Source organism: Cyprinus carpio, chromosome A10 (genome assembly GCF_018340385.1).
Source record: "Cyprinus carpio isolate SPL01 chromosome A10, ASM1834038v1, whole genome shotgun sequence".
Classification (NCBI taxonomy): Eukaryota; Metazoa; Chordata; class Actinopteri; order Cypriniformes; family Cyprinidae; genus Cyprinus; species Cyprinus carpio.
Genome location: NC_056581.1, coordinates 3,674,935 through 3,963,292, shown reverse-complemented (window position 1 = coordinate 3,963,292; position 288,358 = coordinate 3,674,935). Strand labels below are relative to the sequence as shown.

The 288,358-nt window shown below is 36.5% G+C and overlaps 10 protein-coding genes, 3 long non-coding RNA genes and 1 pseudogene across 16 annotated transcripts; 9 read left to right on the top strand and 5 right to left on the bottom strand.

Moving 5' to 3' along the window:
- Nucleotides 1-22,854: 22,854 nt before the first annotated feature.
- Nucleotides 22,855-74,937, top strand: sh2d3ca (SH2 domain containing 3Ca). Its single transcript, XM_042764776.1, is given in 14 exon segments — nucleotides 22,855-23,009; nucleotides 27,404-28,124; nucleotides 33,368-33,407; nucleotides 34,385-34,386; nucleotides 64,128-64,254; nucleotides 66,338-66,765; nucleotides 67,656-67,730; nucleotides 68,015-68,115; nucleotides 69,252-69,736; nucleotides 71,565-71,680; nucleotides 72,813-72,984; nucleotides 73,238-73,349; nucleotides 73,643-73,849; nucleotides 73,995-74,937. Coding segments are annotated over 14 exon segments (2,781 nt in total). The 5' UTR covers nucleotides 22,855-22,990; the 3' UTR covers nucleotides 74,171-74,937.
- On the bottom strand, nucleotides 44,626-47,605 carry LOC122146399. The gene is made up of 3 exons (XR_006160957.1): nucleotides 47,508-47,605; nucleotides 46,180-46,289; nucleotides 44,626-45,459 (listed from the first exon to the last, which is right to left on the bottom strand). It is a non-coding gene; the product is annotated as an uncharacterized LOC122146399 (long non-coding RNA).
- A 6,508-nt stretch (nucleotides 74,938-81,445) lies between the features above and the next one.
- On the top strand, nucleotides 81,446-91,000 carry LOC109064292 (ubiquitin-related modifier 1-like). The gene is made up of 5 exons (XM_019081292.2): nucleotides 81,446-81,593; nucleotides 83,817-83,887; nucleotides 88,824-88,905; nucleotides 89,941-89,989; nucleotides 90,376-91,000. The coding sequence occupies exons 1-5, from the start codon at nucleotides 81,559-81,561 to the stop codon at nucleotides 90,442-90,444; spliced, it is 306 nt and encodes a 101-aa protein (XP_018936837.1). The 5' UTR covers nucleotides 81,446-81,558; the 3' UTR covers nucleotides 90,445-91,000.
- A 16,487-nt stretch (nucleotides 91,001-107,487) lies between these two features.
- LOC109064291 (probable inactive glycosyltransferase 25 family member 3) lies at nucleotides 107,488-119,492 on the top strand. The gene is given in 13 exon segments (XM_019081291.2): nucleotides 107,488-108,058; nucleotides 109,075-109,185; nucleotides 109,335-109,452; nucleotides 109,736-109,870; nucleotides 111,297-111,333; nucleotides 111,336-111,503; nucleotides 111,729-111,848; nucleotides 113,058-113,134; nucleotides 113,214-113,320; nucleotides 113,430-113,562; nucleotides 115,246-115,373; nucleotides 115,561-115,764; nucleotides 118,330-119,492. Coding segments are annotated over 13 exon segments (1,776 nt in total). The 5' UTR covers nucleotides 107,488-107,855; the 3' UTR covers nucleotides 118,565-119,492.
- LOC122146398 lies at nucleotides 113,166-113,587 on the bottom strand. The gene is made up of 2 exons (XR_006160956.1): nucleotides 113,477-113,587; nucleotides 113,166-113,307 (listed from the first exon to the last, which is right to left on the bottom strand). It is a non-coding gene; the product is annotated as an uncharacterized LOC122146398 (long non-coding RNA).
- LOC122146397 lies at nucleotides 113,811-115,706 on the bottom strand. Its single transcript, XR_006160955.1, has 3 exons — nucleotides 115,565-115,706; nucleotides 115,309-115,411; nucleotides 113,811-113,863 (listed from the first exon to the last, which is right to left on the bottom strand). It is a non-coding gene; the product is annotated as an uncharacterized LOC122146397 (long non-coding RNA).
- Nucleotides 119,493-122,949: 3,457 nt separating the features above from the next.
- Nucleotides 122,950-183,819, top strand: LOC109064274 (sarcosine dehydrogenase, mitochondrial-like; the record flags this gene model as incomplete). Its single annotated transcript, XM_042764546.1, has 21 exons — nucleotides 122,950-123,079; nucleotides 124,803-125,129; nucleotides 125,679-125,857; nucleotides 126,048-126,227; nucleotides 126,366-126,489; nucleotides 127,276-127,376; nucleotides 130,348-130,452; nucleotides 138,993-139,122; nucleotides 142,070-142,156; nucleotides 147,706-147,796; nucleotides 149,263-149,404; nucleotides 160,162-160,245; nucleotides 160,419-160,532; nucleotides 161,368-161,506; nucleotides 161,700-161,810; nucleotides 161,972-162,122; nucleotides 168,243-168,336; nucleotides 174,366-174,548; nucleotides 175,741-175,748; nucleotides 176,772-176,904; nucleotides 183,514-183,819. Coding segments are annotated over 21 exons (2,742 nt in total), but the record flags the coding sequence as incomplete, so codon positions are not given.
- Nucleotides 183,820-184,876: 1,057 nt separating this feature from the next.
- On the bottom strand, nucleotides 184,877-197,784 carry LOC109080215 (dopamine beta-hydroxylase-like). Its single transcript, XM_019095303.2, has 12 exons — nucleotides 197,177-197,784; nucleotides 194,790-194,936; nucleotides 194,168-194,425; nucleotides 192,777-192,953; nucleotides 191,499-191,601; nucleotides 190,419-190,585; nucleotides 189,820-189,963; nucleotides 188,342-188,380; nucleotides 187,997-188,056; nucleotides 186,628-186,755; nucleotides 185,960-186,119; nucleotides 184,877-185,128 (listed from the first exon to the last, which is right to left on the bottom strand). Exons 1-12 carry the CDS (start codon nucleotides 197,501-197,503, stop codon nucleotides 184,994-184,996), a joined length of 1,845 nt encoding a protein of 614 aa, XP_018950848.2. The 5' UTR covers nucleotides 197,504-197,784; the 3' UTR covers nucleotides 184,877-184,993.
- An 8,183-nt stretch (nucleotides 197,785-205,967) lies between these two features.
- LOC109080208 (protein FAM163B-like) lies at nucleotides 205,968-225,111 on the top strand. 2 transcript variants are annotated; one of them, XM_042764775.1, is made up of 3 exons: nucleotides 205,968-206,822; nucleotides 222,276-222,391; nucleotides 224,058-225,111. In XM_042764775.1, exons 2-3 carry the CDS (start codon nucleotides 222,299-222,301, stop codon nucleotides 224,496-224,498), a joined length of 534 nt encoding a protein of 177 aa, XP_042620709.1. In that variant the 5' UTR covers nucleotides 205,968-206,822; nucleotides 222,276-222,298; the 3' UTR covers nucleotides 224,499-225,111. The 2 variants fall into 2 exon arrangements, with proteins under 2 accessions (XP_042620709.1, XP_018950842.1); XM_019095297.2 differs by having other exon boundaries at nucleotides 205,970-206,826.
- Nucleotides 225,112-233,526: 8,415 nt separating this feature from the next.
- LOC109080209 (DNA repair protein SWI5 homolog) lies at nucleotides 233,527-237,322 on the top strand. The gene is made up of 5 exons (XM_019095298.2): nucleotides 233,527-233,591; nucleotides 233,666-233,720; nucleotides 233,896-234,005; nucleotides 235,208-235,302; nucleotides 235,700-237,322. Exons 3-5 carry the CDS (start codon nucleotides 233,911-233,913, stop codon nucleotides 235,762-235,764), a joined length of 255 nt encoding a protein of 84 aa, XP_018950843.2. The 5' UTR covers nucleotides 233,527-233,591; nucleotides 233,666-233,720; nucleotides 233,896-233,910; the 3' UTR covers nucleotides 235,765-237,322.
- A 770-nt stretch (nucleotides 237,323-238,092) lies between these two features.
- Nucleotides 238,093-252,232, top strand: LOC122146396 (long-chain fatty acid transport protein 4-like). Of its 3 annotated transcripts, none has more exons than XM_042764773.1 (13): nucleotides 238,093-238,356; nucleotides 240,596-240,757; nucleotides 241,900-242,294; nucleotides 243,095-243,253; nucleotides 244,553-244,622; nucleotides 244,752-244,843; nucleotides 245,089-245,198; nucleotides 246,623-246,832; nucleotides 247,091-247,217; nucleotides 249,136-249,273; nucleotides 249,361-249,525; nucleotides 251,097-251,243; nucleotides 251,883-252,232. In XM_042764773.1, the coding sequence occupies exons 2-13, from the start codon at nucleotides 240,597-240,599 to the stop codon at nucleotides 252,038-252,040; spliced, it is 1,932 nt and encodes a 643-aa protein (XP_042620707.1). In that variant the 5' UTR covers nucleotides 238,093-238,356; nucleotide 240,596; the 3' UTR covers nucleotides 252,041-252,232. The 3 variants fall into 3 exon arrangements, with proteins under 3 accessions (XP_042620707.1, XP_042620706.1, XP_042620705.1); XM_042764772.1 differs by having other exon boundaries at nucleotides 238,094-238,416; XM_042764771.1 differs by lacking the exon at nucleotides 238,093-238,356 and having other exon boundaries at nucleotides 240,527-240,757.
- Nucleotides 252,233-256,195: 3,963 nt separating this feature from the next.
- Nucleotides 256,196-260,721, top strand: LOC109065260 (annotated as a pseudogene).
- A 1,389-nt stretch (nucleotides 260,722-262,110) lies between these two features.
- On the top strand, nucleotides 262,111-267,066 carry LOC109065247 (protein AMBP-like). The gene is made up of 10 exons (XM_042764770.1): nucleotides 262,111-262,277; nucleotides 263,385-263,527; nucleotides 263,636-263,712; nucleotides 263,788-263,904; nucleotides 264,707-264,808; nucleotides 264,902-264,948; nucleotides 265,224-265,302; nucleotides 266,246-266,413; nucleotides 266,624-266,800; nucleotides 266,918-267,066. Exons 1-10 carry the CDS (start codon nucleotides 262,167-262,169, stop codon nucleotides 266,944-266,946), a joined length of 1,050 nt encoding a protein of 349 aa, XP_042620704.1. The 5' UTR covers nucleotides 262,111-262,166; the 3' UTR covers nucleotides 266,947-267,066.
- A 15,962-nt stretch (nucleotides 267,067-283,028) lies between these two features.
- LOC122146394 (notch-regulated ankyrin repeat-containing protein A-like) lies at nucleotides 283,029-285,178 on the bottom strand. The gene is made up of 2 exons (XM_042764768.1): nucleotides 285,060-285,178; nucleotides 283,029-284,972 (listed from the first exon to the last, which is right to left on the bottom strand). The coding sequence occupies exon 2, from the start codon at nucleotides 284,555-284,557 to the stop codon at nucleotides 284,219-284,221; it is 339 nt and encodes a 112-aa protein (XP_042620702.1). The 5' UTR covers nucleotides 284,558-284,972; nucleotides 285,060-285,178; the 3' UTR covers nucleotides 283,029-284,218.
- Nucleotides 285,179-288,358: the final 3,180 nt, after the last annotated feature.

Below are 288,358 nucleotides of genomic sequence, written 5' to 3'. Positions count from 1 at the left end.
GTGAGGATGAGGACAGATATGAGGTGAGATGGAGAGTAAAAAAGGGCACAAGGCAGACTGTTCTGGAAGGTGTCAGCAGGGAGCTTCTTCCCACCTTCATTTTCACCTCTATCACACTTTCTGTGAGAGATCGATGTCATGCGGCAAACTTCAGTGTTCCCATTATAAACTAAGCTGTCTGCACTTGCAGTACGTTCACACTGACAGCGATTTAATCCATGCAGTCACAACGTCGCAGTACTGTTGGTTGCTATTAGACGTTCCTGTATCTAGTGGTATCCAGCAGTGGATAACCTGAGCTCTGCATGGGATGCACAGTTAATACATTACTGATCGATAAAGATCATAAATTATCAGATTAAAATTATGTGTATCAATTTGAATGACAATTTGTCTGAATTTGTCAACAATAAAAATAAAGCACTAAAAACTCAAAACAAACCATTTTATTAGAAATTTAGAATGCACAGTTACATATTTGAATTTAAATTAGAGATAATTAATTGAATTACATTAAATTAGATTAGATTTTTAAGTAAATATATATATAATATATATATATATATATATATATTTTACTTTGCAAGGATGTATTAAATTGATCAAAAGTGAGAGTAAAGCCATTTACAAAGAATTCTACTCTATTTCAAATAAATGCTGTTCTTCAAACTTTCTGTTCCTCAAACTTTTATCAAAGAACCCTGAAAAAAATATAAATTTTTCTACAGAAATATGACTCAGCACAACTGTTTTCAACATTGATAATAATCAGAAATGTTTCTTTATCAGTAAATCAGAATGATTAGAATGATTTCTGAAGGATCGTGGAACACTGAAGACTGGAGTAATAATGCTGAATATTCAGCTTTGAAATCAGTATATATATATATATAATATATATATATATATATATATACTGTATTTAGCGATCAAAAGCTATGTTGCTTCCATTCTAATAAACAATCAGCAATCGATTACTACAAGTGCCTGACTGATGTATGTATGATGTATGTGCCATGCCTGTACACGCATGTAGACAGTATCTCTCACTGAAGTATCACTTCCTGTCTTCTAGTGTCAGGTATATGCACACACACAATTGCTTAATTTGACAGGCTTATCTGTCCGGCCCTTACAGATAACACCGGACACACCACAGACACTTCACCGCACAGATCCTATTTACCTGCATTGAAATTCAATAAAAGAGCAAGGACACATTAGAAGACTGAGAGAAAGGCCAGTAAATCATCACTGGTGCATAATAAATGTGCTTCAAATTCATACACTACACACACACACACTATTACTGACAGAGCAGATTTTCAGTGAGGCAATGCAACCAATCTATTCCTGACCAATCTGGAATAGTACGAGCGTATATATGTATACCATCTGATTTTGGTAACTAAGAATACTTTGTATGCACAGTTTTTTTGTTTGTGTTTTGCCATAGTCAATAGTGTCAGCTCGCACAAAACGACAATTACAATATTATTGTAGTCAACAAATATCACACACACCTATGTGATAACGGCTTAAAATCTGGCACCCAACACCAACCCCCCCTCCCCCAAAAAACCAAGTTACCTTAAGTCCAAAGTATCCAAAAAAGTTGGGACACTGTACAAATTGTGAGTAAAAAAGGAATGGAATAATTTACAAATCTCATAAACTTATAATTTATTCACAGTAGACTATAGATACTTTAACATATCAGATGTTGAAAGTGAGACATTTTGAAATGTCATGCCAAATATTGGCTCATTTTGGATATCATGAGAGCTACACATTCCAAAAAAGTTGGGACAGGTAGCAATAAGCGGCCAGAAAAATTAAATGGACATATAAGGAACAGCTGGAGGACCAATTTGCAACTTATTAGGTCAATTGGCAACATGATTGGGTATAAAAAGAGCCTCTCAGAGTGGCAGTGTCTCTCAGAAGTCAGGATGGGCAGAGGATCACCAATTCCCCCAATGCTGCGGTGAAAAAATAGTAGAGCAACATCAGAAAGGAGTTTCTCAGAGAAAAATTGCAAAGAGTTTGAAGTTATCATCATCTACAGTACATAATATCACCCAAAGATTCAGAGAATCTGGAACAATCTCTGACATTTGAAAAAGTGAAAGTGACGTGACATTCAGCCAAGTATGGTGACCCATACTCAGAATTCGTGCTCTGCATTTAACCCATCCGAAGTGCACACACACAGCAGTGAACAAACACACACACACTGTGAACACACACCCGGAGCAGTGGGCAGCCATTTTATGCTGCGGCGCCCGGGGAGCAGTTGGGGGTTCGGTGCCTTGCTCAAGGGCACCTAAGTCATGGTATTGAGGGTGGAGAGAGCGCTGTACATTCACTCCCCCCACCCACAAATTCCTGCCGGCCCGAGACCGAACTAAACAACCCTTCGATTGGGAGTCCGACTCTCTAACCATTAGGCCACGACTTCCCTCTCCTTGTATTGGTAGTGGGAGTATATACATACTGGATGCCTGTGATCTTCAGGTCCTTAGACGGCACTGCATCACATACAGGAATGCTACTGTAATGGAAATCACAACATGGGCTCAGGAATACTTCCAGAAAACATTGTCTGTGAACACAATCGTGCGTGCCATTCACCGTGCGGCCGGCTAAAACTCTATAGGTCAAAAAAGAAGCCATATCTAAACATGATCCAGAAGCGCAAGGCTAATTTAAAATGGACTGTGGCAAAGTGGAAAACTGCTCTGTGGTCAGATGAATCAAAATTTGAAGTTCTTTTTGGAAAACTGGGACACCATGTCATCCGGACTAAAGAGGACAAGGACAACCCAAGTTGTAATCAGCACTCAGTTCAGAAGCCTGCATCTCTGATGGTATGGGGTTGCATGAGTGCGTGTGGCATGGGCAGCTTACACATCTGGAAAGGCACCATCAATGCTGAAAGGTATATCCAAGTTCTAGAACAACATATGCTCCCATCCAGATATCGTCTTTTTCAGGGAAGACCTTGCATTTTCCAACATGACAATGCCAGACCACATACTGCATCAAGTTCAAACATCATGGCTGCGTAGAAGTTTGATCAGGGTACTGAAATGGCCAGCCTGCAGTCCAGATCTTTCACCCACAGAAAACATTTGGCGCATCATAAAGAGGAAGATGCAACAAAGAAGCCCTAAGTCAGTTGAGCAACTAGAAGCCTGTTTTAGTGGAGAGTGTGAAGACATTCCTATTCCTAAACTTGAGCAACTTGTCTCCTCAGTCCCCAGACGTTTGCAGACTCTTATTAAAGAAGAGGGGATGCCACACAGTGGTAAACATGGCCTTGTCCCAATTTTTTTGAGATGTGTTGATGCCATGAAATTTTAAGTTAACTTATTTTTTCCTTAAAATTATACATTTTCTCAGTTTAAACATTTGATATGTCATCTATGTTGTATTCTGAATAAAATATTGAAATTTGAAACTTCCACATCATTGCATTCTGTTTTTATTCACAATTTGTACAGTGTCCCAACTTTTTTGGAATCGGGTTTGTACGTACAGTATAAATATGCATCAGTCAGCAGCTTTTGTTACCATTTTTGAACGACACAGACATTTAAACCTTTTTCTGTATAATGTTTTACACTTTAATTTGGTGTAAATGTTTTTCCATTCACAGTAAAAACTGAAATAACAGTCGCCATAACTGCTTGCCAGAAGCGAGTGGCCATTACTTCTGAAGAACTGCAAGCTTCTGCCTTAAATAAACAGTTTTTACAGTGGCATTGTTGGGCTCTGATAATCACATTGATTTATCTTTTAGTAATTATGTCTTCTGCAAGCTGTTTATGTGTGTCTGTTTGGCTGTTTTCCTTTGGCTTCCTGTGGCTAGATTCTTGCATACATTTACTTGGTCATTATATTGACATTATAGCACTGTTCCAAAACCTTCTGAGTTGCTGTCTACTGCCTACATAGACAGCTGCATTCTAAGGGAACACCCCAACCAAAATGGAACCTTATACTAATTTGAAACTAGACAGACAATTGATTCCATTAGTTTCACGTTAGCATGATGCTAAGCTAATAATGTGATACTCTAATAAGCATAAAAAACAACATTTGTAGGAGTTCAAATGCTGGCTTGTGGTTTCTTGTGGCCTTTCCGATAAGCTGAGGCCCCCTAGTGGGGTCTTGTCTGATTAACTGCAAAAAAACACTTATATTTTGGTTAAAATGGTCCATATTTAATTAGATTTGTCAGTAGGAATTGCAGTAAATATAATTATAAATCAAAATGTCTCTGGATATTTATTTTCATGTCATTCATCACACAGAGATGTTGTGATTCTCCTTCAGTATTTCTGTTTGTGTGTGTGTCTGCTTGGCTGTTTTCCTGATCTCGAGAGACTTCCTGTGGCTACCGATGGCTGCACTCCTGCATACATTTACTTATGTACATAATGTCAGGCTGTTATAAATGACACCAGCCTTTGTAAACTAACAAATAAAGATTTATATGTTTATGACTAAATATTTGTTCAAATCTACAGTAAGTATACAGAGAACAGGGAGACAAATAGACCACATACATGCTAGAAAACTGTAGTAATGTCATCCGCAGTTAAATTTACAAGTTAATTTACTAAATAAAATTAGATGTATATATAATGTGTGTGTGTATATATACCAAAAGTTAGGGTTGGTAAGACATTTTTATATTTTTTTTAAATGTCTCTCATGCTCAACAAAGCATTCGGCTTACAGTAAAAAATACAATAAAAACAGAAATATTGTGATATATTATTATAATCTAAAATAAATAATTTATTTAATTTATAGTAATAATAATAGTAATTTATTCCTTTGATGGAAAGCTGAATTTTCAGCATCATTCCTCCATTCTTCAGTGTCACATGATCCTTCAGAAATAATTATTATATGATGATTTGCTGCCCAAGAAACATTTCTAATTGTTATTAATGTTGAAAACAGTGCTGCTTCGTTAATGTGGAAACTTTTTTTTTTTTCACTGTTCTTTGATAAAAGTTTGTGGAAGAGCATTTATTTGAAATAGAATCTTTTGGAACATTATAAATGTCATTAAAAATGTTGAAAACAGTTTAATATTTTTGTGGAAACCGTGAGCCTTTTTTCAGGATTCTTTGATAAATAGATTTTAAAAATTCAAAAGAACAGCATTTTTTGAAATTGAATTTATTTTGTAAAAAATTGAAACCCTAACTGTCACTTCAATCAAATGCATCCTTTCTAAACGTCAAAAAAATTGTAAAGTAAAAAGTGTATCAACGAGGGCAGCTTTCTTTCCTACGTTGACACACTTCTTATGGAAACAGGAACTTTGCACATACATTTCAAAAAGATCATCTATTTTATTCACTAATTAAACTGAAAAGGCATTCTTAAATCAATTCTAAATGACACACAACACTGCACATTACATGCACACAAATCTAACCCTAACTAATGCATAAATGCCTAAAAAAGGCACAAACAAACATACACAGGGCTTCTAATGAGGGCCCCAGAAAGCTCCTCTCACCACAAGGCAATCAAGACGCAGAGTAAATACGACCATCTGACTGCATGATGTTTAATTATGAATCAGCAGGCGGCACCACAAACAGCGTCATCCATCACTCCCCAGTGTCTGCATCACTTGGCCAGGGGGAGGGAGAGAATCACTCAACCCAAAATCGAAGGCTTTCAAACCCCAAAGAACAGCACTGCACCTTCCTGTGTCCACTTTAACCCCATAGCAAACCGTATTGATCATCATATTGGAAACACAAGGCTGTCCTGCAAGCAGGAACATGCATGCAACAAAGCAAAATTCAAGGACAGTATGTCAGCTAGAGTGAACTGTCTCTTTAACAGTATGGCCCCTGATGGTTCACCAGCTAGATCATACTAATCATACTTCCTTGCCCTTTCAAGAAGCACAACCTACATGCCTAGAAACTAATTAGACAAGAAAGCTGTCTAGTATTGTACAATTTAATTTAAAGAATTTTAAGTACATTAGGCCATTTCTGACAGGCTGTGTTGCCAGGTTGTATTTACATTAATTTTATCACATATTGAGTATTGTTTTAAAATCTGGTCATTCATAGGTGGCACAACTCTTAAGTTAATAGAATCATTGTATAAGAAGGCAATTTCTTTGTGTGTACCTGCCTAGTAGGGACTATGGATGTGAATTAGCAATGTTGCTATAATCCGACTTGTTTACATTTTGTATTTCAACTAATGTTCATTAACACGCATTGTCCCTATCAAATAAATAAGCTGCATGACCAGTTCTTTAAGAATATACTAATTAAAATAAGGAGGGAACATTTGCACAATATTGGCTTTTAATGACCCTACAACTTTAATTAAACCATTAATATATGAGGATTATGTTATATTGGGAACAGGGAAACTCTAAACCAGGGGTCTCCAAACTCAGTCCTGGAGGGCCGGTGTCCTGCAGAGTTTTTTTTTATTATTTTTTTTTTTTAGCTTTTTAGCTAAAGGTTTTTCACTTTTAGCCACTACTGTACTTCCTTTCCCTTTCCTGCAGTGCATCCCTTAACAATACTCTCCTAGCCTAGAAAGGTCTCTCATAAGTCCTGCCATCCATCCAGATCACTTAAGAGCTGAGATCAGCATGTGCTCCTTCATGCAGCTCCGCCGTGAGACTCCCTGGTCCCAGAGGCGGAGCTGCATGACCAGCCCCAGTAAATATACTTCCTTTCTCTCTCCTCGTCTATAAACTATCACTGTACCTTGCACAGCAGGACTTTACAGCTAGATCAGCGCTAACCACCATAATCCATCATGGAAATTCAAGCTGGACTTTTCAGTAGAGATACCTTCCTATATTCACTTCAACCTGATAGCACTGATCATCAGCAAAATAAACGCAAGAAAGCAAAATTCAAGTCAAATGGAGTTTGAAAATGATCAGTATGCCATCAGTTTACATTGGATGTTGTAAAATATCAATTTGAACAGGCCTTAAACAAACATTTTCTTCATAAAGCATCGATAAACCATAAAAAACAAATCTTTTGTAGCCGTGCTGACACATAATGCAGAATCGAAAAGCAACTCTTCACATGATATCTCTCAGGTCTTTTATAAGAGACAATTTTCCACCATGATGTAATTTTTGCAAGCGGTGGAGAGATGGTGGAATAATGCAGGCACATTGATTGACGGATTGATTTGGAGAGAGAGGGGGCGGGGCCAGGCTTCTGCTGAGCTGCGGTTTTGCGATCAAGCTTCACGACGGACCCTCTGAACCTCAGCGCGCTTATTAGATTTGCACATTAATGTTTGATGACTTTGCTCATCCGCACCAGCACAAGCCAGTCGGTTGCAGCCAAAGGCACTCAAGGTCAGGTGGCAACGCATCACTTCCCCCCCGTGGAGGTGGGGGCAAGGGCGAGGGGGGGAGGGCAAGGTGTCACCTTTACAACCCATCAGCCAATTAGAAGCCCAGCAGGGTGCATTGTGGGAGTATGCAGTGCTCATGTGATCGTGATATATGATATACACCCCAACTCTACTGCACTGAGTCTGGAAAGGAGATTATGTGTTTGGGAGGATGGGCGGCAAAACAAATGACCTTATTTGTCCAGTCAACACATTTCACATTGCGTTATGAAGTGAATGCTCTTCATCTTTATCCTGAGGTGACAGAAAAGAAAGGGATGGGTGAATGTGTGATGGGTATAAAAGAAGACAGAGAGCAGGAAATGGTGAGAGATCTTGAGAATAGTGACACACTGGGAATGCTGAGAAAGATTATGTTACATAAAAGACCAGCTTGAATTTCTGTGCTGGATTCTGCTGGTTAGGGCTGGTCTAGCTGGGGGAACATCATGACTCAAAAATGCTTCAGCAACTTTACCTCTATATAAGTGGATCTCAGCCAGGGGTCCGGGGCCCACATGGAGGCCTCAGCAAAGTTTTCCAAAGGGGACTCAAAATGACTTGAAATAAGACAAAAGAAGTAATGAAATAAGCTAAAACAACTAAAAATTTAGATATTTCTATTACTTTTTCCCCCGTAAAAGGAGTTTTTCTTTTCTTTGAAGAACCAGTATTCACACATTCTTGTAAAACATGGATATATAATTTTTGTGTGATTTATAGAAACATTTATGTAAATTAATAACATATTTAAATGGCAGTGGACATTTTTATAAAGAATAAAATGTTTGTAGTTATGCCAAGCTGTATGATATCATACTGGCTAGAAATTGTCAGTAAAAATAGTATAAAAATCCATATCCAGTAAATTATGAATGACTGGAAAAGTCATTTAAATTAATTGGTTGAAAAGAGTAGGATCCCTGAAGAACATTCAGTTTTTAATTTTGGGAATACTAACTTTTATTTTAATGGTTAGGCTAATTATTTTTGTCACCTACTGTAAACTATGGACTCCTAGCTTGAGAATAGAATAAAAATAATATTTGTTTGTCAGTAGATTTATACCAGTAATGCATTGATGGAATTAAATATATATATATATATATATATATATATATATATATATATATATATATATATATATATATATATATATATATATATATATATATAAATACATCAGTTTAACAGATTTTACACTAACCGCTATATAAAGTCTAATAAAATTGGCTCCTTTAGTGTAACTAAGCAAAATGTGTGTTTTTTTTTCTGAGGAAAGTTTTTCAAAGAAAAAATGTGGGTTTGTTACCCAGAGGCAATGCTGTGCTGTAAGAATCAGAGTTACAGTAACCTGGTGGGAACACCGGCATTCCAAAAACAACATATGCTGTTGACCGGTCATGCTGGCCTTTTTTAGCAGGGATTTAACTTGGACGAGATGAAAGCATTTAAGAGAAGAGGAGATAGAAAGAGGTATCCGTTTGGAATGTGGCACACTGGCATCTGTGTCTACAGTCTTCTGGCACTGGAAGCGTTTGGAGATAGAGATTTTCCTTGAAGTCGGATGTCAACACTCGCCAAAAATAAAGCCTCCATCTGACACTCAAAGGTAAAATGTAATGCCAAAACACTCCTGCAGACCGAGTCCCCAAAAACTTTAGCACCACCCTGCTGTGTGGTGCTTTATAAAACTCAGACCATCTGTTTCACCTTTCTACGCCCATCTCTCTCCACAGCAGAACTTTCCAGCTCTCAAAGGTCCTGCCATCCATCCAAAACTAAGATCACTTAACAAAAAGCTGAGATCAACATGTGCTCCCTGATGCAGCTCCACTGTGAGACCCTCTGGTTCCAGAGGCGGAGCTCCCTGTAAATATACTTCCATTCCCTTTTAAGAGGCTCAACCTACAAATCCCCAATTGGGCAAATGTTTATCAACACTCTCCTAGTCTAGAAACTAACATTACCTCCTCCCCAGCAGGACTTTCTTACTCTCAGAGGTCCTGCCATCAACCCAAACTATATCACTTAACAAAAAGCTGAGATCAGCATGAACTTCCTGATGCAGCTCTGCTGTGGGACCCTCTGGTCTCAGATGCAGAGCTCCTTGTAAATATACTTCTTCCCTTTTTAATAAAGCTCCACATACAAATCCCCCTTATTGGGCAAATGTAAAAAAAAAAAAAAAAAACCTCTCTCCTAGCCTAGAAACTAACATTGCCTCCTCCACAGCAGGGCTTTCCAGCTTTCAGAGGTCTCGCCATCAGATCAGCATGAGCTCCCTGATGTTGCTCCACCGTGAGGCCCCCTGGTCCCAGAGGCGGAGCTCCCTGTAAATAAACTTTGTTCCCTTGCGAGAAGTTTAACCTACAAGTCCCCCATTGGGCAAATGTTTAACAACACTCTCCTAGCCTAAAAACTAATGTTGCCTCCTCCACAACAGGAGGTTCCAGCTCTCAGAGGTCTTGCTATCAATCTAAAACAAAGATGACTTAAAATGCTGAGATCAGCATGAGCTCCCTGATGCACTTCCATCATGAGACCCCCTGGTCCCAGAGGCAAAGAGTACCATGTAAATATACTTCCTTCCCCTTTCAAGAATCTCAATCTAGAAATCCCACAGTGGATCCCATTCGAAAAAATTTTAACAACTCTCACCTAGCCTAGAAACGTTACACCCTCCACAGCAGGACTTTCCAGCTCTCACAGGTCCAGCCATCCATCCGCAGCTAATATCAGCCTGTGCTCCCTGATGCAGCTCCACCGTGAGACCCCCTGGTCCCAGAGATGGAGCTGCACAACGAGCCCCAGTAAATATACTTCATTTCTCTTTTAAGGGCCTTGATCTACAAATCCCCCAGTGGATTCTAATGGGCAAATGATTAACAACACACCCTGGCCCCATAATGTTGCCTCCTCCCCACACACACATACCAAATTCACACCCCATAAATCCTTCGTTCCTGATGCCTGGCTGACAGGTAGCATCACCTAGGGAGGGCAGAGGCAGCAGAGCGAAAGAGAAATAACACGGCTGCAGCTGCTTTCCACAGCCTCATCATGCACAACCACAAAAAGGAACATGAGCTCTGAAATGTCAGCAGGCATGGTAAATTACAGGACACAGCGGAGAAGCAGTTACTCACGAGTGCCTACATGCAGATGAGAAAAAAATAGAGCGTTAATGGGAGAATGATCTGCTGCAGCACTTGCTTGCATTTATGTTTTTTATTTAAAGAATCAGCTGATTCATTTCAATCAATACAGGCAGTTGATTGGCTAATTTAAATAGTGAAATATACATGGCGTAGACCTGTAAATGGCTGCAAAAGGACGAGTTGAGGATGAGGATGAGTTGATAAATATGTACAATGTAAAAAATATAATGAAAATGGCATTTCTTGTAGAAAATACAGAAGCTTTTTCTTACTCAGCATTTTGTCATGTTCCATATATGAATATGCCAAAAACATAATACATTTGAGAAACATAATGTAAAATGTTCACTTGTTTACACATAATATATATTTTTAAGCATAAACACAACATTTTATTCAATTTATTACATAAAGGCACAGAGGACAATATAATTGGAATCATGTTCAAAAAGATTCCACCGGATAAGCAATAAAAACACTGACAGACCTCGAGAATTTAAAGTGACAGACAAAACTGCAATGCGTGCTTATAAAACAGAACAATATTGTGCATTGGTGTGAATGCTAGTTATTGTTATAATTACCAGTATGCAAATATTACAATAACATCATTGTTAGTTAGACATTTTAGGGGATAGTTCACCCAAAAATGAAGATTTTGTCATCTTTCTTCTATTAAACATAAAAGAAGATACTTTAAAGAATGTGGGTAACCAAACAGTTGCTGGTATGGGAAAAAGAAAAAACTATGGAAGTCAGTGTCTACCACCAACTCTTTGGCCACCATAATTCATAACAATATCTTCTTTTGTGTTCAACAGACGAAAGAAATTCATATGGTTTTGAACAACATGAGGTTGAGTAAATGAAGACAGAACTTTCATTTTTGGGTGAACTATCTCTTAACCCTCTTAATGTTTATCGTTCTATCAATCCCTTACAAAAAAGAAGTTTATTCAAGTGTGCTATTAGTATACTTCTTTTAAACTAAAAATAGGAAAGTATGCTTTTAGTTTACTTTTTCTGTACTTCTCAGAAATGGGCTTTATGTACTCCTCAGAAATATACTTAAAATGACATTTAAGTATACTTGACTAATACTTACAAAAAGTCTAAATATATTTGAGCTATACTTGTGCTTCGTGTTTTCATTGTTATACGGTAGAGGGCGCTAGTACACATCTTCTGTACAGAATTTCCAAAAAAAAAAACAAAAAAAAACTAACACATGTAATCTAACACGATATCTGACATGAAACAGCATCAAAACTGTAAAGTTATTGAATAAAATGTCGACCGATGAAGAGGTAATAATTACAGTCAAGCTTTGGGGTGTTGATTGACTCAATCATCTACGTTTTGATTATGATTCTGAATCCAATTCATAGTCTTTTTTCAGCTTTTTGTTCAAAATGTTATTTATTTTTTTATGAAACTTACCCACATTAAAGTGTTGAAAAAAAGAATGCATGAAGCTAGAATAAAATGTTTTTGTTTACAAGCAGATACCCTGTTCTTTCTTTGGATGTTTTGTATGTTCAGATATTCATATAACAAAATATATACAAATTCATACCTAAAAAGGGACATAGTAGTATACTTAAAGTATGATGTAAATTTCACTTAAAGAAAACTTACGAGTGTACATGCAGTATTAAACCACTAAACTAGAAGTTTACTGAGACTATACTTCGAAGTGTACTAAAAATGCATGCATGAAAGTATTTAATTAGTAAACTATCAGTATACCTGTGTTCACTTTTAGTATAATTGCAGTACAAAATACAAACATAGAGCTAAACTAGTTGTGTACTCAAAGTTTGCTACTGTTATACTTATACTTAAAAGTATACTTTTTATATACTAGAAAGTGGGCCAATTTAGTCCCAATGAGTACTGAAAGAGTACACTTACAAGTATACTACTAGAAAACTGATATTTGTTTACTTGCTACATAAAGTATACTTAAAAATATACTTGAAATTTACTTAAGTATACTTAATAAAAAAAACTTGAAGTATACTACTTTTTGTTAAGGGATAGCCTATAACTTCAATTTACCATTAAAATGTCTAAATAGATGCATAGCAGACAGAGTCAGTAAGTTTGAGCAGCTTGAGCTAGATCAATTGCAGAAATGTAAAACCTAAAGAGTTAAACCCCCAATCAGAATGTTTGAGAAATATCAATACAGTGCAGCCTTGCAAGCGCTGTAATTAAAGTCTATTTGTCTTACCTGTGGCACCAAACTCAATCTTTCTTACTCGTGTGGCTTTTGACCCTTGAGTTACTGTGTCCTCTCCTGAGAAATCATTTGCTCTTCCATGTGTTCCTGCTCATGGCACTCCAGGGACAAAGACATGACTCTGTCAACACAAAGAGCACATCTTTTACAAGGCAAATAATAACATGCTGTGTTTTTTATTTTTTATTTTTACCAAACTTCATAGACTCAGGATCTTTCTCTAATATCAGCCTAAGTTTTTTTTCCAACAAGCAGATAAAGAAAAGTAACAGCCGCCTCATATGTTTGAGGTATGAACTGAAAAACCCTCAAGTATGAGAAATAGTAGTCATGTAGGCAGTACAGTGAGTACACATATGACTAATTTCTAAGTTCTGAGGGTTTTTGTAATTGGACAGCTGTGTTAATGTGCAAAAAGCAATATTAAACAGAGCTATAAACAAAGTTGATGCAGTGGCAAGGGTATAGTTAACAGAAAGAGCTCCATCATGTGGTAAGCACTGCTATACTGCAGAAACGTACAGTATACACTTAATATACAGTATGTATACAACTGTAGTTTAAAAACATTATGTGAAAGTATGTTACTAGTATGCTGCACAATGAAACAAATAGGCTATTTCTTTATGAAATGATAATTCTTTCAGAAACTATGTGCTATTTCATTTTCACATGACCTTGTTACATTGTTTATAGGTGTACAGTATATGTGCTTTTTATGTAATTTCATGTATGAAAACTCTCTATTATTTATCAGATATCAATAAAATAGACTATTTTAGCCTGTCTGGGTCTAGGCTCAGCAAACAGCAAAGATGAATCCAACTGCGGAGCCACTGCTAGCCAATCAAAATCACATTTTGACAAATATAATAAGTTAACTGGGTATTCCATCCATACAAATTTCAACACACCTTATACACACTGTATACTGCACAGATAGTAAAGGTAGTCTGCCAGTGTGCTATACCAAACACAGCCTACTGTAAATGTTATGCGCTCACAAACTCACACACACACACAAACACACACACACACACACACACACACACACACACACACACACACACACACACACACACACACACACACACGTTCTCTGCAGAGCTGTTGTAGGTAGAGTGAGTAATCTGACAGTCAATAAAGCTTGTCCTAGATATCATGTAATTGTCTCTGCTCTGTAATCAGAGCTCATTTTCATCAAGTGCCCCTCACTAGAATGTTCATCGCCTAGTGGTTTACAATTGAAGCCTTTAGCTAAAAGGTTAGAATTTTGATCATGAGGCTGATGAGAAATGGGAATTAACCAGCGACTAAACTAATCTAAGATCTGTGTTTCTTGTATTAGTAGTCAGAGGCTGTGTGTGCGGAGAGACCCATGGCTCTAACATTAGTTTATATGTCTCTCAAATGAATCATCCGACCTTATGTGCTGCAGCTTTCGCGCACACACACACACATTTGAGGTGACGAGGCCATGGCAGTAATTTTAATTCAATGCAACTAAATTTATTTGGTTTGCATTTGGGCACAGGAGTGAGTCTCGTTCTCTGGATGAGCGTGTAGGTGGGAAGCAAAGACATTGGGGGAAGAGACCTTTGTTAGGCATAATTTCTAATGTCACAGTAATTGCCATGAAGTGTGATATAATTCTGTGAATGTGTGTTTGGTAACAGATATTTAGTACAGCATGTTTATGTGTAAAAGTGTGCATTCTGGGTGTAGATCTTGTGGGACAAAAACACAGGAACCTTTTGTGTTTCAGCTCTTTACAACAGAATAAAGTTGGATGGAATAAAAAATATTCATGTTGCCAAGCACAAAAAGCAAGCATCAGATGTAAATTTCCCCCAATTTACATCTGATCTACCTGTATGCCTCCGTTAAAAATGCCCGAAACAATTACATAGTGTATAATAGCGAAAGTTCAGAAAATTCAGATATTTTTAAAGGGTTAAAGCTAACTACAACCAAACTGAACAACAACAACAACAACAAAAAATGTTTAAAAGTGTAATTTACTATATTTTGAATGTATGTACTGTTAGTCAGTAGAAACAGATTTTATTACACCTGTTTCATTCATACAGACAGGAGCAACATGTTGTTGTTGTTTTTTTGACCATAGTGATTTTTAGGCCTAATTTTGGAGTTGAATGTAAATTACAATTACAACTCTTAAGAGAGTTCGCCAAAAATATAAAGTTTTGCTGAAAATTTACAAGATGTAAATGAGGCTGAGAACATGTGGAGAAATGTAGTATTGCATCACTTGCTCACCAGTGGATCCTCTGCAGTGAATGGGTGCCGAGTCCAAACAGCTGATAATGTCTTGCGAAAGCTGCATGTTTGTAAGAAACAAATCCATCATAAGGCATTTTAACTTATATTTTGACCATTGCTTCTGGCCAAACTTTTACATTTTTTGAACTATTCTTTTAAGTTGTCTTTGTTAGAGCAAAATCACACAAATATAACAACATGTACATACTATACAGTTAGGGTTAGGATTTTGAATATTAGTAAATATTAATAAATATGCATAATTCACTTTTATTACTATAGTAGATACATATAACATGCAATAAAGCCACTATAAAATAAATTGTTAGCAATGTACTGTATCTTGTTTTAATGCAATGGCTATTGTGAACACATTTTGCATTTGTCTAGAATATTCAAGGAATCAAGAATCAAATAAGAAATTTGAAATTTGTGTAAATTTGATAAGAAAAAAAAAAAACATGCTACGATCAATGCTTCCAATTAAGACAATATATGAAAATGTACTACAGTGTCTAAAGTACAGTAGGTGATGTCTTCTATAGAAATGAATTTATCCTTTTAATTTCTGTACCAGTCGGTCATTCATTATCTTTCAAATCATTCACATCTCTTTAGAAGTATTTTTGGTCTGGCTGGTTTTTTTTTTTTTTTTTTTCTTTGGACAACTGTCCTGAAGTCAAGACAACATTTTAGTTGATATGCTGATCTATAATCAATCATTCATTTCTAATTTTCCCTAATATAAACATACACATTTTGACATTAGCTCATAAAATTGAGGCCTACAGATCCTTTTCTATGATTTTCTTGTGATCTTGTGATAAAACATAATTTCCTGACAGTTCAGAAAGAACCGTTTCAAATGTAAAGATTAAAAAATGTGCATAGCATTAACATTAATAATAAACAAATTATGATTTTTTTTAAAAAGTCAATGATTGTAATGTCTAAAAAACCCCTAATTTAAACTCATTTTCTACATAATTTTATAATTAATGCTGTAAAATAACACTTAACAAGTAAAGCAATTAAACATAATAGGTGTTTAATAGAATTTTCTATTATCTTTGGCATCAAAACTGGTATTGTTAAATTCAATAATTGGTATTGGCATTGGTATGAAACCATATGGAAGCACGTTTCTGCCATTGAATTAAAAATGTAAAAAAAAAAAAAGAAAGAAAAGAAAGAAAAAAAAGATAGGCTAATTGTGATATTTTCTCTCACAATTCTGTTTTTTTTTTCTCTCAATTGTGAGTTTATATCTGGCAATTCTGACTTTTTTTTTCTTGCAATTCTGACTAATTTTCTCAGAATTGTGACTTAATTGTGAGTTATAAAGTCCAATTCTGAGGGGAGAAAAAAAGATGAACTATTTTCTTACAATTGTGTGTTTATATTAAACTTTCCTTTCTGTGACATTTAAGAGATGTTGAGGACATGTAAAGCGGTCGACAATATTAATAAATAAAAATAAATCATCTCATCTCCTACTTAAATGTGAGCAGCGATCACCTTCACCTCGCCCCGGCCTCTTTATCCAATGCTAGTTGTGCATGACATTTTAATATCCTGACTGTAGGCTCAGTCTAGGCCCAAATGATGTAAGAACAAGAAATAATACATGAGCAGATACTTCACTATCCACGCAACACCATGAATAAGGAATAAAAGAGACAATACTGATCTTTGAGAAGTATTTAAAGGAGCGCTTGTACAAAACAACAACAACAACAACAACAAAAAAAAACCCTGTCATTTACTCACTCTTGTTCCAAACCCCTATAACTTTTTTTCTGACTGATGATCTGACTGGTGTAAGTGTGTGTGATGTTTGCCACTCTGCATTAATCCACGACTCACCTGACGTCGGAGTTAATCTGGTGTAGTGTGGAGGAGAGTGACAAGATGAAAAAATAAAAAATTGTTCACAAATGGCCACACTGCACACACAGAGAGATTATAGCAGTTAAACCACTGGGCTGCTCTCATTTTAAAGATTACAACTGAACACATCCCTCCCATCGCCGCCTCATTGAAAACATCTGTCATCCATCTCACATCTGGATTTTCTCTTTATTTCTCATGTCCAATGATTATCTGAATTCATTTTACTGACTGTAATACAATTTTGATTGTTTTCAGGCATCATCTTTCTTTTCCTTGTGGATTTCTCTCTTTAGAAAGAGGAATTATGGGTAAAGGAAAGGTAAGCAGTGAGAATCCGGTTCCTCCCTCTCAGCTCTTAACACTTCTCATTGGCCTTCTTCAGATATTTATTCATTTCCTCACTCCTGTGCTCCTGTCTCAGGTTGTGGAAGCTAACTGTAGTTCAATATAAATAAACAGTATGAAATAGAAAAAATTATGAAAATTTACTCACAACATGTAAATGAGTTTGTTTCTTCATTGGAACAAATTTAGAGATTACATCACTTGTTCATCAATAGATCCTCTGCAGTGAATGGGTGCCGTCAGAATGAGAGTTTAAACAGCTGATAAAAACATCATAATAATCCACAAGTAATTCACACCTCTCCAGTCCATCAATTAATGTCTTGTGAAGTGAAAAGCTGCGTGTTTGTATAAGAAACAAATCCATCAAGACGTTTTTAACTTAAAACCTTGACTTCTGGCTAAAATACGAGTCCATAATCCATAATAATAATCCATTCCTTTGTTGTCAAAATCCACCAACATATTTGTTTAGAACAGTTTTTTTGCTTGTAAATGGTGCATTATTATGGATTAAGGATACTTTAGCCAGAAGTAACAGTTTGAACTTAAAAAGTGTTTTAATGGATTTGTTTCTTACAAACACACAGTTTTGCGGTTCACAAGATGTTAACTGATGGACTGGAGTGGTGTGGATTATTGTGATGTTTTTATCAGCTGTTTAGACTCTCATTCTGACGGCACCCATTTACTGCAGAGGATCCATTGGTGAGCAAGTGATGTAATGCTACATTTCTACAAATCTGTTCTGATGAAGAAACAAACTCATCTACATCTTGAATGGCCTGAGGGTGAAAACATTTTCTGCAAATATTTATTTTTGGTTGAACTATTCCCTTAAACTAAACAGATAAACACCAAACAAACAAAATAAACAATATGTGATGACATACTTGATGATATTCAGTTCACACTATTTCTTGTGTGATATTGCTTAATTAACATCTTGTCTATAAATTTCTAACAGAAACATCAAAAGCTTTAACCTCCAATAGCCCATGAAAAGCATCTGTAAAGTGAGAGTCACAGTATCAGTGGCTTTTGTCACACAAAAGAATAACAGCACTGGACTGGTGCTCACAGCTTCCTCGACTGAGTCATGATAACGCAATGTGTGTGTGTGTTCAGTCTTGAGCTGAGCCTCAGGGAGCGGATGTTTCTTCAAATCCCTTTATCAGAGAATGAACAGTTTTACAAATTAGATTCATCATATTTGTTTTTCCTCCTTATCTTCATAGCTTCCGTTTCATCTGTTGATAGGAATAGCGAGGGAGAGAGAGGAAAAGGGATATGAAGGGCAAGGACTATCTGTAAACACAGAAATAGTGCACACTAGAATAAGATGCTTAACCTCAGTCCCAAAAGGGGTTTACAGCCTGATGTCATTTACAAGTTCCACAAAGTGTGTTTTAGTCTGTTTAATTAATATGAATCTGGCTGTGAGCTCAGACTCAGGTAACATGAATCTGCTAATGTTCAAATTAAGTTAAAAAAAAAGTTATTACTGAAACTCCAGGTTTTATCTAGATGTTTTAATACACTTATTTATTTTTTATTCATGCAAAACATTAAGGGAACGTTTTATAATTTTGTAAACTTAATGAGAATGTTACTTTTGAATGTTCTCTGAACATTCTGAAACGGAACATAAAAAAATTAACATTCTAAAAAAACTTTAGATGAATGTCCAACTAAAACATTTCAGAAATAAAACGTTCCATGAACAATTTTGCACTAATGTTTTGAGTAAGACCTGCTAGGTCTGAATGAACATTCTATTTATAACATTACTAAAATGTTAGCCAATGCTCTGAGAACATTCTTTGTTAGCTGTGAAGATCTGATAAAACATTAAGAATCAATGTTTTGGTGAAGACACTTTGGTGAAAAATTATGACAGTGTGTGTAGGTGTATATGTGTAGCTTTAACTAGCCATGTGCACCGTCATCTCTGAAGTACTTTCCATTACATTCTGTCATCTCCTGTGAATCAGACCTGCACATTTAAGACAGAAATATATGCTGGGTTATGTCAAAGCTAGAGGTTGATGTGTAACACCACTCTACGTGTCACTCTAGCCCTCTTATTACCGTAATTTTCCCTTTTATCCCTTTTTCTGCATAAGTGGAACTAAGTTTAGATATTTCGTTTGAGAGTAGGTCTAATGTAGGAGATTTAGCTTTAAATCAAAGCTTAAATTATTCTGCTTGGGAAAGTTTTATGGGAGTTAAAGGTTCTTTATGGAACCAAAAGATTTTTTATTATTATAAAAACCCTCAATTGCTCAATCCACAACATTTTTTATTTACACTTTATTTGTGTTTTAGTACACAAGTAAAAAAAAAAAAAAAAAACTGATTTAAAGATCCAAAGAGATGTCTATTATTACCAGGTGCCCACTAAAAACTCACTATATGAGCATTTTATAAGTCTAGGAATATTTTATGTTGTAAAATATTTATTAATGAAATTAGATTTGAAACCAATACAGATCTCATATAGCTCTGTCTCTGCAAATTTAGCAGTGCTCCACTTGACAAACTGTAATTTATTTCTCGTAAGCCTCCAGTCATGAAGTTATTAACAGGCTTGTCATTTACAAGACGTGCAGTAATGTTACATGACTTAATTATAGCCACTTGATTTTTGCCTAGTTTACTCATAATTTGGTGCACATTAAACCAACTCAAGGCTAATAGGCTGCTAATATATGCCCAGTTCATGGCTACTTGATAATTAGCAGCTATTAAAGGGATACTCCACCCCAAAATGAAAATTTTGTCATTAATCACTTACCTCCATGTCGTTCCAAACCCATAAAAGCTTAATTCATCTTCAGAACACAATTTAAGATATTTTGGATAAAAATCGGGAGGCTTGAGACTGTCCCATAGACTGACAAGTAAATAACAGCGTCAAGGAAAGTATGAAAAGCATCGCCCAGTTCATCCAAAATATCTTAAATTGTGTTCTAAAGACAAACAGAGCTTTTACGTCATTGAAACGACATGGGGGTAAGTGATTAATGACAAAATTTCATTTTGGGGTGGAGTATCCCTTTAAGCACATGAGTGTTGTAGGTGATGTATACTTGGACCGCTGCTGTCCTCTAGTGGTCAGATAGGTCACTGCATTATTGCATAGTGTCAAAGTCATGGCTGTGCCCCAGTTTGAATACTATAAACTAAGTATAAACTATGCTAAAAATGGGAAAGTAGTTAGTTTTGAAGTATGTAGTAAGACAGTATGCCAGTATTGGGATATATTTACACACAGTACTGAGATCACCCATCACCACTTCAGTACATTATATTTACACTTCCTTGTAAGAATTAGCATGTAGCTATATTATCTTACAATCATAAAAATAAAAAAATAAAAACAGTACATAACAGTATATGAAGAGTATATCTCCAGCAGTGTTGTTTAGTATTACTTCTATACTATTATTGTTTTATATATACATTAGCTTTTATTTTCATATCTATTTTTATTTTAATTAAATGTTTAGTAATTTGTGCTTTTGTCATTTTAAACAAAAATATTTGTAAATAGTAAAATTTGTTCAGTTACAAATTTTAGTACTTAAACTTATTTTAGTTAGATGACAAGGCAACATTTAAAAAATTTCATTTAGAGTAAGTTTTTCGCAATATTTGATCAATTAACAAAAATGATTTTAATAGTTTTAGTTAACAATGCTAATATCCAGGCACCTCTGATATAAGTTTAATGTGCACCAAATTATGAGCAAAATTAGGCAAAAATAAGCAGTACTTAAGTTTTGAAGCAATACATAATGTCAGTGACATTGCTTCTTTATTGTGTCTTATTTATTTATTTATTTATTTATTTATTGTCACTGAGTTGCATTTAATGTGTACCAAAATTATGATATACCATTTTACAAAAACAATAAGTTGAGACACTATAATCTTGCATACTTGTGATGTATAGTATGCAAATTTGAACAGAGATGTTTGATGTGTCAGTTTTGCATTTAACAGCATGCATTTGGACTAAAAAAACTGCACATGTTGAAATCAAGCACAGCAACAGTGACTCATATCAGATGCAACATTTAGTAGATTATGTCCTTCGTTCAAACCTAATTCAAGACACTTGTGGTATGAGAAAATAGATACGAAATGTATCATCTATAGTAATGTTATCTGTGTGACTATCTTTAAAACTGTGATTTCAGGGCCACTTAGGTTTTATGTTAAAGTCTAAATTGCAGACACAACAGAAACTAGCAACACCCTTTTAAACTTCTCACTTTCTCTCTCAGTATCACAAACACACCCTCACACACTGCTGACATTCATGCAGGAAGTAAGCTCAAGGCAGAACTCAAGAAAGGAAGTGAGATGCAACACATTTATAAACAATTCTGTTGCTTCTTCTGTGTTGTGTAATGTTGTTCTTCTTCAAATGTATCTAGTCTGCTATTGTCCTCCAAACATTGTAGGTTTTTAGCCACAGCTCACGCCATAGACAAATTCAATTTATTATACATTTATTTATTATAATAATAAAAAAAAACAGTGGAATCCATTGAAAATATGGGATTTAAATAAATATATAAATAAAGTTATAATGTAATGAAGAAGAAATGTCACTAACATTATACATTGTTCCATATCCTAATTACAGTTTATTTTTGCCTAATTATTCTTATAATTTGGTGCACATTAAACTCAACTCAAGGACAATAAATAAATAAATAAAACACAATGAAGAACCAATGCCACTGACATTATGTGTTGCTTCATAACTTAATTACTGCTTATTTCTGCCTAATTCTGCTCATAATTTGGTGCACATTAAACTTAAATTTAATAAATAAATAAAATAAATAAAATTATGACAAATGAAGAAATGTCACTTAAATTATGTATTGTTTCATAATTTAATTACAAACTGTTTATTTTTGCCTAATTTTGCTCATAATTTGGTGTGAATTAAACTCAACTCAAGGCCAAAAAAATTAAATAAAAATAATAAATAAATAAAGTCATGATTTGATGAATAAGAAATATTTATATAATAAGATTTTACACTATTTCTAGACACTAAGCATATTTTAAAAAATGTGAAATTTACTTCGTTGTATCTTTGTACAAAAGGTCAAGAGGTCAAGTGTTTTTTGTTTAAATGAAGTGGCAGATACAAGCTACAAAAGCTATTTTTTTTATAATAAGGTAATATAAATAAAATTTTACATAAAGAAAAAAAATATATAAAGTATTAAATATCATAATATAAGGTGATGCACATTTTGTTAGACGTCATATCATTCAGTCTTAGAATGACACTGAATGCAGATCCCGTCCCATTACGTCACCTTTGACAGAGTGACCCATGAAGCTCTCCTGTATGTCGACATCCAGTGCTATTGAGTAAATATGGCATTACTGGTAAGTACAGATCACATGTATCCGCCCAGCAACCACAGGAAGTCCTCCTTGCTGCTGCTGCTGCTGCTTAAGAGCATCAGCCTTGTGCAGCGGAAGTGCACACTTCTATCTACGCACACACATACAAACACACCTACAAGAGCAAGAAGTGAAGACTTGTGGCTCCCCGTCCCGGAAAAGACTGTCTGTATCCTGTCGGACACATGAGTGAGAAACCATGATCAAACGCAAACTAAGTGAGTATATTTGATTGAGCACTTCCGCCGTATAATGCAATATCATTTTGCCATGAGGTTTCTTATTGTGGTTAAAGTCTCTGGTCGGTTAAGCAAGACTAATAAAGATCAAAATGCCTTAAATAACGCCCCAGTGTCCTTGTCGAAGCTATCAGTGAGTTATAAAGGAGCAGTTTGTCGACATTATTGATTTTTATAATGGCCTGAAAGGCTAATGTTCCTCTCTTATGAAGGTTAGTGTATTTGAAGGTGGTGCATAGACACTGATACGTTTTTAAGAGGCTTTTTGTCATTTTGCTTCTCATGCCTTGAAGTAAAACCAAAGCCAGAATCATTCTGAAGACAGTGATGGGATATGGGAATACTGTAATGACATTTGGGGATTCAGCTGCACAAAGCAAATGAATGTACTTTAGACTTGATCAATATTAGACGAATTGAACATCGACCAAGAAAAACAAACTCATGATTAAAACGAAAGTAATTTATATTAGATTAGTTTGAGTATTATAAGGTCAAAGTATATGGGATATATATGGATGAACTGCATCTGAGAGATGTATTATAATATTGTGTGATACTATGAGCAAATACACGTAAAAGCACAGTCATTAAAAACACACAATGGCAGGAAAAGTAAAAACCACAAAAAAAAGATCTAAAATCAGTCATGTACATTCACTAGTAAGTTCTATCATTCCAGAACAACAAAAGGTCTTTAAAGTATAAAACATAAAAATTTATTTCAAAAATATTAACTACTCACATACTGTATGTTTATATACACATGCCAATGTATTCCCAATAAAAATATAGATTACTCATCAGATATTTATTGTACCTTTTGTCTTACTTGCCTTATGAGGTCAGTTGTCACAATGGAACCTAGAGCTGTCAATTCAATTAATCGCGATTAATCGCATCACCAAAAAATTCTGAAATATTGATAATCTTCATCACTTAAAATTTTAAGGAATATTAGCTGTAAGTACACCACTGTTCTACTAACATGTTTAACAAATTGTCCAAGGCAGTTCAACAAAAACCTTTATTTTGTGGAAAACACAGTGATCAAATTCAGAGAACAGTAACCACTGTAGCACAAAAGAGGATTAAAATTACAATTTTGGAGGGTTACAGCTGTAAGAAATTAGTAGGAAGTGTAGATGCCCCAGCCTTGAATGACTTCACCACTTCTGCAGCCGCAGGACTTCTCTAGTTTCTCACACTGCGCTGGTGTGATCTTGGTTCACTCTTGGTCCACTGGTTTACCTGTTCTGCAGAGTGGCGGGAGCATTGTCTTGCATGAAAATTGCAGGCTGATTGTAAGATGCCCGCAGGGATGGAACTGCATGTTGCTGAAGGAGGTTCTGATAAAAGATTTGCATTCACCTGCCATGTATACTGTATAACTGTATAAGAGGCCCAACTCCTGCTGCAGAAAACATCCCCCAAACCATCACACTTCCTCTTCCACCTTTCACTGACTTCTTCACACACTTGGGCTTCAGTTTTTCCTCAGTTTGACGCCAAACAAAATGTTTCTAATCAGACCCAAATAAATTAAACTTGATCTCATCACAAAAGTGAACACTGGACCAGTTTCCCTCTGTCCACATAACATGCTCTTCAGCAAAGTCTAGCCTTTTGATTCTTTCTGCTGATGAGAGGCTTTGTTACTGCAGAGTGCATTTTTATTCCGACTTCTCTTAAACGTGCCGAGACAGATCCTAACTCTGTTCAGTGCTGAATTGGCAAGCAATTCCAGCTGCAGTGTTGAACCGATTCCCCATTGAGAGTCTCTGCATTATCCTGTCTTCTCATGCATTTGTCATACGTGGACGACCAGCCTTTTTGGGGGACTTGAATGAATCAGTGTTAGTGATGTTCAGTTCGCGAACAAAATTTTTTCTTTAATAACACATCAAACTTACTGGAAAATGCAAATGCAACTAGTTATATTAAACAATATTTAAACATAATGAACAATCAACAGCCAAAACATGTAAATTAATTTTACTATTTACTATAGTGTATGCACGTTATATTTTAAGTTTTATGAGCTGGATTTCTGTATGGTTAAGGTTCTGTTACAGTTTCTGTAAAAAGTTGATGAAGACAATGGTTATAACTATTTATCTTAAGTAATGATTACAAATTACTTTATTTTAATGTGTTTGAATGTATTTTCATTTGCTGAGATGATAGAATTGACGTCATTACATGAAGACATAAAAGAACCTGTGAACCGTTTTTTTGAACCGGTTCATTGAAACGAACTGTCTGAAAGAACCGGACTTCCCATCACTAAACAGTCTCATTGTAAAGCTGCAATATTCGCGAAATCACAAAAAATTTGGAATGGCAAATTTCTCTTGCTATGGCTGAAAGGATCCTGTCACAGGGTTTCAGTCTCCATAGAGCGGCCCACCATCTTGCAATCTCAGTGAAAATTGGAGGAATGCTGCCAGTTAAACACAGTTTGTCATATAATTAAGGAAATTAGCACCAGGTGCCAGATTAACACTAATAATACTTGTTCTGATAATACTAATAATACACTAATAATAAGTGTTCTGTAGGTATCTCATTTAAGTTTTTTAAAGTGCATCAGAATACAATTAATTTATGAAATATGCTTAAAAACTGGCCTTTTGTTAGGACAAAGTCAAATAGGACTAAGCTGTGACCTTGAAATTTATTAAATTGTAGGTTGTTCTCTAATTTTAATCTCCACTGTATGTGTGTGTATATTGTATGTATACATAAATACACACACACACATGCATGTATATATTTAAGAAATATATGTAATATAGATTTATATAAAATATAATTATGACTCAATATATTATATAAACAACTTTTATTTTGGATGTGATTAATTGTGATTAATCATTAAACATTTTAGAAGTAACAATTACATTTTTACAGTATGATTAAATAAATATAGCAAATGTAGAAAACATTAAATCTTTATTTTGATTAATAAATGTGTTTTGATCAGTAATTAATAAATAAATAAAATTACAAGAATTTCATTTTCCTGAGAAAATATCTATTCAGTTACTTTTATTTTTGACTATATAGTCAAAATATGTACACATTGCAATTAGTGAAAATGATAATAAGCATTAAGGTAGATGTTTAAATATTTATTCATTCATGTTTTAAGAATGTATGTGCTATTATTATTATTATATTTCACACTGATATTTTCTTAATCTCTTAATTCAAAATGTAAGTGTAAATAAGATCTGGTATTTGAATTATTCATTTTAAGATTATTCGATTATTGTGAATGCAAAAATTAACAGTTTTATCTCAAAATCATGTTTCATCTTTAATATAAGTAACAATTTTGGATAGCTGTGTGTCTTCTTCAAGTACAATATATCAGTGCAGCAATACATTATGCACTACATCACCTTTATCATTCCCATGTGTTATTAATTTTAGTCTGTCTGATATCTAAATATACTCAGTCTGAATCATAACACAAGACCACTTGACAAGAAACAAAACCAGAATGGGGCTAAACTTTGACAGTCCCCCAAGAGCTATAATTATTAAGATGAATGAACAGATGTTCCAACAGTGACAAAACATTGAAACACAGAAACATTACAAAATACGACGACGCTTTATTTTAAGAATCGCCCTCTTGTTTTTACAGTATCTTAATTTCTTCCCCCATTCATTATCATCACTGCTCTGCAACCTTGACATGATTTTCACCAGAAGGAGATATTCTGGTTTCATTTAGGAGAAGCTGAAATGTTCAAATAGTTGTTTTAGGGGCTTTTTTGTTTACGTCACAAAAAAAAAAAGTAAAAAAAAGTGGGGCAGCTGTGGCCTAATGGTTAGAGAGGTCGCAGGTTCGAGTCTCGGTGCTGGCAGGAGTTGTAGGTGGGCAAGGGAGTTAATGAACAGCGCTCTCTTCCACTCTCAATACCCATGGCTGAAGTGCCATTGAGCAAGGCACTGAACCCCCAGTTGCTCCCCGGGCGCTGGATATAGCTGCCCACTGCTCCGGGTGTGTGTTCACGGTGTGTTCACTTCTCACTGCTGTGTGTTTGGATGGGTTAAATGCAGAGCACCAATTCTGAGTATGGGTTACCATACTTGGCAAATGTCACAGAAATGTCATGACTTTCACTAAAGGGACCAATGCATTTTTCCCACAGATGAAGTCAGGGCTCGTATGTTTAATTAAGAGGCTACATGTTTCTATTCCTCACATTTAAGGAACTCTTGGTATTAGAGGGACCTTGGGGTGCACAGCAAGCCCACAACAAGCACCCTAAGCTATTTTTTATTTATTTATTTTTTACCAATGAGAGGTCTAAACTGAAAACCGTGCAGTGAGTTATACATGTTTTCTCCTTTCTCAGGCTTCAAGTGGTTTGGTAGTCTCACCAGCCTCCGGCGAAAATCAGACACTCAGAAGGATGATGTCAAAGAGGTGTGCACCGACGATATGGGCATGCATCCACGGAACTATGGCAGCTCCAGTGAAATGTACACGCACATGGGCACCATGCCACGGAACCCGAAGAAGGACAAAAGCTGGAAGAAGAGCAAGTCCAAGGACAAGAGCGGCCTCAGTCGGAGTCAAAGCATGAGACCTCCACAGGACCATGTCGTTGATTCCCCACTTCTCAGCGTACTCTCTGGGAAGGGCCTGGAGGCCCTGGAGAACCCCATCTTAGAGGACAAGGCAGCTGTAGGAACCAGAGATAAACACATTCAGAATCGTGAACTTCCACCTCCACCAACTATGGATGGAAACTCAACAAAGTGGGAAGATGAATATAAGGAGCCAGTAGATGACTCCAAGCTACATGTTGATCCACCAAATGCATGTCTGGAAACTTCACCAGATCTAAGTGTGCCAGACAAAGAGCTATACAAACAGCCAGTGCTGCCCAAGAAGAGACACAAAGAAGGAGACACCTCCATGAAGGACGCTGAGGAGCTCCAGGTGGACAATAACTTGATTCAGTTACCTCTGAAACACGGCAGGCAGGTGGAGCAGAAGCAAGCAGCATTGGAAGATGCTAAAATAGGATCAGACTGTAAACAAGACAGTCAGGAAGAAAAAGAGCCTAACAGGTAAGAATCAGCTACGTTCCTCGATTCTTGAATATGATCTTCATCATTTGTTTTTACCCATTAAGTACAGTAGCTACGTTCAGTAAGTACAGTACAATTAACATTAAAGACGAAATACCATTCACAGTTAATTTTAATTGGATATTATTAAGTATTTATACTGAATGTGTGTCATGCTGGAAAAAAAAACAATAGAAACCATCACGGAATCTGTAATGGTTTTACAAGTTATGATGGGAATTGCATTGGTTTTAATGGAAACGGTAATGGTCCTTGTGGGTCTCTGCTGGTAATTTGTCACCTTTTATTGGCGGTTTGTTAAAACCACTAAATCCTAATGGAATATGTCCCAAAACACACTACAGGAAAACATTTTTTAATGGTTTTAATGGTTAATAGTTGGATGGTTTGTAATGGTATTTGTAGTGGAAACCATTAGAATTTCTTTGATGGTTTCTTCGGGGAGTTTTTTTTAGCAGTGAAAGTGTTTTTAAGAAATGGATTTGTGACTAAATGTTTCAGAGGATAGCAATGTCACATGAACGCTATTGTTCTAACAAACAGCATGACATACGAATGTGATTTTTACACAACAGTTCAGTATACAAGAAGTTAATATTGAGCAACTTACATTTTAAACACAATCCAAACGAAGCCAAAGCTGAATGAACCAGCGAGCAACATAGACTAATGTTTGTTTGTTGAGTTTACGAACAAATCAGTTAAATGAATGACTCACTGACTTGCTCATAAAGACAATCACTTAACGCCACCTACTGGCATACCGATGCAACCCACAGTAACTGAAAAATATCCCAAATACACAGGTGGAGTGAAACAAAAAGTGAAAAGCCCCAGTGCTGTTAGACTGTATATGTGTAAATTAATAATGAAGCATATTGAGACATTAGGGCACTACAGAAACTCCTGACAGATTAATCAGATAACTGCACTATAACGTCAAATGAGACTAATCCTCATGTCTGACCACATACCGTGACAGTGTGGCTTTGTGACACAGTAAATTATGATCTCTGCTCCTTTGTGACACCGGTTCATTGTACATGTACTAAACCTGGACTGATGTCACGCTTGAGATGCTCTCATAAGATTAAGACCTGCTCTGTGAGTTTAGACATGAATTATTATACAGTTTATCTCAGGGGCCCTATACTCCATTAAGGTAATAACAAAATACTAAAATATATTTAAGTGAATTTATTAACATATGTTTGGGATTGGATATGCGAAAGTTTTTGGGTAATTATAGTGTTGAATATTCTCTTTTTACATCAGGCTTGCTCCCCTGCTCGGTTCAGCCATGTTTCTAATTTCACTTGATGGCGTGTAAATGGCTCACACACCTGTAAATGTTTGTTCAGTGAGGTCAAACAGCATTTTAGAAGTGACCCTCATAAATTCAGAATAGTCACATTAGTGGGCAGCAGAGAGCAACAGGGTGAACAGACATTCAAAGAAAAGTTGCTGTTCATTCCTCTCAGCTTCCCAAAGGGACTTGACAGACCGTAAGCCTTAGACTGGAAAACTGAATGAACAATTTTAGGAAACACCTTATTGGGCCTTTTTTTTAAAAAAAACATTTTTGTTGTTGTTGTATATTCATTTGGAAGTATTGTTTGAATATAAAGATGCACAAGGATCTAAGGTGAGTTTATCATTGTTGGTATGTCGTTTGGGTAAAGTTTCCTCTAAAATTGTATTTTAGTTCTAACCAAAAATTCGAATAACTTTGGTAATCAATTTATTTTATTTTACTTTACTTTTATGACAGTTGTGGCTAAATTGCTTCTTATTAATAGCTTTAATTATAATAGCAATATTCAGTAAATAGTGAACTTAAAAAAAAAAATGAGTGAAATGTCCTTTATATCTACACTGCATGTACTATGAATTCAATATAGTAGTTCGGTGTAGTTATGGTATTAAATTATAATACTTTACTTTGAGATATAGCATGGCAAAAAATAAGTTATTATTATGGTATCTTGTATGGACAGTGTTTAAGTATAGGCAAACTGCATATTACATTATAATAAGACTGTATTCAGTCTGAGCTCATTATAAACAACACCTGGTTTGTTGTTTGCAAGCAAAGATCTTTTCCCTGTCATTTGTAAATACAGCTGAAGAAGGATAATGATGTGAGGTCAGCCGGCACACCTGGAGGATGCAAGAAATGTCTTCAGGAAAGAGTGTGTTAAAAGTCTTCCTGCTTTTGTATGCATTGTCAATAAGAGGACACTGCTTCAGCTACACCTTACTGTGTATAACGTGGATACTGTGGATAACATTAAATAAATCATTTAACATTAAATAAATAATAATAATAATATAATAATAACTAATATATAATATATATATATATATATATATATATATATATATATATATATATATATATATATATATATATATATATATATATATAATATATATATATATATATTCACTTTCAGTTGCAGAATAAATTAATCATGGTGTGTAAATAGTGATTTTCTTAAATTTCTTATTATGCTGCTGCGTGATTCTGCTTCCACACCACAAGATGTTATTGTACAATTCAAGACCTGACTTTGTGCACCTGAAGACCCACTGAAAAATTTCTCTTTCTAAAAGCAGTTTTAAAATGTTATGGTTAGTTTTTTTTTTTTTTTTTCTTTGAGTGATTTCTGTTCAGGGAGCATTTTAGCATCTTGGGGTCTTATTCACATTTTGGGAGATATTCTGGCTTGGTATGTTAATTTACATGTTTTCAAAATCATTCTACACACTCCAGTAAGCTGCAGGAAATAACAGCACATTTGTTGAGCATATGTGAAGGACCTTTGCTTCATTTCCTGTTTGCATATCTATTCTGCTTTCATACCTGTGTTTTAGAAAAGAAACTTCTGTTCAACACGCACTGTTTCACTTTGACTGACTCAGAGTGAAGTGTTAAGGGCATTCATCCAATGCCTTTTCAGTGTGTTCGGCAGTGGTTTCCACACACTTCTGCTTTTATGAAACTTTTTCCCATGTTGAAAGCTGTTTCTTGGCCTGATCTGACGGTGAATTTGTTGTTGCTCATTTATCAGACAGCCTTTGTTAAAAACTCTTTCCATGCTTAAAGTAAGTTCGTTTCTCTCGCACTCACAGATAAAAAGGATATAAAGTGTAAAAGCTGTCACTGGGGCTGTACTCTTTCAAACAGTACTAATATATACATTTGAGATACTAATATACCTTTATGGTACTAATTTGCACCCTTTCGGGATAAATAAGTTACAAAATTGTTTCTTTTGAAGAGGTACTACTCCAGTGACATCTTTTGTACTTTTATTCTGAGAGTGCATGAATTTTGACAAAGCATTTTTTAGTCCTGTGCAGTACATTGGGTTTTGAAATCCTCCAGCCGAAACTCTTTCATTTTAAAAATCAATTATTAAAGCTTTTGAACATAACCCTAATTGATATTTGCAAGACAGTAAATGTTGTCTATAGAAGTTGCCTATATGAGGTACTGTGTAAACTGAAAGCAAAATAAATCAAAACATCTGATGTATATGTATATAAATATGTATTGTATGTATATGTATTAATGGGAATGTATCCCTTTAAGTGAATATATGTCATTAATCACTTGCCTCCATGTCGTTCCAAACCCATAAAAGTTCCGTTCATCTTCGGAACACAATTTAAGATATCTTGGATGAAAACCGGGAGGCCTGTGACTGTCCCATAGACTGCCAAATAAATAACAGTGTCAAGGTCCATAAAAGGTATGAAAGTTGTCATCAGAATACTTCATCTACCATCAGACGTGCAATCTGGGTTATATGAAGCGACAGGAACACTTTTTGTAAGTGAAGAAAACAAAAATAACAACTTTATTCAACAATTCCTTTGTCAACGGTCTCCTCTGTGTCTCTTCATATAACCGTATGCTGCGTATGCTCTTCTGTATCAGCCGCGCCACAAGGATGCTCTGTTTTCTTTCAAATCAAAGCTAAATACACATAGAAACAGCACATCCTTGTGGCGCGGCTGATACAGAAGAGCATACGCAGCATACGGTTATATGGAGAGACACAGAGGAGACTGTTGACAAAGGAATTGTTGAATAAAGTTGTTATTTTTGTTTTCTTCACTTACAAAAATGTTCCCGTCACTTCATACTGTATAACAAAATTGACAAAAATTGTCATTTTGGGGTGGAGTATCCCTTTAATGTGTATTATTGGCTGTTTAATAGCTTTTAAAAGTAATATATTTCCTTTATAAATTCCCTCAGTTTTTTTTCTTGTTGGGAATAGTGCTGCTTTATTTGCCCGAAGGGGAAAAAAAAAGAATAAAGTCTTGTAATAATAAGGATATTCATATTACTGTGCTCAAATCCTCCGTCTCTGCACTTCCTGTTTTTTGGTGGAAACTCATTCCATCCTCATTGTTCTGCTCATTGTTTCTCCTCATTGATGTGGCGTGCAGTAGGAGGAACGTGAACACGCTTTTCACTTCCTTTGGTTGTCAAGTTCCTCTCTGAGTTTTAGAAGGCATCCTGTGGTGTGAAAAAAAAGAACTAATATGATGCAATCCATTTGACTACATATCTCACTGATGCTGTTTAACGCTGAGGTGGCTTTCAATTTTTCATATGCTTAAATATGTATTACTATGCATTTCTCTGGAGTTCTTGATTCTGATTGGTCAACGATTGCATTCTGCAGTATAATATTTTTGTACATGGACACTAAACTGTATGAGTCACTGTTACAACTCCTTCTTATTGTTAGGTGTTGGCTGAGATAAAATAATAGCAGACCATAAACTTAGGGAAACAAATAATAACAGACCATAAACTTAGGGAAACAGAGGACTTAAATAAAGGGGAGAATCCAGTCAGGGAGAAACAGAACAGATGCTTGGAATTAATTAACAAATGAAAAACCATAGAAACAAATGAGGGAACCTTGACAAACTGGAAAGCAGAGAAACCAAAACACAACAGAACAGAACAGAAATGTGACACTTATCAGATGACAACATAATTTGCATGTCAATATATTCATTTAGATTGCATTGTAAGTAGCTGTGCATAAAGTGGGATAATTTACAGTCAGCTTTGCTTTGGAATTCTTATCAGGGTTTATTTGGCAATTATGAATGTTTGAATGACTCTCTGTTTATATTGCATAATACATAATATGAATATTATGTGCTATTAAACAATGTATTTCTTTTTACAGACAGTTGGACAACACAGACAACCAAGGAGAATATGTGGAAGTAAGGCCTTTTCTCTTTCTCTCCTAACTCTCATCCTGGAAGGAATTTTGTTAATATATTTGTGTATTACTTCAATCTGTCTGTTCTTTGATTTAGGCTATATTTCAGTCTCAGTCTCTGACAACTTGCTGAATATGGCTATTCCATGCTTAATTAGGCACAATTCCTGTATTCATTAACTAAAAGCACCATTTAGAGATGTAATAAGAAATTAATCTAATGAGTTCTTTTGGTATGTGCTGATTTGGTGCAAATTAATGTCCTTCCTATCCCTGCCCTTATTTGCAGTCATTAAGATATTGGATTATGCATTTAACTGCTGTGTAGTGAACTCTAGATGGTGCTACAAACTGCTCTTTAATTCCTGAAGCTCTGTAAGAGAAGGTTAGGTGTGGCCAGACCCACATGACCCTTATGCCTTCAAAACACCATTCTCATTTACACACACTGCATAAAATATGTGCACACAGATAGTGAAGCTTCATCTTTGTCAATGACACAAGCACCTTCTTACTCTGGCACACTAATCCAGTGGCCCTTGACTGTTTTTTTTTTTTCTTCTTCTTATGGATGGGAATTGTGAGGAATTAAACAATTGTTGATTCATCTTTATGGATCCATTTAATAGTTATTTTATTACTTTTAAGAAAGAAACATTAGGAAAAATGTTGATCTCTGTAAGTTATTGCCTATTATTTAACATATTACTGTATGCCGTGCTGGGTAGTAACTGATTACATGTAATCTAGATTAAGTAATCGGATTACAAAAAAAAAAAAAAAGTACTTGGCAGTAAACACACTTGCCAATAAAGCTCTTTCTGATTCTGATTCTGACTATTGAAAAGATAAAGTTCTCAAGAAATTTCACGCAATGACCATCAGATTTCTAAGGAAGCCAATTTCCACCACTGAATAAAAAATTAAAAAGGATACTTGCGACTTTTTATCCCACAATTCTGACTTTTTTCCTCACAGTTGTGAGTTCTAAAGTCAAAATTGCATGATGTACACTCACAATTGCGGGAAAAACTCAGAACTGCAAGATTTAAACTCGCAATTTAAAAAAAAAAGTTTTATAAACTTGCATTTCTTTTTTCTTCTTTTTTTGCAAGTCTTTATAGCTAATTGTGAGTTTATACCTTACAGTTGTGAGAAAAAAAGTTAGAATTGCAAGATAAACTTGTGATTGCGAGAAAAAAGTCAGAATTGCATGATATAAACTTGCAATTGTGGGTTATAAAGTCAAAATTGAAAGATACAAACTAAATTCTGAGAAAAAAAAGTCTGAATTGCACATCTCGCAGTTCTGACTTTATTTCTTGCAATTGTGAGTTTATATCCTGCAATTCTGTCTTTATAATTCGCAATTGCGAGTTCATATCACACAATTCTGAAAAAAAAGTCAGAAGTGCAAGTTTGTATATCGCAATTTTGACTTTATTTCTCGGAATTCTGACTTTATAAGATTATATCACACAGTTCTAAGAAAAAAGGTCAGTATTGTGAGATGTAAAACTGCAGTTGCAAGAAAAAGTCAGAAATGTGAGATAAAGCCACAATTACCTATTTCTTTTTTTTTTTTTTTTTTTTTTTTTTATTCAGTGGCGGAAATGGGCTTCCATATATTTCACTTAATAGGCTACATGTGGCATGTATTGTTTTTATTATTATTGTGTTGTTGGAATTGAAAGGCTTTTGTGATTCATGTTTACGAAGTGTGTAGGTATAATGGGTTTTTGTGTAGTTAATCTATCTAAATTCCAATTCATTGTGTTGATCTGTTTTAATATAGACTATTAATATAGAAACGAATGCCCCATGCCCCCTCCATTCTGTATATTCTGGGGCAAGTTCAAACTCACACCTCAAAAGGTTTCTGGTTTGAACGACATGTTTCCAGGAAACGGTGGGCAACGGGGTTTGAGATACGTTTTTTGTCTTGTTTGGTGGGTGTGTCAAAAATGTCAACCCAATCAGCAGCAACATGTATATTAACCACGGGGTATTAAAAAAAAGAGCTTGCACAATGTAATTAACAAAAATTAGCATCAAAATAAATTCACAAGAGCAAATATATTGTTTGCACATGTCTATTTACATTAAAGGCAAAATAACTGAAATAATAAGAGCACAAGTATAAATCTGGAACTTCTTTAAGTCTGCGTTTCAGAAAGGCGGGGCATAGAGGAGAAACAATAATATACAGTATGTGGAAAATGTGTTTTTTGAACCCTAAACCACATAAACACGTTTAATTACACCAAATACACAAAACAATGTTCTTTTTAGCAATATCATATGACCCCTTTAATGTAACATAAAAATACTATACATATTTATATATTTTGCTATTGTATTGTGGATTGACACTTTCATAAACTTTTCTATACTCCTCTGATTATATAATGGTAAATATTACAATATCATAGCACAACAACAGTGATCAAGGCAAGGCAAGGCAAGTTTATTTATATTGCACATTTTGTACACAATGGTAATTCAAAGTGCTTTACATAAAAGAAAGTAAAATAATCATGAAAAAAATAATAATCACAAAAATAAAACAAGAAATTTAAAAACTTTGAAAATGATTTAAAAATTGATTTAAAATGAATTTAAGACAGTTAAAAATAGAAAATGATTTTACCTAAAATACAGTGCAATAATTTTGGGTTGCATAAAATACAGTGCAATACATAAAATACAGTGTTCGGACATCACACAGTGCTCATTCAATAAATGCACAGCTAAACAGATGAGTTTTGAGCCTAGATTTAAATGTGACTAATGTTTTAGCACATCTGATCTCTTCTGGAAGCTGATTCCAACTGCGGGCGGCATAATAGCTGAAAGCGGACTCCCCTTGTTTTGTGTGAACCCTTGGTTTTTCTAACTGACTCAATCCTAATGATCTGAGTGGTCTGTTTATATTCAGTGAGCATATCTGCAATGTATTTCGGTCCTAGGCCATTGAGTGATTTATAAACGAGTAAAAGTACTTTAAAATCAATCCTAAATGTAACTGGAAGCCAGTGTAAGGACCTGAGGACTGGTGTGATATGCTCAGATTTTCTGGTTCTAGTCAGAATCCTGGCAGCAGCGTTCTGGATGAGCTGCAGCTGTCTAATGGTCTTCTTGTGAAGGCCTGTGAGGAGACCATTACAATAGTCCACCCTGCTGGTGATAAAGGCATGAAGTTTCTCCAAGTCTTGACTGGAAACAAAACATCTAGTTCTTGCAATGTTTTTTAAATGATAGTATGCTGATTTAGTTACTGCTTTGATATGACTACAGAAACTAAGGTCTGTCTCCAGAATCACACCAAGATTCTTGACTTGATTTTTAGTTGTATGACCTCTAGAGTCAAGGGATGCATTCACCTAGAAAACTTCATCTTTGTTTCCAAATGCAATGACTTCAGTTTTTTCCTTGTTTAACTGAAGAAAGTTCTGGCACATCCAACTGTTAATTTCATCAAGGCATTGGCAGAGGAAGTCAGTGGGGCTGTAGTCATTTGGAGATAAGGCTGGGTAATTCTGTGTATCATCAGCATAGCTGTGATAGGCAATTTTGTTCTTTCTCATTATTTGACTAAGTGGGAGCATATAGAGGCTAAACAAGAGCGGTGCCAGAATTGAGCCTTGTGGGACTCCGCATGTCATGGACGTCCACTTAGACTTATGCTCTCCAACACTCACATAATAACCTCTCCCTTCTCTGACCTGAACCATTTGAGTACCATCCCAGAAAGCCTGACCCAGTTTTCCAGTCTCTCCTGTAGTATGTTTTGATCGACAGTGTCAAACGCAGCACTGAGATCTAGCAATACCAGCACTGATAATTTGCCAGAATCAGAATTTAAGCGAATATCATTTATTATCTTAATGAGCGCTGTGTCTGTGCTGTGATGTGGTCGGAAACCAGATTGAAGATTGTCCAGGTATCCATTTGAGTTTAAGTATTTGTTCAGCTGATTATAATTTTGACTATAAAAGGAAGATTTGATATTGGTCTATTATTGCTCAAAAAGGTGTTATCAAGATTGCTCTTTTTCAGGAGGGGCTTAACAACTGCAGTTTCAGGGAGTTTGGAAAAGTCCCAGAAAGAAGTGAGGCATTCACCACTTCTAAGAGATCTGCTTCTAAACAGTTAAGCACACTTTTGAAAAAAGATGTGGGAAGTTTGTCAAGATAGCAGGTTGACAATTTGAGGTGCTGCACTATTTCTTCCAAATTTTGCTATCAGTTGCTTCAAAAATAGACATAGTGTCTTTTTGATATTGCGGCCAAATCTGTCTGATCTCTGCATAACTTGAGGATGTGCTAATCACCTTCCTGATATTAATGATCTTCTCAGAAAAGAAGGCAGCAAACTCATTGCATTTGCTGTCTGAGATCATTTCACTGGGAATCTGCATTCGGGGGTTTGTCAGTTTCTCAACAGTAGCAAAAAGAGTGCGAGTGTTGTTTAAGTTGCTGTTTATAAGGTTTGAGAAGAAACTCTGTCTAGCTGTGTCTAGTTCCACATTGAAAGCATGAAGGCTGTCTTTATAGATGCTATAGTAAATTTCAAGTTTTGTCTTCCACCACCTCCGCTCAGCTTTTCTGTATTGTCTTTTCATACTCTGTACTGCTGTTGATTTTCTCCAAGCTGATTTCTGTCTGCTTGTTTTCTTACTGACTATTGCAGGAGCAATATCATCAATAACATGCGTGGAGCACCTTTCAGCACAATTCCTATATATTCAAAAATCAAGTACTGACCAAATGACACTTGCTTGCATTGATAGACATCTTTAAATAGAGCAGCTACACTTCCACCTCTCCTAACAGTCCTGCAGACACTCATGAAAGTAAAATTAGGAGGGGCTGTTTCATTGAAGACAGCTGCAGTGCAACAGTCCTCTAGTCATGTTTTGTTTAGAAACATAAAATCCAGATTGTTTGTGGTTAAGTCATTGATTAGAAATTATTTATTTTTTAGTAAGTGAATGTTTAAAAATGCTAACTTGCTGGCAGTACTTTGTGTCTTTACAGCAATCTTAGTTTGATGCATAAAAGGCCACAGATTAGATGAGTTAGCCCTTAGGCTTGAGAAGGTTTTAGACTGATCAGCAACAATGATAAGCCCAATACTCACAATAAAAATAATTAGGTCATATAGATCATAACACCGTCTCGGACGTAAGAAGTGGATTATCCTTCACCTGAAATGTTTGTCTTTTCATCCTGAAATGTTAGATCACAATAACTAGGAACCTCAGTTTCCACAAATCCCTTCACTCGATTAGGATGTTCTCTTTTATTCTGGACGGCAGGACAGTGACTGTAACATTGAGCGTATTTTGCAGTATTAAACACGTATTTATACCGATTTCATCGGGCTCCGAAAATTCTTCAAAAAGAACACAAAGAATGGCCTTCTCAGCTGCCATAGTTGCAACTCTTGTATCATCAGAACAGGGTGTTCAACGCACCACCGTTTCCATTAAAAAAAAATATATATAAAATTCTTCAAAAAGAACACAAAGAATGGCCACTGATGGGGCACTCTAATCAAACTCACCTACCTGTGATTTTCTAATGATCCTGAAGAATCAGGTGTGTTTGATTAGGGTTAGAGCTAAACTCTGCAGGAAAGTGGATCTATTGAGCTAGTGAGACCAGATTTGAGGATTGATTTAGCTTAAGCAATGACTCAGACCGAATGAAGCTTCTCAAAGAAACTTCACTCGACTGTGGTGGGAACTGAACTTACCTTTCCGTCCTGCAGTTACAGACAGAGAGAATCATCTTTGGTGTATGGAGTGAAGTAAAGCCGTGAAAATTTAGAACGCCAGTCACTGTGACGTCACTGAGACTGGCTACTCTCCTCATGCGATGCATCTCTGAATTGTAAACCTTTTTTCGTTTAGTATTCTTATGCACTTTCTTTTTTCTTTCTCGTTAATTAAAAATTTATTCATAACATTCATTCATTTTTGTTACTGTCCAGCTCTGTTTCTGCTTTGAGCTGTTGATTGTTAAAATGTTTTTCTTTAACTATATTCTTTCTATTGCTGTTATTCTTAATAATTGTCATTCATGCATCACGATATCATTTTCAATATGAATCTTTGTTGATCAACTTTGGTCTTCACTTTAAAGTGTCATTATGAAAAATTCCATATTGGAAGGTAAGATGAAGATGTAAATATTAGAAGAGCTGTCTTCCCACTCCAAAAGAAGTTTATTCAAGTGTGCTATTAGTATACTTCTTTTAAACTAAAAAATAGGAAAAGTATGCTTTTAGTTTACTTTTTATGTACTTCTCAGAAATGGGTTTTACTGTATGTACTCCTCAGAACGTTTCCATTAAAAAAAAATATATATACTTAAAATGGCATTTAAGTATTCTTGAGTTATTCTTACAAAAAGTCTTAATATATTTGAGCTATACTTGTGCTCTGAGAATCCGTTTTCATTGTTATACGTTAGAGGGCGCAAGTACACATCTTTACAGAATTTCCACAAAAAAAAAAAATTCATTGTGAAGAAGAAAAAGAACCAACACATGTAATCTAACACGATCATCTGAAATGAAACAGCATCAAAACTGTAAAGTTATGGAATAAAATGTCTACCGATGAAGAGATAATAATTACAGTCAAGCTTTGGGGTGGTGATCGACTCCGTCTACGTTTTGATTATCATTCTGAATCCAATTCATAGTCTTTTTTCAGCTTTTTGTTCAAAATATTATTTCTTTATTTTTTTTTTCATGAAACTTACCCACATTAAAGTGTTGAAAAAAGGATGCATGAAGCTAGAATAAAATGTTTTTGTTTACAAGCAGATACCCTGTTCTTTCTTTGGATGTTTTGTATGTTCAGATATTCATATTACAAAATATATACAAATTAAAACCTAAATAGGGACATAGTAGTATACTTAAAGTATGATGTAAAGTTCACTTAAAGAAAACTTATGGGTATACTTGCAGTATAAAACTATTAAACTAGTAGTTTACTTAGACTATACTTCAGAGTGTAGAAAGTATTTAATTAGTAAACTATCAGTATACCTATAAGTTCACTTTTAGTATAATTGCAGTACAAACTACAAACATAGAGGTAAACTAGTTGTGTACTCAAAGTTTGCTACTGTTATATTTAAAGTATACTTAAAAGTATACTTTTATATACTAGAAAGTGGGCCAATTTAGTCTCAAGGAGTATTGAAACAGTACACTTACAAGTATACTACTAGAAAACTGATATTTGTATACTTGTTACATAAAGTATACTTAAAAATATACTTGAACTTTACTTAAGTATACTTAATAAAATAAACTTGAAGTAAACTACTTTTTGGTAAGGGTTGACTTCATTGCTTGCTTGCACCACTGTCATTTTTCTTCTCGTATTCTGGCTCAAACTACTGGCCTCACTGTTTTGTATGTTCCTGAATGACTAAAAAGAACCTTTGTTCCTTTTCATGAGTTCCTGCATAGAACCGGGTTTTGATTCCCACATAGATTTTACTTTTGATATCAAGTTCCAAAACAGTACCACAATTGTTTATTGTACTACAGCCCCCTCCACCCCAAACCTTTTGTAGTTTTATTCATAGGTATTAAAGTTTTTGATGCATGTCAAACACCCTATCCATGTTCACATTTGACTAGGTGCTGTAGATTATTGCAGTAGTTTGACTGGATACACAGCCTCCTTTCCCTCCACTTCCTGGATGCCATCTTTCCCTCTCTTCTCCGCCACAATATGAAACTTTAATGGTGTCTGAGTTAAAAATGAATCTCTGCTCTGAATGTTCACTGTAATGGCAAAAAACCTGCTCTTTCAACTGGAAACAGAGATGAACGATTGGTCTTCACTCCAGAACAGAATGTTCCCAGAGGCCCAGGCACATGTGATCTCTTGAGGTGTTCGTAATTGCGTTCTTCCATTCAGCTGTTGAAACTGATGATTATTTTCTGCTGGGTTGTCATCTCATTATCTCAGCTGTTCCTAGATCTCACACCTTTCCAAGCACCTTAGGATTGAACTGTTAACCTTTCTGCTAGCCGCTAACACCAATTAGCAGTTTTCTCTCAGTAATTGTATTACTGAAAATTCTAGTGAAATATACCAAAGCTGATCTGCCCTGGCAGTACTACAGTACTTATTTTGTACCACAGTGTTTACATGGTATATCTAAAGTATTACCAGTAGTAGCAATATTTCATTCAGTGTAATTCTGTGGGTGGTTTTGCACGTTTTTATTGTGCACCAGGCAAAAAATGTCAGAATGCTTAGAAGAGTAATAGCTCAATTTTCCTCAACATGCCACATGATTCAAGCTCTCATAGTTAGGGGTTTTAGAAACTGTTATAGTAATAGTGATGCATAAGAAGACAGATATAAAGAGGAGGACAGCTAGTGAAGAAAGACAGGTCATGAACTGATGTAGACCCATCTGGTGAAAGATGGGGTTGTGATACCCCTCTTTTCCCCCTCCTTCCTGTTTTTCAGCATGGAAATATATAGAAAACATACCGTTTTTCTGTTTAAATCAAATAACTAAACAGCTCTGCATTGATCAGCCCTGTAAATTGACTAGGCCTCAATTGCTAACATGCTTCTTATGGTTTTCTATTACTGCTACAGATCAAACCAAATGACCGAACTGCTTTATTAGCGAAAGCAGCACGACTTAGGCAAAAGCCATACCACATGCTAATACCAATACCCAGAATTCCAATGGGGCTAAGCTCATTAATGTTAATTGGAAGGGGGAGGTAAGGGTGTTTCAGGGCCTGCAGGCTCATGGAGGTAGAGATGAACCCCATCCACCTCCTCATTATCAGTTCCCTCACAGAGTCGAGCTCCTCTCCAATGTACTGCTGCACCCTGCCTGCAGGACACTCACTGTGTAATTAATATTTAACTGATAGAGAGACTGAATGAAAGATTGAGGAAGAGTTGTGAAGGAAAAGCCACAATAAGCATAGATACACACAACAGCATGAGACCGAAAACAAGAAATAGAGAGGAAACACAGAAAGTAGAGAACTAGGGCAGAGAAGCAGTAAAGAAGTAGGAAATCAAGATCTCTTTAATGTCCCAGTTGTTTATCTCCTAGCCATGAGATTAAATGAACTTTTGCTAAAGACTGCTTTTCAGATTTGTTTCTCCTTCAGAGTTTCAGAAGTGATATATTCCTGCATCTTAAACACTAACACCAGCAATTGCCAAAGTCGTTATTTCAATAGGATAGAACTGGAAGAATAATGACTGTTTTCAAACACATCCCTCGATCTCCCATTGGTGGAACAAACAGATATTCCCTCCCCAGTCTCACACCATTGGTTGAGCCATTATTGCTGTGTTGGTCTGGTCAGACACTCAAATAAATACAACAATGATTTGATAGTACCACAAAGCCACAGCAAAACCAACCAACAAAAAGTCAATTTAAGCAGTAATTTCAACTCTGTCTGTGGTCACCATATGTTTGTCGCCATGTGTGTGCCATGTGAGACTCCTCATCATATGTGTGGTAATAACATGAAATCCTGTTCTCATTCCATGATCTCATGAGGCAAACACACACACTTAATCTCTGTCTGTGGTACACACACTAAATACTTTACATTAAACCACACACTAGATCCATATGCAATCTTCTACTCTTTAATAGCATCAACTTGACATTCATCCTCCCATTGTTTCAGGCTGATGAGCGTTCAACATGAAATTAACATGTTCTTACCGGATTATCTGCAAATGCACAATACCATCAGTGAGATTTCTTTGCAGAATGGATCTCGTCTAATTATATCTTTTGTTTTTTCATTGTGTGGCTTCCCTAGGTGATGCTGTAAGCTTCACTGCTCAGTAGCTAAGCTTTTTAGAGAACCAAATATGCACATAGACGCAAAATGCTGATGTGATCCTTATAGCCAGGCAGATGATTTACCAGCTGTCTGGATTTAGATGGTTGATTTAAAGCAGGAGTGTCCATTCCTGCTCCTGGAGCTTTTTAGAGAACCAACTATCTTGCATGCTTTAAGCTCCATTATTAAACATATCTAAACCACTTTAGCTAATAAAAGTCTTAGTTCAGTGCATACCACTAGAAACTTCCAGGCAAGTGTGGGTTGAGGGATAAACATTTGAACTCAACCACAAAACTCTGTTTGTAATTTCACCCAGTGGTGAGTTGTATTTAACCCAGCATTTTTTAGAGTGTGAGAGCTAAATTTGAGATCTATGGTGGCTGGCACAATTTTCTTTTAATAACAACTTAAATTTTAGTCTGTTCCTGATTGAAATAATTTGAGGGTGAGTAAATGACAGAATTTTCTTTTTGGGGTGTGGACTGTTCATTTTAAGGATGCTGCTGTCAAAGCTTTGTGTTGGTTGCCATAGTGAGGCGTCCATTTTGATGTCACAATAGTCCCCAGGGAGCAAACGCCCCACCCTAGACTGCTGTGCCAGAGTCAGCCTCATTTTATCTGGAGTAAGTATGTGTGCGTGTGTGGGTAGTATCCGATAGGGAATATTCAAGGACTGAGGCTCATTAGCAGGTTTTTACTACATTCCTAGAAAACATCATTTTATTTCCAAGCACAACTCACATCTAAATAGCTCCTGCTTGCCCAGACTTACAGCATCCACTTTGTTTTTAAAAAATAAATTCTCATACACCAATAGTCATCTGTTTCTAGATATAACTGTTTTCTCTGCATGTGCAACTCGATGGGTGTGGGGGTGTGTATGTGCATGTGGTGTGGGTGTCTATAGACTTTTTTTTCCCTGACTGCCCCCCCCCCACTTTTCTTTTGCAGTCTTTCAAACTGGAATAAAAGAGAAAAATTCCTTTGAGTGGGTGCTGAATGCGTGCGCCACATACCTCTCGCTCTCTGTCTCTCTCCCCCCAGCATTGTTTGGAGCCCTGGAGGAGGGGGTGGGTGGGGTCTCGGTGCCTGCAAGCATCTCTCTCTTTCTACATCCCTCCCTCTCCCCCTCCGAACCCTCCCCCCACCCATTGCTTTCATCCAAGAGCGATGAGGTAATCCCTGCCAGCGCTGTGAAGCATAGCAAGCGCTAGAGTGAGAGTAAGAGGCAGTGGAACTGAGCAGGAGAGATATATTGAAAGTCAGAGAGGGAGGGAGAGAGAGAGAGAGAACGAGACATTGAGAGAGAGAGAGAGAGAGAGAGAGAGGAGGAGTTGAGAGATTTGAGAGAGAGAGAGAGAGAGAGAGAGAGGAAGCCGGTGCAGATCTGGGATGTCACTGGCTCCGGTGGAACAGTGATAGTACTGATCAGTTGCGGCAGTGGTTTGTGCTCTGGTGAACACAAGGGGATAGGGGCATGACCCGGTGCTTCTAGTGGACTCCAGGGGTGGAAGAGCTGAAGAAAGGAGGACGGGAGCCATGACGGAGAGATGCAGCCTGTGGAGTGCCCTGTCAGCCGCTGCCTGCTGCTTCTACAGGGGCTCCTTCATGCAGGTGCAGGTGAGAGGGGGGCCAGCCCCTGAACGCTTGTGTGTGAGTGTGCAGCTAGAGTATGTGCATGTAAACACTGTGTGGTGCGTGAGAAAAGGTGTGGATCTGGATTACATCATCTCTAAATGTGCCTTCAGGAGTTCCTGTGTGATAAGTGGAAGAAGATGCATGTCACATTCTTAGTGTGTGTGTTGTATGTAAGCATACTGTACAATTGATTGCTGTGATTCCGTCCAGGGCATCTGCTTGCAGGGAAGGGTGCCCCTCAGGGCTATGTGTTTGGCCCAGTGCAATTGTGCAACCCCAACAACTGTGTCATTCCACCAGCCTCCGCTATGATATCACTGCACAAGTGTGTGTGTGCGTATGTGTGAGTTTGTGTGCCGACTGGGCTCAGTTCACTTTAGCTCAGCTGTAACACTAGTGCTGATGATGCACAGTTGGATGAGCAGGCAGGCAGGGCTCTGTTGTCACCCTGCGGTTATGTAGTGGATTGTAATGGGCTCAGGAAACAGGAGAATGCATCAAAGTAGTTCTGGAGGTCATGCTTTTTATATCTGAAACTGAAGATATATTGTTTCATGCAAGGCTCAGAATACAAAAAAACCCTGCGTTACTCTGGCGAGGTCTGATACATGATCTCAGAACAACACATGATTTGAGTGGGAATGCTGGAAAAGAGGAATGGGTGTTGTCTAATTGTCCTCTATTTTAGCCAACTTGGACTGGATAACAATTTTGGCTCTGAGTTTGGGTGGTGCACTAAGAACTATAGAAACAAGGACAATACTTCTTTGCCACATCTACTTTTATCACCCTCTCTGTTTGTTTTTTCTGGTTCCTTTTAAAGGAAAACAAAGGGTGTTTAAGGTAATGAAATTATAGTGTTTTGTTGTCCCCTATTTGCCAGAGTGACACTGTTTCTCACTATAAATGCAGAGTTGCAGGTGCAGATGGTAAAAAAAGTGTCAATATAAAAATAACATTTTTACAATACATTTACCATAAGTTATGAACTGTACCCTACAGGTACATTTAGGATACTCCTTTCCACTATTTTATCTATATACAGTAAACCAATGTTTGTTTAATTTGAGAAACAGTCAATTTGTGCATGTCTGATGGGAAATTACAGTATGTTTACAGTTCTCAGCATTTTGTAGACAAGACATTTGGCTAGTATATATACAGCATAAGCTTAGAGAGAGACTTATATAAACCGTATAAGCACCTCACACTTACGACAACATGGCATTTGCAAAGAACAAAATGAAACTACTCACATCCATGTAGGGGCCATAGAGGTCCATAGACTGTCTGTAATGATGGATGCGTTCGTCCCATTGGCCACCTGAGCTCAGAGCCGCACCAGGAGGAGATGATGGTGTCCCAGCTGCAAATTGATAATAGTCATTCTGACTTGATATTCACATGCAGAAAAACAGACAGTGGTGAATTTCTTTGTGTCTTGAATTCTGTCAAGTACCTTGGCTTGTGTGTACCTTTGAGTTAAACAAATTTTTGCTTTATGGAATTTACAAGATAGTGGTATAGGTAGATAGTCCTAAAATCTAGTTTGGACCCATTCTCCCATTGATCTCAGATTTGTTTCTGCATATCCTGATGTTGTATTGCTTTTTGATGCGATTCTTCAGTCTCATTACCACTAAAGATGGTTGCCGTCTTGATTTTAATTGGGCTAAGCTACAGCATGTTTATCAGGGACAGCATCAATCCCAAATCCTCCATCTGCCTCTTGCAGTTGCACTTTGATTGTTTCATCTTAATCCCCCCATTCACTGCCGGCTGGCAGCTTGATGGTCCTTTCGTCCATGACCCCACTTGCATATGTGGTCATGCTAGATTTACAGGGGTTATGGAACCACATTCACACTGAGGGTTCAAAACTAATACCCCATTACAATTTGTGTTATTTTTGGTAGTGGTGGGTTGTTGTTATATCCTAGTCCGTGATTCAGTTGCATAGATTTCCACCATAACCTCTTTCCCTTCCAGTCATTACAAAAAAAAATATTAATTTCATATTCAAATATTCAGGGGTATGACTCTCCCTCTCCCCTCTTTCTTTCTTCTCTTTTTCATGTGTTTTTCTTTCTATCCTCTCCAAATCCTCTCTGGTGCCGCTGTCTCTTCCCCAGGGCTGCGGCGGCTTAGCAGCTGTTAAACAGAAAAGTTCAAGAGTAAATCTGCCTGTTACTGAATGTGAGGATAACCTAATTACACTGGGCTGTTTTCTTTCCTAATGAACGCCATGCAGATTTGGAGTGCCTTGATTTTTTTATATACCTCCCTCCAAACTGCTTCTGTACCGATTTTTTCTCATCCCTTTGATGAATGTGGCTGAACTAGAAGTCCTTTAGAGACTGGATTAGTCTTCATTCATATTGTGTATACTTCTCAGACTAATTATGTTTGTTCTGCTTTGCTTATCACGCAAATGAAGATGCTGAAGTTGTCAAAAATGCAAAATTAGACACAGACCATCTGTGCAAAATTTTGGATGTATTTGTGTATCACACTGCCCCAACAAATGCTTGAAAAACATTTCAACCATTCTAAAGCTGTCTATTTGATTTAGAATGTTACATACCGTCATTCATGTACTGCCCCAACAAACAACAATAGCAGTCCTGTTCCTGGTGGCCAACTTCCTACATACCTTCTCTAACACACCTGCCTGGAAGGTTCTATTAATCCCAAAGACTCCTTCAAATCCTTAATTAGCTGGTGTTTAATTGGGGTTGGTGTTAAATTCTGAAGGAAGATGGCCCTCCAGAATCAGGTTCAGACACCCTTGACCAACAAGTTTATCACACTGATCCAACAAAACTCATGAACCACATTTATTGGGACAATTTAAGCTAGCTTTTGGTCATCCTGAAATTTCACAGATAAGTGATATAGATGTTTAAAGCAGTGGCTCCCAACTTTGGTCTTGGAGCACCCCTAACAGGACACATTTTGTGTGACTTTCTTATGTCACACTCCATTTCAGGTCGATTTGGTGTGTTTTATTAGAGATACAAAATGTGCAGTATTGGGGTACTACAGGACCAGAGTTTGGAAACTAATTATTTGATGTGACATTTGATAATCGATTGCTTAAGCAAAAACTATGTTCTCTTTTATTTTGGAATATGATTAAACAACAATGTGGCTGAATAGTTGATTCACCTTCACCCTGCCACTGCACTATATCTAAGAAACTATGGACTGGTTGTGTGCTATTTTAGATGTATTTCATATTGAAGTGTTAGTGGAATTAATAAGAGTTGTTTTTCTATTATCTGAACATAGATCAGAGGGCTTTTTTCATGGCTGGCCGTCAGAAGTCTTTTATGCTTCCGTCCCTTTAAGAGAACGGTGAGATCATAAAGAGCTGAAGAGATGCTTCCAGCTCATTTCAGTGCAGAATTCACTAGGTCTGTCTTCCATCCCTCCCTCAGCTCATCCTCTCCACTGCCTCAATATCCAAGACAATCACGTTGTAAATCCAATAGGTCAGTGCGATTGGTTGTTAGCTCTGAACAGTAAGTGTCTCTGTCTTAGGCGTCCACTATCAGATGCTTCAGTGACAGAGGATTGTCAACACCAGCAGGAATTAATTTCCTCTGAAGTGAAAGATAAGCCGATATCAGGGCAGAGATGTCTTAAATTTTCAGTCCCTCAGAGGATCTGTTGAGCAGGTGGATGTGGACCAAAAGAAAGGGGGCTGGGAAGTGGTGTAGGCTGGAGTCAGGTCTGTTTTGTATGTCCACTTGACTTTTATCCCAGCTTGACCTCGGGGGTCAATGGGTAGGAGCAGGCCCTTTTCCAGTTTACTGATAAAAAGGGTGCATGTAAGTGATATCCAACCCTGCTGCTGGAGAGCTACCGTACTGCAGACGTCAGTTCCAACCCTGCTCCAACACACCTGTCTGTAATTATCAAGTAATCCTAAACACCTTGATTAGCTGGTTCAGGTGTATTTGATTGGGGTTGATGACGAAATCTGCAGGATGGTAACTCTCCAGGAGCAGGGCTGGAGACCCATGCTCTAGCTTCTCTTTTAAACTTTTAAACAAAAAGGGGGCCTTGTCATTGCTTCTTTGTTTTGGTCACAATAGAGGGGACCACTTCAAGGCCATCAGTGGGGCTGCAGACATTAATCTTGATAGGTAGAATGAGTCACGCATGTAGGATACATATGATCGGTGAAGGGGGTTTAAGACACAGCTTGTCCTTTTGAACTCAGTCTTTCTGTACATGGCCTTGTCTAGTGTTGAAAATATGGGCAGTGACTTGGCATTTTGTCTTATCAATGCACAGGGTTTAGTCCAATATTCTTAGTCTTTAAAGTTTTGTATGAGGTGATGTTATATCCATTCATGTTGTTTTTGCAGTGTTTAAAAAATTATAGAAATTTGTGTCAGACATGCATGAGACCAGGCTGATGTTTTCTCTTGTTTGAGCATGTTTGATCAGTTCAAGCAGTTACCATGTGTTTTCTATCTCTGTGACGTTTGAATGAGTACTAGTGTCTTGTTAGACTCCAAATCATTCCATCAGGACTCCAACCTGTCCTCTATGCATCATTCTGCATTACCATTGCACCCATCACTTTAGAAGAGCCACTATAGTGAATTTCCGTTGACAGCTGAGAATTATGCCATGCTTGAAAACACAATACATTAGAAAAAGCTCAAAAATAAATTTTTATTGTCTGAGATTGAAGAGATACCACCCACCACACAGAAACCAAATCACCCTAAATGACAAAATGATGATAAGGACAGATTAGACCGTTAATTGCAGTAAATGAATTCAACTGCATTTCAGCCGTACCTTGACGAAGTAAAGTCAAAGTGACGTGACATACTCAGAATTCTTGCTCTGCATTTAACCCATCCAAAGTGCACACACACAGCAGTGAACACACACACACACACACACACCGTGAACACACACCCGGAGCAGTGGGCAGCCATTTATGCTGCGGCGCCCGATGGGGGTTCAGTGCCTTGCTCAAGGGCACCTCAGTCATGGTATTGCCGGCCCGAGGCTCGAACCCACAACTTTAGGGTTAGGAGTTGTGGGTTCGAGTCTCGGTCCGGCAATACCACGACTGTGGTGATAATAAAATTTAAATTGCGGCAAAAAGGGCATAGCTGGAATATTTTAAGCTTCTTTAGACTGCTGTGTTGTCTGGATTGGATTAGTTATAGACTCATGTAGAGCATATAATCTCCAGTTTTGCATTGTATGTTAAATTGACTTAACCCACTTTTGCTAGTTGTGTGCAAGGCAGGGACTCTACTCGTAGTCATTGGCGCATTGATCAAAGGTTCTCTATGAGAAAAGTAGATGTAGGAGAAATATAACTGGGAAATTATGAACATCCAGAAGAGTGGATTTCTCATCGAAGGTCTTCGAAGGAGTCTTGTTCATATGCCTCTCCAGCAACTACAGAAAAACAATGACATCATGTTCAGGGTGGAGAACGAGAGCGAGAGAAGAGAGAAAGGGACATTGACATCGCAGTGGGATATTGCTGGCTAATTCCTAGTGTGTGTGGTATGGTTTAGCACATGCTGAGAAGGGATAGTGTACGTCCAGTGGGAGATTAGCTAAGCGGCAACAAACACGCACACAAACAGTCTGGTGTGTGTTTATCTGTGTGTAAGGGAGTTCCCCAGCACTCTTCATCTCTGCTCCCCCCATTCCAAGAGGAGTGCATCATCTGCAGTGTCACCATGGTGACAGGCTCACGCTCCAGGACAACCCCACCCCCCATCCCAACCCCCATCAGAGACACTGAATAGGCTGCTCCAGTCACCGTGTGGCTGTCAGAGACACTGAATAGGCTGCTCCAGTCACCGTGTGGTGTGGTGTGTGTGCCTGCTGGCACAGACATTTGCGTGTGTGTGCATGTATTTGTGCACACCTGAGCTGAATGAACAAAGCCCTGCTCTCTACACTTTTTCCCATCCTATTATAAACTCCCATTAGCACTTGTTTCGTTTTTACGTGTGAGTTTAACTGTGCACCGCTACAGTGCGACCCTATCTGAGAGGTCACGGGCCACCCGCCAATGCATGCCCCTCCCCAGCTGTACATGAATGAAAGTGAGATCTCAGCACTCCGCCACTGTCTATGCTGCCAGCCAATGGCATGCACCGTTGCGGAGCTCTCCGGAAGAGATGACATCATCTCCAGCCAATAGTAGCATCACTCAAAGGCTGACTGCTGCAGGCTCAACAATGTAATGAAATATACAGAGAAAGTGTCTTACTGAGGTGAGATAGAAAGGCGCAGAAATGCAAGGAAGCATGTTGGGATATCCTTTTCATTCAGTGCAAACACCAGATATGATGTTGAAATGACCTCAAAGGCATTCTGGCTGCTATCAGGGGTGGATGACAGAAGGGCAGGTGTGTGTGTGCATGTGTGCCTGACAGTGATATCTCTCTGTGACCTGCCAGCCGGCATTACGAGGCAGATCTTCTTGCCTCTGTGTGTGTGTGTGTATTCCTATTAGGGCGATATATCTTGCCCTGGGTTTGCTGACCAGTTTGTATTTTCAATAAGCAGCAGCTATTAACATTCAGTAAATACTCCATGACTTAAGCCAGAGTGGTAACATTTCAATGCGCTTATGTGGCAAGGAATAAAAACAGACCTCGCCCTTTTATCTCTCTTTAACTCTCTAGGCTTGAAATATACTCTACATAGGTATACAAATGCACATGTGAATGCTTAGCTAGCATATTGCTGTCATCCAATGATTGCTGGCACTCTCCCTTAGAAACTTAAACAAATTTAAGTATCAAAATTACAAAGATTGGTCTGCTAAATAAATAAATATTTATTTATTTATTTTAATTGTTAAACCAGGAGATAAAAATCATCAACAGATGTTTCGGCTAGCTGCCTTCATCAGTATAACAATTCTTTGTCAAGATTTGTTCAATCACAGTCCAATCTTTGTCATTTTTGAACATATATAAGTCTTGGCACCTTACTAGCTGGGAGAGTGCAGTGAATGCATCGATTGGTTAATTTAAGTATAAAAACAGCATAGTTTAACTCTTCCGGTTTTAGTTCCTTTTCTGCAATACTTGACATTTAACTCAGTCGCTAATTTAGATACTTTTTTGAGCAGCATCAAAACCTTCACACAGAATAAGAAAGCACAAATATTTGATTGCTGTGTGAAGACAACCATAGTTACACACACATCAATAGCATTGTGGCTCCATCAGAGAATGATCCATTAACATTTTCTCAAAGCACAAACACTGCCAGTGCTTGATATGTGCTTTTTCCGCCACATCCTGTCATCTTTTCCCCCCTCTATCTTTCTCTCTGAACGTCTGAGAGATGGATGGAGGATGCAGTGGAAGATGCCTGTAAGGTTACAATCATAAATTCACTTGTATTGACCTTTCAGACTGCCCTTTCACTTTAAGCCAACACAGCGATTCGTTCACGTCCAGAAATCCAGAAACAGATGAACCGGGTTGAGTTTAGCATGTTGAATTTATTTTCAATCTGTTGACAATCAGATGAGTAGGTCCATGTTCATAGTCTTTTTACTTTTATTATATAACTGATGCTCCCCAGAAGTGCTGCCCAAAGTCTTTTATTGAACTTGGTTTCTTCATAATTTCAACTGGTATGTCTTCCAGGCTGGGTAATTAATCTACAGCTGACATTTATTGATTAATCAATCGGATGTGTCTTTATATTCCTTCGCCAGTTCACCCTGCTGCAGTTTTCTCATTTGGGGCAGTGCCCAGTGCGGCGTTGTGGGATGTGCGGTTTATTTGAACATAAAACAGCCCCTGGCCTTGCACTTTTACACTAGACTAATACAAAGATCTGTTCACACACACACACACACACACACACACACTCAGACACACACACACACACACACACACACTGTTCAAACAATCACACACACATAGACAGAGATGATGCTGATTTTAATGTTTTTGGTTGGTTTATTTTTTAGTGTTTTTGGTTGGGTTAGTCCATCAGTGCCTTGACCCAGTGACCCCTCACAGCCTGTATACTGGCTCCTAATTGGTTGCTCTCTTAGAGAAACAGGAAGCAGGGGTGTCTCCGGATGGCAATGGCTCATTGTGACAGTTCATGAATATTAACGCTCGAGTGGTCAGGTAAGGTGACTGTCAGTGTTGCAATAATATTGCATCATTTGAAAAATTACTGTCCTTTTCAAACTCAGTGAGCTGCCTTGCTGTCTGCCGCCTGCACTGTGTTTGGAACAGGTCTAATGAGTCAATTACCATTACTGTTTTTCTAACATTGATATTTGCCACTGGAAGTCATTCATTTTCGGCTAGAGTTGTCAATTTAAGGCAAATTTATTGACAGGAATGCAGCAAAGTTGAACAAATTTCGCTCACAAGTGGCTTGATAATTGATTTCAGTAGAGTTTGGGTTGGCAAATGTTGCTAAGCTAGCAATGTGATGTTATGATAATCATAATACAGAGCACATGTATATTGGGTAAAAATATTAAATTTTTTATGTTTGTTTAAGCATTCCCTTATGAAAATTAACCCATGGTTTTTACTACAAAAAAAAAAAAAAAACCTTGGTTATACTATAGTTAAACTATGGTAACCACAAATTAACTGTGGTTTTGTTACACTAACCATAGTTTAACCATGGTATTTGTAGTAAAACTGTGGTTATACAAATGGTAGTCAATATACCAAAAGACTGTGGTCACTGCACTTTTACTATAATAAAACCATGGTTAATTTTTGTAAGGGTTCATTCAGTTTACAGTAATCTACAGTAGTTCATTGAGCCAGTCTGCCACCTTTTGAATGATTTATTTGAAACAGATTAATTTTCTGGAATTGCTGTATTAGTGAAGGATACAAAGAAATGCTGCCTTAAAATTTGACCTTAAAATCGCAACAAAACAAGTAGCTAGCGATCCTTCATTCTACATACAACTACAAACAACATCAAAAAATGTAATGCAGGAGTTGGTTCAATTTATCAGTTGTTGATTGAATGGAAACAGATCTGGAGAAATCCAACATACATCATCAGGGAGAAGCATGTCATTACAGCAGAAATCAAATTGTGATATTTTGATGAAATCATAAGGATAAAAAAATGAAAGATATGCATGGAAGAATCCTTGTGAAATAAGAGTGAAATTACAGCAGTTAAAAATGTCAGCACTTGAAGTTAAACACCACAATCATTATGTATTCTCCCAACATTGTGTTTTTTACTCTTTGTGGGAATTAAAATCTTGAACGAGGCTCCCGCTGTTTCTATGATTTCAGCTTTTTGTAGCTGAGATGCTATTTGGCTAATACGGATGCCGTGAATGTCGAGGCATTTATCTGCAGAGATATGTTCTTTCCAAACCCGTGATGAAAGATAAGTCATGTGTGTTTTCCTGTGGTACTTGCCCCCCTCTATGACACCATATGCCCCAAACCCTCAGAAACACACTTGCTTTGAGCTGCTCCCCAAACACATAGAGACCAAACCACCCGTAGACCCCATATGGCCAGTTTTCTCTTGCTGCCAGTCCTCTGTCTCTATCTCGTACGTGAGCCCGGAGGGAAGAGGATAATCAGGATGTTTCTCCTGTGCCTGTGAACATAACAGGCCCATGTGTCACAGAGCTGCATTACGAACCAGCAGAGGCACACAATAGTAGCACAAAAAATAAATAAATTCACGCAGTCTTATGGTCCCAGCCACAAACCACACGAGACGTGGCCTTGCATACAGGTTGTGATGTCATGCATGAGAATTTTTAACTAGGGTGAAACAGTATTACCAATGGAGACTGTTGTCATTTCAGGCAGTTTAACCTTCTCTTTAGTAGTTTCATCATTATTTTGCTTTTTACCTCATTCTATTATTTTGAGTTTGTTTGTTTCTTTGTTTGTTAACTAGATTCTAGGATTCTAGGGGATCTGTGAAAATTTTAGAGAGAGAAACAATTGGTTTTACAAGATGTATTTTTGAGCTCTCAAAATAAACTTAAGTAAATGCAATGTAACACACTTTTAATGTATATGCTTTTGATATTATTACTGTTTATTAAGTGTGCAATTTGCAATTTTTGTATTTGCAATTTTTTTACAACAATAACAATAATAGTAATTTATTATTATTTTATAATAATACTGTTTATTATTTACATGTGTTAAATTGATTTTTTTTTCTCTTTACTTTTTGGATAAAAATAAAATAAGAAAACATATATTATAATACTGTTTAACTTTCTGATTTTTTTTCTAAAGGCTATTTGGGAAAAAAATGAAGGGTTTTTATATTATATTATTGTTTTGTTTTATTTTTTTTTCTTCTTCTTATTATTATTATTATTATTATATTGACTGCTCAAGTGTAAGAATAAGAAATAAAAGCCAAATATATGAGGAGGTTTAAGTGGAGAGTCACACATCCCTGCCACTCACACTGGCAGGAAAGAAATAATGAACGAATCTACTCTTAGACAGCCAGTCGCATGCAGTTATCCAGCAAATCCCAGTAATTCCCAGCATTCTTCAGCTGAATTAGAATTGTGGAAGCTAGTTCATAATTGATACTTAATTATGAATCTCATCTGGAACAATCATTACATATGCATAGGAAATCATTCAGACCCTGAGGCCTGATGGATCACAGGAAGCACTCAGGCTTTATAGAAATGCTTGAACTGGAATATATGTCAGCACACCCAGAATTCCCCACACGCCACAACAGCAGATCACTGGCCTAATGTAGCAGACAGAACAGCTGGCTGATGGGGTGTCGTCCACATACATCCACCCAGAATTTCCCCCTCATTACCCCAAGACACATCTCACCGCCCTTGAGATGTCCCATCAGAGGGGATCAAGCAGCATTTCCATGACAACAGCACAACCAGGTGTTTGCTCTCCAAGTGTTGAGGTCACAGTCTTGGCACATGAGACATCGGCCCTTTCACACACACACACACACACACACACACACACACACACACACCACACACACACACACACACACACACACACACACACACACACACACACACACACACACACACACCCGACCCTCTGGTGAACACGGCAAAGCAAAATGCCACGCGTGGCATGCAGCTGACAATCATGTTTGACAGAAGCCAGTGTGTGCGTTTGTTTTGATGTGGGACTGGCTGTATCAACATGCCAAAGAGTGCTCCTTCATTTTTAATGGGGAAAGAGGGTTGCCAATAACAGGAAGTGCAGGGCAGCTTTGAGATGACCTAATTCCTGCTCTGCTGTGAGCTGAGGTCATGCTGCGCTCTTCAAACTTCTGCTGCTATTTTTTATTAAGTGGATTGCGGATGTATGTGCATCCCTATAGAGTAGTATCAATAAAAAGTACCATGGTACAACCAGTGTTGGGGAAAGTTACTTTTAAAAGTAATGCATTACAATATTGCATTACTCAAAAAAAAAGTAACTAATTGCATTACTCAGTTATGGAAATGAATGTCTTCCACAATAACAGACCCGTGTGTAAAACTCTTGGATGTATTTTTAAAATTCTGTGCCACTTTCACATACTTTTGAAAACCCAGTGTTTAGTTGATCCTGATAAGAGCTCATCATCACTGTTGTAAACATGACAGCTTTCTTCTTCCATGAGGTGAGGTGGTTTGGTAACAAGGCATGTTTGTTTCCTGGGATAATGTTAAATAATGCGACACACGTCTCCTAGAAATCCTGTATAATTCAACCAATCTGATGGCGATTTCAAAACGCCCGAAGTGTTTCCAATTTTGTGTGCCATATGCTAGAACTCACAAAAAATATTAATGCATTAGGTATCATCAACCAACAGTGAAGTTTTATCAATTATTCATCTAAGTTAATGATAATTTATAAAATGACTTTTAGATTAATATGGATGTTATTTTCTTCCAAAAATCAATGACCAATGTGAATTTATACATCTATATTTAATAATAGAATAGATATATTATGACTTTTAGATTTATTTGGATGTTTTTTTTTTCTGAAGCTAAATCATCTGCATACATTTTATAGCTTTCTCATTTTATATATTCTTACTGTATGTCAATGGTTTTCTCAGTTGTATTTATTTTTATCTTATGGAATATTAGGAAAACGAAGTTGATAATTTGATGAAACATAACTGAAGACCCCATTAAGTCTCCAAAGTTATGAAAGAGACTAACTTTCGAGCAATAACATTTTCAGACACGTTCCACTGTAATGGCTCAGAAAAAGCACCTTGGAATCCCATGTAAATACAATCAGTAGTACTGCCACAGTATTTTTTATTTTTAATGTTGAATTTAAGAGTTTGCATAGACCCTTTGGTGAAGCAGATGGCAGCCGTACAGTCGGCTTCAAGCCTACAGACTTCAAAGTCAAGAGTCATTGAGCCTAAATTTGTCTGCAAAGCACAAGAGGGAGAAACAAGTGCAATGAAAAGACAGAATGAGAGAGAAACCGCAGAGAAGGGGAAGGATAGAGAGATCGAGGCTTGATGCCAAGCTGGAAAGACTGCTGAAATTATACAAGCAGTTTAATATGTCACTTTGTACATTTGTAAACCTTGAGTTAACATTCTTATTTGCATATTCAGGAGCTCAAGACAAACTGACACAACATGACTTGTTTTAATAATTGCTTGTTCATCTGTGAAAATGTCATCATATTAGTCTGGCTGTTTTAAACAAATAATAGGGTATCTTGTTTATTCCAGTAAAAACATGTGCTGTGGTCTCAGCCCGAGGTTTAAAAAGATTGTAACCCAGGCTTGAACACAGTGTGAAAAACCCTAATGCATAGATTTGTATACGAGAAAGAATTATGGCTAAACACACAACAAAACTGTCCTAATTTTTTTTTTTTTTTTTTTTTTTATGGGGTCTGATATCACACTGAGCTTACGAATTAGTTCATGATCTAGAGTGCATCATTCCATGCATACTGAATTCATAAAATGTTTCAGATTCTCTGGTCATGCAGTATGAGCACTAACCCTGTGCTGTGGTTTCTCACATTGCTCCGGGACAGTGATTTAGACACTCGAAATATGGAGATAAGAACTGTCTTAACTTCATGCTGTTTATTTACAGTAACTTTTCTTTTAGCTTTACTGAGACTCTCTGGATTCAAGGTTATGTATTGTATTCTTCCATTAAATTTAGTGTAAGATTTAGACTGTTTTGGCTGAACCTACAGGTTGGATATAATGAATAGTTACAGAAAATTCTGCCATCATTCACTCCATTCAAAATATATAGTCCTAATTGTTTTCCTGAACATACAGATTGTTCTTGTCCATATATTATCCTAAAATGGTACAAAAGCTGTCACTGGGCTGGAACCTCAAAAGGCAATAATATATTTAAAATTAAGGTACTGATAAGCACATTTAAGGTACTTACATGCACCCTTTATATGCAAAGGTTTTGAAAAGGTATGGCCCCAGTGACAGTTTTTATACCTTTTTTCTAAGAGCAACCATGCAGAGAAAATAGATGATGATTTGTACTGTCATGCTCCAAAAAGAACCATAAAATTACCTAATAAGCAGTACATGGGCCTACTACTTTATGCTACTGGCATAAAATCTGCAACAGCTTTTTGCAACAGCAAGCTGAATTTGGTATGAATTTAAGAGCTGTGGCAGACGGGAAAATTTCAATTAAATTTTGGCTTCAGATGACTTGAAAAACAGTCCTTTTTCCATAAATTACTGACAATTTTCAATTTATGGACAAAAGCAGATTGAAAATTCTCTTATGGTCTTCTTTTGTGTTCTGTGGTTAAAAAGGAAACAACATGAGTGAATCACTGAGTAAAGATACGTTTACACAACAACGATGTACAAAAAAATGGAAAAGATTTCAACAGAAATTACTAAAAATGCTGTAGTATGCATGCCAGACCAGTAGTTGGAGATGTCAGTTTGTAAGGAAACATTAAATGCCTGCACACATATAGGCTGAACATGTAATATGCATGTGCACGACATCACCGTTTTCACAAATTCGGTTTTTGTAGTTTACACGGAGACGATTATGGTACAGTTTTCAAAAACGTGCACTTTGAAATCTGTTTAAAACGTTTGCATTTTCAGGCCCTCAAAACACTGTTGTCATGTAAACGAACGTCTAAAATGCATTAAAAAAAAAATCCTGTTTTTAGTTGAAAATAGTGTCATGTAAATGAGAAAACTTTCATCCTTGAATGACCGGTTTCTTCAAGAAATCAATGTCATGTGAACATTTAGCCTCTTGTATTATAATTAAGGTCATCTTACTGTCCTGAACTGATCTGAGATCAAAAATATTTAAAGCATGTCCATTTACATCTCTTAGGTGTGCACATCATCAGCTTGGTATTGCTGTTAATAGAGTCATATGAGCTGTAGTGCCTCATCTGACCCGCATATGTGTGCGTTTAGCAGCAGAGAGTGTGTTTGGGTGTGTGTTTGAAACAGAGACAGACAGACCAAGAGAGGAAATCTAAGAAACAGAAATCATTTTAAGATCTAATATGTTGGGATGTAGGCCAGTGATGACAGATATGGGGATTTAGGGGAGATTTTGGGTGGTGTTAAACAGCACGGATAGATGAAGGGATAATGCAAAGATGGTTTTCTGGGAGATAAGGACATGATAGGGGCATTAAGACGGCTTAAGGTGGGATAAAGGGACGGCAACACTGCATGTGCAGCAGATGGACAACGTCTTAAAATCAGGATCCATGGGTCAACTGGAGGGAAAGGTCACAAGACTGGGTGTATTCGTCAGTGTCTATGTAGATGGAAAAAGCTTAAACCTCAAACATAAACACTTAAAAGTTAAAAAAAAAAAGGTTTGTAATACAAAATGTCTTATTAACATTGTGTGATTACCCAGATATACCCTCAAAGTCTTGAAACATACTCTGCACTAGTGGTTGTACTTGAGTTGACACTGAACATCAAATAGTGAACCAACACAAAATGTCTTTAAAATAAAACAATAAAAATGAATTGCATAGAACCAAAATGATGCACAATTATTTGCTGCAGATTGTGCATTAAGCATAAACCTTTAAGGGGGACTTTAAGGGGAATATTTGTGGGCATGTTAAAGCTGGAATACACTACACAACTTTTAAAATCTGAATAGATTGTAAAACGCTAGATATCATACACTTACCGACTTTGTAAACGGTCACAGGGGAAAAACTGGCCACCATACACTAAACAATTGAGGACAATACACTACCAGAGTTGCAAGTCATTCTGATCACAACAAACTGCATTGGGTCAGTGCTCAGAAGGGTCGACTGGATTAGCTCTACCCCAGAGAGCAGACTCAATGACAGGCGCTGACCTGTGAAGCTTTATCTGCTATATCTGCGGTTCGCGTTGGCCTAATGGTTTTTTGCGTCTATGCTTTTCCTTTCACCCAGAGGAGCAGCTGCACTCACTCAGATCTGGTGGATTAGGTGGGTGGGTGTCTTGGCTAAATGGAGCGGCGTGATTGGCGGAAGAAGAGAATGGGGGTATTGAGTGAAATTTGGTGATGAATCTTGCTGGATGTTATTCATGACAAGCCATGGGGGTTTGAAGATAAACACCTCTGAATGGGTTGGTGTTTGTGCATGAACTTACCCAGGGATTTTAGGGCAAATGTGTCCCACAAGAAGCAATAGGAGAGGGAAAAAAATTCACAAATCAACTGAAAACTGCTAAAAAAAAAAAAAAACTAGCAGACAATGATCGAGAACTCATGATGCTATCATGTCTACCTTGTCTAAAATTTCCAAGCACAAGTATTCATAGTTCATTGTAGTACAAATGGAATTATTTAATAAAAGTATATTGTTTCTAGAGAGTGGCATCATAGACCTTCCATAGTAGATGCCATATTTAATTTGACAAAAGCACAGTTATGAAAGACACAAGTACAATTCGTTTAATATATCGTAAGATTCTAGGTCAGAGATATTCAGTTAAAGTTTTAGAAGGTTCAGTCTCTACATTTCCTTCTTAGCAAATATGACTTAAATGAAATGAGCAGTGTGATTTATTGTACATTTCTAAGTTGGCAGCAAAAGTACTTGTAAAAATGTGAAATAATAAATCCTACATGGACAAAATAGTCTCAAAACTGCTACTTAGTCTAGTATACATGGTGAAATGTGAAAATGTGCAGTTGTTACCTTAAGTAGCCATTTCTAATGGATAAATACTTCTGTATCTACTTTATTTTCAACAGAAATCCATTTCTATAAAAATTGTGAACACAAAATATATTTATGATAATATTATGGAACTGGTTGGGGTCTGAATCCTACTATTTGGTGACTGTTTTATTGAAGGTTGTATCTGATTTTCAGAACCCATGCTTTCTGGTTTATTTGTCCTCTGGAAAATGTGGGAAAGCATATCTGATTGGATTGACATTCAGGTCTCCAACTGCATAACAATTAGACTGGACTTAACTCACTGAGAGAAGTAGATTTTATATCCCAAAAAGTTTACTGTCAGTGCTGTCTCTTTGCTGCTTGTGCCCTGTCATGTTCCAGGAAGTATAATTGTTTTTCACAATGCATTGGCCTCTTGCTTTGTAAAATGTGAGGTGTGTGTGTGTGTGTGGTGCATGAGACATATGAAGGCACCAGGCCGACTAACACAATAGGAAGTTTCCATGACAACCAGAGCTTCAGTGCTGGGGGGGTGGTGTGCGCAGCATAGGTCCTATCACCCCTTTCCATCTCTCCTTCTATCTCCTGTGTATCTTGAATTTCTTTCTGTCCCTGTGCCACTGTAGAGGTTGCATTGTGCATTTGTGTGTGTGTGTGTGTGTGTGTGTGTGTGTGTGTGTGTGTGTGTGTGTGTGTGTGTGTGTGTGTGTGTGTGTGTGTGTGTGTGTGTGTTTGTGTGTTTGTGCATGTGGACAGGTCATTTCCCCCAGCATGTGCTTCATTAGACTGCCAGAAGCGCTTTCTCTGTGGAAGAAAGAGGGCAGGGAGAAAGACCTTTTAGCCCTACAGGAGCAGCTCTAAGTGGGGCAAGGGGACTTGAAACAGCCCAGGTGTCTCTCTGGAGTCTTCAGACATCAGTGTTTGAAAGCAGAATACAGCTCGATCTCATTCAATCTCTCTTCAGGCTCTTTAATAAGTGAAACTCTGCAGAAACAATTCATGACAATGCATGCTTGCCAAGGCTTATTCAGAACTCCTGTCTCCTTTCTAAGATCTTCTGATTCTCTTGCTTTTCTCTCATCTCACCTCACTTTGTCTCGTCTTTTCTCATATCTTCTCTTATTGTCTCTTTTGTTGTCTCAATTTACCTCCTTTTCCTATCTTGTCTAGCTCGTCTCATCATATCTCACAGTTTACATTTTGTCTCATCTTGTCTTTCGTCATCTAGACCATTCTCTTCTCGTCTCAGCTCTTCTTGTATTAATTCATCTCTTGTTTTCAACTTTGCTCTTGCTCTTGTCTCATCTCACTTCATTTCATATTGTCTCGTCTCATCTTATATTTTCCCATCTCATTTCATAGTTTTTGCATCTTTTCTTAACTTGTTTTTTCTCGATTTTGTCTCGCTTCTCACCTTTGTCTCATGTTATCATCTTGCTTCAATTAATTTAATTTGCATCTGTCTTGCGTTGTTTTCTCTTACTCTTATCTCCTTTCATGTTGTCTTCTATGATCTTTTCTTGTTTCAAGTTTTGCATCTTTTCTTTTCACTTGTCTCACCTCACTTCTTTATGTCCTGTCTTTTCTGGTCACGTCTCTTCTCATCTTGTCTCTTCTCTTCTTTTCTTGTCTCAATTCACATCTTTGCATCTCGTTTTGTCTCGCTCTTGTCTCATATCACTTCACGTCGTCTTGTCTCATCTTATCTTTTCTTGTCCCAATTCATCTAGATTTTGCCTAATTTCTTGCCTTGTTTTGTCTCACTGCACTTTATTTGTCTTGTCTTTTTCTCATCATGTCTCTTCTCATTATGATTCACCTCTTCTTTTTGTATTTTGTCTTGCCTTGCTGCTTTTCTCAGCTCATCTTATTTTCTTCTCATCTGTTCTCTCGGAAGCACAGTATGGGTGAAACTTCATATAAACAAGTTAACTCACTCCTTGAATAAACACTAATAAAGTTGGAAGAGAGAATTCCCAAAAATTGGAAAAGGGTCATCTGTCTCCTGTGAGAGGCACCTCTCATAAGTCAATATGAAGTACTCATATCAGCCTAGCACAGTTATCGCTCACACACTGGGTTTTCCCTTTGGTCCCAAATCGAGAATATATGAGACCAGAATATTGTACCTTGTGGCCATCTTCAAGCAGAAAAAGACAATTACAGACGCCTATATGAGGTTACGAAGAGGTCTGGTTAGGCCCAGGTGGTGGATTCGGCCCCTGGAGGCAGAGACAAAAGCAATAACTCTCTACACTTGACCTTGCCTCACTATCTTTCTACACTTTACACACACACACATACACATACACACACAGCCAGTTAAATGACAGTGGGACTGCTGAAATCTAGCATCTTTTCCTGATCCCATGTGTAAAAGGCAGTCGAAGAGGGAAAGCAAGCAGATGTTTAATCACTTTACCTTAGACAGAGAGAGGAAGAGACCATTAGAGTGACCCAGGATTGCAAAATTGATCCCACATCTCCCATATTCACCGGCTTTGAGCTCTGTTAGTGCCCTAAGCTTTGTCTGTTGTCTTTCTGTTGACTTCATTACAATGCCGCCTGTGTTTGGATTAGTTTTCCTGTGTCACAGAGGGTCAAGACCTTCGCCTTGAACTGTCACACTCATAGATTATGCATTATTTCTACTGGACACAGAGTGCCGTTGTCTGAACGAACACACTTAAGACGGTTCTTTGAGTGAGACGAACAAGCCTCGCCCTGCATTGTGTATTTGTATGCTTTTATTTGATTTTAGCAACATGGTTAGATGTTACATAAATTATAAAGACGAATATGTGCAGTGAAGCTCTGTGTGACTCACATTACTTTTTCATTTCTCATATGGATTGATATGTCAGTTTGATGAGTGAGGCAATAAACCTTTCCGTTGTTGTTCACGAATGTTTTGTTTTTTCTCAAGGTGATCAATAGTGTGCTGTATCATATATCTGTGTGTTCATGAAGTAGGGCGGTGTGACTTATCTGTTGGTTTTGTGTGTTTTTTGCAGTTCTAAGGAGAAGTACCTGCTGGAGTCGCCCCCGGAGAAACTCAGGAAGGAGCTGGAGGAGGAGCTCAAACTCAGTAGCAGTGACATGAGGAGCCATGGCTGGTACCATGGCCATATTCCACAAGAGGTGCGTTACTGGGTCTAGATTTGCTGTGGTGCAATCTCACGCAGCCAGAATTTTGACTAAACGGAATAGGGTCTGGTCCACTTTGCAACCTATTCAGGATCCTTTGACAAAAAAACAACATTTCATATTGGAAGTTAATTTTGGATTTGGAGGTGGATTTGTGTCAGATTGATTATACCACAATAATAAACACAAAAAAATGATGGAAGCTTGTTTCTGCCGTTTAAAAAGAAAATACATAAAAAAAGGTAATTGTGACTTTTTATCTCACAGTTTACATCTCGCAATTCTGAGATTTTTTCTCAGAATTGCATGATATAAAGTCGCAATTACATGTTATAAAGTCAGAATTGTAAGATATAAACCTGCAATGGTAAGAAAACAGTGAGTCTTTTTTTTTCATCTAAATTGTAGTTTATAACATGAAATTGCGAGGTTATATCTCAAAATTCAGAGAGGAAAAAAAGTCAGAATTGCAAGTTTAAATCTCGCAGTTCCAATTTTATTTCTCACAACTGCAAGTTTATATCCTGCAATTCTGCACAGTTGTAAGTTTATATCTCGCAATTCTGGGGGGGAAAAAAAGTCCGATTTGAGATGTAAACTCGTAATTGTGAGGAAAACAATGTCAGAATTGCGAGTTTATGTCTCACTTCTCACAGTTGCAAATTTATAGTTTATGGTGATTTTTGCAGTGATACCACAGAAGAACCCCAAAAGAACCCACAGGACTTTTCAGTGAACAGTTAGTTTTTAAGTGCAAAGAACATTTTAATAATTTGAAGATGTTTACAGAATCTTTTACCCTTTGTTTCCACTATAAAAAAACGTTTGTACAATGGAAAGGTTCAGTTGATGTTAAAGGTTCTTCATGGAACCATCAATGCCATTAAAGAAACGTTAAGTTTAAGAGTTTAGTTTATTTCCTACTGGGTGCTTCAAACTCTAAAGAACTTTCAAAGATTTGATGGCACTAACATGGAAAGTGATTTATTTAATTCTCAAAAGTGCTTGTTGCATCATCCTGGTACCTTTTCATTTAAAAATCATGTGTCCTTAATCTTGGAAGTCGCGTAAAGCAAGCCAATAAAATTTGAACTGGTGATTCACTCAGAAATCAATGGCTATACCTTCCTAAAATCTCAAACTGTTTTCTCAAACAAATGGAGCAAAGTTTTGGAAGTACCAGTGTTTCATTCTATAGAAAACTGCCTACAAATGACTTCCAGTTGTCTCTGCATATTAAGTGGTAATGGATGAAAGTATTTTAACTTCAGAAAGATTACACACCTCAACACAGAGAACAATGGATGTCAAAGGGAAATCCACACTATGATGTCCAAACAAGTTTGCATGTAACTGGAGAAGTTGTTCAATTAAAACCTTTGTTAGCAGTTTTACAGTTTTTTCTTTGTGCATTCTATACATGTGTTTGTATATTGTATATTTGCTTGTTTTGTGCATGTTTAGGTTTTTCTGTTGGCGTGTGTGTGTGAGAGAGTGTGTTTGTGTCCTTTTTTGCACCATAGAACTGTCAAACTACAGCCCACGCTGTCTCTACTATGAGAGCAGCCATCTGGGCATTAGCATAATATATTCCTGCCCAAGCTGGAGTAAAGAGAAACTCCAGCCCCCTCTATTAAAAACTATAGCTAGTCGCCATGGCGATACGCCCCCATGCTGCACTTCTGACCTCACCAAATGTACTGTTGTGCCATCTGCTGGCGCAGAGGCATGTAGTACATAAAGTATCACATCTGTGCCATTTAATCAACTATCTTTAAAAACTTGTGTAAAATATACAAGTTATTCTATTGATTCAGTTGCTAACACAGTGATTTAAAAATGTTGACGCAAATGACAGAATAAAGAATGCTTTCAAATACCACAGAAAATAATTTTAATTAATTTATTTTAATTTAAATTGTGTTTATTTAAAAAACAAATGATACATTTCAACTGGAATGTTCTGGGAAAAAAGTGTCAAAAAAGTAGCATGTTGAGCTGTGGTGCTTATGTGGGAAATATGTGTTTGAGTCCAGCTAGCATAATAATCCCTGTTCTTTTATTTGTGTCAACACAGGCCTCAGAAACTTTGGTTCTGCGTAGCGGTGACTTCCTCGTACGGGACTCGCTGTCGACCGTGGGTGACTATGTCCTCACGTGTCGCTGGCAGCAGGAAGTGATCCACTCTCGGATCAGTAAAGTCCTGGTCAAAAGCGGCCAAACTAAAATCCAGTACATGCTGGAGCATGAGAGCTTCGACTCTGTCCCCACGCTGGTCAGGCACCACGCTGGCACGGGACGACCCGTGTGCCCACGCACCGGAGCTCAGCTGCTGTGTCCGGTCAACCGCACGCTGCCGCTGAGGTACCTGGAGGCCACGTTTGCTTTGGCCGGTGGGAGACCGGGATCTGCACATTCACCATCGACCCAGAGGGGGGCGCACATCAAGAGACGAAGCGTTACCATGACGGATGGACTGACGACAGAGAAGATCATTCCTCACAGGTAGACCTTCATCATCATCATCATCATCATCTTCTTCTCAAATAATAAAGTAGCTAACTCATAGTGCCTTGTTTTGTTTTGTGACCATATTCATGTTTTTTTAGTGACCACCAGGAGTTAAATTGGTTCAGAGTCTCAAAATAACATTTTGTTTTGTTGTTTTGTTTTGTGACCATAGTCATTTAGTGTTTTAGTGACCACCGCGACTTAAATTCGTTCAGAGTCTCAAAATAATATATTAAAGTATTTTGTTGTTTCTTGCTTTGTTTTGTTGTTTTGTTTTGTGACCATATTCATTTAGTGTTTTTAGTGACCACAAGGATTTAAATTGGTTCAGAGTCTCAAAATAATACATTGTTTTGTTTTGTTTTGTAGTTTTTTTTATTTTTGTTTTTGTGACCATATTCATGTTGTTTTTTAGTGACCACAAGGATTTAAATTGGTTCAGAGTCTCAAAATAACATTTTGTTTTGTTTTGTTTTGTTTTGTGACCATATTCATTTAGTGTTTTAGTGGCCACCAGGAGTTAAATTGGTTCAGTCTCAAAATAACGTTTTGTTTATTTGTTTTGTTTCTATAGTCATTTAGTGTTTTTAGCGACCACCAGGAGTTAAATTGGTTCAGAGTCTCAAAATAATACATTGTTTTGTTTTTTGTTTTGTTTTGTTTGTGACCATATTCATTTGGTGTTTTTGGTGACCACCAGGTGTTAAATTTGTTTAGAGTCTCAAAATAACTTCTTTTGTTTTGTTTTTTTTTTTGAATATATATCTTAATCTTGAATGTGTTCAGGTATGTCGGTTCTGAGATCAGTTATATTAATAGGTTGTGTACACACGTGCCAAAGATGCAGGAGTGATGTGCTCATGTAGGATGTCTTGTATTAGCAGTGCGGCCCAGCCTACAGAGCCAGATGAGCCTCAGACAGTCGAGCCAGAGGTGAAACCAGCGGAGGGCAGCAGCTGGTGTGTGTGTGTGTTTATGTGCGTGTGTTCACAGCTGGCACAGACACCCTCCCACTCACTTCTGTTTCCCACACAGATGTGGCCACATGGAAACCCTTCACCTGCTTCTGTGCATGTCGTCTCTAGCAGCACTGAATGTGTTTTTCAGCAAGCTTGTAACTGTGGCTTATAAATTGTTCACCAAAATTAGAAGCTGAAAATGCTATATGCTTGATTGTTTTGACATGTAAAATGTGTTTTGATATAAAGAATGAAGGATTTAATAGCATGTTTGTCTTCTCCAGCCCCTCTACAGTGCACCATAAGGATGCCATGAGGAACTGCGCCATGAGCATGGATCAAATCCAAGAGTACCGCTGCCCGCTATCCCCTGCCTACAGCTCCAGTGAGTCCACACACATTCTCATGCATACATCTGAATATTTAAACCCACTGATTCCATTAGCCCACCCAAAAAGTAAAGGTTAATGTACATCTAGGTGGTTGTTATCACAAAATAATCCTAGACAGGGTGATCAGGACCTTGACACGAAGTGAATTACTGATTTGATTTGAAATATGACATTAACTTCTGTGAAGAAAATACATTCTTGGCAAGCTTTAAGCCAAGATGACCAAACAAGTTCAAACATTTAAGGTACTTATTACATATGATCATACTTATTACATACTTATTACTTATGATCAGCACTAACATAATAACAGGGACATGAAATATTGATTTGAGAAGAAATTTTAAAAGTTACCTATTTATTATCTTATAATCCATTAGTGGACATTCACACAGAACAAATTTTTGCTTTGAAAAAACAAGAGTCGCAGGCAGTGTACGGTTTAAGAACGTTGTGTCCTGGGCAAGATGCAAGACACAAATACAATGGTCAAACACATCGATCTAGCACATGTTTACATGGAAAAGTAGCACTGAGGAATAGAAAAACGCATTCTGTGAACAGCCCCATCTAGTGAGCAAAAAAAAAAACCTTCTGCACAATGAGACGAACACTACAACAATATAACCATTGGCCTGCTATTGGGGGCCATTCACACAGAACTATTGAGAAGTTAAACTTTTGAAAAACATGTCTCTAAACCTTGCATTTCACTGACCTGCATCTTGTGTTTTTAACTGCAAAATGCAAGACAAAATGGAAAAATGCAAGGTCTATGGACAAGTTGAACTTTTAACTTGAGCGTTGTTTTTATAGTATGCCGTGTCATGTACGAGACGCTGCAAAAGATGCAAGAAAAATGGTCAAACATGTCCATTTAGCACGTTTACATGTTTACAGTTACTGAGAGTCACCAGCTACATTTGAATGAAACGGAGAGAGAGTGTCCGTGGTGTGATACGACAGACATGAAAGAAGAGCCAGCCTCTGATACCTTGTTGAGCGGACATTTTTATTGACAACAATCATTATCTGGGAATAATTGAACTCGGAATGTTGCAACTGACCAATCAAAACCAAGTGTTTCAGAGAGCCACGTAATAACCTGTTATTTTGTTTGTTTCTCCAGTCTCCCGCCACAGACATGGCTCAGGTGGGCGTGTCCTCGCCGTGATCCCGCCTTCTCCAGTGATGCGGCGCTCCAGCGATCCACATCTTTCGCCATCCTCCTCCAATAACAACCTTCCCTGCTCAGACATGCCCCCCAGCACCCACTCCACGCCTGCCCACGGTTACCCGTCCGAAAGTTCAGAGCAGGGCGGAAGCTACTGTGAGCTGAGACCCGGTCAAGTCCTCATTGCTAGATGTAAGTGGTGAGTATGGGGGTTGGGGGTTGGGGAGGGCCCGGGCTCTGGAGCCCCAGATGGGGTGGAGGGCTTCGTGCTCCCCCTGGTGGAGACCAGCTCCTTCTTCAAGCCTGGGAAATACCAGTCTACTCTTCTGCCAGCTGAGAATAAACCTCTGGAGATGAGTGTGTTGAAGAGGGTGAAGGAGCTGCTGGCAGAGGTGGATCCCAAAACAGCCGCCAAGCACATCACCAAGGCAGACTGCACGGTAAAAAAAATACTATATAATATATATACTACACTATATATAAAATTCTCTATACATTACTATTTTTTGTTAGCATTTTAATAAATTGTATTAGTGTACCAACTACACTAATTAGGTGCCAAGAACAATACATCTGTAACCATAAAATATATATTCTGCACTCTATTTTGGCAGGAGATAAAACATTATAACAAATGTTTCAGCTACTGACATTCTTCTGTGTGTTGCTTCACTGCTTATTAGGAATTATATGCAAAGCAAGGATTATTGTTAAGTGTTCACAATAAAACAATCAATCCACAAAATCCAGTTCAACTCCATCTGAAACAAACGATAATAATGGGAACAAGTAACACATCAAAGAAAAAATCCTGTTCGGGAATATTGAAAAATAAAATTATAATAATAATTTTAAAAAAAAGAGCTCAAAATACACATTTAATAATAATTAATAATAATTAATAACAATTAGCAATGGTTCAATCAATGGACGTTTTTCAGGGTTATGTAAGAGTGAATTGACTGAAATGTTGCTAATAAAATTTCACAATGAGGCAAGTTTGGGTCATGACAGAATTTTTTTTTTTCGAGTTCCTGAATTTATATTAGAATTTTATACAATGCACCTACAGATGATTTGATGTGAGGCACAATTTTTTTATTTAATGTAAATGTATTTTTTAAGTAAATTAAAATTTTTAGAATTGAGTAAAAATATTATTCAATTTGTATTAATTAACGGTTTCTTGCTCATAATTTTTAAATCAGTTTTCTAGAGACATTTTTCAGTTGCCTTGTTCACAAATGTATAATTAGGTCAAAAAAACACACCCATTGTGTTTTTCATATTTTTACCCATAAAGCCCAGGTTCAGTTTTTAATATAAAGACTTTTAGTTGGTTAGGTTTTACATGGGTGCATATTTGTAATTAATGAAAACTACTAATACTACTACTACTACTACTAATAATAATAAATACTGCTTTATTGTTAATTATATAAAATGATATTTTATATTTATTATAAAATCTAATAAGTCAGTGAGAGCTGTACAAGAGATCAGTTTCTTCAGGTCTGGTCATGTGGTCTTTGCTTTGGGCCAGATTCAACTTAAAGCCCATATATATCTCTGCTATATCATAACTAGCCCCCTTAAAAGAGATAGTTCACCCAAAAATCTAAATTCTGTCATCATTTACTCACCCTCCAGAAGATAGTTTAAAACATGTTGACAGTAGCCACTGACTTTCCAAAAGGTTTTTTTTTTTAATATTTATTTATTTCTTTATTTTTCATACTATGTAAGTCAATGGCTACCATCAACTGTTATGTTACCAATATTCTTCCCAATATCTTCTTTTGTGTTCAACACAAGAAATAAAGGTTTGGGACAACTTTAGGGTGAGTAAATTATATGCTTTTCGATACCTGACTGATATCGCAAATTATTGGTTATTATTAAATAAATTATTCTTACATGACCCAGGACAACATTACCAGTTCCCACACACATTTACATTTCCAAATAATCCCAAAGAAGTACACAAACAATGACCGGTCAAACCCACGGCAGACAGACAGAATGACATTCGATTGGTTACAACATTACGTGAGGCACATGTGAAGCTGACTGATAAAGTGTTGTCTTCCATTAACATCTAAACCTTCAGGGTTAATAAACTCTTTCCACACTGCTGTTTACCACATTCATCATGTGATGAGTTCAAGGGTAATTACATGTCTTCTGTTCTGACTGTGAATATATTAGGATGGAAATAAAGGGGTGGGGTTGAATATATTGCTCTTGTAACTGTGTGGCCATCTGCAGGTTGCTAGGATACTGGGCGTTACCAAGGAGATGCAGAGGATGATGGGAGTGAGCTCGGGGCTGGAGCTGCTGACTCTTCCGCACGGACACCAGCTGAGGCTGGATCTGCTGGAGAGGTGAGACACATCATATATTATTTTGACATATCAAAATCAGGACACGCCGCAGACTTCAGCTGTTCTGAAGTTTTTATTTTATCTCATTTACAGAATTACAGATAATGAAAATAATTCAGAATAAAACCATACAATAAAAATTAAAACAATAAAATAAAGACAATAACTACAGTTTTTATTAAGCATTTATATATATACATACATATATATATATATATATTTTTAATATAATGAATTGAATAAAAATTATATATATAATGAATATATATATCTATATAATAATATTGAATATATATATGAAATGCATCAATAAAAACTGTATATATATATATATAATATATATATATATATTATATATATATATATATATATATATGCTATATAAAAACTATATTTATATATATATTTATATATATATTATATTATTTATATATATATATATATATATTATATATATAATTGAAAACTGATGTTATTTAGTGTTTTACTTTTTCATAAAAGTATAGCAAGAACACAAACCAAGTTTGGGGTCAGTAATATGTTTTTTCTTTGAAAAAAGAAATATGAAATGAATACTTTAATTAAGCAAGGATGCAATAAATATATCAACAGTGTCAGTAAAGACATTTATAATTGTCCAAACACATTTACCGCATGAAATATTAAGCAGCTCAAATGTTTTCAACATTGATAATAATAATAGTAAATGTTTATTGATCAGTAAATCAGCATATTAGAATGATTTCTGAAGATCATGTGACACTGAAGACTGGAGTAATGATGCTGAAAATACAGCTTTACATCAAAGGAATAAATTACATTTTAAAATAAATGAAAATACAAAACAGTGTTATGTTAATAATATTTGGCAATATTACTGTTTTTACTGTGTTTTTGATCAAATAAATGCTGCTTTGGTGAGCATAAGAGACAAAATACTCCAAACATTTGAACATATAAGTTGAAAATGAACACAGCAATACTCATATAAATCTAAAAACATACATACATAAAACAAGCCATCGTAAGTTTTACAGATATACAGAAAAAAAAAAAAAAGTTTACTAGCAGTATTGATAAAACAGCTGTGTTGAATATATTTGAGTGATCAGCTTTGTCTCTTGTTCAACAGGTTTTACACCATGTCTATAATGATGGCGGTGGATTTGTTGGGTTGTACGGGCAGCACAGAGGAGAGAGCCGCCCTCCTGCATAAAACCATCCAGCTGGCTGCTGAACTCAAGAGCAACATGGGCAACATGTACGGATTCGCTGCGGTCATGAGAGCCCTGGAGCTGCCGCAGGTGAGAACACACACCCGTCCTCTCAATCCACAGCATATGAGGTGCCATTCATGCCAGGTTAAGTGCCAAAGTTTAATAGCAAGTTTAAAAACAATAGTAATGCGTAATTTGTATATCAGAATAGTATTATTTAGATGTATTATTTGTCGTTTGTAACTCGTGCTGATCATTTTCCAGTAAACGCACAGCTATGAAGTAGTTCGGGATATATTACAGTTATATATTTCTGTATGTCCTGTGATGTTTGGTGTAGATCTCGCGGCTGGAGCAGACATGGATAACACTGCGACAGAGACACACAGAAGGCGCCATCCTCTATGAGAAGAAACTTAAGCCATTCCTGAAGGCCATGAATGATGGGAAAGGTAGAACAGGGTGTCTTAAACAATGTTCTTCAATGACAAAATACTGTTACTATTCTACACTACAGAATGTTTATTATAAGTGACATTAGAAACTCCTAGGCAAAGAATCACATGGTAGTTTTATTGTTATTATTGGTTGTGGTTTATATATATATATATGCAAATTTTTGTTTTTTTTGTTTTTTAGTTATTGGCCGATATATTTCTCTGTTCGGACCATAGGTGTCAGAAGCAGCTTTTTATTTGATAGCTTTTTATTTATTTATAATTTTAATTGTTTATGAATCTTTCAGAGACCTGTGTCCTCTCGAACACCTCTTTCCCTCACGTGGTGCCGGTGTTGTCTCTGCTGGAGCGGGGTGTGGCGGCCGGGGAGGCGCTGGAGTCCTGGGAGAGCGTGGAGTCTGGAGTGGACGTGGTCATGAGTCACCTGGAAGCAGCACGAACCATCGCTCACCACGGAGGACTGTATCGTACCAACACCGAGAGCAAACTACAGGGTAAACTATTAACCTGTATTACAACTCAAATATAAAATCCAAGCATTTAATATAAGACACAATTAGTTAACTTTACTAATGTTAGCCTAAAATGCATGCAGAGATGTACACTTTGAAGATTCAGGCTCTCTCTGTCTCCACACAGATTTCCAGGAGCGGAAGGAGGTGCTGGAAATCTTCTGTACAGAGTTTCAGATGAGGCTTTTATGGGGCAGTCGTGGCTCTGAAGGCAGCCAGGCTGAGCGCTATGAGAAGTTTGACAAGGTCCTCACCGCTCTGTCCCACAAGCTAGAACCTCCTGTACGACACAGTGAATTATAGCACCCCCGCACCCACAAATAGTATGATCCCTGACCTTCCTGTCACTCCTACTCCTGGACCGGACCATGCTTTTTTGGGGGGAGCCGGAGAATATGATAATGAGCGACTCACTCTGCAAAACAAGGCACAAAGGGGGACAGGCTTTATGTGAGCATGATAGTGCCTCCTGAAGAACGCAGACGTGAACTGCAGCAATGGAATGAAATAAAAATCTTAAGCCAAAATCTCTTCTTAAGTGGTGATCAAGGGCACTTCCTTTTCAAAAGAGAGAATGTGATGAAGTGAAAGTTGACTTTAACCCAAAAGGGTCTGAATCCTGTTTTATGTGAATCCATGATTTAGTCTCCATCAGCTTTTATGTCGATAAAAAGCAAGGATGTCTTGCAGAAGTGACGTGTCTCTGTACCGGAGATGAGACTGCATTGACGTAACATAGTCATGATTTATTGCTGGAATAGACTGAACACACACTCACTTTTCAAATGTCTGAATGTAAGTTGCCAAACCATGAATTCAAACGGATGTCTGCTGGTTAAAGAGTCTTATTTTTATGCTCATTTTTAGGTTTACTTCTGTGTTTTTTCGCTATTGTCACGGCTTTATTGATAGAAATGGAGTCGACAGTTACTGTGAGGAATTGGGCCTTCATTTTTAATGAGTGTCTAACAGATGCTCACATTCACACTCTCTCCAGGTCTGACAACATTGCTTCTCAGAGCGCTTTGGTTTCTGTATGTGTTAGTGTAAGACAGAAGACATACTGTTTACTTTCCTCTCTTTTTCTCATTCTGGGTTTTTTATTTTTGTCTAAAGGGGTCATATCATGAGGAACGAAATTTCCTTATTTGTAAATACAGAGTTCATTATAACTATCAGAATTAAAAATCCAGTGCAAAAAAGGCATTTATTTAAACTAAATAGCAAAACTAGATTTTGGCATCTGAAACTCGAGTTCATTAGCATATGGCCACCTACTTTACACATCAACATCACATATTGGGTGTGCAGTCATTCTGCTAAACACCAGAAGAGCTAATGATAAGAGTAAAGTAGTGAAACTAGTAAAACCCTCCACATATTGTGCTGTTTTTGGCTGTGTGTAGCACCTACAGCTCTGCAGATCTTTCTAAAGGATCCCAGTGTTGGAAACAAGTTCATTTTCAGTGCTAATTGTTTTATGAATCAGTTACATGGGGCAGTACAAACTATATTAGCAACCATGCTGTTGATTTGTTTTTTATTTAAAAACCACAGATAGTGTATTTGCATAAAGTCTTAAAGGCACAGCAGCACAATAACAGCCTGTTTAATTCCAACATCAGAAAGAGGGTGGAAATGAACATGAAAAACTAAATTATAACAGAAAAAATCATGATATGACCGCTTTAATATCTTTCATGACAGAGACCATGCTAGTCAGTATGGTCATGGTAATGAGGTTTAGCTGTCTTATAGATACATAATCAATGAGACTAGATCACAATGAATGTCAGTGTGTATTAAGTTACTTAAGAGACTCATATAGCCAAACTTTACAGATCAAGTCCATGCCCAGATCATCTTTTGCAAATCAGCAAAGACGTTTGATTTTTCATTCAAACATTCAAAGTAATGTTATGGCAATAAGTTACAAACTAATATATGGAGGATCATTGTGTTAGTCATTTATGCTAATGCATATTGATCATATTTAAGATTAGGAGTTTAACTAAAACTTCCTATTTTGATGCATAAATCATCCATTTATCCAACAGATATTAATTATACCTCATATAGCACAAATCTGTTAAGGAAAGGTGGGCTACTTTAAGTTATCATACATACAATTTTCACTTTGGTGGGTATAATGAAAGAACAAACAAACAAACAAAAAAATCCATGGAGTTGGATGAGGGATTGGATGTGGGCTTTTTTGATTCAGGCCAGCAATTAGCCACCCAAAACACCATGGCAACACCCTATAGTAGCTGCACTGCAACACTAGGACCAAGTTTGAAAGAGTTTAGCTAATAATAGCAACAAGTTCATTAAATTCAAAAACATATTCATATTCTGGTAGATTTAGCCAAACAAAACCCAAAGTCACATACATATACCTCTTTCAGCAGTGTAAATGTTCTACCCTTATTTCTGGGTACAATAAACAGAAAAAGTTGTAGGTATCTGGATCTAACGCGATTTATTGTGTATCATATACAGGCTGCTATACTTCACACCCAGTCTATAAATGCACATTTCCAGGGAATTTTCTGAAGGTCTTTTTCAGGTATCTTAATAAAGGCAGATCTGAAAGTAGATTATGCTATCTGTCACGGATAGGGGAGCATTATAGGATGAAAAGTGGATTATATGCAATTTCACTTTTAGCCAGCAGAGGGCTCTGTTTAGTAAGCTAAAACAAATAATAATAATAATAATAAAGGGAAGTAAGTTTTGAACCTTTTGAATTTTTTTTAATAAGGCCTGCTGGTCTAGGACTGTAACTTGTGTTTGGTTTCTCTACTGTAAAGACAAATGTGGGACTATTTCGTTTTGTAAATAGTTACCCCTAAACGGTTGATGATATACGAGGTGGACGAGGTCACTTGATTGCATCCTTTTATTATGTGCTGTACATACTGGTATATCATAAGTTTTGCACTCTTTTTCAGAAAATAAAATACAGTAATCTTGTGTTTTTGTGCTTTTGTTTTTTTCTCTAAATATTAGGCTATTTATAATCATGTTTGAGTTCAACCTATTGCTTTTTCAATTCAGATGCCTACAATTTGCAGGCTATTATTTTCACTGGTCTGTTGATTCATTGAATGCAAGTCAGCGGGTACCAGGACTTTGAGAGTCAAAAAGTTATATCAGGCAACACAAAATTAGTACCCATGACTCCCGACTATATATTGAGGTGTTATGAATGCGAAATGATGAGTCTGTACAAGAAACTGAGCATTATTTATATGATTATTCCTTGAAAGTCTTTTACATCCTGACTTTAGATAAATGTATTTACAGTGTTACGGTGAAATTACTTGTCTCAGGTCGAAGCCTGCTTGTTTCTTAATTTGTAGTCTTAAAATACAAACAGAGAATCTTTTTATTTTTATTTACTTATTTTTTTTTTTTTATTTCAATGTAATGATCTCTGAGCCTCTTGCTATGTGACATGGTTCTCCATCATGCTGGAAAATACACAGATCGTTGGAAGAAGTCTTAAGCAGCAAACTTTGAAAAAATAAAATAAATAAATGTCACTGCCAAAAATTTTGGCCATGACTGTATACATAGTTTGTCAAGATTACTTTAGATTTAGACTATTTAGATATTACTGTTATAAACATGTAATAACAAGTGGGCTCACCAGTGGGCCAGTGATATTTAACAGGTTAAACATTAATATAAAAAAATAATAATAATAATTTATTAGTATATATGGTTGTGTACTTCCTGGGTTCGGATCACAAACTGAACAGAATTTGAACAGTGTAGCTCTACAGTATGACCACAAGGTGGCAGCAGCGTCGAGCTGCACTGAGACGTAGTGCAGTGACGTCAGCCTTCTCAACTCACTGCACTTGACTCTTCTCAGTACCACTCACTTCACTATGTGTTTGTTGTAGACACAAGTTCTCTAGTGTAATCACTAAATATAAACTATTCAAGGTTGATCATCTTAGTGAATTTCTTTAATTTTGCTATTCTTGCCAAACTGAGCAAATCAAATCTAATCTTTTGAATGCTGCTTTCACTCATAAAACTTGCATATATTCATCAAAGTTAATCAAAGTGCAGAGATGAAATACACAGTTTGCTTTATCCGTGTATGTGTGTGTGTGTGTGTGTGTGTGTGTGTGTGTGTGTGTGTGTGTGTGTGTGTGTGAGGGTGCAATTGTGAATGCACTGCGACACAGAGCATGCGTGCTGGCTTTGAGTTGTGAGTGCGTCAGGCTAAAGTGACTTCACCAAGACAAGATGGTGGCTATGGAGGTGGGGGGGGGGGGGCTTGCAGCGAAACCATGATGCAATCTCTCAGTGTGTGTGTGTGTGTGTGTGTGTGTGTGTGTGTGTGTGTGTGTGATGTCCCCCGCACAGCTGTGTCAGTCAGAGAAAGGTCCACCAGGCACTGCTGGCAGAGCGGGCACACTGACAGAGACACAGGGACATCAGGCACTCAATGTCCACTCAGCACACAAAGACACCGCCGAGCTGCCCGTCACACGCCTCTGTGCTCAAAATATTGGGGAAATGCAGATTAAAATCTTTTATTGAAGGCTGCTGTGGTCGGTGAATTCAAACAACGAGTCACACAATAGCACACATACACAGTCTGCTCTGAAAGAGGACAGGACCTTATCAAAGCTGGAATATGGAATATTATATAATATATTAAGAGCAAATTTGTTTGGTGGTTTTGTAAAACTAAAGATTTCTTATTAGATTTCATGTCCACAAGACTGAAACCGGAGCTAAAATGTATGATTTATTTTGGTAACTGAGAAAAGTTGATCACCGTAACTTGGAGATGTTGAGTTTGGTGTTTTTAATGTATTTTTTATTATTAAATATTAATACAAATACATATTTTATTTAAACGTATCAAAGCTGGAATATGAAATGTTATACAATATATTAAGAGCAAATTCGTGTGGTGTTTTTGTAAACATTAATAAGATGTTATTAGATTTCATGTGCACATGACTGAAACTGCAAAAGTGTATCATTCATTTTTGTAACTGAGAAATGTTGATCACCTTTACCCGGGGATATTGAGTTTGATATGTTTAATGTATTTTTTATTAAATATTGATACATATTATTAAAAATGGTTTAGGTAACTAAAAAGCTGATCTCCTTTACCAGGGAATACTGTTGTATGTGCTATATATTTCATTAAATAAAAGTATATATTTATTAAATATTAATATAAGTACATATTTTATTAACAAATAAACAAACAAAAAAACATTTATTTTGGTAACTAAAAAGCATGTAAAGTTGAATATGGCATATGTTTGGCATATATATACTATGTGTGTTTGTGTGTGTGTGTGTGTGTGTGTGTGTGTGTGTGTGTGTGTGTGTGTGTGTGTGTGTGTGTGTGTGTGTGTGTGTGTGTGTGTATTAAAGGTGATTGGGCTTGTAAAGTTGAACATTTTTATTGGGGATTATTAAGTTATACATGGCACACACACACACACACACACACACACACACACACACACACACACACACACACACACACACACACACACACACACACACACATATATACACTTACTCTGCAAGCATCTAGAATATTTAGAACATTTAAAAAGACAAATGGAAGTTCAATGTGATCCTGTCATTCTACTGCAGTATTATAGTATGTGACTTTCTATTTGTTTTTCAATCATATGAAAATGCTTTGTGTGTGCCTGTGGGCTATTTGTGGGTGAAGTGTTTTTCAACACAACAGGGTTCTGGGGCTGATATTACTGCTCTGAAATGCCTCAAATTGTGCTAAAGCAGCTGGGAAAAGCTCATATTTTCCAGCTTATTTTGGTCACATGTAATACTTGGTGTCATTATGTATGTTAGAATATCTTTCACTCTTTCTCTTTGTTTGGAAGCTGATTTATTTACAGACGGATCAGCTGGTGACAGCGCAGGAACAACCTGTCATGCCCTGAACGGCTAAGCACATGTAAAGTGACTGGATTACATGTCTTGGTGCTTTAACACTTTGTCATCTAAATCTAGAGCTCATGCCGCACACACACACACACACACACACACACACACACACACACACAAACACACAACACTGAACTCATATTACTGTCAGTCCTGTACAACCTGCAAAGTTAACGACTGTGTGTTCAAAGAGACTGCAACAGAAGCCAAGGTAAGTATACGCATCCCATCCGTCTGGTTAATCATGGCTATATGTGTGCACATACCACTGTGATGGTCCAAATTCATTGTGATCATTTTATTTTTGGACGTCAATTGGGAGTGTCCCCGAAAGTGACTCTCTGTGGCCCCAGGGCCCCTCTTGCCCCTCGGACTTCATATTACCACATGAATGGCCGACTGCAAAGGGCCAGTTCAGCCTCGGACGCCGACAGAAGTCAGGAGATTTGCAATTCAATCTGCTCCTGGTCGGGACAGACCTGCCACCACTATGACAGAAGACGAGGGGGTGGGGGACCAGCACAGCACTCCATACATGACAGCACTGCGCCTTTACGCTTTCCTGAGGAGACACACGGAAATCTTAGACGTTATGGGGACATTTAAATAACATTAAAAATAATCATTATAATCAGCAATACAATAGCTGGACCAGCAGGCGTTGTTACACTATATCAGACAAATTGTCACCTTGGAGCCCGCCATTAAAGTGCCTTTTGAGCAGAATTTAAACAGTAATTATTTATATATATATATATATATATATATATATATAGTATATATATATATATATATATATATATATATATATATATATATATGTATATAATATAAAAACATGAAATCACAATATATAAATGCATATATATGTGTGTGTGTGTGTGTGAATTTAAAATATGTAATTATTCTAAATTTATGTCAGTGTGGTTCAATTATGAAAAAAAAAACTCATGAACTCACTATATATATGTGTGTGTGTGTGTGTGTGTGTGTGTGTGTGTGTGTGTGTGTGTGTGTGTGTGTTTATATATGTATGTGTATGTGTGTGTGTGTGTGTGTGTGTGTGTGTGTGTCAATGTGTGTGTGTGTTTATATATGTATGTGTGTGTGTGTGTGTGTTTATATATGTATGTATGTATGTATGTGTGTGTGTATGTGTGTGTGTGTGTATGTGTACCTACTTATCCATATTTTGGGGACAAATTTGTACCCAAAGGTCAGCTAAACCTGACAAAATCTCCAAAAATCTCCCTTTGGGGACGTCCTCATTTGTAAAACTGGTATAAAAATAAAATAAACAAATTTTTTTTTTTTTTTTTTATTCTGTAAGAGGTATGTTTAGGTGCAGGGCAATATAATATACAGTTTGTACAGTATAAAAACCATTACACTTATGAAATGTCCCCATTTAGATTGCAAAGTAAATCTGTGTGTGTGTGGGGGCGGGGTGCTAATAGTTCTTACTTGTTATGTAATTTAACTGCAATTTAATATAAATTACACACATATTTTAGATTATTCTTAGAAGGTAAACGTCCAAATCAAAACGTCTTTAGTTGTTTATAATGTATAATAGAGCAAATACCCAAGAATGAACTGAAGCTTGTTTCTTTTACTGTCTATGGTTTCAATCAACACAGAAACGCTCTCGACAGCGAAATGGTCCTCAGAGGAAGATGTCATTTCCGGTGACGCTGCGTGATTATTTCCGGTTTTAGAGCAACATGGCGGCGCCCTTAGGTCTGCACCTGGAGTTCGGGTTTGTATTGATCGCTTTTTTATGATTCGTCGCGTTTGCCTTGTATTCCAGTGTTACATTAATACACGTAATTGAATCAAAAGTCTTCAAACCAACTCGACTGAACCTTTATCAAGGGCACTTGGTTGATAAAGACTTTTATTTTTTAGCGTTTTAACGGCAGTAAAGACAATGAAATGAAAAAGTAACCTAATAAAAATGAAATTTGTGTTATTTTCTTGAAGCACTTGAATCTGACTAGATTAAAGAACTGCTTCACTCACTAAAAATGAACATATTAATCGATGTAGACGTGCACTCGGTTGGAGAAACGTTAACCTTAATAGAAATGAGGTTTGTTCATAAACAGGGACAATGAGGGGATGTTTCAATACTACACTAAGAGAAATATCAGCCAGAGATTTGCCCTCGATGTCACAGAAAGATTTTAGGCACACTTTGTTTATTTTTTTTTAACCGTGCCAAAAATTATAGTGTATGTCAGAATAATACGAGCTTATGAGGATATGTGTACTGCTAATTTTTATGGGTAACATAGTAGGGAGAGGACGGGAAATTATGTCAAATAAATTTCATCATTAACAGACCATGGCTAACTAAAGCACAATTGTAAGTCCTTACAGACTGAGGCATACTTATTAATAATATATACTTTAACAGAGAAACAAAACAAGAAATTAATCAAATAAAAGTAAAATAAAATACATACATACATAAACTTTGCAGGGGGTTAAACGAAGTAATACCAAATTAAACAAATCAAATAATTTCCTGGCCTTATAGCTTCTCATAATTTTTGCCAGCAAGATTTGAAACATTTAAGCAGCACGAGTTCATATGTCCCATCATGTGCACTAACCGCTTAATCACAGCACAACCTCTGGACAGTTTTCTGAGTTTCTGAGGAGAAATATAGGCTATGTTTGGAACAGAATGCATGCTTTGCAGTACACACTGAATACTGCCAGAACATGAAACAATCCAGATTATCCAACAGTATACTCTTCCAACAATAGTATGTGATTGGCATCACTTCATTGTGCAGTTCAGTGAATGCTGTTAAGTTATAATCTTGCAAATTATCCTGGTTGTGTGGCTTTTTTAATTAAATTTGTGTTAAAATGTTTTAACTCAGATGTGCAGCAACATTGGTCCGAAAGATGTGTTGAGCACATTGTATTGTGGAATACAGTATACTGTTTCCCACATAGTGCCAAATGTACTAGGCCATCAGGGTATTCCATGCATACAGAAAAGTTGCAGAAATAATAATACTACAGAAATAATAAGTGTAGTAAATAATAATATTACAGAAGTAATAAGTGTAATATGCTGTTCTGAACATAGCCATAGAGCAACAGAGAATGTAGATGGTGGCATCAGAGCCACAGAAAGAGAGAGAGCTTCTCAAAACAAATCTTGGCCAGAATTCACTGGGTGCAGAAAAATTTTGCATTTGGCTTTTGGTCAAAGTCCTCACTGCTTTCAAGTCGCAACAGAGTCCTGTGTGACTGTCTATGGACAGAGGTGGTGTTTGTGAGTGGCCTTTCTGAGGCTGGCACACAGGCTGGCTTCTCTCTGTACCGCTAGCGTACGGGCATCTCGCCAGGCCTGGCGATCTGGAGGACAACTGGGCATTCTCCAGGAGATGTGAGCTCTCTTTATTGGGCCTGCACCTGCAACATGAGTCCTACTCTGACTTCATGTCCCTATCTGTTTTTTTTCCCCCACTGACATGCACCTTCTCTCATTCATACACGGATCTCTGTCACTTACTGAGTTGCGTTGATTGAATGCGGCTTTACTACTTAAATGTTGCTTGAATGTATGTTGTGATTATGTCTTCTTTGTGATAAATATATTGGTCCTCACACCTTCGTTTATGTGTTTATGCAAGTTATAATGTAAATTTTGTAAGGTTTTTGTTGTTGTTGGAGAAAGTACAGTGTTGATGCCATCTATGCAACTTGGTGCTATTCAAGAGTGCTATTCTGTCTTGCTTAAAATCATAAAATAAACTTTTTTATTATTATAGAAGGACAAGAAACAGAGTTTTCTGGGGGCGTTTAGTCATAGACTGGATGTTAAGTAAATTAAAAACTGCATGGTGGATACTGCTAAATGATTTTAGAAACAGGAGAACATTCACTGAACATTATTGTTGTTGAAGGTCTACAAAGGCAATAACAGCATTATGTGCACTATATATTTTTCCTGTTTTAGAGGAGGAGCTGAACTTCTCTTTGATGGGGTTAAGAATCATCATGTGACACTCCCTGGCCAATCAGATCCCTGTGAGTATTAAAAAAAAAATATATATATATATACCTCTTCTGTTGTGTTCATTCTGTTTGCTAATGTTTGCTAATGCTAGTATCACTGTTTCCATTGATCACAATTAATAACAGACCCCAACTTTCTTTTTTTTCTTTTTTTTTACCCAAAAATAAAAATTGTCATTTATATGCTTTAATGTTGCTCCAGAACTTTTTGTATGACTTCATTTTGTGGAATGCTTCAGCTGGTTTTGTCCGTATAATGAATGTCACTGGGGTCCAAAATATTTAATGGACAAAAACAGAGACCTTTATTTTTGTTCCACAGAAAAACAAAAGTCATATATGCTTGTGAATTACATGATGACAGAATTTCATTTTTGGGTGAACTGTCCATTTAACCTTACATATGCAAACTATCCTGCACCATTTGTATGAGTGACATGCCTCTAATCATTTGGCTGGTTAAGGACAGGAAAGTAACCACCAAGCAATGCTCTAGACACCACCCAGAACACCCCAGCAACCACATAGCAATGTACCATAACACTGTACTGTTTTGCAGTTTTGCCCAGGCAAATGCCACTCAAGTTGCCTTCAGAAAATGTGAAAATCTCATTTATGTAGAATTGACCATGAAAGATTGTATTATTAAACTTGTAATCTACAGATGTTCTTATGGTTTGGTTAATTCCACAGTAATTAAGTTGGGAAATATTGAGGGACTTACTACTTTCATACTACAAATGTTTAGCTCTTTTTCTATACCAAGCCAGTGCTTTACCATTCTCAGCACTGATGACTTCATTAGCTCCAAACATCTTCACTCTTCCTCTCCCAGTATTAGAGATTCGGAAGTAGGATTCACTTATTGGCCTTATGCCCTGCTGGAACTAAAGTATGCCTTTTTTTCTCTCTGGTACTCCAATAGAAGAAAGTCATACCAAATTATGTGCCTCTTTCTCCACATCTATCTCTTTTTTTTCTGCCTTCCCTCTGCTGATGCCCTTTTCCCATTCGCCGCCTTTCCTCCCCTGACCTCTCAGAGCCCTGGTTCACACGCTTCCCTGGACACCTTTTCTTCTTGCCAGTCCTGCTTTTACCCTGACATCGGGCCAATGGCGAACCAGTGCCGGCCTGCCATCCCAAATCGAGGTTTTTTTTTCCCATCCACCCCTCCCTCAGCAACAATGGAGCTGAGCCCCTTCTCCATACATCCCACCTCCCCCTCAACCACCAACATCTGTGAGCCTCCCTGCGCCCAGCCATTCTTCCCCTAACTGCTCCATTATTGGGCCCCTTTCACTTGTAAATGCAGCCAGTGATACTGTTGATGGATCTTTTATGCCTAGTGCTGGGGTCACAGGAAAGGTATAGAGAATAGAGGGCCAGTAAAGGAGGGAGTGACAATTGTTACAAAGCACTAAGTCCTTTTTTGTGCAGTCATTTTTAGGGACGCCTGACAGTACAAATGCCTCTCTCCTACAAACACCTCACATTCCTGCAGCTTCCTGGTGGGACATTTGGGTGAAAGTGGTGGGATCTTTAGTTGTGGGGGAAGCACTTGTATTGCCCCCTGTATTTAAACACAGGGTGGGTAACATGTTCTCTGCCATCGCTGGATTGGAAGACAAGTCATTTGAGAGTCATTAGTGCAAAAGATGGATTAGAGAAGCGAGACCTTATATCCCATGCACATGCTCAGAAGTGCTTGGTAGAATTGTAGATGGCATTTTTGATCAGTAGATGATTGCCATATATAGACAGCAGGGAGGAGATTCCCAAATTTCAGCTGACTAATCACTGTGTCAGTAGTTAAGAGATACAGTATAATCTTTATTTGAGATTACCATGTGGGTCAGTTTCTACACAGATTTAGTTACTGGGTTATAGAACCTTTCTGAACCTTTTTTCGGACATAGTCCTGCAAGGACAACTTGGTAACTCAAGGATGACCTAGTTGTTAAGTGGGAGAATCTTTTTGGCACAGATGTTCAGAGATTTTTGTGGTAGCCCAGTAGTGGTGCTCTGTATTTATAGCCAGTCACTTTTCCTGCCTGTACAGTGGCCTTAGTCTTTCACTTGGGGTCTGAGATGTATTGAACAGTAATAGAACTTTTGGCCAAGTATATTAATATTTTTGCATCCCTGTCCCAGCTCTGAGGTTGGGAAAATTTGGATATGCTTGTACTTTGGTGGCCTTGCCAAACAAGAGAAGGGTCAAGCTCTGTGGCACCAGAGTATCCACGACAACCTGTCCACAAAAGTGGACGGCAAGAGGGAATGTGGCCACTGAGACCTCGCAGGGGCCTGGGGGATGACCTTGGAGCACTTTTGAAGCCCATAGTCCGTATGCATGTTTGTGGGCATGATTTGAGTATGTCACGGATGACTGGCTATGATTGCTAAGGCTGACGCTGATGCTCTACACTAATCCCTCCTAAATTTTCTGTCCACTGGTCCAGACCCTTCTAAGTGATTGATGAGTAGTGCTGAGCCCCCTGCTGCTGGACACACACATGATCGTCATAGAAACACCAACCCTCATATCCCAAGCAAGATGAATGGCTTCATTCCCTCCCACCCACAGATAGTGGCGATAATGATGATAGTCATGCAAAGAGAAAGGAAATGGAGAGAGTTAGCCAGCCACTATGCTACACAGACGCTGCCACCCTCCCACGCAGGCTTTATCCCAGCATGCACCTGTCTGCGGTGACGCATACTCCCCCTCCCATTCGTGTTTTCCCTCGTTCTCCTCCTACCTCAGCACAACCTATCCAGTCCTTTTCATCTTCCATTCTTTCCTTACCCCTACAGAAAAGAGGGCGAAATAGACGTGAGGTGTCTTGTTGACCCCTTACTCTTTGCCCCTGGCTCACATAAACCGCCCTTTTTCCATGAAAACGAAGCAGGAGACGTTCGCTTCATTTTTTTTAAAGTTCCCTCAGTCAGTAGACTGATGTGGCTGAAAGTGATCACGTCTGTTTTTTGCCCCTGCTTTTGGTGCCAGTCAATATTCATTGCGGTAGCACTGAGGCAAGCATCACTCTTCTTTATAGGTTCAGGATTGTGGGCTAGCCAAGCTGCAAGGTACAACGATCGTTACACAACTGAAGAGGCTGACAGCGATCCAATTAACCCGAAACAGCCTCTGTTGCTCGACCCCTGCCTCTCGCTGAGAAGCACGCCACACGCTTACAAGCGCATACACTTGCACGCATTGGTGCTGACATCTCTGAAAGCTTCAGTTCTGGTGGAAACTTGCCCAGTCGAGAGTATTGTATAGAGCCACACTCCTGCACCCACTTGCCCTCTTCTTTCGTCCTCTTGCTAATTTGTCCTGGTCTAATTATACACTCTTCCATAGCCAGTTAGCTGTAGCACAATGCCATCATGGTCATCATGTCTCCTCAAACTTATCAAGGGTTTCCCAGCCCCACAGGTTCTCTGGTTCTAGTCACCATCTCCCACCTGAGTCCTTATATGTTCATCCCTGCTGCTCAAGAGTGTGAGAAGACGGTGTTCAGTGTTAAATGTTGCCAGCCCCCTCGGTTAATGGACCTCCTTTAAAAAAAAAAATCATCCCTTATGGGATTTACAGCCGAGATATATGCTGACACACATAAGAACACCTACACAGACATTGCCGGCTATCCTGTAATTCCCCTTCAAATATATCCTAGGATTATATAAAACGAACATTAAAGCCTTGTAGTTTAATTATCATCCTGTTTATTTCCAAAGGTTCAGGTGAGTTATAAATGCTGTGAATGTTTATTCACACAACAATTAAACGTATGCACAGGATTATATTGCAGAACAAGGATCAGCAGTTATGCAGGTGAGTCCATGCATGTGTTCAGATAGGGTGGGCAGTGCGGTAGCTATTTTTGATGCTTTTCAAAGCTCCTTCTCTGATGTCACATTTCCAATAAGTGTAATGGCCTTTCAAACAGGCGAACTAGCGATGTTCAAGAATACAAAATACGCTAAGTGCACAATTTGCGTGCCCAGCCTTATCAATGTCAGCCACAGCAAACTCGCAAACAATAAATGCAAACTCCTCCCCAGATCAAATGAAAACATCTCTATCTCTCTCTTTTTTCCCTTTTTCTCCCCCCTCTTCCTCACTCTTTCTCCGTCTTTGTCTCCATCACCCCTCTGAGCAGAAAACTGGTACATTCCAGAAATGGATGCTGATGATACAATGTTGATGTTGGACATACCGACTTGTCCGCCATGTTGGGCAGCCGAACTTCATCGCATGTACAACTATAAAACAATTATCATCCATCATCACATGCTAAATTTATCACAGAACACACAATACCCATCTTGAAGGCCAAACTTTAATAACCTTCACTTAGTGGAATAACAACCAGTGGCTTTGATTGGATAATATTTGCATGGCTAAAGTGACGTGCAATCAGAAGCATAACAGCATTCTAAGCGAAATTTTGAATATTTTTTCATGCAGATATTTACAAGACATTTTTGTTTATCGTAGGCTTACAACGGTCTGCTTTTTTCATTGGGGGGGAGGGGGAAGTGGTGTCCAGACATCCTAGATTTCATTTGAATTCACTTTGGAGCGCTTGGTTTATATCCATCAATCATCACCACGACCCCCAACACCAAACCCCCCCCCAATAGATATATATGGCTACTCGGCGCTATCCTTATAACCTACCTATTCCATTCACGTTTACTTGGTCGGGTTGATACGGCAAGTCAATAGCATCTCTGTGTTTACGAATCTGAATTTAAACTGCATCACTGCTATATTTTCAACGGTGCATTCAAAAATGTCAGTGAGCTAGTCTATTCTTGATATACCTCCTTCAAACCTCCCCTCCATCTTGCAGTCGAGGCTTTGTCGCGTCACATCGACCGTGGGGCTGGCTCACTGAACTCTGAACTGTAACCTTTGACCTCTGTGGTATTCTTACAGGGGACATGAAGCAGCTGCTTGCATGGATCCGAGGGAACATGCTGAAGGAGCGCCCAGAGCTCTTTATGCAGGGCGACACTGTGTAAGTATACACACACAGACGCACAGTAAATACGTTACCGATGCAGGATGATGCTCAGGCAAACATACACGCACACTGTAGACACACACTCATAATAAATGCAGCGCTACGCGTTCGATGCTGAATCGCAGTGAGGTCAAAGAGGCAGAATCACACCACACTCCCTGGTGCGACACGTATATGTTTGGCCAGTGGTAAAATAATAATTTTTTAATGCTTCAGTTGCATTAGTAAAGGTATACAAAATGTTTATTTATACGTGTGTGTGGTGTGCTCAGAATCAGTATGGTTACTACAGTCCTACAGTCTTGCTTCCTCAGCTCATACTAAACAGTGGGTGGATTTTTATTTTTTGTAATTCTGATACAATTAGTTTATCCCCAAAATTATGCTTTTGCATTCTTCAGCAGGTTTTTTTCATCATAAATGACCTTTATTCTTGCCTTGACGTAACTGTAGCATGAAATCAGCTGTGGATAACTGCAGTACGCCTCTGGTACGCAGTGTAGTCTTCAATGGTGTATGAACCGAACCGTCGACTGTTTAGCCATGAGGGACCACCCCATCACCTACATTAGCACCTCGTACTTCAAATCTAAAATAAAATACAAAACAGTTGAATTTAAAATGTATTTTATTTTAATTTTTTAATCTTTATTGCAGTATCTGAGTAGGCAGGTATTAATGGACACATAAAGCTAAATCCAAAGTGATGTTATGGTGTTTTATTGTATATTAAGCTGTGTTGTGTTATATTGCATTGATCCCTGTAATTCTAAATATTGTGCTAATCTGTGTGAGAGGATGTTCTATGCGTAGACTTTATTGTGTTTCATTTTGCACGTGTATGTTGGTACGAGGGAAGCTCATTCATTTAATGAACTGCAGATGCAAGGGTCTTAGAAAACCGCAGCACTGGCGATTTTCATTGTGTATAAACAGGGCTGCATTATATTATCAGAGAGCTGCTTTACTGTCATGTTTTCAGTGTAGCTCACATCACTTACATGAGCTCTTCTTTATTTACACACACAGTAGACCCGGGATTCTCGTATTGATCAACGACGCAGACTGGGAACTGATGGTAAGAGTGTGTGTGTATGTGTGTACAGTTCCTCAATCACTCCTTCCACTCTCTGTTTTAATGACGTGCTCGTTTTAGGTCCAGTGTAAGCTTCTCTTCATTCAGCTAATGTATGTAAAGGTTGTGCTGGGTTGCTCTTTCAGGAAAACATGTATTGGCATCAAGGTGTAATATAAAGAAACACAATCAGCCAGTGATGGCTAAAACCTGCAATCATGAGTCGATTTAAAGTTCAGAATCCTTCTAGTGTTTTCTATGATTTACTTTAAATATATACTTTTTTTTTTTTTGGGTGTATGCATCAGTTCTTAAATGTAGATATTTTTCCAAAAAGTTATTTTATTCTCATTTTCTTTCATTGTGTACACATCCATGTCCCTTTGCAGGGTGAACTGGAGTACCAGCTTCAGGACCAGGATAATGTTGTCTTTATCTCCACACTTCATGGAGGCTAACAGACTCTAAATCAACACCACACACATACATGAGCCCCTCCACCCTTCAAAACTTCAAAAATCAGATGATCCATCAACAGCGGCATCAGTGGCCAATTTCAATCCCAGCCATGGGTTTCTCGACCAATCCTGTGAAAAGACTTTTGGTTTTAAGTCTAATAAAACGTAACATCGGAGTCTGGCTGCGGAGGGGCGGTTCACTGTCCCCTGTACCTTACAGGAGCATGGTGGGGTTGCGATGGGGAGCAAGGGCTCATTAGGAAGGTCACTCTGTCTAGCCAGTGTCCAGATGGATTCTCCTGAGACGTGGTGCACCGGTTGCCCCGTGTCAAATGGCTCAGTTATAATTTTCATGCATTTTCTGTTCAATGCCTTTAGAGCTGTCAATTGTATGTTTACTATGTAAGTTCATTTTTTTTTTTTTTTTTTTTGATCTGAATGCATAAATAATGTGTCACGATATTGTTTTATTTGCGATTTTATGTGTAGTGCAAAAATGCAAATCCAAATTCTCTGTTAGTATTTAAATAAATGTATATCTGCAATACAATATGCATTAATGTTTTATATTTGTCATAATATCAACTTCTAAGATTAAGTATATATTTGAGAACAAGAGGTTTTTTTTTTTAATTCCCACAGTATATAGACTGCTAGCATACCTCAAAGTAGTCTTAATGTACCTCTAAATATAATTTTAAAGTTTTGGGACGACACGTTTAGCATCATCACATCATACAGAAAGAAATGGCAGTCCTCTAGCGAGATGACATTTTGTTATGTTGCAGATTGATCTGCGTATACTTCCTTGTCCTAGGGTTCACCTATAGAGTATTCATTAGAATAAACTATAGGATGATGGCGGGAGGTCGAGCACAAATCTCTCTTGGCTGAAGACTCGATTTGCAGCGGAAACCCGTATGATAATAGTAACACTGATACAGATGCTAATGCTGTTGAAGAAGAAATGCGTGATGTCAGTATTTGAGTGTGAGTGTGTGGAGAGTGAAAGGGTTAAACATGCTTCTCCTGGAGTGTGACCTGTTGGGAGGCCTTGAGTCAATTTCTCTTTTATTAAAGACACTTCCTACTGAGAATTAAACTAGGCTTATTTAGGTAATCCGCACTTTTGATTTTCGCCTACTTTTCAAAACGTTATTTAAAAGGATTATTGATGTAGGCCTAACTAATTTTTTTGTGCGTGTGTTTGTTTTGGTTTTAAGCATAAACGGATAAAATACATTATAAAATGTATATTTTGTCCTAATTAAATTAATTCAGTCATTAGTTAAAATTTAAATATTTTTATAACTTACGTTTGAAGCCAACGTTATAAAGATGCAAGAGATTGAACACAAATTTATCCGTTTATGCGTAGCTTTAATAATTGCACACCAAGGTTTATGTATAGCATAGGTTTTAATATTTCACTCTCGTCCTTTTTTCATCTTATAATAGAATGGATTTATACCGCTTGATTTACCAACCTTTTATTGTTATAAGTTATTTTTATACAACAATAAAACTATAAGACTAATTAATTATCAAAAATAATATCACATCAAACTACAAGCTTGACGAATATGGGACTTTGTGTAGGCCTAGCTAAATAAGATGTATGTTTTTATTTAGAAATTTATAACAATATTAAATAAAAAAAAATACAACAAGAGTTAGCAACGTCAAAGTAGCAATTTAATTGCTTTAGCTTGTCTTTAATTAATTACCTATTTACAAATACTGTTTGAGGACGAGATTAAATGGCTACACAGATTTTACAAAATGGAGCATTGTAAGCCATCTGCCTCTTACATAAAAAACATACACACTACAAAGTGTTTAATATATGTATTCTAATATAAAATGTATAAAATACTGTTCTTTTCTTTTAAATGCTGCAAATCGGGTTGCTCTAGCAGAATTTCGTTGTAGCTATAAACATATGCAATGCCAATTAGACCTAACCCTAACCTTAAAATCGTTTATCGCTCAGGTGTTGAATATCGTAGCAATAAGCATAAAATATCTTTCTATCGGACATTTGAAACTATAAACGACGCAGAAATTGTAATTTTGCAGTGGAAATTAAGGAAATTTAATCATCTGCCTACTTGTCCATGTAGGCTAGCTTTTTTGTTTATTCTTCAAAGACGTTCAAAATTATGATTGCTCGTTCATTCAGTCTATAATTTTAGTGTTTTCTCGTTTTATAGCCTACCAAAGAAACCATTTTTGTGTTGACGCTTAAGTTCAGGCCTGAAACATATGGGCTAAAGGCTTCAAATAAAGTAAACATACTGAATTTTTACTACCTCTTGTTTGAATCCACCGGTCCACCACGAAACTGTTGTATTAATAGCTACATTGTACATTTAGTATTCAGTTATATAGCCTATATTTTTTGGGGAAACCCGTGCTTCCACCGGAACTGGTAGTTAACGGTTGGACGTCGATGACGGTTAGAATTGCGCTATCGACAGGCAAGGCAAGAGCATTCAAGCTTATCAACACAACAGTGACAGAAAAAATATAATTTATTTTGTAACGTCTAGCGAACACAATTCTGTTGAATTTCGTTTAGCATTTATATACAGTCACAAACTGCGATCTAATCTAGAATATTTTGAAGCCCGGGAGGGGAAAAAAATGGCCGCTACTTTGATTTCACCCTGTATGCAGATTATGAAATTGCGTAACTTTACGTGATTTAATTTTTCGCTAAACAGTCGAAATAGTCAAGTCAATTTAAGATAGGCCTACTTTGCATAAAACCTTTAAGCCTGTCCTTATTCATTAAGTTTGAAATAGTTCAATTATTATATTGCTTAAATACTTATATCAAAATTGTGTTTTATATATATATATATATATATCTTTTTTGTTGTTGTTGTTGTTTTTTTTTTTTTTTTTTTTTTTTTTTTTTTGTGGTTCGTGTTTCAACAATCCCTAATGGGATTAGATTTCTACTGTCAATGTGTTACTCTTTATTATCAGACACCTGCCTAATTCAGAGATCGTGTGGGGCCCAGCAGGCCCTGTATTTTAGCTTTGATCACAATCCACAAAAGATCAAGTTTATGGTCAAACGAAGGAGTACAATGAAATGAATGGTAGGCACGCGGGTTTCTATTTAATTATTTATTTTTAAATGATTCCTTTTTAATTTCTCGACCGCACGTGGTGCAGATGCCAAGGTTTGATTCGAACTCAAGTCGGTGCTTGCAAACATCCGTTGGTGTGTTTCGGTGTAGTGTTTTCCGTTGTCAAAAACGTCACTGAAACTACTTTGTAGTGTAATTAGCAGTTTATTGATTAAGCAAGTAGAATGTATAGTTACCAATACAATCAATCGACTGTCTGAAATGGAATATCAAACCAAGGCAAAACAACTATTTACCGACAGCTGCCCTGCTGTTAAACTGCATTTGGCCTAATGATTAAAAAAATCAGCATCACCTGCAATTAATTTTTAGTGTTAGTCCTCGAGAATCAGACAGATGCCAGCACACACACACACACACACTTTTTGCCTGACCCTGTGTCTGTGATACAGGCCTGTAGTGTGTTGAAACAGACAATAAAATGCAAAATTAAATAAAGATAGTAACCAAAAACATTCTTTGCAGTGATGCAAGTAGCATAATAAATGAGACGGAAATTAAATCAGTAAATGGCGTTTCAGTTCCTGCCGTTTCATTGAAAAGTCCTTCACCATGCAGCTTTGGGCAAAAGATGGCAGTCTCAGTGAATGAGAAACTCAAGCATGCTCAAAGCATTTTCCCACCATGCTTTTATAATCAGCGTGACTTTTTATTCATCTACCATACACAATCAGAAAAGCATAAATACTATTATGAACAAAACATATTATGAGAAGTCTCGCAGTCAACGAATTTCGTTTGGGAAATTGTTTAAAATATAACTTTAGTAAGCAACATTTAAATAAACTTTACAGTTCTATACACACATTTATTTTCAGCGAAAATGAACTATATTAAATTTCCCAGACGAATATGACCAAGGAATGTAATATCAAACAACAGTGATTAGATAATTATTTTATTTTAGTGCGTTAATATAGGGAACGTCAATTTAAAGGTAAATGTAAATAATCGCCCTTGTATCATATAACGTCTTTCTTACCTTAAGGGAAACTTTACGAAAATGAATATTTGGTGTAGCTACAGTAAGCAGAAAGCAGGGCCTATGTCCTCCAGAACGAAGACGATGAATCTCCAGCAACAGATGTCCAGGCACAATTCTTGGATTTAAATTATATTTTACAAGAATTGCGTTTGGACAATCAGTCTCTGGGACCCTTTGAAATGATATTTTTTTCAACTCCATGGAAATACATTTTATGTGTAAACCAAAATACAAACTGAAATCTCACTTTTGTCCCTGTGGCTGTTGGGCCTATGAGTAGATTTTCACACAAAATGTCACTCTTTTATAACCCTGTTTAAAACACTTTCGTTCCGCATTTCTAATTATTTAAATGCCTGTATTTTACTTTAAAAGCCAAAAGTGTATCGCGTTTTTTGCTGCAATGAAATCAACAGATAAACGATGTTAGTTTCTAGCTCTGGCGCGTACATTTTACCACAGAATTAACGAATTAAGTAAAAAAAAAAAAAAAAAAAAAAAAGTTGCAATCGGTCTTTCAAGAAATAAAAAGTCACATATTCCTAAACGGGTTCTAACTTCGTTTTAATTAAATCCAGGGTAAAAATTCTCTAATCTAATATATATTTCCTTTTAGAGAGCTTTTCCTTTAAGAAGAGGGTTAAAAGTTTGACGCGCGTTCATTGCGCTAGTCGGAATAAACCACACAAGAAAATGCAAAACCTCAGCTCGCCACATAAAAAGAAACACTTTTGAAAAAAGAAATGAAAGAAAATAAGCTAAGGAACAGTTTTGTAAAGTCCCGCTTGTTACAGAAGCAGCTCTTCGCCATTTCTGCACCTGTAAGGGCGCACATCCTTGTAGTTCCACCTCTCGACATCAGGCGAAGGAATATCATCTTCTGATACCGGCAAAACCCGAAAAACTACCAAAAACCATTCCCAGTCGAGCCATTTCGATACTTTTGTTGCCCGTGGTGTGGTGGTGTTAGAGCAAAGCCTCTTCTCTCAACGCAGTGCTGATGAAAATGCGCGGAAGCCTGTGTCCTGCGCGCGCGAGCGCTGTATCCTCACTAACGCAAGCGGAGAAAATGGTCAAATGCAAGAAGGAGGGATGCGTTGGGTCGCTCGAAGATCCCTCACGCCCTCAGTAATGCCTTGATGGGACGGTTCTTATGGAATGGCACGGACCATCACGTTCCTATGAAGGCTTTTCTCAGGCTCCCGTAACAATACCGGTGTTGCCACGACGGACGGCGAGAGGGAGTGGGGATGATCTTCGCTTGGTACTGAATTTGAATAACACCATGGGGTGATAAATGTCCATTGTGCTGTAGAAGTAATGAATCTCCACTGTCTTCTATTGCACACAAGCCAGCAGCTGCGAGCGAGGGACCAGCAGCCTCTTAAAGACACAACAGCCCCATTTTCTCCTCAAAAGTGATCACAATCCGTACTCTGTTTATTCTGTCAACACACACTGCATGACGTTTGTTTTCTGGACACCTTTACTTGGGTGAGGAAAGCTAGTACAACGCAGTAACCAGGCACTTACGTAAAAACACGACCACTTGATCATTTTAAAACAAATGAAATGTCATATAAAAAACAAGAAAATAATAATAATATATTATTATTATTATTAGACCATTTATTATTGTTATTATTAGTTTTAGTATTAAAATGCATTCATTTAAACACATTTTGCTGCAAAGACTGGTGAACTGAAAGACAGCTAATATGCATATCCTACTAAAAATAGGATTTTCTATTTTAATAAAGTTTAGCAAAACGATTTTACTTTCCATTGCTATGAAGAATTATGAATATTTCTAAGCACTAAATTTACATAAAATATAGCCTATAGGCTATAGGTGACATCACTGCATATTTTGGGTAGGAAAACAAAAAAAACAAAAAAAAACAATGACATTTTACTTCACTACCAGAGTTTGTTTGGGTCCCTCTTTCTTTCTTTCTTTCTTTCTTTCTTTCTTTCTTTCTTTCTTTCTTTCAATCTAACTTGTTTTTCCATGTATATTTGTGAATAAACCATTCAATAGTTGGTTTTATTATCAAATATAGTAAGTCAAGTCTAAACTCAACTAAATATTTCTCTAAAGGTCTAAAAATGTTGCATTGTGTATATGTTTGACTTAAAACAGATATAGGCTAAGATATATCAGATATAAACCTGTTTACACTGCTTCATCTTCAGAAAGCGCGAGAACACTTGTTTATTTATTTATTATAGTATGGATTTGATAAGCAGGTGTTTCCGGTCAGGTACTTGAAAGAGAAACACTCAAAGATCACTTATTACTTCTACCGCTCAACCTACATGAATAAGCCTTCAAATCTAAACATACCCAAAACCTATGATCTAAATATTAACTCCCGCTCGAGCGCTCATCCCATCAGCGTGACTAGCGCGAGCAGAAGGATCCCCTCGCTGTCCTCTTTCTCCTAATAAATCACGGCCTAACTCCCGCCTCCTGGGCGCTGCTCCTCCCTCCTCAAGTGAAACTGTTTTATCCTTTCATCTGTCTGTGTGAAGTAAGCGAGTTAATCATCCGTCTGTTTGTCTGTGCTCCTCCCTCCTCAAGTGAAACTGTTTTATCCTTTCATCTGTATTGACGTTTTTAATTGAAGTCAGTTTATATATAGACACAAGTCTTGACTACAAAATAAAAGCTGTTTAACTTTTACACCAGTTATTGCCTAGTTCACTGCATAATTGATAACTTTGTATGACACTCAATACCACTGAAAAAAAAAAACTGGTTTTCACTCAGAAATAGCTAAATCTTACAATTAATTACAAAGAAACAGCAATTAACACTGAATTAAATATGGAATTTTGAAGTAGAAAGACTAAAATAGTATTTTGTTGTAAATCGTACATAAACAAATCATTTTTACAGTGAAGCAGATAGGCTAATTGCATAAATTCTAGTTAATAAACTGCAATCAATCAATAAATAAATACATAAAAATAAAAAAATAATGAAATAAAAAATAGAATGTACACTCTTAAAAATAAAGGTTCTTTATTGGTTTCTTTGGTTCCATGAAGAACCTTTAACATCTAAAGAATTTTCCCATTGCACAAAAGGTTCTTATAGTGGAAGAAGGTTTATTTTATTTTATTTTATTTTATTTTATTATTTTATTTTATTTTATTTTATTTTATTTTATTTTATTTTATTTTATTTTATTTTATTTTATTTTATTTTATTTATTTATTTATTTATTGAACCAAAAATTGTTCTTCTAAGGGATAATTGCCATAATTCTACCAGTACATTGACATTTTAAACATTGGAATATAGGCTAATTCACAAAAAAACAATTTGACACCAGCAACAAGTTGTTGCTTTCTAGTTTCTTGATTTCTATAGGCTTAAAATGGCTTTAAAAATTAGTTTTTCACATTGTTGTACTCAACAAATTTGAAACTCAGATGCAACAAACCTCTAGCAGGGAGAAAAATACACAAAACTCAAGTTGCCCAGTGGGCCAGCTGGGCAGGATATTGTCATGTCATGCACATCAGGACAGTGGGAAACATTGATTTGTTTTGGCACTGTGCTTTCCCTATTCACAGATAAATGTTTAACCCAGAAGCTGAAAGGAGCAGTGGGGGAGAGGAGTCCAGATCCACGGGGTAGGCAATGAAACTGGCCCTCTGAGGAAAAGAGGAGGAGGAAAACAATGGACCAGGGAGGTTTCGAAAATAAGCCTCACCAGATGAAGGCATCTCAAGCGCGCTATTTACTCTAAACAACATTGTCTGGATCAATGTACACCTCCGACCATCTGTGAAAAGATGCTTATAGAGGATTATGAGCTACAGAAAGTTTGATAGATTTGTTTATGTATCACATCTGGCTATATATTTCCATAAAGAACAATTTGTTCGCTTTCATTCTGTTATTGACATTTTTCACTTGTATTCATTTACTGAAGGCTAAATTCAGCAAACATATTCCACAACATGCAGAAATAAACTATAACTGTAAATCACACCTAATGTGACTGGGTCTGATGATGAAATGTTTTGTTTTTCTCACCAATAATTTTGTGCTGGAAATTATGATGATTGCTGTAGATTTCAGATTTGGCATTTGCTTGTGTTTTATCTGGGTGACTGAAATTGAAGTTGTCACATTTAAGTTATGTGTGTCTAAAAAGGCTCAGTGTTGTTTCCAATAAAACAATATTCTTTGTGCCATTATTATCGCCATTTATATTTCATTGCTCGCCATTGGCTTTATTCCATCACAACTGCATTATAGATTTTCTTCACATAAGTGCAATCTATAAATAGTATAGAGTATCTGCCTGGGCTGGATATATTATAGAACAAAACGATGCGTACAACAGCCCCAGGATATCTTCTACATTGACCATCTTTATGACATCTGTGATTTCATAAAAAAATCATCAATTCCTCAATGGATTCGCAGTAGTTCTTTTTAGTGAAAAGCTTCATTTTTATCATACCAGATTTGAAAGACTAAGTGATGTTTTCACTGGTTAGATGAATAATAGTTCATTTAGGTGCTAGTTCGCTGTCCTCCTATTCTTTGTCATTAACTTCATTTACTGCATTGCTAATGCATGTGTCATTTTTATCATTGCTCTTTTTTTTTTAAATGCCAACCTTCAGTATTAAACTTTAGTCCTGCACCACTTGTGTTACAGACATGGATTATAAATCAAATTTTGCAGCTTGTTGAGAAGACGTGATATTACTTTTCAGAGTTATTAGACCTATTAAAATCCTATAGACTATAAACAGGCATGGCTGTTTTAATAGATATTAAACCAGCCATATCTATGTACAGTACACATTACATTACTATTCAGAATTTTTAAAAGTTGTTTTTGTAAAAATATTGTGAAAATTGTCTTTTATTTGAATGTATTCTTAAAATGTAATTTATTCCTGTGATCAAAGCTGAATTTTCAGCATCATTACTCCAGTCTTCAGTGTCACATGATTCTTCAGAAATCATTCTGATATACTGATTTGATGCTCAACAAACATTTCTTATTATTATCAATGATAAAAACAGTTGTACTATGTAATATCATTTACATTTTGATTTTCATAACATAAAGTTCAAAAGAACAGCATTTCTTTCAAATATTTTTGATAATAATGTACATCTAAAAATATATAACTTTTTGTCATGTTTTATATTGAACATTAAAATAAAAAATCAAATCTAATTATAATTCCTATATGTATTATATTTTATTTATTATTTGAATATTTATTATAAAATATGATAAACTTTAAGATGTGGATGTAAGACTGACATTTAGCATGCAGAGGCAATATTATTTTACTTGTAAAATTTGGAGATATTGCACAATCCCTATGTGGGATATTGCGTACATGCCGAAATATTAGAGAGTTAAATATTTGATGACATCATTAAAGATAATGACCTGAAGTGTGTTGCAGCAAAGAAAGTGTGGCGCTGGATTAATTTCTGGTACTCCTCTCGTTTCCAGCATTCCAGACGCTGCTTGTTAACTTCCGGCACCCCATGCTTAGTTGGCAAACTGTGGAGGGGGGGTCTGTATACTCTCTCTCTCTCTCTCTCTCTCTCTCTCTCTCACACTTTCTTTTTCCCCCCTCCAAAAAAAGGCACACAAATTCTTTCACTGTGGTTGGCTGGTTGCCAGGCAACATGGACAGTAAGTGAAGCAGCGTTGACTTAGGTTAAAGAGACTACTGGGAAACTCATTCCTCGTTGTAGGTTTCACAGAGCCACAGTGCTTTAAGTACACACATCTACTCTCAACGAAGCCACAACAACAAAAGCTTTTCAAAATGATTTAAACTCTGTCTTAATCAGTTTGCAAGAGTTAATATAAGGAAACATCAGTGAAGTGCTTTTATTTTGAAATGAACGCTGCTGGACAGTTAATTAAAGCGAGCTGGTTTAATTAGGCCATAATTCCATTTGCCAGCTGTTAAATCACAGAGAAATCAATAAAGCATTAGAGAATATGGCACTATTTGAAGTTGTCACGATCACCAGCTGGAGTGCCCTTGATAACCACCAGAGTGCACTCCACACCATACCTCTGTCACTTATATTTCCCACAATCCTTTGCCCAGACTCATCAGCATTCATTGTTTGCACCTGTGTCTTGTTATTAACCCTGTCTGCTCACCATATATATAGCCTGATTCATTCATTGATTAATCGTGAAGTCTTTCATGTGTTAAGTATTACATTTCTGAGCCATTATTTCCTGTTTTCATGTGTCTTCATTTATTCTTCCCCTTGTTCTGGATTACATTTTGTCTGTGTTTTTTGTTATTGTTAGGACTAGTAATGCAAAGTCAGATTCGTTACTGTGAACTGATTCTTTTTGGACACTTCGGCTTATTGAACCGGTTCAAAAAGCCGATTCATAGGTTCCTGGCGTAATCAAACAATGATGTCACTACGCAGTTCTTTTCTAACAACTCAGTGCCATGTTGAATCAATGAAGCATTAAAATAAAGAGATTTGTGTCAACACACATATTGAAACGTTCAAATAAAAAGTTATTTGTCTGAATGCATATTGTGGATTATTGGCATGTAATTTACTTAAGTTAAAGGTGTTTGTGGTCACAGTTTCATTTGTGGATCCTTTATGTCAGATACGACCAATATTGATTAGCCTTGGATAAGTTTCCTAAAAGATTCGCACCTACAGCACACATTACAGACACTGATGCACAAACGTGGATATGTTCTACATGTCTAAAGTATAAAAAAAGAATGAACCAGTTGATCTTGTGAACCGGCTCGACCGGTCCTTACTATTGGGAGCTGAGAAGGTCTGTATTATGTACTACTAGAGAAAGCGTAATGGTCAACTTGGATCACTTGTGCCATAAATCACATTACAGCCTTGATGTCATTGAATTTGTGTGACACTCGATTGCCGTTTATGGATACCATAGGAATGAATAAGAAATGCCGTAAGCTGAAAACTGTCACAAAAAGTCAGTGACTTCTCTTATAAAATGGCATTTTTTTTCGGTGTAACTATAAATATAGTTAAATCCAGATGTATTGTTTAGTGTAAAACATGTTAAAGATTAACCAATAGGCTGTCGATTCATTAAATGATAAGCTATTTCCTCTAAAAAGCTGTTTATTTAGCGTAGTGAAGTCTCTCCTCCATTGACATCCATTAAAAAAAGGCCTCTGGTCTCCTTTCCCATGTACTGACAAAACGAAAGCTTTAGCATTAGCCGTTACCCTTTTTTGCCTAAAGTTTTCACACTTGCCTTCTAGTGGCTTTGGTATAACTATGCGACAGAGAGGTCCATTAAAGATGCAGTTGTATGAGGTGATAGTATGTACCAAAGCTTGCCTACTCTTCTACTACACACTCAAAAGTTTGTATCTTCAGAATACATGCTTTAAGGGTATAGTATATAAGTAGGCACTTTGGGATGCAGCATATGTCATAATCCCAGTCTGTGTTCCTCTGTCTTGTGTGCAAGGATTTTTTTGTTGAACTGTTTCTCTGCCCCCAGAGTTTCTGTCTTCACTTCCTGTGTTTAGTTCCTGTTTCCTGTTCTACCTTGTTTGTTGTCATGGTGATTCATTGGTTCCACTCCCTTGTTTCACAGTGTGTGTGTGTGTGTGTATAAACCCTTGTGTTTGTCTTGTTCAGTGCTGGTGTGTGCTTGTAATAAATCCCACTGTAAGTGAATCCTCTGCCTTGTGTTTCCATGACTCCATAATTACACACACTGTGTTCAAGAAGCACATGAATTTGGTCTTATTTACATCAAATGCTGCAAGAATGAGCTTGTACATTTATATGCAAATGTAGAAATTTGGAAAAGAAATTAATTGCAACTTACATGTTCTTTTAAAGTATATCTCTCACACAAAGATATTAAGAATATTCCAGGGAAGACAAAGTCATACAACATTAAAACGACATGACGGTGAATAAAAAATGACAGAATTTTATTGTTTAGCATTCCTTTTCAAATTAAACGGAGAATTAAATTTTTAAAGTAATACACAAAAACACTTTTTTTGCCCTAATATCATTTCTTCTTTTGAAAATTTGCATAATACAAAAGTTTATAGAGATGTGTGTTGAAGTGTAGTTGTGGGGCAGTCATGGCCTAATGGTTAGAGAGTCAGACTTGTAATCCAAAGGTTGCGTGGTCGAGTCTTAGGTCTGGCAGGAATTGTTACTTAACACTTAAATATGAAAATGCAATGCTTTGCAGAAGTGTATGAAAGTAAAGGATGTGCTTTAAAAGGTGTCACTGAATCCCACTCTACTGATGGAACAAAATCACTACAACTGCAATAGATTTATAGAGGCAATTTCGTCTAAGTGGTTTGGTCATACTGCAGTATTGTCCAAATGGGAACATATGAGCTGCCCAATGGTCTGATTACCAGTCAATTTATCTATACTATCAACACATCCCCTGTAGCTCTCTTTTCGTAAGATGTATCTTTTTGCATTATCAGCCACAAAGATAGTAAATAATTAAAATGCACTTCACTTTCACAGTAGTGCTGGTGGTATTATTAGTCAGACTAACTTTTTTGAGTTTCAGAAAGTGGTGAGTGTGTTCAAAATTCCATACTACCATACACAGGAACAATTTTGTGTATAAACTGTTTTCACTCTAAATTGCTAGAAAATTTTACAAACAATTACAAGGGAATGGTAAGTACCACAACATGAAATATATATATATATATATATATATATATATATATATATATATATATATATATATTATATATATATATATATATAAAAATAAAAAACTGAAATAGTATTTTCTTGTAAAATATTCTCCAATAAATCTTTACTTTGAAAAATCAATTTTTTTTTTACAGTGGACTCCTCATATTTTTGCCGTAAACAGCATGTATGTTTTCTATAAACATAGAATACCCTGATGACCTTCAATGTAAGAAAAAGAAAAAAGAAAAGGTTAAATTTATGGACATTTCCTTCAACTGTAAGAAACATACTAAATGCAATGTGTAATTCTAAATACAGGTAAAACACCTGTAAAAAACAATCAATACTGAGAATTCTTTCATATTAACACAGAACATTTTCTTAGATTGTACTAAACTTCCTAGTATACAAAAGAGAGAAGAACACTGTATCTCATTATGCAATGCGCTCAAATAGATTTTAATAACTTTTGGGCTGCATCTGAAATTGCATGCTTTCTGGGTAGCTACTTCTTTTGAATAAGTAATTACTTTGCAACCGCTAAAATATACTATGTTATAAATAGTATGAATGTGCGTAGTCTGAATGCATATATGATGAGACCTACCAGTCACTTCACCTCCATTCACAACTCCTCTCCCATGGCTTCATGGGAAAATAAAGTGTCCATCAGATGCCTACTTCAGAATCTAACCAAGAGCAGTAGGACTTCAGGGTACTTTTCGCCTACTGTATAAATACTGTTAATTCAAACATACTACACTTTTCATATACTGTTTTTCTCCTACTATTCAGTAGGGAAGTATGTGATTTCTGGTGCAACCTAAGATTTCATTGTCTGAAGATTATTTGACAAAAAACTCAGTGAAGATTCAATAAACATCAAGGAGGAGTTTGCAAAAGTTAATTTTTCAAAACCTTTTTCATAACAACAGTGAAACTGTAGATAAATATTTTGGATTCCAATTATATAAGGCACAAAGTCATAAAGACACCTAAAAAATAAAGTGGACATACCCTTTAATCATTATTTGTGTGAAAAACAATAAAGGTTGTTCATGTTTTAAAGGGATACTCCACCCCAAAATGAATTTTTTGTCATTAATCACTTACCCCCATGTCATTCAAAACAGGTAAAAGCTTTGTTTGTCTTCGGAACACAATTTAAGATATTTTGGATGAAAATCAGGAGGCTTGAGACTGTCCCATAGAGTGCCAAATAAATAACAGTGTCAAGGATCAGGAAAGTATAAAAAGCATCATCTGAATAGTCCATCTTCCATCAGTGATTCAAGTGTAACAAAATTTTCATTTTGGGGTGGAATATCCCTTTAACGTCAGTTTCAGCTGGAAACTGCAGTAAAAAGTATGTATAGGTATGTTTTTTGAGTTTTGCAAAGATTTAGGCAGAATCACATTTTTTCCATTGTGCCTGTTTTGCAGTTAGCATGCTACTATTGCAGTAAGCAGTATGCTTGTACTCCATTCAGAACAAAGCTGATGTCTTTTTACAAACCAAACCTCCCAAAATGCTTCATTGAAGATTCAAACTAATTTCGCAAACTGACATTCATTCAGTGTTGGCCTGTCACTTCACGACTGCTGAGTAAGTTTGCGCGATTGAGCTGAGCGTGGGACCGTGAGTGACAGTTATTGAGCTGATGAGCCGTGAGACGTCTGTATGGGAACATGTTATTGATTATCACAACGCTGGCCGAGGTTCGAAGCTTTCCCATAGTGTCACAGCTGCCCTTTTGGGGATTTTGACTGATCCAGTAAAAAAGAGTCTGTGGAGGTGCTAGGAACAGTGGACCCCCCCACCCCCTTTACTTTGCATGCCACATGGCTTCGTATATCCATAGGCTCATGGTAGACCCCCCACTAGGCAAGGGATAAAGTGGCTTAATCAAAGTTGTCCAGGGGGGTTAATGGCCCCCACCTTCTCTGAATAAATGTTTGGGCCCAGACTAGTTGTCTTCTGTGCCCTCGACCCCCCGCCACACCCTGCTGCCCTGCTCCTCAGACCTTTGACCCAGCAGTGAAAAGTTAGTTGGGATGTAAGTGAACTCTCTCAGGGTTGGCTGTGCTGAAGGCGCTGGGAAAGTGCCCTCCGAGGACCAGGGGTTGGAGGGGTAGGCGTGGGTACCATGAAACGACACTCCCTTTGACCCAAGTCTCCAGACCGGTTCTGAACACAGCGCTAATTTAATTGTTACGGGCAGTGCGACTGACCAATGATAGCAGGACCATTTGAATGCCTCTGAAATCAGTTTAGCTGGATGCCAGGCATATTCCGTTTACTCTCTCAGCGCCTTTATCTCTTTGTTCTTTGTTGGCTGTTTTCTTTTCTGATTACACCCTCCAAGGTTTTGCTCTTCAGCAGCATCTCCTCATTAAGGTTCTCGCTTTCACTGGATCTCTCTGTGAGGAGTGTCTCAGCATTTATAAAGACAAGAACTCAATAGTGTGGATGGCCACTGATCAATTTTACATTCCTTTGTAGATAAACAACCAGTAAAAGATGGAATCAATATTGAGTTTTTTAAGTGCTTTGGTTGAGTTAAAGCACAGCAGCATCCTTTTTTTCTTACAAACATGTGAAGCATTTGTAAGTTTTATGTCATGGCATCTGTAGGTGGTCCAAAAGTTTTGATTTCTATCTATCTATCTATCTATCTATCTATCTATCTATCTATCTATCTATCTATCTATCTATCTATCTATCTATCTATCTATCTTTTTAGCTTTACATAATAGGGAAAAGTAGCTCTTCCAATGTCAAACCAATGGAGGCATGTTATATTAAAGGGATAGTATACCAAAAATAAAAATTCTGTCATTAATTACTCACCCTCATGTCAATCAAAACCCGTAAGACCTTCATTCATCTTTGGGAACACAAAGATGTATTTCATCAAATATATAAGATATATCTGATGAACGCTGAGAGCTTTCTGACCCTGCATAGACAGCAATGCAACAATGCAAATGTTCCCAGGCCCAGAAATGTAGTAAGACGTTAAAATAGTCCATGTGACATCAGTGGTTCAACCGTAACGTTATGAAGCTACGAGAATAGTTTTTGTGCACAGAGAAAACCAAAATAATGACTTTATTAAACACTTTATTCTCTTTCGGATCAGTATCCGCTGCCATTCATGAGAGTACCACCCACAGTTCATGCGTGTGATGCTGCTGATGCAGGAGCCGACATTCTGACGTAGAACCCAGATGCACTGAGCCTTGTTTATAAGCAGAGGAATGCACACACGCATGCGTAGTGTTATTGTCATGGACACGTAACAAAAAGTCTGATGCGAAAGAGAGGAAATTGTTGAATAAAGTCGTTATTTTTGTTTTCTTTGCGCACAAAAAGTATTCTCGCAACTTCATAACGTTATGGTTGAACCTCTGATGTCACATAAACTATTAACTTAATGTTGTCTTTACTACCTTTCTGGGCCTGGGAATGTTTCAGTTGCATTGCTGTCTATGAAGGGACAGAAAGCTTTTGGATTTCATCAAATATATCTTTGTGTTCCGAAGATGAACGAAGGTCTTTTCGGTTTGGAATGACATGAGGTTATGTGTAATTAATGATATAATTTTCATTTTTGGGTGAACTATCCCTTTAAAATGCCAGCTCGTTAATTTGTGAAACAAGCTCTACATGTCCCTCTTGTGGTTGTTCACTGTATTCAAAAGTTTAATGAAAGAAGAAGCTTGTAATTTGTGTGATTGTTTTGTTAAATTAGAACGTTTTCCATCCGAGCAGTTACATAATTTGTTTTGCAATAAGTGTATTAGTTTTTTAATGTACGATAACAGATTTATGCTGACACACTGATGATGTGGTTTCAGTTTTATCAATTTCACATTTTATCAAACTGTTATTTCTTAATTTTGTTCTTTCAGACAGAATGTAAACTAAAACAGTTTAAGGAATTAGTAATGTGATCTGGGAATTCGGACCAAACATGACAAAAATTTCACTGTGAGGGCTCATCAATCTCATCAATCAGTCAGTGATGTTGTTCGACAGAAAAATCGCTAAAACTACAGTGGTTCAAACTCTTTCTTTTGTTGCCACAAAAACGAGGGGGAAAAAATCGTATGCACACCCACACGCACACGCAAATGTTGCTCTGTGTGACGAGAAAAACCCAAATGAACGTCAGCATACTGTCCCAAAACATTTTGGCTATAGTGAAACAATGTAGCGAAACGTTAACGCAACATTTAGCATTCTAAAATGTAACAGTTGGGCTTTAGAAAAGAACGTCGATGTGCTCTGGTGAAACATTCTAAATAACAGTCAATGCAAAGGGTACACTGACTGAACATACAATGTAACAGCTCGGACAACAAATCCTTACACGGAAGTTGTAACTCAAACCCAGCTAACAGAACACGTTGGCTCCTCCGGGGAGAACGGAGATTTGAAGGGGAGTGTGAAGTTTAGGGAAGAGCCCTCTTCTGCTGCTGACGCGGATGGGATTGTTTGAGCAACGACACAGAGGACCACCGAATTCCAACCATGTTATCTTGGATTACAAGTGTTTGGACCATTTTTGCGGTAGCACAATGTTACTTTCCAGAGGAAAATTATACCGAAGATTCAAAGATGCAGCAGCCCACAGTCGTAATAGCAATCATAGCACGGAACGCCGCTCATTCTTTACCCTACTACCTCGGAGCTCTCGAGAGATTAAACTATCCCAAAGAGCGCATCTCTATCTGGTTGGTGACTTCCTTCTTTGCCGTGTGATCTTATTATTTGTAGATGTCAAAATGTCAATCTTATTTGCATTCAATCACCTCCTCTCCTTGACTTTTTCAGCTTTCCCCCAAAAGCAGATCCCCTTCCCCCCAGCTAATAACGTTCGGGTTGTATGTTGTGTATTTATGCACTTCAATGCATTTATTTTATTTATAGCGCATACTAAATAAACTAGGTAAAAGTAGTGCACGATTTAACGTTTAAAGTAGCTTCAAGTGTTGAATTTTGATGTTAAATGGATAGGAGAAGTCTAATGCTACATTACAAAATGAAAAGTAGTTATTACATGTTAGTTCTGGTAGTTAATTTGTATTGCTCAGTATTTAAGTCAAAGACAAATAAGAGTGCCCAAGTTAAAGAAACTGAAAAACCTAGTTTTAAACACATATGCCAAGTTGATGTTTGTTTAATACAGTTAAAAAAAAAAAAAAAAAAAAAAAAAAAAAAAAAATCAACCTTTTTCACCTAAAGTTTACATTTATTTACTCAAAATGTTGTGATATAACTATCACGAAATACCATATTTTCCTTATTCCTTGAATAAATCAGTGCACACATAATCATTATTTTTCAAAAGGTACAAAGTATATTTTAAAACATCATGAACTGTAAATTTATAAATATCATTACATTTTGGGGGGAGTTGTACCACTTGACATTTTACATCCTGAACTAACTTTGCCTTGCCATAAAAAAAGGTCAAAGTAATGAGGGTTTTCTCGATAATATCACTTCCTGTTGTTTTCCCTGTATGTTTATGAATGGCGGTTGAACCACATGACTTTATAGCAAACATATAAATGCCTATAAATGTTCACATATATACTTATGGAAGTCTGTAATATATGTGCATTGTATCATAAAAAAGCGTGGCCAAAAACATAACCACCTTTTGAGTGGTTTCGTATGTGTTCAGGTGGAAGCAATTTACTAATTTACCAATTAATTCCTGCTCCCTGCCTAATGTTTCCTGTAGGGTGGCGACAGACCACAACATTGACAACACAACAGCAATCCTGCAAGAATGGCTCACAGTCATGCAAACACACTATCACTACGTGGAGTGGAGCCCTTTAGATAACCCCATGTGAGATGAACATCACACAACATGAACATATGGCAGATATTTTATCCTTTTATGACCACAATTTTAAAAAAGCTTTGGGATCTTTTTTTAAGTTTTTGAAATTTAGGTACTACCAATGAATCTTGAATTGATTTGTTTTAACCACACAGATCCTATGTAGGTGAGCTGGGGCCCAAGCACTGGACTAATGGCCGCTATGAGTATGTCATGAAGCTCAAACAGGCAGCGCTGAACTTTGCCAAGAAACGCTGGGCTGACTATATTCTGGTATGACCCAGTTAGAGCCTATATACCCCAATTTTGGATAACACACCCAAATATCTATAACAGGAATATTAAAAAAATACAACCAGGTCAAAAATTTTCAAAAATCATGGAAGTTCAACTCTTATTGGGGCTAGAAATGTGAATTGTGCTGGAATGCACTCAAATTATTTTTGCTCATATCATTTCAGTATGTTTTATATTTGCTAATATCATGACTATTAAATGTTATCATTAGGATTGTGTTATCAGATGTCATTCTTTGTGTTTATTTCCTCATCTGCAGTATTCAGACACAGACAACATCCTGACTAACCCGGAGACACTCAACCTCTTGATGGCGGAGAATAAGTCAGTCATCGCCCCTATGCTGGACTCACAGTCAGCGTACTCCAACTACTGGTGTGGCATCACTCCACAGGTACAATGCAATAAATTTCCAGCTTGGAAGCGTGTATGTGTGTGTGTGTACATGTGCATGATCTTAAAACACAATGAATGATAGCTAACATTTCATCTTGCAGCATGCCACATCAATAAAATGGCCATATCTGCTTCCACTGTTGCTGTATAATAATAACAGCCCTGGAGAAACTACTTTAAAGTGAACCTTTTGAATTCATAGACTACTGGTGATATTAAACTATAGTCAAGGTTAATGAAAAGTAATCAATTTCATTGTGTGTGTGTGTGTGTGTATGATATCTTAAAAGTACTCTAGTGTGAGTTTTTTAAAGAAATGTCTATTTTTAATCAGTAAAGATGCATTATTTTATCAGAAAGGTCAGTAAAGACATTTATAGTCTTAAAAAAGATTTCTATTTCAAATAAATGCTGTTCTTTTAAACTCTCTGTTCATCAAAAGACACAAAAAATATAAAATTTAAAGCATTGATAATACTAAAAATGTTATTTCATTTTTTTTTGAGCATCAAATCCTCATTAGAATGATTTCTGAAGGATCATGTGACACTGGAGTAATTATGCTGAAAATTCAGCTTTGCATCACAGAAATAAATTACATTTTAAAATAGATTTTCAAATAGAAAACAGTTATTTTAATTTGTAATTTTACAGTATTACAGTTTTTACTGTATTTTTCGTCAAATAAATGCAAAACATTAACAAAAATTGATAACACTTTACAATAAGGTTCATTAGTTAACATTAGTTAACTACTTTAGTTAATTTGACTACTTTCATGTTAATTTCAACATTTACTAATGCATTATTAAAATCAAAAGTTGTGCTTGTTAACATTTGTTAATGCACTGTGAATTAATATGAACTAACAATGAACGACTGTATTTTCATTAACATTAACAAACATTAATAAATACTGTAATAAATGTATGGTTCACTGTTTGTTCATGTTAGTTAATACATGAACTAATGGAACCTCATTGTAAAGTGTTACCAAAAAATCTTATACCACCCAAACATTTCAGTAGTAGTACATAACAGTAAAGATTTATTTTTGCAGTAATTTTAAATAACTTACCTAAATATTTATCTGCATTACAGCATTCACTAAATATGTAACTAAATATTTTGCTACAAAAAGACATAAAATGTTGCACTGGAACTTGAATCTGTGATTCATTTTGAAATAGGTTGATTTACATGAATTGTCCAAACAAACTGATTCAAATTATTCACATTTCACAACGCTATACATGAGGGAGAGCAGATATTGACACTAAAGCTCTGTGCTCAAACAGTGTGCTATCTCCTAAGAAATACAACATCACATTTGAGGATAATAGTTCATTATAGGTCTGTTTAGGGTCTGTTTGCTCAAACACTTTGTGCTTTGGCTGTGTTGTTCAGTTTTCTGTCTTTCTCAGGGATACTATCGTCGTACTGCTGAGTACTTCCCCACAAAGTGTTGTTGAGTTTTCTGTGTTTCTAAGGGGTGCTGTTGTTGTACTCCACTATTCTGCTGGACCTGCGCAAAGAGGGCACCAAGAAAGTGTCCTTTCACCCCCCTCACAAAGACTACTCCTGGCCCTTTGATGACATCATCGTTTTTGCCTTCTCCTGCAGGATATGGGGTATGGCACCCCCTTCTGGAAGACTCCAGCAGATCTCATTTCATTTATGCAATACGATGAGTTTAACATTTGGATTTAGTTTGGAAGGATTGAGGGGAAAATTCTTCCATGTGTCCAACTGACTGTAACATTTTTTAGGATTGACAATCAAATAGCCTTGGAAAGAGACGGAGTGAGTAAAATTTCTGACATTATTTATCTGATATGATTCACTCTTTGAAACAGAGGTTCAAATGTATCTGTGCAACAAGGAGCGTTACGGATATCTGAACGTACCTGCAAAACCTCATCAGACCGTGGAGGATGATCAAATCAATTTTGTCCACCTTTACCTGGAATCTCTGAGTAAGTAACACTAACATTTAGATTTATTTATTTTTTATTATTAAATCATATTATTAGAATAAACTTGTGCGATAACTTGAAAAATGTACAATGATAACAGCACTTAAACTAGCTTGTTTAGTTTGTGTGAAAAGCATTGCACTTGTATTGAATGCACAATTGTACTACTTCAAATATTAATAGTATATTTTAAAAAACTGTACTTGCAGATTATATAATAATAATGAAATAAAAGACCACTTAAAGTGATTATATCTCTTCACAAGACTTCAAAACCACTAGATTTGAATGGATTTGTTTTTGATCTTTTTGGGTCTTTTAAGTTTTGGGTACATGGACTTTAAAGGGACAGAATCCTTTTACAGTAGGTTTCAATAAAAATATTGTAATTTTTGTTTCAAGGATTTACCAAAGTCTTAAGGTTTTGGAATGACTTGAGGCAGAATAAATTGATGACGATTTTTTTATTATTATTATTTTTGGATGAACTATCCCTTTAAATACACTTTTATAAAAGGCACCTTTTAATAATGTCATATTGAAAGTTTTACTTTAAAATACATTTTTAATTATTAGATTTAGATTAGATTTTTATCTTTTGTAATACACTTACTTATTTTAATGTTCACATACTATAATTTGAACTAGTCTTTTATTTCATAGTACATTTATTATGTTTTGAATGTATTAAATTGTACAACTGTACATTTATGTAAATACCTGATATTTTAACATGATTTTAACTATAAAACATTTTCATTTAATTGCAATTAACATGGAGTTAAGTGTCAGAAAATATGCACTTAAGAATTGTCTTTTAAAATACATTATATCCATATATATGTATGTATATATATATATATATATGAAAAAAGTATACTTTATACTTTTTAATGTGAAACTGAAGTCATACATATGAGACATAAAGTCAGATTATGAGACAAAAGTTGCAATTGTGAGACATAAAGTCAAAATAACAAGATAAGTCACTTATAATAAATAAAGTCACAAGAATCTTTGAAAAAAAGTTATTTCACCACAGCTATGATCATGTAGCATAAAATATCCCAAAAAGCGTCTTGTGTGATTTTCAGTGTGGTCTCAGTCTTTTGAACCCCTCTGTATTCGAAGAATACACTAACCATGTGCTAATTAGCGATTAGCTTCTTAATCGAGGATTTGTCCTAATTGAAGTAATTTCTCCCACAGTCCACGGGCCGCCAATGTATGTGTCTCGCTATGTCCACGTTCCTCCCAAACAGTCTGATCTCATGGGCTTTGATGAGGTAAAGTTGAGTGCATACTCTTGTTTTTTTACCATTGCTTTGAGCTACAACATTCAGCATGTGTGTTTGTTCTCCTCAGATCTACTTGATAAACCTGCGCAGACGTCCAGACCGCAGGGACAGGATGTTATGGTCGCTGTATGAGCTAGAGATTGATGCTAAAGTTGTGGATGCTGTTGATGGAGCGTAAGAACAGACATTTACTCTTAAGAGGAATCTTTGTTCATTCTTTCTTTATACATGCACATGATGATAAAAGCAATAATTTAGTTTTTCCAATGGTGTGTGCATGCAGGGCTCTGAACAGCAGCGATATTAAGATTCTAGGTGTCGATCTCTTACCTGGTTACTATGACCCTTTCTCCGGCCGCACGCTGACCAAGGGAGAGGTGGGCTGCTTCCTGAGCCACTACTACATCTGGAAAGAGGTCAGCAGCCCATAAAACTATTGAAATAAATGCCACTTTGATATTTTGTTATTGGTATCACTTTACAATAAGGTTCCATTAGATAATGTTGGACAATGCATTCACTAACGTAATGAACAAGACATTTGTTGCAGTATATTTATTAATCTTTGTTAAAGGGATACTCCACCCCAAAATTAAAATTTTGTCATTAATCACTTACCTCCATGTCGTTCCAAACCCGTAAAAGCTTCTTTCATCTTCGGAACACAATTTAAGATATTTTGGATGAAAACCGGGAGGCCTGTGACTGTCCCATAGACTGCCAAATAAATAACAGTGTCAAGGTCCAGGAAAGTATGAAAGTCATCGTCAGAATACTCCATCTGCCATCAGACGTGCAATCTGGGTTATATGAAGTGACGGGAAAACTTTTTGTAAGTGAAGAAAACAAAAATAATGACTTTATTCAACAATTCCTTTGTCAGCAGTCTTCTCTGTGTCTCTTCATATCACCATATGCTGCATATGCTCTTCTGTATCATCCGCACCACAAGGATGTGCTGTTTCTACATGTATTTAGCTTTGATTTGAAATAAAACAGCGCATCCTTGCGGCACGGATGACACAGAAGAGCATACGGTTATATGGAGAGACACAGAGGAGGCTCTTTAATTGTGTTCTGAAGACCAATGGAGCTTTTACGGGTTTGGAACAACATGGGGGTAAGTGATTAATGACAAAATGTTCATTTTGGGGTGGAGTATCCCTTTTAATGTTAGTTAATAAATGTACAACTGATTATTGATAGGTAATGTTAGCTGAGGTTCATTAAATTATTTAAGCAGATACAACTTTTGATTAATAATGTATAATTAATTAACATGAACTAACATTAATTAATGCTTTAGGAGTATTTTTCTTTGTCAGTTCATGTTATCTAATGTAGTTAACAAATGGAACCTTAAATTCTTTTTTAGAATACCTAGAGACATTTTTAAGCACGACTTAAGTGTCCAAAAACTTTTTGTATCATGGATTGCTTTTATTAATGTAGCTAAAATATACAATATAAAAATTTATGTTTTTATTATTATTATTATAACTACTATTATTATGTCTTTTAAAATGTATTAGTGTACATTATCATTCAACATGTCTGAATATATTTGTTCAAAAATACCATTAAAGCAGTAATATTATGCAATATGAACACAATTTAAAATAACTGTTTTCTATTGTGATATATTGTAAAATGTAATTTATTTCTGTGATCAAAGCTGAATTTTCAGCATCATTACTCCAGTCTTCAGTGTCACATGATCTTTCAGAAATCATTCTGATACGATGATCTGATGCTCAAGAAACAGTTCTGATTATTATCAATGTTAAAATCAGTTGTTGTGATGAGTCATATGTTTGTGGACATGTGGTTTTATGTGTTCACGATTCTTTAGCGAATAGAAAGTAAAAAGATTATTTATTTGTCTTATAAGTCTTTTGTAACATTATAAATTATAAATGTCACTTTATGTTGCTGTTACTTTTGGTCAATTTAATCCATCCTTAATTTCTTTGTAAAAAAAAAAATTCATACTGACCCCAAATTTTAACTAAACTGTACTGTATATTAAAATAATTTAATATAAAATATGCTGTGTTTTTAGTATGTCAAAATGATTTGATCATTGCTATCATTCATAGATGGTAGACATGCAGCTAGACAAGGTGCTGATTTTTGAGGACGATGTGCATTTCCAAACCAACTTTAAGCGTCGCCTGATGCGGCTGATGGAGGAGCTGGAGCAGGTGGAGCTTGACTGGGACATCATGTGAGTGACACCTGTCTGTCACACGGTTGTCGTGGTAACTAGAAGAAACCAGAACCAGATAATGCTTATGCTGCAATTATAAGGAAGACTTCAGTTTTATGTGTACAGTTTTGTCATGATTTTATAGCATGTAATCCAATTGTAAAACTCATCAGGTGACTTTAACTGTTGTGGTGATCTTTTGCAGATACCTGGGCAGGAAGAAGGTGAACCCTGAAGAGGAAGTCCCAGTGGAGAATGTGAGGAACCTGGTGTACGCTGATTACTCCTACTGGACGCTCTCTTACGCCATCTCTCTTCAGGGAGCTCAGAAGCTCCTTAATGCTGAACCGATATCCAAGATGCTTCCTGTGGATGAGTTTCTACCCATCATGTATGACAAGCACCCCAAGTGAGTAGCACACTCAAGTCTTCAGGGTTAAAGCAATATTTGATAGGAATAGTTCACCTAAAAATGAAAATGTAATCATCCTCAGGTCATTAAAGATGTAAATGAGTCAGTTTCTTCATGGGAACAAATTTGGAGAAATTTATCATTGCATCACTTGTTCACAAACGGATCCTCTGCAGTGAATGGGTGCCGTCAGAATGAGAGTCCAAACAGCTGATAAAAAAAATCAAGTAATTCACACCACTCCAGTCCATCAAGTGATGACTTGTGACGTGAGAAGCTGCATATTTGTAAGAAAGCCATCATTAAGACATTTTTAACTTCAAACTGTCGCTTCTGGCTAAAATATGAGTCCTCTATACATAATAATGCTTCCTCCAGTTAAAAAGTTGCCTCATCTGAATCAGGAGAGAAATATGCGCACAGATCAAACACAGTTTGTTGTTGGGTTTTGATTTGAGAGGCAAAAAGGGATGGAGTTTTTCACTGGAGAAACAATATTTTGTATAGAGGATTTTTATTTTAGCTGTAAACAACGGTTTAAAGTTAAAATGTCTTTTAATGATGGATTCATTTCTTACAAATACGCTATAAGCTTTTCGCTTCACAAGACTTAGACTGATGAACTGGAGTGGTGTGGATTATTGTGATGTTTTTATCAGCTGTTTGGACTCTCATTCTGACGGCACCCATTCACTGCAGAGTATCCACTGGATGAGTAAATTTTCATTTTTGGGTGAACTATTTCTTTAAATGTTAAAATGATTTGTGGGGTTAGAAGAGTGATGTTGCTATTATTTTTGTAGTTGATAAAGTATGCATCCTTACCATAAAGACATATACGTACTGCCATTTTTCATTTTCATTATAATATACGAGTACTTCATATTTTAGCAAAGTAGTACAGACTAAAATAGCTCACCACAAATGTGCGCTTTGGTACGGAGACTGCTTTATTTGAAAAACCTCTATGCATAGTTTCTTCCCTATGTAATTGTACAAGTCATTTGATTTTTATGGACAGTGTCGAGACTCAAGCCAAGAAAGAAACCCAGATCTCAACAGCTTTGATTCTTCAGCGCAGGGGTTGTGTGTGCGCTGTGGATTGGCACGATGCCATCCCTTTAACCCCTGTCTGTTTCCTCTCCGTCTCTGACTCTTATTCATTTTGCTTGGCATGTCCTGCTTGAAGCTCCTCATCCCCACAGAGACAGATCAGAGCAGCATTCTCCCCGTGTTATTCAATCTTTCCAGCGATCCGCAGCTCTCCCGGCAGAATCCAGCATGCTGCTGCTGCCCCGCTGACTGCTAACCCTTTAAACACCCTGCCCTGTCTTCCCCGTTACGCATTCCAGCTAAATTAGTAGCTACTTTAGATGCTTTGCTCTCCTTCCAGGTCTGACAAAGCCAAGGGCCCTCTGCCAGCTGGCCCAGTACACACGTTTACCCTCAGTACATGAAGTACCTCTGCAGGCTTCTGCTGAAAGTAATTGATATTTTATTCATTTATTGAGGTAAAGTCGAGCAGCACGAGCCCTAAAATGATTCGCCATCTGATTCTGGATCCAAAAGAGACATTAAATAGATCAGCGATGACCTTTTTCCTTTGAAAGGTTGTAATGCAAGCATCTCTAGTACTTTTTAAAATTGAGATAAAAATATAGATTTCCCACTTGCTCATACTGAGTCGTAGAAATGTTGTAACATATAGTATAGGACATAGTGTATAGGATATAGTGTAAATACATATAGTACAAATATTATATTATTAGATATTATTAGTATTATTATATTATTCACTACCTTATTATATTATATTATCAAATATAGGTTTATGTATATTAATAAAATAGGATAAAATAAATTATAGATATAGCTATATAATTTATTTAATTTTATTAGTTGTATGTATTTATTTATATTGATTATACTTGGGGATAAAATATGGATTTATATTATATTATATGGCTTATACTGAGAGGTAGGAATTATTTAACATCAGGATAAAATATGGATATAGTATAAATACATATAGTATTAATATTATATTATTAGTATTATTATATTATTAATTAACTTGCCTGGTAATTAAATTATATTATATTATTGCTTACACTTATGGTTAGGGATTTTTTTATATTATGCAATATAAATGCCATTATATTTTATTTTATGTACATTATTTATATTGCTTAAAAGTGTGCTTAGGGATTTATTTTTAATTGGGATAAATTATCTATTTATATATTTAAAACACACACACACACACACATTTATATATATATATATATATATATATATATATATATATATATATATATATATATATATATATATATATATATATATATATATTTACTTCTGTTATTGAATTGTATTGTATATTATTTACATTGCTTATACTTGGGGATAAAATATGGATTTATATTATAATCTTTTTTTTTGGGGGGGGGGTCCTGGTGACGTCACATGAAAACATTCATAACCTATTTTCTAAAGTCTACAATCATAAGAGTTCAAGCTACTAAAACTGTTTTATTTTGGTGGGGTTTTTTTTTTCAATAGTGAGGATTACAAATCCCACTTTCCCAATCGGAATCTGATGGCGTATTCCACACACCCCCTTCTGGTGCAGCCCTGCCATTACGCCGGGGACCCAGAGTGGGTGAGCGACACAGAGACGTCTACGCTGTGGGATGATGACAATGTGCGCACAGACTGGAGGGGCTCGCATAAAACTCTCAAGGGTTATCAGCCACCGGCCGGCCTGCAGAGCGCCACTCACAAGGACGAGTTGTGAAGTACTGTCCCAAAGACACTTAAATGGCATAAATGGTCATTTTCTAAGAGTGGAGGGATTAGAACGAGTGAGCAGCTTTTTAGAAAGGCAAATGTCACTCAATGACCTCAGGACTGTGGAAGAGACGAAGGAGACCTGGGACCAATCCTTAGGAAGAGACTTTCACTCTTTTTTTTCTTGTTTTCCAGTAAACATTTTCCAGATACATTTACTTACTTAGTAAAATAAAAGAAATTAAAATGAAAGTTATTAAGACATGTTTTCAGACAATATGTACTGAATTAAGTTTGTTGGCATTTTTCTTGTTTTAAGCACAAGTCTAACAACGAGAAAATTAGAAAATTCAAAAACAGAAAAAAAAAATATATATATATATATATATATATATATATTTAATGGAAATTAAGAACTGTTAAGGCTATAGGGTGCAATAAATCTGATGACTTTTATAGTTGACCACGATTCAAGAGGAAAAATGTTATATTATATATTTGAGGAGAAGGTTTTTGTCCATCTTTTGGAACAGATTAAGCAAATTTTGTATCTCTGTTAGGGTATTTTTCTCTATTAACTATATAAAAAATTACATTTGATAGCTTTTATGAAGTAGAGCATTAGAAATTTTATTACTGGATTTTATTTAAAGTTTGAACAACTGTCACAAGGACTATCATGCTCAGGCAATCGTGTATTTGAAAAGTGTGTGTGGTGAGTTTTTTTCTATTTTGGTGTATTTTTGCTGTTCATGTCGAATTTCTCTGTTCCCATCATAATCATTTGTTCTTATTTATTTCTCTTCCCCGTCTTATTCCCTTCTGTGTCTCTCCAAACTGAACAGCAGGAGCAAATGAAATGTCATGATAAGAGTATGCATGGCAGTTTGGGTAAATTTGGTTGTTTTTGAAAAAAATTAAATAAATTAAAGATGTTGGATGTGAGTCACATGTATTTGATCCTCAGACTTTTTTTTTTTAAGCTTGTCTAGAAAACGGACAAAAAAGTAGCTAGCCGCACACTGAATCCAATGCAGACTGGAAAAGGTAGCACTGAAGATAGCAATGTGCTGAAACGTCTGCCTGCTCGTGTTCATTTGATTTTAACTCACATGCACTCTGCACTTTTTTGCACAATGCAATTTATAAAAAAAAAAAAATTCTAGACTTTTCCAGTCTGCACTGGATTTAGTGTACGGCTAGCTACATTTTTGTTCGTTTTCAAGTATCTTCTTGGCTATACGCACCTGCAGTAAAAGGATTTATTTTTTCTTATTTCGAGTGCTACAAATTTTCTTAAGTTTCATATGGCTTTTCTAACCATGCAAGGAAACACAGTGTGTTTTCAATCGACCTTACATACGGAATATCAGTTAAATCATTCAATAGAAATAAATTCCTAATGTGAAGAATTATGGCTGTTATTTATAAGTGAAATCTCTTGTCTCTCAGACAGAGAATAAATGCAGATATTATAAACCCATAGTTAGGCCTAGAATATAATAATATGGTGTTATTCACTTCAGTTCCAGCTGAGACAGAGACTTTTTTTGATGTCCAGCTGCTGGCTCTGCTGCAGTTCTGTCGCCATCTACTGGTTAGAGTACAACATTACATCAACCACATGTTTGGTTTACTTGAATGGCCATGTTTTGAGAAGTGAATTAACCATGCGTTTTTGATTAGTTTTTTTTATTTCAAATTATTTTAAATTAAAAAAATCAACTATGCCTATTTGATAATTTTTTTTAATTTAAAATTTTTAATTATTTTATATAAAAAAAGAAGTGCACGGTTATTATGATGAAAGGGGCCCCTCCCCACTTGCCCCCCCCCCCCCCCCAAAAAAAAAACACTTGTCTTATTTTACTAAACAGATTTTCTCATTTTCCTTTAGTTTAAGTTGAAAGTACTAAAACAACCAAAAATAAACAAAACTAAAAGCTAAAACTTTATAAAAACTATAGACCAAAAAAATAAAAAAGAAAAAAGAAAATAAAATAATAATAATATTTTATATTTATATATAGTTTATGTTTAAATTAATATTTAGTTCATTTAGTTTAAGCTGGAAGTACTTAAATAACCAAAATTAAACAAAAACTAAAAACTAAAACTTAATAAAACCTATAGAAAAAAATGGTATATAAATGACAAAAATACCCCCCCCCCCCACAAAAAAAATCTAAAACTTTAACTAAAATTAAATTGAAAACATACAATTATAATAGTATATCAGCGATAGTAGAATAACACTGATGAGGGTGAATTTACAATACATGACCAAGTGACCTTCCTGACATTCTCAAGAGAGACTATTCACATTTAATGAGATGAGTAAAACAGTTGAGTGTTTTCAGTTCCACATAAATTGTACATTGGGACACCCCACCATTTTCATCAAATGTTAATAACACAACAATCAATACAACAATAAAGGTAAATAAATTAGTTAAAAAATAAAACAATAATTGCAGGAGATAGAAGCTCTTAATGATACTGAATCCTGAGTCAAACATTACAGCAATACCGAGTTACTCTTTTATGATATAACTGTTTCTCTCACAATATTGAGACCCCAGTGAACCCTGTTTTATAAGAACAGCAAAATGGCACTGTGTCTAGACTCACGTCTGAGCAGTTCATTCTCAAATGACACACTCAGTGGCTTTGCAAAGACCATTGCACAGAAACAGCAGTTTGAAATGTCTAATCAGATGGTTTTGTCTGTGTAGTATCTGTTACATGTGAAACTGTTGGTGTGTTATCCAATGTTCAAGTGCTCTGGAGACTAAAAACTGCTATGACTTTTCAAGAAATATTCTTCAATGCCTTAAATATTTTTTTACAGATTGAAAGTATTTGAATGAATGAACCAGTAATATTGTGGGTGTTGTCACTGATGTCAGCTTCTGTCATTGCTTGACCCAGTGTGTTGTCATACTACCCTGACCGGGGGTGGGACTCTCTTAACCTCCTCTGATTGGTTGTTTCAGATAGGCAAGGTTTGTGTGGGCAAGTGTGTGGCTGAAACAGAGGGTGCTTCTCAATTCTAATTTGTGCATCCTCGTTTCCTCTACTTGCTTCCTTACCTAGCGTCTTAGCTCCACCCCTTCAGGATGCGAGGGAAGGACGCAAGGAAAAGATGCAAGGACGGAGGAGTTGAATCAAGTGTAATGATATTTCCTCGCTCCTTTTAGTGTCACTTCAAAGCATCATCAGCTGCGCTAAAAGGATCTGCCCTTATGCTGTTAAAGTTTGTTATTTAAGACATTCATAATAAATAGTTAAAATATAAATTAAAATTATTACAGAAGATGTGAAGGGGGAGGAGAATTTACACGTGCGTCAGGTTTTTCAGTGAAAAACACTTCTGCAAAGGATAAACCTGTGTATCCTCGCTCATGACTCCTCAGGAAGCCTCCTCACTCCTCGATCCTCACCTCCTCGTGATGCAATTAGAGAACTGAGATGTCCTGAGCTCGATTGGTTTCTGGGTCACAGGATGGAGGACGGAGGAGTGAGGAAACGAGGAGGGATATTGAGAAGCACCCAGAGTTTCCAAGCTCTCCAGGATGTTTTTTGGGCTTGTAAATAAAATTAGGTCAGCCAATAATGGTCAAAGTTCACAGTCTCTGGAAAACACTGTTATTATTCTGTCTTAAACAAAAGTGACTCAGTTTCTGTCTGTGAAATTGTAAGACATTACATTAAAAAAAACCCTCAAAACCCATTATAGTAAACATAACCTATTCCTAAAAAATTTTTTCTTTGTGAAATTAAGAATCAAATTCCATGCATGAGCTTATTTGCATGCCTATACTGACACCAATTTTATACAGCATGTTCATGTTTGTATTTTATAATGTCTGTTTGAAATCGAGATCTTTCTCCACCTTGCTATTATATCTCTCCTGTAATGCACATCTATGTTCTCAATATTTTTCAGAAGCAATGGAGTCTCCTATAATTCAGAATCCTATAACAGTAGAGCAGAAGTCTGCTCTGAGGGGAAACACATAAACCTATAGATTATGTAAATGTATAAATCTGTATATATACCCACATACTGCATATGAGTATTCAGAATAATGTTTGATCAATGTGTATTTAAAAATATATATATAAAAATACCCTAAACTTTTAAATCTCCCCATCTTTGGTAACATATTTATAAAATATAAACTGTATACTTATGTATCTGCTATTATATACATTTGCAGAATAAAAAATAATTATAACATAAAAATATATATTTTTATATATTAAAATAATAAAAAATAATATTTATTTCTTCCTTTCCACAACATACCATTGGTTCTGCAGTCAGACTGAACTTACTACAAATCGTGCTGTTGGTGGGTGGAGAGTATAAACTAGGGTTAACATGTCTATTTGGCAGCTTGCAACCGTTTTAGCTGCAAGCTGCAGTGTGCACTACACAGCACCCAACGTCTGAGCAACAGCAAAACCATTTCTTGTGTTTTCTTCTTTTGTCCTAGTGGATTTATTCATCTGACAGGTAAGCAATACATGCATTGTTCTGGAACTCTCTGAAAAACCTTCAGGCTGTCTCAAAACCTAGTTGCCAAGAAAGCATTTTTGGAATGGTGCCGACTCCTCTTCTGATGTTTTGAAATGTCAAGTTAAACTGACTGAAAACGTAAAGTAAGTCCACTTTTAACCCAATTTAAACGTTTCACACTTGTAATTTTGAATCCGAATTTGGAAATCCGAACTAGGCGAGTTGTTAAGGAACAGACAACCAATCATAAACCGCTCAGTACCTCATGAAATATTCATGCACTTTGTATGTTCGTCAGTGTTTGAGGAAAGGTTTAAAAGTTATGTCGGCTTAATTATGTTCTTTAAATGATACAGATTTTCATAGCAGTTATTAAAAAAGGTCACGTGCTGTACCTGTCTGAGATTCATCGATTGTGAACTGTCGAAACCTGACTACACAGGAGCCTCCTCGAAAACCCACTATCCAGCGTGAAGCATGAAATCTGTAACAAATCAATTGTGAGTCGCTTCTGTAGTTTGCTGTCAGACGCGTCGCAGCTCTCCGCTTGTTTCAATAGTATGTTGGCTCATTCACGCATCTGCAGTTCTGAAGTTTGCCACAGCACAGCTGTTTTCGTCCACATGCTCAGTCAGCAATCAGCCATATTTATTTATGAAAATATCTAACAGTCTCACACTCTTAAAGAAGCAGTTAACAAACAGAGCAGTTTTTTTACGCTCTTTCAGTAAGTTTTATATAGGTGAGCGACACAAACGTGAGGTTACTACTGAACTACTGCCCTACTTCACACGCTGATTGCTTTAAGTTACATTTACATTTACATTTACATTTAATCATTTAGCAGACGCTTTTATCCAAAGCGACTTACAAATGAGAACAGTAGAAACAATCAGATCAACGAGAGAACAACAACGGTATACAAGTATACTCAGTTAATCTAGTACAGAACACGTAGCCAGGGTTTTTTTTTTTTTTTTTTTTTTTTTTTTTTTTTGAATATAATAGACAAGAAAAAGAAAAGGTAAGTACTAGTATTAGTTGGTTAAGTGTTAAGTTCTTGTTTATGTTTTTTTTTTTCAGTGCATGCCACCTGTTTTACAAAACGCGTGGATTGTGTTTGAAATGTTGACTGCTTTGCACGTTATTATTCTTAAATTTACTTGTCAAGTGTTTGCATTGCATACGTTGAGAATTGCAAAAATAATTCACCATAGATTTTGCATTATGTTCTGCAAAGACAAGCTGGACATTATTTCTAGGTGATTGGTTTTGTTGAACAATGCGGGGAGCAAAGGCTGAATTTTCTGTATTTAAAACACTTCTCTAAACAGACTCACATGGTGATCATATGCTGAATAGCTACTTGTAAAATTATCAATTAAATGTTAAGGATAGAATAAAAATAAATAAAAATGATACGTTTAGCTTTAGATGAATGAATAAATAAATACATTTATTATGACTGAACCAAGTAAAATCGCAGCAATATAGTAGGGGTCATATGTGTTATTTTTAAGGGAAAACAATTTTTTCTTTTTTTGTTTTTTTTTTTAATGGGCAGATGTTTATCCTATGTCAGATACTGATATAGAATAAAAAAATAAATAAATACAATTTTACATAAAAGTGGACCCAGCACTGAACTCTGAGGCACTCATTTACAGTCTATTAACATTTTGCAATAAAAGTATGTGTTTATAGTCTTGTACTGTTGCAGGGGCCTTGGCCTTCTTGGGAACAGCAGCAAGGAGGGGGATGGCATGCCGAAAGCCCCTTTCACCCCTCTGCCGTGCCACCACCCGCTGCTATAGCTCCCAGTCGACACACACCACAGAGAAGAGTGTCCCCTATGAGAAGCCCCTTAAACAGGAGGATGGCATCAGTGGACCCACTAAACCCCTGCCGAAGTTTGCAGATGTTGTGGTGATCGGAGGAGGAAGCCTGGGTTGCCAGACCCTTTACCACCTGTGTAAACTGGGCATGACCAATGTGGTTCTGCTGGAGAGGGACAGATTGACTACAGGCACCACCTGGCACACAGCAGGTATTGCGCTTTGTTTACTTTGTGATTAGAGAATTTGTTGATTATGGTTTCTTTCTGTGCAAAGAGTATAGGCAGAAGCACATAAGTTTTGCTTCAATGCACAATGTGTAAAAAATGAATCCAGGTTGCATATGCACAATGTAGAAAATGTAGTTTATGTTGCAAAGCAGATTCAGTGACTCACTTGTACAGTTTAGTTCAAGAGTTTGCTCCATGAATAGGCTTACAGAGCTGGTTTTGTAAAAGTTAAAGGGATGTCATTATTCACTTACCCCAATGTGACTGTTATTTATTTGGCAGTCTATGGGACAGTCTCAAGCCTCCCTGTTTTCATCCAAAATATCTTAAATTGTGTTCCAAAGAAGAACAAAGCTTTTACGGGTTTGGAATGACATGGGGTAAGGGATTAAAGACAAAATTTTTGGGTAGAGTAACCCTTTAAAGCGAAATCCTTGGGGGTAGCAGTCTGTCAAATACAAAGGAGATCCAGCTCGTCTTTTGAATTTTGTTTCTTTGTTTGGATAGTACAATCTTTTTACCTTTTCACAGGGCTTTTGTGGCAGTTAAGACCTAGTGATACCGAGCTGGAGCTGTTGGCGCATACTCGCAACGTGATCAGCTCAGAGTTGGAGGAGGAGACTGGCCTCGAGACGGGCTGGATCCAAAATGGAGGCCTGTTCATTGCTTCCAACAAGCAGCGACTGGACGAGTACAAGCGCCTCATGTCGGTATGGCACAAATCCTAAACCACACATCTTGCCAAGATGGGACTGCACAGTCAAATTGCAAAAACAAATGATTTTAATAAATTACTTGACTGTTTTTCTAGCCTAGCCTAGAAAATCTATCATTTATTAATCATAAAGAATGAAATGTGAATGATAAAAGATAATCTGATAAGTAAAATACTCATTTCAGCTGGGTAAAGCATATGGCATTGAGTCATACGTCCTGTCGCCAGCTGAGACCAAGGACCTGTATCCTCTGATGAATGTGAAAGATCTTTATGGCACACTTTACGTGCCTAAAGATGGCACCATGGATCCAGCGGGCACCTGCACCATCCTCTCCAGAGCAGCCACTGCACGCGGTGCCACTGTACGTCTCCATACCCTTTACTATTTTTAAATGTTGATGGAATTATTCTATATATAAGCTGTTGGAGCAGGGTGAATTACTGTATTTTAAGCCAGTGGTTTGCATTAACCTTAATGATACAGTTATTATTGATTACAGGTGATTGAGAATTGTCCAGTGACGGGTATCCAGGTCAAGGTTGATGATTTGGGTGTTAAGAGAGTGAAAGAGGTGCAAACAGCCTATGGGACCATCCAAACACCATGTGTGGTGAATTGTGCAGGTCAGAATGATGCAGACTTCACCAGCAGAGGGCAGTCTTTGATAATGAAAAGTCTTTGTTAATGAAAAGTGGAGTTATAGTTTTTATTTTGAAGTAAAAAGATACAATTAGACCCTTGGGGTAAACTGACCCCCTAGAATTGGCACAAAAGCCCCAAGTGGCATGTTGTTACTAGTGTTATTATTTTTAAATTCATTCTTATTGTAATTAATGGGATTATTTAATATCTCCTTGAATAAGATGTACAGTTCAGACATCTTTACTTTTCATTAAAAGCTAAAGGTTGAGTGAAATCTCACTTTGCATTCATAGTGTTTCTTTACAGTAATTAAAATATGGGCTATTAAATATGTAAATATTCATATGTCTGAATATAAATCATACAATGAATTTACCTTTCAGATGAATCTCATCAATTTGGATCACGTTTTGCCTGTTATCAGTTTCTCAATTATTCAGCTAAATTGTCAAATTATTTTTTTTTTTTTATCCGAGTAGTCGATTTAGTATTTTACACTAAATGACCCTTTAAAACATTTAGAAATATTAATAAAAATTATATCACAAGTCATTTATACATTCTGTAAAGGTTCTAGTGAGGTAGGGGGTAATTTTCTTATTATTTTTAATATTTTTATTTAAATGAATGTTTACTTTTTGATTATTTTACTTAAATATTTTAAGTATTTCTTAAAATGGATTTCATAATCAAATTTCATCAAGTTTCTGTTTTAATACCATATAATACAGCAAAATCCTGTCACTTACCCCTGTGTGTGTTTTTAGGTGTCTGGGCCACTAAGCTTGGTAAAATGGCAGGCGTCAGTGTTCCTTTGATTACCATGCACCATGCTTATATCGTCACAGAAAGAACCAAGGGCATTCAGGTGAGCTTTTAAATGCGTCTCACTGTCCAGTTCAGCATAGCACAGATCTTTAGAATTCCATGCACAAAACCACAGCTGACACACTCAAAGTCACATCATTAAGGGGAGAAATGCAAATATTACATATAACAGTGAGGCGGTAATGTGCATGATTTATTAAAATCATGGTGCATGCAAGGAAACAGAGTCCAACATCCATTATTGACTGATATAAATGTTGATATAAAAAAAAAAAAAAAAACCGGAACAGTTATACCACTTTTGTATGCAATTATTTTAGTTCAAATTCGTGTTTTATTCTCTAAGCACCTGCGGTCCAGTTGAACCATGTGTTGCAATAGCACTGATCTATATTTAAATTAAGTAATATTATTTTTACTGCAAATATTCATCCTACTGTATGTCTTAATTAATTTAATGTACAAAGTTTTCATTCAAGTTATTCCAAATTTAGTTTTAGAATAGCTTTTAGTTTTTAGTATAGAATAGAATTTTTTAGAATAGCTTAAATTTCTTATTTTGTTTGCATTTGAAATTTTAATTACTCAGATATGTTTTTGGCAGGAAAACAGCCAAAGAAGCTGGCATGTTGTTAAAAACAAACAAAAAATAATAATTAATTAAGCTTATTGTATGTTGTGCCCTAGTAGCTAAAGTCACAACTACAGTAATGTTGCACTATCACCACCTGTGAGAAATAGGTTAGGGCTCAACAATAAGGATGTCCTGATGACCCAGACCCAGTTTGAAAGAGTTTCAGGCCACTTGCCCCATCCGACTTACTTGCAATGATGCATTGATACTGCATTTTACATCTTGTGTTTGTTTTCATTTGAGTTCACTAGACCTAGTTTCTGTTGTACTTTGATTAGTTCATTTAAGTTCCTCTGTTTCTCCTTTAGTTTGTCCAGTATTGATGTTCTTATTTTGCTGCGTGTTCCCTTTACTTTCATGGATTATCATCTTCTTGGATTCTATTAAACACTTGTGTAGATGACCTTCATCTTTGTGTGCCCTCTACACATTGTGTGAAAGAAATCAAGGAATTGTACTAAATTAAATGTGTTACCAAGGAAACCAAAGAAAATGACGTGGCACAAGTGTCGGTTTGAATTGGGTGAAAATTATAAATGGATGTTTCACACTAGATTGCTGTTTCCCAGCAGTTTGTAGCTGCCATGGAGTTACATTTATATGTATTTACAGGCAATATTAATATATGATTATATTTTATAAAGGAATTTTACTGCTGTTCGAAAGTTTAGGATCAGTTATGTTTGAGTATGAGTTTTAATGATTTTTAAAGAAGATTCTTTACGCTCATCAAGGCTGCATTTATTTTATCAAAATTACAGAAAAAAATTATATTGTGAAATATTATTGCAGTCTAAAATAACATTTCAGTATATTTTAAAATATAATTTATAATGTGATGTAATTTATAATGTGATATTTATAATGTGATGTAAAGCTGAATTTTCAGCATCATTACTCCAGTCCTCAGAGTCACATGATCCTTCAGAAATCATTTTAATATGATGATTTATTACTCACGTTGAAATAAAAAGTTTAAAAGAACAACATTAAATCAAAATAGAAAGTTTTTATTGTCACTTTTTTATCAATTTAACGTCCTTGCTGAATAAAAGTATTAATTACAACAACAACAACAACAACAACAACAAAATTTTGAACGGTAATGTATATTGTTACAAAATATTTCTTTTTGTTGTTCTCTTCAACTTTTTATTCATCAAAGAATCCTGTTGCATGTTAAAAAAAAAAGGAAAAAAAAGGAATAATTGTTATAATATTGAAAACTAAAATATGTTGCTAAAAATTGATCCTGTTTTAGTGGGGTCAATAAAAAATGGCAGAGCAAGTTTTTCTACACGTCACCATCAGTAGATGCACTTCATTCCTAGTGCAGTCTTCCTGCTGTCCCTCTTTCACTTGCTCTGTTTTTAAGCCGTACAGGGGTCGTCTTGCTCTATTCATTTTACACTGCAGTGGCAAAACACAACAGCGGCTGTGGCATGAGCACTTAACTCACAGCCCCTCTGTGGATTATGCAACACTGTGTGTGTGTGTGTGTGTGTGTGTGTGTGTGTGTGTGTGTGTGTGTGTGTGTGTGTGTGTGTGTGTGTGTGTGTGAGAGAGAGAGAGAGAGAGAGAGAGAGAGAGCTTGTGGTCTAATGCATAGTTGATGACAGCAGTGTTACTGATGTGATGTGCTAGTGAAGCTGATTGACTTTTTTGCTCCTGGAGGGTCTGTGAAACTGATCAATAAATATTAATCCCCATTTTTAAATCAGCATTAAAATAAACAGTGGACAAAAACTACCGGTCAAAAGTTTGAAATAATTAAGATTACTTTTTTTTTTTTTTTAAGAAGCCTCTTATGCTCACCAAGGCCACATTTATTTGTTCAAAAATACAGTAAAAAAAAAAACGTATTTCTGCCATGGGATAAAAACATAAAGATAAATTCTTTTATTGTTTTTTTCTTCTTTTGTCAAACGTTTTTTTCCTCACAATTCTGAGAAAAACTGAATAATGAGATATAAAAAAGTCACAATATTCTGTGGCAGAAATTTTTTTACTGCGAGATGATTCAGCTTTGCATCACAAAAATAAATTGCATTTGTTTCAAATAGAAAACAATTAATTTAAATTGTAATAATATTTCACAATATTACTTTAGTGAAAATAAGAGTCTTCTTTCAAAAACATTTAAAATCCTCAATTCTTCCAAGCGTTGGAAAGGTAGTGTGTGACTGAGCACATAGCTCATATCAGCATGTGGTGAGATGGAGTCATGTTGTTGTTTAGTAAAGCACCATATGCCTGCTACAAAAGCCTTGTCATACATGAACATAATGAGCTAGTTTTCTTTTGAAATGTTGATATTTTAACGTATGATGTGAACTTGTTTTTAAATTCTAAAATTTTTATTTTTATTTTTTTCTAGAATATGCCCAACGTCAGAGATCATGATGCATCAGTCTACCTCCGTCTCCAAGGTGACACTCTTTCTGTGGGAGGCTACGAACACAACCCCATATTCTGGGATGATGTAAGTTGTAATAACTGTGTTTCCAAACCTGACAGTAAAATTATTTATCTGAGACATAAAAGTTGTTATTCATTCCATATTTTTGCTGTAGTTGTATATGATGTATTTTCTGTGTTTGATTTGAGTTCCACAACCCAGATTCAGTTCACATTTGCTAACCACACACTGCTCCTGGGAAGTTCCCACTTAAAATGCTGATTTGATATGCATTCTTGTGTGCGTTAGGTGTGTAACGCTGATTCATCAAAGTATTTACAGAATATTTATCATTAGTGATTAACAATGTACCCTAGTGGTCATCGGCTGATATGAATTATTTTAAATTATTTATGGTGGACATTGGATAATTGTTGCATTTCTGCCTATTTTTACATTTAGATTAACTTTTTCATCTAACAAAGTTGATCTTTATAAAATTTTCTAAATATTATTTATATGTAATTTATACACTATTGTAACATTTATTAATATTTTGAATTAGCTTTTATATTTTCAGTTTTTATTTTAATTTTAATTTCAGTAATTTTATGTACTTTTGAAAATAATTTATATTTATCTTTCATTTATGATATTTTAATATTAAACTTTTTAATTAAGTTGCAAAGCGTGAAACTCTGTGTATACTTGCCTTACAGACATGAAAAATATATCTATAGAGAGTGAAATGTCTACTTTCAAATGAAACAATTAAAATCTACAAAAAAATAAAAAATACTGTGCACAGCACATACTGTGAAGATGAGTCAGTGTCGCCAACTTCATCTCTTAAACCGAAATAGCATAAATTTTTCTTGGTTAACATCAGATTGAGCGGCCATTTAAAGTTGCTACTACTTACATATTTCAGATGATAAGCCATATTTGAGGTCGATAAATGATAGGCGAGCGCTTGGATGTAATGTTACTGTATTACCACAAAATGCAGCCGTTAATGATCTGTCCGTCACGGACTGCGTGAGCTCACCACTTCCTGTGGATTTTTTTTTTTTTCTGTGACTAAGCGACTAATAAAATTTTGGTCGACCAAGCCACTTCTCGACGACTAACGGGGGCAGCCCTAACACTATTGTTACTATTATTTTAGTTTTATTTTAATTTTAGTTAGTTTTAATAATTTTGTGTTTTGTATTAATGTTGTGTGTCGTCATTTTTATAATTTTTTTGGTTTATTTTTAATGTCTATGTAGTTTTTTTTAAGATTTAGTTTATTAAGTTTTAGTTATTTTAGTACTTCAACTTAAACTAAATGAAAATGAGATGTTGCCTTGGCAACTAACTAAGTTTTAAATTATTTAATTTAATTTAATTTCAGTTCATGTTTATTTTATTTCAAGTAATGAATATAGGTTTTTAATGGTTTTAGTTTTAGTTAACAATAATAACCCTGCAACACAAAAAAAAAAAAAAAAAACTGTTAGTGGAATAAGTTTCAGTCAGAAATTGCTAATAAATGTCATAAATAATTACAAAGAAATGGCAAAGAAACGCATTAAATTAAACATACAATTTTAAAGAAGAAAGACTAAAGTATTTTCTTGTAAAACATACTCAAACAATCTTTATTTTATGTACAACTTTAATTCCATTATTTAGTGTATATACTGCATAGGTTTTTTAAGTATCTGAATTATTATGCCTTACACTAAGATAACAGTTTCAAACAGTAGTATGTCACTTGACCTTATCACACATAAATGTGCTTATAAAAATGGTTATTGCACATTTTAATGTGATTTCGTGTAAAAAATTCTGTGACATTTTTCAGTCCAGTCATATAAGAAGTCAAAAGTTTACTGATATGGGGCTAATACCACTAACATCAAATTCATTTGTCAAGGAAATGTTGCGTACTGTGCACAAAACACTGCAGAAATAGTAAACGTATTACTTGCTATTGTTCAGTAGAGTGATATTCTTTACGCAGCAAGTGTGTTTGTGAGTGCTTCTGTCTGAAGATATTCCAGTGTAATAATGTCTGGACAGGGTTTTTTTACCCTGTCACCTCCCATTTGACCACATTTACACTGTATTGCCTTTGTAATGATCTCCAGCCAGCAGTATTCTGTGTGTAACAAAGCGCTCTCATTAAAATCTAGAGAAAGCAACAGTCATGGTATGAAACAGCGGCTCAATATCTCCGGGAAGTGTGAACATTTTGAGAAATGTGTTTGTAGAAACGGCGGTGGTCTGAAACTCTTAATGAGACAGTGTGAAGCCTGGCCAGGTTTTCAGCACATGCAGCCTCTACAGTTTTATTTTTACACTTCAGTCTGCTCCACACCGGCCACATATTCTCTCCATTTTTGCGATCAGCATTTCATCAGCGATTGCTGTCCGATTGCTCACACCGTCTGCTGCTTCTTTCCATCCCACGGTTTGGAGTTCATTGACAGTCCCCTGTGGCAGTGAGAGAAGACAGTGACAAGCAGAGGACTTTGCTTAAATAAAATTTACAAATTGAGAAGTCTTCTTGGTAGAATGAAGCATGCTTGTTGCGCCAAGAAAGTGAAGTTGGAGCTGTGCAGATGGTGGGAGGAGGTTCAGTCTGCTCCGTAAAATTAACATTAAATCAAAATTGAGTCTATAAAAGTTCTTAATAGATGTCTTATTATGCTGTAAAGAATAAAACTGACTTCACTATAATAGATATAGATGTATAACTTCACTATAATAAATATAAAGTCAGAATTTGCAAGATATAAACTCACAACAGCGAGACTTAGAATTCAGAGAAAAAAGTCTGTATTGTGAGATATAAAGTCTGAATTGCCAGATAAAAGGTCTGAATTGAGAAATGAATTATCTGAATTGCAAGATATGCGTCCAAATAGACAGATTGCAAGATATAAACTTCAGATTGTGAGATACTCAAAATTGAGAAAATAAAGTCTGAATTGCGAGATATAACGTCTGAGTTGCGAGATATATCGTCTGAATTGTGAGATGTAACATCTGAATTGCGAGATATATCGTCTGAATTGCGAGACATAACGTCTGAATTGCGAGATGTATCGTCTGAATTGCGAGATATAACGTCTGAATTGCGAGATGTAACGTCTGAATTGCGAGATATGTCGTCTGAATTGCGAGATATATCATCTGAATTGCGAGATATAACGTCTGAATTGCGAGATGTATCGTCTGAATTGCGAGATATAATAATGTCTGAATTGCTAGATATAATAATGTCTTGAATTTCGAGATGTATCGTCTGAATTGCGAGATGTATCGTCTGAATTGCGAGATATAATAATGTCTGAATTGCGAGATATAATAATGTCTGAATTGCGAGATGTATCGTCTGAATTGCGAGATATATCGTCTGAATTGCGAGATATAATAATGTCTGAATTGCTAGATATAATAATGTCTGAATTGCTAGATATAATAATGTCTGAATTGCTAGATATAATAATGTCTGAATTGCGAGATGTATCGTCTGAATTGCGAGATATATCGTCTGAATTGCGAGATATAACGTCTGAATTGCGAGATATATCGTCTGAATTGCGAGATATAACGTCTGAATTGCGAGATGTATCTTCTGAATTGTGAGATATAACGTCTGAATTGCGAGATGTATCGTCTGAATTGCGAGATGTATCGTCTGAATTGCGAGATATAATAATGTCTGAATTGCTAGATATAATAATGTCTGAATTGCGAGATATATCGTCTGAATTGCGAGATATAATAATGTCTGAATTGCTAGATATAATAATGTCTGAATTGCTAGATTTATAATAATGTCTGAATTGCTAAGATATAATAATGTCTGAATTGCGAGATATAGCGTCTGAATTGCGAGTATATATCGTCTGAATTTGCGAGATATAACGTCTGAATTGCGAGATATATTCATCTGAATTGCGAGATATAACGTCTGAATTGCGAGATGTATCGTCTGACTTTGCGAGATATAACGTCTGAATTGCGAGATGTATCGTCTGAATTGCGAGATGTATTCTGAATTGCGAGATATAATAATGTCTGAATTGCTAGATATAATAATGTCTGAATTGCGAGATGTATCGTCTGAATTGCGAGATGTATCGTCTGAATTCCGAGATATAATAATGTCTGAATTGCTAGATATAATAATGTCTGAATTGCGAGATATAATAATGTCTGAATTGCGAGATATAATAATGTCTGAATTGCGAGATATAATAATGTCTGAATTGCGAGATATAACTTCTGAGTTGCGAGATATAGCGTCTGAATTGCGAGATATATTGTCTGAATTGCGAGATATAACGTCTGAATTGCTAGATGTATCGTCTGAATTGCTAGATGTATCGTCTGAATTGCGAGATAGAACGTCTGAATTGCGAGATATAACGTCTGAATTGCGAGATATATCGTCTGAATTGCGAGATATATCATCTGAATTCCGAGATATAACGTCTGAATTGCGAGATGTATCGTCTGAATTGCGAGATATAATAATGTCTGAATTGCTAGATATAATAATGTCTGAATTGCGAGATGTATCGTCTGAATTGCGAGATGTATCGTCTGAATTGCGAGATATAATAATGTCTGAATTGCGAGATGTATCGTCTGAATTGCGAGATATATCGTCTGAATTGCGAGATATAATAATGTCTGAATTGCTAGATATAATAATGTCTGAATTGCTAGATATAATAATGTCTGAATTGCTAGATATAATAATTTCTGAATTGTGAGATATGTCGTCTGAATTGTGAGATATATCATCTGAATTGCGAGATATAACGTCTGAATTGCGAGATGTATCGTCTGAATTGCGAGATATAACGTCTGAATTGCGAGATGTATCATCTGAATTGCGAGATAATAATGTTGTCTGAATTGCTAGATATAATAATGTCTGAATTGCGAGATGTATCGTCTGAATTGCGAGATGTATCGTCTGAATTGCGAGATATAATAATGTCTGAATTGCTAGATATAATAATGTCTGAATGCGAGATGTATCGTCTGAATTGCGAGATGTATCGTCTGAATTGCGAGATATAATAATGTCTGAATTGCGAGATGTATCGTCTGAATTGCGAGATATAATAATGTCTGAATTGCGAGATGTATCGTCTGAATTTGCGAGATATATCGTCTGAATTGCGAGATATAATAATGTCTGAATTGCTAGATATAATAATGTCTGAATTGCTAGATATAATAATGTCTGAATTGCTAGATATAATAATGTCTGAATTGCGAGATATGTCGTCTGAATTGCGAGATATATCATCTGAATTGCGAGATATAACGTCTGAATTGCGAGATGTATCGTCTGAATTGCGAGATATAACGTCTGAATTGCGAGATGTATCGTTTGAATTGCGAGATATAATAATGTCTGAATTGCTAGATATAATAATGTCTGAATTGCGAGATATAATAATGTCTGAATTTCGAGATGTATCGTCTGAATTGCGAGATGTATCGTCTGAATTGCGAAATCTAATAATTCCTGAATTGCGAAATATAATAATGTCTGAATTGCGTATCGTCGTGAATTGCGAGATATATCGTCTGAATTGCGAGATGTAATTCTGTCTGAATTGCTAGATATAATAATGTCTGAATTGCTAGATATAATAATGTCTGAATTGCTAGATATAATAATGTCTGAATTGCGAGATATAATATCGTCTGAATTGCGAGATATATCATCTGAATTGCGAGATATAACGTCTGAATTGCGAGATGTATCGTCTGAATTGCGAGATATAATAATGTCTGAATTGCTAGATATAATAATGTCTGAATTGCGAGATGTATCGTCTGAATTGCGAGATGTATCGTCTGAATTGCGAGATATAATAATGTCTGAATTGCTAGATTATAATAATGTCTGAATTGCTAGATATAATAATGTCTGAATTGCTAGATATAATAATGTCTGAATTGCGAGATGTGTCGTCTGAATTGCGAGATATATCATCTGAATTGCGCATGGGATATAACGTAACGTCTGAATTGCGAGATGTATCGTCTGAATTGCGAGATAATTAATAAACTCTGAATTGCGAGATGTTATCGGATATGATTGAATTGCGAGATATAATACCTAATTGTTGAATTGCTAGATATAATAATGTCTGAATTGTCGATTGATGTATCGGTCTGAATTGCGAGATGTATCGTCTGAATTGCCGAGATATAATAATGTCTGAATTGCTAGATATAATAATGTCTGGAATTGCGAGATATAATAATGTCTGAATTGCGAGATATAATAATAAATGTCTGAATTGCGTCCGAGATATATAATGTCTGAATTGCGAGAGACCCCTTATAACTTCTGAGGTTGCGAGATTATAGCGCCGAAGGCGATATAGCGTCTGAATTGCGAGATATATAGCCGTCCTGAATTGCGAGATATATTGTCTGAATTGCGAGATATAACGTCTGAATTGCTAGATGTATCGTCTGAATTGCTAGATGTATCGTCTGCTTGAATTGGATAATTGCCTAGATTATAACATCTGAATTGCGGAGGAGATGTAAGGTCTGAAGGTTGAAGTTGCGAAGATATGTCGTCTGAATTGCGAGATATATCATCTGAAATTGCGAGGATATAACATCTGAATTGCGAGATGTATCGTCTGAAAATTGCGAGATATAACGTCTGAATTGCGAGATGTATCATCTGAATTGCGAGATATAATAATGTCTGAATTGCTAGATATAATAATGTCTGAATTGCGAGATGTATCATCTGAATTGCGAGATATAATAATGTCTGAATTGCTAGATATAATAATGTCTGAATTGCGAGATATAATAATGTCTGAATTGCTAGATATAATAATGTCTGAATTGAGAGATATAATAATGTCTGAATTGCGAGATGTATCGTCTGAATTGCGAGATGTATCGTCTGAATTGCGAGATGTAACATCTGAATTGCGAGATATATCGTCTGAATTGCGAGATATAACGTCTGAATTGCGAGATGTATTCTTCTGAATTGTGAGATATAGGTCTGAACGTTGAATTGCGAGATGTATCGTCTGAATTGCGAGATATAAATAATGGCCTGTCTGAATTGCTAGATATAAGTAATGTCTCTGAATTGCGAGGAGAGATATAATAATGTGCCCTGAATTTTCGAGATGTAGGTCTGAATTTCGAGATGTATCGTCTGAATTGCGAGATGTATCGTCTGAATTGCGAGATATAATAATGTCTGAATTGCGAGATTTGATAGTTTTTGAGTTTGGATTTATAGATTTTGAATTGCGAGATAGAGATATAATAATGGCTGAATTGCGAGATATAACGTCTGAATTGCGAGATATATCGTCTGAATTGCGAGATATAATAATGTCTGAATTGCGAGATATAATAATGTCTGAATTGCGAGATATAACGTCTGAAATGCGAGATATAATAATGTCTGAATTGCGAGATATAACTTCTGAATTGCGAGATATAGCGTCTGAATTGCGAGATATAGTGTCTGAATTGCGAGATATAATAATGTCTGAATTGCGAGATATAATAATGTCTGAATTGCGAGATATAACGTCTGAAATGCGAGATATAACGTCTGAATTGCGAGATATATTGTCTGAATTGCGAGATATAATAATGTCTGAATTGCGAGATATAATAATGTCTGAATTGCGAGATATAATAATGTCTGAATTGCGAGATTTGGGGGGTATATAGAGTTTTAGTTTTTGGATTTTACGTCTGAATTGCGAGATATAGCGTCTGAATTGCAAGATATAGCGTCTGAATTGCGAGATATAGCGTCTGAATTGTGAGATATAGCGTCTGAATTTCGAGATATAGCGTCTGAATTGCGAGATGTAAAGCTTGAATTGAGATGTAATGTCCAAATTCTGAGATCTAAACTGATTTGTGAGATGTAAAGTCTGAGTTGTGAGATATAAACTTCGAATTGAGAAATGAAAAGTCTGAATTGCGAGATATAAACTGCGAATTGAGAAATAGAACATAGAATTGCGAGATGTAAACTCACAATTTTAAGGAAAAAGAAATCAGAATTGTGAGAGAAAAAGCTGTAAAGACGTTTTTTTTTTTTTGTAAGCAGGAACAAAAAACAGAATTGCGAGTTAAATAAAGTCTGAATTTAAAGTCTGAGTTGCTTGTGGGGGTTTAATTCTGAGTTTATATCTCGCATTTCTTCTTTACTGAGACTTTTGCAATTTCCGTTTTTATCCTGTGGCAGAATTGAACTTCCAAAATTGCTTTTAAAACTCCAAACACACAGATCCTCCGTAAATGTACATTAGAAATAAGCAAAAGTTTGTCTGAGAAACGGATGATGGCTAGTTGTTATGGATTGAACAGTGATGTTTATCAAGGCGGGGTTTAGTAAAGGGTTAATTGGACACCAGTAGTTTAACATGATTGGTGTTACATGTTATGTCAGTGACAGGTTATCATCCAGTAAGACCATCCTCCTAAATCATAGATGCAGTGCTGGATTTATGGCAGCAGTGAGCTCATCACATCTGACAAGGTCACTCCATTATTGTGTGTGACTAAAATTGTGTATTTGTTCTGTGATCCTGCAGGTGTCTGATAAGTTTGCCTTCAGCTTGTTTGATCTGGATTGGGATGTCTTTATGCAGCACATTGATGGTGCTGTGAACCGAGTACCTGCTCTGGAACAAACTGGAATCAAATCCACTGTCTGTGGTCCAGGTACATGAACACATACAGACAGACAAATATATCAAACGCTCAGTTTACAACATCTGTCTCTGATGCATTAAAAAGATACATACATAGAGTCTTTGTTCAGGAATCAAACTTCACTGTATTAACAGCTCGTAAGAGTCATTTGGTCATATTTTTTTCAGAAAACATGTGATGCAGAATACAGATATTTTCATTGTAGTGCAGAGTTGAGGGTATTTCTATACTGATTGCTAGTATCTTCATCAGCACATCACACATACTTTGTGACAGTGAGTTTGATCTCACTGTGCTCTTCCAGTCCATCTCACAAAGTGATTGGCTCGCTAGACTGCCAGTCAAATGACTCAGTGCTCTGATTGGCTGATTTGTCACCTTTCCGGCTCTCCCCAGAGATTCAATCAACCTTTGCTGGCTGTAATAAGAGATGAAAGGTGTGAAATGGCGCTAACACACTGTAGTGGCTGTCAGTCACTTGCGGGCGGGTTTCGGGTCAGTGGATGAATGCTCCTCAAGTCATTTTAGGAGAGTGATAGCAAAAACTCCATTCATCAACTATTAAAAACGAGATGTTAAGCATATGTATAATTCAGCTCTGCTATCATTGGACTTTGCATGAATCCCATTTAACACTTGATAATTATACCTTTAGGCATGACCGCGGTGTTCCACTGGCCATTAACTGCATCCACTTTAGTCAAGAACTACACTTGAAAATCACCCTTACTTGATGAAAACCACCTGTGTGCAGTGGTGTTTCACATGCTTTCAGAATAAATGCAGAAGTGTGTTTGCTGCTCACACTCATGCGGTGTCTCATTGGCCTGCTGTGAGTCGGTGTATCGTGAACACTGCCCAGAGTTCTTGATCCACTAAACATTGATGACTCCGTTAACTGCGACCCCATTATGTGGTTTCACATGAAATATTATCAACAAAATTGCAGAATAATATGATTACTGATATCCTTTGAGATCTGGTCTGGATATTATTATTTTTTCTTTATTTCTGTTGTCTTTAAATTATTTAAATATATAATTAAAAAAATTTGATGTTTTATATGATTACTGATATTCCTTTTTTTTTTTTTTTTTTTTTTTTTTTTTTAATTTTTTTAATTTTTTATTTAAAAAATTTATTTTTTATTAATTTTCAGCATCATTAATTCAGTCTTCAGCAATTATTCAAATATGCTGATTTACTGCTCAAGAAACATTTATTATTATTACCAATGTTGGAAGCAGTTTTTGCTGATTGATATTTTCATGGAAACCTTAGACCACATTATAAATCTGTGATTCATTTAATATTAAGTGGGGGGGGGGGGTTTATCTAAGAAACAAGATTTTACACTATTCTAAAAAATAATAAAATAATAATTTTGACAGATCTTTCGTTCATTGAAGCACAAGTTGCTCTCTTTATCATTCATAAAATCCTTTCTTAGTATTAATAATAAATTTTTGTCTTTTTTTTTGATAATATTATTGCAATTTGTATTACATTTTTTTAAAAATGCAAAATTAGCAGCATTTTCCCTGATCTCACTTTTGGACTTCCAGTATATATTTGAATCAGTCCAAATGTGTTGTAATTTGAGTTTGTAGAGATGGATCATGGATTAATGGATCATGTTTAGTCAATTACTCATGTTCTAAAGGCATTGGTTTGCTGTTGTTGAAGCTGTGTTTGACACTACAAGGTGACCTCTGGGGACGGAAGTCAGAGCACTTCGGTCATTTCTCTGAGGCCATAGCTGTGTGTGGTGATGTATAAGAGCGATGGAGGAGAGGAAGATGGATAAATAAAATATAGCTGCGGCCTCAAAGAGCAAATGATGCTGTGGAAAACACTTTCTCATGTGGAGTAATGGAAAAGGTGTGTCTCTGCTCTTCATCTCTCTTTTTCTATCTCGCCTCTCAATCTCTCTTGCACTCGTGGCCTTTGTTTCTCCTCGCATTCGTTCACCTTTGCATTTCTCTCTGTCTTTTGATGCTTTTGAGGGTCATCCCACAGTATCTTACTACTGAAAGCTTTGACCGTTACGAATATACCATTAAGTGAGCGCTCAGCAGCGATACATTTTTAAAGAGCATCTCAGAAATATCTGATCTGACCCACCGGCAGCACCATGTGCCTCATTTCCCCACCTCTCACAGTTATTTTTTTACTTTCTGTGCTTTAAAAAAGCCTTATCATAAACTCTCATAGCTATTATTTTTTCCTGAAGTGCTTTTATAGTGATAGTCAAGTTTTCTTGCACCATAAACAGTCATAATTTCACTACATTCTAGTCCAGAATAGGTCTAACTGACGTTGTACATGTAAATACGTTGTTGCTTTTACATTGTTTGTTGCTTATTCTAATATACTACGGAGGCTTAATGTCATATTGTTTAACATTTAAGGATTCACCAAAATATTTAACTATTTCAGCAAGTCAGGTTTTCAAAAGGACTGTTTAATCATGTTAGATTTTAGGTTGAAAAATCTTGATGTGTTTTCAATTTTGGATGCTGAAATATTTTTGTTGACATTATATAACATGGTCACAGGAAAAAATGTACTGAAATTAATGAATATAACAAGAAGAAATATTGAATAATTTTTTTAGCAAAAACCTTGATAAATAATAAAAAAAAACTTGCTGTTGCGTCTTTGAGACTTCATGTATATGATGTCTTTTATTAAGGAATTACTATTGTCTATTAGAGTAGCATTTGGGAATTAAACCCATCTCGCTGAAGCTTAGTTTCCATCAATGATCAGGGAGGCTGGAAAGTTTTGCATTGAGGGCATTAAAATATGCCAAAATAATACACTGATCTCTCTCTCACTTTTTTTTTTTCAAAAGATAACATTTCTTCCTGTAGTTTTGGTTAGACCTACATTGAAAGGAAATGTATTTTTAAATGGAAGTGTATTTTATCCTTTTTTTTTTCTTTTTCTCCAGAATCCTTCACTGCCGATCACAAGCCCCTGATGGGTGAAGCACCAGAAGTGAGAGGCTTTTTCCTCGGGTGTGGTTTCAACAGTGCAGGTAGAGCATGGAGCTTAAACACACATACACGCACACACACACACACACATACACGCACACACACACACACACACACACACACCACCCCACACACCACACACCCCACACCACACACACACACACACACACACACACACACACACACACACACCTGTCTCTTCCACAGCTGAGCAGTGCCAAAATAATTATTTAACCCTGAAACCCTGCAGAGTTCACATGCAAAATCCAATCCCACCCACTCTCCATGGATTGTGACGTTGCTTCCTGTTTTAACTAGATTTTTCATTGTACTTTATTTGCCCTAATTACATTACATCACGTTTAATTGCAAGATTAAAAATGCAAATGAGCATATTTTGAGGTGGTATTTTTGGATGCAGATGGCTTGTGATTTTGAAGGTCAGATGAAACTCAGTCCGGATCTGGAGTAATGCTGATTGTGCTCAGCTTGGGGCCGGGTCACCTTGCAGGCCTCAGACATGCTGACGGTCAACAGGCCGTGATCGTGTGAACAGATCAAAATACATAGCTATTGGAATCACAGTCAGATATCAGATGCATGCTTGCTTTGTTATGACACATGGATTCCTGACCTCAGCATGCCAAACTTATTTCCTGAAATAAAAGGAGTACAAGAGGCTGTGATTGGTTATATTATGTGATATACAGTACCAGTCAAAATTCAGACATATTTACTAGCTCCAAACCTGTATGACTTTCTTTATACACAAAAGTTGAACCGTTTTGTTTTTCCAATCATTGGACCCCATTGAAAGTCGAAAAGTCAAAAGTTTGGAATAATTAAATATATATATTAAATGTTTTTGAAAGATGTCTCTTATGCTCACCAAGAACTGTTTAAAATATATTTTAAAATATAATTTATTCCTGTGATCAAAGCTGAATTTTCAGCATCATTTCTCCAGTCTTCAGAGTCACATGATCCTTCAGAAATCATTCTGATATGATGATCTGCTGCTCAAGAAACATTTATTATTATTATCAATGTTCAAAACAGTTGTGTTGCTTAATATTTTTGTGGATACTGTGAAACATTCAAAAGTTTGGAGTAAGTAAGGTTATAAAAATTAATACTTGGAGATTAATACTTAATTAATAATTAGAAATTCATATTTTATTCAGCAAGGATGCATTAAATTGCTCAAAAAAGACAGTAAAGACATTTATGTTATTACAAAAAATATTTAAATATTTTGATCTTTCTATTCTTCAAAGAATCCTGAAAATCACAGATTCCACAAACATATTAAGCTATAAAATAAGAACGAGTATTAATAATTGAGCACCAACAATAACTGATAATAATTGAGCAGTAAATCAGTATATTAGAATGATTTCTGAAGGATCATGTGACTCTGAAGACAATGATGCTGAAAATTCAGCTTTACATCACAGGAATAAATTACATTTTGAAATGTATTAAAATAGAAAACAGTTATTTTAAATTGTAATAATATTCTCAGTATTACTGTTTATACTCTATTTTTCTTTAAATAAATTTATTAAATTCAACTTTTAATCAGTAGTGTAGGTCATGCAGATTTGGAATGACATGATGGTGAATAAATGATGACATAATTTTCATTTATAGGTAACTATTCATTTGAGGACAAACCATTATATCGTCCTGAAACCATTAGATAAAACATTCAGTCTTGAAAGAAGCACTGAAATTTGTGATTAATTGCACATCTTTTGCTCTTGGAGAAAAACAGTGCATTCTAATACAGAGACACTCACCCTATGAATGTCAAAACTCTAATGAGAAGTGCTTCAAGTGGGTATTAGCCTGGTACTTATGACAAAAGATGCTGATCAGAGATTCTCCTTGGGATATCATTATGTGTGTGTGTCCATCAGTATGCATGAGCACAGAGATGTCGTCCTTCCCCACTGCTTGCATCATGTCTGCATGTTTGTCTTTGGTCCAGTTTTTCCATGTCTCGGTTCTCCTGTTCAATGTTACTGTCACACCATTGGATGGGGATAGACATACATGCAAGTGTAAGTTGTCTTGAAGAGTTTCAGGACAGCTGATTAAATGGCCAGACTGTTGATGTGTGTGTGTGTGTGTGTGTGTGTGTGTGTGTGTGGTAGTAGAAGAGGTCAGTCTGAGGCAGATGGTGGCCCATTTGTGAAGTGATTGTTAAGAGCCACTTCCCTTCTGGAGAAAACACATTTATTTTGTCTGAATTCATTGTTTTTATTAGTGACTCACCAAAATTTTTCCAACTGAAAATATTGGGCTGGTAATGAATATTCGGTTTCGACAGTGCTAAGATCAGTGGAGGAAAATGCGCTTAAGATGGTCGACAAAAGAGCGATGTTTATTTAATAATTAACCAAATAACAAGTAATAACTACAAATAGTTTAGTTGCTGCCTACAGCGAATGATGTTTTGAATCTGTTCCTTCATGAGGTTCCATTGTTAAGACCATGATGTGCAAAGTTCTTTTTTGTTCTACATTACAGAAGTATGAATTAGCTGTGCAATGATATACTTTTAGCATTTAGTTGATACGTAAATATGTGCTGTGGCTTTCCTCTCAATATCACAACAAACACACAACAACAAAAATGTGTTATTTGTGTCTGAGTGAACATGTTAAGAAATACAAGTCAAAGAAGGCAGAGCCACAGAGCCACACCCACCTATTACATAATCATCATTGACCAATGGCATTTCGAAGGTGTTTAACAGCTGGCAGGAAGTTTTCCAGGATAGTTTGTGCTGGCGAGATGTTTCAGACCATCAAAACAAACCCAAGAACACCTGTTTTGGCCAGATTTTGTTTGAAATGTCACACATTTCACTGTCTTCGATGGCAGATGCCTATATAGACAGTAGACAGCAATGCAGTTCTCCAGGTTTTGAAACAGAAAACTTTCTTTCTCATCTCCCCTGACATTTGCAGAAATACCTCTAGTGATTTGGTCGCTGCTTTGATGAAGAAAGAGAACTGGGGTGTGTGTGTGTGTCCTGAGAGGAAAACATAGATGGGAAGGTCTGTCCACATGGTAGCATTAACTCATGCAGCGTTGAACTCTCATTCCTGCCCCAGCAGTTCAGCTGTAGCTCAACACAGACCCAAGTCAAGTCAAGTCACCTCTATTTATATAGCGCTTTTAACAATACAGATTGTGTACCAAAGACCAGTGCAGCCATCAGGAAGGCTCATGTGCTGCACTCTTCCTCGAGGACATTTGTGGGCCGATGCATATTGCTCACAAAATGGCAAGAGCTTGCTGAAATCAGTCGTTGAAATCATTTATAGGGTTGTAAATTATTCTTGTGGTGATTTGGAGGATGTTATAAACATGTTCAAAACTTTGCTGACAAACCTGTTGTTCACAATCTACTACATGCCTTCTGTCGTCTGACTGGTGGTTAGACTTTTTTTAAGCAAGTAAAAGGCCTTTTAGTTTAATTGTAAAAACATCCACTGTACAGGTATGTGTCTTTACGCTGTGAAGCCTTTACAGATTTGTATATATTGTTAGTAATACTTCAAGATAAATATTTACAGGACTGAAGAATCTAAAGTTTACTTCATTTTCCATCCACCCAGTCATTTTTTTAGGAAAATCATGTTAAAATTTAAAGGGATAGTTCACCCAAAAATGAAAATTCTGTCATTAATTACTCACCCTTGTGTTGTTCCAATCCCTTAAGACTTGCGTTCATCCTCGGAACACAACTGAAGATATTTTAAATGAAATCAGAGAGGATTCTGTTCCTCCATTGACAGCCTAAGCAACTTTCATTTCGAAGGTCCAGAAATGTAGTAAAAACATCATGAAAGTAGTCGATGTTACTCCAGTGCTTCATCTGTAATTGTAACTATCCCTTTAAGTATCAAATAAGATCCATCAGGCTTTGGATGAGCATTTATTTCTTCATCTCTCAATCCTCACTGTTTTGCATTATTTGTTTTGCCCCCACAATAAAAACTACAGAGCTTTGATTATAAAACTAAGCATTTAAATATCATCTTACTAAGAAATATTATTGGGAGGGAAACTGATATGCAAACTGATATTTATATGGATTTTTTGTAAGTAGTCTGTTATACTTTTCGAAAGATCTTATTGATTTACATTGATTACAAGCATCAGAATTCAGAATTTTATGTTACTATTTTAACTTTAATATCAGTAGCTGCATCAAATTGCACGTTTTGCTCACTTTAGGTCTGTGAATAAAATTTGGGTGTTTTTCCTTCAAGTATGAACTTCATATTATATGGAAGCCCGTTTAATAACAAAAAAATATATAATTGTGACTTTTCATCTCACAAGTCATACTTTTTGCTCTTAAAAAAAAAAAAAAAAAAAAAAAAAAAAAACTGAATTGCCAGATATTTACTCTAAATTGCGAGGGTAAAAAATCTGAGTTTATATATCTAGTGTTCCTGTGGCTCAGTGGTAGAGCATTGCGTTGGCAGCGCAAAAGGTTGTGGGTTCGATTCCCAGGGAACACATTGTTAGGTAAAAAAATAAAAATGTTAGCCTGAATTCACTGTAAGTCGCTTTGGATAAAAGCGTCTGCCAAAAGTAAATGTAAATATCTCACAGTTCTGACTTTTTCTTGCAATTGTGTGACAGTTCTGACTTTTTTCTTGATTTTTTTATTCAGTGTTTTTTCAAGTTTGAATTATATTTTAAATATATAGTAAAAATGTTAAGTATGGCAATATATGTAAATTATATGCTTTTTTAACAAATATTAATTAAAAGAATATTTTTCTAGAAACTCAAAAAAGAGCTCCACTGAAAATGATAATAATAATAATTAGAGTTTCCTGAGTATTAATTCATTTGTCAGGCTTGACGAGGTTCAAAAAAACGTGTCTCTAGACCTTTTTCATTCTTCTGCTTCTCACATTTTTAAACCCAAAAACTCATTCTCCGTTAATGGCATCTAAGACGGCTCTGTAAGCAGCATCTCTCTGCTTTGTCATGACTCATGAGAGCTCTAGAAATGCTTCTAGAGGCGTGTGGGACACCGGGTGTCTGAGAGATAAAGCAGTGACGCAGCATGGAATTCAAGGCGGCCATTACTCAGCGACTCTGTGGTCTCTGGCTAATGTTAATTAAGTCATCAGGCAGCTAATGAGCCAGAAGTCCTTTAGAGACACCACCAACATCTCCACAGGCACTCGCTACGCCTCTTCCAAGATCCTGTTGCCCATTTGTTTCACTCCCCTTTGATTTGTCTCTCACTTCACAATGCCCTTCATTCCTTCTTGGTATTCCTCTGCTTCTGTTCATTATTCCTTTCCTGTCTGCTCAGAGCTGGCAAAGATTGATTTGCTCTGATGGTACAACTCTTCTGGGTATCATTCACTTTTAACTGATTGGCATCTGTCAGTCACATTGTTTCTAGAGAGGTACTTTGTAGCTTGGTAAATGTTGTGCCGTGTTGCTTAGGGTTGTATACAAGTTTGACTGATTGTTTGAAGTAGGATAAAGTTGACTGGCAGTTATGAGCTGATGATTGACATATTCTCTGTGATTTGATTGGCAGGTATGATGTTAGGAGGAGGATGCGGCAAAGAGCTGGCTCACTGGATTATTCACGGGCGTCCTGAAAAAGACATGTATGGATATGATATCAGGTACGTTTTATGCGAGCAAGTGTTTCTTTGAGTACTACTTTATGTACTTTGTTTGAGGCAGGACTATCTTTTTTCCGACCAGTGGAATATGGGGAATTTAAGCATTTTGAGACGGACGTGACATAAGTAATCAAGAACCATTCTGAACAATTCAATGACTTAGACAGTTGTTAGACAGTCACTAAAATATCATAAGTCATTAATTTGTGATTCAGTCTAGGGCTGAACAATTAATCAAAGTAAAGTCAGTATCAAGATACTGTATGACTTAGTACGATTATTAAATCATAAGGGCTGCAAATTATCTAATTAAATATATGTGCTGCATCGTGTTCATTTACACGTGTGCAGCTCATGATCCAGTGTTTTTAGTAAATCAGTCTTCACAGTAAATGCTGCTCCACACAAACTCATCTCTGCATCTTCTCCAAACTTTGAGTCACATAATGTGCATTTGGGAACGCAACATGCAGGAAACATCTTCCCAAACTTGTAATGAAAAGTGCTAACTGGCCATTGTCAACAAAAGAGAATCTTTGGAGAAGCCATCCATTCGGTTTTCTGCCAAAATAACAGCTGGATGGTTTAACAATTAAAAATGAAGATGACCATAAATATTAGTATTGTAATTTTACAGTTCTAATTTAAAATTATTATTATATTTTTCTAAAATACTCTGTTTTTTTTACAGTGAAATTTAAAATGGTAAATTATTATTCATTATTAATAATAATTTAAATATTATTTATTTAACAATTAATAACATTAATAATTAAATACTAATTATTATTATTAAGTAAATATTTATTTATTAAATGTAAATATTAATTAAATTATTATTAAAATGGTTAAAATTGTGCAGCCTCACAAGTAAGCTGAGTAAACCTAGAAGGTTTTTTTATTTTATATATATATATATATATATATATATATATATATATATATATATATATATATATATATATATATATATATATATATATATATATATATATATATTTAAATGGTTAAAACGCAGTTTTTATGAGAAAAAAAAATACAAATTGTGCAACCCTAAATCAGACTATACTGACATTTTTTTTAAATGGTGTTTCGTCCAAACTGCTGGAAGAATTCAGACATTTAAGAACCGTTAACCACACCAAACATCATGAAGATCAATCTTTCTACTAAATAAGAATCAGTTCTTGATTGCCAGCCCTACTAGTGTCTGAAGGAGTATTTCAAACACCACACATGGGATTGTTAATATGTACAGTTCAGTGACCACACAAAAAATGGCATCTGTGAAAGGAACATCATAACACTGAGCTCAGGACATCAGATGTGTGAGGTATTATGAAGGTCAGCACAGGGCAAGATGCTCTGAACTGCACTAGCATTCGCTTCTGTGCCTTGAAAATGATGCAACATATCTGTATGCGTGTCTCAGTTTCTTACTTCATCTCCCTGTTTCTGTGTCTCAGGCGGTTCCATCATTCCCTGACCAACAACAACCGCTGGATCAGAGAGCGCAGTCATGAATCGTACACCAAAAACTATTCAGTAGTTTTCCCGTTTGACGAACCTTTGGCCAGCCGCAACATGAGGAAAGACCCCTTCCACCAGGTTCAGCCCTTCTCTTATGTCTCTTTATCCCCTTTTGAACCACTGACTCAAAAAGTCTTTGTTTTACAATTATAATCAAATATAATTTCCTGTAGGTGCATGCACATTACATGGGCTCATCTGGGAAAAAAAAACTCATATTATTTTTTCTAAAGGAGGAAAATTAATCTACTTGAATGGAATCTACTTTTTGATGATATATGGCAAAACTGCATTATATATAAAAATAAATGGTACCTTAAAGGCTGCTACTTAAATCACAGAAAGAAATTAGTTTTTTTTTTAGGCTGGTCCAGCTGAATATTTATATATAATATTTATGTATGTATTTATTTATTTATTTATTTATTTATTAATTTACTTATTTTATTTATATATTTATATATTTTCAAAGATTTTTTTCATTGTGACCTTACTTTTTAAAGACAATAAAATACAATCCCACCCTCCCCCTTTAATGCATAATTTCATTGTCATTACAATAATGCAAAAAAAAAAAAAAAACATTATATTGTATAGAATTTATTTATTTATTTTTTTGGAAAAATTCATTCAGAAAGGATGCATTACTTTGATCAAAAGTGACAGGAAAGACTTTTACATTGTTACAAAAAATATATTTCATTTTTATTTCAAATTAATCAATAAAAATATTAATCAAAGAGTCATGAAAAAATGTATCTCAGTTTTTCACAAAAATACATTGTTTTCTATATTTCTTTAAAAAATATAAAAATCTAAATAACAGCCCCAAATTTGTAAATGGTAGTACATAATAGTGGTAATTGTTAATCTGAACTTAAGGTCATGAAAATAATGGCTCAGTTCAAAAAATGTTAATGGTCTTAATAAATGGTGGTATGGTAATGGTAAATGGTGCTTTATTTTCTATTGATTTTGTGGTAAAATATGACTAGAACATATCTGGTAAATGGTAGTTTTTGCTGTTAGCGCTCCTTTTTGCAGTAAGCTAAATTAGCTTTGTCAAGAGAATAATCTAGCTAAGTACTAATGTGAAAAAACGTGCCTTCCTTATTTTCTCTGTCTCAGTTTCCTGCCTTCTCAGCCGTCTTCCTGTCAGTTTGTAAATGCTAGTATTGAGTTCCCTTTCATAGGTGGGGCAACTGTTGCTGTGGAGCGTCCGTATGGGAACACCTTTCGGTGTGACGAATGTCTGAAGCCCTATACCATCCCGCCAATCCTATTGGCCAAATAGCGCTTGGCACCGCCCTACACATGCGTATGCTTAGTATACCTGAGTGCCCCTCACTATTTCACTCAGATTTCATTTCCTTCAGGAAAGCGAATCATCAGTGCCCTAGGAATCATCTCGTGTTCTCAGTGGTTTTTCTTCGAGCAGTGTTAACTCCTCTTCGCGGACGCAATGAGTTTTCTGAAGTGTAAGGAGCCGTGTACCAGGTTCATCACGAAGGGAGACACTCATGAAAGGTGCGTAGTGTGCTTGGGCTTACATCACGCACAGGCAGCGCTTAGTGGCCTTTCTTCTTGCCCCCATTGTGATAGCCTGCGGCTTAAAGTACTGTGCTCGAGGGTAGAAGTATTTTCTAAGGTCGCCCCCGTGTCCAACCCCGGCCGTGTCACTTCTGCGGCTTCCGAGGCACCGCACGAGGCAATGGCTTGGGGAGACATGTGCGACATAGACAACGAGGACAGCGCTGCACTGGAGTTCTCTCCACGTCGCTCGCTCTCCCCGACCCGAGTGCAGGAAATGAACTTTGTGGAACCCGTCGTTTTTTCAAATGAGGGTTTACAACCCACCGTGGAGGCATATGATACTATCTCCTTTGGTTGTGGACAGTATGACGACGACGTCTTATCCACCGCGGCCTCGGAGTCTAAAGACTTCCATTTCTGCCACCATTTCTGACATGGCGAACCGTGGCTATGCAGCGATGCCTCCGGTGGAAGAGACTCTCGCCGAACATCTCGCGCCTAATTCGGCCACGGCATGGAAGTCTCGCCCCCTTCTTCCTTTAAAGGCGTGTCGAGTCACGTCCAGCCTCGTCGGGAAATCCTACATGGCTGCAGGCCAGGCGGCCGCATCGCTCCACTCTATGGCGGTCCTCCAGGCCTACCAAGCGGAGCTCTTAAAGGACCTCGACGAGGGAGAGGGTATCACACCCGAGGCTGTGAAAGAGCTGCAGCGAGCAACAGATTTGGCACTATGCTCTACCAAACATACTGCTCGGGCCGTTCTATGGCTGGATTGATCACGGTTGAACACCATCTCTGGCTTAATCTCACCGACATTAAAGAAAAGGACAAATCTTTTCTCATGGACGCCCCTGTTTCTAAGGATGGTTTGTTTGGAGAGGCAGTCACTTCGGTGGTGGATAAATCTAGGGCAACGAAACAGCAATCAGCCGCCTTCTGCCAGCTTATTCCTCGCAGGCCCAGGGAGACTGAACGACGTCAGGCGCCGGCGCAGTCTCGCTCAACTTCCTCACACCGCCAACGGGTTGCCTCACGAGAAGAGCCTTCACCTATGGCACCCCCTCGTAAAGATTGGGGTCCTAAGGTTTTTCCACCAGCTCGCCAGCAACAGCGGAAAAGGTTAGACCTGAGCTTGACGGCTAATGCCTCTCGTTCTCGGGCCCCTAACAGCAGCTCCTGATACTCTCGCTGCTCGCCAGGGACTGTGCCCTCCACTAGAGAGCGTTGTTGGACCGTTTTTGCACATCTAACCCTCTCTCTGCAGTCCCCACGCTCGAACATTGACTGTCTCGCCACAAAGGGCACTTCGAGCAGCATTGGATCGAGCTACCATGTCAAGCGTTCCCTCAGACACTCTGCGCAATTCAGCCTTCAGAGTTCGAGGGACGGTTCAAGGGTCTGGCAAAGATGGCCCATTTATGACGGCTCACACAGCCGCCGCTTTTTCGCCAGCGGCAGAGCCCTATGTTCATCTTGTTGGATTAATTCCTGCCGTGGACAAGCTTCAGGATTATACACAACGAAACGCAACGACTGTGACGCATGCGCTTCCCCTGCTTACAGATGGCGCGAGCCTTTCGTGCCCGGACATTTTAACGCGTATGAAAATGTTGCAGAAGGTGGAAATCTTGAAACCACTGATGTTATTTCGGGCCGCGTGGGAATGCTTGCCCGGCATTTCACAGTGGGGGTTACGCACAATTCATCACGGATACACCATTCAGTTTCGAAAAGGTCCGCCTCCTTTCCGCGGAATTCTTCCCACGGTTGTGAAGCCAAAGGAAATCGCAGTGCTGCAGCAAGAGATGTCAGGTCTGCTGAGCAAAGGGGCTATAGAAGAAGTACACCACTCTCAGATGGAGTCAGGTTTTTACAGCCGCTATTTTGTTGTACCAAAAAAAGGGGGCGGTTTGCGACCCATATTGGATCTACGCCGTTTGAATCTTGCACTCAGGATGAGCAAATTCAGGATGTTAACGGTAAAGTCTATTTTGTCTCAGATTCAATCAAACAACTGGTTTGTCACGATCGATCTGAAGGATGCATATTTTCATATTCAGATCATCAAGAGACACAGGAAGTTCCTCAGATTCGCTTTAGAGGGCAAAGCGTATCAATACCGTGTTCTTCCCTTTGGCTTAGCCCTGGCTCCCCGAACTTTTCCGAAATGCATGGACGCAGCTCTGGCACCATTGCGGCTCCATGGCGTTCTCATATTGAATTACCTGGATGATTGGCTGGTGTTAGCACAATCGCAGACTCAAGCACACTCTCATCGGGATCTTGTGTTGAATCATTTTTAACAGCCTGGGCTTACGCACAAATTTCCAGAAGAGTGTTGTAATTTCCTCTCAATGGATAACCTTTCTGGGAATAGACTTGGACTCTCGCGCGATGACAGCAAGACTATCTCTCCCGCGTGTTCAGTCTCTCATGTCATGCGTGCGCCACTTCAAAATAGGTCGCACAGTGACGTTGAGTTTGTGCCTCAGACTTTTGGGTCTAATGGCAGCGGCATCCCCTGTAATCCATCTGGGCTTACTTCATATGCGGCCATTTCAGTGGTGGACGAAAAGCCGAAACATTTCACCCCGTTGTTTTCCGCATCGGACGATTTCGGTGACACGGAGGTGTGTTATGCCAATAAGACAGTGGATGTCAACCAAATTCCTTCTAGCTGGAGTTCGGCTGGGGATTTGTGCTTCCCGCGAGACTGTCACGACGGACGCGTCTTTGACCGGTTGGGGAGCTGTTTGTCAAGGACGCCCAGCTCACGGAGTATGGACGGCGACACAACGCGATTGGCATATAAACAGGTTGGAATCACTGTCGGTTTTTCTAGCTCTCCAGTATTTCTCGAATCTGCTGATCGGCCGTCATGTCCTAGTCAGTCGGACAACATAGTGGTTGTGTCGTATCAGATATCATCAAGGAGGATTATGCTCTCGCCCCCTGTGCAGGCTGGCGAGGAATATTCTTCTTTGGTCTCAGAACAGATTTCTGTCAATCAGAGTGGTTCATGTCCCCAGACATTTGAACTTCGGAGTGGATTTGCTATCCAGACAGACTCTGGAGCAAGGGGAATGGAGGTTGCACCCCCAAACGGTGAGCCTTTTATGGTAAATATTTGGAGAAGCAAGAGTGGACTTATTCACGTCGAGCACGACTACGCATTGCCCGCTGTGGTCCTCCCTATGCCCTCCATCGCCCCTAGGCTTGGATGCGTTAGCTCACGATTGGCCCAGGACCAGCTTATTTGCTTTTCCCCCAATTCGACTAATTCCAGCGGTGTTATCCAGGATAAGGCTGGACAGAGTGGAGCAGCTGCTGTTGGTGGCTCTGTGGTGGCCCACACAGCCATGGTTTGCGGATCTGGTCAGTCTGTTAGCGGGCTCCCCGTGGGAGATCCCCCTCAGACAGGACTTACTATCGCAAGCACGAGGGATGATTTGGCACCCAAGGCCTCTGAGCGGAGTGAGTTAATATGTCCCGGTCTTTCTGTTGGAATCACCGAGACTATAATGAATTCTAGGGCAGCTTCTACAAGACGCTTATATGCTTTCAAATGGAAACTGTTTAGGGTCTGGTGTGGAATTCGTAAAATGGATCCGGTTTACTGCCCAGTGGCTTCAGTACTGGAGTTCCTTTAAGACCATTTCTCTGATGGAGTAACACCAGCCACTCTGAAAGTTTATGTGGCAGCCATTTCAGCTTACCACGTATATATAGATGGTGCTTCAGTGGGCCGTTATCCACTGGTCTCTCGTTTTATACAGGGTTCGCGACGGCTGAGGCCTTTCCACCCTGTGCGAGTTCCTTCATGGGATTTATCCATTGTGTTGCAAGGTCTGTCAGGGCATCCGTTTGAGCCCTTGGAAACTGTGCCGGATAAAATCCTGACTTTAACCCTCTGGATAAGGGTATTTTTTGGGGGCCTGGAGAAGTTTTGTCATGCCCTGACATTTGTGCTTTTTTCAGTTTCTTATAAATATCTAAATGGCTAAAGTCTAATCTCACTGTAATCAGCACAAACTAGGCTATAATAATATGTGAGCAGCATGAATGTACATGATTGTGTTTTTGAGAAAAAAAATGTTATGCGTGGTTAGTGAAAAACTAAAAATATCACTTGAAAAAGGCAATAAAAACACATACAGAAAATTGGTTCCCAGGAATTTTGAGAACTGGAGCTTGTAGCCTAGAATTTTTTTTTCTAAATGATGTGAAAAATCATCTTGTTTTACTCACTTACAGAAAACAATATATTGATTTAAATTTTCTAAGACAGTTTTTGTTGGTAAAAGTCATATGCGAGTAGGCGTCACTATCATGAATTCACACCTGAGAAGACAAAAGACCTGCATAATGAGCTGCATAATGAGCCATTCAGTCAGCTGTGTCACTGAGAGGGGTGAGTTACAAGAAAGAATGTGAGGACAAAATAAATCTATATAATTTTATGTTTGTAGTTTATTTAGAATACATTTAATTATCCCACAACATAATTTAATATTCACTGTGAGTGCAGTTAAACAGTTTATAGGAAAAATCAAAGCTGACTTTCAAACTGAATTTTTTGCATAATTACTCCAGTCACACAGTCCTTCAGAAATCCTTTTAACAATCTTATTTTCTACAAAAAAAAACATTTATTGTTATTATTATCATCATCATCATTATTATTATTATTTTAGTATTATTATTATTATTATTAATAATGTGAAAAGAGCTGAGAATAATTTTTTTAGGTTTTTTAGGGGGGATAAATTGAAAGAACAGCAATGATTGTTACATTTGTTACAGTTACATTTATTGTTACATTTATATTATTTACATCAAGCTTTTGAATGGTATAGTGGTGTATATTGTTATTGAAACTTCATAATATTTCACTTGATTATACATTTAGTCAGGAATTATAGTTTGGAAAAAGTCTTTGGAAAAAGTCTAACTAGTAAAATGTTTACACGTTATGTGAAAACTAGTACAAGTATATAAATAAATAAAAAGAGACTTACTCATGTTTATGAACTCTGCTGAATAAAGTGCTTCATTCTTTTCTTTTTCTGAGGAAATCCAAATCTCAAATCCTCAACCACATCACATCTTTTTGGGGTGAATTATGTCTTATTCCTCTCATCGCGAAGAAAACAGTAAAATAAAAAAAAACTTGAAGAACAATCTCGCTGCGTTGTCTTCTGTTGTGTGGGCCGGGTGATTTATTTATTATTTTTATTATCGCGAAGAAAACAGTAAAATGGGGGCGTGGTCGCATTAGAAGATAATGAAGGGGGATGTGAAAAACGGACATCGCGTTGTTTTCATATGGATTACTTTATCACAGAATATTTGTTTTCAGCAGCACTTGTTTAGTTTAAAAGTAGACATGTCAGGCTTTCTATAGATATCTCTCTCATGTCTCTTCGTTGAGTATTCACTGAGTTACAGTTCATTTTAATGACGCATTTGTATCTGAAGATCAGCGCAGACAAAGGCTGCAGACAGCACTCCTTGTTTGTTATCTTTATTTTATAAGTGCACAAAAGTTTTGTTGTTATTATGTCTGTATACAAAAAAAAAGTAGACCCTTTACAGATTCGATTGATGTATTGCACTTATCTGTACGATCAAAACTGAAAGTGTAATTTAAGTTCTTTTCGGGGTTATCAGGAGAAAATACCCCAAAACGCGTATACGCGTTAATCGACTCCAGAGGGTTAAAGACATTTTTTGGTTGTTTGTAGGTAGTACATGAGAGTTGGTGTTTACAGGCTCTTTCTGTTTCGCCCTCATGCATGGACTTTGCACCAGGGTCTGTGAAAGTATTGCTGCGACCGAGGCCTAATTATGTCCCTAAGGTCGCCTCGAACCCCTTTCACTTTCAACAAGTGGTCTTGGAGGCTTTACCCCCTGCAGAGGTGGGGTTAGGAGATCTGAGTCTTTGCCCTGTCAGAGCGCTAAAGACTTATGTTGATTGAACAGCCCCATGGTGTGAGTCCGACCAGCTGTTTGTCTGTTCTGTCACAAAGCAATGCATGTCCCATTGGTTGGTGGAGGCAATATCTTTAGCCTATGAGGCACGCGGACTCGCTTCGCCCTTAGGAGTTAGAGCTCATTCCACGAGAGCAGTGGCTTCTTTACAAGCTTTTCTCAGTGGTTCTTCTATGGATGATATCTGTGCTGCGGCAGGATGGTCCTCACCGAGCACTTTTATCAAGTTTTACAGTCTGGATGTGAGGACGGCTCCTGGCTCCCGGGTTATCTCTGCTTGAGCAGATGCATTCTTGGATCCCAGCTATCAGGCACTTTAGGCGTTATGGGATAGGGTTCCCATACGGTGACGTCACCGCAGCATCGAAGTGACCAATGAAAGGGAACATCTCGGTTACATATGTAACCACGGTTCCCTGAATAGGGAATGAAATGCTGCGGTCCCGGCCGTTCCATACCTTGATAGCGTTCTTCTTCAGTTCATGAAATCTGAGCGAAATAGTGCGCGGCACTCAGGTATACTATGCATACACATGAGTAGGGCGGTGCCAAACGCTATTTGGCCAATAGGACTGGCGGGATGGTACAGGGCTTCAGACATTCGTCACACCGAAAGGTGTTGCCATACGGTGACGTCATATGGGACCATATGACTGCCACTATTCAGGGAACCGTGGTTACATACATAACCGACATGACCACAAACTTTCCACAAGCCTGTCCCGAGAACAAATTGCATTAATAACATCAAAACATCATCACTTTAAGTGTAAATCATTATTTAAGTTAAGAAATTTCACAACATGGCAACTTAGCTTACACGTAGCCAGCCAAAAGTGTTATGTGTGAATTTATTAGCTAGTGTTTCACTGCCAGCATCTGTGGGGCTTGAAAGACTTGTTGCTAAGCTACTGCTAAAAAGATGATATTTAAGTGTTTCCAAAAATACCGCTTTGTTCTGGCTAGGCTCCAGGCGTGAAGCCGCACAAGAAGGCTTCATCCTTGTGAATAACAGTCTGCTGAAATATAGATAGCTAGCAATAATAACACTCTGCATTCATTTAGACCACCGAGCCTCACTAAGATGACTGTAAATTAGACATTCACTGAAAAAAATGATTCATTGAACTTTAATACATTTTTTAAAGGTAAGTGGTTGCAATCAATTTATTTTAGCTATATTTAAATAAACTAATTTAGTTGCCTTACTTTCTACAAAAAATAAATAAATAAATAAAATAAATCATGCAGCTAAAATAAAGGAAGGTTGTTAAAGGAAAGATGGAAATTCTGTCATCATTTGCTGTCTTATTTCTTTAAAACCTGTCTTTCTTTTGTAGAACTCAAATGAAGATATTTTGAAGAATGTTCAGGCTGTTCTTTTCCATTTAATGAATGTCTTTATTAGGACTGCACAGTATAGTGCAATTGAAACATGAAGGCTATGATTTAATTATGTAAATATGTGTGTAAATATATGCATAAATATATATGAAATACTGAAATCACGAGCTGCTCTTGAAATTTGAAAAGAAAAAAAGCTCTGTCATTTTTGAAGGTTGGCTGTCTCCTTTTATATTTCATTGAAGATTTTGACCAACATGAGGGTAAATAAATGATGACAGATATTAAATTTTGGGTGAACTATTCCATAAATTCACAAGCTTTCTATAACTGAGACCACATGATATTCTCAGGAAAGCAATCCAGCAAACCTTGACAGCATGAGGATCCTTGTCAGGTTTGTTTTCACCTCTCAAAACTTCTGCTTTTCATTTCTTCTCAGTGTCTATCAACACCTTAGAGTGTTTATTCTGACACACACTTCTAAAAATTCCTCTGTTAAGTAACGGCATGGACAGCATGTACCCGAGTGGCTCATTGGCATGGCAACAGCGGCCGAATTAATTCCTGCAAATCATATTTTTAGCCTGAGCCTGTTAAAGAACGCTAGCCTTATCATTATCAAAAACAATAAATAATAGCGTTTCATGCTGGATAAGACAATGAGCTGCTGTGCGTGACTCATATAAAGCTCGTCAGCTCGTACTTTACTCCAGAAGAATAATATATGGACTTCAAAAAGCCTGGAGAAGGAGGGCAAATTGCCTAGAAACCAGTGTTTCTCTGGATGGGGAGACAGAAAGAGAAATCTGGTGCTGTGTGTGGTGCCGGGGTGGAGGGTGGACCAGTTCCTTCTTTTTGTTTTAGAGCTCCAGAATAGCTTTAGAAATCGTGACAGACTATTTCGAGCAGTGGAAAACACAAGCGTGAGGGAAGGATAGCACATCCAAAACTGTTATGTAGACAAGTTTATGCTGCCTAAACTGGCATGATTATGATTTGGGTGTATGATAAGGCAAGCATCACTATTACTGTTACCTTCATGTAGCTCAGTATATCTTATCCCGAACCATTTGTTATACAGACATGTACCATAAATTGTGAAGAAAACAGTCACTCACAAAAACTTACCAGCTGCCTAGAAAATACTAGGAAAGCTGGCAAAGTGTGGCAATGAGTTTCTTGAGAAAATGTAAAAATTCTAGAGGAAGCTTTCAAAAAATGCATTAAAAATATGATTTTTATGACAGTTTGCAAGGCACATATGATCTAAGTTGGCCAACTGATCTAGTTTCTGATATTCTTATATGTCAGTGGGTTTCTATTTAAATTTTTAGGGAAAATAATGTAATTAATTTTACTGTTTAAAGTGTTAAAATAATAAGAGTCATAAGTAATTTTTAATAGATTATAAATAAAAAAAAAACTAATAAATAAAAATGTGATAATTTGCCATTTCAATTATTCTGTAATGTTGAATGACTATAATTATATATTTTTTTTTCCTCAAAAAAAAAAAAAAAAACTCAAAACCATTTTATAGAGGCATCAGTATTGGTGTTGTTGATATTTGCATTTATAGTACTTTAGTATAGTAATGTTTTAAATATCAAATATTTTAAATACTCTCTTTATGTTGTTTCCACATTAATTTGAAAATCATATATATATATATATATATATATATATATATATATATATATATATATATATATATATATATATATATATATATATATATATATTAATGTTGCACTTGATACATTTTTGATCAATCAACAGCCCTAGTGTTTTTTTTTTATTTGCTAGAAATATTTGTATTTTTCATTACATGTAAAGTTTTAATTACAACGCTGGCCCAAAATGTGTCAGTGGGTCATCTTAATTGTTGTGGTCTAATTATGATTTTGATACAGTGATTGAGGTTTATTATCGGCCTGATATTCGATGGTTGTGTTGTTTAACAGGTGCTGCAGGAACAGGGCTGTGTGTTTCAAGAGAGACACGGTTGGGAGAGACCGGGATGGTTCAACCGGGATGGACATGCTCCAGTGAGATTTCAACACACACACACACACACAAATGCATAATTCTGAAGGACAGAAATTGTTCAGTGTTTTCCTTATAACAAATATAACATACTTCAAGTCCACTGAGGTCTGTATCAGTTGGTGATTGATTGATTTGTGTGCTAAACTGGTATCTGCAATTGTTTTTTTCTCAGGTTCTGGATTATGATTACTACGGTGCCTACGATGTTCCCAAGAACACTGATTACAAATACAGAGAGATACTAGGCAAAGAGTACACGTTTGACTTCCCTCCACATCATGATGTGGTGAGCATGTGTATTTGAGAGAGTTTGTCACCTCCCTTGTCCAGTCGAAGTTCTTCTCTTATGGCTAAACAGGTTTGTTTTCAGGTTTGTTTTGTGTGTGTGTGTGTGTGTGTGTGTGTGTACTGGTATATATGGTTTATGAGGGCACAAATGTGTATAATGACATGAGTACTACAATGTAAACATGGTTTATGAGAACACTTCCTGTTTCCCCGTAAAACAAAAGGCTTAAAGTGATACTCCACCCCAAAATGAAAATTTTGTCACTAATCACTTACCCTCATGTCGTTCCAAACCCGTAAAAGCTTTGTTTGTCTTCGGAACACAATTTAAGATATTTTGGATGAAAACCGGGAGGCTTGAGACTGTCCCATAGACTGCCAAGTAAGTAACACTGTCAAGGTCCAGGAAAGTATGAAAAGCATCGTCAAAATACACCATCTGTCATCAGTGATTCAACCGTAACGTTAGAAGCGACGAGAATACTTTTTGTACACAAAGAAAACAAAAATAATGACTTTATTCAACAATTCCTCTCCTCTGTGTCTCTCCAAATCAGCGTAGTGCCATTTTGGTGAATATGAGCTGGACGCAAGCAGCTTACGCTCTTCTGTGTCACTAAAAATTATTTTTATATTTTTATTTAATTTTAGATTCAGGATGAGTCTTACCTTTTGGAATGCAATAGCTGCATTTGATTATTTTATTTTATATTTCATTTTTTTATTTCTTTTCTTTTTTGTTTTGTGTTGTGTTGTTTTTTTTGTGTTTATTATGTTTGTTGTTTTGCTTTTAAAATTATTTTAAAAATGTTTACATTTTTGTTTAATTCCAGATTTGCGACGAGTGTCTGACCTGCAGGAATGCTGTAGCTGTGTTTGATATGTCCTACTTTGGCAAGTTTTACCTGACTGGTCCGGATGCAAAGAAGGCAGCTGATTGGCTGTTTACTGCTGATGTCAACAAAGCTCCAGGTGAGGATCCCTGTGATGTCTGTCTGTCAGTTTTATCTCCCTTCCAGCATACTGAGTGCATGCATTTTACTTCCTTTTTTCTGTTCTTCACGAATATCCAGTATTCATTGACATTCATTGCCTTGTCTGACCACATAGTTTCAGTGGTGAACCTTGCTGAAGTGTAATCATCTTGACCGTTTGTGTACTTTAGGCTCCACTGTCTACACCTGCATGTTAAACGAGGGCGGAGTCGAGTCTGACCTCACCGTCAGTCGTTTGGAGCCAAGCCCCGCCCACCTCCCACTGACACCCGAATCTAATGGTAAATCACACATGATTTATTTTATTCAGGGTCACAGAACTGATGTGTAAGGTGTTGAATACGGACATGAGAGGAAGTCATGAGTGTCTCATCAGCATGTGAGGAGGATGTGAGGAGTATATATATACATCTCACGCTCAGTGTGTGTGCATATTCTCAAGGTGAGGCGTATTACCTGGCCATTGGAGGTGGAGTGGCACAGCATAACTGGAGTCACATTCAGGCAGTGCTGCAGGACCAGGGTTTCCGCTGCACACTAATAGACCACACTGAGGACATGGGCATGATCAGCAGCATACAGGGACACAAGAGGTTAGCACAAACACACACACACACACACACACACACAGCATAAATAAGCTGTGTTCAAAACTTAGTGAGCCCCTGAGTTGAGTATCTATATCTTCTTTGGGCCAAATTCTAATGGCTCATTGACCAAGCACATTAAAGGTAGGGTAGGCGATTTCGGAGAGGCTAGCAATAGCATGCTAGCTTTGAAAGCATAAGATCCCACCTTCCCTGCATAATCACTCTCCAAAGCCATGCCTCCTCGCGCACAGGCAGACAAGAGGCTAACCAGCGACACGATGAGAGACGGGTCGGTGGAGGGTTGAATGCAATACTGTCAGATTACCTCGTCTCATTCACCAGTGAGAAATAATTACAGTACAAAGCACATAATATTACAATAATAACGCCTTCCATTCTCGCTCGGTCTGCAATAGCATAATGGACAGCGCTGATGACCCATCATGTCTGCGTGAACAGTGTGTGAGTTGTTATGCAAATACCTACATTGACAGGCAGGTGGGGCAGCCTATCGTAGCCCTCGGACTGAGGGATATGATTGGATGAATATTTTATGGTCATACACCTTCCACCAACAATATAAATAAATAAAATTGTGCACGGCAGATTTGTTGTCTGTCACTATAAATGCGCGAGCTCTTTAAATTTGTGGATTCTGATTGGCTGTTTTTGTTTATCAGCTGGAAAAAATCCTTCTGAAGTGATTCCAACAATCGAATTAAATTGTTAAAGTTGAGGTGTTGACTTGGTTATTCTAGAATTAGAATGATTTTTTAAAAAATATTGTTCTAATTATCATCCTTGGCGTAAATGGGCCTTGATGCAGCATTATGGAGAATGCAATCCCAGAATGCTTTGCAACAAGTTCAGTAAAAAAAAGTACAGATTAATAAAAAATACTGATTCACTCTAAATTAAAAAAATTTATTATTTTATTTAATGTTTGTGGACTCTATATATTAACGTATAACAATACTTTAGCAACATGCTAACATTCAGCATTAAAAAGTATTGATAAAATGGTTCAGTTTGATTAAAAATAGACTATTTCACCTAACAAGTTTTTTGTATTTGAATGTTCATTAAAGTTTCACATTGTTAGCTTAGCAACATGCTAACATCAGACTCGGTCAAAATAAATTGTTCGAGTTACTGCCTTTATAGATTTTTCTATAGTCACTTATGATATTCTATTTCAGTTAGGGTGTTCACTTAGTAGACAGCTGTGTGCAGACAGTTGACCGCAATTAACCTACTCAAGCAACCAGATGCACTTCAAATCTGTAACGTGAAAACATGTAAGGTCTCTAAAGTCTCTCGCAGCACATGGAAACTGATCCGAGTACACCCGTTGGTTTCAGATCAGAAGTGACTCTTTTTTTTTTTACACTGTTTTGTTGTGCACTGCCTCACCTCCACCATGTTGCAGTCTGAGGCTAATCATGCCAAATTCACCTGTTTTCACCTGAAACCATTCCACACGCGGTGTCTCTCTCTCCACTGCCCTGTAAACAGCAGAAAAAAGATGAAAGAAGAACCATAAATCTAATATCATGCTGTAGTCATTCATTATGAAGTGTCTTAGAGGTATAATTAGGAAAGAGATTAAGAGATGCAGAACACTGGAATTAATTAATATATTCTGAGGGAGTTTGCTTTAGAAATTAAATTAATAGTGTAACTGTCACATACTGTCATCATTGTTTTCACTTTTCAACCTGTTCTTGTATATTAAAGAGATTGTTTCATGTTTTTGTTTTATTTTTGTTCTCTAAAGTCCATTTTTAAAGTTAATAATTTGACTGCATCACACAACATTTTGTAATTTGTTCATAATTTAGGGGATGATTTTTTTCTTTCTTTTTCTTTTTTCTTTTTGCATTAGAATCTAAAAGTATCAGAGATTAACCCCTGCTTGCAGATGCTACAGCTGTAGCCTGAGCAAAATATCTTTCTCTTTGCTGACTATTATATTATATAGTATATCTCTCTATTAAAGTAACTCTTCACAGGTGCCTGATGCTCTTAAAAGCATACGACTGACTTTTCTCTTGTTTTCATCCCTGTCTGCTGACTTTTATGTGGATATTTTCTCAGAACAAGTGGTTTTTGCAGCTTTGTGTCACTGTAGGGTGTTTTTTGAAAGCTAGATGAAAGAGTGAGCAGCGCTGTGAAATCTCCCTCTTCATCCTCATCTCCTGCACTGTGCTCTTCATGGTTTAGGAGAGAGCCGTGGCTCCTGTCAGCTCTGCTCAGTCACATCCTAATGAGAACGGCAGGGTTTCTAATCAACACTAGCTACTATGAGCTCCATCGCTTCTCAGTCTGATCTCCTGTTCATCATTCCAAGAGATCCACACAGTGCACCTTAAAATCCAGTGAGAATCAGCTGCTCGCTTTGTTGACTTACCTTAAATGTTGTCATGTCATCTTAGAGGAATATTCTTGGTTATGGTGATTATGGCCAATTTTTTCAAGTAATGCTAGAGCATGAGTAACGATGTCCCGTCTGACTTGCCCTTGTTAGTGTGATTTTATCCTCATGAGAGGCATTCTCTACATTTTTGCTAGAATTATAACATTAAGTTGAAAACTATGCTTTCCTCTCTCAAAATGTGATTTAGTGAAGTATGACGCGTTCCATACTCAACATTTAAGAAACAACAAAAGATGTTGATTCAGGAGCTTGATCTCCTAGCATTAATCAAGTTGATTGTGATGTCTAGATGTTATTTAGGGGTGACCGTAGCCCCGCCAGCTCATATGATGCGGTGTATTTGGGTAAAGACGTCATGAGGGACACAATGTGTGCATATTGAAATGATCCCGGTGTCATAAGGGAGTGAGATTTATGCAGGGTTAGCAGAGCAAGCGACAGTGTGCTTATGTTGAGTCCTGAAGTGTGAATAAATGCTTTGCCGTTATTTATTGAGAGAAGTGCTTCCACGGCTGCGTTTGCTGTAACGTACTGAAGCCACTTGACTGAAAGGTGATGATCTGCAATGAACTGTTATTTCATATAAAATTTTACTGAACTGTTAACACAAAAATGTAAATTAATGTGATTATTTATTCAGCCTTATGTCTGTCTTTCTACTCTGGAACACTCTGAAAGCAGTTATTTAGAGCAGAATGTCCAAGCTGTTACATTTTCCAAACAGTGAAATTCAATAAAGATTTTATTTTAGTTTGTTCCTCATGCAAAACCACAGAATGCCTTTAGAACACTTAGAATATAGTGCACAAGCCACATGGATTACTTTTATTGTTGTCAATTTTTGGTCCCCATCCACTTTCATTGTAAGGAAGAGAGCAGCTTGAACTTTCTACTAAATGTCTCTTTTTGTGTTCTACCAAAGAAAGACAGTTACAGGTTTGGAACGACATGGAGAAGTGTGAATGATGACCGATTTTGTGAACTACCCATTTAATTGAAGCTTGCTGTGAAATTGCTATGAGCTTGTTTGTGTGCCACATCTCCTCATTACTGAATGCTTTCGTTTAGGTAAATAAGGTTAATGGTGGAGTGGCTGGTGCAGTGGTTTCATCTATTTTTGGTTTCTCCCTCTCACTGGCAAATATATATATATATATATATATATATATATATATATATATATATATATATATATATATATATATATATATATATATATATATATATATATATATATATATATATATATATATAATGTATTCTATATATAATGTATATGTATTGTACTTTGCTTTCACTTCTGTAATATTACAGTATGTGGTTGGTAAGTTCTATTTGAAAGGCTGCATTTAATTGATTCAAAATAAATACAGTAATATTGTAAAATATTACTATAATTTAAAACAACTGTTTTCTGTTTGAATATTTTTAAAATGTAATTTATTGCTGTGAATCAAAGCTGAATTTTCAGCATCATTACTTCAGTCTTCAGTGTCACATAATCCTTCAGAAATCATTCTAATATGCTGATGTTTGCTCAAGAAGCATTTTTGGTAATTATTAGTTATTACTATTAATGTTTAAAACAGTTATGCTGCTTAATATTTTTGAAATCTGCAGTACATTTAGTTTCTAGGATTATTTTGATGATTAGAAAGTTCAAAAGAATGATTCATTTGAAATATAAACTTTTTGATAGTAAATGTCTTTACTATCACTTTTAATCAATTTAATGCACATAGACACACACACACACACACGAAAGGCCTGTGATATTCTGTATTGATTTCTTCATTTTAATGTAACTTCATAAACAAATGTTTTCCTTTTAAGAGACTTTAGTGAATGTTATGCACGTCATGATTTTCAGAGCATTTTGGTTGAGCACCTCGCTTTATTTCTCATCATTTGTGCTCTGTGGTGAAAAGTGATTTCATTAAGATTATATCGGATCCTTGCCTAACTGACACCGCTAAAGGAGAGGCAGAGCACATAATTAGATTCACACACACACACACACACTGTATAATTAGAGTGGTTGTTGGCCTCTGTGCTTCAGTGAACAGAGTGATGTTTGAGTGGGTGGAGGGGAGGAGTTTTCCCTTAATCATGTCAAAGCCGTCCACAAACACACACACACACAAATTATGTGCTCCTTCGAAAACATGGCATTCCACCTTCATCATTTCCATCCTCATACATCACATCTCTCTCCTGACTCTATTCCTCCTCCATCACCTTTCTAAACCTTTTCTTCCTCTCTTCACTCTGCCCACACAGATGTTGTTTTCTTCTCTGTGGCTGTTGATGCGGGATTACTGTACTGTGTGCGATACATGTTGCATGAAGCCGAACACACACTCTTGTTCTTGAGCTAACATCCGTCAGGCCTCCTTCTGCTTTTGTTAATACACAGGCTAATGCAAAATGGGCCAAAGCTGTTCCTGTCACCCTAAATGATGCAGCTAGAACAAGTTTATCACACCCACACACACACAATCTCAGTGAAAACACAGGTCAGACGAGGTCTGCAGGTGCAAAATAGAAAGATCTTGTGGAGAGGAAGAGTGATGGAGAGAGAAAGCAAGAAAGAGAGACTGATGGCTGACCTGATGAAATGGAGAGAGTTTAATGGTGACACAGGCATTTCCCTGCATTCCATAAAGAATATATAATAATAACCAAAGCTCTTATATTAATTTGCTGCTTAAAATTAGCTTTTCTTTACAGTAATGTCACTTGGTTTGATATATATATATATATATATATATATATATATATATATATATATATATATATATATATATATATATATATATATATATATATATATATATATGATGCAATGACATTTTATATGTTAATTGTGGCTGATGTGTCAAGCTACATTTCAGGCCACAGTATTTATTTGAATTGTACAAATTATTAATGTTAGTTTTTTTGTTTTTAAATTAAATGTTACTTTAGGATAGTATTTTAAAATAAAATTCTATCATTTTAAACCTAACAAACCTCTTTTGTGAAATGTTTTGCTTAAAGTATGCATTTCTTCAAACTAAATGCCACGTGATTTGATGTATTTTTGATGTATTAATTCACTTTAATTGTGAATTAAGTGTCCAAATACTTTTCGCATCAGTTTATTTTGATTTTAAATATTAATAATGTTTATCTTTTATTTATTTTATTTTATATAAAAATTTTCTTATTTTATTTTATTCTGAAATTAAATTTTACCTTAAAATATTTTAAATTAATTTAAAGTTTGCCAATAGATATGATACATTTTTATATATTAATACACTATAAGTGTGACTTAAGTGTCTAAATACTTTTTTTGTAGCCATTGTATTTATTCTAATTTCACTATTTTTTATTGTATTTTATTTATTTATGAATACTATTTAAATACAATTTAAATGTATTATATTTTTATTTTTATGAATACTATTTAAGTACATAAATACAATTTAAAATACAACTTTTTTTATTAAATTAATTTAATTTTAGTTTAATTTCATGTAATTTAAATTAGGAAAGTGAGAAGTTCACTAACTTAAAGTTCACTAACATAAAGCTGATGCTGATTTATGAGGTCTTGACTTTGTTGTTATGGTTCTATGCAGACTGTAAAAAGCGAGTTTTCAGTGAACTGATGGTAAAGTGTGTGATTTGTGTGTTGACAGCCGTGAGCTGCTGCAGGAAGTGCTGGACTCAGACCTCAGCAATGATGCGTTTCCCTTCTCCACACACAAGATAGTGTACACTGCTGGACACAAGGTAACGCTCTCTCTTTCTTCCTGTCCTCCATCTTCGTGCACGAACCCTGAAGGAGTGTATTTGCCACATAAATACTCCATCATATATGTCCAGCTCATTTTTTGATCATGTCTTTGGTCATATTTATCGTAAGAATCCTCTCTTAATAAATACATCAAAAATAGCTCTGTCTGACTCTCTCAGACACATTTGCTCACGCTCTAATTAGTGACACCTGCTTCAGCAAAGCATCACTATTATTATTCATCAACTTTTGTTATTTTTTCACCCCGCACCATGTGTCATAGACATGAAAGATGTGCCTCTTATGCTTATTATTGAGGAGATGTGTGCTGATTTATGCATATTGCAGCTAGATGAGCAGGTGTTTCACATTATAACTGTTACTGTAATGTACATTTTTACCGAAATGCTGTATTGACCAATCAGCACCCAGAACTGGTAGATTGTATTGTGTTTTATTTTTTATTTATTTGTTTATTCCCACTACTCATTGTCTCTGTCAGTCTCATGGACACTTTCTGTGTGTGTGTGTGTGTGTGTGTGTGTGTGTGTGTGTGTGTGTGTGTGTGTGTGTGTGTGTGTGTGTGTGTGTGTTGCACGTCAGACAGATGGTCTACTTCCACTCTTGTGACTAACATAGACACACAGCTCTATTGGCTGACGGCTGGTGTCATCCTCTTTAATCTCTGCTCACTCCTTCACTCTCTTTCTCTCTCACACCTCAGAAGGTGGTCATTTATAACAGTGTATATCAAGAAAAGCAAAGCCAAAAAAAAAAAAAAAAAGTTTAAAAAGTTTGCAATTTATGCAGTTAATAGAATCAAGCACCATTGATATTTATGCATACATTAGACATTACATTACAGTAAATTAATTTTCTTTGTAGATGCTTATTAATCAAAGACTTCCACCTGACTGGTGATGAATTTAAACAACATAATTTAAACCTAATCGAGGAATATAGACTTTGAGCTTGAGGTCAGTCAGTTCATGGAAGTGAGCAGGAATGATTCATTCATTTAAAAGATTTGTTTAAAAGCACCAATATGATGGAGACAGTAAATCATTATACAGTACATGCATTTTTCAATAATTTCATAATCACAGATAAATATAAATACATTTTTTATGATTATTTCTAGAGCAGCAATTGGTAAACATAATACTGTATTTTAATGTACATTTTTATTAAAGATGTAACACAAAAATTTTTATTTTATTTTTTTACAGTTTCTGCCAATCTCATGCTAATCTTGAGTACCTATAGAGTAGTACTGCATCCTTCATATCTCTGAACAGTCTTTAGTTTTATCATATTTTCAAGGATTTCCACCCTTCATGACACCCTTCATACAGGGCCATACTCCACAGAAAACTTTCCGAAACTTACACGAACCCTGAAGGAGTGTATTTGCCACAGAAATACTCCATCATATATGTCCAACTCATTTTTTGATCATGTCTTTGGTCATGTTTATCGTAAGAATCCTCTCTTTATCTGTGTAAAAAAGTCAGAATGCATGAAATAGCATTAGACACCCCCTTTAACTGAGTGTTTTATTATATATATTAAATTGGAAATACTTGATTCTGTTTTGCGGCATGCATGTGTGTGTGTGTGTGTGTGTGTATATATGTATATATATATGTATATATATATATAGTATATATATATATATATGTATATAGTATATATATATTTCTGTGATATCATAAAAAAGGTTTTTAAACTTTTTATACCCTGAACCTTACAAACAGCAAAAACAGCGAATCTTCCTGAAAGAGCTGCTGGTAACACACCAACTTTGTTCCTGCAAAAAACGATAAAGACCTGTGCACTCTGACTCCCAGATACTGCAGTCGGTTTGAAACCGGTGATTTTTGCCAGCTTTTTGTTGAATATGCTTCAAGCGGTCTGTGAACGCAGATCTGCACATGGGTTATCTGAGGCTTAGACCGTAGTAGATTGTGGGTAACAGGGTCTCAAGCTGTTGAAACAACTGTCTTGAATTAGATGACAACTATTGACGGCCAGAAACGCTTCACGTGCTCACTGTATCTCCCTGCAGGTTACAGTGGAGAGCGCAATGCTTGTTTCTGGCTGATAATAGTGTCCTTCACATGATCTCAGCCCTGCCAGATTGATTTCAGCCCCTCAGGTCTGGCACAATGAACCGCTGCTCTGTGCTCACTGCAAACACACAGTAATGCACACACTCGGCTGCGTCTGGTCTGGAGAATAGCCAGGCTATTATCTAAGTGACTGTTGTGTGCTCTGCTGTTTAGGACTGTTGATTCTTCTCATTTGGCTGGCTGCTGATCTTGATCCTGGTTGAGTGTTAATGTGTGTTCGGTAAGAGAGAGAGGCAAGTACTTCAGCTCAGTTTAATGAACAGTTCAGCTTAAAGTTAATGGAGGCTAAACCGATAGACGCTTGGATAAACGTCTACTGAAACAGTATTTTCTGGCTCTATTTATAGAAAATACTTTGATGTAACTCTTGTACCGAAATATATATATATATATATATATTTATATATGATATATATATATATATATATATATATATATATATATATATTTTTTTTTTTTTTTTTTTTTCACTTTCATTATTAAAAATAAATAAAAGCATTTTGAGATTTACAACATGTACAAGACAATTTTGTGAGAAAACTTTGTAAGAGATTCATAAGAAATGTATGTTTTTATTCATCATGGTCACATTAAATTGATCAAAAGTGACAGTAAAGACATTTACGTTACCAAAAGATTTAAAAAAAAATGCTGTTCTTTTGAACTTTAGTTTTGACAAAGAATTCTGAAGAAAAAGTTATCACACTTTCCACAAAAAATGTTAAGCAGCAAATGCTGTTTGATAATCATCAGAAATGTTTCTTTAGGATAAAATTATTATGTTATGTTGATTTCTGAAGGATCATGTGACACTGAAGACTGGAGTAATGATGCTGAAAATTCAGCTTTGATCACAGAAATAAATTTAAGTTTAAAATATATTGACATAGAAAACAGTTTCTGTGAATTTTAATAATATTTCATAGTATTCCAGTTTTTACTGGTTTTTTTTTTTTTTTTTTTTTTGATCAAATAAATTCAGCCTTGGTCAAGTCAAGTCAAGTCACCTTTATTTATATAGCCCTTTAAACAAAAAAGATTGTGTCAAAGCAACTGAACAACATTAATTAGGAAAACAGTGTGTCAATAATGCAAAATGACAGTTAAAGGCAGTTCATCATTGAAGCTCAGTTCAGTTTAAATAGTATCTGTGGAATAATTTGCAATCAAGTCAACAATATCGCTGTAAATGAAGTGTCCCCAACTAAGCAAGCCAGAGGCGACAGCGACAAGGAACCAAAACTCCATCGGTGATAGAATGGAGAAAAAACCTTGGGAGAAACCAGGCTCAGTCGGGGGGCCAGTTCTCCTCTGACCAGACGAAACCAGCAGATCAATTCCAGGCTGCAGCAAAGTCAGATTGTGCAGAAGAATCATCTGTTTACTGTGGTGTTTTAGGGGTGGTGTTCTTATACGAGGTCTTTACAGGTGATCTGTCTCTGGGGCTCTAGTTTTCCTGGTCTCCGCTGTCTTTCAGGGCTGTAGAGGTCCTTTCTAGGTGCTGATCCACCATCTGGGTTGGATACGTACTGGATCCGGGTGACTGCAGTGACCCTCTGACTTGGATACAGACTGGATCTGGTGGCTATGGTGACCTCGGAATAAGAGAGAAACAGACTAATATTAGCGTAGATGCCATTCTTTTAATGATGTAGCAAGTACATCGGGTGTTATGGGAAGTGTTCCCGGTTCCGGTTTACCTAATTAATGCAGCCTAAAAATCTTTTAACGGATTTGGTTATTAGAAGTGTATTAGTGTGTTATGTGTAAGCCAGGTTAAAGAGATAGGTCTTTAATCTAGATTTAAACTGCAAGAGTGTATCTGCCTCCAGAACAATGTTAGGTAGGTTATTCCAGAGTTTAGGCGCTAAATAGGAAAAGGATCTGCCGACGCAATTGACTTTGATATTCTAGGTATTAGCAAATTGCCAGAGTTTTGAGAACGCAGTGGACGTCGTGGACCATAATGTAACAAGAGCTCATTCAAATGCTGAGGTGCTAAACCATTCAGGGCTTTATAAGTAATAAGCAAGATTTTAAAATCTATACAATGTTTGATAGGGAGCCAGTGCAGTGTTGACAGAACCGGGCTAATATGGTCATACTTCCTGGTTCTAGTAAGAACTCTACCTGCTGCATTTTGAACCAGCTGGAGTTTGTTTACTAAGTGTGCAGAACAACCACCCAATAAAGCATTACAATAATCTAACCTTGAGGTCATAAACGCATGGATTAACATTTCTGCATTTGACATTAAGGCCGTAATTTAGATATATTTTTGAGATGGAAAAATGCAGTTCCTTAGAAATGGCTTTCAAAGCAAAGATTGCTATCAAATAGCACACCTAGGTTCCTAACTGATGTCGAAGAATTGACAGAGCATCCATCAAGTCTTAGACAGCGTTCTAGGTTATTACATGCAGAGCTTTTAGGTCCTATAATTAACACCTCTGTTTTTTCAGAATTTAGCAGTAAGAAATTACTCATCATCCAGTTTTTTTTTATATCGACTATGCATTCCATTCCATTCCATCAAATTGGTATGTTTCGCCAGGCAGCGAAGAAACATAGAGCTGAGTATCATCAGCATAACAGTGAAAGCTAACACCGTGTTTCCTGGTGATATTTCCCAAGGGTAACATGTAAAGCGTGAAGAGTAACGGCCCTAGTACTGAGCATTGAGGTACTTCATACTGCCCTTGTGATCGATATGATACCTCTTCATTCACTGCTACGAATTGATGGCGGTCATATAAGTACAATTTAAACCATGCTAATGCACTTCCATTAATGCCAACAAAGTGTTCTAGTCTATGCAAAAGAATGGTGTGGTCAATAGTGTCGAACGCAGCACTAAGATCCAATAGCACTAGTAGAGAGATACAACCAAGATCAGATGATAAGAGCAGGTCATGTGTAACCCTAAGGAGAGCAGTCTCAGTACTATGATACGGTCTAAATCCTGACTGGAAATCATCACAGATACCATTTTTCTCTAAGAAGGAATATAATTGTGAGGATACTACCTTTTCTAGTATCTTGGAAAGAAAAGGGAGATTCGAGATCGATCTATAATTAACTAGTTCTTTGGGGTCAATGTGGTTTTTTGATGAGAGGCTTAATAACAGCCAGTTTGAAGGTTTTGGGGACATATCCTAAAAACAATAAGGAATTAATAATAGTCAGAAGACTATTTATAATACACACTTGTTGATGCTTTATTTTTCGTTAATTTAGCCACTGTATTGAATAAATACCTGGGGTTATGTTTGTTTTCTTCTAAAAGAGACGAAAAGTAATCAGACCTAGCAGTTTTTAATGCTTTTCTGTGGGATAGGTAACTTTACCTCCAAGCAATACGAAATACCTCTAGTTTTGTTTTCCTCCAGCTGCGCTCCATTTTCTGGGCTGCTTTCTTTAGGGTTCGAGTGTGCCCATTATACCGTGGTGTTAGACTGTTTTCCTTAACCTTACTTGGTGAGCAGAAGACTTCATTTATTTATATTTTTTGATAACCGTTCCCAAACTTTTGCATGGTATTGTCTATTTATTTATTCATTTTTTATTTAATTTTTTTTGAATGGAAACAGATATCCAAAGGTTTTCTGAGAAAGTCAAAATTTTTATTTTAGTATTCTTGAATAATCTAAAAAAAAATACTTTTATCATACTAGCATACTATTTTAGACTATGTTCTACTTTTGTCCTGTTTAGTCTCATCTGTCTTGGTTTTAACCTCTAACACCCATAAGGGATTTTTAAGGGCCAAGCACTGAACTATTCCAGAGAGCCGTGTACTGAAACAAACTACAGTACACTCATGTACACACACTCTTTCTAATTTCTCTTCTGCATTTAGCATAAAATAGTCCTTCCTTTCCTTGTGTTTATAGGTGAGGGCCATGCGGTTGTCGTTCGTGGGTGAGATGGGCTGGGAGCTTCACATCCCTAAAGAGTCCTGTCAGCCTGTCTACCACGCTGTCATGGCCGCAGGGGCCAAGTATGGCATCTGTAATGCCGGCTACAGGGCCATTGATTCCTTGAGCATTGAGAAAGGTAAGGGTGAATGTAATTATTATTACTATCACTGAAATTCACTGTCACTATCAATAGTATTTTGACTTGGGTCAGTAAGAAACCATCCAAAACACCCTAGTTACCACACAAACACTCTGCAGTGCCCTGGCAATCATTAGCTTGTGCTACATTTTGCATAGTATTACTAAAAAAAATTTCTGGAAACATAAAAGTCTAGTTCAGTAGTAAACGACATTTGATGTTTTCACATCTTCTCATGCATTATGAGTGTTGGCTAGTGAAAGCGTGCTTTTAGTGTGTCAAGATCAGTTGATTTACCGTGAGGTTTTGTTGATGACATTGTTTGGGCTGCTAGAGTTTGATTCTCGATCAATCTGGAATCTCGATTCATCTGAGATACATTTTCGATTCACCCTGCAAGCATAAAACATCAGTGTATCGCTCTCCAGTAGAGCCACATACTGTTTATAATTCATTCTTAGTGCTTCTTTCAGCCTTAAATGGCAGTTTTTCTGCAGCAGCATTGGTCAAGTATGCAGTAAATGCACACAGGTGGAGATAATAGTTTGGGTGTACTGTAGGCTGGTATAGGTGTGTCTTTTGCATTGAACTCTTTGTGGATTTAAGTGGAGAAGTAGACAGCGGGGCACAATAAAAACTCATTACTGCAGCTGAACACTTCATCACTTCCACTGCACTCTTGAGATTCAACTGTGTAAGAGTGCAAGATGAAGAATTAAGTCCATCTCTGTTCATGTGAATGCATCAGCATGCTAGTGATAATAGATGTGTGATTTCATGTTTAGTGTTTTTCTGCATTTGGTTATGAAATATTACTACAATTTAAAATAACTTTTTTCTATGTGAATATATTGTAAAATGTAATTTATTGCTGTGATGTAAAGCAGAATTTTCAGCATCATTACTCCAGTCTTCAGTGTCACATGATCCTTCAGAAATCATTCTAATATGCTGATATTTCCTATAATCGGCAATAATTAAAAAAAAAAAATTGTGGAAAAAGTTTTCAGTGTTCTGTAATGAATTGAAAGTCCAGAAGAACAATATTTTTTTATATATCTCTTTTGTCACTTTTGAATAATTTAATGTGCCCCTGCTGAATAAGTATTAATTTCCTTCAAAGTAAAAAAATAAAAGAAAATCTGACCTTTATTTTTTAGTGTGACCCTAAAGGATAAGTTTTTGTTTAGTTGAATGTTATGATTTACAGTTGATGAGTGAGTCCAAGCACACCAAAGAAGAGATTTCGACAAAATCATAGCTATCACTGTTAAGAATGTAGACGTAATAAAAAAGGCAGCAATATTAAGATGGTAGATTAACAGAAGGATTTATGGGTGAATGTGCCAGTGAATGGGTGCCGTCAGAATGAGAGTCCAAACAGCTGATAAAAACATAACAATAATCCACAAGCAACCCACACCACTCCAGTCCATCAGTTAACATCTTGTGATGCAAAAAGCTGCGTGTTTGTGCTGAACAAACCTGATTCTGTCTGACTTTTTCAAAAGAGGAAGTGTTATTATGGATTGTGGACTCATATTTTAGCCAGAATCGTTGGATTGATGTCAAGAATGTCTTAATGATGGATTTGTTTCTTACAAACACACAGCTTTTCACTTCACATGACATTCACTGATGGACTGGAGCATTGTGGATTACTGTGAAGAAACAAACTGGTCTACATCCTGAATGGCCTGAGCGGCACTGTTGGAGTGGAGATTTTTTTAAATAAATATCCTGGCATTAGACTAATATGCTGGTCATCACTGGTTTCATAACTTCAGGTATTTGGCCAGTTTTTTTACATTTATTTTTAATAAACCGTCTGACTTAAACGTGAATAATTGCTGTAATTCCGAACTAATGATATTATACATCCCAATATATTTGACTGATAAGGTTTTTTAAGGAGACATCTGAGTTTGACTAACACTTTCCACTTTTCATGTCCACTTAGAGCTTCATTCGTTCCTTCCATGAGTCTTAGTCAATACAAGTTCAGCAATCTAATGTTTTACATATGGCCAAAACAACTTTATAGTTTATAGAAGTTGACTTCACAACAAACTTGGATTCAGTGATGTTAATACTTTTTAGAAGCTGAAAGCAAACAGCCAATTCTGGATATGGCCTCAAGGATCTTACGTGAATGCCATGCAGTTTTTCTGGACCAGTGCTCATGTTATTATGGTATCCTCATTTGATCAGCACTGATGTGTTGTTTGAATTTCCTGCAGGAAAGTGCCAATGTTTGGTCTGGAAACTATTTTCCGCAACAGTGTTCCTGTGGGCCTGAGGCGCTCCGAATTTGGATTTGCCATTGACAAGACCATTGGCTATGGTTATATCTGCAACCCAGACGGTGGAGTGGTGAGTACCGTACAACAGCTGTCTGCCTAAAAGCTGGAATACACTATGTGATTTTTGCCCGATTTACAGTCTGGAGAAGTCAATGCTAATTGCCGAAATTCCGAGCCGGTCTTCAGATTTGAGTCGTCTGATTTCATAGGAAATCACGTAGTGTATGATGGTCACAGACTCTGATTTTTTAGCTTCAGACTTAGTTTCAGTGTATTCTAAAGGTGCGGTCACATTAGCGACATTTTATGAAGTTTCTGGGGCAAAAAGGTCCATTCGATTGTAATAGTGTAAATGTATGAAACTGAGCTCACACAGAAGTCACTTTCAAAACAAGCAGCTTTCTGTTGGTCAAAGTGGTAAATCTGCGTAGGGAAATCGTTTGCCGAAGTTCCCAATCATGTGGATTTCTGTTCACTGAGCAATGGCAAATGGGACTAAACCATATAAGGCAGCATCAAAGGCAATCCCAGAATTCACTGCATAGAATGAAAAAGTTCATCTGAGTTGGTGGATGTAGAGAGAAAGGTTTTGTTTAATACGAAAAAATGCTGATAAAAATAGATGATTTTACCAAATATTTGTGTGTGCTATGGGTCATATTTTAATTTTGGTTGACCAATTCCACTATTAGCTAACTATTAACTACAACTTTTGCCTCACTAAAATGCAAATTACTGCTTATGAACATTTAGTTAAGGTAGTTTGTGTAAGAGGTAGGATTAAGGAATTTACAAATGTTCATGCAGAATAAGGCATTAATATGTGCTTTGTACATACTTTTAAACAGCCAGTATGCTAGTAGTATGCATACTAGTAAGCAACTAGTTAATAGTGAGAATTGGTTCCTAAACCAAGGTGTGTTACCATGCTATGTATTTTAGGCATACTACTGTAGATTGCATTATTAGCATAGCAGCATGCTAATAATCACAGCATCTACAGTAACTGTATTGAAACCAGCTGTAAATCAAGTGAGATACTGCCCATGTAGACTGTTCCAAATCAGACTGTTATGAGGATCCATTTTGGCCTTATAAGTCAGCTGCCTTTGTAGGCAGTAGAGAGCAAGGCAGATAGGCTGCATACAGCTGTTTTGTGTTTTACTCACACAGTCATATCAGACATTAGAATATGAGAATGGGTCACTTCTTATCATCAACATGATATTTTAAGTACAATTGAACTGTGGCAAGTACTTCTAACAGATAAATATTAAGAAGCCCTCCCTTTTCTCTGATTTGTGTCTTGCATATGCACTCGTTTCTCTTCTATGCTGTTATGATTGAGAGCGAGTCATGCGAGTTGTTCCTCATATAGGCTAATTTAACAGGCCTGTAAAGAGCGATGATTAGATGAAGGATACTGTGTGCTATCGTCTCTGCTGAGCACATGCTGCCATTATTGTGAAGTGCTCATTTCCATTTCTTAAGTTTTAATACTTACTGTTCTGAAAGGAAAGGTGGGGCTCAGTATGGCTGGGTGCTGTGACCTAAACCTTATATCATCACATGACCAGTGTAAATAACACTGTTTTTGGTAAAAATGCATTGAACAAATGCTTAATGTAATAAACAACCTTAAACATAAATAACAAAGAAATGTATTAAAAATTAATTTATTAAATAATACAGAAAAATGTCACAAAGGTTTATCAAGTGTCAAGGTCTCTCATCCATGTATAAAATGTTTAATATACATTTGTGCTCATAAGTTTACATACCCCTTGAAGAATATGCAAAATGTTAATAATTTTCACAAAATAAGTGAGCTCATGAAAAGTGCATGTTATTTTTTTTAGTACTGTCTTGAATAAGCTATTCCACATAACGGATGTTTATATGTATACTCCACAAGACAAAATAATAACTAAATGTATAAAAATTACACACCCTTGAATATTAATACTTTGTCATTTCCTGGACAATCCATGACTGTTTTATGTTTTGTGATGGTTGTTCACGAGTCCCTTGTTTGTCCTGAACACTTAAACTGCCTGTTGTTCTTCAGAAAAATCTTCCAGCTCCTGCACATTCTTTGGGTTTCCAGCTTCTTCTGCATATCTGAACCCTTTCCAACAGTGACTGTATGATTTTGAGATCCATCTTTTCACTCGAAGACAATTGAGGGACTCATACATAACAATTACAAAAGGTCAAAACATTTACTGAGGCAACATGATGCATTAAGAGTAAACTTTTGAACAGGATGATGATGTAGATTTTTCTTATTTTTGTTCTGGTTGCTTGTCCACATTCGAAACGCTGGTCTGCCATCTCAGAGGGATCCCCAGCCTGACGCATCTGTGGGAACCACTAGTCATCCAACTACTCTGGCCATAGCAGCACCCTATTTGTACATGGCTGTGCAGAACCAGTGCGTCAGTGCTTTGAGACATGAGCGCATTATGACAAGGCACTTTGTTCCTGCTCTCCACGCTTGCTGTGGGACACGACTCTGTAACCGTAGTTGCATTGGCCTCATTCAGCAAGCCCCGGCGGCAGACAGAGACTGCAGCTGCCATCAGTCCCAGCAATCTCTGAAATGTTTTCAGGGAACGGCTCGGCCCTGCACAAAAGTGGCCAGTGTATCGTGAATGGACTGAACTCTCTGTGCTGATAAGCGCGTGAGCATGTAGGGGAAACCTTGCATCACGGAAATAAGTGCGAATGGACTTTCCCTACTCTGTTAATAGCTGACCCCCGCTCTGAGGCAGGGGCTGCTTGTTTTGAGTGAACAAGTGCATGATTGGAATTTCCACGTGTCCCGTACACACCAGATCACTGCTCTACAGCAGGGCCTGCTTACAGCGTGTGAATGAGTGAGTGACTGGAATTTCCTGAACTCTGAATGCGGCTAACCATTGCTTTGAGGCAAGGGGCTGCCACTGTCATGTGAATGAGTAAGTGATTGGGACTTCTCTGTGTTCTGTACATGGTTGGCTACTGATATCCCACAAATTAGAGAGCGATTGGAGCTCCTTCGTACTCTGCTTACAGCTGGCTTCAGCTTTGAGGCAAGGGGGTACTGATATGGACATTTTCTGTGAATGAGCGATCGAGCGACTGGATCTTCTCCATGCTCTGCACACGGCTGGCCGCTCACTGCTCTAAGGCAAGAGGCTGCTCATAGCCAGCAAATTAGTGAGAGCCTTTTTTTTTGCAGTCTGCACATGACTGGTCACTATTTTGAGGCAAGGGGCTGCTGGTATCGTGTGAATGAGCGATCGAGCGACTTGAACTTCTCCATGCTCTGTACACAGCAGGCTCCTGCTTGAATTATGCCAGTGGGGGTCTGTGAAACCCTGTATACCTCTCATAGACAGCACTGTCAGCGACAGGGCTATTTTCCTGCCAACTTCAGATGGGAGGGGTGAGGAAAACACAGGAACTGGGCCCGCACCGCTTGCTTCCGAAGTTCTTAGGGTATCGCTTAATGGCTGGTAGAAAAACGCGGGCTACACTGCATCTGTGTGGGGGCTGCCCAGGCAGAAAGGCAGTGAATATCCATTCTGGGATGGGAGGTTTAGGTAAACATAAGGGGTGTGGAATTGACACGTCACAGGCCCATCACCTAAACTTTCTGTCCCAAGCTGCTGTGCCTTCTGTCTCCACGGCTCAGCAGCAGAGGTGAGCAAGTGAATGGACAGCTTATACATACTATAAGATGTTATACTCACCGCAACACAGCAGGGAATGGCAATCCGGGCACCTTCCACTGAAGCATGTACTTTCAATGGTGTGTGATAGGTTTCTTGAAACAGCATCACTAAGTGAAGGAGAAAGATTCAAAGGTAAATTGGCGCCCAACATCACCTATATAGCAGCTGAGCCCACAAATCAGGTGAATGTTCGAACGCCATTGCTATTACAGAGCAATAGAGTGATTTCAATCAGGCTTCAGCATCTCAAGAGGAAAAGGGTTTCCCCATGTGTAATGTCGAGAGACCGACTCGATAATTGAACCCTCTTTTGTGTGAAACTACTTCCTCCCTCCATGGATTCAAATCTCAGTTTGGCAGTTTAACAGCTGAGCTCAGGTCTCTGTTACTAATTTGAAAATGTCACTTTAGAACTAATAACGAAGGAACGTTGAGTCGCTTCATTGAAAGCTTATTGTTTTTCTGTATTAAAAGCTCACTGACACACCATTTCTCAATACTAAATACTATTATTAATACTAAAAACTACTATTACATATATCAAATTTTTTTTTTTTAATAATAATATTTAATAAACGACATAAACAGCAGTCATAAAAGTTGCTAGGCAATTCAGTCAAAAGTACAAAGGCAGCGCTCTGATATACAGCATTAAAGTTACATAAAATATAACATGATGAGTTTTTCCCCTCAGCCCATGAGATTTACACAAAACAAATTATATCTCATGTTTAACCACTGTAGAGACATCAGAGCCAGCGGCAAATTCCAGAAGATCTGGCTGAAGTGAGGCTGCTCTCGACGGGTTCATGAGCACTGAACAGCCGCTGATGCCTTGGATATCTCCAAAAATGTTCAAATAGACGTTATCTTTTCTTAACAAACTGCATATTTGAAGTCTATACAACTACATTCTTGCATCCTCTTAAAAATCCTCTACATTCCGTGATGTAAAACAGTATTATTTATAAAATTATAGTGGATTTGAGCATCTGCCATGACACTCGCTGAGAGAAATACTGCAAGCAGAGTGAAATGGTTGGAATGCTACTATCACTAGAATTTTGCATGCCTGGAAAATGCCCTCAGCCAATCAGATTCAAGAACCAGAAAGGACTGTTTTTATTTATATATATATATATATATATATATATATATATATATATATATATATATATATATATATATATATATATATATATATATATAAACAGTGTGAGTGTGTGTGTTATGATGCTTGGACACAGTGGCAGCTCTAAAGTCCGTGTACTGTGAGTATGACATGATACAGGGGGATGTGTACTTAATGTTAAATGACAGAGAGCTAGATGAGGAGGGACAGATGGGGAGGTAGAGCTGACTGAGACGTCTCCATTCCACAGCATAGACGGCAGTGCTCTTGAACAGGGTTGAGCACTGATCTGATCAGACCTTTACTCTCTCTGCTCACTGCATTACACACCACTGACACATCACTGGACATAATGTCAGAGAGCTATTATTCACGGCCGAGAGACCTCGTGACTTCATGCATAAGACTTTTCATAGTTTCTTGTTCAATTTTTTAAAGTTTCCAAACCCGTGTGACTTACTTTCTACAGTGGAACACAATTTTGAAAAATGTCCTCGAGAGTTTACAAGCTTCAAAAGGACTGAATGCTTTGTAAAAGCAGCCCTTACTAGTCTCACTGCTGTGTGTGTGCACTTGGATGGGTTAAATGCAAAGCATCAATTCCGAGTATGGGTTACCATACTTGGCAAATGTCACGACTTTCACTTTTCACTTTCAATGTATTTACTTACTAGTAAATAAATACTATAATTTGTTCAAATAAATGTGGTCTTACCCCACTTTTTCATCTGTGTATCTGATTTGAAGCGGGCAGAATGCTAGAGCTAATAAAAACGTAACTGACAAAAATATCCATAATTTTTACCCTTCCTGTTAAATATTGCACTGCTAACACAACATAACATAAACAGCTTAAAGTTCAATGCTGGCAAATGACCATGGTACCATTGGATAGCTGTGCATTAAATGATTTAGATTTTTTTAAAATAAAATGACAAAATTATTATTGTTTATTCTTCAGCATTATAAACATAAGAACTATAAGACTGTGTATGTAATGGTTTTAATGAGGGAAAAACTATAGTCCCCTGATGCTTTGAATATGAAAATTTAAAAACGGAAATTGATTTAAAGATGCTGATTGTGTATATGGAGACTATATGTTATGTTGACTGCAGAATACGAATAGATATACAAATATTTAAGCAGGTCCATGCATTGAAGGACTGATTTGATTAAGTGATTTTCATTTTAGAATCATGAGTTTTTTTCCAGGAATTCAACACAATTATGAAATCTTAAAAAAACTGACTGCTTCAACAAAGCATTTATCATCAATAAATAACCTTTGATATTTTGCCTTTTTTGTGTTTGTATTTTAATACCTTTAAATACATGTTTGCAGGAGTATGTGGAGCTCAAGACACTCTGTAGAGCTTCTGTATTAATTGTATGAGCAAATAGTATGTTTTATTTGTACACTGCACAGCAGTTTTGCTTTAGTTACTATAGCTACAGCTGCTGCTTACTGCTTAATTCTTTGTAGCAATCAGTGGATCTCTACAAATGTGTCCATTAAGACTGCAATGTGCCCACTTACAGAGGTCAGGCTAGTTTTCCAGCCACTGCGTCTTGATCTCGACTCCACAGGGTAATGCCTGCAGCTCGCTCAGATTTAATTAAAAAGAGATGTAACCCCTGACAGAGAGCGAGCCGCAGGGGCACAGATAGAAAGAGAGGGATGTGAGAGCAGACTTCATTTCTATTGCATGGTTTGACACTGTGATATAAATGAAAAAACACAAATTCATGTGGATTAAAAAGAATGAAAATAAATCCATTTTATTTTAACTTCGCTTGAATTTGTCTGTGTTCACTTCACATCCAGGTGAGCCCTGATTTCGTCCGCAGCGGTGAATTCGCTCTGGAGAGGATGGGCGTCACATACAAGGCTACAGCTCACCTGAAATCTCCCTTTGACCCCGAGGACAAGCGCGTGAAGGGCATCTACGGCTGAACAAAGCCAGAATGTAGCTGATCCAGACTGATTCAGTGTATCTGAGGTAAATGTTTACAGGCCTTTATCCAACACATCAGCATTCAAGGACAGAACTGAATACACTTGATTCACCATAAAGGATCATAGAAGAACAATGCACTAATGTGAATTTCAGAAATAACCTGGTTATACAGTGTAATATCTGTGGTGTTAAATTCTTTTTTGTGTACATGTTGTGTTTTTTTTTATTTTGTACAAGTTCATTTTGTGTGATGTTTTTTATGGTTTGTGTGTGTTGGGCTATATGTTATTTCTGATTTTTTGCAACTGTTAAATTAACACTAAAAACAATAACCAATGCATTTAATGTTCTTATTGTTAATAATAGTAATTCTTTCTAAAGTCTGCCCTTTAAGCTGTCTGCTCTTTAAGTTCATTTGTTGTTTAAATGGAAAGTGTGAATTTGCAAAATGTATGCAGATTAAAACCCAATTTTTCATATTGTAAACACTGCAACTGTAATATTGATTTTATGATTCCTTATAGGAGAACATAAACTTCCATTTAAAAGTTTGGGTTATGTAAGATTTTATTTTTTTAATAGAAATTAATGCTTTTATTTAGCACTAATGATTTAAATCATCCAAAATGACAATAAAGCCATTAATAATCTTTCAAAAGACTTCTATTACAGATAAATGTCGATCTTTTGTAACTTTATATTTATTGAAAGAAAAAAAGTATCATGGTTTCCACAAAAATATGAAGCAGCACAACTGTTTTCAACATTGATAATAATCAAAAATGTTTGTTAAGCAAGAAAATCATCATATTAGAAGGATTTTTGAAGAATAATGTGACACTGAAGACTGGAGTAATGATGCTGAAAATTCAGCTTTGATCACAGGAATAAATTAAGAATTTTACAATATATTACAATAGAAAGCAATTGTTTTAAATTTTATTAATATTACACTTTTTTTGTATTTTTGATCAGATATACTGTATGCAGCCTTTGTGAGCAGAAGAAACTTTATTAATGATTAATAATAATACTCTCATGATTGCATAATGCCTACTATTTTGTTTACTGTCTTTTAAAATAGTATCATTGTGTACTGCACAATGATGTTAACTTTTCAAGTGTAATGCACCTTTATTCATATGAATGCTATTTGTATGTCCACTGCTGACCTTATATACTGCAACTTCCCACATAAATGTAATTCTACATCTTAATCTAAACACAAAACAGTACTTGGGTAATTTATTTGATAACTTTGAAGCACACATGCTCCAGGCTGCTGCATGGATGTGTTGTTGAACAGTAAAGGCTGAGCTCAGCAGGAGTCAGATGCATGTGTGGGCATCAGACGCTGCCATTGGACCTGACCTCTGTAGGGCTGTCATTCTGAGAGGACGCTCGGCCGCTTAATTCACACGGGTACAGGGCTCTCTGGAGCTCCGCCGTCACCACCGGTATCTCCTGCTTCTCCCATTCACCCTAAAAGACATTGAAAGTCAATACAAAGAAACTTCCTCATTTTAACACCGTTCAACCTGACATGACAGTGTTTTTACATGCACTAATTTTTTTCAATCCAAATAAATCCAATCCAGATTTAGATTCTAAAAGTTCTGTTAACTCTGCACTTTGTAATCCAATTCACATATTCATTTTTGAGGAAAAAAAAAAAAAACAAAGAAAGAAAGCCAGCCCAATAAGCAGAAGCAAGTTTGATTGACATGACCTGCCAGAACTAATGCTATGCTTGATATGTCTGCATGCATCTAAAAAAGACATCAGAAAAGCTGCGTCCTCAGTGGCTCTGATGTTGGGAGAAAATGAAGACTATGTGTATTATGTTCACTTTTACATCCAACTACAAAGCACCTGCATTGCTTGTTGTCGCTACAGCTGCTCAAGCGTCGAGAAAATGGCTGAGGGCGGAGATATGCTAATACAGGACAGTAGTGGGCGGGGCCTGAGCAGTATGACGTCAAAACATCTTGATAATTGAGACTATTTAGGGTTTTTTGGGTATTGAATGGATTTTTATCATTGTAGGATGGTTGTGTCCAAAGTGATTTTTTCCGATATTTTACTGCAAAAATATTGGTAATTCTCACCATGCACTCAGAGTATATTAGAATGTGTCACATCTGTCTGTTTGGGCAGTTACTGAGTCTAGCTACATAAAAATCTAAAAATTCAATGAGACTGAACCTCAAATTGTATCCTGTAATTTCACATAAGCGTATAATTGTAAATTCACACAGCTCACATGCTACTCTGGAAATGAATGACTTCTGGGCCGTTTAATGTTGCGCTTACAGGAAAGAGCTCAGCTGTGGATTGGTTGCAGTGCATTGAGATTGGGGAGGTGAGGTAGAGGGAGTTCAGCACCTCCCCGCTGAAGCCGTCCCAGGATAGCAAGGAGAACTGCTCTTCCACCGTCGTCCCGGGACAACTGCAACTCTCACGTCCTTGAAACCTACACAGATGACAATAAAACGAGACTTGAATAGGCCTCTTATTTGTATTTTTTAAATATCCACTCCAATGACCACAAAACCACTTTCATAATTCGTCTGATTCCACAAAATTGCTTTTTTTAAGCTGGAAAAATGCAATTTGCCAGTGCAAAATGGAAGAACACAAATGTCATCTGCCTGCCTTTGTTTTATTCATTGCTGAAGAAAACCTATTTCTGTTTTTTCCGTCTGATTTCGTAGAGGAAATGAAAGCATTCCTCTTGTCCTCAGGCAGTTAGTCTCAAAGGCAGATATTAGTTTGAAATGCGCTGGTTTTTGTTGTTGTAGCCTGACTGGGTCAGAGCGGTGTGATACTGCGACAGCAGTGTTTCCATTTTCAAGGTTTTCTTCTCATTGTAGGCACAGACTGTAGGAAATGACTGTCTGGGATGTGTTAGACGCTCATACAGGAAGGTTTTGTTTGCTGTTTTTGGTGCTTTAGTTCAGTCTTATGGACACGTGATGTACCTGTTGATGAGACTGAAGTATTTCTGCAGGTAATCTATGTCCACGTGGCTCTTGCACAGCTCCAGCTGTGTACGGGGGTAATAATGCACGTAATTGACACACATCTCTTCCATGATCCCAAAACCACCCTGCAGAAATGACAGAAACAAAGCCACTGGATCTGAAGTGAAAAGTGTTTCTAAAATGTTTCTTACACAAAGCTCTTATATACAGTAGCTTCAGAAGACCTGTACAGAATTGTTCAATTTCAGGCTTCAGATTTCTTGGCATAAAATAACTAAAATTAATGTTGCCTGGTATATTAGCACCAGCTTTTTGTTCATATTGTAAAAGAAATAATTCATGTTTCATGATGAGTAACTCTCCTAATGTAAGATTATGCTGCTTAATTGAGGGTTTTATTTTATTTTATGTATATATTTGGAAAAACTTATCTTCCTTGGCATTTTAATGGCATTTTTATGGAAGCCTCGTGAAAAGGTTTTTTAGTCACCTTTAAAATGCAATATGTATGAAAGCCCGTTTCTGCCACTAAATAAAAAAAATAAATAAAAAATAAGGTAATTGCATCTTTTTATATCACAAATCAGACTTTTTTTCTCAGGACTGTGTGATATAAACTCGCAGTTGTGAGAAAAAAAATAAAGTCAGAATTGTGAGATATAAACTTATTGCAAGAAAAAAAAGAATTGTTTATTCAGTGGCGGAAACGGGCTTCCATTTTGCATTTTAAAGGTGACTAAAAAAACTTTTCATGAGGGTTCTGTGTAATATTTTATTATAATATATTCAAATTTACATATATTAATTAAGTGCTGCAGATTTGATGCATATTTAATACATTTTAGATGTTTACCTGGGTGAAGTAATAATGCAAAAAAATTATCATTCAATATGACAAAAAAAAAAAATTAAATCATTTGTTAAATGAGCATCTGACAAATGAGGCTGACATCTACCAACCTCTGATGTGCTGATCACATAAAAACAATAAAAATAAATTCATAAATGATTTCTTGTGAGTTCATTATAATATATAAATGGCATATTTTATAACAAGATGCCTATTTGCGTATCTTAAATGTCTGTCTGGGTTAAGCAAGCTGGGAACTCACCCTAAGTTTAAATGTAAGTATGTTAGTGTGGCTTTAATGTAATTTGAGCAGCTCTTAATGTAAACTTGTATTATACTGTGCAGAATGATGAGAAACCTTGCCGTTTGAGAGTTTTGTCGTATTTGATTTCCAACTAATCAATCTGTAATGTCTAGACCTTCAGTTAGTCAAGCATCTCATCTGTATACCATACTAAATTATCATGAGAGAATGTATTTGATTGGTTGAACAGTGTTGGACTGAGTCAGACTTACCACGGTAGCTTTGTTCCTGTCTTCAGTGTTATACGTGCACTTTGTGACGAGAGCGTCGCCCTGTGGAGTAGACAAACGCACAAAGCAGGGATCACACATGATCAGATGGGGTTTAGCACTCAGCTATTTGTAGAACATGCTAGAATGAATGTCTCTTGGCAGGTTAGCATTAAATTGGCAGGCTCAGCGGTGTGTGTGGGAGCTTGTATTGACAGTCTAAATGCAGCAGATCTACACTTTTGTTGGTGGCTTGCTGGCTCCGGGCGTTTCCTGTAACGTCTGCAGCGTCTCTCTTTCTCTCATCTAAATACACTTCAGCTTGTACATGTGTGAGGAGCAACTTACTGGCAAAACAGTCACCATCTTCTTTAAAACACGGATAATCTGCACAAAAAAGGGAAAGGTTACAAATGTAAGTTTTTGATTGATTTTCTTTTTAATATATGTAATCAAATCAAAACAGAATATATCATTTACAGCACCCTAAGATTGTATGGGGTCAATGTTTTTGTGGTACTGAGGTACTATAGTACAGTCACTGTAGAAGATGGTGATTTACATGATAGTCCTTGTATTTTATTAAAGGCCATAGTTCATATCTAAAAAATCATGGTACATTGTTACTTTGTGATTTCAAAAAGGCAGCCCAAAAATAAACCATGGTGTGTTTAACATGTATTTCATTTATGGATTTTTATAGTGTGTGTGAGAGAGAGTGTGAGCATGGAAAATGGTGTGGGAGTGACAAAAGCATCAAGTGTTCAGGTATACCGCAGGGTATCGTGGGTAGTTGACATGTCTCAAGCCGTGAGCAGTGTGCCGCAGTGTGACGTGCTGTACTTCAACTGAACTCTTATACACTGCATTCATATCGACTGAGAGATTGAAAGGAACATGCTTACTTTTTAAAAGTATTTAAGCCAACTGCAAAAGAGTTTATCCTGCTGAAGAATTAACAAATAAATAAAACCAGTCTAAGTTGGTTGGCTGGTCTTAGCTGGTTAAAGCTTCTCCCAACCTGACCAGCTGAAGAAGTGGTCAAAACCCCTCTAAACCATCCTGCAAACCAGTTATGACCAGGCTGGAAGACCAGCTAAAACCAGCTTAGTTTTTTTAGCAGGTTGAAATAAATGGTGAACAGTTACAGCATCATAAATATACCGTACAAAAATCAGCCTATCAGAATGATTTCTGAAGGATCATGTGACACTGAAAATTGGTGTAATGATGCTGAAAATTCAGCTTTGATCACAGGAATACTGTAAATTATATTTTAAATAGAAACCATTATTTTACATTTTAATAATATTTCACAAACTTACAGGTTTTATTGTATTTTTTGATCTTATGAAAGCATCCTTGGTGAGCATAAGAGACTTCTTTCAAAAACATGCAAAAAATAAGTAACAAAATCAATTATTTCACACTGTTGAATGAAAGCGTATATGTACATTTTATCAGTTAACATCTGTTATGTGACTAAATGACTTCAGTTAATTCTCTAAATGAAGCAAGAAATTCAATATGAAAAGATCAGGACAGTAGTTGATTTTATACATTGTGAATTGATTGGGTGTTCCATTCCAGGTGGGTGTGGTTTCTGTGTACGTGGTCGGAGGGGATTGGCTGAAAAAATAAGAGGGCTTGATGATGTCAGTAGAAAAGAAAAGTTGTTTCATATGTGAAGTTATTACATTATGATGAAATATTTGGAATAACGTGCATGCATGAATCATGCATAATAAGACCAGGAACCTGTATAAAGTGAAATTTAAAGTGAAAAGGCATGTTTTAAATGTTCAAACTCAAACTTAGTTTAATACCTGGTAGTGAGTGCTGAAATGTTTGTCCTCCTGTACCACGTCCACCTCTCTGCCTCCTCGTACCAGGACGGTCCTCACCCCGAGTCCAGCCAGATGAGTGTGCAGCTGGGACGCAAAGATGTGTACACCACCTACAGGAAGAGCCTGCAGGACAGAAAACACCACTTCAATAATTAATATTTGAACTATATTTTTACATTGTATGAAGAAATTGTGATTAATTTTAATGTTAGAGTGTTGCCGGCATGTTCTGAGTGGTCACTTTTTGCATAATTTGCCTTAACAAGCCATGATTTGAACTTAAAGATATACAGTATTCCTTCTTATATAGCTATGTTTTTAATATTATTTATCTAGTTGATGAGCTTTTTCCACTGTGAGCTGGTTTATAAGACTTTTTTTTACACCATAAATAAGTGTTTTTCTTTTTTTTAATGGGGAGTCTCTTGTGATTGCATAATTTGGTGAATATTGGCCTTAATCTGTTTTCAGGAAGCCACTCAATGTGTTTTAGTTGAATTCAAAGCCTGCATGCATGAATTTATTCGGCTGGCTTGAGTGAAGTGCAGTGTTTAGGAGTGTTTGTGAGGCGCGTGGACCGTCTGTGTGCATTTGGCGGTGCAGTAGCCAGTCAGCTGGAAAGAGCGCTGGCGGGGAGGAATGGCCATGACAGGCGTGTAGACTAGCCCCAGCTCCATGATGCCTGCGTCAAACCTCCTCAGTGATGGAGTGTACCACAAACGAATGCCTGAGGAGTCCCTCCGTCCTGTGACAAGCACACAGAATGAGTCAAGAGGAGCTGTGCATTCAGGAATGAAGGGAAGTAGACTGGAGAAATCAGAGTGATGAGTAGTTTAGGTTGAGATTGGCAAAAACATTAGTTATATATTAGTCTCAGTATACTAGCATGCTGTACTTACTATAGCTGCAGGCATACAATTTGTGCACATTGAGTGTTTCATCAACTACAGGCACTTAAAAAAACTGAAAACTATTGGTCTTATTCATTAATAATTGCATAGATTATTCATATAATTAATATCAGATTATGTAATATATGAGCAATCGTGTACCTGAGTTTAATCATTTGCATAAAACGCATCCAAACTGTCCATATAAGTTAATTCAGTGCTACCCAAAGTTTGTCTTTATTTTATTTTTTATATTTTTGTTCAAAAATTAATGATGAATCAGTATTTTATTTGTAAAAAAGAAAAGAGAAGAAAAAAATGCAGATTCATGCTCAGGGTTTTTTTTTTTTTTTTTTAACGTTTTTTTTTGTTTGTTTGTTTTTAATTTTTTGGGTTTTTTTACAAGTAGCATTTTTTTAATACAATTGCAATTCAATTCAGTGTGCTTCACTGGAGGTAACATCTGCCACAATTTCTACCATCTCCTTCATTTATTTAGGCTGACAAAAGGTAAGACATAATCTACTCAAAACTACATTAAAAATGCTAAATAAGTGGTTTTACTTGATAAATGAAGTAAATACATAATGAGGTCATTGCTAGAATTCTAGCATTCTTACATAATGTCCACTATTTCACAGGCTATTTTTTAAGAATTGCTAAGAAGTGTATAGTGTACAGTATATACTGTGATGATGCAGCATTCTGAACATAGTCTTAACCAACTGGGCTGAGGTGCATCTTTGGCACAATTTGTGTTCTGCATACCTGATATAAGGAGAGGGTTGTGGTAATGAACTTCAAGCCGAAGGAACCTAGAAGAACCTTCTCCTCCCAGAGGCAAACCAGCATCAGCAGGGTAGTAGAATGGCTGCGTGTAGATAAGATTAATTGTGGTGCAGAGTAGCTTCTGCTTAATGCTTTGCAGGCTAAAAGATATTTAAGCCAATGCACAAGAAGCTTATGCCAACTCTGACTCAGTCAGAGCCAGAAAAGTCTTGTTCACGACCAGCGGTTTAGACTTGTACAGTAAAGGATAGCAATGAGGAAATCTAAACCCCTTATCTACTTTTAAACTCATGTGAGAAAGACCTCTTTATGTAACCGTCCTACTTCCACCTCCAGTTTCTCTCTCTATCACACTCTCCTGGCTCTCACCCACTCCCCCTCCTTCTCTCACAAGGCATTAAAAAACATTTAAAAATGAAATGATGAAAAAAATAAAAGACTAACTGCAATCTACTGAAGAAAAACATCTAAATTTTGCTACATAATCTCATCTCTCCAGCTTGACATTGGCAGCTAGCAGAACACATGATTTGTGTTTGTTTTACTCCCATGTAATCTCATTGGAGGCCCGTCTCTCTTTCTCTTTCTCTCTCTCTCTATCTCTCTCCGAGCTCGGCATCGGACCTTGGCTCCATAACTGATTTATCAGGACGCCTCTGCTTTCAGATTGGCTCACAGCTCTGCTCAAACCATGACTGGCACCTACCTAGAGTGGGCGAATTGGCACAGATAAAGCCTATCTGTATGTTTGCCTCTTAAAATGGACTCCTAAAGATGCTCATAATCATATGTTCTGTTTTTAGCTTGCAAACTTAGCACTAAAGAGGGAGAAAATGATGTAGAAAGTGACCTCTGTGGATGTGATTCATGATGAAACATTGCGAAACATTGAAAGCATACAGTCAGAAAGGATAGCCATAAAAGTACTATTAAACTAAAGCGGAAGATTTTGCTCATTTCCACACATAAAGCAATTATATACTTCATAAGACTTGATATATAGCAAATGTGTCATTGAGACCAATTTTATGGTCATTTTACAGAACTTTTGTGTGTGTTTTGGAGCTTGACACACCTTAAAGGAAAAGAGCAGCATGAACATTCTTAAAAATATCTTGTTTTGTGTTCTTTAGAAGTAAGCAAGCCATACAGGTTTTGAATCGCATAGTAAGCTACTTATAACAGAATTTTCATTTTTGAGTGAACTGTCACTTTAATTCTACACTATGTAAATGCAGTGTGCAGTAGTTCACGTACCTCCGCTCCCAAGGCCCAGGCAGCCAGAACGTGTCGGCAGTAATTGAGTTTGCGGGGCTTCATCTTTGAATCACAAGAGCCGCTGTATTGAGGCACGGTGTCCATCTGAGGAGAGCATTCGAACACTTCGATGTGATGAACAATGGCTTCATTACCAGGAGTGATCACAGACTCGTACTGCAAAAGAAATAAAAATAAGAGTCATTTGTTTTCACTATTAATAACCAAGATTAAGAGATGTAAATTGATTGAGGAGAGGGAAATAAGTTAAAAACTATTTTTTAAAATTCTTTTATTCAGAGTGTGCAAAAAACAAAAACTGCTTGTTTGCTGAAAAAATGAAGAGGTGCACTGTGCAGCATAACAGAGTGCAGATCCTCAAATGGATTTAAAAAATGTTTTATCATTTAAAGAGACATGCACCAAAACGGCTTGCTGTGAACAGAGCTGTTTTGGACTAAGTAAAAAGGTGTTGTTTTACACGACCATTGAGGAATTTTAACAAAGTATGTTGCAGTCATTTCATAAAGGCCCTTAAGAATCATACCAACTTGTGGAGAATGGTCATCCAATGTCCCCTTTAATAGAATTTGGACATACTACATCTGCTATATTGTCATGTGACCCACCAGCATCAGTTGGTTCAGTTCACTGCTATTCATAACTCTTCTCCACACTCCTAAAAATAAAGGGTCCAAAAGGTGGTTTTTACAGCGATGCCAAAGAAGAACCATTTTTGGTTCCCCAAAGAACCTTTAAGTGACCATTTCTTAAAAGAACCATTTTTTCTTAATGTGAAGAACATTTTAATAATCTAAATAACCCTTTTTCCATGAACCCAAGATTCTATGGATGTTAAAGGTTCTTCACAGAAGAAAATGGCAATAAAGAACCTTTATGCCTGATGGGATAGTAAAGTTTTCATTAAATGTGCCCTACACAATCTCAGTGGAAGTAGTAGGTCATCCAGGTACTTTTCGCCTACTGTTTTTCAAACACTATGAATTCGGACATACTACTGTTTCACCGTACTGTTTTTTCACATACTATATATTTGGCATATTCGGGCGTATCGCCTGCATTCCTTTCCATTTTTCAGCATCACATATTGAGTTTTTAAATGAGAACGAATTGTGAATGGCCCTGTAGAGGTTTGTTTAAATCCCAAACTCAAAGTCCAATGTGATTAATAGTAATATTGATGACTGCATTAGAAACTCCGTTAATTATATTCAGATCCAGTTTACATCACCCCAAAAGTGTTTTACTAAAGAGCCTTATAGTTGGTCAAAGTACCTCATATGCACCTGTTAAATAGGTATCATGTCTCTGAAAGTTCACATAGAAAGGTAAAATGTAATGTGCAAGTGGCTCCAAGATTTTCAGGTTACCATGACAATGTGGTTCTTGGGCATATTAGGCGGGAGCTGATAGATGTGGCACCAGTAAGTGGTTTCCTGTGTGGGAATGATAACATCAGGGGCCAGGACCTCCAGAGTGCGGACATCTCTCGGGAGAGCAGGGGACGGAGCGTCTGGACGCAGGAGCAGCACTCGCTGGATGCCAGGCTGGAGATGAGAAATGTTGAGCTCATGTAAAGATAGGATGGGACGCTCCAGCATGGCGTAGATGATGTGGACAGTACCTTCCTGGAAATAAGTAATTCTGTTATTATTTTTGTCATCATTTTATGTTTTTTAAGACCCATATGACTAAAGACGTTTATTCTATGGAAAAGAGCAGCCTGAACATTTGTCAAAACATCTTGTTTTGTATTTCACGGACAAAAGAAAGTCATACGGGATTGGAACGACATGATGGTGAGTAAATGAAGACAAGGTTTATATACATTTAGTTTAGACTCTTTCCTAATGCTTCCAAACATTTGAGGAGACGATACTAAATAGAGCACAAAACGTTATTCTCTAACCCAATATAATCATTCATATATCTCTTTATCCTACCTCTACCCTCTCTATCTGTTATTCTACTCTCATTTGTTTAGTAACGTGCCTCTATGATGTAGTCGTGTGGGTCGCAGGTGCTGAATGGTCTTTTGAAGAGCAGGAAGAAGCCTTCAGTGGACTGATGAGTCTCCAGCAGCTCATAGTCCTGCTGAGCGTCCAGCATCACTCTGCCTTCATTATCACTCCAAGCATCCTAAGAATATGAAATGCACTCATGAAAACACCACCTTCACTTCTTTATATCTCAACCATTCAAATGTTAGAGGTCGGTAAGTTTTAGAAGTCTCTTATGTATGGAGGACCATTTCTGCCACGGTATAAATGAGGTAATTGTAGCTTTTTCCTCACATAAATAGTCAGAATTGTGAGAAAAAGTTAGAATTGTGAGATAAAAGATGTAAACTTAGAATTGCAAGGTGATCAAACATGAAATTTGTGAGAAAATGGTCAGAATTCTGAATTTATATCTCACAATTCTGATCTTTTTTTTTTTTAAATTTCGAGCTTATATCTTGCAATTCAGAGTTAATATTGTGCAATTCTGCCCAGTTATCACATAATAGAGTTCACATCTTACTATTTTGAGTTTACATCTCGCAATTCAGACTTTTTTCTCAGAATTATGAGACAAAAGTCAGAATTGTGAGATATAATATCAGAACTGTGAGATATAAACTCACAGTTATGAGAAGAAAAACATAAACTACAAGAAACAATTACAAGAAAAACGTTAGAATTGTAAGATAAGAAGTTGCAATCACCTTTTGTATTATTTATTCCATAACAGAAACCACACACACACACACACAAATAAAAATTGTAAGATGTAAACTCAGAATTGTCACTTATAAACTCTCAAACTCTCAGTTGCAACTATTTTATACCTCTATTTTAATATGAGCTCCTTCTGAAATCATTCTAATATGATGAATTTGAGATCTTTTCAGCATTTACTGCCAGATTTTGTCCAGCCTTCAGTGTTTTGACTTGCTGTCTGTAACTCCTCTCCTTGACACACGCAACATTTATTCAAAACAGACCAAACTGTGCAGTCCAAAGGCAAAATAATGAAATAAATCATGCATAATGAATGAAGGGGGGCCTTGACACACACATGACCTTCTACTTTCAACTACTTTATTTGGGGCACGGTGGCCAAAACCCAGACATGAGCTGTTCAGCTCGATGTTAGGAAAGGGATATTGCACTATACGACTGAACAGGAGCTCTACCAGCATGTGGGTGTCTACTGTAACCGGACAATCATAACAAGATCCAGAAAGCAAGACTCTTCAGACTCAAGTGTAACAGAGAGCGGTTGCTCTGACACCGGGGTTAGAAATCTGTCATCAGTCGTTCTGTAGATCTGTAGATTTCATTTACAATACACATTTTTACACACCATTCTCTCAAAATTAGCTTCTTTTTTTTTCCTGCACTGACCCCAAAATATCCACTTCAGTAGCATTTGCATCAAACTTTTCAGTTTTATTCCTATCTATATTCTGAAAGTTTTTACTGAGGGGTTTGTTTGTTTGTTGCAAATTGATAGTATTTTCTGATTCATGGAGTGATAAAAATAGACTAGAATTTTGAACCTGGCTTCATCCAATGTTCAGATTTTTGTTCTGGAAATTTATTCCAATTAGTGCATCTTTAATGATGTAATACCTCAATATCTGTATATTTAAACATAATAGAAAAGTTGTAATAAACAACTGTCTTAATGTACTGTAATGAGTTAAATGGGGCGTATATCGTTAAATCTTGAGTATAAGGTAAATTGTTTTGATATGTTATATTTTCATTTCTTGCCATAAACATGTCATATATTATTATATATTATTTTATATGCTACTACTATTTATATACTACTACATCTACTGTATTTATTAACATAAATATTAACATTGTCATGTCATATATTATTATATATTATTTTATATGCTACTACTATTTATATACTACTACTTCTACTGTATTTATTTAGTTACTGTAAGTCAATGGGTTCCAAATTAACACTATTGGACCCCATTATCTCTCAATGAATGGACATATGGACAAAAGCAGTTGAATCATTCTTCAACTGTCTGTTAAGATGTAGATCAGCACTATGTTAAACAGTTCAAAAACAGGCGTGATGTCTGGTGGGTGTGTGTGTGGGTGGGGGGGTGTGCTTCACTTGTCATACAGCTTTGTAACAACATGAAGGTATGTAAATGATAACAAAATGATCATTTTTGAGTGAATTATCTCTTTACCAAAACAAAAACCCTCATATTGACAAGATTCTACATTATGTTGCATCAGTTTCCTGCTCATCTCAAATATGTATTTGGCAAAAGCACATAATCCTACACCATCCCTGGAGCAGATTTGCAACACCATAAGGCAAAAACCATCATAAAATCAAATCGTATAAACTAGTCTTACCCCAAAATAGGATTTGTGACCGTCGTCCCACAGAAGGACCAGGTCGGCATTTGTGGGCTCTCCCCGATCGGACATGCCTAGCAAAACACCATGGTGGAGCTCTTTGACTTTCAGCTCCAGATAGACCTCCTGGGTGGGATAGCTGATGTTCCAGGACAGCTCCAGCTGACCCGAGGGGTCTAAGGGGATGTGGTAGGCAAGGGCGGGTCTGGAGTGGACCGCAGGAGCCTGGTAGGAAGCCACCAAGAGCACCACCACAGTGGCCAAAACGGTGAGGTACATGAGGGTGACATCTTGCAAGCACAGGTCTTTGTTCAGAAGGCGCATTGCCTGTGTTGTCTTCTGCTTGAAGGCCCTTCTGTTGTTCTGTAGTAGGACGTCTTTGGGCTTTCCTGAAGATATTCTTTTGCCTCTTGTTGTAAAAATGTTTGATTTGATTTCACTGCAGTAGCGTTCACTCCTTTATCGCTACTGTTGTTCTTGAGCATCTCTGTTGATTTTTCTTATCTTGACTTCTTAGACCCGGCTTCAGTTTGATGTCTCAGTTGGTAGGTGTCCACTGTTCCTCATGTTGGTCCACTTCTGTTGTGCTGTGGACTCTCTCTGGCTTTTAAGAGCACGACCCTGTGACAGCCTCTACTTTATCCTGCCTTAATTGTATTAGTTGGGTTAACGAAAATTCAATTGTTTATTTTGCCCTCTGGTCAAACTTTTTCCCAACATCTGCTTGTTGTGAGCAAGCAGGGCCGATTTCTGCAATGCAAACTTTTTTCGTTGATGTAGATGTGAATATGTATTATGAAAAATAGCTGACTTGTAAGGTGGTTTGTGATGTTAGATTGCATTAGGTTAAATGCATTTAATTATTTTGCATTTGCCTGTTGCTTGTTACATGTACTTAGCAATAACAGTATAATTATGCATATTTATACAATGAAAAATTACAAGCAACTATAGCCTAATCCTAAACCTACTCCTAAATATAATAATTAATATTGTGCGATTACAGTAGGGATGCCTTAAAATAAAGTGTAACCAAAACTGTATTTATTTATTGATGGATCAGGTTCATGCTTTTATTAATTTTATGAAAACTAATTATAAACAAAATCTCAACTTGATAAAACATATAAAAGACCTTTTATGAAAAATGTTACTGTTTGGAGTATAAACATAAATACAGTGAATTTTCAAATGCAGAACTTTTCAAACTGATGTGCACATTGTGGAAGTACACATCTGTCTCATTTTCTATAATTATTTTAATCTTTTTTGTTTTAATTATTATTACTACAATATAGCATTGATGTCTCTGGGACCATCAAAATGAGGCTTTATAGTCCATAACAACCATTATGATTCATCAATACTGAGATCAGAGATGTCTATTGGGTGCCTGGGAAGGATGTTTTTTCTTTAGCGGGAAATAAAATGCTGCGCATTAGAGAGCATAAATGTCAAGTTATTGCGGTTAATGGAAACAAAAAACACTAATTAAGCTCTAAATGAATGTGCTATTAGCTGCTTCCATCTTTTTCAGTGATCTCCAGTGTGAGGAAGAGAGGTTTGGTCAGATCATTAGACAAGCAATGGCTGTATAGACTTTAAATTGATTGACCTTTGCATGTAACATATAGTTTATAGTATATTTTAATGTTTAGTTTTAAAAATTATCTGTATATCTATCTGTCTGTTTTGTATATTGTCAAAAATATGTTCTTATAGAATTTTGTAAACCTATTTTGCATCATATATTATATAGTATTATAACTATATTTGTATTTGTATGACATGTTTGCTTATGGCATATTTAATTAATGTGTATATATACACATTGTATATATAGAGTATACATGCACATTTAAAAATTATGTATTATTATTAATATTTTAGTATAGTTTTAGTATTAATAGTACCTAGCTGTATTTTGATTATTAATTTATATTACGTATACTGCAGTATATATTATATTAACAACGTACATTAATAGTGTAAGTATATTTGTATAACTGCGGCATGGTTACCTTGCGAGCTTTATATCCGCACAGTATTATTTAACAGCATGTGTGACAGATGTGTGCTCTGCTGTTTGTTTGGAGAAAGATTATTTCTAATGGCCGGGCTTCTGGAAGGAAACACCTGTGCCTTCATCCTTTCACTGGTTTATAAGAAATTAAAAGATATTAAGATGAAACACTCACAGTAACAATCTTAACACACATGTTCAAAAGCCTTGGAGCCAAAGGGACATGGTGCAGCTGCTGCCAATTGTGTCATCTCAATCAAGAAACATGGAGAGCTTGTCTGAGGGATAAAGGTTATTTAGGTCCCTGTGGCAGTGGCATGAGGTAGTGTGAATGTGGGAGGGGCAAGACAAGAACAGATGCTGGTCTGATCCGCTAATGAAATGAAGTTATGGGGCCAAAGGGGTGTTCGGTGCCCCGGAGACATGACTGTTCCTCGATTCGGAGCAACAGATCATCAGGCTTATGACACGCTGAACCCAGCCTGATCTGGACCTAAAGGAAAAAACAAGTAGAACTGGATTCTGTATTTTTGTTGCCAGAGTAGTGTGAGTGGTTGTCAGGGTGAGGCTTAATGGTTACCAAGGTGTTCTGAATGTTTTGTTTTTGCTATTTTGAGTTGCTATGTAGTTGCTATGGGTGATTTCTAGGCTTACTAGTTAAAGTCAAAAGAGAGAAAGAAAAAGAAAATGAGAAAGAGAAATTACAACAGGGAAAGTGCAGAATGAAAGGAAAATAGAAAACAAATATAAGGATCAAAATTTGTTGTCCCTGAAACAGAAAATGTTTTTCTTTTCTTTCATGTTTTGCTTTGTTTTGTGTTTTAGCTTTGCTTTGTTTTACAAATAAGATTAAAAATATGTTGTTTTGCTTTGTTTTACAAAGGAAAAAAAGGTTTTAAAAAGTAAAAAAACAAAAACAAAGTCCTTAAAGGGGTCATGCGATGCGATTTCAAATTTTCCTTTCTCTTTGGAGCGTTACAAGCTCTTGGTGAATAAAGAATGTCTGTAAAGTTGCAAAGACTAAAGTCTCAAATACAAAGAGATATTCTTTATCAAAGTTAAGACTCTGCCACGCCCCCTAAAATGACTTGTTCTATCACATCTCTACGTCACTATGTGGAAATATTTGCATAATGCCGCCCAAATGTTTACGCAAAGAAAGAAGGCGTGGTTTCAGTAACCGCAGTTAGTGTTGAAGCAGCCGTGTCAGGGAGATGCTGTGTGTATCTAGGCGAAACCAAAAGCACTTTATTTGGCCTTCCGAAACTAGATGCATTTAGGAATCTTTAAGATTACTTACAGCAGAACATCAACGCATTTTATGGACAACCGTTTCTTGAACCTAGGATTTAAGGTGATTCTTACAATCTGGCACTTCTGAATCCGCTATACTGTAAGTATGTTTTGTTATTAAAGTATCTGCTATTGACTGTTCAAATATAGTGTTTTGCGTGTCGTGTTTCTGTGTGTGTGTGTTTGTGTGTGTGTGTGTGTGAGAGAGAGGATCACACAGTGGAGTCAGCTGTCTTAACCGTCCGTGGCTTGTGTACTGCAAACACATACGAGCTTCATCACTGTGTCTGTCACAAGAATCTGTTCCCCTTTTGGGCTTGAACTAATGGTAAAACTAAGGACATTATTAACTGTCTTTATATTTATTTTGAAAGATGAAGCTTGCGATTATGGAAAGAGGCGTTACATTTTCGACGAGTGCTTGCGGTGATCGGCCAATCACAATGCACTGGGTCAGTTGGCCAGTCAGAGCAGACTTCGCTTGTCAGAAAGAGGGACTTTGTAGAAAACGATGCATTTGAGAGGGAATGAGATAATGTACAGTATTTGAAAAATAATGTGTTTTTTGAACATTGAAGCATGTCAACATATTCTGTTACACCAAATACACAAAATAATGATCTTTAAAAAAGCATCATATGACCCCTTTAAAATCATTTTATAACTATGTTGAACTGCACATACCAAAAACATCATAAATATAACAAGAGATCCAAAGTGTAGAAAATGCCCAGAAAATTTCCCAAACTTTGCAAATATTTTTGGATAATTTCTGGACATTTTCCACCCCTTTGCAACCCTAAAAAAAACACATTAATTATTAGAAATATTGGTTAAATATTGGTTTCTATTATTTAGATTTTGGTCTCTTGAATTTCCATGGTTTCATGCTCTCAACACTCAATAATTCATTGCACAAAACCCATATTTATTCATGTTGCAAGTGAATGTGTATGCAGTGTGAATAAGTCTTTAATTTGGTTTTAATTTATTTATTATAACCTGGACATGATAACGTACATAGTAGATTCCAGCCTAATTTGACTGGAATCTACTGAGCAACAGATGAATTTGCTTCAAAATGCTGTAGAGTTTAATTGCACCGTCCCTTTATGACTACAACAAAAGATAAGGGAAGCATTTTTCATCTATTTTAGTTAATAATCCAAGTTATTAACCTTTAAAATCTTCTTATGCATGATTATATGGTTAGTTGCATGGTACTATTCACATTCTGCTTTGTTATTTCCCTTTCCCTTGCTGTTACGATCAGAACAGACCTTCAGCTCATTTTAGGTCGTGACCCATCAATTTTAGTGTATATTTTGCATGTCACACACACATGAATGTCACAAAGGGTGGATGAGCACTTGCAGACACACACCATTGAGGAGTCAGAAGGCCTGAGGCTCAAACTGACATTATCCAGCTTAGAACAGTCAGTCAATAAGTATTACCTCAAACACACTAAACGCACAGAGAGAGAGAGAGAGAGAGAGAGAGAGAGAGAGAGAGAGACGTATCAGACGTATCAGCGCTGGTTCTGTTACTTTCCTTCTGGTCATGTATAATGCACAGCCTTGCACTATAATAGAGCTTAATATGTAAGGGTTGAATAATTAATGTAATAAAAAGTACTTTTAATTTGTAAAACTTGCCTTTTTTTAGAAGAACTAAGTGTGGACCGTCTTAGTGTTGAAGTGAAATCTTCTCTGTGAGATGTATGCTACTGTTCAAAAGTTTGGAGTCAGAATGATTTTTAATCTGTTTGAAAGAAGTCTCTTTTGTTCACTAAGGCTGATCAAAAATACAGTAAAATAAGGAATATTGTGAAATATTTTTTGCAATTTCAAATAAGTGTGTTGCGTATTAATTTATTTTAAAATGTAATTTATTCCTGTGAGTTAAACCTAATTTTCAGCATCATTACTCCAGTCTTCAGTGTCACATGATCCTTCAGAAATCATTCTGATATGCTGATTTGCTGCTCGAGAAACATTTCATTATTATCATCAATGATGAAAACAGTTTTTGTTTTCAGGATTCTTTGATGAACAGAAAGTTCAAAAGAACACATTTATTTGAAATAGAAATCTTTTGTAACTTACAAATGTCTTTACATTCAAATCACAAAACACTAAACTTTTGAATAGTAGTGTAAATTACATTAGCTAAAAGAACCAATGGCTTTGTTATTTACGCTATTTATTTATTAATTTATTTATTTATTATTCGTTACGTATTTATTTATTGTTATTGTATGTGCGCTAGCTGGACACGTTTGAAAAATAAAAATAAAAATAGCTGGTACCAGACAATAATAACTGACACAACACACTAAAAACAATAAATCCACAAAAATACAAATTCACCTGTACAACTGCTTAAGGAGATTGTATGAAAACATGTGAAGGGAATCATACAACATCATGTAAATAATCCACCAATTTACCAAAATGTAAAATACTTATATTATTGATATTGGTTAAATTAGTAGAGCGGATCACTCCTGTTGTCCTGACAAACACTTTAACCACTCAAGATGAAGTTATGATGAAAAAAAGCTGGAGAAAAAGCTGGCAAAGCTTTGAACCTTTCTAAGAGCACTTTGAAGTCTATAACCCAACCATCAAACAGCAGGGATAGCATCGAACATTAAGCTCTGAAGCTGCAGCTTTCAGAAGAAAGATCTGGAAAGCTTATTGCCATAATGGAAAACATAGATGGAGAATTTGATGCCAGATTGAGGCACGTCATTGAGAAGAGCCACTTTTAATCATTCAGAGATCTGATTGTATCTGATTAATTTGGTTGCTATTCTTCACTGTATAAACAAAATGCATTGCTGCCGTTAATCCATTCTGTGAGTCCATTCTGTGCCGTCAGATGGAGAACCGGCCACATTACAGCTGAGTCCTTGCTGTGTATGTATCCTACAAGTCATTATCATGCTGGCCATAATCAATGAGCAGGCCTTACAGATGGGCTACTGCTTATCTTGGCCTTCATCCAGCTCCACTGGGTGGCTCTTTTGTTCAGTATTCAGAACAACCTTACGGCCAGATTTCAGCAGATAAGGAGTTGAAGGAAATCTGCGGCTGACATGACATGATCATCTACAGTAGATCTTTTGTCAACATTTCGCACAAGAGAAAGGAAGACTGTGAGGATGGGTGTGTAATTCTCAACACTCATCTCTCCAACCAAGAATTATATGCGCTGTTGACTGTAAACAGCTGCTGTTTCCATCAAATTGCAAATCGGGAAAGAGCACTCAATGAGAAATGAAAATATGACTTACACACTGTCTTATCACTTCACAACAGCTGGCTTGGTCCTCTTTGATGTCTTGCACAAAAGTGAAAATGTGAAACGCTGCATTTGTAAATGTAGCTGACAATACAGTAAATGCTTATTGAGGAATCAAATATACAGTTTAAAATGTAAATTAAGATGTTTATGACTATAAATACAGCTTACAGGTGTTAAAAGTGAAGTCCATAGCTTTTGGATGGTAGATTTTTAAAGCTATCCCAGTGTTGATATGCAAAGACAGCTACTGTATAAGTAAATGTAAAGCTTATTTCCCCTGAAAAGTGTGGCATTATCAACACATCACTGTCTGTTTTAGCAATTCAACTTGACCAGTGGTGAGTTTAGGGTGGGACCATCTGTTTGTTCGACTAATGACAGAAATGGGGGAGTGTTCAGACCATGTCTATTTGGTGATGCTTAGTGAGACAGGAATTCAACTTTAATCTCACAATAACATTTTAAATAACTAGGCCTTCAATTTTTCCCCATTTTGAATAAAATTGTGGACTAAAATAAAGCAATAAGTCACACGAAGCCTTGGCTTTACTGACATATTTACCACTGTATTTTACCAAGGCTTTTATCCACCTTGTTTTGCAACACAGAACTAAGCTATTTTCTGTGAATGTGCAAGACTTTATTAGCAGCTCTTGGTAATTAAATAGAAGAATAACGAAGTGCAGTAAATGGTAAAACTATCTCCACAACTAACCGGTGTTAATGAATAGGATAATACATTAAAATGATAACAAATACCATTTGCAATATCAAGCATCACAATATTGCAGCCCATTTCTGCCACTGAATAAAAAATAAAAAAAGGTAATTGTGACTATTTATTTCATAACTATGACTTTTTTCTTACAAATGTGAGATATAAACTCACAATTGCTAGTTATAAATTACAATTCTGAGGTAAAAAAAAAAGACAACGCAATATCTTAGTATAAAATCAGAAATGCATGATATAAAGATAAGAAAAAAATAAAGAAAAAAGTCAGAATTGCAAAAAAGTCAGAACAGCGAGTTTATGTCCCGCACTTCTGACTTTATAACAATCAATTGTGACTTTATATCACACAATTCTGACTTTATAACAAAGATAACAAAGAATTGTGAGTTCAATTCTGAGAGAAAAAGTAAGTTGCAATTACCTATTTTATTTTTTATTCAGTGGTGTAAATGGGCTTCCATAGCATAACAAACTTCTTGTACAGCAAAAAAATAACTAAAGTGAAGACACCGGAAGCGTAGCATTCATTTTACAAATGGCCACCAATCTTACGTTAAAAATAAGGTGGCAGCAACGGCAATAAAAGCCACCAATATTCAATGAATAGCTAAATTTTGCAATAATAATCGAAATAAACATTTCATCCGCAGTTCATCATCTTAACCGTATGCTGTTAACAATTTCTGGCAACATTGTTGACTTGACTGCACAGACACTAGAGGAGGACTGAACTGATCTGGATGATGACCACTGAATCAACAATGAACTGACTTTAACTGATAAACTGACTGTTTTCTGTTGTGCTCTTGCATTATCAGCACATGATTTTCCTGTTTAACACTGCAAAGCTGCTTTGACACAATCTATTGTATAAAGCGCTATTTGAATAAAGGTGACTTGACTTGATTGTTTAGGGTTTTCATGCACATTAAACACCGGTATTTCGTCACTTTGGAATTATAAAGTTCAATCTGCTTTGCTTTCTAAGCAGTTTCAAGATATTGAGCTTCAAAGTTTTTGCATTCCATATAGTGATAATGGGGACAAGTCTCTTTGATACATAAGTCCAACTTAAAAAAAAAATCACATTTGTCACAGAATAAGAATATGTGAATAACTCATTTTTGACAAAAATGGCAGGTAGAACCCTAATAAGTCCATCAGCATTCATCAACATCTTAGAACGCGGCTCATCCAATCAGAATTTAGAGTCTGACCCAATCATTGTCTATTTATTATTAACATTATTAACATAATTACAAGTTTCGCCACATAATATTTAAATTGGGCGACAATGCTTGCGTTGATCAAATAAGCAACAGTCTTAACACTGCTACTGTAAAGCGTGGCCTCAGAAAGTTTAGCGTTCATTTTAACGGCTTGATCAATCAGTGAGGCGGTATCCTAACGCCTTCCAGGGGCTCTTATGAATTTATGACGCTTCTCTGGATTCGCTGAACTCACATCACAGTTCCTGATAGCCGCGCGTCGTCAGTCAGTGACCGGAACTGTAAAACCGTCTCGTCCCACTCCGCGCGCGCGGGCAGATTTACAGCGCGCTTCAGCCGCACGAGACAAACAGCCGCAATTATCTCGCGGGAAAACACGCGCCTCGCCAAACCTAACGCGAAACCCGCATCGCGAGCTCTGAGGACAAGCACGCTGAGATCTCACAGTCCGTAGTAATTTCTCGCACAAAGAGAAGACCCTGCCATCTCCAGTGTGTATGGAGCTCGAGGCGCGTTGTGATCTGGAGCTGCGAAGGTTAGCATGTTCCGGTTGAGGACGCCTAAAGGAACAGCGGTTCATTTCACGGACCACTTCGATGCAGAACTATTTCACGCTCATTTCTTAGCACGACGGCGGATCTGAATTGGACTAGCCATTAAAAAGGACTTTTGGTTACCTGAACAAGTTTTTTTTTCTTTTCTAAATGACTATATTGTGCTCTCGGGGCTTCTCTTTTTTCCTCACACTTAAGGAACCGTCTGTGAAAAGTCGTTCAGGATGTTGACAACTCTGCGTAAATGGATATGAAATAAGGAACACTTTGATTACGCCTGGAAATCGCTTCATCTTAGTCGTGTGAGGCTGTTGAAACGCCGCGTTTATTGTTTCTCAAACCCATTCGCTTCACGTTTAAGTCGTTTTAGGACGCCGAAAGTCACTTCCGCGGACTCCATAACAGTTCTGTTGAAACTCGTTCATAAAGCTCGTGCCCGTCTCGTTCGAGCATCGTCACTTCTGCAGATGTGCTCTGGTTCAATTCTAACCATCGTGTAGGTAAGATTACCTCCTTATGGGCTTTACTGTGATTTAGTTCGATTTATTTGTGCACAATATCGTTTTTGTTGTGAAGAAACGTTCTCTATTGATTTGTGTGAACAGTAATCATTGCTAATTCGCGTTTAATGTCAATAATGCTCGGAGACATTCTCTAGTTGGCATTTTAATTATTAGCACTTTTAATGAAACTAAATTATGCCTCAAATAGCTTCAACTGCCATTGGTAGGAAGTCGCTCGCTGTCCATGGTGCTGAAGTTATGGAAAGTTGACCTGCTGAACTTGATTTAATTCAAATCGGGCGATGTTACATACATTGAGTATATCCTAGACAGATCCTTTGCACTACTGCTTCATTATAGAAGTTTTGTCTCTTTTCTTTAATTGATTTATTTATTTATTTTTCACCAAAACATCACTTCTATAGAACTTATATGAACCCCTTAGGAGAGGTTGAAATCCAGGCAAAACCAACCATTGAAAAAAAATAATTTATTCTCAATTAAAGCTCATTTTCACACATTTTCATCCAAAGAGACCCTTGGTAGTTGTTCAGTCTACAATGAGTTGTAACTGCATCATGATTTTGCATCATGGCTCTGATCGTGTGACCAGTAAGACTATCCTTCTCAACCTGTGCACTTCTTATGGTACCTCAAACATTAAGAGGCATTGAACCCGGCGTGTCACGTGCAGTCAAGCAGATATGGCAGTCTACACTCCTCCTGATTGGTGGATGTGATTTCCCATGACCCCTTGAAAGGTGCAAAGAGATTTTTCCCCCATGACATTTACGAGATGGGGCATAAAGGGGGATGGGCATTTCCAGCATAATAATGTTAAAGAATTCTCTCCACCCCCAGCCATGACCGTTCCTCCATCCATGGCCCTCCCCCGTCACATCTCTGTGTCTCTGTCACACACATATTAATCGCAAGATGCCCCATTCCAGTGACACATAGAGACATAGCATGTCTATTCCAAAGTGTCCTCTTCACAGAAGGAATAAGCCAGTGTCACATATGCAGACCTTCTTTTAACCAAATCACTTTCAAACACAGCTTTTCTGCTGTAGCGTTGGACTTGAGTGGTGTAACCAAATGTAGTCAAGTTTGTTAAGTCATATTAAATCAAATTTTCTCATAAACCTGTCAAATGAATATTGTTGTTCTCATGCCGTTATAAACCCGCACTGAAAAAAATTGGTGCTGGATTTAAATTTTTATTGAATATCACTGAAAAAAATTGCTGAAAAAAATTGGTGCTGGATTTAAATTGAATTAAACGTGAAATTTTAGAATAGAAATACTAAAATTATATTTTCTTGTAAACCTTTCTTGTCAACTTTTTTTTTTACTGTGGGTTTGACATTCTTCTCTGGAATACAAAAGAAAATAATCAGAAACATTTTTTTATTATTATTTTTGGACCCCATTGGCTTCCATTGCATGAAGTTGAAACATTCCTCAGAATATCTTCTTCCTGTTCCAAACATGAAAGAAAGCCATACAGTTTTGGAACGACATAATGGTGATTAAATGTTGATAGAATTTAGATTTTTCATTTATACTTTTCAATGATGTTAACACATAAAGCACTTTTTTTTTTTAGGTTACCTGAAAATAATGTTTTTTTTTATAATATAATATGAATGTGCTTTTCAGACACTAAAATGATTTGTATTCTGCATGCAGCAAGGTTTAGGAATAATTACAGAATGTAACAATGACTTTTTATTGCATCACCTCAAAAAGTATTGAAATATGTTAAAGTCATGCAATGTTTTTGAAGCACCTTTTACATTTAAATGGACTACGTTATTCTGACCATACGGCTTGTGTGCAGAGAAGTTTAATGATTTGGATATTTGGAGCATCATTCTTGTAACTCTTTTCTGCCAGAACCTCCAGGCTGCCTTTCACACTACATCTCCTCGCTACTCTTCCATTTATGTCCTTCACTGTGCCTGCTCTCCTCCCCCACACCGGTTGCTATGTCTCTTGCCATAAGGCCATGTCACTTCCTGTGACCGCAGACACCAGCATGGGCTTACGACACTCCTGGGAGAACATGCTGGCCAATGCCTTGCAGAATATAAATATGTTAGATGTTACAAAGATTGTTTTTAATAGAAGATGGAAGCTTGCTCACACATCCCCCAAACCTGCTTAAGCTGAATTGGAAAAGTCCCAAATCATTAACAAAATGGATTATTTCTCACATCCTTTGGTGTGGAGAAGGTTTCTCAGAAGGATCTTCTCCAAGGAGGGGCCATGTACATATAGGGATGTTGAATGTGAGACAGCAGCAGAATAACTTTTGAAGCACATAATGGTGGAATGGCTCTGGGTACGGAGTGGCCTCTTGCCAACTGGACAGGCAGAGATATAAAAAGATTAGGGTAGGAAGCAAAGTGGAAAAGAGGCTGGAGCTGTACTCAGGCGCCCTGCAGGAATAACTCTAAACACACACTATGTTATCTCACAAAAGAGTGTTTTTATGTAAGTCCTGTAAACACTTTTATCCTCTTTGTGGTGATGGAAGAAGGCTGGAGGTTGTGTACATAGCAGCTACAAGAAACTGACTCAGTCATATGCTCACTCCGGACCTCTAATGCACACACAGTCAGTCGCCCCTGAGGCCCGAGAGAGTTGAACCGCCTGTTGTTCCGGTTAAACTGAGGACAAGTCCTTTTTTCTTTATAAATCTTTTTTTTTTTAAGTTACTAGCCACTGCCAATATTTCTGATTTTTGATAATTTTCACAAAACCTTCATGGCCTCCAGAATGTCTGAACATGCAATATGTCAAAAGAAAGAACAGAGCCTCTACTTTAAAAAATAAATAAATATAGCTTCATGCATTCTTTATCAAAACTGGAATGTGTGTATCTTTCATTTAAAAAAAAAAGCAACATTTTGAACAAGAAGATGAGAAAATCGCTTTTTTTTTTTTTTTTTGTCAAAGACTACCCTGGATTGGATTCAGAATGATGATCAAAACATAGATGGAGCAGACCCCCAGATGTTACACAGTCCTACACCACTTTTTGGGTCAACACTTCATTGGGTAACATTAGGCAGTTTTGATTTATATGCTCTTTCAATCCAATTACATATAATCAGATTGAGCAAATAGTAAGCATATTTTGCGTGCTTTCCTGATGGAGGGCTCCGAGCCCCGAATATATCCCGAATCCAGAGAACTCCCCCATCCCTAGTCTGGGACGAGAATAGTTAAGAGTGAGGAATTGGGGTGGAGGAGGGATGCTGGAAAACTGCTGTTGGACAGATATATTGTGCTAGTTAAGTTGATTATCTAGACGAGATCCACCTGTGCTGAACTGATAGATTATCTGAACTACCCCCCCCCCCCCCGCCCCCCCGAACATTGTTAATAAAACATAATTTAATGTTTGATCATCACTTTATTTAAAAAATGCATCTGCTTACATATGCAATAGCTTGCTTCTGCTTCTTCTTCAGCTGCGTTTTGATCCAGACATTCAGTAAACTTGCAGAAGATGTGTAATAGCGCCTCCTACCATGTAAAGCCGGAAAATTTGTTGTGAGAGGCTAAAAATTAGCAAGATGCAATGCAAAAGTCAGACATTCATCTGCATTTTTAAACAAAATAAAAATTACAAAATTTAGCTTGTGCATGAATTCATTTTGATTCATGTATCATCATTGATGTATCTTATATGAGAATCATTTATAGTCAAACACCTGAACTATTAAGTAATATAGTTATAAATAGATATTTTTGATGAGTACATTGGGATGAGAAGTGCTCCTAAGCTAGAAGATGACTCAGGCACCCTGATATGTATATGACATGACTGGAGTGTCAGCGAATGAATCGTCTGTTCCACATTTAGCTCTTACAAAATAGAATTTGATGGTTTGAAATGAACAGGATATTGACATTCTCTTCAGGGAGTTCTGAAAAACCTATGGTTGTTCTAAATAGTTGCTATGTGATTTTTTTTTATTAAACATTATTTAATAGTAATTTTTTTATATTATTTGTCAGTTTATAGTGCAACTTATCCAGGTATTTGACATTTTCATATCTGTTGGCATAATTTTCTTGTCATTATATTGACTTATTCTGGTCAAGAACTACCCACTTAGAAAGGATGAAATCACCTGACTCACTTGTAAAACAACCATACAATTCATTTTGCTGTCAAGTGTTATTTATGAAATAGTTGATACCACAATCAAGAAAAAAAAAATCCATAAAAAGTTAAATGTAAATCAGTGTAACTCTCAGTCCTTGCATGATAGAAGTGACCATCACTGTTCCATGAGTAAATCTAATGCAAACATTTATTTTTATGCCATGAATTTATACTTTGCAGTATCTAATTAATGTAACTTTAAGCTTGAGCTGAAGATATATAGACAGTAATTATGCCTGAAGGACACGGGTCACCAATGGATGAACCCCAATGCAGAACACCTGCAATTTACAGCAGAAGCCTTTTTCACCATTGATTTGTATGAGCATGAATCACTGTGTTGTGTTGGTGAGACATGCTCAAGCAGCATACCTGTTTGCCGTTTCCATGGTGACAAGATGCCACTGTGAGTGCCCTTGAAAGATTTCATGTCTTTAGAAGGTATAGGTCATGATGACCTGGATGGACTGACTACCTGTTATTTGTGCCGAAGTGATACTAAATAGGCCTACCATATATTAGAGCTGCATGATTATGACAAATCATCATTTTCGATTAATTGCGATTATTAACGTTGATGAATAGACATTTCTGCATGTCTTTATGTAGATTGCACTAACTGCTCCACAGGGCACTTTATTATACAGCAGAAATAAAACAACTTTGGTTACTAATTATTTTGATCAAAAATAGCGAACACCAAACTGTTGGATCCATGTTTCTTGTTCAAAGTCTCGAGACACCAAACTGTTTTTGTTTACCACTATGTTAGTCATAGCAAATTCATCAGTGTCTCTCACATGGATTATTCATTCCCTCATTTAAATTTGGCTCTCTGAAAATTGGCACTATATATTATCGTAAATTTTTTTTGCAAAAGCTTCTTTTAAAATCAATGAAGCATTAAATGTCTTATTTACATCATGTCTACACTTCATTGGCTGTAATGAGACGATTTATGTGAAGTGTAGAACTGCGTAGTGTAGTGTCACATTGAGTAAATCTTTCTAGCTACAAACACACTGCAAATTATAACCTTTGATACAACTTAAATATTAATATTATGCTGTAATCCACTTTTTAAGTGACTGTGTAATCGTTGCAAATGTAATCAGAATTGTGACTATTTTTAAGATTATTTGCAATACTACCACAATATATATTTACAATTTATATATATATATATATATATATATATATATATATATATATATATATATATATATATATATATATATATATGATACCGAAAAGCAAATTTCTTGTGGAATGACAGAAACACAACTTTTAAATCAGTGCTTTGCTATAATATTCAGAATACATACATTTTTACATTTTACAAGAAAACGTGAGTGGTTTACTCGCACAAAACAAAAAAAATTAAATTGAATTATACAGGAAATATAGCTAATAATATAGCTAATCTCAAACATCCATATGGGCAAACAATGGAGAAGAAAATCCGTCTGTTTAATGATTTTTTTTCTAGTTTGTCCTCAGGCACTTCCTGTTTGCATTTTACACCCTCCCTTTCCCGACTGCAAACTTTGCATCATGAAAGATCATCCTAATGTATCAGACTGCTCGAGTAAACCAGCAGGCCCATATGAAACTGTAAATCAGTCCACATTGACATTCGAATGCACCCACTTTAGCTTTGTTTATCTGAGGTATGCATTTCTGCATATTCAATGCAATTCAAATCCAAGCTGTCCATTGCAGTCAGTTTACTTCCTGTATGCATGTGTTTGGGATACCAGAGATATTCTGCACATTAGGAAAAAGCAGTGTTTGTGTACTTTGGTAAAGGAATACATTTCCCTGCCATCATATATTCTGATAAGTGCGGGTTTAACATCAGTCCTTTATAGACTCATGTGGAAATAACCTGGGTTCATGGCCCTTCATTAATGTGGGAATGAATTATCTAATGGCATACCTGCATGCTTCATCCCTCAACACACAACTACACACACACACACTATGGATCACTCAAATAGGCCTGTGCAGTCGCCGTGGGGTTGCCAAGGGTAACACTTTATTTGTCATGAACCACAAATAGAAAGATTATGCCGGGTGCATATGGCACTGCCATGTTTCATATTATTCATCTTGAAGTGCTTTTACTGAGTTTGATGTGTGACTTAGAAATAAGAATAGGCTTTTTATTCTTCATAGTCAGCGTATGAAGACTTAGTCATGGAATTAATGTGGCATGAAAAATGCCACATTTAGTCCTAAACCAAACGTCCCTCTAAGAGAACTGATAATGATATGCCTGGTAACTTTAGCTTGTTTGTTTACTGTTAGCATTTTTTTTTTTTTTTTTGCTTGTTGATGTATGATAGTTTCAAGACTTTATTAGCACTGTAACATGAGACAACTTTAAGTCATTATAGGCTATTTAATTCTTTTGGTCTATATAAAATTGTTCTTCAGGCTCTATATTTTTTTTTACTCTTCAGGCTAAGTGTGTTGTGCTTGTCTGAACATGGATTTAATCACCCTATAAGGTTTCTTCATCGTTTTATCTCTTTTAAATTAAAGAAATTTAATTTTGACTGCAGAATGTGCAAAACTTTTAAGTTACACTATATCCGCTCTTCGGGAGTTTTATTGCACTTACTGCACATTTTAAAGCAGCTTGTGCCTTTTAGTTATTTACACACAGGCTTGGTCAAGGGTAAAATAGTTTGTCTTCCTTTTAAGGCTGACATGACTGATAAAAAATCCAATTAATCTTTCAATTTAATGTGTTGGCAAACCCTTTGTTAGTGTCGTTGATGTGTTCTATTGTATGTAGTGTTTGGTAAGATTTCAGACAGTTTAATGAACAATTATATTCCATTGCAAAAATTAGAAAACACATTTAATGGAAACGTTGCTCTCTATTGTTGTTTTTTATGCAAAATGTCTCTCTGTAGTTGCTGTTTCACATACTTCTGCTTCTATATATATATATATATATATATATATATATATATATATATATATATATATATATATATACACACACACACACACACACACATACATACATACAGGTGCATCTCAATATATTAGAATGTCGTGGAAAAGTTCATTTATTTCAGTAATTCAACTCAAATTGTGAAACTTGTGTATTAAATAAAATTAAATGCACACAGACTGAAGTAGTTTAAGTCTTTGGTTCTTTTAATTGTGATGATTTTGGCTCACATTTAACAAACACCCACCAATTCATTATCTCAACAAATCAGAATATGGTGACATGCTAATCAGCTAATAAACTCAAAACACCTGCAAAGGTTTCCTGAGCCTTCAAAATGTTCTCTCAGTTTGGTTCACTAGGCTACATCATGGAGAAGACTGCTGACCTGACAGTTGTCCAGAAGACAATCACTGACACCCTTCACAAGGAGGGTAAGCCACAAACATCCATTGCCAAAGAAGCTGGCTGTTCACAGAGTGCTGTATCCAAGCATGTTAACAGAAAGTTGAGTGGAACAAAAAGTATGGAAGAAAAAGATGCACAACCAACCGAGAGAACCGCAGCCTTATGAGGATTGTCAAGCAAAATCGATTCAAGAATTTGAGTGAACTTCACAAAGAATGGACTGAGGCTGGGGTCAAGGCATCAAGAGCCACCACACACAGACGTGTCAAGGAATTTGGCTACAGTTGTCGTATTCCTCTTCTTAAGCCACTCCTGAACCACAGACAACGTCAGAGGCGTCTTACCTGGGCTAAGGAGAAGAAGAAGACCCAGTGGTCCAAAGTCCTCTTTTCAGATGAGAGCAAGTTTCGTATTTCATTTGGAAACCAAGGTCCTAGAGTCTGGAGGAAGGGTGCACACACACACACACACACACACACACACACACACACACACACACACACACACACACACACACACACACACACACACACACACAAGGCGCGCCAAACTCCGCATTTGAACAGTCAGTAGCAAATACTTAAACTAATACCAAAACATACATACAGTAGCTGATTCAGAAGCGCCAGACTGTCGTAGCAAAGTCAGAATTACCTCCTCTCCTAGGTTCACGAAACGGTCGTCCATAAAATGCGTTGCTGTTCTGTTGTAAGTAATCTTTAAGCTTCTTAAATACATCTACTTTTGGAAGGCCAAATAAAGTGCTTTTGCTTTCGCCTAGATACACACAGCATCTGTCTGACATTGGTGATTCAACACTAACTGCGGTTACTGAAACCACGCCTCCTTTCTTTGCGTGAACATTTGAGCGACATTATGCAAATCTGAATCTGAATGAGCCGTTTTAGAGGGGTGTGGCAGAGTCTTAACTTTTATAAAGAATATCTCTTTGGATTTGAGACTTTAGTCTTTGCAACTTTACAGACCTTCTTCATGCACAAAGAGCATGTAACACTACAAATAGAAAGGAAAAATTGAAATCGCATCATATGACCCCTTTAATACATGAGTTTCACAATTTGAGTTGAATTACTGAAATAAATGAACTTTTCCATGACATACTAATTTATTGAGATGCACCTGTATATGTTAACATAATGCAATATACTGGTATAGCAAGCTAAAAAAATTTGATGCAACACAACAAAAGTTAACAGGAACAGACAATTCATTTCTAATAACCTACAACCAAATAATGTGGGCTATATGTCAAATACGACAATGGGGTTTTTAGAAAACCTCTGAAACAAGGTTATATCAAAGTCATATTAAGTTGTGGTGGTTCACAGATAAGCAGCAATTTCTGATTTGGACAATATGTACATACAGATCTGAAGTAGAATCATGTTATCGTCTGCCTGCATTACTCAGCTTTGTGGTTATATTATATAATGTGGCCTACAGAATTATTATTTATTATTATTTTTATTTATTTATATATTTTGGATGTTGGTGCCAGTGTCACATCACACCTCTTAACTAGCCCAGCTATGCTTTCACTGTTTCACAGCATGAGAAGTTTCAGCACCAAACAGGCATTAATTTGAATGTTTCAGAGTGTGAGAGCATGGAAATGTATGCAGGTCTAAGGTGGTCTTGTCAGCAGGGTGGCACATCCATATTCAAAGCTCTTTGTGCATGCAATCCAGATGTATTCTTCTGGAAGTGTACTTGATGCTGTATCGAGTCACAATGGATGGAGTCACAATCTTATCGCGTGTGCAGAAATGAACAACTTTTTTTGTAGGTTTATGTTTCCACATTCATGTGCGCTGTCAGGTTGTGTTATTATGCTGTCACATGAATGGACTTGCCTGTGCGCCCTGCTGTGCATCAGTAGAAAATGCCTTTTCATTATTTCCCATGCCACACCACAGAGAAATGTGCAAACTTCTGTCAGGAGTTGTTAAGTCCCTTTCACACATTTCACACCAGGGCTTCAATGCACCTTTGACCTCCACTTGAAAATACTGCAGTGTCACAGGAAAGTGATTTCATAAAGTTGCTTGCAAGAAAGTAAGACGGTAAACAAGGAAAATAGTAAAAGCACATCCTTGTGAAAAAGGAGTGTGCTTAATCGAAGTTAATTGATTAATTGCTTAATTGATTGAATGTGAACTTTAAATCTTGTATATTTTTTTTTTTAAAAATCAGTAATACTTAATATAAGCAAATACAAATAACTTTGTTAATGTTACTTTAAAAAAAGAATATTCATGTTAGTTCACAGTGCATTAACTAATATTAACAGATACAACTTTTTTGTTTAAAAAGTGTTTAGTAAATGTTGAGATTAACATTAGCTAAGCATAATAAATGCATATAAATATTTTTCATTGTTAATTAAGTGTTGCCTAATGTACTTAACTTATGTTAACACATGAAACATTATTGTTTAGTGTTTCAAAAGAATCTGTACTTTCAGAAAATATAATATTAAAGTAATTATTTAATTACATAAAAGATGTAATTAAAAAGATGTAAAGATTTTTTGATAACTGCATTTAATATCAATTTAAATGATAATTGATTGTAATTTACATGCAATTAAACATTACTATCCATTCACAACGTAGATTCTTTTAAAGTATATTATTTTGTAATAAATACTGTTTTTAAAAGTACAGTATGCTGAAGTGTACTTCATTTTCAGGAGGGAATGAAAGAGGTAAAATGACCTTTAGATTAGAACAGAAAATAAAATCCTTACGAATGCTTTTATTCATCACAATGAGAAAATAAAAGACTTGAATGACAACTATTGAACAATGAAGGTCATAATATGCTAATATACATGATACATTTCTGGTGGAAATTCTACCTCAAAATATTTTATATACAACATAATCATGTGAAACTGTTTATTTTCCATAATCTATTGACTAAAAAATTAGGAATTCATTTCTTTGGATTTTTTGAAGGGGATCTTAAAGAGATATGATTTTTCATAACAAGGGAATGATTAGTCTGGTATCAGTACAAATACAACACTTTGAAAAACACTAATAAATATGCAATATATTTTTAAGTATATTATATGTCACACACTGAATGGTGTCACTGATTTTGCAGTCATATATATATATATATATATATATATATATATATATATATATATATATATATATATATATCTATATATATATATATATACATATATCTATATTTTTTTTTTTTTTTTTTTTTTTTTTTTTTTTTTTTTTTGATTGATCTCAGAGCGAATGTGTTTATGGGACATTAAATATGAATGATTAAACCTGTGTGATTCTGATACATGAGATTCTGATATGTTACAGTTTCTTAAATATTTTCAAGATAAATATTTTAAATGCTTTTATCTAAAAATTGTACTTTGAGTTAAAACTTTGACTGTTGCGTACAAGGATCTGTCTGTGATCGGCTGTGTGTATCTGTGTTTTGAGTGTGTGTTTGCACACATCCTGTAATTAAAGCCTCACATGATGAATATGTTGTGATATGGCAACATATTCTTCATACTGTGATCTAATTTAGTGATCCCCATGGGAGGATTGTGAGGTAGACTGCAGCATGCTAATGGATGTTTGACTTCATTGAATTATAGCTACGTGTGCACATGAGCGCTGTGTGCGTAAATGCTGGGTTTTGCGTAGGTTACACGCTTGAGTCTCTGCACATGTAAAAAAAAAAAAAACACTTTTTATTCATTGGTCCCAGTATTACTGATCTTCATAGGATAAAAGGTCATAAACATGGCCGTCAGTATCAGGGTCAATGACAAATAAGAGTGTCTACAATAAAGAAAATAAAAAGATCTAGTTGATTTTTTTTTTAAATTTTATTAAAAAAAAAACATATCAAGCATCTCAAAATCATGTGTGTTAATCATAATTTTATATAATTAGTTAAATATATATTCATAATTATATTTATGTATAAATTATTTATTGATACACTACAGTTTAAACATTTGGGGTCATAATGTTTTTTGAAGTAAGTCTCTTTTACAGAAAAACAGTAATATTTTGAAATATTATTACAGTTTAAAAATAACTGTTTTCTATTGTAATATATTGTAAAATGTAATTTATTCCTGTGATGTAAAGCTGAATTTTCAGCATCATTACTCCAGTCTTCAGTGTCACATGATAATTCAGAAATCATTCTAATATGCTGATTTACTGCTCAAGAAACATTTATTATTATTACCATTGTTGAAAACAGTTGTGCTGCTTCACATTGTTGTGGAATCAGAGTTTAAAAAAAATTCAGGTTCAAAAGAACAGCATTTATTTGAAATGCAAATCTTTTATAAAATTATATGGTATTGTCATAAAAAATTGTCATTTAAATTATTTTAAAGATTATTGTCCTTGACGTACAGTCATGAGGGTCTGCAGGGGGTCATCTTCATTTCCTGCTATTTTCTGCATGTTGGTCGCACCACATGAGCGTTCATGTGCGTTCTTAATTTAAAATATTAAATGACTGAACACTTAAAAAATAATAATAATCAAAGACTGTCCCAAACTACTTAAAATGCTTTTCTTTTGAAGAATTTCTCTTTCTTTTTTTATGGATTTTGTTATTTATTTATTTATTTTATTTATTAATTTATTTATTTATGTTAGGATTTTTTTTTTATGATATCAGGACAGATGCATACCCTGAAATGTTTACTTTATCCCCCCCCCGAAAATATCAAAATGTCTTTTTAATTTAGAAATTAAAAACATTGCGATCATATAAAGGTATTTTCAAGTCAATTAACTCCATTTTTTATGTATTGAATTGGTATACAGACACACAAAAAACAAAAAAACATGAGCATCTTGTCATTGACCCAGGGGTTACAAACTGATTTCTAGCTCCTCCTCAGCCTTATATCAACAATGAGCTCTGACGCATTATTGATGTTCTCTTCTGGCTGCCTTTTTCGCAATCAAATGAAAACCAACAGCACTGTTTCATTTCCAACCCAGATCGATTGATTGCATTCGGCCACTAGACGAATCAGGTTACGAAGGCCTAATTTGATTTTTGAGAGCAGGTACAAACTACTCGAGGACAGCTCATCTGATTGGCTGAGACAGATGCCTGTCAAAATAAAACACAGAAAGACTAGAATGCAACAGACAGTCAAATATTCTTTAAATCAAGGTGGTTGAAGAGGAAATGAGATGTGTGTGTGTTTCTCATCAGGACCCTATTATTAAAGAAGAGTACAGGAACTAACGCTTTGTTTCCTTGCTTCAGTATTCAGGACATAATGTTTCCAATCTGTTCTTTTCTTAATAGTCTTGGAGCTAAATTCAACTAGGAGCTTGATGGAGGTCCATGTCTAAAGAGCACCCAATGGAGAAAAGAAGATAGATGAAGCTCATTACAGTTTATTGCCATTACACAAGATTACTTTGCTTTTGTCGCTTCACACGTGATATACACACCATTACAGCTAGTCTTATTTGAGCGTTATACCTTACAGATGTTAGAGGAGTTTTCTTATGAATCATTTTTCAAACCTTCAGTATGAATGAATGGCGCTGCTGACACAGAAGAGTGTACACTGCTTGCGTTCAGCTCATATTCTCCAAAATGGTGCTAAGGTGATGCGGAGAGAAAGAAGAGAAAAATTGTTAAATAAAGCCATTATTTTTGCTTTCTTAGCGTACAAAAAGTATTCTCGTCGCTGCATAACGTTACGGTTGAATCACTGATGGCAGATGGAGTATTCTGACGATGCTTTTCATACTTTTATGGACCTTGACACTGTTATTTATTTGGCAGTCTATGGGACAGTCACAGGCCTCCCGGTTTTCATACAAAATATCTTAAATTGTGTTCCGAAGACGAACTAAGCTTTTACAGGTTTGGAATGACATGGGGGTAAGTGATTAATGACACCATTTTCATTTTGGAGTGGAGTATCCCTTTAACATGTGAATGCATGTGTGTTAGGCTAAATTTTCATTTCTCAAAGGACAGTGACATCTGACTAAGACTTATGGGTCAATAGACCTTGCCGAGCACCACAGAAAGGGCATTACCTATTAATACTCATCTAACTCACCAGTTTCCAGCCATTTATTGAGCAATCTCTCCCAAAAGCTGCCTTTCATTCTATTACGTCTAAATAAACTGAGTGGTTGACCTGAGGTCAAGTAGAGCTGTTTTCCCATACACTGATTAGCCACAACATTAAAACCACTAACAGGTGAAGTGAATAGCATTGATTGTATTGTTACAATAACAGCTTTCAAGGGGTATATTAAGCAAATCAATCAGTTCTTGAATTTCATGTGTTTGAAGCAGGGAAAACGGGCAAGAGAAAAGATCTGAGTGACTTTGGAAAGAGCCAAAATAAGGCTCGAATACTGGGTCAGAGCATCTCCAAAAACGGAAAGTCTTGTGGAGTCAACTTTATGATGCCAAGGAGCCCTAAATATAAATACAAAGCCAGTTTCATATTAACTAATGGAACCGTATTGTAAAGTGTTACCAATCATTTTATAAGAGGCTACAGTTGGAGTACATTTGCAGCTCATCGGGGCCCCCTGCTGGTCTGGAGCTCTATAAGCAAATGCCTGCTGGTGGATCCTGGCTGGTGTTTTAAAAGCAATTGTCATTTCATTCCTGAATGGTGCTCATGCTTGCTCTGAGTGAAGACGTCAGCCTCTTTGTGTTATGATCTGTCTCTCCTGGTTGGTAGTAGAGTAATATTAAGGAGGCTGCTAAAACAGATATTACAGATTGAACCTGAAGTAGCAGGAGTGTCATTGTGATCACAATGCTGCTCTTGCATCACTATTGCTTTGAACAAGATGTTTTACCCTGAGTTTCTCCTGAAGCACCCTACAGTAGAATATGCAAACTGATTTGTGTGTGTATTTGCTGTTATAGTGAATCTGATTTCTCTGTAGAAATCACTCAGAATAGAGTGAAAGTGCTCTAATGTAAAATTAAGTAAATGTGATATAAATATTTTAACTAACAGATATCACCATACCTCCCCAGCTGATTAGTTACAGTGCATTAAGATAGTTGTTTTCTGAAATGTTACATTTAAATATGCAAAGAATCAAAATAGGCAAAACATCTAATTAAATCTGCAATAATTTGCATACATTTTCTTAAAACATAAATCTGAATATTGGATAAAGCCAGGTTTAAAATATTTATTTTTATATGACATATTAAATGTTTTTACAGTAGGAATTTTGGATTGTTCCTTTTATCATTCATAAATCAGAAAATACTGCCAACAGACAAAAAAACTTTCACCATGTTTTTAGCAATAAAATGATATATAAACCAGGCGAATGATATATGAACAAACGTCTCTGTACAAATGTTCAGATATGAATGAAACTGTAAAGTTTGCTGTACATTGAAGTGTTTTCTATTTACTGTGCCAAATGACGACTAGATTAATTTAAAATATAATTTTCTTCTTTATCATCCACATCTTTGTTTATTGACCTTCTGTATCGATTGTTGACGTTTTTTATCAATCATCTTGGTCCAAGGTTATCTCTCCATCATTTCCCCTTCTTCTGACCTTCATTAGTGCTACTATGGGGAGTTTAGTCTCTCTTTTACTCCCATTTGTTCTGCCCATTCACATGCATCCCTGTGCAGTGAGGATTTTGGAATTCAAATCATAGGTGCACGGAAACATTTATCATGCTGAAATGTCCATAAAATTCTTCCGGCACATTTGATTGAAGCTAATGGAGTTCAGTCGCACACACCGTGGTCGTATGGAGGGTTACCTTTGATCATAAACCATTTTTATATAGACGTTTCTTGTTAAACTAATGCTTTTCTCTCTTTGCTTTTGTTTTTTAGGGTGTTGATGGAGAGCCTTTCGAATGACAGCCGGGACAGTGGTAATCACAGGAGGAATTCTAGCTACAGTAATCTTACTGTGCATAATCGCTGTACTGTGTTACTGTAGGCTGCAGGTGAGCAGTGTGCTTTTCTCTGTTGGAGTACTGTCATATTTGTCTTACAGGTATAACGCTGTGTTTTAGTACCTTCTCTTCTTTTAGTAAGTAGTGACGTGCTCTTGTTTTTCTGTAGTTGCTGTTAGATCTCATGTTTTCTGTAAAGGAAGTGACTGCTTGTCACAAACACTAACACGTCACATCAGAACTGAAAAGTCAGGGTGCATCATGTTTTTCAGATGGTTTGTTAGATTTTACATGTTTGATTTGACACTGTGACAACTGGTTTGCACTAAAATTGACAGAAATGTCAGATGACCAATTTGCATCTTCAGACATAATCTCATAGTGGAAAATATTGACCAAATGTATGTTTAATTGAAATTCAGATGGAACTTTGTGCAAGCATTTTCACTCTTTGTAGTTTAATTCAGTTACATCAAGTACGAAATGCACTACTGGAAAAAGTAATTAAAATATATATATATACTTTTATTCAGCAAGGACACATATTGATCTGTAAATTGACAGTAAAGTTTAAAAGTTCTATTTCAAATAAATGCTGTTCTTTCGATCTTTCTTTTTTCTTTTTACAATTATCTGTTTTCAGCAATGATAATATTAATAAATGCTTTTCTTGAGCAGCAGATCAGCATATTAGAATGATTGATGATGGGTAATGTTATTATTAATTAAGGAGTAATGATGATTTTGATTATGATTTTATCTGAGGAGTATATTGTGTTTTGAATTGTGTTATGATGGTGAAATTATTTTAAATCATAGTAATATTTGACTGTTTATACTGTATTTTTGATCTGATTTCTCTTTTAGAAAACATACAGAATAGAATGAAACTTATAATGTAAAATGTGTGTGTGCATAAATGTGTTGCCGGTCAATTTCATAATTATAAATACAGCAAAATAAGTATTCACAATTCTATGAACATCAAAAGGATTTGTAAACACTTGTAAGTTGTTAATTCGGAAAAATTATTAGATTTTAGATGCTGTCAGCACATTGTTATTGGACTTTTTAATGCATTTACAAACATACAAAAAGGCATATGTGCTACAACCACATTATGAATACTTCTGAATAATAATTACTTGAGAAGTAATAAATAAAGTTATATTTGAAAAAAAAAAAAAAATTAATTTTAAATTATATGAAAAAAATTGATTTTGCTTATCATTTCCTCACACATAAAAATGAGATATTTTGACGAAACAATTTTTGCTCATACAGTGGAAATCAGTGGGGTCCTAAACTTTGGCAGAATTTCTGGGGGAACTATCCCATTAATGCCTTTCAATTTGATATATATTCTAAGTTATTTGGTAACTTTATTTTAAGGACCAATTCTCACTATTAACTAGTTGTTTATTAGCATGCATACTTCTATAATATTGGCTGTTTTATATTTGGCTGTTTTTAATATTTGTATTTAGAAAGCACATATCAATACCTTATTCTGCATGACCATATTTTAGATCCTTTAATCCTGCCCCATTCCTAAATTTTACAACTATCTTACTAAATATTAATAAGCAGCAAGATATGAGTTTATTGAGGCAAAATTCAGTTAATAGTGAGAACTGGTCCTCAAACTAAAGCATGACAAGTTATTATGTATATTTAAAATACTAGGCTGACACAGTGTCTCTTTATACCCCTCTAGTACTATTGCTGTAAGAAGGAGGAGTCGGAGTCAGAGGAGGAGGAGCCTGACTTCGCCGTCACGTCTCGTTTGCCGCCGGTGCATTCAAACCACAACATCCTGGCGGCCACTGTCCCAACGGCAAACACCCCCAATGGGCCTGCCCTCTTCACGCCCCCACAAACACGAAAACTGACGCGTTCACAGACGTACTGTCCGTCCTGTACACATTATGACCTGCCGTTTTACCTGCAGCAGCCAGATGGACTGCGAAATGGCGGTGAACGAATTAGCTACCGCAGCATGTATCAACAGGATTTGGGGCTGCCCACTCCATTGCCCACCCCATTCCCCACCCAGCTGCCGATGCCACTACCCAACTACCACAAACTAAACCTCAGCCGCTCGGTCACCATGAGGGAGATGTTCACACGAAGCTGCAGCATTAGCACCGATGTGTAGCCAGCCAGATTTATACAATGCTAAATGCTAACGGCTAACTGCATCAACGCAGGCAACAGACTCAATTCTCATTAAAAAACACATTTCAGCATTTCATAAAGCTGTAGCACTTGCCTGCGTAAAAACAATGTCAAAAATGTCCTCTGTAAACCCCCAGAGTGATGAGCTTTTAGGACGACGGCCCAGCGTGTTTGTTCGTAACTGGGAACTATAAAGGCAAAAATGGGGTGAGAGCAAAAATTCGGAGGCTCTCTCCCTCCCTCAGCGCATCTGCTTCACTCCTGAATCTCTTGTTTTGTGTTTTCGGTAATTGGAAAGAGGATTCAGGAAATAAAGCTGAAGTTTTTATGAGTTCCTTACATTTTTGTCAAAAGACACACCAATACATGGAAACTTTGACATCTTGTATTTTTAAATATACATTATGAATGGAAACTTTTCTATTGTTTATGTAGCTCGAGACATTTTAGCTGAATAATAACTGATATAGCCACCGAAAACAAACCAACACATATAATACAACTTACGGAAAGCCCTAAGTGGGTCAAAATGTGATAATGTAAGCGTTTGATTATGAGGTAACATATGGGATGAGAAGCATTTTTTTTTTTGATGAGTTGTTGTTTTGTGTTATTTTTTTTATTAGTTGTTTTTTTAATTTTTTGATTATTTGTTCTGTTTTGGATGTTTAAATAATTTGTTCTTCTTTATTAACATTTCTCCTATCTAAAAAGGTACAGGTTTTTGTTTCAGCTGCATTAAAATGATTTCCATTGATTTTATTTTTAAAACCCAGATGTGAGATGGATATAAGGGCCTTGGATTCTTGATTTCAGTGGCTACATTTGCTCTTTCTAAACGCTGCTTGTTGGACTATGAACAGAACATCTTCTGCCAGAAGGGTTTTTCTATCTCGCTCTTTCTCTCTCTGCTGTTCATGCTTACAGAGGCGACATTTAGCCTATTTCCTGTGCATTGTTGATGTCAAAACAAGTGAGGCCATTCACCAGCTTTCTTCTTTTTAATAATGACACAGTGATTATCACGAATATTTGTTCTGTTTCTAGCCTGTTTGACAGTGATATTCTTCTCTCGCTGGGTGTGTAACCACACACTACAGTCCTGCAGGTGACTTTGACTTCTGTGATCACCTTGTGGTTGTGTTGTGATTTCAGATTTTTCCCCTAGCTCTTCTTTCACTCTCCATGACCCCTTTAAATCTCACGCTGTCTCTATCATCTGCACACATACACGTTTCAGTGCCTGTTAATACCAAATGTATTATTATTTTTAGTATTATTATTATAATTATTAGTTTTTGCAGCACTGCTTTATCACAGTATTTTTGTTTCAGCCATAGATAAATAATATTGTTTCATGTTTTAAGGTGATGCCGAAATGGTCCTGTAATTGATAATACAATTAAGAATACAATGTGGATAATAAATTGGTTGAAAACTTTTTGGCATGTGTTGAAGTTGAATACAAAGTTAAATTCATATAACCTACATTATTTGATCAACATTTTGGTTCATTTTCTGATTCCAAGATATGTCTAGTCTACTTGTAATATCACATTTAGTAGGTGCAGTATTTTAAATATTCTGTATCGAATTATACATTCAGAATATTGTGCATTATTTGAATAGAATCAGATTAATTATGTGAATTTGAATGTCAACATTTTCCATTATATTTTTGGTTGGGAGGCTGACCTTTCCTCAGCTTTTGCCTCACAAGTTTTTCCTTGACAATTTGTATATATCATGTGATAAGTCATTTTAGATTTTTCTTTTATGAAACATTTGTCATCAACATCACACACTGAACTTGAGGTAAGCAACAGGTAAGAACATAAATTAGCATGATTTAACAAAATAAACTTTATGCCACACTGAATTGATCTTTGGCAAATCTGACATTAGTTTTATTGTCAACACTTTACAATAAGGTTCAGTTTGTTAACATTAATTAATGCATTAGATATCATGAACTAAGAGTGAACAACTAGTTTTGCATCATTTGTGTAATGCTAAAAATTATCAGTTTGTATTGTTCATTGTTAACTCATGTTAGTTTGTACAATGTATATGACTTGAACTGTTAAAAATGTATTAATATATATATAAATTTACATTAAACATAGTAGATTAAAGGAATTGTTCCCTCAAAAATGTTTCATCATTGGGACATTTTTGGCAGCCCAATCTCATGGCAATTCGTACATATTTTACGAGGTGGTTTATTTGTATTTGAAGAATGACCTACAAGAATGACCTACACCTAACCCCGCCCCTAAACCTACCCGACACTGGGGTTTAGACAAATTGTACGAGAGGTTGTACAAATTCGTACGAATAAGTTACCTCATAAAATACGTACGAATTGGTCGTGAGATAGCGTTGGTTTTGGAGAAATTTATCATTACATCACTTGTTCACCAGTGGATGCTCTGCAGTGAATGGGTGCCGTCAGAATGAGAGTCCAAACAGATGATAAAACATCACAATAATCCACAAGTAATCCACACCACTCAAGTCCATCAGTTAACATCTTGTGAAGCCAAAAGCTGCATATTTTTTAAGAAACCATAATAATCCATAATAATGCTTCCTCTAGTGATAAAGTCCATCCCCTGTTGTTTTCACCCATTCACTGCAGAGGATCCATTGATGAACAAGTGATGTAATGCTACATTTCTCCAAATCTGTTACAATGAAGAAACAAACTCATCAACATCTTAGAGTATATTTTCACCAAATTTAGATTTTTCATTGACCTAATCCTTAAATAAATGCTGTAAAAGTATTGGTCATTGTTAGTTCCTTAATGCGAATGAACTGAACCCTATTGTGTGTGTGTGTGTGTGTGTGTGTGTGTGTGTGTGCGTGTGCGTGTGTGTGTGTGTGTGTGTGTTTTACTAGGCATTTAAAATATGTGAAAAATACCTGAAATGTAAGATACTAGAGAAAAAAAGATAAGCCCTTTGAACATATGAAAATAAAAAACTACTGTGTCAGATGCTTATTGAAGCTCTTAGTAGTTTGTAAGCATATAATATGGACAAAACAAGCTACATAAACATTTATTGCTTACCGTTTTCAGTTTCTCTTTATTTTATTGCTTAATATCCATGCAACACTCATTTTGCGGCAGAGCAGTCCAGTGTAGAAACTGTGGTTGTGTTTGTTTTGGATGTGCACTCTGTCAGATTGGATTGAGAGAATCTGATAACATCAGTCCTCTGTCTTGTGGGTTCACTGTGTTTCAGAGCTGGCTGGGCGCTCAAAGACCTTCATATGCCAAAGTCACCACGACAGTATCTGTCTTGTGGGACGTAGTTTAGACAGATGTGTGTGTTTCTAAATCATGTCTGATCAGGTAAATCTGGCTCTCCAATCACTTTCTAGAGACAATTCAATTCAGGTACAGAGGAGCTAAACTTTGCTTTGCCATAGTGAAGAGTCTGAATACTAGCACTAAAATGAATATTATTATTTGAATATTTATATGATTATATTATATTCAGCTCTGGGTAGTAACTGATTACATATAATCTGGATTACGTAATCAGATTCCAAAAATTAAGTACTGTAATTAGATTATGTTCCATTTTATAATACTCCTAATCAGACTGCAGTTACATTTATATTGATTTCATGATTACATATTATTTACACATTAGGAATAGAGTATTCATAATTTATTGATTCTCCCTAATTCTTCGTTTAAATGTTCATTTCTAAAATAACCTACGCTTATATGCAAACAGAAAGACTTCCAGTTTTGTGGACATTCACACACAGACTAGTCACTAGTCAGGTAGCTATAATTTAAAAAAAAAATTGTACATTTTAAGAAGTGTTTCCTCAACGTTTCAACATTGTATCAACTACTGATGAAACCTTGTTGTAATGTAATATTTAATGCACTTTGTGTCATTAATAAAAACAAATGGAAAATATTTTCTTTCTCTTTGTATTTTTTTTTTTAAATCAATATGGTATACAACTATGTTATTTAAATCAATGTGATAAACAAGTCAGGTCAAAAGTAATCTAAAAGTAATCAAAAAGTAGTCAGATTATATTACCTAAAATGTGTAATGTAATCGATTACGTTACTAACTTGTAAGTAATCCACCCAGAACTGATATGTATTATTGTATTATATTATATTATATTATATTATATATATTATATTATATTATATTATATTATATTATATTATATTATATTATATTATATTAATATTATATTATTCATTTTAGTGTTAGTATTCAGACTCTTCATGTCACAGCAAAGATAGTATATTTTATATTTATAAAGTATAAAATATTTATTATATTATATTATATTATATTATATTATATTATATTATATTATATTATATTATATTATATTATATTAATAGTTTATTTTTTATTATTTTATATTTTTTTATGTTATATTTTATTGTGTTGTATTTTATTATTTTATATTATTTGTTATAATCAATAACACATACATTATTTATTTTTTGACAGTGTGTATATGTTTAGATCAATTAAAACTGATCAAAACGTATAGATGATGTGAGGTTTTAGTAAAATGAAGGAATTTCTTCCTGTGCTGAATTATTTAAGGCCATAATGTTTCCCAGCATGCACTAGAGGAGTATTGATGTTTTATGACATGCCTTGAATGATCTGTCTCTGAGATGAACCTCATTCTCTCTGTCAGTGATCTCTCGGCCTCTCTCCATTCCCTCGGCTCCGTACTGAGCCGGTGTTGAGAGCGTGTGCTGGATGCGTGTTTTACAGTCTCTGACAGTGACACAAGGGACGAGCCGTTAGATGTGTCTCAGAGGTGGCTGCTGTATGAATTACAAACATGATGAAATGCAAATAAACATGCAAATGTGTGTCCACATCTATAACTTTTCCCCATGAGGCACTGGATTCTGCCTAAGAAGAGATATATTCGTGATTATGTTGTTGGCAATTTAAAATTAAGTCACATTGTAAATTTGTGATTAGTATGGAGCCATGCACATGACATGTTTTATCAATTAGTTCCATCATTTTAATGAAATTGTGGCTTACTTGTACTAATTAATTCGGTCAACAAATTGATAAAATAATAAAACATGGACACAAATTAATAAGTTGTGGGTTTATTAATTAATGTCGTGTGGAGCTCAGGAGAAATTAATTTACTAGCATTTTCAGTTGAGCGAGTAACATTGTGAACATTGTTTGTCAGAGAGGGACATTCTTAGCATTTGATTGGACAAAAAACTGTGGGGTGCAGGATGAGTCATTAATATAATTAATCAATTTTCTCAACAGTGAAAGATGACTGTGGTACGTATGTGGGAAAAGTGACTGCTGCAAATGTACTCACCCTCAGGCTATCCATGATGTAGATGAGTTTGTTTCTTCATCAGATTTGGAGAAATGTAGCATTACATCACTTGCTCACCAATGGATGCTCTGCAGTGAATGGGTGCTGTAAGAATGAGAGTCCAAACAGCTGATAAAAACATCACAGTAATCCACACCACTCAAGTCCATCAATTAATATCTTGTGAAGTAAAACAAAACAAATCCATCATCAAGGTGTTTTAATTTAAACCTTTGTTTCCGGCTAAAATACAAGTTCTTTATGAATAATATTGGTTGCACTTTATTTTACAGTATGTGTACTTACATGTACTTATAGAGTACTTACAGTGTATTTATCTAAGAAAGTTCTGGTAATACAAGGTAACTACATGGGGTAGGGTTAGGTTTAGGGGTAGGTTCAGGGTTCGTACCTAGGTATTACATAGTTATTGTAATTACTATAATAAGTACATAGTATGTACATGAGGAACAGGACTGTAAAATAAAGTGCTACCATATTGCTTGCAGTGAAAAAGTCATCTCGTTTGAATCAGGAGAGAAATAAGAACAGATCAAGGATTACTTGTGGATTAACGTGAGGATCTACAGTATACTGCATATCGTCAAGAAGCTGTTTGATCAGCATTTCATTCTAAGATTATTTCAGACCCTTTTAAAGAACTGAAGTCATTTTCTCTGCATTAACTTGCTTTTATTTCAGACACTACCAATTAAATACCCCCTCGGGTCAAGAGTGAATGCAGCAAAAACAAGGTAGTAATGGAAACAAGTCCAAACAGACAGCACTATGCCGGCGGATGGGCATTTGTTTCATTTAAAGACTTATTAAAGGAATACTAATTCAACAACTAAACGTTCTGTCAACATGAGATTCAGTAAATGTTGACCGAATTTCATTTTGCACGGTCAGTTCATTTAACCACATTAACCAGCCAGTCGTTTTATAGTCAACCATGACAGTAACACTTTAGTATAGGGACCAATTCTCACTATTAACTAGTTGCTTATTAGCATGCCTTTTATTTACATATCTGCTGTTTATTAGTACTTAAGCACATATTCTGCATCTACATATATACAATACTTAAACTTAACAACTACCTTACTAACTATTAATAAGCATCAAATTAGGAGTTTATTGAGGTAAAATAAAATGTATTATTTGTTTGATGTGAGATCTTGTTCATTTAAATCTGAAGGAAGAGAGGAGGATTTTGCATCCCTCACTCACTCACTCACTCACTCACTCTCCTCCAGCTCTTTGTGTCGAGGGAGAACAAATAAACGTGGCTCAGGAGTGCCGGCTGGATGGACTAATTTGTCCTTTTCCTTTTATTTATTTAAAGCCTTCTTCCTTTGACACTGCTCATTCAAGCATAGGCAGACCGCTCTTGAAATGGCCATAAGCTCACAGACTTTTGAACAGATATTACATACACGCTGACTCAGTTTGTCTCAAACAGCCTGGAGCAAATTAAATCTGCAGCACACAGTAAAGGTGAATATTTTGCTTTGTTGCATATGGTTACATCAGAAACCATACATCATACAAGTCACATCACAAATTACTGTTGGGGAATTTATATAAAAAACACTAAACTAAACACTTAAAAATTTTGTTTAGTTATTTTCCTTGATTCATGAATTCATAAAGAACAAAACACTTTGTAAATAATTATTTTATGCACAAAAACATGTCCAAGCCACATTTATATCCAAATTGAAAAGGGAAAACATATTTATATTATTTATCTTTATATTATTTATTTTAAAATATTTATTTATATTATATAATTAAATATTGTTATTATTATTGATCAATAAAATGACAATACAAGATTACTTGTTTACATTTTTTATTTATATTTATTTATATTTTTTGCATTGGTTTTGTGTTTGTGTGTGTGTATACTGTATATATATATATATATAGGGCTTTTTACAGAGTTGAGGATTTAAATAATCAGGGAAATAATGTGACATTGCAACATACATATATATAAATGTGTGTGTGTGTGTGTGTGTGTGTTTATGTGTGTGTGTGTGTGTGTATATATATATAGTATGTGTGTGTGTGTGTGTGTGTGTGTGTGTGTTTTATATATATATATATATATATATATATATATATATATATATGTATACTGTATATATAACTGAATATATAATCTGAGGTTACAGAGGTTACTTTCTGTATTCCCTTCAGACTTACTGAGTAAGATTCTGTCCTTCAACATTATACCGTTTGTTAATCAAATTAAAGGACATTTTAATTGTGTGCAGTGATTTAGAAAGAGTAGGTCTGAGAAGAGGAGGTCATGTCATCATCAGTACACAAACACTAATTAATAAACCCCACTTTTACCTTTACACATAAGCAGTGTTTTATTAGATCTATGTTCATTATGAACGCAGTTTTTGTTGTTTAATCTCTACTGTTAATACTACTAATGTCCTCCTAATATTCCTTCGTGCCCATTTAATAGTTTAGCATTCATTGTGAAATGCCGCCATCTAATGACAACACATGCAGCTGCCTGTTACTCATCTATCATATCTATGTGTTTTTGATTTGCAACATAATAAAAGTTATTTTATTATTTAGTTATTTTTCAAACTTTATCGTTCACCGTTTAATGATACTTTATGTATTTGAAATTTCCCCAAAACCGAAAGAACTGTAGTCGTGTTGTCATTCGTTTGAGTAATTTTAATAGTAACGATTAATTAAATTAATAAAGACCAAAATGATTTAGTGTTAATACAACTGAAAAAAATAAGTGTAAAATTGTTTCTGACTCTTCTTAACAGAAATCCAGAAACAACATCTGTTTCCATAGTTGTATAAGAAACTAATGTCGGATCCAATCCTCAATGTAAATCAAAATCTTAAACCTAATTGTATATCTTTGCATAACATTTGGATATTACCATATAAATATGTTATTTATAATCAGGTAAAAGAAGTAGCCAAAATTACAAAATTATTCACAGATGTTATCCTGAAAATGCAGCTGTTAGCAGATATATTCATAGTGTTTGTGATAAATGTAACATATTAGTTGAAGATATTGAACATTAACTTTTCTATTGCCCTTTTTCTATTTATTTTGTGTTTTGGGACTTTAAAATAGACAAAACAAAATAAATAAATAAATAAATAAACAAAGCCCTTAATTTAGAACCTCATAATATTTTACTTTGTTTTCAAGGCCATATATATACGTTTATATTAATTTGATGTTTTTTGTTGTTGTTGTTGTTCTGTTTTACATGCTTTAAACTGTACAACATTGCCTTTTATTTGCATTGTACTTTTGGCCTTGTATTTATATGTGATGGAACTGAAAAAAAAACACGTTTCCACACTGTATCTAATGGCGTGCACTGGAAGTGCATCATTGGACCAATCAAAAAGCTCATACCTGAGCGAACCAATCAGAGCGATTACGTATGATGACGCAACAAGGCGGGAATTTATCCGTCAGAAACAAGAAGCGACTTTTTACAGGCTCACGTGCGTCTCAGAACTCGCGTAAATCAGATGTTCGCTCATTAAAGTCGTAAAATCTCCGAGTCTGAACACTAAACGTGAATTTCGTAATTAATGTAGTATAATGTAGGTGTATGAATAATTAATGTATATGTCTTTTTTGATGTCACGTCAAAGTCACTCCGCGACAAGGGGGCGTGTCCTTAAGAAGAAGGTAAACAAATACTGCAAACGTTCAATACAAACCCGTTTTAACATGAAATAGCAAAGTTTGTTTATTCCATACAGACCTCCTGATTCCAGATGTAACGCCAGGAGCGTCAATTCAGGTTTCAAATCTCCAGTACGTGAGTCTTTTAACTGAGTTGTGTGTATACTGTGTGATCTTTAGCAGAGTAGCAGCCTGTTACATGATGCACTGACCTGTAACAAAGCACTGTTCGTGGGAATGTGATATCTACAAAACCTGCATGATGCTTGATATGGATATCTGGTCAGTTGTCTGTTGTCTGTCATAGGTTCAGAAGCCTAACATGGAGAAATCTCCAGTGTGCCCTGAGGAAGAAGTCAAAGAGCTCAAGAAAACACTGGATGGGCTGAATTCAGAGATCGCCTTGTTGGAAAAAGAGTAAGTAGTGAATGTGGGTTAAAGAGATGCACTATGCTGCTGTCTGTTCATACTGAAGACAGTATGCAGTATTGAGTTAAGAAATATTTTCTGTTTAAGGTGGAAAATGACAAGTGCTTCCATTAGAGTTGTTTTAGCAGTCATATGCAACATTTTAAAAATGAATAATTTACCCATACATTAACATTTTGTCATAATTTACTCCAAACGTGCAATTTATTTAGTTAGTGGCACACCAAATATGTTTTCAGATAATATCCTGGTCATTTTTTTTTTCCATTCAGCACTATTATCCCATTATAAGCCTACAATATTGTACTGGAAGGATTTGCACATTTTTAAGAACACTATATTATTAACATGCTCAAAATTTTGCTGAGAAACTTGTTGCACCGCATGCCTTCATGTCTTGCTGTGATTTTTTTTACTGACTTTTATAAAGTAAACATTCTTTTATAAAGAATAACTTCTGTGATAGTTATATTTCAAGATGAACAGTTACAGGACTAAAGCAACTTAGGTTTACTTGATCATCCAAACATCATCAGTCAGTGAGTATCAAATAAGATCATCAGGTTTTTAAGGAATGTTTATTTGTTCATCTCTCAATCATCATTGCATTGCATCATATATTTGGAAACTACAGAGCTTTTATCATAAAGCTAAGCATTTAAATATCTTGCAAAGACATATTATTGTGAAATATAGAGTGAACTCACTGATTTACATTACAAGCTATCAGTATTTCATCGCAGTTTTTGTCCATTTAAATATTAGAAAACTAAAAATTTCATATTTTTGCTCAGTTTGTGCCTCTGAGTAAAATTTAGGTGTTTTTTTCCTTCTTGAGAATGAGCTGCATATTCTCTTGTATCACACTGTATGTGCCATAAAACTTTGACTTTTTATATATATTTCTGTGAATATTATTTAATATATCAGGCTTTACAGGGTTAAAGTAACTTAAAATACACTTTAAAAACACTTGAAATAAAGTCACACTTTAAGTACTACAAGTGGTTATTTGTGACAGAATTTCATTTTGGGTGAACTATACCTCTAAAGAAATTGATAAAAAATATCTAAAATGCATCTTAAATAATCTGGTCCTTTGTTGTTAATTACATTGTTATACTAGTTAAAAAAAGATGGTGCTTCATTGTGATTTATTGTCGGATCTTGTGTTACTCTTGTGTTTGTAGAGGATTCGTTGTACAGGAGCTGGATCAACACATAGACCTGCTGCACGAATACAATGACATCAAAGACATCGCACAAACTCTGCTGGGTAGATTAGGTAAGACCTGATGGAACAATCATGTGTTTCATAGTGAATGCAACCATGATTTATGTTGGTCTGATAATTTTAATATTTCATATTTCATTCCATGTTAACTGTTCATCTCCCCTCCATAAACACTTGTGGCCTACACACATCTCATGTAAGTGGGTTACAGCGTCCATATGCTTGCCATTTCTCTCTAGTGTCAGGATTATGATAATGGCATCCTCGGGTATTATCGCTGCGTTCTGTAATATAATGGACCCTTTCAGACTCCCAGCATGCTGAGTTTCTTGCCCGCTCTGGCCTCACTGTGACTTCAGCTGGTCTGAGGGCCAGAGGGGTTCTGTGCCGCATCATTCTCCCCCATGTGACCACTAACAAGACAACTGTGTCTCTGTGTCTCTTGCAGCCGGCGTGCGTGGTGTGACCACACGAGACTTGTACAGTCACTTTGGCCTCGAGTTGGACGACTGACTGAGCTTCATGAGAAGAGATCGAGTAACTGGAAGGCATCTTAATCTGAATTAGTTTTATGTCTTTGTAGCAAATACACCAGTTAGTGTTGTTTTCTTCATGCTGTTGTGATAGATGAGACAAATTTAGAAGTTTCAGTACAATTAACGCACTTAAAAGAAATAGTTCAGCTAAACATTTGCTCACCCTCGGGTCATCCAAGCTGTAGATGAGTTTTTTTCATCAGATTTGGAGAAATTTAGCATTACATCACTTGCGCACCAGTGGATGCTCTGCAGTGAATGGGTGCCGTCAGAATGAGAGTCCAAACAGCTGATTAAAACATCACAATAATCCACACCACTCCAGTCCATCAGTTAACATTGTGTGAAGGGAAAACCTGTGTGTTTATAAACAATAAGATGTTTTTAACTTCAAAGCATTGTTTCCGGCTAAAATATCAGTCCTTAATCCATAACAGTACTTTCTCCAGTGCAAAAGTCGTCTCGTCTGAATCAGGAGAGAAATATGCACAGATCAATCACCGTTTACAAGCAAAAAACTGTTCTAAACAAATATTAAGAAGGATTTTGACAACAAAGAATGGACTTTTTCCCTGGAGGAAGCATTATTATGCATAATGAAATCATATTTTGGGCAAAAGCAACCGTTTTAAGTTCTTAATGATGGATTTGTTTCTTACAAACATGCAGCTTTTCACTTCTGACGGCACCCATTCACTGCAGAGGATCCACTTTAGTACGTGATGTACTGCTAGATTTCTCCAAATCTGTTCTCATGAAAAAACAAACTCATCTACATCTCGAATGGCTTGAGGGTGAGAAAATTTCAGCCAAATTTTAGCCTGAACTATTCCTGTAACTCTGATTTCATGAAACGTATAAACCTTTAAAGAAACGAAAAGGCTTCTGTCAACATTTTGAGAAGAATTGCCTCAGAGTTTATCTCAGCTCCAGCAATGCACACAGTTTTCCTCACGCTGTGTTTGTGCCAAAAGCAAGGTGTTATTGTTCATGAGAAATTGTGTATGAAAAACATGTCTAATCCCATAAACTTGTCATTCAAATCGGATGAATTAAAGGAATAGTTCACCCAAAAATTACATTTCTGTCAACATTTCCTAACCTTCATGTTGTTTCAAAACCTGTCTGACTGACTTTCTTAGTGAAACCCGAGATGAAACTTTGGAGAATATCCACACAACTCTTATTTAGACTTTAACAGCCCATTCGCATTGTATGTCCAAGAGCAGCATGGACATTCTTCAAAACATCGTATTATGTGTTCCACTGAAGAAAGTCAGTCATTAAAGTTTGGAACAGTGTAAATAGTAATATAGTGTTTGTTTATGGGTGAACTAGTCCAAATTAATTTAACTATGTTTTACTGTTGATTTCCAATTTCAGTTTGTAATTGTCTAATTACATAAAATGAACATATATATTTTTTTATGTATATGCAATATTTGTGTGATTGATCAAATGTTTTGTGTCACAAAAACTGATCCAACTGTGTTAAAGTTTAACTAATTACACTTTATGAAAGTTATGATCATGAATTATGGACTGTCTTAATGTTTTTTGATAGCATAGATAAAATCATGTGCTACACTGATAGCAAATGATAACTGGCAGTTGTAAAATATTATCTAACATGATATCCGAGGTGAAGTGGATGGACGAAGTGAATGAACCAGAAAATAATGTGATTAGTATAAAAGAGCATGAATTGAATCGCTGAAATGTAATTTGTTAGGCGAAAGCATTTGTGACGTCAAGTCACATGTTGTTTAAGTGTCAAGGCTGGCGATTACATTTAGGTGAAAGATTATTAGATTATTAAGGTACAGTAATTGGAACTGGCTGTGCATAATAAAAAACAGGAACACGTGTTAAAGGAAAATATGGTCAAATTGATTTTGCATCTAAAGATGGATAATAATCCGGACATTTTTCCAAAGCAATTTTGATGAGCAGTGTCTGAACGCTTCCGGAAGATGTATTCATTCATTTTAAATAAATAAATCATCCTTGTCTCCATATCATTTCAATGCATTAATCTAAAGTAAAAAAGCCTGTCTCTTAACACGTTTGAATTGCCATCTACATTATATCATTTTAATTTACACCAACAGCTGTTTTCGCCTTTACAATGGCCAGCAGATGTGCAGATATCTGACAATAGCCCTCCTCCTCCATCGTGCCTCGTGGTCCTGCGGAGCAGCTTCGCGACTACCGGGTGGAAACTGCGCTGATGATTCGCTGGCTGGCCCACATTTCCTCGACACGACTTTAAGCCCCGCCTTTCCTGAGCGGAACGGCAGAGTTCCGAGAACGCGATTGGTTCAAAGAGCTGTCAATCACTGTACAGCGCACCGGCGAATAGAGAGGAGGCGGGCTGAAGAAAGAAAATTATAAGGTCACTGGAATAACCAGCGCTACAAGCCATCGTTACAATGAAACCGACAACAGATAAGAATGAAAAAATGAAATAAGCGTGAGCAAAGTCTACGAGGAGAGGCCGTGGTTCTCAGGCGAAAGGCAGGCGCGTGTCCGTTCAGCGCAGGTGGAGGTTTCTCTTAAGCCGATCAAGGTGGGATCGCACTTCTGCCGTAAAACACACGTTATTGTGACCACGGACACCGAAATCGAGGTATTTCCCGGAACACAGACGCCTACATTTCAAATATTTCACCCACTGTCCATTTCCGGAATCTCCTGTATCATTAATCGTCCTGATCGCAGCTGTCAGCTGCCAGTTAAAGAGCATTTACCGATTTTTACAATAACGTCAGCATACATTGTGTCTTGCTCGTGTTGGCTGATGGATGTGGTATCATATGTAATAATTTAATAGATCAAAATCCGGATAAAGGGAATAGGATGCCAGATATCCGCACTGGGCTTTTCGATATAAAACTCACGCGCAGCGCGAACGAGCCTGATACGATGTTTACGGTTGTTCGTGTAAACATTTGATTCAATATTCCGCCTGCCTGCGTTAATTTCTTATAATGTATCTCGTGATTGTTACAGTAGAGTGAACCTCGCTGTACTGCAGTGCTGTAGGGATATCCGATTCGTGAGCGACTCGCTCTTTTGAATCAGATCTTTTCAACCGAGTCATCCAACGGACTGAGCGATGCGTTGACGAATCTAGCGGTTCTGGAATCAAAAACTGAGTTGTTTAGAGTAAATATTTGAAAACACTTTCAACTGAGAGGTGAACACCTTAGTATGGTTTACTGTAAACGCAAATGCTGAATCGGTGTTTTGAATTGGTTCTTTGAAACGAGCTGTTCGAAAGAGCCGATTCGCGGAAATGAGTCACTACAGTGCTGTACAGCCAATGTGCGCCTCAGATTTCCGGGTTGGAGCACCGAGTCAGGGCTCTGCGGTAACCCTCGCCTGATGATGATGATGATGATGATGGCGGCTCTTCTGCATTGCTTTAATATCCATCCGCACCCACAGCACGTCTGTCATTTTGTCTGAAGGACTGAACAGACGTTACTGTGCGGGGCGAGCGGATTCTCCCCAGCATCCCTCAAGATAGACACCGCTGCGGCGGAAGCGCGCGCGCGCGTGTGTGTATATATATATGCATGCATGCCTATTATTGCAGTTATACTGTTGTTCTTATTATCTGGCGTAAGCTGTCACAATAGGAAGCTTATTTAATGGCTTTTCAGCTAAATTTGAACAACGAAGCAATTATATAACACCAAAAACAGTTCATAAAACAAAAAACTGATATGATAACAAACTTATCAGAAAGCAGAAATTGCTAAATTAACAAACTGTATAATTATTAAGTTCATAATGAACCTTTATTCATTATATATAGTTTAAATTCGTACCAGAATGAGTGTTTCGCAATGTGCATTACCTAACTGCTGTGGCAATATATTACAAGTTTTTGTTTTGAGAAGAGTTTTGCAGAAATTAAGATAATTATTAAATAGCTAGACATTTGAAACCAACATACAAAAACCCACATTTGTGCAATTGTTCTTCAGATTCAAAATCTTAGTTACCGTGATAAAACCCTTCTGACAGCTTTCCTGTGTGACAACTAGCCCCGGTGTCCCCTATAGAGGTGTACTGCGGGATCATGTGATACTTCTACTGCGTTCAGAGGAGCTGTCGGAAAGGATAGTTCAGATCAAATAGCTCTGTTGCCTTGCGTCACTGACACTCAACCCACCCTAGTTACTTTACAGATGTCTTTAGTGCAGAAGGCGGCCGGCCTAGAAACGCTTCAGTGAGTTTTAATGTAAAGGAGCATTTTAATAATTAACATTTTACATTTTAGTCATTACATTTTACATTACATCTGCATTCTACACGGTGCACGTCAGAGATGTCAATAAGGGTTACCTTCAATCAGTATACAGTATCTAACGATAACCTTCACATGCGTAATGTATAACATGTGATGAACAGCAGCATTAAACTAAATATTTCAATACAAACAATAAAACTAACAAACAAACACATTCTGAAACCTGACTTGCAGCGTCTGACTGACTTTTCTCCCAGATGATATAATGCCGTACCTTTAACATACATTCTCAAGGTCAAAGATCTGTGTTCTTCAGCAGCTATCTGGTCTTGATATGATGATATCTTGTGTTAATCGCTGAATCTCTCAGAGTTGTGCATATCAGCCCTTGTGATTATCAGGTTTATAGTGATTATATTATAACTTTTATCAACGAACGATGACTTTTGTATATCAGCCGGGTCAGATAAAATGTAAACGCATTAACCCGGTGTTGAGAGACCATGTTGACGGTGTCAGGCTGACGGATGTGTTTCGTGTGTGTTAGGATGTTGCGGTTGGCGTGCTCCACGGCTCTTCTCTTCGTGCTCCGGCTGTTCGCAGGCCTGCCCTGGTTCCAGGTTCTGCCATCTATTGCGATTTTCTTCCTGGGTTCTGGAGGATGGAAGTCTTTCCATGTGTTTTCAAAGACCATATACCGCGATTTGCAGTAAGTTAATGTTACAATTTCCTTTTTAGCATTTTTATGCTTTTATGAAATCTATACACTGCTGTGCAAAAGTGTACGGCATTGGTATTTTCACCAACAAAAAATAATTGTAAGTCAGTTATTTCTATCTTTTGCTGTAGTGTGTCAGGTGGCAATATCAGTTTATATTTCTAATCTGATTTATGTCTAAAGAGGTGGTTTTGTGAATAACGATCATGTAATACATGAACCTGTTCCCTTTGTAAAAGGAGTTCCTCAACAAATACAACCGCACATTCCTGTATTGCGAGCTGTGTGTTTGTTAAGGGGAACGAGTGGTTGAAATGGGTTTCTGGGCTGTTCCTTGCGGGTTCAGCTCGTTTTCCCTTTAAAATGAGTAGGTTTTGAAATGTGAATGGAGTCAAGATTTAAAGCATGATTGCTACGCATCATAAGACCTTAAGGGAGTTTGTCCTTTTCATATCAAAACTGAACTTCTGTGTTTGCTGTTGAATAGCAACCAAGGCAGAACCTCTGCTAACAATCACAGTTTTGTCACTCGGTGAAATTCAGACTTGAATTCCACTTCAGGTCCTGGAGGTGTGGGTTTATCGTATCAACAGCACTGATTACTCTGAGGCTTTTAGGCTGGCTTTTAATGGACGTAAGAGCTCTTTTGGGGCAGGGATCACTGCTTTTAGTAACGTGACAGTGTTTGTGTCACACTAACTACTTCTGCCACTTACTGATTTGTTATTTGTTACTGAAGCGAGAAGTTGATGAGGCCAGAATCACCACCATTACCATTAAACACATGATTATACGCATTAAACCTACACAACAGAAAAAAGTTTCCACAAAAATGTAAAAGGCTTAAGCTTTCAACATTAATTATAATAGCAACCAACCATTATTAATAATTGAGCACCAGCAGCAGATCGGCATATCAGAATGATTTCTGAAGAATCATGTGACCCTGAAGACTGGAGGAATGATGCTGAAAATTCAGCTTTGATCACAGGAATCAATTATATTTTAAAATATATTACGATTGAAAAAAGTTATTTTAAACTGAAGTGTGCCCAAAGCTCAAAGGAGGTGTTTTAAAGAACTTGCCCAGAATAATCCATCATAATGTCATATCATAACGTGTTCTTTTGCAGTGCAGCCAGTGTGTTGCTGAGGGTGAAACTCAATGTCAAAAAGCACCTCCGTGAGCGCAACACCCTTCCCAAACTTTTTGCCAAGTCCGTCAAGAAATACGGTGACAAGACGGCTCTGATTTTCGAAGGAACGGGCGAGAAATGGAGCTTCAAGGAGCTTGACGAGTACTCCAACCGCGTGGCTAACCTTCTGCTTCAGAGGGGCTTCAAGGAGGGCGACGTGATCGCTCTGTTCATGGAGAACCGCTCTCAGTACGTGGGGCTCTGGCTGGGCATGGCAAAGATCGGAGTGGAGGCAGCTCTCATCAACTTCAACCTGAGACTGGAGGCCCTGGTGCACTGTGTCAACATCTCCAACGCCAAAGCCGTGGTGTTCGGCAGTGAGCTGACGGATGGTGAGAAGTGCTTTGATAGTTACCAGTGATGAGGAAACTATTTTCAAACTGTCGCTTCCCAAGCTTCATTCATAAAGTAGTTATCTATGCTGCATTATTGATTATGTAAAATAGTAATTATTATTAAGAAGGCGTCCTATGGAGAGTCCCTGTAAACCACAAATGCAAGTGTGTGTGTGTGTGTGTGTGTGTGTGTGTGTGTGTGTGTGTGTGTGTGTGTGTGTGTGTGTGTGTGTGTGTGTGTGTGTGTGTGTGTGTGTGTGTGTGTGTGTGCACGGATTCATCTTGCACCATAATACCAGAAATGTGTCATAAAAGAGTAAATAGTCTTGAGTTTTGATTTCATGTTGATTTTAGACAAGGATTTATTTTTTTGATTAACATTTGTTGGCTCAGTATAGTATCGGTTAAGGCAGCAGTTCAGAAGTGTTGCAATGACACACTACAGAAAGCAAATAAGGAAGTGGCACTTCCTTGAGAGTGTGTACTCTAGAGAAACAAATGAATGAGTAGCGTAGAGTTCAGATTTATTATGGCCAGAGGTCACTGAGAGTAACCTCTCTGCACCAAAGAGGATTCACACCAGAGGTCATGAACGACAGTGAAATCCTAATGAAATCGAGTTCGCTAGTCGTCTCTTAAGTAATTGAAAACTGACTCATGAAGCATGCCATGGTGAGTCAGCTTTGTTTCTTATTGATTTCACTGTGCTATGAGGGGTTTTCTAGTCTCGTTTTGTTGCATTTTTTGTGTCTGTGATGGTTACTTCATCTGTTTCTCCCGCTCTTTCACTGTCTCAGCGATGTGTGAGGTGCACAGCTCCATGGGAAAGACTGTTAAGCTGTTCTGCTCTGGAGAGTGGGACCCTAAGCGGGTTCCTGAAGGCACGGAGCATCTCGAGCCGCTGCTGGAGGCGACCTCTACAAACCAGCCCAGCCAACCAGATCGCAGCTTCACAGGTAAGAAAAACAGACAAAGTTATAATCATCTGAGGCCTAAAAACAAACAAAAAAATGCATTAACTGCACTGGGAACTCCTGTTCATCACGACAGAGCCACCCTGACACCATAAAATATTGTATTGCAATTATCTGTTTTTTCAAAGCTTTTTTTTTCTGTATTAGTATTATAATGACAGTTTTTTTTTTTTAAGATATTCAAACCTTTTTCAAAGAATTTTTAAAATTTGCCATTAAACTCGGCCTGAATATTTCCTTTCAGAGTTATTATAGTTAACTAAAACCATTAAAAAAGTTGTTTCTTGATATAAAAATAAAATGTAACTAAAATAAAACAAATTTTAAATTAATTTTCTTTTCAGCTATTTCCCCATGCAACATTTCTGTTTTTCATTTACTTTAACTTGATATACTAAAATTGAAATAAAAAAATGTAAAAAAAATTCTAGAGACATATTTTAAAATGAAAATGTCAAAAACATAACAAAGTTACTAAATCTTTAATTCAAATTAAAATGAAAACAAAGCATAAAAAAATTTATAAAAAATATAATTGTAACTCAGTTGTACTAAAATAATACTTTTCTGTGTTGCATTTAACTTAAAAAGACCTTTAAAGTGCCTCTACTATGGGTAAAGAAAGGTTCATATTTTGGTTTTGGGAGTTCCCAACAACAGGTTGACATGCATGTAATGTTAAAAAAAAAATTTATTGTCTTATAATATGCATTTATTTTTACCTTACTTGCTCAACGACTCCTAAATGATTCGCTCAACGATTAATTTTTTCCGAACCCCTTCTTTGTGTGACGCTGATCTGCGGTGATTGGTCTGATTGGTCTCACTTCCATGTCATCATGCTTGTAATGCCTGAGTGAGTGCAGTGCTGCTTTGTGTACAGCGTAACCAGGAAAACTGCTATTTTACCTCCAAAAGCAGCACCTAGTCGCAAAGAATAAATCTGCATTTTCATTCAGACCAACGCAAAAAGACCAAGAAGTGCACGGGGAATATGCTAATGTTTCATGTTGACATCAGCATGAAACAGCTTGGGATTCGTTTTAAAAATGACTCGTTTTAGTGATTCAGAGTCGACTCTTTCTTTTGAGAGACAATAACTTTATACACGGTGCACTTTCAGATTTAAACCTTTGCAGGATGTTTTCATTCACTTAGAGCTGTGTTACACATCGCATGAAAGTTCATTTTCAAAAATCCATAATAGGGGCACCTTAACAATGTTAAAAATCACATTACCCGTTAGATTTTTAATAGTTTTTTCTTCTTCTTTGCTTCTAGATCGCCTTTTTTACATTTACACATCGGGAACCACTGGGATGCCAAAAGCTGCTATTGTTGTACACAGTCGGTAAGTGTGTGACAATGTTAACATCTCCATTTCTCACAGTCGGTCCTTCCCTGCTTTCTCTCTCATTTTTTTCTCTCACTGAATCAAGCTCCTGGTTTTTCACCCGTCTGTCCTGCGTTCCTCCCTCAGGTATTACCGCATGGCCGCCTTGGTGTACTATGGTTTCAGAATGACGTCTGAGGATGTGCTTTATGACTGTTTACCACTTTACCACTCAGCAGGTACATCACCGAACACAGGCCGCTCTACACCTTCATCATATGTACATTTCCTGTCACAGAGTTTGGTTTAGGCTACTTCCTGTGTGACAGTTTTGTGGTTTGTTTTGATGGGTGTGTACATAAGGTCCTTTGACTCGTGTCCAATTGCTTAGTTTGATATTTTAAGTGGTGTTAGCGTGTGTGAGTGTTTAATCTGAAAGTGATCGGCAGGTTTGTTCTGAGGTCAGAGTTGTTCTCTCTGGCAGGTAACATCGTGGGAGTTGGCCAGTGTCTGATCCATGGAATGACTGTAGTGATCAGGAAGAAGTTCAGCGCATCAAAGTTCTGGGATGACTGTATCAAATACAACTGCACAGTGAGTATTACATTACATACAATTACTTTTTATTTTGGAATATACAAGATTTAATTTTGCCTTTATAGTTTGATAGTTGGTGGTGGGTGAATATACTGCTTTTATTTTTAAAGAAATTATCAGTTTTATTGAGAAAGGACATTAAATTGGTCAAAAGTGACAGTGAAGACATTTATAATGTTAAAAAAGATGCTGGTGTTTTGGAGTTTCTGTTCATCAAAGAATCTTGACAATATGCATGACTATTTCCCCAAAAATATGAAGAAGCACAACTGTTTTCATCATTAATAATTAGAATTATAATGTTTCTAAAACAGCAAATCAGCATATTAGAATGATTTCTGAAGGATCATGTGACACTGAAGACTGGAGTAATGATGCTGAAAATACAGCTTTGATCACAGCAATAAATTACATTTTCAAATGGAAAATTTAAATTTTAATATTATCATATTACAATATTACTGTTTTACTGAATTTGATTTGAATCTGGCATTTCAAAAGAACTGATTCACAGAATTGATATAGAACTCTCCCAGCACTTTACTGAGATGTTACTCATCCTCATGAGTCTAGGGCTCCCCTCGACTAAAGATTTTTCTGATCGACTAATAGTCATTCGTTTTAAGCGATTAGTTGTCTAATTGCGCATTTCTATTAATAAACCATATAATTCATAATAATGAGCCTTTAATTGTCATCTCCACAGTGGATGTGCATGTCTCATATGGATTACATAATCTGAAAATATTTGTTTCCATTTGAATTGGTTCTTTTAAAAGTAGACGTTTCACTTTTATAGATATATTTTTCATGTCTGTGAGTCAAGCACAGAGTTTCAGTTAATTCTTTTTTGTTTTTTGACTCGCTCAAGCTCACACAGGCCGAGACGGCAGAAAGTGCACCCTGTTTGCTTTCATTAATTTCAAAAGCACAACGTTTTGTTTTTGTGAGTGCACACAAATTAAAGACCTTTTACTGACTCAAAAGATGTATTACTCTTATCTGTATGGAAAAAATGGTTGGAGTAGTTTAAGTTAAATGCAAATGATTGCACCAGTGCCTCCAAGTTAACATTCATGCAGTGAGAGCGCTACTCTTCAGCTTCCACACTCCACACAAACACTTCAATAGCGCACACAGCGAGCGGCCATGTAATTATGCTACTACTTAGGCCTACATGTTTCAGATGATAAGCCACATTTGAGGTTGATGAACAAAACGAGCGTTTGCATGTCCTGACCGAGGTATTCATTACCACACAGACCAGCTGTTAATAATCTGTCTGTCACTCACTACATGACTTCACCACTTTCTGTGGATTTCTTCCTGCCCTTCATGAGTATACAGCTTGTATTAATGTTTTCCATAGAAATGGAGCTTTAAGGGAATTTTTAAAAATCGTTTTTGGTTTTATGTCTCAGATCGTGCAATACATTGGTGAGATCTGCCGCTATCTGCTGAATCAGCCGAAGAAGGAAGCAGAGCGCCAGCACAAGGTCCGCATGGCCCTCGGTAACGGCCTCCGTCAGTCCATCTGGGAGGAATTCACCACCCGCTTCAACGTCCCACAGATCGCAGAGTTCTACGGCGCCACCGAGTGCAACTGTAGCCTGGGCAACTTCGATAACAAGGTCTGCCCTGACAAAAGCGCACTTTGAGGGAGAGTGTCTGTAAATAGCCTTTCTGAGTAACACAGTTGTAAACCTCTACACTTGTGGATAATGCAGGAGGTAAAGGATGCATACTTTAGGAGCTGCAGTGTATTGCTTTGTGTATTACCATATCTACAAGATGTTCAGTAATCAAGCACAGGTGGTTATGGGCTGTTTAAGGTGCTGATAGAAATGCTGTGACCGGTTTAATTTTGTAACATGTTGTTTTGACTGCAGACGGGCGCCTGCGGATTCAACAGCCGGATCCTGCCCTTCTTTTACCCCATCCGCTTAGTCAAAGTGGACGAGGAGACCATGGAGCTCATCAGAGGACCTGATGGAGTCTGTATCCCTTGTGGTCCAGGTACAGAACTCGCTCACACTCATTAAGTACAAAGGTTCGAATTAATGGGCACAACTACTCTGTCTATTCAGCCTTAACCGGATACAAACAGTACACTCTCATATTGACAAACTTTGCTGCCTGATTATAAGTGAAATATTAAAAGTTGGATATATAAAACATCCTACATAACCTGCACACATAGAGTATACTCGCATAATACAATGCATACTAATATCAATTGTCTGGTTTGTAACCATATTATCACCCCAATCTGTTCATATACCAGTATGTACAACTTTATTTGCATACTTACAGTATATCTGTATAGTGCAGTATAATACATAGGGTGATATATTCTATATATAGCAAATCTCAACTGCTTAATTGCTTATATCATCTTGAAATGTAATTATAATACCGCTCAGCACTAAGATGATAAATGCAACTATAAGGCGTGAGGATCTTAAGATATTATAAACATTAACATCAAGATTTTCTTTAAAGCTGCTTTGAAACAATGTGTGTTATGAAAAACGCTATATATATATACAGTACAGACCAAAAGTTTGGAAACATTACTATTTTTAATGTTTTTGAAAGAAGTTTTGTCTTCTGCTCATCAAGCCTGCATTTATTTGATCAAAAATACAGAAAAAACAGTAATATTGTGATATATTATTACAACTTAAAATAATAGTTTTCTATTTGAATATACTTTAAAAAAAAAAAATTTATTCCTGTGATGCAAAGCTGAATTTTCAGCATCATTACTCCAGCCTTCAGTGTCACATGTAACATCCAGTCTATCACATGATCATTTAGAAATCATTCTAATATTCTACATTTATTATGAGTGTTGGAAACAGTTCTGCTGTCTAATATATTTGATGAATAAAAGGTCAAAAAGAACTCCATTTATTCAAAATAAAAATAAAAAATTCTAATAATATATATTCTAATAATATATTTTCTTTACTATCACTTTTTATCAATTTAACACATCCTTGCTGAATAAAAGTATTGATTTTATTTAAAAAAAAAAAAAAAGAAAGAAAAAAAATTACTGACCAAAAATTAATGGATAGTAGTGTATGTTTTTATGTATGAGTTTTTTTTTTTTTTTTACTTTTTATTCATCAAAGTATCCTAAAAAAGTATCACATGTTCTGAAAAAATATTAAGCAGCAGAACTGTTTCCAACTTTGATAATGAATCATCATATTAGAATGATTTCTTAAGGATCATGTGATAATGATCCTAAAAATTCAGCTTTGCATCACAGAAATAAATGATAATTTAAAGTATAATACATTTAAAAACAATTATTTTAAATTGTAATAATATATCACAATATTACATTTTTTTTCTGTATTTTTGATCAAATAAATGCAGGCTTGATGAGCAGAAGAAACTTCTTTCAAAAACATTAAAAATAGTAATGTTTCCAAACTTTTGACCTGTACTGTATATATAAATACATTTGAAGAAATATGACAGGTGAGAAGCTGATATCTTAGAGAGCAGGCATGCAGATAAATATATCCAATAAGCCAATATATATGATATCATTTTAATGTAAATGATAAAAAAAAACACTTGCTGCAATGAAAATGAAAAAAAAAATGTAAATAATAAAGTAAAAAATAAAATATTTATACTTTAGATAGCAATGACTTAATCCTATTATAATATCTTTCACAAAAAGAAAAAAATTTAAAAAAAAAAATAAAAAAAAAAACCCCTTAAAGACAGTAAACATTTTTAACCAACAGTGCACTTAGTAATCTGGTCTGTAAAACTGTTCCTTACTAGGAATCAAATTTTCTCAAATAATGCAATTTTTCTATACAGTACATATATAATTTATTAAACCGAACTGTCAGCCACTACAGAGAGTGTGAAAGTCTAATATAAAATCTTACTTGTGGTTTCTCAGGAGAACCTGGTCAGTTGGTTGGCCGAATCATTCAGAACGACCCTCTGAGACGATTTGACGGCTACGTCAATCAGTCGGCCACTAATAAAAAGGTTGCCAACGATGTCTTCAAAAAGGGAGATAGTGCCTATCTCTCAGGTATTGTATTTTGAAACGCTCTTCACAGCCGCACTCTTACGTCCATGCACTCAGCTGGATAATAGCTGCTGGCTTCTCCTCTCTCAGGGGACGTGCTGGTGATGGACGACTATGGCTACATGTATTTCAAAGACCGCACAGGAGACACGTTCCGCTGGAAAGGAGAGAACGTGTCCACCACTGAGGTGGAGGGAACGCTGAGCCGCCTGCTGGACATGAAAGATGTGGTGGTGTATGGAGTGGAGGTGCCAGGTAATCACACATTTCACTGTCTTTTCTGTTTTTGTTTTCCCACCAATCACATTTCATCTCATATTAGAAAATCTCACCAAGGATTATATTTTAAAGTAGAGGGAAAATAAACCTCAGCAGTGGTTTTGTGCTGAAGAGGTTCATTTTGCAATTATGTTGCCTAATACATAGCTAATTGACAAAAAATGATCTAAGATTCAAGCTGAAATCATGTCGTGACTGTAAAGAGTGTGCAGAGTCTTTATGTGCTGAACTGTTCCTTTAAGTGTTCTGTGTTTTTAAGTATCATGAATCATTGAGTGCTCAGCCAGTGTGTGGAGACGAGAATAATTCATTTAAAGGAAGCTGACTGCAGCAGCTCCCGAAGGATTCTGGGAATGCACAGCCAAACAAAGTCCTCTCTTGGCCTAGCTCCGGTTTTGCTTACACTAGATCTATAAAGGAATCGCAGCTGAATTGCTGAATATAGCTCTGTACATTTGAGACTGCCGGCTAAAAAATACTCTGTCATCTTCAAAACAGTGTCATCAGCAGATCTGGAGTTGTGGGTCTGTAACGTATAGATGCTGATAACCATCAAAATGTTTGAAGGGTCTACATGCAAATTGATACAGACAATGCAAGAAAACAGTTTACGTGAGATTTTGAAATTAGCTTTGACGTTAGCATAATCAGACACACACATACACACAAGGCTGCATCTACTGGAGTTAGGAAAAAGGCAGAATAGTCGTCGTCTCACCATAGGCCACGCCCACTGGTGCTCGCCGCCACAAGCATCGCAGCATGTCACATCAAAAGCAAATAGAACACATTATAATATAACTGTATAACACATTCATTATCATTTTTACTGTACTTCAAGATTTATGTTTGAATAACCGTCAAGTTTTTATGACAGCCACCATTAAAAAAAATTATTTCGAAAAATGTAATATAATTTTGTAATTATAAAGTTAGTATTAGAATTTTATTATTATAAAAACGTCATTTAAGTGTTTGTATACAAATCAGTTCATTTTAACCATCGATATTATAGTAATGTAGTACAAACTGACTAAGAGATTTTTTTCCTTGAGATCATTTGCCATGTACTGTACCTGATATATAATCTATATCAAATTTAATCGAATCCGTCAATATGAAAATTTGTCAATACCCAGCCCTAATAATTAGTGTTTAACTTTTACCAACTTTCTTACTAAAAGTAGCTGACCTCAAAGAGAAAACTTCAGAAGACGTCACACGATGGCTGCTGTAGCACTTCTTGTGGCAATGCTGAGGATGCAACATACTTTTGCATTGCATAAGCAGTTCCATGTAACTCCCTTAATAATAATAAAAACCTTTACTTAGGAGTAGCAGTGCAGTAATGTAACACACAGTAGTCCATAGATCTCTGTCCTTGGACCAGTGACATATGACAAGGCCAGACGATGATCTCCTTAGTCAGCTTATTTTAATTCATGGTGACTCAGTGTCTCTTTATGCTTATAGGTTTGGCTTCCTCTGAGGTTGATTACAGGACCTGAGGCCTCCCTTCTGTGATGCATGTGGATGTTTTTCCTCAGGTGCTGAAGGCAAGGCAGGGATGGCAGCCATAGCAGACCCGGAGCACAGCACAGACCTGGTGAAGTTTAGCCGGGACCTGGAGAAGGCCCTGCCGCCCTATGCCCGGCCCGTGTTTCTGCGCTTCCTACCAGAAGTGAACAAAACAGGTGAGATATTGCAACATTTCATTGCTGCCATAACTAAAGTGTTGTTCCCATAAAGGGATTTAAAGAGCTGTTTCTCAGCCATTTTCAAGAGAGCTCTAAATATAATGAGGCTTAACATGTCTCAAATTCAGTTTGTCCAAATTTAAGTCTTAAATATCGTAAATAGTATATCAAGAATACTTAATATTTTAGGAGATCTAAAAAAACGGACTCATTATGTGGCCTAATGTGGTTATTAAATTTCAGAAGTTTAAATTAAGTAGATGTGAGCCCTGCAAGTTTCACAGTAAAAACTTTTTCAAAGTAAAAACAGGAGCTTTTAATGATGGATCCTTTAACTTGACATCAGACAATGCAAGTTATATTGCACCATCTGCCCATTTTGGGGCAGCCTTTCTCTGACATATTTAATTCAACCCTGAACTTGACAGTTGTGGAAGATATTCAGTCTAAGGCTCTAACAAAATCTGAAGTTTGAATAAAATCACTGAGTGAATCATTTTTATATAGACCCTTGAACTTGATATGTGGATCAATACAGACAATTGAGCCAAAAAATGTGACACCAATGCATAGCATAAATATAAGTTTGCTGTTTTTCTTACTTGTGTGTGTGTGTTTTTTTTTTCTTTCTTTCAGCGACTTTTAAATTCCAGAAGACAGACATGCGACGGGAGGGATTCGACCCCAACGTCATCTCTGACAAACTCTACTTCCTGGACTGCACTAAGGGACAGTATGTGGAGCTGAATGTGGAGCTCCATCGCAGCATCGTCTCAGCAAAGCAGAAATTATGAGACTACTGCCAACCTCCATCTGTTCCCTCACCACCCCACCCTCAGCAGCCCTCAAACCCCGCACCCTCATCACTCCGCCCCTCGTTACCTCAACAAACACAGTGAGGGGCCGCAGGAACGCATTCTGCCCGTATATTCAAGCCCCTGTTGATTCATTCTCACAGACCACCTCTCTTACAACCGAGACGGGACTGAGGTGTCAGCCAGCCAGCCGTCTTAAAAACAAAAAAAGCGAAGAATGCAAAAAAAAAAATAAAGAAGCAATTTAGCAAACAAGTATACAAAACACAAGGCACAAGGACCAAACACACGGCTGTCAAGTGGTAAAGCTTTCCCTTTGCCTCAGCTGCACAATGCTCGCCTGGCTACAAGATTCGGGACTGACGCATTCATTTTGATGGATTTGACTAGCCCTGACCAAACCCATGTGGATCGACATGCAATACAAACCCAGCACTGGCTGTGCGCTTGCCAGCTGCCAAGACTTGATCAATGCTGTTCATTTAAATGTGTAACATGCACCAAATATATTTAAGTTGTAGAATAGCTCCTCATCTATTTACAAGTCATGAATCTACATGCTGCGTTGAAGACGTCCCTGATAGCACTGCTACTGTGTGCATTTTACCTCTCCAGACTTTAGTATGCAGCGTCAGCATGGAAGCAGACTTAACCATCAGCCCGGTGTGACATTATGCAGACTGGGCTTCATGGGTTTGCTTTGTTTTGCTAGACGTGAAGACCGTTAAGTTCCCTCTCTAAAGGACACTATAGTGGACTTTGCAAGTAGTATTATACTCTGGTGCTAAAGAGCGAACATCCTATCTATCTGCAAAGTGGCACCAGACCTAAAAACCATCTTTTCTCCTTGACAGGAAGAGAACGGAAGTGGAGGAGAAGACAGGGGAAAGCGATATAGGCTATTTGTCATCAGAGATCTAGTTTTTCTTTCAGCAGCATGAATGATTGACGCAGCAGAGCACTGTGCCTTACTGTCAGGTCACCAGATAGTGTTATTGCCCTCGTCCTGCATCATTACACTAACTGACTCTAGACGTCTCTTCCGTGTCTCTTAAACAGCTAGCTTATTTTCTAGACCTTGCTTGTGCTCCCATGAAAATTCCCATCATGCAAAGTGTGTCCAGCACTACATTTATGGGCATCCTGTCCATTCCATGTGTATTTTTGCCCGATCTCCTTTCGCGAACCTTCCTGTTCTCCCTCGTCCACTGACAGCTGATTATTTATTTGTATATCGTAGCAAGTATTTAAATGTGTGTGCACGTGTGACGGGATGATTTTGTGTGAAGTCACTGTTTTGGCCACTATATATGAACCTACAGCACAGATGTGGGAAAACAGAGAACAGTTTTAACCTTATTTGGGTAAATCTCTCCAGGAACATGTCTGGGTCATGCATTAAAAAAATTAAATATTAATTTAAGCATTTTTTAAATATTAAAAAAAATAATAATAAAGAAATAAATTATATATATATATATATATATATATCATATTGCATAGAAAATAATCAAGCCTATTTCACAATGTTTTGCCTTTTTTTTTTTTTTTTTTTTTTTTGTCATTACGGTAATGACGAAAATCTAATTCATGTTACCAGATGAATATAAAAAAATGACAATAAAATCGCTTTCTCTTTACCGTAACTACCAAAAAATATAATTTTCATGACTGTAATGGCAAAAATCTAATTTACATGATCATAATAAGAAAAATCTAATTCTCAATACCATAATGAAAAAAAAAAAACATTTTCATTACCGTAATATTCTTATTACTGTAATGACAAAAAAATATTTTCTTCAATACCATAATGGCAAAAAAATCAAGATCACATTACTGTAATGATAATAAAATCTCATTCTCATTACCATAATGACAATAAAATATTGTTCTCATTACCATAACAATAATAAAAAAATCCTCATTCTCATTACCCTCATGACATTTTAAATTAAATTCAGTACAACAGTAAAAAGGAATTAATTTATCCATTCAAAATGTATAAGTTTTTCTTCTTTTTTTGCATGTGGGATGAAGTGAGATTTACTCAAATAGCGTAGTGTGATTTAGACTTCAGTTGATACTTAAAGCCAAGTGTGCGGTAGTGATGTCATTGGTTAATCAGCCAATCAGATGCAGTTGTCTCCATCAATACCTTTTCAGGTTTTTATTTTGTTGTTTGCCCTTTCCTTTATCACTTGCATTTTTTTATATATATATAATTTTGTAAAAGATTGATGTGTAATGATTTGTTGATGGTTGAGCTTTATTTCTCCGTTAATCTTATTTGCTTTTTTTGTTTTTGTCCTGGGTGTGTGAAAGAGAGGGAAAGCACATCTTATGCACTGAGTTAAATTTTAAGACGTCTGAAATCTGCTCTACAGACATTTCTTTCTCTCATGATAGTGTGTGTTAGAGTTTGTCCTATGACAGCAAGAATCCTCACCAGGAAGCTTTTGCTGAGGCCTCTCTTGATTATTTCTCCCAGTTAAAGGCATAGTTCAACCAAAAATGAAAACTCTCATCATTTACTCACCCTCGTGACATTCCAGACCTGTATGCTGGTATTCTTAGTGGAACACAACAACAGACTCCAAAAAGGACAAAAAAAATCCAAGTGACTTATTCCAAGTCCTCTGAAGCCATATGATGTGTTTATGTGAGAAAAAGAGCAGCATGTATTGTTTGTATTCCTGTCAGTCTTCCTCCACTGAAGCTTTCAGATTTCCTTCTCCATTTCACATATTTAAAAAGCAGCGGCACATTGACAGCAGACCTGGTGCAATAATATGCCATTTTCCTAAGAGTTTCAAAGGCGAGGAAGATTATCAGAAAATTTTAACTGAAGAAAATAATAATAATAAAATTTAACTTGAATTTCAATCTACTTTTATGGTGATTTTTGTCCTTTTTAGAATTTGCATGAAGATTCTGTGTTCCAAAAAGAAATAAAATCACAGGTTTGGGATGGCATTAAAGTGATTAATGATGACAAAGTTTTAATTTTTGGCTACACTCTCCTTTTAAAGTCTGATACAAAGACACACACAAACAACCTTCAGTTTCAGTAATGTTTTGATAGAGATTTCTGCATTGTAACTCAATGTCTATCTTCATATACTGTAAAGGCATTAGTCATGTGAACTGCAAAACCAGTGCTGTGAATAATTTTGTATTTATTTTTTAAAACCTTATCGAATTTCCACTTTACCATAAAAACAGTCCGTTTTCTGTTTTCAGGCCAAACTTCAGTGTTTCAAAGGATCGGTTTACGTGTGCAAGTGTGTGTGGTTCTTCTGTAGTTTTCCCCCTCTCTGGAGATGATGTGACACTCCTCTTGCAGTTAGTGAAATGTTGTTCTCATGTCTGTCCACAAGGTTGTGCTCATTCAGGACGTAAATACATCACATCCCCTCCTCATGCTCAGAATGGCTGATTTGCCATCCAAAATTGTGTTAATGTTGATCATTCTTATATGAGGGATACCTACAGGTTTATATTTAACTCATTACTTACTGTGGATTTCTTATTATTTGCATTGTCAATAGCTTTAAAGCTACAAAGAACCATTTTCAAGTAACATAAGTTATATTGTTTTTTTTTATCTTGTTTTATTGAGCACCAAAGTTAGTCAAGGAAGAAAACTGACCTTTTTTCCTCGGTTTTGTTTATAAATTGTGGCGATCTGTCACGCTTCTCAAAAGACTGATCATAAATGCACTTGTCTTTTGTCTGTTTCTGTTCAGTACTCAGGAACAACACGCTGAGGCAGATGAGAGAAGGGAAGGTGTGTGTGTGTGTGTGTGTGTTGATGTAGAGGTGTGTGAGGTGTGCTGCGTCACACTGAAGTCCTCTTGTCTTAAAGACTAGCTGTAAATTATGCTCTTTCAAAACAATGGCATCCAAGAATCAATATTAATAAAAAAAGATATATTAATTCTCTGCAGTCGCTCCTGTTTTTTTTACTTTATTGCATCTATATTTTTGCTGCAAAACAGAAGAAACATTTATACAACTTTGTGGGATGGAAATTGTAATATTTGTAAGTTTCAAACATGGTACCTTCAATGAATGGTCTCTCAGTTGGATGTGTGTACTTGCGTGTGATTGGCTGGATGGGTGAGGGGGAGGGGCTAATGTGGCTGGCAGACCCTGAATAGTCCACAGTGCCTGGCTGTGTTCCTACAACGTCACCATGAAGATCGCCTTGATGAGCAACTTTTTGCTGATGCTCCTGACTGACATCCACGCCAGCGTCCAACCGCAGAAAAACTTCGACCTTCAGAGAGTAAGAACTTCAGCTGTGTATTTTACCTGCCGTTTTCAACACTCAAGCTTTTTAAAATGACCTCTAGGTCCTTTCTCTGTAGGAGTGTCGCATGTTCAGTTATGGTAGTTATGGACTTGGAGCAACAAATTCTGTTTTCCACTCCTTCGCTGAGTTCAGGCTGGTGTTGTGTGAGATTTAAACAGCTGAATAATGTTGTTGTGATGTTTGTTTGAATTGTTCTTGCCTAGGGCTGAAGTACTGACATGAACAATCTGTTTCTCCGTGTTGATGAGGTTAATGCTCTACAGGGTCGTTTGAGGGGGCGCTCTCCATTACGATTGCATTAACAGTAGAGACAGAGCAGACAAACAGAGCTCAGGGCAAAGGTCACGCACTCAGTGCTGCAACAAGGAATGGGTGATTTCTGCCAAGTTCTCGAGGCATGAGGCATCCTCATGAGATTTTATGAAAAAAAAAAAAAAATTTTTAAGTGAAGACAAAATATCAGTGAATAAACAGACAAATAACCTACGGTTCTATTTTTGTTTGGCCGTTAGTATCAGGCTTATTATTTTTGTCTGGATTCACTGTTGTTTTTCCAAAACATCCTTTTCTAATCATGCTCATGATGTTGTGTGCTGTTTGTTCAGTTTGCAGGGAGGTGGTATCGGGTCGGTCTGGCCTATGATTCTCCAGGTTTTGTGCGGTACAGAAGCAGACTCACCGTCTCTGTGGGCACAGTGGAGCCGAAGGAGAACGGGAACGTCAACATGACCATGTGGAGTTTAACGTGAGGGACACTCATTTTCACCTATGATTGATTTCAGAGGAAAAAATATTTGTATATAATACAGTAAAACAAAATATAATGTAATACATAATACAATACAATACTATTGCACTTTTTTTTAGCGTACAACTGGTTCAGAATTTAATATTGTCAGAACAACAGCACTTTTAACTCAGTTAATAATGAGAAATATTATATTGTTTTAGCTTTAATTCACAATGAATTTAGAATGCTTTCAAAAATATTATTATCATCCTAAAATTGTTATATATTATATTATATTATATTATATTATATATATTATATTATATTATATTATATTATATTATATTATATTATATTATATTATATTATATTATTAACACACTGTATGATGATTTTTGTCTCATTTGTCATAGTTAAAATAGTTAAGAATAATTTCTAAAAATGATTATATTATATTATAGTATATTTATTATATTTATTATATTATAATATAATATATTATATTAACACACTGTATGATGATTCTTGTCTCATTTGTCATAGTTAAAATAGTTAAGAATAATTTCTAAAATTATTATATTATTATATTATATAATTTTCTATCATATTTATTATATTATGTAATATTTATTATGTTATGTTATGTTAAGTTATGTTGTTATGTTATGTTATGTTATGTTATGTTATGTTGTTATGTTATGTTATGTTATGTTGTTATGTTATATGTTATGCGATGCGATGCTATGCTATGCGATGCTATGCTATGTTATGTTATGTTATGTTATGTTATGTTGTTATGTTATGTTATTTTATGTTATGTTATGTTATGTTATGTTATGTTATGTTATGTTATGTTATGTTATGTTATGTTGTTATGTTATGTTATGTTATGTTATGTTGTTACGTTACGTTACGTTACATGTTGTTATGTTTATGTTATGTTATGTTATGTTGTTATGTTATGTTGTTATGTTGTTATGTTATATGTTATGCGATGCGATGCGATGCTATGCTATGCTATGCTATGCTATGCTATGCTATGTTATGTTATGTTATGTTATGTTATGTTGTTATGTTATGTTATGTTATGTTATGTTATGTTATGTTATGTTATGTTATGTTATGTTATGTTATGTTGTTATGTTATGTTATGTTATGTTATGTTATGTTGTTATGTTGTTATGTTATGTTATGTTATGTTATGTTATGTTGTTATGTTGTTATGTTGTTATGTTATGTTATGTTATGTTATGTTATGTTATGTTATGTTATGTTATGTTATGTTGTTATGTTATGTTATGTTATGTTGTTATGTTATGTTATGTTATGTTGTTATGTTATGTTATGTTGTTATGTTATGTTATGTTATGTTATGTTGTTATGTTATGCGATGCGATGCGATGCTATGCTATGCTATGCTATGTTATGTTATGTTATGTTAGTACACTGTATAATGATTCTTGTCTCATTTGTCATAGTTAAAATAGTTCAAAATAATTTCTAAAATAATTATATTATATTATATCATATTTATGTCATGTCATGTCATATTATACTCACTCATTGTATGATAAGTATTGTCTCTGTTGTGTGTGATCATATGCAGTTCCACTGGCTGTCATTCTAATCTACATTTATAAGAAGACGTCTGTGCCCGGCGTATTCACCTACTACAGCACTCGTGAGTCAACATATAAGACCTATATGACTGATCAGTACTGAGAAAAAGATACTACAGTTCAGTTTTTTATTGTTACTTGAGGTCATAGAAGGGTGAAGGATGTTACTGTGGTGGAGACAAACTACACAGAGTACGCCCTGGTCCTCAAACACAAGAAGTTTAACAAGGAGTTCACACAAGTGGCCCTTTATGGTGAGCCTGTGATTAACAACAGGATCGACTCAAGCTTTCTGGGAGGGCAGATTTGTTTTGACTTTCTGAATTCTTCTGAGTGCCTTTAATTTCACTGTAGGTCGTACTGAGAAGTTGAGTACGGATGTGATGGAGAAGTTCAGAGTGTATGCCACAGCTCAAGGATTCCCTAAAGACTCCATACTGACTCCACCAGCTGCTGGTAAACCACTCAAATCACTTACACCTGCAAGTTCGACTTTATCTAGAAAGTTCACCCAAAAATGTCAACATCAACAAGTCATCATTTACTCACCCTCATGTCGTTCCAAACCAGTTGTAGATTCTTTCTTCTGTGTTTTTTCAAAAGAAGATATTTTGAAGAGTTTGGGTAACCAAACAGTTTCTGGTAGCCATTGACTTCCACAGAATGTAAAGAAATAGTATAGAAGTCATTGGCTACCATCAACTACTTTGTAACCCACATTCTTCACATTATCTTCTTTTATGTTGAGAAAGAAACTCATACAGGATTGGAAACGACATGAGGGTGAGTAAATGATGAGAAAAGTTTTATTGAACTATCCCTTTAAGCCACACTTAAAATTGAATGGAGAAGGATTGCAATACTGATAAAACAATACTATTCAAAACAATATATATTTGGATAATATTTGGATAATTTTATAGTTGTCAAACATGGCTCATGTTCATAAATGAAGTGACTGTCTATACTTGTGTTTACTCTGACAGGACATTTGAAGTGAATTTTTTTCAATATTTGGTATGATATCTAACACAGTGTGTCTGAAATTGCACACTGTCTGAGTATGTACTACACTTGAATTTGAACTTATTTCACAACTGTTAAAAAAGTATGTTCTATATAGTATGAATATGGGTAGTATGAATGAAATTCATGCTTCACTTTCTCTCCCGTGGCCTCATGGGATAGTAAAGTGTTTATCTACTGCGCACTTCAGATTCCAAGCAAAAATAGTAGGTCATTCAGATATTTTTCAGCTGCTGTTTTCGAATACTATGAATTCAGACATACTACTACTTTGGCATACTGTTTTTGGCATGCTATTTAGTAGGGAAGTATTCAGTTTGGATGCAGTGAGTGACATTCAGTCATATTTTAAAGTGTGGCCAAAGTACTTTTTTATCAGGACTATACATTGTTGGACACTCCAATAATTGCTCAAGAACAGACAATTATCAATGTGCGACTCAACCTTTGTTCACAAACCATTTAAGTGTTTATTTATTGTCTAAATAGTTATATTTTCATCAGAATTCTAACAAAATTTCTAATTTTTGTTTTGTCTTTTTAGAAAACTGTCCTTCTTCAGGAAGTTAGGTAAGCGAGAGCTTCAAATCTAGTTTGTCAATCCCTGTTTTATCACCAATAACCTCATGACACTGCTGGAAGTTATTCATTCAGTTTGGCAACTTTGTATATTGTGTTTTATAACATTGTTTTTTACCTGTTTTGTCTCTCTTTCAGTTCCCAATCACATTTAGAGCTGGAAGAAACACACAACTTTACCTTAATATGCCAAAATGATGTTATTTTGTGGCAGTTTGTAAAATTGTAACTGATGTCATTGTCATTTGCTGTGCTTAGTTGTTATATTTAACTATAAAGCTGACAAAACACTGAATCAAAACACTGAAGAAGAGTGGAAATACAGAAAGAGGTATTGTCACGTCTCTGATTATCTTTGCTGGCAAAAATAAAACTTTTTTTGATTCTGTTCATGTTGTGTATGTGACTCACATCTGGAGTTTAGCGTGAGAAATGAAAGTTAATGAGTAAATATGAGTACATCTCTTCTCTTGTGTTGAAGCTTTTCTTACAGACTCTGTGCTAACAGTAAAAAATGCTAACTGCTTACTGAGTGATTGTGACTGAAAAGTCACGCTCACTGGATGCAATTTTTGTGTCAGATGTTTGGTAATTGTAAATAAAAATCTAATTCTAAAGGATAGGGTGAGGTGTCGCAACATCTAGCTACTGGGGTGCCTCAGGGCTCAGTTCTTGGACCTCTTCTCTTTTCTATCTTCACTAGGTTTCACTAGGCTTTTCATATCACTGCTATGCTGATGACACTCAACTCTACCTCTCGTTCCATCCTGATGATCCGACGATAGCTGCTCGCATCTCAGCTTGTCTACCAGACGTTTCTTGCCGGAAGAATGACCATCACCTTCACTAGCACAGAACTGCTTGTTGTTTCAACCAACCCAACACTTCATCACAATTTCTCCATCCAGCTATGTGCATCAATCACAATTCCTTCAAGGACACCCAGGAACCTTGGAGTTGTGATAGATGATCAGCTGAATTGTTAGAGCGGCCCGGTTCTGCCAGATTTACTTTTTACAATATTAGGAAGATCAGGCCCTTTCTATCCAAAAATCCTACACAATTCCTTATTCAAGCTCTTGTTCTGTCCAGACTGGACTATTGCAGTGCTGTCTTGGCAGTTCTTCCAGCCAGTTCTATCAAACCTATGCAACTAATTCAGAATGCGGCAGTAAAATTTGTCTTTAACAAGCCGAAAAGATTACAACACCTCTGTGCATCAACTTGCACTCAAGGCATTAATGTTTGCCACAAAACAACCACTGACTCTTAGCCCCTTTACATAAACTAACTTCTTCATCTCTTTTCTGTCTACTTTTTATTCTTTAAAAAAAAAAAAAATCTTGCTCTGTGTACTACATTTAACTAACTGGGGAACACTTACATTGCTGCTCTTTTGTTGTTTTGATTGCTTCTATTACCCTCATTTGTACTGTAAGTCACTTTGGATAAAAGCATCTGCTAAATGATTAAATATAAATGGAATGTAATTGTAAAGGATATGGCTTTTTTTTGGAAATTTAAAACCTTTATTATATAAAGCAAAAGAAACTCATCTCTTTTTAACTCTTACATACTGAATTATGGGAATATTATGGGAATATTAAATAGAATCATGTGAATATTAAATCTTCTGTTTGTTTCATCCAAAGCAAACAAGAACATAAGGCACAAACAGGAGTCAATAGGCAGATAAGGAGAACTTTGTTCTGTTTGTTTTGTTGGACTGGTTTTGGGGGTGGTTTTGCACACATGGCCAGCAGGTCGATGTCCTGTGGATGATAGAGACAGTCGTGGTTCTTCAGAACTTCATTTGGATCACAGACAGTCAGGATGAAGTGTGTTGTTGTAGTGTTTCTGCTGACGCTCCTGGGCCTGTTGCATGCTGGGCCGCTGCCCGATGAGCCCGTCCTCCAGCCCCAGGAGAACTTTGATGTGAACCGGGTAAGTTATGCTTTTTGGATGTTTAAGAGAATGTTTGTGCATAGAGGAGATCAGGACTAGTTGTCACATTTTTTACACCTGTAGAATTTTTCTTTATAGTCAGTTTTGCCTTGAATACAAAAAACTACTCAACATTTCAACTGTTATTCCCCAGGACAAAAAAGGCATAGTTCATTTATCACTTACTGTTCTTCTGTGACAACATGCCCCAATGGCCACACTAAATGTGGTCTGTTGTCACAATGGCAACCTGTTTAATTTACACTAATTGTAGAAAACAATCTGTATTTGAAGAGTTTTATAGGTTATTTATTTGCATTTTAGCAATATGTTATATATATAAACTATATTTTTTTAAATGAAAAAAATGTACATACAACATATACAATTGTTTTTAATGTGAAACAAATATGGAACAAAGAAAGCAGTTCATGAAATATGCGTTTTGAAAGGCGCCACCAAATAAAATTGTATTATTATAAATATTTTGTTATTATTATTTAAAAGATTGTATAAGCTATTTCTTTGCATTTTGGTGATTTTGTTTTTATATTGTAATAAACATGTTAATTACATACAATATATACAATGTTTTTTAATATGAAACAAATGTTTCATGAATATGAATTCATGAAATAGTTAAAGAAAAATCATCTCTAGTTATAAGCTTATTTGTATTTTAGTTTTTTTAAATTTTTTAATTGACAAATATTTTATGAGAAAGTAAGCTATATAAATCAAGAAATTACACAAAATATAAAAACCTTTTTAACACGAAACAAACTTAAAACAAATCAATTCAAATAAATAATAAATCATATAATAACAATAATAAATATTATAATTATAACCTAGTGTTATACAAAATATTCAGCTGAAATATATATAGTTGACCTTTTTACAAACAACAAACAGACAATAAATAAATAAATAGTAATGTTAGTTTGTAGGTCCTCCCTAGTGAATTTGATTTGTACACATTTCAATCACTTTTCTTAGGTCTAATATGAGTGTTAAGGTGATATATATGAGTGTTAAGATGATATTTGGTATGAAATTCTAATTGACCTTATTTCTCCTAATCTGACCTCCTCGTCTCCTCTGTAATTCATGGGCAAATGGTATGATATTGCGATAGCGTCCACGTGTCCATGGCTCAAGCGTCATAAGGGAGATGCAGCCATCGGCTCTTTGGAGCTGCAATCCAGTGGCTCAACACAGACCATCAGCATGACCCTCATCAGCAGCAGGTACAGCACACAATTATATCACATACAATGAACAAACTATTGTGAATAAACACCCTCATACCCCATCATGAGACCCCGAATGACAGGCTTTGCTCATTTATACTGCAGACATGGCACCTGCAAATCCATCAGTGGAGAGTATCAGCTGACCAAAACACCTGGAAGGTTCCACTACCACAATGCCAGTGAGTTGAGCACCACAGCTGTCAATCAGTCAGATTTCTCATGTTATTTCACCGTTTATGTCTTTGCTCATGTAGAGTGGAATGCTGATGTGGACGCCTACGTGGTTCACACAAACTACAACGAGTACGCTCTGGTGGTGATGTATAAACAAAAGCCAGGCGGTGAAAAAACTACATCTGTCAAACTCTACGGTAAAACATCTGTATTCTTCTTGGACAACATTTAGACTTGAGCTTTCCTGATCTCAGCTTTGACCTCAAATCGACCAAAGCAGCATGCATTGCATACTATTTCTGTGGATTTTCAAATGCATCTACATCGTTTGGGCTTATAATATTACCCATAACCCCCTGCACTCCTACGAGGAGTTTGTGATGGTTCCCTTAATGATGATGACTACTTTTTCAGTTGAAGAGAAATGGTGAGGATTGTGAGGTAAAGCTGCCACCGCAAGTGCTAAACGTATGAACTGAATGAGTTAAATGCTAATGCTAGCATGCAACAAAAACAGTATGTGACAAATGTGTGTGTGGCAAGACTATATTCTATGATTTTGATATCTCATTTCTACTCAAACGCCCATCAAATAACTTCAGATTGCTTTCTCAATAGCTACATTCATTGCATGCTTACATACTAGTTGATATCTCTCTAGGTAAAATACATGTTTTGTGTCGGGGTTCCCCTGGTAAGATTCGCATTTTAGGGGGTAAATATGACATTATTGGGGTCGCATAGTGGGGTCGCTTCAATAGTGTTAAAGTAGCCCAATTCCGCGGGAAAACTGCAGACTTGGCAACACTGGTTCCCTTATCGTTTGTGTAACCAAGAAAAAAAAGGTTTTAAAAACTTTGTATGAAAAACTGGACATTTTGAACATTCAAAGAACATTTAGCATAACTTAATGTGAACGTCGGCAAAATGTTCCTAGATGATGTGGTTATCAGGGTTTGTGTTTGTGAGTACTGAGGACCCGTTGTTCTCACCCTGTAGGACGTGCTATGGAGCTGCGGCCCACTCTCATCGAAGACTTCAAGACTCTGGTGGCTGAGCAGGGAATGAGTGAAGACACTATCATTATCAAAAAGAACAAAGGTATCCTCAGGACACACAACCAATGCAAAACACGCCTTTTATTGGGACCCGATGTGATTGTTCTTGGCTCTCCTTCTCTCTTTGTGTGACCAGGTGAATGTGTTCCAGGTGTGCAGGTCACACCAGAGCCACAGATCCAGGTGAAGACCGCGCCATCACTGCAGCGCACACACACAAGAAACCAAAGCATTTTAGCTTAAAATAGTAGTTACTATGAAAAATGAAAATATTGTTCCTTCCAACCCTGTATTTTGTGGAAAAGCTGAATATTTGAATCGTTTAAAGTCTGCTGAATCCATACAAAGAGACAAACAATGCCCAAAGGATGAATACATAATGACAGATTCGTCATATCTGATTGAATTATTCATGTAAGTGTCATTAATAATCCTGTCATGTGATTCGATCTCAATAGAGGGCGAGGAGGAATGTGGTCCTGCCGGCTCCTGAGGAAGGATCGGGTGACGACAATATGCCCTTATTTAGAGGACCTGGTGAGTAACAGTGCCACTTATGTGCTGCTTTCATATATAGTCATTATATATATATATGTGTGTGTGTGTGTGTGTGTGTGTGTGTGTGTGTGTGTAGATAGATAGATAGATAGATAGATAGATAGATAGATAGATAGATAGATAGATAGATAGATAGATAGATTTGAAGGTAGCTGACAAATTTTTAACTAATTAAAAAAAAATCCGCTAAATATACACTTACACATTAGTGTATATTTAGCGTTTTTTTTTTTTTTTTTTTTTTTGTAGAACTTGTTATTGGTTGGTAACCATTTAATTTAATTAATCAGGGGGTTTTTTTAGCCCTGTGGTGTGACAAATGTTTTAAATGTGCAGATATGACTGAGGTCACAAAAAGGCATATGTACTGTATACATTACTAATACATTATAAATTACTGTTCAAAAAGGCTACATTTATTTGATCTGAAATCCAGTAAAAACCATAATATTGTGAAATAATAGCGCAATTTCAATTTTAACTGAATATTAAGATTACAGTTTCATTGACTTGGTGCTCAAACAACATTTATTTTTATTATTATCAATATTAAGAACAGTTTTGTTGCCTAATATTATGGAAACCGTGATACTTTAAGGATTCCTTGATGAATAGAGTGTTTAAAATAACAAAATTTATTTAAAAAAAAAAAAGAAAGAAATCTTTAGTAACATTTTAAATGTTTTTACTATGACTGTTGATCAGTTTAATGCATCCTTACTGGGAAAAAAGTATTAATTTATTTAAAAAAATTAACATCCTAATGACCCCAAATTTTACATTATTTAATTATGAGTGAAAAAGAGTGCAGAGCGTTATAATAAATTATAATATATCCTATAATTTAAAAATTATTATAATTAAAGAGTTAATTTATTGCTTTGACATTATAATAAAATGTCCCGTGTGTGTGTGTGTGTAGAAGCGTGTAAGTCCCAGCCAGATTCGGGTCCATGTTTCGGGATGCTGCAGCGCTACCATTACAACTCATCCATCATGGCCTGTCAGATGTTCACTTATGGAGGCTGCATGGGGAACCAGAACAACTTTGTGACTGAAAAGGAGTGTCTGCAGAGCTGCCGCACTGAGGGTGAGTGTTTGTGTGTGTGTGTGTGTGTGTGTGTGTGTGTGTGTGTGTGTGTGTGTGTGTGTGTGTGTGTGTGTGTGTGTGTGTGTGTGTGTGTGTGTGTGTGTGTGTGTGTGTGTGTGTGTGTGTGTGTGTGTGTGTGTGTGTGTGTGTGTGTGTGTGTGTGTGTGTGTGCGTGTGGTTTTATTTTACACACTGTATTTTGTCCCTCAGCCGCCTGCAGGCTGCCCATGGATGCTGGTCCTTGTAAAGTGTTCACAGACCTGTGGGCCTTCGACTCTGCCGCTGGAAAGTGTGTGTCCTTCAAATATGGAGGCTGCAAGGGCAATGGCAATAAATTCTACAGCCAGAAGGAGTGTGAGGAGTACTGCGGCGTAATGATGAGAAATGGTGGGACACACACATTACACCAGACAATAGCAGATTTTTTTATTAATGGCATTCATATTATTATCCAAATTGTAAGTAGAATTCTGACGCTTGTGTCGTTTTGTTATGGATTTGCAGGAGATGACGAGTTTCTCACAGTGAACTGAGTATGGTGGGAATGAAAATGGAGCATTACTTTGTTTCAAACAGCAAAGTGCAACATGGATCAGTTTCCAAAAGGCATTAACTTCAACATTAACACAATAAATAAAGACCTGTCCAATGTACTGCTTGTGCACTTCATTTGACATTTTACGATACTGTGCTGCTGGGGGGAATTTTTATTTTATTTTATTTTATTTTATTTATTTTATTGTTCTGTTTTCCTTCACTTTAAAAATAAATCTCAGTCAAATATTTCATTTTATTATTTTTAGTCTTCTTTTGCTTTCTTTAAAAATAAAAATCAGTAAAAATAAAACACATTTTATTTTACTTTTTTTTAAATTTTATTTCCAGTAAAATTCATTTTAAAATTTCATTTAATTTTGTTGTCCAGTGTGACATTTTACACATTTTTTACGTTTACTTGTTTTATTTAACTTGCTTTTTTATTATTATTTTCCTTTTGCTTTCTTTAAAATTAAAATTCAGTAAAAAAAAATTCGTTATTAGTGTATATTGTATTTTTTTTTTTTTTTTGAAAATAACTTTTAGTAAAAATAAAAAATATATATTTTATTTTCAAGTAAAATAATTATTTAATTTTGTTTTCCGACATGAATAAAATAATTTTAAAAAATCCTTTTATTTTATTTTACATTTATTTATATAAACATTTTATTCACTTTTATTTTATTTTATTTTGCAGTAAGTTGGTAATTTATCATATTTAATTTTATTTGATTCTTAGGAATGACCAGATTTTTTCTTTTCACTGGACATTTTACAATTGACCCCCCTGGTCTCTCCTACTGACGGTGGCCAGGAGAGGTCAGTGTTGTCTACTGAAGGAGATCATCTTACCAGCTCCAGTCTTTGGAATTGTGTGAAACTGCCTGCTCATCTGAATTATCTGCTGATCCGAGACCAGTTTTAGCGTTCTTGTTATAATACCAAAGCAATATGTTCAGGCTCATGAAGCTGATCCTGCATGCAGGCGAAAAAAGTCCATTCTGAGCAAAGTCCCCAGCAGCCCAGCCAGGCTTCCTGCCCGCTTTTTCTCAGAATTCACGGCTGGTGATGTTGCTGGGAGAATGCTGGGAATATCCGGAGAGGAAAAAGGAACTGACGGCTTTCAGTGACCTTCCGGCCAGGGCCACATCACCTGCCCACACACACCCTCGCACAGACACAAACACTCCACAGCGGCTCCAAACACTTCTCAGACACGTAATGCCTGCCTAAAATGTTTGAATTTCAATGCATTTGCTACAAAATATCAAACCATGTCTGTGCGCAAATGTTACTCAGAAAATATTTCACTTTTATGAGCCATTTTTGCTGTTACTCTTAGTTAATTTTAGTGGATGTATGAAGTCAGATCCCTTAGGTTCACGCAGGTGTCCTAAAAGAGGAACCACAGGTGTGGTTACATTAGCGTTTGACAACTACAAAAGTGTCCATAGCATTAATACAATGAAACCACACAAGACGTGTACTCATATAAACACACACAAACTTCCGCATTTACAAACACTTGCTGATGCTGCAAACATAAACCCACAAAACTACATCACACTCATAAACTACACTAACTCACACATTTTCAGTTTCACACACATATGATGCAAAATCTGAACTTCCTCAGACATCACACACATTTGTTACACAGGCATTCACACAAGAAACATCATGTGAAAATGTAAAATTACATGTGAGCGTTAATATCATCACTACCAGTTTATTTTAAACCCACATCCATCTACTTTATAGAAAGATGCTTACAAATGATATGATTAGTGATTTATATTAAGAAAATCACTCATACTCATTGGGATTTTAACTTTTTAACTTTGTACTCTTTGTACAATTGACATGAAAAAAACTTCAAATCCTGCAGCTTGTTGTGAAGAGATGTGCTATTACTTTTACAACCCAGGGGACAAATTGGGACTTTTTCATAATTATGTCTTTAACAAACCACTCTGTTGCTTATGCTACGTCTATTCTGTCACCATTTAAGCTGCCCTGTCAATCATCTTGTCACAGTTATCCTTCACATTTCAATTCATTTAATTTCCTACCATGTCATGCTGATCTGCCAATCCCCCCTTATGTGTTTGCATAATTATGCATTTATCCGTTAATGACCCAACGTATCTTTCACAGTTCACAGATGAAATATAATGTGGATAACATTAAATATTAATTTTTTTCATCAGGTTAGATATTGATTATTAAATAGTCAGCAAAAAAACAAACCAGTCCATTTTAGGACATTAAGATGGATAGTATGCAAATTGGGACGCAGTATCTGTCTTATCATAGTGACTATGTTTATGCAACTGGCCCATGAACAGTTTTGTGAAAATACACATAAAAATATTTGCATGAAACAGAAACAGTGGACGAGCTGAACGAGACGCAGATTCACTCTCTGCCAGCAGGTAGCGCTTAAAGCATTTCCTTGGTTTGAGCTGTAAACAAAGCAGCGCTGCACTTATGAACTTTAATATGAATTATACAGAGGCAAGATGAAAAGAAAAAATACCATCTTAACTTTTCTAAAGACTGTAAGTTCCCCTCAGACAGGCATTGATATAAACTCCTACCCATAATTGAATTGCGATTTGTTTAGCATCTCAACCGATTTAAATCATCACATTCATGTAAAGTAAACGTTAGCCTTGTTGACAAGTTTGGGTGAGTAATGCCAAAACGCACAAGATATTGTACTTTCAGTGTCCTGTAGTTGGCGATATCACTTTTTTTAGCAGAAATAAACTGCTGCAGAAAAAGCTAGGTGCCATGCAAAATTAATGCGTAATTGCGAAACTCATTACAAATGTAGTGGAGTAAAGATTACAGATGCTTATTCAAAAATGCAGTGAAATAGGGAGCAAAAGTTGCTAATATCTGTGTTACTCAGTAAAACTACAGAGTATCCAAAAAGATACTCAATACAGTAATTAATTACGTTTACTCAAATACTTTACACCTCTGTGAACATGGACTCTGAAGAGGAGGGGCCGGAAGAAACAGCTCTCTCCAATATTTTGAATTTGGACTACAGTTCCCATTTCAACCACTAGATTTGATATTACATACAACGCCTTTAACAACTGCACAGCAGAAACCCTGAAAGCCATTCAGAACAATTTAGCAGCTGCATCGCAATGCACTGGAAACCACACAGAACACCTTAGCCTCATGCTGGAGAGTTTTACAAAGGCAAGCACCACTCAAATTTTCCTCAGAAAATGTTTAAATCTATTTTATATCACATGTGTCATTGGTAAAATGCTCTAACACAGCTGAAAGGTGTTACACATAATTGAACCTTCTTACTATATACATGTTGAGTCATGAACTCAGATGAGTCTAGCAGCTGTAGAGCTCCTTTAAACCTTTGATCTGCATGCTTCCCACAGTGCTCTGGCTAAATGAAGGATACATAAGGCATCTAGTGTGCGTGTATGCGTGCGACTGGGGTCGGTTAGTGGTACGTCTTTGCTGTGGGAAGACTGCTGGTGTGTAAAAATATGAAAAGAGTGTGTGAGCATCTGTGTGTGTACATATGTCATGTCTGTTGGCAACTCAAGAAAACAGTTTCAGACCGCTGAACAGGATCAAAGTGAGTCAACTTAGACACAAGGGTTCACTTCTCCTTCCAGATACACACATGGTCACACACATATACATTTTCACACACGCATTCAATCACACCCAGACTTTCCTACAGAGGCCCGTGTCGAATACACAGCTATGCTGAACTGCGAGGCACACACACCCACCCTTAAAGGTATAGTTCACATGAAAAAATGAAAGTCCGTCATCATTCACTCGACCTCATGTTGTGCTAAACCATGATATACATTTTTTTTCCAGCATGTCATGTCCGGGGCTCCGTAATATCCAGTGTTGTTTTGGACTTTTACTGTACAGACAAAAACTTTTTGTTCCACAGAAGAAATAAAGACATGCACATGAGGAATTAGTTTTTTTTTTTTTTTTTGGATGAACTATCCCTTTGTCCCCTTCCAGTTCCCATGTTGTAATTGCATGGAAAAGAGTGTTCAGAATTTCTTGTTTTCCACAGAAAAAAGAAAGTAATGTGGGTTTGGAACAACACGAGGGTGATTAAAGATTAAAGAATTTTAGAGTGAGCTAATTTTTTAAGGCATTTTACTGTCAATACAGGCATCACCACAAACACTCATTGCAGAAAAACATGAATCACAAAGACCCTGAGTGAACAGAGACGAATTGTACCTTCTCTCTTTTTTCTACAGCATTTAAACACAAATTGCAACCAAAAAACATAGATCCTGGCTGCTTGGATTCCTTTCTATGTGTCTCCTTACAGACTCTGAGCTCAACCGTGACCACAGGAAGAGCAAAGGCACTGATTGGTTATTGAGTCTCCACTCATGCACATTTGTCAGCTCGGTTGTGTACATAATAAAGCCCTCAGCAGGTTAGAATTAACTTTGTCAAACACTTCTTTTGCATATGATCAAAGCTCTTTCCTGACTTCCTGTGTAGATTTGAATTTCCTTTCATTTGTGACTTTCTTTTATTAAACATAACTGAACAATGTATTGACAGTATCAAACATGTTCATGCCATTTTCCTTTATTTTCTATCTGGGTGTAAAAAAAAAAAAAAAAAAAAAAAAAAAAAAAAAAAAACATCAGGTAGACTGAGGAATGTTTCAAAAGTTGAAATATTTTTTCTGTTAATTTTTAAACCAGATTTAAGTGAATTGAAAACTATAAGTAATTCATCAGGTTGATTTGCAGCTGACCTAAAAAAGAAAACTGTTGAAAGACGCAGACATTTTACTCTAATGCCCCTTGTGCATTCTGGTTTTGTAACATAATAACGTGAAAAAGAGCTTGCATAGCTAGAAGCTTCTGCATTCACATACTTGCATAGAGTATATTTTAAGACTTAAAGGGATAGTTCACCCAAAAATGAAAACTCTGTCATCATTTATTCACCCTCAAGTCATTCCAATCCCATATGAGTTCAATGCTTCTTTGATTTTGCAAATAAAGATATCTAATTTCAGTCTTATGGTTTTGGAATGACATCAAGGTGAGTTAAAGTATTAGTTTACTTTTGAATTAAAATTTCCTGATAATTTATTCACCCCCACGTCATCCAAGATGTTAACGTCTTTCCTTCTTCAGTTGAAATTAAATTAAGGTTTTTGATGAAAACATTCTAGGATTATTCTTCTTATAGTGGACTTCAACGGCTATCGAACGGTTAAAGGTCAAAATTACACTGTAAAAAATGACCGTAAATTTAATGGTAAAATACTGTGAAAATGCTACAGTAAAAACCTGTTAAATGGTTAACGGTAATTTCCTGTAAAATTTACAAGGAAAAAACATAAACTGACATTCCCAGAATTCTCTGCGTTGCATTTCAAATTTTGTTTGAATTTGATGTTTTTTCTTTGAAATAACAATGCTTCTTATTTTTTTCTTATCTGTTATGTTTATTAGGGTTGTATGTTACATATAATGTTGTTAAATTAATGTATTGCATATTTCAGTTTAATGAGTCTCACCATGATGGTGTTTAGTGCTTGTGTGAATGACACAGTGCACCTTCTATGTTTCTTATTATTTAAAAGCTGCTTGTGATGGGCTTTGGTTCATCACATGACTTTCTCATCACCACCTGCTTTTTGTGGTTACCAGTGTATTACAAAGGTGCAAAACAGATTTCAGTACTTAAATAAGTTGGTATATTAATATTATATCAGTTAAATTACGGTATTAAACTGTACATTTAAGGTAAAACGTACGGTATAATTCTGGCAACCACAGCTGCCAGTTTTTTACCGTATATTTTACAGATTTTTTTTTTTACAGTGTACAGTTTCAGTTCAGCTTCAAAGGGCGCTACACAATACCAGACAAGGAATAAGGGTTTTATCTAGCGAAACAATCTGTCTTTTTAAAAAAATAAAATAAAAAATTTATATGATTTATAAACAGAAATGCTCTCCTTGCACTGCTCTGCATTGCACATCCAAGACTTCACGTAATATGTAATCACATTGAAAAGATCATGGGCAACATAGACGGAAGTACCTTCTGAGCATTTACAAGTCAAACGTGCAAAGACAAATGCCGTTGAAAAAAAATTGAATATGTGTCATTTTACATACAACAACTTTTGAAAAAATCCTCCTTCTACACTTTTAAAATACTGACTGAGTCTGTACTTCTGCCTACGTCAAGCATGACCTTTTCAACTTAATTACTTATTACGTGAAGACATGGACGCGAGTCGCAGTGCAAGGCAAGCATTTCTGTTTATAAAGCATATAAATATTTTTTTTTTTTTTTGAAAATTACCAATCGTTTTGCTAGATAAGACCCTTATTCCTCTTCTGGTATCGTGTAGAGCCCTTTGAAGCTGCACTGAAACTGTAATTTTGACCTTCAACCATTTGGTAGCCATTGAAGTCCACTACATTTTATTTTCTAAAGGTTTTTCTTATTGAATTAGTTTATTGTTTTAGTTAATTTTTTTATATAATTTAATGTTTAATATTTTTTTTTTTTATTTTTTAGATTCTTTGATATCCAACTGAAATTATTGTTTTAATACTGATACAGCTCATGAAAACCCAAAATTCCTATATCAAAAAATTAGCATATTTCATCCGACCAATAAAAGAAAAGTGTTTTTAATACAAAAAAAGTCAACCTTCAAATAATTATGTTCAGTTATGAAATCAATACTTGGTCGGGAATCCTTTTGCAGAAATGACTGCTTCAATGCGGCGTGGCATGGAGGCAATCAGCCTGTGGCACTGCTGAGGTGTTATGGAGGCCCAGGATGCTTCGATAGCGGCCTTAAGCTCATCCAGAGTGTTGGGTCTTGCGTCTCTCAACTTTCTCTTCACAATATCCCACAGATTCTCTATGGGGTTCAGGTCAGGAGAGTTGGCAGGCCAATTCAGCACAGTAATACCATGGTCAGTAAACCATTTACCAGTGGTTTTGGCACTGTGAGCAGGTGCCAGGCCGTGCTGAAAAACGAAATCTTCATCTCCATAAAGCTTTTCAGCAGATGGAAGCATGAAGTGCTCCAAAATCTCCTGATAGCTAGCTGCATTGACCCTGCCCTTGATAAAACACAGTGGACCAACACCAGCAGCTGACATGGCACCCCAGACCATCACTGACTGTGGGTACTTGACACTGGACTTCAGGCATTTTGGCATTTCCTTCTCCCCAGTCTTCCTCCAGACTCTGGCACCTTGATTTCCGAATGACATGCAAAATTTGCTTTCATCCGAAAAAAGTACTTTGGACCACTGAGCAACAGTCCAGTGCTGCTTCTCTGTAGCCCAGGTCAGGCGCTTCTGCCGCTGTTTCTGGTTCAAAAGCACACGCCTGTGCACGGTGGCTCTGGATGTTTCTACTCCAGACTCAGTCCACTGCTTCCGCAGGTCCCCCAAGGTCTGGAATCAGTCCTTCTCCACAATCTTCCTCAGGGTCCGGTCACCTCTTCTCGTTGTGCAGCGTTTTTTTGCCACACTTTTTTCCTTCCCACAGACTTCCCACTGAGGTGCCTTGATACAGCACTCTGGGAACAGCCTATTCGTTCAGAAATTTCTTTCTGTGTCTTACCCTCTCGCTTGAGGGTGTCAATGATGGCCTTCTGGCTTAACCTCTTACCCATGATTGCGGTTTTGAGTAATGAACCAGGCTGGGAGTTTTTAAAAGCCTCAGGAATCTTTTGCAGGTGTGTAGAGTTAATTAGTTTGATTCAGATGATTAGGTTAATAGCTCGTTTAGAGAACCTTTTCATGATATGCTAATTTGAGATAGGAATTTGGGGTTTTCATGAGCTGTATGCCAAAATCATCAGTATTAAAACAATGAAAGACCTGAAATATTTCAGTTGGTGTGCAATGAATCTAAAATATATGAAAGTTTAAATTTTATCATTACATTATGGAAAATAATGAACTTTTTCACAATATGCTAATTTTTTGAGAAGGACCTGTATAAGGAGAATAATCCTGGAATGTTTTCATCAAAAACCTTAATTTCTTTTTCGACTGAGGAAAGAAAGACATAAACATCTTAGATGTCATGGGAGTGAGTAAATTATCAGGAAATTTTAATTTGAAGGATGACATGACCTTCATTTTTGTGTGAGCTATCCTTTTTAATGTATTTTTTTGTTATAGCTTGTCAAGACAAACAACCTGCTTCTTTAGAGTAGAAAATAAATCTATATAAATAGAAGCTGTCACTCCATCTGTAGGATAAAAAGAAATCTTAAAACTTTTGTTTTCTAACAAGCTAAAGGTGAAACAAAAATGGTCCTAGGACATATACTTGGGATACACCTATCAACATCCTTTAATAATACATACTTTTAGTAACCAATGACAACCAAAAGTGAAGGATCAACCCTAAATAAGTTTTTAAAAAGCCTGTGTAGAACCTGTTTTTATCTCTCTCTGTCCCCATTCGTTCTTCCCTTGACAATCCCAACCCCCACTCCTCACTTCCACCCAGACATCTCTCTCCCTTTCTCTCACTCAGTCTTCGGCTGTATGGGGCAGCAGAGAGAAGGGGAGATGACAATGGAGAGAAAAGAGGGTTGCAGTTTGGGGGTCTACTGAATAGTCCCATTCAGCCTGCCCAGTCAAACAGAAACACATCTCCCCTCTCACTTACAACCCATAGTTTCACTGCAAACAACCAGGGCTTTATTCCCCAGAATCACTTGCCAGCACACACACTCACACTTGTGTAGCCCGAAAAGAGTGACGGCATGGCCAGACATAAGCACATACAGGCAATCACTCACAATCAATAGGAGGAGCACTGGGGGGACATACATAGCGTGTACTCAGCTACAATGTGGAGCAGGAGTGGAATTGGTGAGCGAGATCTAAAGTGCTCTCCTGCACTCTAGAGCTGTGTCGACATGTACACGGTCATATGGAATGATCTCAGAATCAATAGAAGACATGAGAGTGTCGACGTGGTGGTCAAGAGGTTTGTGGAAAGCTGTTGTTTTCAAATGCAGTCAATGCTTCCAAAACTTTAGTTTTAGAATAGTTGTTAGCAGCAAAAGACTTTTGCTCATGGAATTGCAGTTGACCGCAAATTGCTTGAAATCAGCATGAAATGGAAACTCACCTATAGCAATTTCTAAATGCATGTTATTGATCCTTTTGTGTATGCATTCATATATGTTTCTTTTTTATTTATTTATTTGTTTGTTTTGAACTTGTAATTTCTGATTAAAATATCATAACTGGTTCTTCCAGTGAAACTTTTCTCTAATGCTGGACTTCTACAATTTAGTCTACTTCACCCCTTTCTTACAATCAACTGCAAGCTCGCATTCAGAGTTGTTTCCATCCAATCAACAACCCATGGATTGAACCAAGTCCCCACTTTACATTTTTTCTCTTCTGATAATGTGTTTCACTTGGATGTATGTCAAATAATGGAATAAAATATCTGTCTCTACTTACATAGCAACTTTCTGAAACGCAGAAGTTGATGCAGCATGTATTTTGCACATATAAATTCATTCACAGTGCTTTCTAGAATGTGGTGGATTTTTTCCCCTATTTTTTTCATTCGCCAGGTGAAAATTGTAGATTGTATTGTTTAGAAAAGTAAAAGCACAGCTCTCCTCAAAGAATCAAATGATTTGAGGTATTATTCATGCTTGTCAAGACAGACAAACTGCTTCTTTACAGTATAAAATAAAGCTATTCAAACTGAGTCTGTCACTCTATCGGTAGGATAAATACTTTTGTTTTGAAACAAAAAAGGACCTAGGACATATACTTGAGGTACACCTATCACCTTCCATTAATAATGCATATTATGGGTGATGGATTTTTCCCTGCCTTATCATTTGTCAGGTGAAAATTGCAATTTGTATAGCTTATATAAATAAAAGCACAGCTCTCCACAACAAGATGTAGTGTAGTGTAGAAAGTTTATACAGTGTGATTATTGCACCAATTTCAGTTCATCCATAGTATTCATGGGACAAATTAATTTACTCAAGAACTTACCTTTATTGAAATCTGATTTCTGAATTATAAAGTTTTCCTTACAAAGACAAACCCAGACATGGACAACAGTCACATCAGAGCATCCAGCTGGGTGAGGTCAGTGCCCTCTGGTCACAGAGACCTGAACATGTGTAGAGAGGAGAACGTCTGACCCCACTGCTTGCACCCGGCTCCTTAACCTCAGCTCTGTGTGTGTGTGGGCAGGGGAGCGCCCTGCCCTTGAAGCCTGTTGCACGAATGCGTCGCTGACCAGGCATGCCCTGTAAACACACACTCACACACCCACACCCTCCCTCTTTATGGTCTGTTCAGGAATGAGGCAAACAGTACCGAATGAGATGCACAATAGCAGAACAAAAGGTGAAGGCAGCAGGAGGGTACAGCGATGTGACAGGGCGAGGGCTGTGTGTATGTATGCATGTGTGCACGAGTGTTAATGCGCGTATGCTCCATATGGGTACTCCCTCCCGCAAAAAGGCAGATGTCACATGGGTGGCCCCGCCCTGCAGGCCACTGGGTCACGCCGCTCAGGGACACGTCTAAATAGCTGAGCAGGAGCGAGGAGGACGGGGCCTCTCCCCAGCTGCCTGCTCCATATACACATAACCATATTCATGCACCCTCTCCCATGCACCAAAGCGCCCGTGTTCCCCTCCTGCTTTGCTAGTGCTCTTTTTTAAATGTTTGTTTACTTCCCCACACTGATTTCTGCCCCGAATGTCCCTGCTTACTCCAGTGCACACATTTCTTTCTTTTTCATGGTATGGACATCACACTACATTTTTGTGCAATTTAGTTGAAGCTTGTAAAAGTAGAAAATGGTTTATTGTCATTCCAGTGAAATAAAAGTACAGTAAAACAGCAAAATGTATATGTATATTCTATGAATGCCATAGAAGAAGCATATTTGTTTCCCCAAAGAAACTTTCAGTGAACAGTTCTTAGAAGAAGCATGTTTTTCTTAGGGTGGTGAACATTTGAATAATTTAAAGGATATTTTTTCCACTATAAAGAACCTTTTGATCAATGAAAAAATTCCATGGTTCAATGGTAAAGGTTCTTCATGGAAACGTTGATGCTGTAGATGGAACTACGGTGCCAAATTTATTTTTAATAGTATATAACGAAAAATGTTGTTTGACCAGAGTGGCCTTGCAAATTATACAAACACAAAGAAGTTCAATTTAAAACTTAATACAAAAGGGTGTAAAAGAATACAAAAGCGACAATGCAATAGTTTGATGTGTTAAATGAGAGGACAGGAGGAATATATTTATATTTCACATTTGTTTCATTTTGAAATAACTGGCATTTGTGTGTTAGGTATTTTACATCTGAAAGTAACACTATTAAGGCTTAAAACCAAACTCAGCGGCTTATGGCTTGTTTTTTTTTCTCTCTCTCTCTCCATAAAGTCACTTATAAATATAGACAATTATAGGTTTTTGGAATTATTTAAAGAATACAACTTTTTTGCTGTTTTTGTTGGTACATAAAGTTTGGCCACCTCATTGTTATTTAGTGAGCTGATGTTTGTCACTGTTGTAAGTCATTTGTTTTAGGCTTGTTTTGTCAGGCTAGTTTGATTATTTTTTATAGGAAGATCTGGTATCACTGATAAAGATGCACTTTTTAAACAGATTTTAGCCTGCCTGCCACATTCTGCAGTTTGTAATACTTTGAAAGTGACTTTAATTGAGCATTCACTCATCATTTTTAATGTACTTCAGAGCCCTGCACATAGTTATAGTTAAGGAACAGTAGTGGATTATTAACTGCAGTTTCTTGCCAGAATCAATATGTGGCTTGGATGATATTCAGGCCTTGGATTGGGAAATCCTGTTTTAGTAGTTACAGTAAAAGAAGAGACGCTACATAAAAACTGAAGGCCAACACACGTTAAGTTAAACTTTGCCTGAAGGACAGGAATACTGTTACTTTTCTTCCTTAAATTTTTTTCCTATAATTGTAAAGTGATATTTCTCAGCTCTTCCACCTCAGTTTGTTATGAAGACAGAGTCATCCTGATGATTCCCTGTCATTTCCCCATCTCTCTATTCCTGAGGGTCATTAGCATAGCAGCTGCTGAGTGCAGGGTGTGTGAGGTGGAGATGGCTGGTGTGTGTGTGTGTGTGTGTGTGTGAGTATGTTTTGGAGGGGGTGAGTGTAGGGGGGCTCTAATCAATGGTGGTCCATCTGGGAGCTGAATAGCGATGAAGCAGAATCCAGCAGGCTGGACAAAAAAAGAGGAGAGCATAGAATAGAGCGAGAGAATGAATACACTTGTCACTGTGTGCTTGAAAAAGCACAGAGCGGAGCGAAAGAATGAAAGAGAGTTCAAACAGGAGAGGAGGGCAAGGAAGGACAGGCCTGGCCACCTGTCTCATTCTCTCTATATCTTTCCTCTCACTTTTCACTGTGAGAGAACTCTGTTTTACATGTTTAATAACATGCATTATAATATGGGTTTCTCATATTGAACAAAAGTGAGCAGTTTGCATTTGCATTGACAGTGTCCGAGCATATAATTCTTGTATATCTCCTGTAGTCAGTCTAGATGATCCTAACTAATAACTAAAATCATTAAAAAAAAAAAAAAAAATGACATTGTAATTTTAAAATGTTTGACATAGACTACTTCCATCTACAACTAAACCTATATTTTAGGTAAAAAATTATTAATATTTAAATATAATATTTGTTTATATATATATATATATATATATATATATATATAGATATACATATACATATACATATATATATACATATACATATATATATATATACATATATATATATATATATATAATTTAGAATGATCTATTATTTGTAATATATTTAAATGTATATAATAGTAATAGCTATTAATCAAGGGTTTATTTATAAATAGTTTAGTGTAAATTCATTTTGATTATTTTTTATGCAATAATTATTATATTATAATATTTATATATTATTTTTAGATGATTTTGAAATATTATATTAATTGTACTATATTTTAATGTACGTTGATTATTAGCTATTAATCAAGTGTTCGTTATTATTCATCATAATTAGAAAATGTAATTTATTATATTATTGTTTCACGTAAATTCATTTTAATTATATATTTTATGTAATAATTATGTTATTATATTGATAATTCCATGTAAAACTGGATATAAATGCTCAGCAAAAATAAACACTAAACTCATCACATCTTGCACACTATAGTTCATTTGCCAGCAGCAGATGAGTGCATTTATTGGATTATACTGTGTTTGAAAGGAACTTTTCCTGGTAATAGTTGTGGTCATGACTAAGCCATTGCAACAATCATTCATCTTCATTCAGCTTCTGGCTATAATGTTGTATCCTTCTGAGAATCTGCACCAATTTTCATGGCCGCAAACACGTTTTTCCTCTGCATGTGTGTACTTGCACAATGTTGTGGGGCCTTTTTGGAATTACAAGCGCAAGTATGTGAAACTACTGACAAGAATCTGTCCGTGCAAAGAAGTCGCTTTTGATCTCTGGAACACTGAAGGTACGGAAAATCGAAACATTCCAGTGCACCGAACTACAAACAAAAGACGACAAACCTCCAACTCCAAGCCTCCACTTCACATTCTCAGTGCTAGAAGAGGAGCATGTTTCCTTCTCTCACTCTCAAGTACATTCACAAAATTCTTTTTCACATTGTTGGGTTTATACGTCCCTCCCTCTCTAGCTGGCGGTGGGGGAAGGCTAGCGCGCGCAGAGCGACGGGACTCTGTTAAAATCATTTCCAAATTCCTGCAATGATGTGTGTCGGGACTGAGGCACATGAAGAATCTATTAGGGGGCCTCTCTATTGCACTCTGGGAAGGTGGCCAACTCAGCCGCCGGACAATGGAAATCCAGCTCAACAATAACATCCTGCCCCGGGGATGGAGGGGGACATGGAGGGGGGTGGAAACAGAGAAGGATGCCATTGAGGTCACAGTCTTCTAGTGAGAGTTGTCTTCAAAAGCATGCAGTAAACTTTTGTCTACCTGCAGAGAACAGCAAGCAGTTGCTTGGTTCAGATTATTGCAATAAAATGCAGCCTCTCTGGATGATGTCAGTTTTCGGCTTATTTGTGAATTTCAAAAACACACACTTTAGCACCAATAATTCAGAACAGGAACTGAAATGAGTACAACACTCTCTGTCAGTAGTGTAGGTATAACTCTTGTTTCATGTTAGCATGAAATGCAGCAAACATGACTTGATTTCTTATGTATATCTGTCAATGTTTCAGGTTGAACCAATAGAAACAGGCAGAATATGACAATGAGCAATTAAAGTGCTTGAATATGTTTTTTTTTAACTATGAAGAAACGCTGCGAGTCTCCCACAGAACAGAGGGGCAGAGAGCTGCTCCATGCACAGAGTGGTAACATAAAACCCACACAAACACACAGGGAGGGGATCTGTCTTTAAAACAAAATTACCCACAACCCCCTGCACTCTTTTATCCAGCATATGAAAGGACTAGCTCAAATGAATGACAAAAAGGAGAGAATGGAAACTGGGGTCAGGTTGGCCCAGAGAGGAGGCCCAAACCAGCCCAATTCTTCCTCTGAGATAGAAAGAAACTTTCACAGCCACACATTGAGGAAGGTTTAATTATTTCTTTACTGGCTTGAACACACACACATACATAAAAATATTACAGCACTCATATTCTCACCGCACATGAATCACAGTGTTACAAATGTTCAAAACATACACACAAACGAAAAAGAAAAAGAAAAGCTGAAGTCAACACAAAAGAACATTCGCATCACTCGCTGGAGACAGAAGATGAAAAATAACTTGGTCCACAAAAACAACAGAAAAAAAAAGAAAGAAAAAAAAAATACAACAGCACTTTTACTCATTCATATACACCTATCCAGTCATTTACCCCCATGTCATAAATGTTATGACAAATAGTGGAGTAAAACAACTATACATCGTGCAATTTATTTTTGTTACAATGATCTTACCATCACAAGTATTATTCCCCTTTATTAACATCAGGAGGAGAGCACTTCAAATAAGAAAGTGCTCTGAGATATCAGCGTCTATATATCCATATATATACTATATATGTATACACACACCCGATCACAGAGATACAAACATCTTTGCAAACGTAATGTTATACAATGTAATGCACAAACAAAGACAATATAACCTGGAGCTTTTTTTTTATACAATAGTATTTTGTTGTGTTCCTTTTTTCTATTTAGAAAAAAATAAAATGTTGACCTTAAGTCAACGAATTAACAACAGTCATCAGTGCAATATTTTCAACAAGAGTAAAAATATCAAGTTTAAGACAAGCGATGCATATTTGTTCTGCCTACCAATCGAATAGATGATCGTGAGAATCACATCGGTTGCATCTCCAGGTGTACGAGGAGTTCCCGGTTGGTTAACCAGGTTGAGCGACGGGGGGCTGGAAACATCAGCAACGCCACTGGACTGTGGCAAGACACGAGTACAATCACACACGCTCACACAACTGCATGGGGCTTCTCGCAAAAACAACAACAAAAAAAATTAATCTAACTGATATTTGTCCTCATTCACTCACCGTTGGCCATTGTATCAAGAAAAAAAAATTATATAAAAGCAGCATTGAAACAAACATCAGGTGCCATGACTCTTAAAGGCGGCAGGCAATCTTTAATTGAATGAATCTGTCGATGTTTCCTGCAACAGAAGTCATAGTCTTCTCAATGTTCAATGTTCGTACAGTCCTGCTCAGTAGTAACTATTGATAAGCCTCAGCTCCTGCAGTTACCCGACCAGGCACTAAGGGGCGTAAAAGGCTCCACATTTATGTGCAACAAAACTCCCTGCATTTAATAGTCATGCAATGCATTACACTTTTCGTAACTACAATAGAAACCAAAAATGACAATGCATAAATGAAGCAATTGGTTGAAATAAAACCTATATATATATATGTAATGTCTCAGCCATGCTTGGAAAAAAAAAAAAAAATTTGAATAACCAATGGATCTTAATTTTGGTTCAAGGAGATAAATTGTCCCGAGTGAAGATTGCAACAAACAAAAAACAAAAAAAAAGGGGATGAGAGTAAGAAACCATCAAGTAAAATGACCCAAGCAGGTCCAACTGATTCTGTTGAACAAATCAAACGAGCACTAGTGGGTAACTGAGCACAGTTAAGTAGAAGGCTTGAGAAAGAGAGCATATGATATTGTCGAATACTTTCAAGTCGAGGTAGCTGATGCAGAGAACCAGAATAAAAGTGGAAGGGGACGCATTTCCCGGGAAAAAAAAAGTGTACACGTGGGTGGCCTTGGCGCGGAATCTCCACACGGGACAGTTTAGCCTGTAACAAGTCCGAAGCAGCTTTAGGTCACCCTACATACTTTTACACTTAGGCTATAGTCTTAAAAAATAACCACAACATAATTTAAATGCATCATCTTAATGTACCTTCATAAATAAAAAGACAAACCCAGCCTGTATTCACAGTGATGACCAGGGTGTTAATTCAAAATACTGAAAGAAGATTATAAAGTGTGTCCCAAAGGCGACTTTCCTGACGTTTTGATTAAAAAATATTTAAAAAAAATAAAGGCGAAAGCAGCGGTTTTTAGTAACACGTTAACCACAGACATGGGTCGCGCTGGCCTGAAAGCTGTGGAAGCCGTCTGCTAGGTGAAGGCAGAGCGCAATAGACTACTTGTACAGAGAAAAAACACAGTAAAGCTATGTGTACAGTACTTAGGAATAAGTCACTTGTTATTTCGAGGACATAATTCAGCACTGGTCACCAATGCCACACGATTTGATTGATGAAACGACTTACGGTTCGTATTAAAAGACAGTGTTTAGCCAAAACAGAGGATGGTCATCGTTCTGGAGTTCACCTCTTTCAACTATTCCAGCATTCAGCCACAGCATCAAGTGCTATCTCGATTTCTCCAGGCGGACAGGTCAACAGGTCAAGCCCCGGTAAAGCCACGCAGTCCAGATCTGATGACTTACACATTCGATAAAAAGCTATAGTACCAACGCACATCCCAAACAGCATGCGTTTCAGTTCCTCTCGTCGCCAGATCTGACACGGGAAAGAAAAAGGCTACAGCCCTCATTTGGTTTAAAGGGAACTCGAGCTTGGCAGATCACAACGCTAGAATGAAACGCGTGCTTCTACCGGATCACCGCGCGCCGGAGGAGTACTTGGCCTTGGTGATGAGGTATAACACGATGTCTTGGTGTCCTCCGAAAGCGGCGATGTGCAACGCGCTCCAGCCCTCCCGGTTCGCCAGCCGTATATCGGCTCCGAACTTCACCAGCAGTTTAACGAGCTCCAGATTCCCGTCGATCACCGACTGATGCAGCGCTGTCTGTCCCTCGGGGCCAAACGAATTAACGTTAAACTCGCAGTTGGTCATATTCTGCAGCAGCGAATGGAGCTCCTTCGTGTTGCCTTTCTTCACCGCCTCCTGGAAGACTCTCTGCGGCGCCGAGCACGTCGATATCTCCGCCTGGCTCATGATGCTCTCCGCAGCCTTTACGGTCTCTAGTACTGGGATATTCGCGGCTTGACTGGACTAAACCCAGTTTAGACGCGTTAGACTAGAAATGAGACAAGCGTATATCCCAAAAAGGACAAGTAAACGACACACTCGGTGTGTAAATGCAGTCAGTGGCTATGGTATATATCCAAAGACCTAGCGAGAAAGTTCAATCATCCACAAAGCGTCAAGTCTCCGTGTGTGAGAGCGTCTCTCAGTAGCAGCACCAGGTTATGGCAGAATATGGAGTTATTTAATGTGCGAAAGGAGGCGTGTGAACGGCCGTATCTCCGGTTAAGCGCATCGAGGGCCGTTAGGTTTAGAGGCGTCTGAGTTAGTTTACCTCAGGAAATGCGTCTCTCGCGTCCCGCGGTGCTTTATTTGGCAAGGCTGACTGGAATAAACAAAGAAACTGTTAAAAGGACTAGTTCACGCTGTCGAGTAGCGGCTTCTAGAAGTGAGCAGGTAAAGATGTACTTACCTCTTAACGTTTGGACGGGTTGAAGTGACTCAGAAACTGCCCGCTGCTATTTGTCCCGGTGATCTCTGCCCAGAGCTGCGTTGCCAGGGGGATATTTTAGCCGAACTAGTCTGCATAACAAAACGTCTCTATAGAATAAAGTATTGTGGAATGGGAGGGGCTGGGCGACGCTGATTGGCTGCGGGGTCGGCTTGGGGGCGTGGTCAAGCGGTGAAACTGAGAAATGGGCGTGGCTCAGTGCCCAAACGTCTCACCGTAATAAAACCACAGCGTTATTAGGCTATGCGTTAATATGATCTTCGGCGAACCAAATGGTGCAGATTCGAGGGAAAAAGATGTTATAAACAAACACTTGAAAGATGGACATAAGATAACAGATAGGCTTGGGTTGGGTGTTTATTCAGTGCCTGATTAAAATTTTGTTACACATAGATATACTTGCTATTTTGCCATCATAAACGCAATCAGAAGGCAGTTTTAGATTATCTCTAGTATTAAAATCAGTTCCCACTACAGAGGAAAATATTCACCTGAAAATCCAGATTTTCCAATGACTGTACCGGTCTGTACCAAATGGCATGACCTCTTCTCTATTGGTGTTTCTTTTAAAAGGAACTCGAAACACCTTAATCTGAACCATTAGACTTTAGGACTTGTGGAGCAGCCATTCCAGCTTTTTTAAATCTTCCTGTGCGCGTCCACAGAGGTGCGCAAAAATCCCGGCGTCAAGCATGCGCTGTGAAGTCGAACCTGAAACTCCAGGCCGCTCTGCGCATGCGCGAGGCAGGAACCTGTGAGACGCGCTCAGCAGCTGCAGCGTGGGAACCGGACGACTGCAGTTTCTGCGCGACGCACTCTCCTTTTCTCACACGCCGCAGTTTGGCGTGGAAAGCCACACACACACACTATACTGTGCAGCCGTTTGCTCCGTTTGTACAGACGCTTCAAATATTTGATCTACCAAACTGTTTTGTTTCACTTTATAACCGCTTCGTGCGTTATACTGCGTAACTGCACGTAGGCTGCATTTGTGGCTAGTAAAGTGACTTATTCATGTGGCTCGCGCGTTTGGAGACGCGATTAGAAGCCCTTAAAACGCGTTTTCAGATCATTGTGGAAACAGAATACACTATTTAAATCTCATTTAAATATAATTTGACATTTAGACTCGAGTCATTTATTTAACATTCAACAACAGCAATCAAGTTTTACATCATTGTCATCATTTATTTCCATTACTATAGTTTTAAGATACATATTTTAGGCAGTCGATTCTGAACAGGGTTCTGAGTGAACTTACACATCCTCAGCTGCCTGTATATAAAAGACACGTATACAGTAAAACATCTCTGCCTGACTGGTTTGGTTAACCTCTGGCAAAAGTACTCAGAATTAACACTTCAGATAATCACTATGAAACGCAATACATAAAATTTAGTCAGTATATATAGCCCAAGGGTCTGCAAGAACTATAAATGTAAAATTGCATCATTCAAAAATACAATATTACGTTAACTTCAACCAAAGCTGAAGTTCACCTAAATGTTTCATTGACCCTTCCACATGAAAAAAATTAAGAAAGTAAAATTAAAATGTGCAATGTATGCATCATAATGTAGGTAAACACGTCTATTTGGTATATGCATGTCCCGGCTTTAAATGCAGCGTTCAAGTTTTACACAGTATGTAATAGGTATCTCTGCTTGGTTTATGGATATTCTTCAGTGTTTTTCAGGCTAACTCCCAGTTTTTCTAAATATTAAAAACTGAGGGTAAAGTTTCACCTGCACTTCACTAATCCTTGGTTATGTGTCAGCTGTCAAGTTCTCATGTTAACATTCTTTTTGTACATGAAACTCAAAGCTCAAAAATAAACCATGTGGAACCAGACCTTGCACATATAAACACTGGGTTAACATGTGGAAGTAATAACTTGTGCACATTATTAATTATTTGTAGGACCTTATCCTAACATGTCATTTCTCCTCAAATATATATCCTTCTTTAATATCTCCTGCGGGGCATGTGTGAATACCGGATTTCAGGCATTCTGTTCTGGGACGGCCCAGATTTCAGTATGCACAAATTATATTTCAAATGGCTAAAGCATAAAGCGGTTTTCTTTCCTGTGCAAAACGTTTCCATCATTTGAAAGATTGAAGCGAAGTGCAGTTGAGGTATTTGACCATGTGTGAAACAGAAGTGTTCTTTAAGACCTGCCATGGGTAGGGCTGAAACATCTCGGCACATCTGTTGGCTAATCAGAAAGATGTGTTCGTGCGCTGGCCTTTTGGAAAATATTTGTTGAGAAAACGGAGGGCCTCTCCCAGTGGCCGGTTATCACTGGACCTGGGAATTTGCACAATTTCTAGGTACTCAGATTTACCTTCAGTGGCCCCACAAAGTTTTCACTTAAAGGGACAGTTCATCCAAAAATGAAAATTCTTTCATTTACCCTTATGTCTTTCCAAACTTGTATGGCTTTTTTTTTTCTGCTGAACACTCAATATTTTTTGAAGAATGTTAGTTTTGGTTCCCATTGACTTACATTGCATGGACAAAATTTAAATGGAAGTCAAAGGGAACCGAAGCTGTTTGGTTATTAACGTTCTTCAGAATATCTTTCGTGTTCCGCAGAAGAAAGGCATTTTAAATGGCATCTATTCAGGGGAAAAAATGCTTGTGCCAGCTTTTCATTTGCAATCAAGATGCATTTAAGAAGCTAAATGACATGTCTTGTTTGTTGAGAAATTTATCAAAAAGAAGTGAGTTTATGAAATATCTGCCAATAGGCTCAGAAAGATCAACTCAATTCAATGGGAAAACAAGTTTCCATTTTCCATTAACAGATGTGTGTTCAAGCATGAACACACTTCATTTTGTTCAAATTCTCAGAAAAGACATTGTGTGTCTTTTGCATCATATTGCATCTCAAGTAAATGAACCTTGATTTAAGGATGTTTAGATATTTGTATTGGGAAAATAATAGAGATATTCATTTTTTGCAGTATATGCAACATTTAATGCCATGACTATGAATTTAAGACTCTCTGCTGTGATTTAAGACCTTTTTAGGCCTAAGGCCCCGTTTACACTAGTGCATTTTCATAACTTTTGCTACGGTTACGCCTATCGTTTACATTACTCCAGCATTTTTCGACACTCGAAAACAGAGATTTTTGAAAAAGCTGCAGACCCCGTTTTAGTTTGAAAACTCTGGGGTTGCGTTTCAGTGTAAACGGACCAAAACGGAGACTTTTGGCTGCCCACATTCGCTCTGCGTATCCTTGATGACCGTG

Coding starts and splice junctions, on each gene's coding strand:
- LOC109065247 (XM_042764770.1), top strand. CDS start 262,167: ATGAAGTGTGTTGTTGTAGTGTTTCTGCTGACGCTCCTGGGCCTGTTG. Junction 262,278..263,384: donor AGAACTTTGATGTGAACCGG/GTAAGTTATGCT, acceptor TCTCCTCTGTAA/TTCATGGGCAAATGGTATGA. Junction 264,809..264,901: donor CATTATCAAAAAGAACAAAG/GTATCCTCAGGA, acceptor TTGTGTGACCAG/GTGAATGTGTTCCAGGTGTG.
- LOC109080209 (XM_019095298.2), top strand. CDS start 233,911: ATGGAGAAATCTCCAGTGTGCCCTGAGGAAGAAGTCAAAGAGCTCAAG. Junction 234,006..235,207: donor ATCGCCTTGTTGGAAAAAGA/GTAAGTAGTGAA, acceptor TTGTGTTTGTAG/AGGATTCGTTGTACAGGAGC. Junction 235,303..235,699: donor AACTCTGCTGGGTAGATTAG/GTAAGACCTGAT, acceptor TGTCTCTTGCAG/CCGGCGTGCGTGGTGTGACC.
- LOC122146396 (XM_042764771.1), top strand. CDS start 240,576: ATGTGTTTCGTGTGTGTTAGGATGTTGCGGTTGGCGTGCTCCACGGCT. Junction 245,199..246,622: donor GTATCAAATACAACTGCACA/GTGAGTATTACA, acceptor TTTATGTCTCAG/ATCGTGCAATACATTGGTGA. Junction 249,526..251,096: donor GTATGGAGTGGAGGTGCCAG/GTAATCACACAT, acceptor GTTTTTCCTCAG/GTGCTGAAGGCAAGGCAGGG.
- LOC109080208 (XM_042764775.1), top strand. CDS start 222,299: ATGACAGCCGGGACAGTGGTAATCACAGGAGGAATTCTAGCTACAGTA. Junction 222,392..224,057: donor TGTGTTACTGTAGGCTGCAG/GTGAGCAGTGTG, acceptor ATACCCCTCTAG/TACTATTGCTGTAAGAAGGA.
- LOC109080215 (XM_019095303.2), bottom strand. CDS start 197,503: ATGCGCCTTCTGAACAAAGACCTGTGCTTGCAAGATGTCACCCTCATG. Junction 192,954..194,167: donor CCAAGAACCACATTGTCATG/GTAACCTGAAAA, acceptor TTTCTTTTGCAG/TACGAGTCTGTGATCACTCC. Junction 189,964..190,418: donor CCGCCAAATGCACACAGACG/GTCCACGCGCCT, acceptor TCTGTCCTGCAG/GCTCTTCCTGTAGGTGGTGT.
- LOC109064292 (XM_019081292.2), top strand. CDS start 81,559: ATGGCGGCGCCCTTAGGTCTGCACCTGGAGTTCGG. Junction 81,594..83,816: donor GGTCTGCACCTGGAGTTCGG/GTTTGTATTGAT, acceptor TTCCTGTTTTAG/AGGAGGAGCTGAACTTCTCT. Junction 83,888..88,823: donor CCCTGGCCAATCAGATCCCT/GTGAGTATTAAA, acceptor GTATTCTTACAG/GGGACATGAAGCAGCTGCTT.
- LOC122146394 (XM_042764768.1), bottom strand. CDS start 284,557: ATGAGCCAGGCGGAGATATCGACGTGCTCGGCGCCGCAGAGAGTCTTC.